The sequence below is a fragment of the Canis lupus genome, chromosome 34, assembly GCF_048164855.1.
Source record: "Canis lupus baileyi chromosome 34, mCanLup2.hap1, whole genome shotgun sequence".
NCBI lineage: Eukaryota > Metazoa > Chordata > Mammalia > Carnivora > Canidae > Canis > Canis lupus.
The window spans coordinates 10,986,994-11,275,351 of NC_132871.1; the positions used below are offsets into that span (position 1 = coordinate 10,986,994).

The 288,358-nt window shown below is 39.3% G+C and overlaps 1 protein-coding gene, 2 long non-coding RNA genes and 1 pseudogene across 15 annotated transcripts; 2 read left to right on the forward strand and 2 right to left on the reverse strand.

Annotated features, from left to right (window-relative positions):
• Window positions 1-4,444: 4,444 nt before the first annotated feature.
• On the reverse strand, window positions 4,445-51,427 carry LOC140624325 (uncharacterized). 8 transcript variants are annotated; one of them, XR_012023813.1, is made up of 6 exons: window positions 50,714-51,427; window positions 50,122-50,317; window positions 29,744-30,393; window positions 26,198-26,409; window positions 13,678-13,765; window positions 11,120-11,356 (listed from the first exon to the last, which is right to left on the reverse strand). It is a non-coding gene; the product is annotated as an uncharacterized lncRNA (long non-coding RNA). The 8 variants fall into 8 exon arrangements; XR_012023816.1 differs by lacking the exon at window positions 29,744-30,393 and having other exon boundaries at window positions 11,131-11,356; window positions 50,714-50,834; window positions 50,943-51,427; XR_012023814.1 differs by lacking the exons at window positions 11,120-11,356; window positions 29,744-30,393 and adding an exon at window positions 4,445-6,323.
• On the forward strand, window positions 51,406-129,350 carry LNPK (lunapark, ER junction formation factor). Of its 6 annotated transcripts, none has more exons than XM_072811066.1 (14): window positions 51,406-51,521; window positions 51,555-51,596; window positions 57,921-58,009; window positions 59,638-59,679; window positions 60,694-60,881; window positions 78,979-79,037; window positions 86,553-86,593; window positions 93,224-93,307; window positions 93,386-93,437; window positions 108,535-108,747; window positions 117,769-117,874; window positions 119,111-119,181; window positions 119,991-120,161; window positions 128,307-129,350. In XM_072811066.1, the coding sequence occupies exons 3-14, from the start codon at window positions 57,983-57,985 to the stop codon at window positions 128,540-128,542; spliced, it is 1,290 nt and encodes a 429-aa protein (XP_072667167.1). In that variant the 5' UTR covers window positions 51,406-51,521; window positions 51,555-51,596; window positions 57,921-57,982; the 3' UTR covers window positions 128,543-129,350. The 6 variants fall into 6 exon arrangements, with proteins under 6 accessions (XP_072667167.1, XP_072667169.1, XP_072667166.1 ...); XM_072811068.1 differs by lacking the exons at window positions 51,406-51,521; window positions 51,555-51,596 and adding exons at window positions 51,784-51,945; window positions 121,702-121,784; XM_072811065.1 differs by lacking the exons at window positions 51,406-51,521; window positions 51,555-51,596 and adding an exon at window positions 51,784-51,945.
• On the forward strand, window positions 66,211-70,562 carry LOC140624443 (coiled-coil domain-containing protein 138-like; annotated as a pseudogene).
• A 111,421-nt stretch (window positions 129,351-240,771) lies between the features above and the next one.
• LOC140624293 (uncharacterized) lies at window positions 240,772-241,716 on the reverse strand. Its single transcript, XR_012023777.1, has 2 exons — window positions 241,390-241,716; window positions 240,772-240,882 (listed from the first exon to the last, which is right to left on the reverse strand). It is a non-coding gene; the product is annotated as an uncharacterized lncRNA (long non-coding RNA).
• Between the last annotated feature and the right edge of the window lie 46,642 nt (window positions 241,717-288,358).

A 288,358-nucleotide genomic window follows, 5' to 3' on the forward strand; every position in this document is an offset into this window, starting at 1 on the left:
CATAGGCAGAGGGAGAAGCAGACTCCTTGCGGGAGCCCGATGTGGGACTCGATCCAGGGACCCCGGGATCATGCCCTAGGCTGAAGGCAGACACTCAATCTCTGAGCCACCCAAGTGCTCCTTATTATGGTTTTGATACGTACTTTTCTAATGACTGGTGATATTGAGCATCTTTTGATACTTATTGGACATTTGTATGTTTTACGTGGAGAAATGTTTATTCAAGTCCTTTGCTATTTTTATTTTTATTTTTTTTTTTTTTTTATTTTTTTTTTTTTTTTCCTTTGCTATTTTTAAATTAGGGTTATTTTGTTGTTGTTCAGTTGTATATTTAGACTTCTTACCTAACAGCTCATGGTGTTCAGAGAAAGAATTCCAAGAGATCCAGGCAGAAGCTGAAAGGCTCCTTCTACTTAGCTTCATAAGTCCCATGACCTCACTTCTGTTGCATTTTATAGGTCATGCAGGTTACTGAGGTTAGCCCAGACTCTGGAAGGGGTAGCAAAAAATTTGTGGCCATCTTTAATCTACCAGAGTATGATATTAAAATTAACTAAAACATGGGGCTCCTCGATGGCTCAGTTGGTTGGGCATCTGACTTGATTTCTGCTCAGGTCCTGATTTCAGGTTTGTGAGATGGAGCCCAGTAGGGCTCTGTGCTCAGCAGGGAGTCAGCTAGAGACTGTCTCTCTCCTTTCCCTCTGCCCACCAACCCCTGCTTGCATGAGTGCTCACCCCCAAAATAAATAAATAAATCTTAAAAAAAATAAGAAAAATGAAATTAACTAAAACAACCCAATTGTTTAAATAACAGTAATAATAATAATGGCTGATGTTGGATTCAACAGCTTTTCTCCTGAGGTCTTTTTTTTTTTTTTTTAAAGATTTTATTTATTTATTCAAGAGAGACACACAGAGAGAGGCAGAGACACAGACATAGGGAGAAGCAGGCTCCCTGTAGGGAGCCAGATGTGGGACTCGATCTTGGGACCTTGGGATTACGACCTGAGCCAAAGGCAAATTCTCAATCACTGAGCCACCCAGATACCCCTTCTCCTGAGGTCTTGAAGGTCTTTCCCCCATAAAAGCCTTCACCATGCCAGAGCACCTGGATGGCCCAGTCAGATTAGTGTCCCACTCTTGGTCTCAGCTCAGGTCTGGATCTCAGGGTCATGAGTTTAAGCCCATGAGTACCCAATGTTGGGCTCCACGCTGGGCATGGAGTTTACTTAAAGTTAAAAAAAAAAAGAAAAAAGAAAAAAAGCTTTTACTATGTTATCATCCTATATTTTAGAGATCTTTATGACATAGAGATGAGCACAGTTACTTTTCTTTTAAAATCTATTTAGCTTATCTGCTTTATAATGACAGGGTGAGGCAGGAAGTCTGGGTTTCACGGTCAGCTCTGCCACTAACTGGCTGACTGTCCTCTCTTGGAGGATGAGCTATGGTCCTCTAACTTCTCTTCTAGCTTGAACACAGTATTGTTTTAGGAAGGAAGATGAATTGACCATGAATTGGGATGTAGAAAATGTCTAAGTACAGAACAATTTGTTGCCTAGAAATATTCCCATGTGTCATTTATTCACTGGGACAGAGAAATGACTTCAGCTTAATGGCAATTATTATAATAAGATTAAAAATAGCATCAGTAAACACACTCACAGTCACGATGGGAACGGAGGCAAGGCTGAAGCAATGTCTGGGAACATTGTGGTAGAGGGTGAGAAGATAAGAAATGGAGCAGTTTCCAGATCAGCCAGGTGCAAGGGAACAAGGAATGCATTTTTTTGGGGGGGGGGGGGTTCAGTATCTTAGTCTAAGAGTGGTATATAGGAACAAGATCTGCAAACGGTGGATAATTCATACAACAAAACATGCACCAAAAGGGTGGTGGTAGGATAAGGAGAGAGGGCACTGAACATTTGTAGTGTGAGTCTTTCATATGCCAAGCAAAGGACTAGCTGTTTTCATACTGAGCTTATTTGACTTTCATGGGCAACCATAAGAGTAAGCATTATTTTCCCTTGTCTCTTGTTTTGGAAATGAGGAAAGTGATATGCAACATTCTGCACGTGGTCCCACAGCTAGAGGCCTGGGAGATACCAAAGCTCGTTTTTCCTACAACAAAAAAACTACCTTTCCTTTGGAAAGGACTCTTATTAGACATTATTCCTCTCAACCTTAAAACATAATCACTGTCGGTTTTAGTGATCTGAGAAGGTCCTCTTTGCAAATGAAGAGAATATATCCTTTCAAGCCTGGTTTGGAGGATCACCCACCAGCTGTTTCTACTTGCAAAATTTTCCATCTCGATCTGATTATTTTCAGATAGAGAAAAATGACCCTTAATGGAAGAGATAATGTTAGTGATTTAAGTAAATTAATTCTTTAAAAAGTATGTGAGTTACAAATGTATCTTAAGGACGTCTGCACTGAGTCTTGAGCAGATGAAAGTTTCCTGTTTCTTCCCTATCTGGCCAGGACCCCTGCTTTGTTTTATTTTTATTTTTATTTTTATTTTTATTTTTATTTTTATTTTTTTTATTTCCCCCCCCTACTTTGTATTACAGCAGAATTGCAGGCCCAAGAGCTAAGAAGCTAAGAGCTTCTCTTAGCTCTCCCCTTGGGCAGCTTTTGTTTCTACCCTTTCCACAGCAGAAGCAATGGGTCTTTGCCTGGATCCCAAATGGGAGGCTTTGGTACACTTCTCCTGCCCCTGAGCTGCTCAAAGCTTTTGCTTTCGTTGAGAGATGGTTTTGGGGAAATGGGCTGTGTTTCATACCTCTCCCCCAGTAGCAACTAATCGTTACCTGCGTGCCCGAGCCCCCAAAGGGGACTCACTCTCATCCTTTGCTCTTCCTCTAATGTTTCTTGTGATCATCTGGTGGAGAACAATTCAGGAATAAGTGCAATGTTCCTTGTAGAAGTCTCTGATTACCATTTTTTCCTAAACCGATACAATAGCCTACATTCAGCCTTTAAGAATTTGTTAAACATTTAGCTGTTTTGGGGGTGTCTGGGTGGCTCAAGTCAATTAAGCGTCTGCCTTCAGCTCAGTTCATGATCCCAGGGTCCTGAGATCAAGGCCCATATTGGACTCTACTTGGCGGGAGCCTGCTTCTTCCTCTCCCTCTGCCTGCTGCTCTCCCTGCTTTTGTGCTCTCTGTCAAAAAAAAAAAAAAAAAAAAAAGTTTAGCTGTTTTCTTCTTACCTATGTTAATGGTAAGAAGAAATGCTTGCATGCTGTGACAAAAGTAACAATTCATGTGTTCCCTTTATTCTTGGAGGGGCTTGTCACTCTTTGGAATTTTTATCATTTAGTTGCCTTGTGTACTCACATCTCTAATGGATTCAAGAAAAATTATGATTTTGTAGATTATCTGGCTTGTTCTTAGGATGGGAACAATGTTCTCTTAAAGCTTTCTAGATCCTAAGCAGGAGTGGTTATAGGCATACCTCAGAGATATTGTGGATTCAGTTCCAGACCACTGCCATAGAGGGAACAGTGCAATAGAGTCAAATGAATTTTTTGGTTTCCCAGTGTATATAAAAGTTATCTTTACACTATAATGTAGTCTATTAAGTATGTAATAGCATATGTCTAAAAAATAATATACATACCTTAATACAAATTTTAATTTATTTATTTAATTATGATAGTCACACACAGAGAGAGAGAGAGAGAGAGAGGCAGAAACATAGGCAGAGGGAGAAGCAGGCTCCATGCACCGGGAGCCCGACGTGGGATTCGATCCCAAGGTCTCCAGGATCGCGCCGCGGGCCAAAGGCAGGCGCTAAACCGCTGCGCCACCCAGGGATCCCTAATACAAATTTTTAAAAAGATTTTATTTATTTATTTATTTGAGAGAGAGAGAGAGAGAGCACCTCACTCATGAGAAGGGGGGGTGTGGAGGCACAGAGGGGGAAGGAGGGTGAGGGAGAAGAAGACTCCCCGCTGAGTGTGGGGCCTTACTTAGGGCTCCATCTCACGGCCCTGAGATCATGACCTGAGCTGAAGTGAAGAGTCAGATCCTTTTTTTTTTTTTTTTAATTTTTATTTATTTAAGAGTCACACAGAGAGAGAGAGAGAGGCAGAGACACAGGCAGAGGGAGAGGCAGGCTCCATGCACCGGGAGCCCCACGTGGGATTCGATCCCCGGTCTCCAGGATCACGCCCCGGGGCAAAGGAGGCGCTAAACCGCTGCGCCACCCAGGGATCCCAAGAGTCAGATCCTTAATGGACTGAGCTACCCAGGTGCTCTGACAGTATTTTTAGCAATGAGATATTTTTGATTGGGACACCACGCCATCTCCCCCACCCCTACCTGCCACGCGTGTGCGCTCTCTCCCCCTCTCTCTCTCTCTAAAAAAAAAGCACCCCCCCCCAAAAAAAAAAAACCTTAAAAAATACTGTCATCTGAACTCTCAGTGACTTGTAATCTTTTTGCAGGTGGGGAAGTCTTGTCTCAATGTTGATGGCTGCTGACTGATCAGGGTGGTGGCTGCTGAAGGTTGGGGTGGCCGTGACAATATCTTCAAATAAGACAATGACGTTTACTCCATCGATCGACACTACCTTTCACGAATGATATCTCTGTAGCATGTGATGCTGTTTGATTGCATTTTGCCTCCAGTAGAATTTCTTTCAAAATTTGAGTCAATCCTCTCAAACTCTGCTGCTGCTTTATCAACTAGGTTTTTGTAATATTCTAAATTCTTTTTTGTCATTTCAAATCTTCAGAGCATCTTTACCAGTAGGTTCCATCTCAAGAAACCACTTTCTTTGCTCATCTATAAGAAACAGTTCCTCATCTATTCAAGTTTTATCAGGAGATTGTAGCAATTCAATCATATCTTCAGGCTTCACTTTTTCTTTTTGAGATTTTAAGTGATCTCTACACCCAATGTGGGATTCGAACTTACAACCCTGAGATCAAGAGTCACATGCTCTGCTGACTAAGCCAGTCAGGTGCTCCCAGACTCCACTTCTGATTCGAGTTTTCTTGTTATTTCTACCACATGTGCAGTTACTTCCTCCACAGAAGTCTTGAACCCTTCAAAGTCATTCATGAGGATGGAATTACATCTTCCAAACTCCTGTTAATATTGATATTTTGACCTCTTCCCATGAATCACGAATGTTCTTAATGGCGTCTAGAATGATGAATCCTTTCCAGAAGGTTTTCAATTTACTTTGCCCAGATTCATCAGAGGAATCACTATCTACGGCAGCTGTAACCTATGAAATGTATTTCTTAAATAATAAGACTTGAAAGTCAAAATTACCCTTTGATCCATGGGCGGCAGAATGGATGCTGTGTTAGCAGGCATGAAAACATTAATCTCGTTGTGAATCTCCATCGGAGCTCTTGGCTGATCAGGTGCATTGCCGATGTGCAGTCATATTTTGAAAGGAATCTTTTTTCTGAGTAGTAAGTCTCAACAGTGGGCTTAAAATAATCAGTAAACCATATTGTAAACAGATATGCTGTCATCCACAGGCTTTGTTGGTGTATTAGAATACTCTCATAGAGTAGATTGATTCTTAATTCTTAAAGGCCCTAGGATTTTTTGATTAGTCAATGACAATTGGCTTCAACTTAAAATTACCAGCTGCTTTAGCCCTTAACAAGAGAATCAGCCTGTCCTTTGAAGCTTTGAAGCCAAGTGTTGACTTCTCATAGGCTATGAAAGTCATAGATGGCGTCTTCTTCCAACCTAAAGCTGTTTCATCTGTAGTGAACATCTGTTATTTAGTGTAGCCATCTTCATTAATGATCTTAACTAGATCTTCTGGAGAACTTGCTGGAACTTCTACATCAGCACTTGCTGCTTCACCTTGCATTTTTATGCTGTGGGGATGACTTCTTTTCTTAAACTTCATGAACCAACCTCTGCTTGCTTCCAACTTTTCTTCTGCAGCCTCCTCACCTCTGTCAGCCTTCAGAGAATTGAATAAATTTAGCACCTTGCTCTGGATTAGGTTTTGACTTGTGGCTGATTTGATTGTCTATCCAGACCACTATAACTTTCTTCATATCAGCAATAAGGCTGTTTCACTTTATCATTCATGTGTTCACTGGAGCACTTTTATTTTCCTTCAAAAACTTTTCCTTTGCATTCAAAGCTTGGATAACTGGCCCAAGAGGCTCTCTGCCTATCTCAGTTTTTGGACATGTCTTCCTCTGTAGGCTTAATCATTTCTAGCTTTTGATTCAAAGTGAGAGATGTGTGACTCTTCTTTTCACTCACTTAGAGGCCACTGTCGGGTTATTAATTGGCCTAATTTCAATATTGCTGTGTCCAGGAAATAGGAAGACCTGAGGAGAGGGAGAGAGAGTTGGGAATGGTCGGTTGGTGGAGCAGTAACACAAAAAACATTTATTGATTCGGTTTGTTTTCTATGGGTGCAGTTCGTGGCAACCCAAAGCAATTGCAGTAGTAACATCAAGGATTCCCGATCACAGGTCACCATAATAAATATATAATAATAATGAAAAAGTTTAAAATATTGTGAGAGCTATCAAAATGTAACACAGAGAATTGAAGTGAGCAAATGCTGTTGGGAAAATGACCCTGATAGACTTGGGCAACCCAGGGTGGCCACTAACCTTCAATTTATAAAAAATACATTATCTGTAAGTGCAATAAAGCAAAGCATAATAAGATGAGGTATACCTCTTTTTAAAAAGCTCTTTATCTTATGGAAATTTTCAGACATTCAAAAGTAATTTGTCTTCTAGTATGAGTTTTTAAATTTGATATGGGGTCCCAGAAGATTCAATGGGTCAAAGGTTATGCATATTTTACATTTTGATAAATAGTGTCAAATTGTCATTCAAAAAATCTGTATCAATTATATCCCCACCAAATACTGTATGAATGGTACCAAAAATCTTAGCCAAACTTGAAAATTTGAGACACTTACTTAAAAGAAAATGAAAAGACTATTAAGTTTCCAGTTTGATCCGCTAAAAGACATTCTTACTGCGAAACTCTATTTGCCAGTTCTAAAGAGAATTTCATTGAAGGAAGTAAACATTGGTCTTTAGTTCTTTCAGTCAAGTATTTACAGCTGAGGCTGTTTGCTATTTCAATGCAATTCACCAAAATTTAGTGCTTAACCACATGAACAACACTTCTGGTTTCTATTAGCTCCCTATCCTTGTACGTCAGTGACTTTAGTAGTGGCTCTGATGATTTATGTTATAAGCAAAGAATGTACTTAACTCTGGGCATTAAAGGAAATGTGGCTAAATCACATTCTATAGCTTCTAGTTAAGCAAAACTAAAAAATAAAAGAAAATAAAGAAATCAAACAAATTTGCTTAAATTCTCATACTTCTGATTATTTCAAACTTTATCAAATTATCATTTTATCATTTTTTCATTCAATAAATATTTATATTTAGTTTCTGCATGGTATTCTATGTACTAAGAGGATTAAAAAATTAGATATGGTTCCTTTTTCTAAGAATTTGCATACATATAAAAATAGGAATCTCTCCTTCTCTTTATGCATGCATCCATCCATTCGGCCACTTATTCTTTCAACAAAAATTTATCTTTAGTGTCTACTGTGTTGTAGCAATGCATTTGGAACTCAAAGTTAGTAAAAGATGGTCCTTATCTTCAAGTAAGGACAACCTAGTGGGGGAAATAGATAATCCTATGAGGGGATGAGAGAAAGCTTTCCAAGAAAAGTGGCATTACAAATGTCTGAAGGATATGTAAGGTTTCAAGAGATGGTGTAAGAGGAAGTTCATTCCAGGTCAAGGAAGTATGAAATATGCTGGGCAAAGGCATGCAGATGCAAAAGTGCATTGGAGAACAGGTTGGAGGGGGAGGTTGAGTGATACAGCAGATATTGAAGTTGAAACTGGAAAAAAATTGGCTAGGATCAGTAAGGAGAAAGGGTATCATTATGGGTAGAAATGGTTAGAGACTTAGTGGAGAAGGAGAATGTACTTAAACACAGTTTTGAAGAATGGGTAGGATTTGATAGGCAGATCATAGGTGTGAAAAGCGTTAGAGACCAAGAACAGTATAAGCGTAGATTCGTGCCCTAGAGGACAAAGGAATGGCTCTGTGTTGGCAATAAGAAGTATCTAATATTGTATCGCATTCTTTCTGGCATTAGGGTTTTCATGTAGGCTATTTTCTCTGCTGAGAATCCTCTTTGCCTGTTACAGAATGCTTTTGATAGCCATTAACAAAAAACCCAAATTGGATAGACCTGGGGTTGGTTTAGCCCTTAATTTATAATCCTGCCAGGGCTTCATTTCACTGTGATTATCCTGGTTCTTCCCTCTCTTGTATATTGGTTTTATTTTCAAGCTGGCTTTTGTCCTGGTAGAGAGATGACTGCTGCTAGCAGAACAGCTTTCCATAATCTCCCAAACTAGAGTCTTCTTCTTCTAGCTCAGGGTACCCTGCAATTTTCCTTCATAACACTTATCATCTTTAAATTATACACTTATTTGTGTGATTATTTGCTAAAGGCCTGGCTCTTCTACTGAAGTTTATGAAGCTATGTGAGAGCAGGGACCATGAATTTTTCTCTGCGCAGATCCCTAGCTAGCACCTAATAGACACTCTGTAAAAATGTGTGGAATGAATGAATAGATTAATCTCAACTCCTATTCAGTAAGGAGAAATCTTACATTTAACAGTTTTCAAAATTGCCATTGTGCCAGGGGAGAGGGAACATAAAAGTGACTACTAACTAAGCTCAGAGCTGTGTTACGGTATGATCCAAAACTGATAAGCACCCTGTACCACAGATAGGGTACTCCAGGAATTACATGGATTAAAAGACTAACTGTTTCTGTAAACAACTCTATCAAATGCTAGTTTTAGCATTTGTAAAAATATTCATTCTCACTTTTTTATATTATCAAGGTATATCTCACAGCAAATTTTAAATACATTTACACAGACCAGGACTATCTTGCTTTTCTGAATAATTTTCTGCATCAGAAATACACATCATGGGACCAAAGCTATAAATAATATTTTTTTATGGGTTAAAGAATTGATTATAAGTTAGTACAACTGCTGTCATTCAAAATACACATTCTAAAAACAAAAACAAAAACAAAAAACAAAATACACATTCTGATTCCTGGCTGTTTTGAAATTTATTTTCATATTAATTTTGGTATAGTTTTTATTTCTTTTTTAAAAAGATTTTTATTTATTTATTCATAAGAGACATAGAGAGAGAGGCAGAGACACAGGCAGAGGGAGAAGCAGGCTCCATGCAGGGAGCCCGACATGGGACTCTATTCCCGAGGCTCCAGGATCACACCCTGGGCTGAAGGCGGCGCTAAACCACCCCGGCTGCCTGGTATAGTTTTTAATTAGAAGGATTTAAGAAAAAACAAGTTTAATACTTTGAAATATTCATGTTATGAAATGTGGGTTTACTCTATCTCATCAAACCTTGTAATTCTGGTTGAAGATGCTTAGAAAATTCACCTATAGAGCATTAACTAAGTTTGGTCAAAATATTTGGGCAGTCTTTTTTTTTTTTTTTTTTAAACACTTTATTTATTCATGAGAGACACACAGAGAGAGGCAGAGACATAGGCAGAGGGAGAAGCAGGCTCCCTGTGGGGAATCTGATGTGGGACTTGATCCCAGGACCCTGGGATCACGACGTGAGCCAAAGGCAGACACTCAATCACTGAGCCATCCAGGTGGCCCTGCGTAGTCTTAATATATTTCTTTCTATGCTTTCAGTGGGAAAAAAGTCTCATTGTTGGATTGATCCTGCAGTGTTTTAGTGACCACACTACCTGTTTATTGATTTTATCACCTGTTTAAAGAAAGATTTATTTACTTACTTGAGAGAGACAGAGAGAGAGAGAGAGAAGAGGAGCAGGAAAGGAGCAGAGGGGGAGGGAGAGTCAGGAGGGGAAAGAATCTCAAGCAGACTCCTCCTTGAGCATGGAGCCCAAAGTGGGGCTCAATCGCATGACCCTGAGATCATGACCTGAGCAGAAACTGAGAGATGCCCAACTGAACCACTCAGGTGCCTTTATCACTTAAAAAAAAAAAAAAGATTTTATTATTTTATTTTATTAGATTTTATTTATTCATGAGAGACCCAGAGAGAGAGAGAGAGGCAGAGACACAGGCAGAGGGAGAAGCAGGCTCTATGCAGGGAGCCCAATTTGGGACTTGATCCCAGGACTCCAGGATCACACTCCAGGCCGAAGGCAGGTGCTAAGCCACTGAGCCACCTAGGTGTCCCTAAAAAAATGATTTTATTTTTAAGTACTCTCTGCACCCAATGTGGGACTTGAACTTTCAACCCCAAGATCAAAAGTTGCATGCTCTACTGACTGAGCCAGCCAGGTGCCCCTGATTTTATTACTTTTTAACATAAACATTTTTGCATTCCTACTAGAACATGTGAATAACTTTATATTTAATTTGATTTCATCTTATAGTCTTTTATCCAGTCTTAAGTTATTTGGAATTTATAAAGCCTGAAATTTTCAATTCAGTAGTAGTGATATGGAAATTAAATATTTAAGTCCTATTTTTTCCATAGGGAATCTAAAATCAGCATTTAGTCAGGTGGGTGTGGGCTAGTCTATTTAGAATCATAACTTCATTTTATTAGGCAATCTCTGGGGGTAAACATTCATTTGGGAAAATAAATCATCAATTGAAAAGGACACCTTCCTTTTCTGCATCTCATCCATTGTTTGTCCTTATTGATAATTTTCTATGTTATTAATAGTATCGATTAAAATTTATAAGAATCTCATTATATGAAGAAATAAAGACAATACATACAGTTAAAGAAATAAAAATAATGGGTCCTTACTTTACAAGACATATTTTCTAGAATGTGCAAGACACAGGTAAAGCAGTGAGATGGATTTTTTTTTTTAAGATTATATTTATTTATGAGAGACACAGAGAGAGGCAGAGACATAGGCAGAGGGAGAAGCAGGCTCCATGCAGGGAGCCTGATGTGGGACTTGATCCCTGGTCTCCAGGATCAGGCCCTGGGCTGAAGGCAGCGCTAAACAGCTGAGCCAGTGGGCTGCCCCTGAGATGGATTTTTGTATGGTTTAAGAATCTGTTGGCATTTTTTTTTTTTTTTAGATTTTATTTATTCATTCATGAGAGACACAGAGAGAGGTAGAGACACAGAGGGAGAAGCAGGCTCCATGTAGGGTGCCTGATGTGGAACTCGATTCCAGGACTCCAGGATCACGCCCTGAGCCACCCAGGTGTTCTCTGTTGACATTTTTTTAATGGGTCACCTTCATATCTTAGTCTTCTTTTGTTCTGCTCATGATAACTCTATAGACATGTTTGAAATCATTCCATCCTACACAAAACCAAAACAAGAAATTAGCTTTTCATTAAAATGTTTCATCTTTAGAGAAGCTCCTGGATGTTTCCCAAATCTAGGTTGGGTTTTTAATATCCCATTAAGAGAGCCAGCTTAGCCTCGTGAGATAAAAATTGACATTAGGACATCTGCGTCCCACTGTTATTTCGACAATAACTTTGGATAACTGCCCAAGATTTTTGTGCCCCAGTTCTCCATCCATAAAATGCTTGTCAGTAGGTGTTCAGTGTTTGTTCAATGAATGAATGAAAGGATAATAACCAACATTTACTCTGTGCTCACCACGCACTAGGTACTTTACATGCATTATGACACTGAAGCTCTATCAAGTAGATGTGGTCATTAACTCTATTTTATAGAGGAGAAAGTTAAGCTTAATTAACTTGCTCAAAATCATACAGCTAGCAATGTGTGAAATTTGAACCCAGACTACCCAAACCCAGGGCCTGCATTCTTAAACATGCTATGACTGAGTCTTCCTCCTGGTTCCAGGAGGAGAAAGTCAGCTACCGGCGACTGACAACACTCCAGCCATCCTCTGCCTGGTGAACTTGTGTCTGTACTTGTCCTGTTACACCATGTGATGAAGGAATTCAGCAGGGCTGGAATCTCTCCCTGTGTGGTGTCAGTGATTTTTGGGTGCAGGAAAATTCTTTTACCTTTTGTGTCTCGAAGATTGCATAACTAAGGTCCCTCTAAACCAAAGAGGCAGAGTAATTGACCTCAAAATATGTACTGGCCTTTGATCCCTTTGGGGGGTAAGTTAGGGGCATAGGACTAAGTATTCCTCCCCCCTCTTCCAGAAATCTAAATATAACACCCTGGGGACCCCTGGGTGGTGCAGCGGTTTGGGGCCTGCCTTTGGCCCAGGGCGCGATCCTGGAGACCCGGGATCGAATCCCACGTCGGGCTCCCGGTGCATGGAGCCTGCTTCTCCCTCTGCCTATGTCTCTGCCTCTCTCTCTCTCAATCTGTGACTATCATAAATAAATAAAAATTAAAAAAATAAATATAACGCTCTCAAAAAAGAAATTTGATATCTGGTAGGACAAATGGCCAATAGATGCTTGAGACCCAGATGATAGTGGTTGGAGATTTGGAGGAGTCTCCACCCCAGTTTATCGAAGCCACGGACTATCCTAATTAATATTTAGAAAGTGTATACATGGACAGTGAGGTTGAGTTTATACGACTCTAAAAACCTTCATTTTGTTTTGAAAACAGTGCCACATAGAGACCTATGTGAAGTTTGAGATGAGAGTCTACGTTCTTCCTTATGGTTTAGAAAAACATTCCATATTTTGGAAACATATTGAAATCTTATTTATATAGTGAGCACATTCTAGGGCATAAACTGAATATTTTACAAAGCTGAAGTTAAGTGAGGATGACTCTAGTTACATCGTGGGTATCAAGGGTGTGCGGAGACTGCTAACTCTGGGAAACGAACTAGGGGTGGTAGAAGGGGAGGAGGGCGGGGGGTGGGAGTGAATGGGTGACGGGCACTGGGGGTTATTCTGTATGTTAGTAAATTGAACACCAATAAAAAATAAAAAAAAATTAAAAAAAAGGGTGTGTGGAGGCAGAGCTAACCCTGGGTGTCTTAAACAAAACTGGGGACGAGGCTGCACTTGTGAAAGATCAAGGAGAACTCAGAGCCTGTTAGATCAGGCATGAGCAACCAATATCATAACCAAACAGGTTTAGAGCTTCCCTGATATATTTTAAAAACATCTTTTGGGATGCCTGGGTGGCTCAGTGGTTGAGCGTCTGCCTTCGGTTTAGGTCGTGATCCCAGGGTCCTGGGATCAAGTCCTGCATCAGGCTCCCCACATGGAGCCTGCTTCTCCCTCAGCCTGTGTCTCTGCCTCTCTCTCTGGGTCTCTCATGAATAAATAAATAAAATCTCTAAAAAGCCAAACAAACAACAAAACATCTTTTAAAAAATGCAGTTTGGCCGAGAGGAAGAGAAGCTATCCCAATCAACACAGAGGAGAGAGCTGTGAAGAAAACAAAAGAAATGTGTTTTCTTAACCAGAATCACAGATCTAAAAGAGATTAATGCTTCATAAACTCTCAAAAGTACTTATCAAAACACAGAAGGCATTTTAAGTGCCCCTCCCGCGAAAAACAAACCAGCCCAAAAACCCCCCAAACAAACAACTAACCCTCTACCCTGCAACTAGTAAGAATGCAGTACAAGCCTTTAGGCAGCAAAATACTCTGTTAATTTTGAAAGGCTACCATATGTCACTGTAACACAACGGAATGCTGTTTTCATGGCTCTCTTAACATACCGTGTGGTGTCCGAGGGTCGGATGATAACGGTGTCCTTCTTGTGCAGTATCTAATTGTGCATTTCCTCGCTTCCTTTGGTTTCACTGTCTGTCAAAACAAATAGCTTTAATGTTGACACATATAAATATTTAAAAATTTAATAGTTAATAATGGAACCATATACTATGCTAGAAACAGTTTAAAAACTCAAAGCAAAGCCTACAGAAAGCACTTTTTATTATTTTATTTATTTTATTTTTTTATTTTTTTCAGAAAGCACTTTTTAAATTTTCAGTGGGAACCTCTAAAAACAGTGTCCTGTGTTAATAATTTACTTTCCAAACTAGATTCAGAGAGACGCATTTTAAGGTGATTATTCAAACCACGTACAATGCATAATTATTAAAATGGGTGTAAAAAATGGAGGTAACTAGCTCTGAAGACAGTATGTAAAAAAAAAAAAAACACCCAATAAATGGTATTCAATTGTTAACTTATAAAACTGAGTACCATAAATGTTCAATGTTTATGATATCTCAGCACAATTACTTGCATTTACTTAAAGTATTTTTTCCTTGTAGAAAATATCTTAATAGCTGCACTTTAATCATTCGAAATACATTTATATGCATTTAAGATACTGTGGTTTTGGAATCAAAATCTATCTGAATGTCTGATAGTATGCAATGATATTTATTAGGAACAACAACAACAAAAGGATAAAATGGCTCAGTATACTCTAAGGCAATATTAATAATAATGCAGTCAAGAATGAGGACAAATGAAAGTCTTATAACTCTGTATAGGTAAAAATCATCTCGCCACACGTCCTTTTATTTCTGTGTTAAATTTAAAGGAAACTCCCTCCTTTTAAAGAATTTAAGGATAGTGAAATATTATGACTAATATAATATTCTGGGTAGCAGAACAACTACCATGCATATAAAACGTTTCCTTCTGGGTCACACATTTCAAGGAAATAGAATATAATAAGGTGACTTTAATACCAAGACTAATGCAAACGGTTGTATCGCTTTGTGCTTCAGAAGGCACTTTCATCTTGCAGAGTCATAGGGCCATCTACAGAAACGTAAGTAATCACTGTCTATGACTACAAAGAATTCTGGTTATTTGGGTCCGGCCAGATAGGAGCTTTCGGTATTTTCTTCAATTCTCCTTTGACTTTTTGTAAATAGCACCTTTAGTGAAATGGTTTTCATAACTTTTCCTAATGGTCTTTTTATAGTACAATATAGACTTTTATGTTAGTTTCTTCAAAACTCAAAGTCACAAAATACTTGTAGTAACTTCTATTTCTTGGTTTACATCTGATTTAATATACTACATTATTAACTAATATTATAATATAAGATGCAATATGTAACATAATATACGCTACATTATTAAGTCAGAAGTAAATTCTACTTATGTATCTGTCATCTATCGTCTGTATATCAGGGAAAATCACTGTAAAATTCCATTTATAATCTGTATGATTGCATAGTGCCTCCAACTTTCTGAGGTCAGCGAGGGGAGCATATCCTTTTGAGCTTTAAAATTGTTGAAACTCTGTACATATCTTACTATTCCAAAAAAAACCAAAAACAAAATAATTAACATTTTATAAGGCTAAGATGAGGGCAGGAACATTCTATTGTTCTACTACAGGTAAAATGTCTTATTTTTAAAAGTGTCTTGCATAGTCAGAATTACAGTTTTACTCAGTTCTCTCTCATTGTCTTTTTATGGTAATGCTGTTTGACTTCCAGCTACTATGGTGCAGTTATGTCTACAAAAGATTAAAGTCATAAAAATCATCCACCTTATAAGAACATTATGAGTAAGACTATGGAATCCTGAAAAAGTCCTTCAATGTTTTGGAAAAACATGTATCATGTAATAGCATTATTGTGATGAGTTTCGGAAAATGTACTTAGGGTCTAGCTTCAGTGTTTCGTTTAAGGGGGTTGACATTTCCCATATTAGAACATGCAGAAAACAGGTGCATGGCTGCAGAGGAGTTGATTTTCCCAACTGACCTAATAAAACCACATAGGTCCACTTATGTTTTATTCACGGGAAGACATAGGACACGTATATTATTGTTTGTTGATTTTTAACTCAGGAGAGTTTAGGACAAAAGGTAGAACCCAATTATCTGGTGTGTCTGTGGAATTATGAAGGCAAATTGGTATTAAATATTTGATTTTTGTGCCAGAAGTTGAGATTTGGAAACTGAGGACATGTCATCAATGATTTGAATTGACCATAAGGCGGCTTAAGTAATGGCAGTCATATCATTCTCATTGATTAGCTATCCAAATTTATTAGTGGTTTTCAATAAAAATATTTTATATACTCCACTGGGATAACTTTTAAGGTAACTCCTCATTCTCCTAGAGCCTTTCTTGCTGCCAAATGTTTACTTGAGTATATATCATAGCAATAGTTCATTTTTATTGAGTGCTTACCACATGCAAAACCTTTTATATGTTATCCCAATTAAACCTCACAAAAATCTTTCTAATGTAGGCATTATTATTAATTGTACTTTACCAATAATGAAACCGAGGCTCAGAGAGGTTAAGAAACTTGCCCAAGCATCTGTTCATAAATGTCAGAAATGGGATTAATTCAGGTCTAACTCTAAAATCTGAACTCTTTCTCCTACACCAGTGTCAGCCTCCAGATCTTAAATCGTAACCAGTTAGGCAATATTTTGTTAAAAATACATAAATTTATTGAATATTAAGCATTTCTAAATGTTTTGACAAATTGTCCTTAATTCATCACATTAACTAAAGGGCCACTTATTTCTTTTGAGGGCTTGTTTTGTTCCTGTACATGACGAATTCAGTTTTATTATCTATCATTCTTTTCCTATTTTTACAGATTGAATTCTAATTTGTACTGTGATGTTCCAGATCTTTAAAAGTGACTTACATAGGAAAGTATTTCACATTTCTAGTTTCTGCTGATATTTGTGGAAGTCATTGTCTTTACATCACCACAGAAAATCTCCAATTTTATTTTTATACCTCTCGGTGGGCAAAAAACTGAATGCCAGGAAATGCTTATGTCTAGAAGATACCACTCATTTATTTTTTTATTACTTTTTTAGATTTTTGTATTTATTTATCTATTTATTTATTTATTTTTGAGTAATCTCTACGCCCAAATGGGGCTTGAAATTACAGCCCTGGGATCAAGAGTTGCATGCTCTACCAAATGAGCCAACCAGGCGCCCTGATACCACTTTTTAAAAAAGAATAGAAATCTGAGTTTGTTTTCACAATAAATGATCAGCAATGCAGAGAAACAGTTTCTGATGAAGAAAGTAAATAAAGACAATAAAATACCAGCTAAGTTTCATGGCCATAATAATTTGCTTTATTTTACATGCTGTGGGCACTTCCCCTTATACTTTCTACTGCATTGTTTTGTACTTATTTATTGGCTATTTTGTTACTCTTCTATAGTTTCGTGTATTCCTCTTTCATCATTCAACTACTTTATACTTTCACCAGAACAGGATCCCATCTTCTCGTTTTTTGCTTTTGTTTTGTTTTGGATATGATCTTGAAGATCTCAATATTTTTTAAAAGATTTTATTTATTTATTCATGAGAGACACAGAGAGAGAGAGGCAGAGATGCAGGCAGTGGGAGAAGGAGGCTCCGTGCAAGGAGCCTGATGTGGGACTTGATCCCAGGTCTCCAGGATCACGCCCTGGGCCAAAGGCAGGCGCTCAACCGCTGAGCCACCCAGGGATCCCAAAGATCCCAAAGTATTATGAATGAATCAGCACTCAATAAATACCTATGGAAAGAAAGCTGAAATAATCATTCTGCGTGAAGGGAGGAATTAACAGCATTAACTAATAAATAGGCTTTATTTTTTTTAAGGATTTTATTTAATTTTTTAAAGATTTCTTTATTTGCCCCACAGAGAGAGAGGGAGAGCCAGCACAAATAGGCAGAAAGACAGGCAAAGGGAGAGGAAGAAGCAGACTCCCCGCTGAGCAGGGAGCCTGAGGCAGGGCTCGATCCCAGCATCCTGGGATCATGATCTGAGCCTAAAGCAGATGCTTAATTGACTGAGCCACCCAGGAACCCCAAGATTTTATTTATAAAGTCATCTCTACCCCCAGTGTGGAGCTTGATCCCATAACCCGGAGATCAAGAGTTGCATGCTCTACTGACAGAGCCAGCCCGGCGCCCCAAGTTTTATTTATTTTTGAGTTCAGAGTAACAAGATGGAATTAAATGCTTTCTTTATAATTCTAAAATCACAGTGTACTTTAAAATATGTGCCTCTTCATGAGCGAACACCAAAGGATTAAGCTCTCAACAAACTTAGTTTTTCATGGAAAAATCACGAGGAAGAAAAACGTTTATTAAATTTTATAAAGGCAAAGTCTTAGGCTGTGGGTGGTGAGTATCTCATGGCTCTTAGTTGTAGGTTTTTAAAATGGAAATGGAAAGAGCATAGAAACCTTATTGTCTTTTGGCACAAAAGCATCATCACACTTTTCCTGAGAAGCTGCTAGAGTTTTGGTTTGTGGGCATGTTACCCAGGCTCCTAGTCCATCGTTAGCAACCCAGGAACATTGGCTTTACTATGTAGTTTGTCTTTCCGTATTAAATGTATTTGTAATTATTTGCCCGCTGTTATAGCCTCCTATTGTTTGGATCTGGACAATCTGGATAAGCCTTTTCCCTGAGAGGAATCTAAGGCATAGACAGAGGGATGCGCCCAGAGCCTTTTTTCTAGTTGCATCTGAGCTTTTCCCTTCTGGAGCCTGGTTTCGGGGTACAAGATGAACACCAGGTGCAGCTAGCAGTAAAATGTACTTCTGAAGACTCCAGAAAAGATTCATGGGTTCTCTTGGTATGTGTTTGATTTATAATTTAGACATAATTTTTTGTTTGTTTTGGACAATGATTGAACTAAGGTCTTGTGGAAAGGGCACAGGATATTCCTGACTCCCTCTAGCTGTCTCTCTCCCACTCACCAAAGAGCTTGCTGAATTTCTCAAAGCCGGGACAGCAATTAGACCCATAAAAATGAAGTTCATTAATGAAAACTAATTGAAAATTAATTCACCACGACTCCGGGGAAGAGCTCGTATTTGAAATGTTGTGTTGTTAGCAAGTGAGTCTCTAATCATCAGAGCATGGCAAAAATACTTCAGGATGACACATAGGTTAATGAGGTGGTGAAGCATCAGAAGAACAAAGTCTTGTAATGTTAAAATAGCCATCACACTTAAAAAGGCAGCCTTGCCCCTCCCTTCCGACTCCCCTTTCTGCCTCATTTCTGCCTTCTTGTTTCATTGTCACTAGACAGAGCATATGCCACGTTGTTATTTCTCTCCCCAACACATTTTTCCTAGAGAAGAAATTCCACAATAATCTCCAAGTTTTGAATACTAAATGTGAATTTGGCAAATGACGATTTATCTAAACTCTAAAACTTGTGGAGTCCACTTTGTCACTTTTTAAATGTTTATTATGGAAAATATCAAACATCCACCAAAGAGAGAATGCTATAATGGAATCCTCTCACCCAACTTCAACAAGTATCTACCAGAAACCTATTTTAAACCATATTTTAGTAAACTCGAAAAAGCGAGTATTTAGACAGATTATTTTCTTTCTCACGGAATAGATGTTGTGTCATAACAGGCTTGCTTTTCTTCTTTCTTTCTCATTCACCTAAAAAATGTTTATTAAAGGTATTGTATGTGCCAGATGGAACTAAGAAAGGACAGTTATTCATTAAGAATTCCACCTATATCTTTTCTGAGGGGTCATCTAGGATCCTCTTGGAGCATCTTTACATGCAGACAGATTCTGATTTTATGTTTATATTTATGGATTTTTCTTTCTCTGTTAGGTCAACTATCATTGACATTTTTCTGTGTCTTTTAGTCACTTCAAGTGGGATTGTTCTTCACAAAACATGTATCTTCATTTTGCTTCTTAACATAATTCAGTTATGCTGGTATTAAAAATAGTGGTAAAGTGGTATATATGAGGGGCGTCTGGCTGGCTCAGTCAGTAGAGCGTGCAACTCTTAGTCTCGGGATTGTAAGTTCGAGCCCCAGTGTTTAATAGAGATTGCTTAAAAAATAAAATCTTAAAAAAAGTGGCATATGAAAGAATCTTATGAATCACTGCGTCTCCTTTCTACAGTATTATTATTTTTGACAGTGAGAAATTAAGGGAAGAATTTTGAAGCTAATTTCTTTTTCTTCATTTGGTTGTTACCAGGATCAATTTGTATTTCCTTTATCGTCAGTCCTTTTAGCAAATCTCCAAAATTTGTATTTAAGTATTATAGCTCCAATCTCAATCCAAGGAAGATAATAAATACAATCTCTTTGTTATATTTTATAGAGTGTTTTTAGGAAAGCTATTCAAAACTATCAAACTCTTCTGGAACTCTTTTGTACATTCTTTCAAGGCATGGAATTTAGACAGACCTTCACAGTAAAGCAATGCCCTCTTAAAATCTCTTCTTTTTTCACATACTGCTGTATATGTGAGTTTAATTTCCCATTTCTCACAACATACCATTTCAAAACAATTTTGCTGTAGTATCTTCTTTAAAAAGTTTTTAAAAAAGTATTACCTTCCATATCACATTATTCTGATTTTTCAACTAGATTATTTAGGAGAATATATATTTGTGTTATTGCTGTACTGTTATGTTTTATTTTAAAATAGGAAATTTTAAAACAGAAAAAAGGAAACCTGACAGGGTAAAAAGTTAAACAGCCTATGAAAATGCCAAGCGCTGCCCCAAGTGGTGTAAGAGATCGGTGTTGGGCTCTAACTGTGATTTTGTTATTGTATTGCTAAGAAATGTGCTTGTGTAATTCAGTTTTTAAAAGAAAACTTGATATAATGCCACTACCCACAACCTTATTAGTAGTAAAGCCAATTTCAGCAGGGAAAAGGAGACAGACAAAAGACACATGAATTATCCTAATTTTGAATATGTCTATTACATTTATCAGATATTTTCCTCCTCTGGCTGAATTTCTTCTGCATTTACAGTTATTGATTTGAAGAAATATCACATAGTCTATTTGGGGTTCCTTCCTTGCCCTGCTCTCAGACATACCAGTAAACTATGCTTTGTAAGAAACAATGTGATGATAACATGGTAACATGATGATAGCATGGAAACAGGACTTGGGGAATAGGAAAGAAAATAGACTTTAGCTGAAAAGATCAAGGAGGAGAGAGGAGCCCAACACCGGCTGCAAAAAGCAGCGCATAAAGTTGTCTTCTCCTTCACAAAAATACGAGCTTCTGTGCAGCACAAGTACCGAATGAAACATACGTAGCACATTACCTGGATTTCTGTGCTGGTCTTTATTTCGAAAAGTCATACTCATTTTCCATGTGTCAAGTTTCTTGGCAGGGACCAATGAGGGGACTTTGAGGACATGAGCAAAGTATTTAAATGGCAGTATCAAAGAAAATATGGCTGTTTTCCTTTATTAACAACCAGTCAATTAAGTGTCTCTAATTTTCCTTAGATAACTAACAATGGAACTCATAGCTGAGACTTGATCTTGTAAAAATTTTTTAACTGTAAAAACACACACAGACACACAACAACAACGAAAAAAAGAATCTTTGCCTTAAATTGAGCTTGAGCATTTCAAAGCTGGTATTTGCAAACTCGGAAAAAAGAGCCTTTCATTAATCCATGATTTTGGAAACAGTTACTCTAACCCACAACCACATACAAATACAAAAATCCTAATGGGACTATTTTCTTACTAAGCCTGTAACAGTTTACATTCACCTAATGGCCTGGGGTTATGAGCAAACTACTCAATTAGAGAATTTAGGCTGGTTGCCCACATATTTTAGAGCAAATTATCCTTTCACAAATGCAGAACCCCCTATATAAAACGCCTAACCAGTATTTCCTGTAAAAAAATACTATTCCCTAAATTCCCACCTTGAACCTACTAAGAATTTCTCTTTTTGCTAGGGCAAAGATTTTATGGAAATATTTGTTTTTATATCACATACCTTACTGTTGGTCTTCCTGTGGGCTTGTGTTCTGACCTTAAAGCAGCTAAGAAATTATAATCAAGACACTTCTAAATAAGATATTTCTTTTCTGAGTACTTTTGCTAAGTACCTAAGCTAAGAACCTTAAGTTGGAAGGCATAGAGTCCAGCCAATTCTTTGATAACAGATCTTCTGCTTGGGGGGTTAAATGAATTTCATGGTTATCCTTAACACTTACTATTTCTTCTTAGGCCTCTTTCATTTAAAAGGGGGTCGGTGCTTCCAATCTATAAACACCCATTAAAAGTTCTCCACCCTTTTATACTTGGCTGCTGGTCTTAATTGTCTGCAGATGGGTGGGTCACTGCATTTTTATTTCAAAGGTAGAGATTTGCAAAATGTAAACGAGCCTATTAAAAGTTCTAAATCAAAACTCTCAACATCCATTAAAGGGATCTATGTGCAAATGGAGATCGAACTCAATCTGAAAGTGTCTTTTTGTAACAAACATTTTCACCCAGGGCTAGGTAAAATTGTCTAACACCACCAACGCATCACACAAGTATTCAACATAAACACTGCGTTGTTAGAAGGTATTTAAACATTTGGTGCAAAACTTGGAACTAAGGAAAATATGTGTCTGCAAAACATTTTTTTTCTTTCATTATAGTTGATAGATAGGAGATGCCATGTAACTTACCCTACATGATACATTTTCCCTGGGTGGAAAAGAAACAAAAGCTTTTTTAAAAAAATTTTTTAATGCAAATTCAGTACAATATAGACCTGGGGTACTAACAAACATATTTTATTGCATTGAATAAAAAAATCTTAAAATGTGACAATTTTTTGGTTCACCTACTAAATTATTATTTTCTATCCTGGTAAAATTCCTTTTTAAAAAGTAAGCCTCAATTCACAGTTGCTCGGGACTGAGAACTGAAACCTGAGCTAGTTGTTCTTGGCACTGCGGGGCTCTGGCTTATCTTGCCTAAGGGACTGACAGTTTATCTCAGAATCTATGGTTTCTTCCATTCTTCTTTCACTAGCATTTCCCCTAGTCTTGCTTTTCATTAGCCCACCCTGATGGCTGACCATTTCTAATCTATAAATTAAGTAGAAGGAAAACACGAAAGTGTGCTGCTTTTATCTCTGGAAATCAAGCCCCCCACAAATGCAATTTAGTTTGGTTTCTCTGGGTCTAAAATAAAATACTCCAAGTAGCACAGGTATTTGCTAGAAGATCTGCACTAAGAACCAGCCTTAGATATTCTTCATCTTGCAATGGAGGATGCAACGGGATTGCTTTGGCTGGTTTTAGTCACTTTGGCTTTGATCCCCATAATCTGTACCCAGTAGTCAAATTAAGGTTTGACATCTGACAACTATATTTCCTCCATCCTTTCTCTAAATGCAGTGCCCAATTTATTTAATTTTAAGAGAATGGTATTTTCCCTAAACTCCAGTTTTAATATGCTGATTATAGTGACAATATTAAAAAGACGGTCCAGTCTTTGAGATTGCATTTTCTTTTTTTACTTCATTCTTGTGTGTGACAGAAGGGAAGCAGAGGTTGGGTATCTAAATAGAAACAAACAAAAAACCCCAATTTAAGCTACTCTCCTTTAGCTTGCAAAACTACATTTACAAGCTCTCAACAAAATTTTACTTTTAAAAGCCATTTTAATATTTGTTATCTTTTTCTGAGTAAAATAAGCTGATGCTTTTACATGTGGATCTTATTATGTGAAAAGCTGTCTAAGCCTGCTATTGAACATAATCATATGAATTACGAACTGTGACTTTATTTCTTTTATAATCTTTGTAGTTCTTGCCATTACTTTTACATGTCTATGTCTGGCATTATGTAGCTTTGAAACTATGCCAAAAATATTTATTGTCGTATATCTGGCATTCTCATACTACGTGGCTGAGTTTGGTTTCCAAGCTGGGCAAAACTTATTAGCAGATACAGTTCTTGGCATTTGTTTGAAAAAAATCATATGTAATTTTAGTACCCCCCTGAAATACAACCTTTTGCACTCTTTGAAACGTATGGAGTTGAAATTCCAATGCTTGAACTATCTCCTTTTCCAATGTTGAGTAATTTTTCTGCTATGAAGCACATAAAATAGAGCAAAATAACAACAACAAAAGAGACAGAAAAGAATGAATTTAACTGAAAACCAGACCGTTTTTGAAAAATTCACATGGATGGTCTGTGTAAAATATTTCCCTAGTACGCAAATCCCAGGAAACTGGGGTTGGGTTCCAAGGATACAACGTAGTGCTAGTACTTTGTGGTTACACAAATCGATAATAATGACAAAAAGCAAAATGCATATGAATACTTCTTTTACTAATTTCTTTGCAACCTGACTAGTAAGTGTTGTGAAGATAACACTGTTATAAGTACTGTTTTTGTACTTCTTTAATTTTTTTTATTTTTAAAAATATTTTGTTTATTTATTCATGAGAGACACGCAGAGAGAGAGCCAGAGACACTGGCAGAAGGAGAAGCAGGGTCCCCACAGGCAAGCCCCATCAATCCCAGGACCCCGGGATGATGCCCTGAGCCAAAGTCAGATGCTTGACCACTGAGCCACCCAGGTGCCCCTATAATGAGGACTTAAAGAACTACATACATGTGTGGGCAATATAGAAAGCTAAAATATTTTTACATATAGAGGCAAAACTGATCCATATAAAGAGCAATAATCAATTGCATTCTACTGGATATAATTTGTTTGCCTTTCTTTGGAGAAAAATCATCTGAATTAGCTATATTTGGTAATTCACGGAGTAATAAATAATACTATCATGTGCTTTAGGTGGTAAAGGTTACATTATTTTAAATTTAATATAAATTATTGTGTTATATTAATTATATTATTATAAATTATTCTGTGTATATTCATTATTTTTTTCAGTCAAAAATTTTTTTATAAATTTATTTTTTATTGGTGTTCAATTTACCAACATATAGAATAACACGCAGTGCTCGTCCCATCAAGTGCCCACCTCAGTGCCCGTCACCCAGTCACCCCCACCCCCCGCCCACCTCCCCAGTCAAAATTTTCTTGAGTACCTATTACATATCACTGCATTTGATGCTGAGGATACAATGGTAATTCAAAACAACCCTCTGAGATCTATAGTTCAGTGAGAGAGACAGACAATGATCAAAAACGCACAAAAATAAACGTACAATTGTAACTGATCAGAGCCACAGTGGTGTCTTGAGAGAAGGCTGCAGGGCTCTTTGAGGGTAAAATGTATAGAATGGTAATCTCAATGTAGGTTAATTTTACTTTAAGTGGCATCTACATTTCCTGATTTTTGTATTTATCAAAGGTAATACTACAAATTAGAAACCTATTTAAAAAAATTCTTACTGAGTCAATTACCCATATAAAACCTAATAATTCTCCATTATACAAATAAGTCTAATATTTACATACTTAATACTATTGTAAAAATACTGTGTAACATAAATTTCTCTGTTAATTTATTAATTAGGATCATAAAAAAGAATCATAGATGGTTACAATTAGTAGAGTCAAAACTAAATCAGCTAACCTTATGCCAATTGCTCCTTCTAAAGTCCTCTCTCTCAAAAAAAAAAAAAAAAAAAAAAAATAAAGTCCTCTCTCCCATTCCCCCAGCACCCTTGTCCAAAACATTATTTGTGCTATATCTGGCCCATAGAAAGATGTTACTTTTCAGTATTTTAGGTAATTTAGAATCTTTGGCATCCTGTACTCTGAAATGTTCTAAGAGTCTCTTGGGTTACCCATGGCTGACTATTACTGAGCACATTTGTTGCCCATTCCCTCTATTCACTCAAATGCATTCCCTTTATGTTCCAAGATCCAATTAGAAGATTGCTTTTATGAAGCTTACTTATAGAATAAGATACAAATGCATTTGCTTTTTTTGTTTGTTTGTTTTTTGTTTTTTTGTTTTTTATTTAGTTTTTGTCTTTTAAGTAGGTGCCATACCCAGCGTGGAACCCAATGTGGGGCTTGAACTCATTACCCTGAGATCAAGACCTGAGCTGTTATCAAGAGTTGGATGCTTAACAGACTGAGTCACCCGGGTGCCCCCAAATGCATTCGCTTTTTGAGCACGTTGTAGGTATCCACGTCACAAAAGCTGAATTTATATATACGAATGTTACCCTAGCAAAACAACACAAATATACATTTTGTTTTTTCCATAATAGTAGTGATAGCTATGAGCTAAGTCATTCATATTTGTTCAAATATTCCTTTTGATCTTACGTGTGAGGCCATTAAAAATGATCCAGCACCTTTAACCCTTTACCTTGTGTCTTAGATCAGGTTTCCTAGAAGCAGGCCATCAGGTGAGGATTCATATACAAGTGATTTATTAAGAGAGTACTCCTGGGGGAAAGCAATAAGGGGATGTGGAAAGCAGGACAGGAAAAAGGAAGAGAGTTTAGCAAGAATGAATTGCAGGCCAATTCCCATAGAACATACCTTTGCCATGTGCCTGAATAGAAACTCTGGAACAAAGTCACGTCTCAGAATTGTTCTGACCAGGGGATAAGGACATATTTCATATTCCTGCATCCATCAGTCCCCCTTGGGTGAAGTGGAGTGGGGGGAAGTAAAATACAAGCACTCTCCAGTGTTGGCACAGAAAGATCCAGTTTCCCCAGGGGATCTTCCAAAACACAGCCCGTTGTCTGCTGTTGGAAGCAGAAATACACAAAGAGGTAAAAAGAGATCTAAAGGTATTGGGGAGAAACATTGATAGTGTTTGCAAAACCTTCTCTGGTCCTCTAACAGTTATTCTCATCTTCCTGGGTATGTGGTTAGGCTACACTTCCCAGCCTCCTTTGTCAAGTGTGGCCCTGCAACTGTGTTCTCTTCACTGAACAGAGTGGAAGTGATGTGTCCACTTCTGTGCCTCGGGTAGCTCCATTATCCTGTCATTCTCTCTGTTGCTGGAACTCAGAGTGACTCAGCTTATACTATAAAGATAATGACAATGACCTGAGGTGTGATGGTGCGACATGATAGAAGGACTGGGGTCTCTGAATGACTTCCCGGAGCAGAACTTCTTGATGACTCAAAGCAGTCACACTGGAGTATTATAGGTAAGAAGTAAACCCCTTCTTCAAACCACTTAGTTATTGTTGGGTCTCTAGCACAGTAGTCTGGTCCTTTTCTAATTACTACAAGGCACTTTATTCTTAGTATAACATTATATTATAGACCCATTGGTAATTATTCTTGATTTCTTCTATTAGAATACTTATTGTAAGAGAGTAGATTTGCCTATCTTTTTCTTACTGGCAAAAAATACTCAGCAAAAGCTTAGTCGGTGAATAAATGAAAGTGTAGTTACCTTGTCCTACACTAAATAAAATTTATAAAAGCACAGTACAATTAAAGCACCTACTAAAATGCTAAGTTTGAAGTGATACAGAACAAATGGAAAGGGTTTAATGAAAAGTAATCCAAATGATTAATGAGATAAAATATTGATATATTAAAGATGGTTAGAAGAGAAATGATATAACTTTGAAAAAATAAGGTTGAAGGCCACCTTGGAAAGTGTCTTTTTGCACTGGAAAGGTGATTAGAAAGTGGTTGCCGACCAACTGTTTTCCATCTCTGCAGAGGAAAAACTAGCAGAAAAGAGCTTAAATTGACTTGACAGAAATAGTGATTAAACATTAGAAAAGGCTCCAGAGTGATATTGTGGAATCTCTGTCCCTGGTGAATTTTAAGGACAAACCATCTGTCTTAGACATTTCAGGCAGAGCCTTGCAAGAAGAGAGAGGTCTGGATTAAATGACTCCTTGATCTGGCTCCCTTTCAATTGCAGGAGTCTGTGCCACTATGCAGTGTATCCGGGGATCTGGCAGTGACATCTTTCACTCCAGTGACCAGCCAGACTGATGAATAGACATCCCCTTATCTATAACTTTCGAGAGAATTCTTTTTTCTGCATGAAGCTGATGGGGTGGGGTGGGTAGCAGGGTGTAGAAAGACTAATTTTCCAAAATAATGATATTAATGATATCTTGTATCTAGAACTCTAAAGTACTAAGTGATTTCCATATGATCAATACAAACTGGAAAAGTACTATGATTTTTGACACATTTCAGGTGCTAGGTTCTATTTCATAAAATTCACTCTTATAGCGATGATGGAAAGATAATGATTTAATGTTGACTTTGAAATGACACAGAACAGAGAGAAACACTACTGTTTACAATACTTATTTACAGTGGTATTATAACACTAGCAACAACTCTACCTACAAATTTTGCATTAAAACTTATGCTATATTTATATTACTCATCAACATTCATGTTAGAAAGTCCCTAAAGACAACCTTTCATTAGGAAAGATTTTCTTAGTCTTAAAAGTTTGCTTTTTTGGGATTCCTGGGTGGCGCAGCGGTTTGGCACCTGCCTTTGGCCCAGGGCGCGATCCTGGAGACCCGGGATCGAATCCCACGTCGGGCTCCCGGTGCATGGAGCCTGCTTCTCCCTCTGCCTGTGTCTCTGCCTCTCTCTCTCTCTCTCTCTCTGTGACTATCATAAATAAATAAAAAAAATTTAAAAAAGTTTGCTTTTTCATTACTGAATAATGTGGAAGCTATTGTTTTAAAGGAAAACACTTGTTTCCATTGGGATATATATCTTTTGCATTTTGGCACTGAAAGATAAAAGACAATTAAAATGAAGGATTTATATATTGTGGGGATTTCCAATTTTACAAATAGATAATTTTAGTGAAACTTTCCATGTTTGTTATAAATCCAAACATAAACTTTTGAATTCTTTCAGAAAAGGTGGAAAAACCCTGCTTTTATATTTTAAGATGTTGTAGTGATTGATTTCATTCATTTATTTAGTTAAATGGTAGACATTAATAAGTTATAACCCAACGGGAGGTTTTTTTTTTTTCACTGAGGGGGGAAAATCTAATCAAATTTAGAAGGAAATATTGACTCCTTTTTATGTAATGAATCTTGAAAGTAAATGTTGCTCTTAAACACATGAAGTGATGTTCAACCTCCCTCATAATTAGAAAAATGCAAAACTACAAGGAGATACCATTTTTTTAAAACCTGTCAGACTGTTGAAAATAAAAATGTGATCATACATTGCGTTGTCTAGAGTGAGGAAAGAAGCACACTTGTGGTGGGAATGTTATTTAGTACAATCTCCATGGAGGGTAATGGGAAACATCTATTGAAATGATAAATACACATATCCTTTATATATTGACATACACAAAAATGGCACATGCACAAAGTTTTAGATTGCTGTGTTGGCTTGTGATGGTACAAGATGAGAAACAACCTAAATGTCCATTAACAGAAGACTAGATGAAAAATGCTACATCCTTTCAATTGAATGCAGCCACCAAAACTGCTGAGACAATTCTTAAGATATATGCAGAGTAGTGGATAGAATAAACTACTCTTTGTGCAAGAATGAAAAAAGAGAAAGAAATATATCCATATATTCATAACATAAATCCAAAAAGCTAAGAACTACCAACAGTGGTTGCCTCCAGGAAAGGGAACTATGCATCCTGAGGCCAGGGTGAGAGAGTCTTACTTTATCCCTATGTCCTTTTGCAATTTTTGAATTTTGTATCATAGACATGTAATATCCATTCAAAAATAAATAAAATAGGGTCACGGGCTGGCTCAGTTGGAGGAGTGTGCAAGTCTTGATCTTGGAATTGTGACTTCGAGCTTCATATTGGGTGTTGAGATTAATTAAATGAATAAAATCTTAAAAAATAAACAAAATAATAAGAGAAATATTGTGAATAGTATAACAACTCATTTATTCTTAGTTTGAAGATTTATTTATTTTTTTTTTTTGAAGATTTATTTACATTCAATACAAAATTATCTTCAACTTCAAAATGTAGAATTAAGGCAATTCTAACTTTTTAAAAACTGCTCACACTTTCTGTATGGGTTATAATTATGCATTATAATTAATATTTAAAATATTAAATAAAATCTTAAAAAAAAAAAGGGACACCTGGGTGGCTTGGTGGTTGTGCATCCGCCTTCAGCTCAGGGTGTGATCCCGGAGTTCTGGGATCGAGTCCCACATCGGGCTCCCTGCATGGAGCCTCCTTCTCCCTCTGCCTTCTCCCTCTTCTGTCTCTGCCTCTCTCTTTCTCTCTCTCTCTCTCTGTCTCTCATAAGTAAATAAATAAAATTTTAAAATATGAAAACACCACAAAACAATTTAAAAATATGCTCTATGTAAAGAGCACAAGAAATCATTCTTTTCTCCTTTATCCTTGAAGTATGAGATCCTTGAAGCCAGGAACCCTGTACCTGTTCACCTAGAAGGATAGAATGGGAAAAAAATGACTTCTTTAAAAAAGTATTTTAATTATAAAAGTAATATGTATTATACACATTTCAAATTTGGTAATTATTTTCAAATTGACCTTAAGCAACTGCCAGTTTATACTTCCACTAACAGTGTAATGAGCATGCACGTTACAGATCATACCTCAGGTAGACAATTCCAAGTGTTTTACTTCACCATCTCAGAGAAATAGTCATAAATAAATTTGGCTAAATAATTTAGATGGAAAATAAGAAACAACTTGCATATATATGGGAAGAATTCCTAAAGGAAGCATAAGGTCTCTGAAGTCCTCTGAAAGAGCCATTCTGCAAGAGATTGAGAGTGAAATTTAAACAGCGTCAGTATACAAAAAAATGGAGTAGCTCATTCTCCAGTGATATCATCTCAATGGAAATTATTGTAAGATTTCCAAAACAGGAAGTTACTTTTCAATTATACAAACACTATTTCTAAGATATGACAAAGGTAATTTGCTCATATTCATCTGTTGTGGAGGGTCAAGCTTTAATGCTAGAAACATTAATATTGGAGGCATTGAAAGATGGCATCTATGAAGACAACTGAATGTAACAATAATTTAAATTTTCTATGACTAATTATAAGGGGAAATAATATTCCAAAGTCTTCCATAAAATTTTTCTTTCTTTTCTTCCATCAGGTTTTGATCACCAGTACCAATGTGAGCCATACTGTAGCCTAAGGCAAAAGGAAAAATCAATAATACTGATCCTGTCCTTATTTAAAATTTTGATATTTTATTCATCGTGAATTCTTTTGGATTGATTTTTTTAAAATATTGAATTAAATTGTTATTTATATTGATTACTGGGTTCTTTAACACTTCTTTGTATTTTGGACCTGAGGCGAACATCTCACTTATTTCACTCTGGTCCTGATGATCACCCAAATCATAAAATGATGTCAGAAGAGAAATAAGTAATTTAAAACTTCTCTTAAGCACATTTTCTTCATGATCCCAATGTTCTATGGAAAATATTAAAATAAAAAATAGAATTAATAAAATGCTAATTAAAAAAATTATTTACTAAGTCAGGAAGGTATCCATATTTTATAGATGAAGAAATGGAGGCTCAAAAGAATTAGTAATTTGCTTGTGACACCCAAACAGTATGTGAACTCGCTACAACTGAAACCTAGATTTGTCTTTTACCAAAGCCCCGTTTCTTTCCAATGCACAAGGTTCTTTCTCAGGGAGAATTATTGACATTTGAATTAAGCCCTGGAAGAAGGATAGGGATTTGCCAGGAGCAGAAAAAGGGATAAGATAGTATAGGCAGTGGGAGAAAGTGTGGATAATGCCTGGAAGTAATTAGTGTCCATGGGCAGATTTACCATGAAGCTAAGGAGGCTGATGTGTCATGACTCTTTGGGAGAAACTGTTACAAAGAGAGGGACTGTGATGATGCGTTCGCAAGATCATATGTTTTCTGCGAGATTTGCCCAAGCAAGACATTTAATGTCATCAATGAAGATTGCTGTCTTTCCCTTCTGGTTTTCCCTCCAACACATTTCCCCTTGTATTAGGTGGCTTTGCAATAAATTGCTCAGGGATTTTTGGGGATCCAGCTTATGGATAGTTGGAGACATGCTTTTGGGGGTTAGTGGGATGAATTTACATTTTCTCTCTGTTTTGCTTCTTAAATTCCACAAATGACTGAAATCATATGGTATTTGTCTTTTTCTGACTTATTTTGCTTAGCATAATACTCTTTAGCTCCATTCATGTCATTGCAAATGGCAAGATTTCTTTTTATTTTATTTATTTTTAATTTTTTAAAAGATTTTATTTATTTATTCATGACAGAGAGAGAGAGATAGAGGCAGAGACAGGCAGAGGGAGAAGCAGGCTCCATGCAGGGAGCCCGACATGGGACTCGATCCTGGGTCTCCAGGATCAGGCCACGGGCTGAAGGCAGCGCTAAACCGCTGAGTCACCCGGGCTGCCCGATTTCTTTCTTTTTAAATGTTTTTTTTGTTGTTTGTTTTAGAGAGAGCAAGCATATTCAAGAGTGTAGGGGGAGGTGGAACAAAGGGAGAAGGAGAGATAGAATCTTAAGCAGGTCCCATTCCAATTGTGGAGCCCACCCTGGGGCTCAATCCCATGACCCTGAGTTCATCATCTGAGCCAACATCAAGAGTTAGATGCTTAGCCAACTGAACCACCCAGGCGCCCCAAGATTTCATTTGTTTTTATGGCTGACTAATCTCATCGTATGTATATACCACCTCTTCATCAGTCAATAGACACTCGGGCAGTTTCCACAGTTTGGCTGTTAAAGATGATGATGCTATAAACAGTAAGGTTCATGTATCACTTTGAATTTGTATTTTTGTATTATTTGGATAAACATGTAGTATTGTAATTGCCAGATCATAAGGTAGTTCTGTTTTTAACTTTTTGAGGAACCTCCATACTGTTTTCCAGTGAAGAGACATTTTTCCAAAGAAGTCATACAGATGGCCAATAGATACATGAAAAGATGCTCAACATCACCCATCATCAAGGAAATACAAATCAAAACTACAATGAAATATCACCTCACACCTATCAGAATGGCTAAACTCAACAACACAAGAAATGACAGGTTTTGGAGAAAATTTGGAGAAAGGGGAACACTCTTGCACTGCTGGTGGGAATGCAAACTGGTGCAGCCACTGTGGAAGACAGAATAGAGGTTCCTCAAAAAGTTAAGAATAGAACTACCCTATGATTCATTGATTAAAAAAAAAAAAACTATTTATTCATGAGAGACAGAGAGAGAGAGAGGCAGAGACACAGGCAGATGGAGAACCAGGCTTCCTGCGGGGAGCCCAAAGTGGGACTTGATTCCAGGATCCCGGAATCACACCCTGAGCCAAAGGCAAACATTCAACCACTGAGCCACCCAGGTGCCCAGATTCATTGACTTTAATAAGGACTCTGGTCTTTTGTTATGGCCTGTTACAAAAGGAATGTCATTCAATACTTTAATTAAAGACTTTTTTTTCCCTTCAAAATTGTGATTCTAATAATATTTACATAGAATCAAACAGAATATAAAATGGGCAAAGAGATGTTTCTCAAAAGGATATTTTAAAAATATTTTAAATAGTCATACTCTTATGAGTTTATTCTAAGGCAAAAAAAGGTCATAAATATTGTTTTGCCTATAGATTATTTTCAAAAAGACAGACCTCACACTGGATGGATTTTCAGACTTAATGAATATGTTGAAAGCCCTCAAAAGCTGTGATTCTTCTATGTACCATAAGACAACTAGAGATAATAGGAAAATATATGCATAATGAAAGTGTTAATAGATAAATAAACCAGACAGCAAATACTGCTCCATTACCATGGAGTCTACGCTGGATGTGTCCAACGCTGACTAGCTGGCCATTGTTCTCTACCGCTGTGATTGAAAACTCTATGTATAGTTTTAAACTTTTTTACCAAGTGAAAACCAGGCTGTGGTTTTATTCAACAATGGGAAATAAATAACTTTTGGACAACAGTGACCTGTGGTCTAAAACACCCATGCCGCGCTGTCCCACAATATGGCTGCTATGAAAGGTGAGGAAAAGAGCTCCTAGCAGTCTTTAAAGGTATTAATAAGTGTGCAGGATGTACACCATGTGCAGCTCATTCCTTTAATCTGGGGAGAGAAAAACCTGCCTCCACAGTTGTTAACCACATTGGCATTTACAACAGTTATTTTCCTTTCAGGTTCCTCTCATAAATGGAGTATTTTACATACATATATCAACTTGGATTAAAAAAAAAGTCTAAGTATAATATAAGGAGTTATCCATTATACAGCTGTTTAAGCCTTGCAACACAGGACAAAGACATTTTATGCACTCTAAGACATTTTTTCTCAAAGATCGGGAAGAAAAACCTCAACACACACAAAAAAGCTAAATACTTATTCAAAAAGTTGATAAAAATAAAATATATAGTTTTAATTGTAAATCAGAAGGAAACTCTGAAATGTTTCCATGAGATATTCAAGAAATTGCAATCCCCTGGTGTGCCCGGGTGGCTCAGTATTGAGCATTTGACTCTTGATTTTAGCTCAGGTCATGATCTTAGGATGGTGAGATGGAGCCTCATGATGGGCTCCAGGCGCAGCGCAGAGTCTGCTTGTCCCTCTTCCTCTGCTCCTCCCCTTGCTCATGCTCTGTCCGTAAATAAATAAATAAATAAAATCTTAAAAAAGAAGAACTTGCCATCTTTTAAAAAAGATTTATTTGACAGAGAGAGAGAGAGAGAGCGCGGGCATGGGGGAGAGGACCAGGGAGAGAGAGTAGAGTCTTATGCAGACTCTCATGCTGAGCATGGAACCAGACATGGGACTCAATCCCATGACCCTTAGATCATGACCTGAGCCAAAACCAAGAGTCAATGGCTTAACCAACTATACCACCCAAGTGCCCCTGAAGGACACTATCTTTTGTCACCTTTAAATCTATTCATAAAAGAACAAAGAAAAATTTCAGATAAAAAATTACTGGAATATAAAACAGAAGTAAAAAACGGTATGCAATTAATCAATAGAAATTATTCTGACAAAAAATAAAAAAGATTTCAAATGCAGGAATTCACTAGAAGGAAGAGATACATTTCAAATAGATATATCTAGATACCAATATATACAAGAAGAGATACATTCAAATAGCATTGAATATGTTCTAGGATTGTCTGATAATCCAGTTAATGAGAGGAGGGAACTATATAAACACATTGAAAAAGGTTTTAAAGTTCTTCTTGATTTGACATGAAATGATTACTCTAAAAACATGATATAAAACTCATAATATGCCATTACAACAAGGACATCAAGGATGGGTAATAAGTGTCATTGATTAAAACAATATTTCAGATTAATTAGTGCACAAGGAAACTTTAAAGTCTAACAACCTGATAGTACTTTCTCCACGTTTGACAGCCATTCTAAAAATTTATGATGTTAACACAAAGCTGAAATATTTGCCTAAACTGTCAATAATACAAAGAAGTTTTTTAATCAACCAGAAGACTGAATTATCTTTCTACTTTTTATAGAAAATATTGAAAATCATTGTCACATGGAGAGGCAATTAAAAGTATACAGCCTGAACTGATGTGGCCAAAATGGAGAGACCCTACCAAATCTTTTTTTTTTTTTTTTTTGAGCCTACCAAATCTTATCCCTCTGATGATTACAACTAAAATCTCTCTCTAGACAAAATTAAAAAAGCAACTATCTAGGGACTTTGAAAAGTAAAAAGCAGACAGATTGGGGAAGAGAGTCAAAACCTGGAGAAGTAAGCTGTATGGGGGTTAGCTTCCCAGTTTTTCCTCTTTTTGCTCATAGTCCTAAGCCAAGGGTGGGCCCCCGGCAGACCTGGGGCATCCATACAGCTAAAACTTGGGAGAAATATTTCCTGTCTAGAAGATCAAGAAAGAGGATCTCTGTGGGCCGGAGAATGTGGGAGTAATATTTTTTGTTTCACATTTCCCCTTTTTTATTGTTTGTGACTTAAAGAGGGTTGGCCTATGGTGGAGCTAAAGCAGTAGGTTTCCTATCCTTCTATCCTTCTGTTCAGAGGAGTTGAGAAAAGGGGCCTGAGGGCCAGAGAAGGTAGAAAGAACTCCTGATTTGGTAATCTTTTTTTTTTTCTCCTCCCTGCCTTGCCCCATGGGCGGCCCCAATTGTGAGAACTGTGCAGCAGCATGGGCATCTACAAATCCAAGAGGAATCCCATCTTTCAGGATGGAATATCAGTAGGAAGGACCTCTGTGGTCTGGAGAATGTGGGGGAAGTTTTGGAAGTGAGACTCGGAGAAGACGATCTCCAAATTCTGTGATAAACCAGCATAATGCCAGGCTCACTGCTGAGCTGCACATGTTGGTGAGCTGCTTTTACGCACAATATTTCTGGCAGCTAATATGTGGGTTTTTCCTCACACCAACCAACTATTCATCTCTCTGGACATCGGTTAGGTGTTCTACAATTCAATTCAATTCTGACACTACCTACCTGAACTTAGTGTCAGACTCCATAGATGTCAGGACTCAATCCCATAAGACTGCCATCACTTCAGATGCCATCCACAAGTATTGGGTCCCCGGGTTACCCACTCTTCTGTCTGACTTAGCTACAAATCTGGAGTTCCCACAACCTGCTTCTCTCAAGTTCAGTAATTTGTTCTGACAGCTTGTGGGGGGGTGCCTGGTGGCTCAGTTGGTTAAGCATCTGACTCTTGATTTCAGCTCAGGTTATGATCTTGGGGTTGTAAAATTGAGCCCTAGGTCGGGCTCCATGCTCAGTGTGGAGTCCACTTATCCCTTTGCCTTCACTCCTCTCTCTCAAATAAGTAAGTAAGGAAGTAAAATAAATAAAATCTTAAGAACTGCTTGTAGAACTTAGGAAAGTGGTTTACTTTCTATGACTAGTTTATTATAAATGATACAACTCAAGATCAGCCAAAAGGGAGAGATGCATAGGGCAAAGTATGGGGCAGAGGAGATAGCACAGAGATGCCATGCCACCCTCCCAGCACCTCCATCTGTTCATCCATCTGGAAGCTCTCTGAACCCTGCAGTTTAGGGGTTTTTATGGAGGTTTCATTATGTAGGCACGATTGATTAAATCACTGGCCATTGGTGATTAACTCAATCTCCAGTTCCTCCTCTCTCCTTAGAGGATGGGGAATAGGGCTGTAAGTTCTAAACCTCTATTCAATGTTTGGTTTTTCTGGTGACCAGCTCCCATCCTGAAGCTAGCTAGGAGCCTCACAGCCAAGAGTCACTCCATTAGCATGCCAAAATCACTCTTATAGAAGTTTTCTGTTTTTTTTTTTTTTTTTCTTATAGAAGTTTTCAAGGGTTTTAGTAGTTCTTTGCCAGGAACTAAGAACAAAAACAATATATATATATATATTTTTTTTTAATTTTACCACACTGGAACAGACCTAAAGTTACATAGCCAAAGCTTTGAGAATGGAACTACAAATCTCAAATCTCAGACTAATCTTTATGTGGTACATGAGACAAATATAAAAGAGCCCAGCAAATAAATTTAAAACCAAGCAATTGGGGGCACCCGGGTGCCTCACCCAGGTAAGTGTCAGACTCTTGATTTTGGCTCAGGTCATGATCTCAGGGTCATGAGATTGTGCCTGAGTCAGGCTCCATGCTGGGGGGAGTCTGCTTAAGGTTGTCTCTTCCTGGGCAGCCCTGGTGGCTCAGTGGTTTGGCACCACCTTCAGCCCAGGGCCTGATCCTGGAGATCTAGGATCGAGTCCCACATCGGGCTCCCTGTGTGGAGTCTGCTTCTCCCTCTGCCTGTGTCTCTGCTTCTTTCTCTGTCTCTCTCATGAATAAATAAAATCTTAAAAAAAAAGATTGTCTCTTCCTTTCCCTCAGCTCCTCCCCCATCTCTCTCTCTCTTAAAAAAAATCAATCAAAACAAAAAAACCTTGAGCTAACCTTGGAACCATCGCCTACAGGAGAGATGAAACTTGTATTCCAAACCTACACAGATTGGTTGAATGTTACCTAGAATTAGCCAGACTCTGAAGTTTGAGGGTATAGTTCTCCAGACTGCTAAGTCCACCAAAGACATCTGACACCAGTTGACAGTTCAAAGGGGTTCTCAGAATCACACTCAGATTTGATAATTCACTAGAACGACTCATAGAACTCACTGAGAGTTGTTATACTCACGGTTACAGTTTATTACAGGATTCAAGACTTGAAAATCAAGATTACTTATATCAACTCACTAAAGAAGAAAACTACATGATCATCTCAATAGACTCAGAGAAAGCATTTGCTGGCATTCAACATTTATTCATGACAAATACTTAAATTTAGAACTAAGAAGGTACTTAAAAATAGCTTTATTGAGATATAACTCACATAACATATAATTTATCTGTTGAAAGTGTATACAATTCCATGGTTGCAAGTATATTCACAGGATTGTGCAAACATCATCACAGTTAATTCTGGGACATTTTCATTATCCTCAAAAGAAACTCTGTACCCTTTAGTACTCACTCTAGTCCCAGGATCCCCTGGAAAGCACTAATTTGCTTTTGGTCTCTATGGATTTATCTACTCTGATCCACTCTGGGTATTTTATAGAAATAGAATAATACAATATGTGTCTTTTGTGACAGGCTCTTTTCACTTAGCATAATGTTTTCAGGCTTCCTCCATGTTGTTGAATGCATCAGCACCTCATTTCTTTTTCTAAAATTCTGGTAAAATTGGTACACCTGGGTGGCTCAGCAGTTGGGTGCCTGCCTTCAGCTCAGGTCATGATTCCGAGATCTGGGATGGAGTCCCGCATTAGGCTAGGATCAAGTTTCACATCGGGCTCCCTGTGAGGATCCTGCTTCTCCCTCTGCCTATGTCTCTGCCTCTCTCTTGAGTCTGTGTCTCTCATGAATAAATAAATCTAAAAAAAATAAAATTCTGGTAAAATATGCATAATATAATATTTACTACTTTCACCATTTTTTAAAAAGATTTTATTCATGAAAGACACACACACAGAGAGGCAGAGACACAGGCAGAGGGAGAAGCAGGCTCCACGCCAGGAGCCCGATGTGGGACTCGATCCCAGGTCCCTAGGATCACGCCTGGGGCCAAAGGCAGGCACCAAATCGCTGAGTCACCCAGGGATCCCCCCACTTTCATCATTTTTAAGTGTACATTTCAGTGGTAGTAAATATTTTCATGATGTTATGCAACTTTCACCATTATCCATTCTCTAAACTTAAAATAATTCTTTTTTTAAAGATTTTATTTATTTATTAAAGACACAGAGAATGAGAGAGACAGAGACAGAGGCAGAGGGAGAAGCAGGCTCCATGCAGGGATCCCGACGCAGGACTCGATCCCAGGTCTCCAGGATTACACCCTGGGCCAAAGGCAGCGCTAAACCGCTAAGCCACTGGGGCTGCCAAAACTTAAAATAATTCTAAACAGAAACTCTATAGCATTACTCAATTCTTCTTCCTAGCCCATGCTGACCATTGTTCTACATTCTGTCTCCATGAATTCACCTATTCTAGGTACATGATATAAATGGAATCATTCAGTACTTTTTAAAAAGTTTTATTTATGAAACACATACATACACACACACACACACACAGAGAAAGAGAGAGAGAGAGAGAGACAGAGACACAGGCAGAGGGAGAAGCAGGCTCCACGCAGGGAGCCTGATGTGGGACTCGATCCTGTGTCTCCAAGATCAGGCCCTGGGCTGAAGCCTGCGCTAAACCGCTGAGCCACTCAGGCTGCCCCAGTATTTTTTTTTATCTGCCTTATTGCACTTAGCATTTCTTCAAGGCTGATCTGTTATAGCATTTATCAGAACTCAATTCCTTTTTAAGGCTGAATAATATTCCATTCCATGTATGTGCCACATTTTTCTTATGTATTCAACTGGTGATGAGCGCTTGGGTGGTTTTCCACTTTTTGGCTATGGAGAATAGTGGTGCTTTGAACATGGGCATACAAGTATCCATCTGAGCTCATGCTTTCCTTCTTATGGGTATATATATATACCTAGGAATAGTGATGATGTGTGTGTAATCTGGAGTGATAATAGCCATCTAGTAGGTGCAAGGTGGTATCCCATTGTGTTTTAATTTGTATTTTCCTAATGACTAGTGATGTTGAGCATCTTTTCATGCCTTATTTTTTTAATTTTTATTTATTTATGATAGTCACAGAGAGAGAAAGAGAGAGAGGCAGAGACATAGGCAGAGGGAGAAGCAGGCTCCATGCACCGGGAGCCTGATGTGGGATTTGATCCCGGGTCTCCAGGATCGCGCCCCGGGCCAAAGGCAGGCACCAAACCGCTGCGCCACCCAGGGATCCCTCATGCTTTTTTTTGAAAAAATTTTTTAAAGTAATCTCTATACCCAGCATGGGGCTCAAAGTCACAACTTGGAGATCAGAAGTCACATATCTCCTGGTTGAGCCAGTCAGGCACCCCTGGACATTTGTATATGTTTTTTGGAAACATAACTATTTAAGACCTTAGACCCTTTTTTGAATTATGGTGCTCATCTTTTTTGTTCTTGAGTTTAGAGTTTATATTTTCCATACATTAAACCCTTAAAAGATACATAATGTACACTTTCTCCATTCTATGGGTTGTTTTTTCACTCCTTCGATATTGTACTTTGACATACAAAAGTTTTATATTTGGACCATAGGTTTTCTTCTAAGAGTTGCATAATTTTAACCCTTAAGTTCTTTGATCCATTCTGAGTTTTTGAATGTTGTACAAAGTGAGGGTCCAAAGGCAGCACTTCTTTAACCTGATATTTACAAAATACTTACACCTAATATACTAAAACTGAAAAAAAAATGCTTTTCCCTAAGATTGGGAACAAGATGAGGGTGTCTGCTTTTACTATCCCTATTTGATAATGTGCTACAGGTATTAGATAGTGCAAGAAGACAAGAAACATAAAAGAAAAAAATACAGACTATAAAGGAAGAAATAAAACTCTGTTTCAACTATGTGATTTTCTGCATAGAAAATCCCAAGGAATTTATCAAAAGTTCCTATACCTCCTAAATCATTTTAGAAAATTCACATGATAGATCAACAAAAGTAATAGAAATTTTATTTCCACTTATCACCAACAAATATTTGGAAATTAAAATGTAAAGCATAGTATCATTTATAATAGTACCAAAACAATGAAATAAATCTAACAAAAATATGCAGAACCTGTATTTTAAAAATTATAAAATACTGAAAGAAATCAAAGACATAAATAAATGGAAAGAAATACTACATCCATGGATTGGAAGATTCAATATTGTTAATACATCAATTTCCCACAAACTGATCTATACATTTAATGCAATCCTTTTTAAAAAATAGTTGTAGAGGTTGTTTTTGAATAAGCATTCCAGGGGATCAGGTGGGGCAGAGATTCAGCTTTGCTCCATTAGGCAAATCACTATTTAATGCAATCTTTTTTTTTTATTTTTTTTATTTATGATAGTCACACAGAGAGAGAGAGAGAGAGGCAGAGACACAGGCAGAGGGAGAAGCAGGCTCCATGCACCAGGAACCTGACGTGGGATTCGATCCCGGGTCTCCAGGATCGTGTTTTGGGCCAAAGGCAGGCGCCAAGCCGCTGCGCCACCAAGGGATCCCTATTTAATGCAATCCTAATAAAAATCCCAGTAAGATTTTTCTAGAAATTGCAGATTTAAAATTTCATATAGAACTAGGATAGCTGAAACAATTGGGAAAAAAAAAAACAAACAAAATTGGAGGACTCACACCATCTGACTTACTATAAAGGGATAGTAGTCAAGATGGGTGTGGCAATTAGAAATATAGAAGGTGGATCAATGGTAAAGAGTAGTCAACCCAGAAACAGACTGACAAATATATAGTGAATTGATTCTTGATGAGATTCCAAAGATAATTTACTAGAAAAAAGGATAATCTTTTCAATCTTTGGTGCCAAAACAGTTTGACATATATATGCAAAGAAAATTAAGAAAATGAATTTTACCTCATACTTTACACTGTATACAAAATTATTCATGATGGATCATAGACCTAAAAGCAAAACCTTAAGGCATAAAACGCATAGATGAAAACATTGGAGAAAATCTTTGTGATCTTGGGTTAAAGATTTCTTCGGTATGATACCAAAGGTGTAACCCATAAGAAAAAAAATTCCTTTCATCAAAATTAAGAACTTTTGTTGGTCTTTGACAGACAGTTGGGAAAATGAATAGACAAGTCATAGACTGGAGAAATATTCGAAAATCACATTTGTGGGGTGGCTGGGTTGCTCAGTCAGTTAAGTGTCTGCCTTCTACTGAGGTCATGATCCCGGCGTTCTGGGATTGAGCCCTGCTTCAGGCTCCCTGCTCAGCGAGGGGTCTGCTTCTCCCTTTCCCGTGCTTGTGCTTTCTCTCTCAGATAAATAAAATCTTAAAAAAAAATCACATATTTGAAAATGAACAATATCTAGAATTTATAAAGAATATTCAAGACTCAATAAAAAGAGAATACCATTAAAAATGGGTAATTCCTTGACTATGACCTATTTGGGGAATATAGAAAAGTCTGTACAGCTGCCATGTCCACAAGGTAGTTCCTGGAAATGGTTTGAGCCCTGAATACACTATATAGGAAGTTGGTCTTGCAGGAAAATATTGGGTCTGAGTTCCGTATTGCTATAGCATCAGGACTCTTCTAGAATATATGCATATAAAGAAAAAACAAGTGCTTTTGAATATATCTTCTGAAGTGAAGTGAAGTTCCTGCTACAGTAGAACCCCAAAATATCCTTAAACTTTTTTTTTTTTTTAAGATTTTGACAGAGAGCACCAGCCAACAGGAGAGGAACGGGGAGAGGCATATTCCCCGTTGAGCATGGAGCTCAACTCAGGGCTTTATCCGGGAGCCCTGAGATCATGACCCTAGCTGAAGGCAGACACTTAACTGACTGAACCACCCAGGCGCCCCTCCTTAAATTAAATTAAATTCTTTATGTTGTTCACAATTCAGCTGCATTTAGATTTACACGGGGTTTTATTTATATATTCCATCTGTTATAGATGGAATAATACGGCTTGGATGAGAGGTTTGGTTCAGTATCTACTGTTTGGGAAAATTAGCTCAAGTTTTATAAGAAATGAAATGAGTTGTATTTGCCAATCGTCTAATTTCAGAGGTTTGTCAAGGAAATCTATCCTACATTCTTTCTCATGCAGTGCTTCATGTCTCACAGCTGCAAGTCTTTCCCTCCATCTTCATCTTCATTTTCCCTCCTTCATTTCTTAGAACTTTTTCATTTCTCTCATCTTTCTATTCTTCCTTCAAACTTTTGCAATCTTCTTTCTCCCCACAAATTCCTGACATTTTCCAATTCTCTTGTTTTTTTCTATACCCAGTTTTCCTTTGGTAGTCACTTTATAAATCACGACTTAATATTTTTCCTGTTAGCTACTGCTTACACGTTTTATTAAGCTCCTGAGAGCAGAAAATTTGTCTTCCAATATTTTTTTGCTTTGTAAAACACCTTGTACTCTTATGACTCCTATTAACAATAAATCTCAGTATAAGTTAGCTAATGTTACATCTTCTTTATGTGTAAGCTTTAAGTGCATAAGAGCGAAGACTCAAGTTTCACCAGCTATGATTTGTCATGTGTATCATTAACTTTTAGGTAGCATTAGAATGCCACCTTTTGGAATTACCGGGCACCAAGACAAGAATTTATTTTAAACCACTTAGTTTATATATATTTTGTTCCAGAACAAGCAAAATAATTTTTTTCCATTCTAAGAAAATGCTCCTCTCTTTTTCAGTAATTAGATTGAACTCACATGGAATTGTCTACGTGCCAGGATACCTGTTCTAGTCTTAAATCATGTTTTTCAGAACAAATGGTCTCTGGAATGATGTATTATTGATAATTGGAATCTTTATTATTAGACTTGGTAAGTGTATCAAAAGATATTGATATTTCCCAAGTTATTTCACACCAGCCTAGACTTTATTCCCTTCTTTTATTGGAACATGGGAACCACACTTAGCACACATTTACTTTAGAAAAGTGTGATGAACAAGTCTCACTCTGAAGTGAGCAGTTGAGGTGCACCTGCTATTCATTCTGCTGTACCCCGAGCTCTTGGCTTTTGGTGCTGTGCTTTCCCTGATTTGTTGTTGTCCCATTCCTCCCAAGTACTATTTATTTTGTCTACCAAACCCACCTTCAGGAGGTAGCTGAGAGTCCTTCCAGGGCCACCTCTCTCTTGGACACATTTAGTCTGGATTCTAGAAGGTGAAACAATCTCGGCCACAGGATTCGAAGCTGTGACCTTCCTCGTATCATTATCAAGGCTTACTTGAAGATCCACCAAAAATATTTTGCTTAATGAGAAAGGTGTGTATTAGCTTTCTTTTGATGCCATAAAACGTTACAACTTTAGCATCTCAACTTTCATTTATTCTCTCACTGTTCTGTAAGTCAGAAATCCAGGCACACTGTGACTCAGCTGGTCCTCTGCTCTGGGTTTTACAAGGTTGAAATCAAGGGATCAGCAGGTGTGTACCTTTCTGGAGACTCAACAGAGAATTTGTTTCTAGGTTCACTCAGGGTGTTGACAGAATTCACTTCCGTGTAGGTGCAGGACTGGGTTCTCAGGTGGCTTGCCAGCTGCCCTCCAGGAGGCATTCTCAGAATCTGGAGCCGGCCTACATTCCTTGGCTCATGCATCTTTTCCTCCATTTGCAAAGTCAGCCACAACAGGTCAAATCTTTCTTCTGCTCAGAATCTCTGACCTCCCCTTCTGCCTCATCTTTTGCCTCAGCTTCCCTTTTCTGCCAAATCTGATTCCACCTAGAGAAATTTCCCTTTGCAAGGGCTCAAGTTGTTAGATCGGACCCACCTAGGTTATTCAGGATAATTTTTCTTAATCTCTACACTCAGTGTGGGGCTTGAACTCATGACTCTGAGATCAATCTGAGATCAAGAGTCAGATGCTCTACCAACTGCGCCAGCCAGGTGCCCCTATTTAGAATAATTTATAACTTTAATTATGTCTGTAAATGTCTTTCACAGCAGTACCTGGGTTAGTGTTTTAATAACCAGGGGATGGGAATTTTGGAGGGCCGTTTAGAATTCTGCCCGCTGTAAGGTACAAGACCTGTATGATGAAAGGACTATTTTTGGAGAATGTGTAAAGACACTTGCACAAATATGGAGTTATACTATAGTCCAGGAAGGAAAGGCTCATGTGGAAGGAATTAATATACACAACTAAAGAAATTTTTATAAAAATCTCAATGGTATTTTGGGGGTGGGTGTTTCTTGATAATCTGATTTCAAAGAAAGGAAGAATGAATAAAAATGACATAGGGGTAGGAAAAAAAGTATATCCCCCAATTCATTTTATGAGGCTAATTAATATAACTTTTATGCCAACCCAAAGAAGGATATCACCAGAAAGAAAAACCACAGATCGATTTTATTCTTTCTCATCTATTGGTTGGTGTCTCACAGTAGCAATTCTTTTCCTGTCTTTCAGTGTTTTCCTCTTTCCTCAGTCCTTAAATATGAGATCTTCTCAGATCTTAAACAGCAGGGATATACAAAAAAATAAAATAGACCGTGGAACAGAATATCAAAGTCAGAAACAAACCAACACATAAGTGACTACTTACTTGGTTTATGACCAAGGTAGCACTGCAGGGTAGGGTAGAGAGGACCACCTGTCATTAAGTGGTGACAGTTTATTTTTCCACACTGAGGGTGGGGGTAAGGGAATGGGGACAATAGGTGCCTCTCTTTCTCCATTAATAAAAAAGTTGATTTTAGGTCTGCTTAGGAGTAGGATGTATCTCTTAAATGGGATACAGACACCACTACTTATAGAGGAAAAGTGATAAATTTGACTCCATTAAGAATTTTTCATCAAGAGACATTAAGAGAGTGAAAAAGGAAGTCAGAATTGAAAAAAAAAATTTGTAGCACAGGTAATCAACTATAGGCGTGTTTCCACATTATGTAATCAATTAATAGAAATCAGTAAGAAAAAGACAAAGAACCCAAAATAAAAATGGGAAAGCACCTGAGCTTATAAGCCAGTGCTTATATGAAAAGAGGCTATTCTTCACTAAAGTAAGGAAATGCATAACAGTAGCACAGTAAGTATTACATATCCATTGGATTGGCAAAAATTAAAATGTTGGACGACTCAAGTGTTGATGAGGATGGGAAGCAAAAGAAATGTTATATGTTATTGTTGGTTATATAAACTGGTAGAGTTTATTTAGCATGGCCTTGAAAAGCTAAAAATAAACATGTTCTATGAATCAGGACTTCCATGCCAAGGTAAAGACGCTATAGAAATCTGTGTTTATACACTCCAGGATAAACATACACACACAACATGCACACAGACACACGCAGACAGCAGCATTGTTTATAATAGCTCAAAGCTAGAAATAGCCTAAATCCATGGAGTAGATAAATTATATTTCCATGTAATATAGTAGCCTACAGCAATGAAAATGAATAGACACGTCTACATGGGTGAATCTTAAAACATAACCTTGATCAAAACAATTCAAGACATGAAAAAAACTTACCCTATGATTCTATTTACGTAGGAGTTCAAAAATAGGCATAAGGTGTATTTTTAAAGAATGAGTAGTTAGGCAGAAAGAACATGAAGAAAAGCAAGAAAGTGAATATGCTAATAAACACCATAGTGGTTATCTGCAGGCATTTGGGGGTTATAAGGGAACAGGTTCATTGGGGCCTTTTAGGGTATTGGTATTTTGACCCAGTGGGATCACATGAGTGTTTGGGTTATAGTCTTTAAGTAGTACCCTTCTTTTTTATGAGCTTTTCTGTTTGCTCTATTTCCCATCACAAAAAATAACTCCAATCTTCTTTCTTCCCCATACTTCCTGATTCTTCCTCTGGTGAGAAGCATCTATAGTGCCTCATAGAGACTTAGAGTTGTTACAGCAAGACAACAAAGAGAACCATGTAGTCTTCAAAAACGAAAATACTTCCAAAGTAGGTTCTCAAGAATAAAAAAAGCTCTGACAAGAGTAAAACATAGCATTTGACCCTATATCCTTTCTAGTCCTGCCTGGCCAGATTAGCTAAAAAACCCCCACAAAAAACAAAAAATGAACCCCTGAATTGGGAGGAGTATATGCAGCATAATTCTGAAGAAGGCTGGGCAGGGGTGGGCAGGGAAGGATGGGTTTGATGGCAGTGGTGGAAAAAGAGCAGTGTGGTGCCTGGGCAGCTCAGTTGGTTGAGCGTCTCACTCTTGATTTTGGCTCAGGTCATGATCTCAGGGTTGTGGAATGGAGCCCTGCATCAGGCTCCACCAGGTTTGAGATTCTCTCTCTCCTTCTGCCCCTCCCCCTACTTGCTCTAAGTAATAGTAATTACAAATTATCATTAATAGATTTTGTTTGAGAGAGGATGTATGAGCGGGAGTGAGGGGGTGAGAGGCAGACAGAGAGGAACAAGCAGACTCCCTACTGAACAGAGAGCCTGACATGGGGCTTGATCCCAAGACCCTGGGATCATGGTCTGAGCTGAAGGAAGATGCTTTTTTTTTAATTTATTTAAAAAAAATTTTTTTAAAATATTTTATTTATTCATAGAGATGCAGAGACAGAGAGAGAGGCAGAGACACAGGCAGAGGGAGAAGCAGGCACTATGCAGAGAGCCTGACATGGGACTCAATCCAGGATCTCCAGGATCACGCCCTGGGCTGCAGGCAGCACTAAACTGCTGCGCCACCGGGGCTGCCCTGAAGGAAGATGCTTAACTGAACCACCCAGCTGCCTCTAAAATCTTAAAAAAAAAAAAAAAAAAAAAGAGCATCAGAGTTGGTGGAGTGCCATTTTGGTAGACACTGCAGGAAGCCTGGCCTAGGAGCAGGAAAGCTGTTATTCCGTGAATCACTTGGGACAGAAGCCTGCAAGGGCTGTCTGCTTCTACATATGTGTCATCTAGCAAAGAACACTAGCTGTCCTTGGAACTGCCTGGTGGAGAGCCTAGGACACCTGTCAGAGATGGAGGGTGAAATCTTAGAGCACCTGGTACTGTAGTATCTCCCTCCTTCCATTCCTTTCATCCCCTTTACCTCTAGGGACTTACTTTTTAAAAATATTTTAAGACAGAGAGCAAGAGAGACCATGAGCTAGGGGAGAGGCAGATGGAGGAGAGCCAGACTCCCACTGATGCAGGGCTCGATCCCAGGACTCAGGGATCATGATCCAAACCAAAGGCAGATGCTTAACCGACTGAGCCACCCAGGTCCCCCAACCCATAGGGTTTTTAGTATGCAAGGCCCTAGACCTTGTATTTTAATAAGCGCCTTGGTAACTCTTATGCAGGTGGCCTTTGGCACTGAGTAGCATTGCTCAGAGAAACTCCCTGGCAAGAATCACCAGAGGCACTTGTTAAAAATCCAAATTTCTGGGCTCCATACCAGACATGTGGAATCAGAATCTCCAGGGAAGGGGCCTGAGAATTTGTTTTTTTAACCAAGTCCCAAGTGATTCACAGGGAATTCTGGGGAAGAATTTTAAAGACTTCCACTTTTAATTTTGTTTTTTTCCATAGTGTATTTAAAAGCAAAATGTTTATAATAGTTTTTTTTTTGCATTTTGATAAAAAGTAGGTACCTTGTTGTAAAGATTACAAACTGTAAAATATTTTTTTCCCTCTATACATATCCTCTCCTTGAAGTCACCAAAACATCTTAAACTCAACATGTTCAAGTTGAAATCCCCATCTTCCTTCAAAACCAACTCTATTCCAGTGTTCCCCATATCTCATTGATAGCATTACTATCCACCCACCATGCCTGATCCCATCATCTCAGACTCCTTTTTCTTCAATTCCCAGTTCATCCCACTGATGTGGCAAACAAAAGCAGAAGAAAAATTAAGTTTCCTTACTACTTACAGCCCGTTGAAACAGGCAGGGTGACCTTCCTCTGGGAGCTCAGCTGCCTCAGTGTTGGCACTTTGCTAAAGGCAATCTTAGCCCCCGCCCCAAGATCCTGTGTGTATACTTTATACAGAAATTCCTTTGGAAGCTTCCTTTATCTCTACCCCTCAACATATATGTTAGCAATCATACTCCAAGCATATGGCCCAATGATACACACCTGAAGGATCTCATGACTGAGTTTTTACTAAACAGTAATAACCTTTTCCTAACAATAGCTAGCCCCCTCAGAGTCCTGGAAACCTTGTTTCCAAAATACCTTGGAGGCTTGTGCTGTCTGTCCTTAATGCCCTCCCAACTTGAAAGTATATAATCAGCTATGACTCACAACCCCCCTGCGGCTCTTTCTGCCCATGGGTCCTGTCCCCATCCTTTAATAAAACCACCTTTTTGGTGGTCTGAAGATGTGTCAAGTTCTTTCTTGACCATTTGCTCCTAACCCCAACATTTCCAGATCACCCACCATATCTGAATCCATCCATCACCTAAATCTCCCATGTTACTTCCCAAATTGTTCCATTTCTCCCACTTGTCTCCATCTCCTTATTCCCAGCCCGATCCATTTGAAATACCACTAAATACCACCTGGGGACCCTAATTGGCTCTATTCATATTCTCACACTACAGTTGGAATGAACTTTTCAAAACACAGATATGATAGTTAAATCTCCTCTCTGCTTCTCAAGAAGATACAGGTTCTCAGTATGGCCAACAATGTCTGGTCTCCAGCGTACTGTGAACTCTGTATGGTCTACGTTCTAGCCACATTGGTCCTCTGTTCCTCAGGCTTGCAGTGTTCCCCTCTGACAAAAGGTCTTTACGCATGATGTTCCCGGTTTCCATTTCTCCTTTTTTCAGTATCTCATTTTTCAGGTTTCCATTCCAGTAGGACCTCCTTTAGGGAGATTTCTCTCACCTTTCTGACCAGGTCAGTGAATGACCCTATTGTAAGCTCTCATAGCAACTATTTCTTGCAGCTTTCATTTATTCCTTTGAATAAATGTGGTTTTACTTATTTGTTGAATTAGACCTTTTAGCATTCCTTTGACTAGTTTATTTCCTTTGTCATCTTCTCTGGTGCTTTTCTGATTTCACTTCCTTAGAATCTATCACAGGAGAAATTTAGGATTAGTAGGCAATAATTCTTCAATATTTGGACTCGGCTAAAGCACCACCTTCACTGGCTTTCCCATACCCCTTCTGGCTGCTGTTGCCTTATCCTTCTCCAATCTCTTGAACACTTGCCTTTATCATGGTTATTTACCCTATTATTTTTGTGTGTTTTCTTGAAGGTTTCTCTCACTAGTGTCAGTTACTTTAGGACAGCTGTTTTATTTATCTATATGTGTACATAGGGTCTTGTCCTCGAGAAATATTTGGTCTTCTCTTACTGTGCCTGACAAACTCTTACCAGGTAGTGGTATAGTGTTACCTTCAGCAATATATGTAATATTTCTAATCAATTTCCTCATTTCTAAAATGATACTTACCTTAAGAAGTTGTTTGGTTAAAAGAGTTAGTGATTCCATACATCTCACCCTCCAAGTGTCTCCTCCTCCAGAGTAATTATCTATGGAATTTTGTCTCAGGATCAGGTTTTTGGGATGCCTGGCACCTGGCTAGTTCTTGTCTTCTCCCTCCTGTTTTTTTTCCCCTTTACAACAGACCTTGATGGCCCAGTTAAAACTAGAGAACAAAATCAGTAGCAACTGGTAAACATTTCTTTCCTGTTCTCTTAGGAAAATATATTCCTGAGGTGAGGAGATATGTTTTGCATTAACTTCACAGGCCTTTTAAAAATATATACTTCGAAAGAGCAAAGGATGAAAAATGAAATGGTTAAATTTCTGTAATCAAAATAGATGAAATGTTTCTATTCATATTTTCTTCGATAGATTTTTTTTTTTTTAAACAAGGCCAAGGGGATTCACAGGGAATTCTGGGATACAGAATTTCAATCTATAAAACTCTTCTATTTTCTACTAGACCCAGAGTGCACAAGTAAACTCTGGTTCCCTTGCCTTCGTCCTTTCAAGCTTACACAGCTGTAACGAAAGATTCTAACAGTGAGGACAATCTCACCTCACAGCGAATCACCTGGTAGCTTCCGGTACCCTATGCTCGGCTTCGTCAAAGTTTCCATGTAGCGCCTTAAAGCAATGACAGACACTCACGGATGCATTATTTTAAAACTCGGATGTAACTAAACAGAATAGAAAAATATCCCGTGAAAAATGTTTGCACAAGCAAGTCACGGAGGTAAGCCACTACCAAAGCTTTTGCTTGCTTTTCACCCCTTCTGCACGGTTACCTCACACGGGTTCACGTTATCTCTGGCTATTTAGACTGGTCACGTGCAGTGGACTAGGAAACGCTTTCAAATCTGAGGTGAACGCAGCCCGTGTGTGTGTGTGTGGGGTCATCCGTGGGCCCGGAGATCAGGACCTGGGAAGGGCGTATTCGCGAGGTGAGAGTTTTAAGAGAGAAAACTCGGCCTCTGTGACCTCCACGGGTTTGAGAACAACATCCTCCGGCGTGTGAAGCTCACCCCCCACGGGTGAGGTCAGCGTCCTGTCATCAAAATGACCCTTTTTGACGTTCAGCAGTGACGAAGGCCTCCGGCACTCAGTCTGCTGGATTTTCTCCACGGGCTCGTGTGGGGAGCGGGCCTTGGCTGCGCTGTGAGGTAGGGTTAAGTTCCTCCGCTGCCGGCCGCGGGAGGCTGACCCTGGGGCTCTTCAGGGCCGAGTCCTTTCCAGACGCAGCCATCTGCACCCTCAACCCCACCCGTCCCTCTCGCGGCGACCTAGCACCCCCCCTCCCCCCCCCCACTCCCAAGGGTCAATTTCGGGGTTTTCTTTCTCCAGTGACAGTTGGCAGAACAGGCTTCAAAAGAACGAGAGGAAAAAAAAAAAAAAAAAAAAAAAGAACGAGAGGAGGCCGAGGAAAAGAAGTAGCCGTGCCGGTAAGCCTCCCAATCAATGGCAGTCCCCCCCCGCCCCGCCCCGCCCCGAGATGCGACGACGAGCCCCCTACCGAGCCGCGGAAGCCCCAGGGCCGGCGTCCTCCGCCAACCGCCCGAGCGGCCCGCCCCAACTGCCCGCCCCCGGCGCAGTCACGTGACCGGGGAGCGGCGCGCGCCGGCCGTGGCGCTGATTGGCCGGCGGCGGGAGCGCGGGGTTTGATGGGAAGGAGTTGGCCGGGCCCACCGCTCTGTCAGTGGCGGCTGCCGCCTGCTGCGGAGACGGGCTGCGCGGTGGCGCCGAAGCTGGCAGACGTGGACGCAAGCGCCGGGCTTTGCCCGCTTCCTGCAGGTAAACCGTCGGAGTGAGGGCGGCAGGGAGGGCTCGGCGGAGGGGAAGCGCGCTGAGCCTTCCGCTGGGGCACGGGCTCCCGGGTTCCCCGCCCGCCTCTGCCCGGCGCGCCCGCCCCGGTGCCTGGTGGCCTAGGAGCTCCGCGGAGGTGGCGGGTCCCGGGCTCGCGCCGCGCCGCGCGCCGAGCAGCCTCGCCTCCTGCTGCCTCTGATTTCCCAGGGCCAGGGGCGACCCTGGAGTAACCGGGAGCCCGTTCGGCCACCTCCCCCCTCCACCCCCGCGTGTCCTCGGGGAGTCCGGGGTGGGGAGGTGGCCGGGTGGAGCAGAGCATCGGCTCTTCGGCCGGCCCGTGTCAAGGCGGGGGGTCAGGAGGGTCGACGCTGAGCTGTCGCTGAGTGTTGTGTGTCCATCTCTTTTTTTGCCCCCCCTCCGAGTTGTGCGGAGGCGCCACGAATTGGACAGATCGGGAGGACCGAAAACTGTCAGTGTCATGCTGGTCGGCCCAGGCATGTGGGCGTGGATTACGTGCTGCTTGCAGGAGCCTCTCCACCGACGTTGTCCTTGTTTGAGGGAAGGTGGGCGGTGTAAGGGGTGGAGGGAGCGAGGTTGCCGGGGTGACCGAGGCTCGGCCCGGGGGGGAAGAGCAGATCTGAACTGTTATCAATAGTTTTAATTCTTCGGCGTGCCTGGCTTGGCTCTCGGTTTGGAGGAGCCGTGCGACTCTTGGCCTGGGGGTTGTGAGTTCTGGCTGCATTGGATATGGAGATGACTTAAAAGGAAAATAAAAATCTTAAAAAAAATTAGTTTGATTCTTTAATATTGTGTATGGAGATTGAGAAAGTTGGGATCACTGAACTCAGTTTTGCTGATGGTGCCCTCATGGTAATAAAACTGGTGACTCACTGAGTTTTTTCCATGTTCCGCCTTTTCCCAGTTGGCTTCTGGTTTATGTCAATTGTTTTCTATCTCTTTGGCCTGCGTGTCACCATCATCCTAAGTGACCCTGTTCAGCAGCAGCGTGTGGCAGGCGAGCAAGCTTGGCTTCAGGCATAGGTTCGGACTGGCAGGGAGTGCTCATCCCTTGTTCTCAGCAGCCCCCGTGGTTCCATTTTTGGAGGAAGTTGATCTTAAACACGTTTTTAAAAACAAAAGTGGTGCATTTAAAATCAGAATTTTTTAAAAAAAGATTTTATTTATTTATTCATAGACACACACACACACACACAGATAAAATTAGAATTTTGTTTCTGTCACCTAAGATCCGCCCAACACTCGTTATAAGCTTAGTGTTTATATATTATTAACTTGACAAATAATATAAGCAGTTATAGAGCTATCCGCAAGGTATGATTTAATATAGAGATCTTTCTACCGAAATAGTGTTTAGTTCAGATTGAACATCAGCTTACCATGAAGATCAGCTTTAGCATATAATAAAAGTGCTTTTAGAGGTGTACTTCTTTTCAGTAATTTTATTTTTGAGCAATAAATGTGGTGGTTTGGGATATTTCAAAATTGCCTTTTTGGCTAGAATATTTGAAAGAATTCTGGAGCAAAATCACTTTTAATTTTAAATTGAAGAGTACATTATAGAGCCTCTAAAAGGCCTGCAAGAACATTTTAATGGAAGAGTCTGAAGAATATTTTGTTTTTATTTTTTAATACTAGAGCAAATGAGGGCAATACAATTTCAGTTAAAATACAAATTGTAATTTATTTTTCCAAATTTAAAATTATGAAAATGGGTACTTTCTGAGAAGTTAGGTGTATGAGTAGTATTGCCTGCACTACATGTGCTTTCTGATAATAGTAATAATAATAATGGCTATAATTTATTATGTGCTCACTACTTGTTGGACACTGTGCCAAGTAATATATAATTTCATTTAGTTCATACAGCAGTTCTGTGAAGTGTTAAGTTTTTTCACCACTACATAAATGTGGAAACTGAGGTTAGAGAGTTTAATTTACCCAAGATCGCATTGCTGGTATGCAGCAGAGGCATATTTTGATCCAGACCTTTTTGACTCCATTATTCTATTTTTTTAAAAAGTTTTTATTTTAGAGAGAGAGAGTGGGGTGGAGGAGTGGGTTAGGAGCAGAGGAAGACAGAATCTTAAGCAGACTCCATACTGAGTGGCCCCACAGGGGCTTGATCTCATAACACTGAGATCATGACCTAGCTAAACCAAGAGTCAGATACTCAACTGACTGCACCACTCAGTGCCCCTCTATTATTTTAGTATGACTTGAAATGAGCTGAAAATTTAAGAACGACATGACCCAAGATTTTAAATTCTGACCCCCAAACCTGAGTGTGAATATCAGTCAATAGGAAACATTGAAATAATGTGGTGGGCATTATTATTTGTTGAAAACACGGTAGATGCATCCAGCTCTTAAGGTCATGTCAGGTCCCGTTGTAATATCAGAGTGGAAAGACTGTACACATTCATGGAAGAGCTCTTGGGGACAAGCCACTTGAGATTGAGCAATCTGTCCACTCAAGGGCATACACTGATTTATGCTTCAGAGAGAAATGCTAGTTATTTGCTTCCCATATATTTTGCGTGTGTTAGAAGAGATGGACTAGGAAATGGCATTGACCACAGCAGTAAAAACAGTTTGTATTGAGAAATTAGTTATGTGTGGGGCACTGCTGAATTATCTCATTTAAGGCTTTCAACATTTAGAAGGTCCTTAACTATCCCTCTTTTGAAGATAATGAATAACTGAGAGGTTAAGTAACTTATTTGCCCAAGGTTTCATAGTAAGTAATGGGCCACAGGAATTGGAGTTGAGATGTTTGTGTCAAGGAGGGTAAAAGTGTTTGAACATAGAAGAGGTATGAAATTAAAGCTATGTAGAAAAGTTGATTAATTTTGTTATGCTTTCATATCTCTTGGAAAGTACTACCATTACATGAGTATTAATAGCAAATCAGTTTCTTTGAACAAATACTGGAATTTGGAATTTTAGGAAAATTACTGGAACAATGAGGGTTAGCTCGTTCTTTGATTAGAGCCTGAAAGCATGGATAGGCATTTAATGACTGTTTACCCTAATGTTGTTTTAGAGGACAAATTTTAAAGCATAATACCCTGCTTCAGGGATCTTAAAGGTTAAGCATAGTTTGTTTCATTAACATCAAAACAAGTCTCCAAGCAAATAATTGATGTCAACATTGATATTAATTGCAATATTATGCATATATTTCATATTACATTTAAAAAGTGATGTGCAATGGACAAGTAAAGGCAGTGCTTGCAGACTTCCAGTCTGCCACTAGCTGAAGCTAGCTGCCAAAATGATTTGGCAAATCATTTAGCTTCTCTTCCATGCAGATTTAAGCATTCAGATTTAATCAAAGGAAGGAACTGGGCCACATGATACACTGTACCAACACTGTCTCTTGTGTTTATAACTTACTTTCCACTTCGGTAGCTCTGTTTACCAGCTATTTGAGAATGTCAGAGGTGTTTTCATGTATTTATATGTAAATATTCCAATCTTATTTATATAAAGCAGACTTTATTTCTGATTTTGTGTTATTGGGAATAACTACTTCATAAAAAAAATCAAAACTAAAATACTGTGTCTGGCTATGCTACTTAATATTTCTGGGACCAAATTACTTCATTTCCCTAGCCTCAGTTTCTGACATTTATAAAATAGGATGATAGTAGTATCTAAATGAAATTCATGTAAAGCATTTGTTTTAGGGCCTACCAGAGATAAAGTATTTATCAAATATTTAACTGGTATCTTTATTGCTGTCATTACTTTTTTTAAATGTTATTTAAAAAATTATTTATTTATGCATTTTTAAAAAAGATTTATTATTTATTTATTCATAAAAGACAGAGAGAGAGGCAGAGACACAGGCAGAGGGAGAAGCAGGCTCCATGCAGGGAGCCCGATGTGGGAGTCGATCCCGGGACTCCAGGATCGCGCCCTGGGCCAAAGGCAGGCGCCAAACCGCTGAGCCACCCAGGGTTCCCCTATGCATTTATTTTTAAGTAATCTCTACCCCCAACATGTGGCTTGAGCTCACGACCCCAAGATCAAGAGTCCCATGCTCTATCAACTGAGCCAGCCAGGTACCCCCGTTGTTATCTTTAAATTATAAGAATTCTGAATTGTGATGGCTACAAACTTAACTCAGAGGCATATAAATGTTACAAACCAAAATGTGTAGGTCAGTTGTGTTCAAAACACTGTGCTAGACACTATACAATTAGGGAACTACTATATACTTTGAAAGTACCAAGTTAATGATTTGTATAAATCCTCCCTACCCAGTCACCTTTCTTGGTGAGTATTTTTAGCATCTTAAAACCTTAAGATAGGTTTAGAGACCTATTTGATGTTTTAACTAAGAAATTATACTTCTATTCATTAAAGTTCCTGGATTTCCTACAATTGCATCTTAGAAATTTGAATACTGACTTAATATTGAAGGATTAATAGTACTTAGGTTGCAACTTAATTGTGGCTTGTAACATTCATTTATAAACACCAGAATTTTTTAGGATAGCTTATAGGTATTTCTGGTCCTAGAAATCACTTTGTATGTGGAAATATTTTATAATATGGATCTTTGTTACTTCTCTAATCGAGAAAGTCCAAGATGGTATGCCTAATGCTAATTCCAATCTGTGACTAGTGTTGCAGAGTAGATGTATTTACTTGGTACTGGTGTCATTTTTGATTGCATTAATGGTTTAAAAAAATGTGAGAATTATCGCCTTTTTTGTGTGTGGGAGGAAGTAGTTTTATACACGGACAGTATGTAACTATTCCTGGTAAAAATATGTAAATTTGAAAGTATACTTTCACTATTTCAGGTTAAAAGAATAAGAACTTATATAATTATTGACTAATAAATTGATTTAGAATCTAAGATGGCTGATAACATTTTCATCCATATAGTAATATAATACATTTGAGAGTCATAGAGAAACAACTAAAAGAAGGACACAGCTAGCTGACATACACAGCTAGCTGACATGAAGGTCAGTTGACTTGAGGGACTTAGACACAATTTCAGAGAGAAATGTTTATTTGGGTATTGGAACAGTAGTGAACAGATTAGAAGTCTGAAGATAGCTTCGTGTTTTTTTGTTTGCTTTTTTTTTTTCTAATTAGAGAGGCAGAGGAAGAGGAAGAGAGAGAATCCCAAGCAGGCTCCACACCCAGCATAGAGTCCAACTCAGGGCTCTGTCTCACAACCCTGAGATCATGATCCAAGCTGAAATAGATGTTCAGCCCACTGAGCCACCCAGGTGTCCTTTAAGATAGTGTAGCTTTGACTCATGCACCCTGAAGATAGAGTAGCTTTGAGTCATGTTTTTTCCGAGCTATTGGGCAAATCACTGAACGTCTTTTCTCTTAATTTTCTTATCTGTAAAATGGTAACAATGAAGGCTATCCTGTGAAAAGTGCTGATATATTAAGTTTAATTTACAGAAAAGAAAATTAAAGCTCAGAAGCATTAAATGACTTGCACAAGGTCTATTGGTTTTCTGTTACTTTTAAAATATTATTCTAAACATTGTAAAACACCCCTAATTCCAAATAACTAGTTTAGTTGAGAGACAGCTGAATGATAGATATGTTGTATCTAAGCATGTAGAATGAAAGTAGTACAGTAAAACTTTTCTTAGGACATTAGGGGACCTACTTGAAAGAACAGTAAGTTGCAAAGCAATAAGAATATATACTGTTAAAATGCCTTGTCATTTAAAAGCCTTTCTAGCTTTATTTTCACTTTTAAATATGTACTGGTGTGGAAGAAGGGATTTGTTGAGGGGTAGACTCTGTCTCAAGAATATCTGAACTAAAATTCCATGTAAGTGGAGTTCAAATAAATTAATATTTTATAGTATTTTTAGGCAGTATTGCAACATCTACGTTTTATACTGGGTATAGTATGTATTTAACCTAAAAATTTTAAATACTTGCTTTATTTCTAGCTGTGAATTCCTTTGGACGATTGATGATATTTATCATTGTGCCCAGTTTCTACACATAAAAGATGGGTGGATTATTTTCTCGATGGAGGGTAAGTTAGTTTTCTTTACAGCCAGTTCTTAGTCAAATATAAAGTGTCACATAAACCTACTTGTAAAAGTCTCCTTTGTGGTGTAGACTTGAGTATAGCTTGATATTATCCCTAATTCTATTTAATTTTCTTCCTCCTCATATGAATTAGTTGTATATTTGGACTTTAATATTCACTTGCTGTATAGGTATGCAATGTCTCTTTTTAATATCATTATTTCACTTTGACTTCTGAGTATTTTTATTTATTTATGCATTCATGTGTAAATGGTTATCTTTTCTTGTTTTCTTCTGCTTATTGCCTCTATTTCAATCTTATTTGAAGAATAGTTAAAATTATTGTTATTGAACTAATTGAAATTATAGTTGTATGCTATATAATACTTATGTTTTTATGGGCTATATCTTTTTGCTTATCATATGTATTTGTTGAAGTCATACTAAATATACTTTTAGGAATTAAACAAAATTTGGAATGCATTTTAATTTTATTGGGTAGAGCTTTAGAGGAAGTATCTCCAATTTAGTGCTATAAATTTAAAATATAGTGATAAATGTTCTATTCTAATATGAGAGGAGATAATGTAGTCTCAGACAAAGCTTATTTTTAACCTCTTTTGCCATATAATGGAGTCTAGCAATATTTGGTAGACTCATTTTTTGACTATTGCTGGAACTGCTTTGTTTTGGACTTTGTCCTCCCTTTAAAACTTTTTGATAGTTCTGCTTGAGGATCAAATTTATCTTTGTCTTTGTTAGGTTGAACCATATGAGGATTAATTTTGCTTTGTCTTTGTTAGATTGAACCATATGAAATTGCTTTTTATGTAAGTCAAAACAGTTGAATATTGGCAATTTCATATGGTTCAACCTAATGTTAACAACTTGTGGGAACTACAATGAATTGATTGATGTCCACTACTTTCTTACATTATTGAGTATATAATTGGTAAGTACCTTCTCAAGTGTTGTAGGAGACATTTTGGCTGGTTTTTATTCTGGATATATAAAAAATATTTTTAACAAACAACTCTGCTATAATGAAGTATTCTTAGTTGCCTTTTAAAAATCTAATCTTCAGAAAAATACGTTAGGAATTCAAAATGAAGATAGCCTATGGATTTTGACTTTCAGAGTCCTAAGTGAACTTTTAGCAATAGTAAAGCAGACCATCTTTAGTCTTGATGTTCAACCACTGAGCCACCCAGGTATCCCTAGTCTTGAAATTTCTAATATATGATATGTTTTGGATAATCATATCTAAGAAAAGTTTTCTTGGAGGGAAAATTTCTCTATAAAATTTGATTAAGAATGATAGAAATAAAAAAACGTGGTAGAAATTGAGTGGTCAGAGTTGAAAGTACTTCTAAGACTAAAAAATCAAATAGGAAAATGCTTATTTCTTTAATCATGTAGTTCTGTTTGTAATTGTAATTTTATTTAAATCTAAATCTCATTAATAAATAGGAATACATATTGCTTGACATTTGAAAAAAATTTGAATTAAAATGTCCCTTTTTACTTTATTTTCATTTTTTGAGTTAAAATGTTCATTTATGGTTTTATAAATCAAGTGTTTCTAAGTTTTCAGGAACAAGTTTTAATGTCTCATATCTGTTTTGATAACAGACAAAACCTTCAACTGTAGAAGTTTTGGAAAATATAGATAAGGTATGTCTTTGGGCTCTGGGGTGTTTTAATTCATTTTAAGTATTGCATAAATATTATTATTTTAATTTTAGTATATGTATATTATTTTGGAGACTGGATCTGGTTTGGGAATTTAGAGACCAGATAGAGTAAGCCTGAGAAGTTTATTGTTGTATTATCTCAGAAAAATATCTGAAGTCTCTCAGTCACTTAAGTCTGTGTCAATAGAACCTGTTAGAATGAAATTTGATGTATAGCATGGTGTAAAGGATAAAGTAGATTATAAGATAGTCTGCAACAGTTTTTATCAGTCTGAAAACTTCACAAACTTCATTATCAAAAATGGTTATTTCTTAGGAATACTGAGTGATGAATAGATTGAAAGAATCTAGTATGGTTATTGTTGCAATTTTTATTAATTCTTTTTATAGTCAGATTTAAAAAACGAATTAACTTATTTTTAGCCAGACTTTTTTTAGACCTTATACAGAGAGAATTATTTAGATTATTAAATACTATATATTGATGTCAATTTCATGCTTGATCTTTGCTAATTTGATAGTCGAAAAGGGTATCTTAAGTTTGCATTTATTTATTTATTTTTAAAGACTTTATTTTTATTTATTTGAGATAGAGAGAGAAAGAAGGAGAGACATCAGAAGCAGGGGGGAAAGTGCAGGGGGAGAAGCAGACTCCTCACTGAGCAGGGAGCTTGATGTGGGGCTCCATCCCAGGATCCTTGGGATCATGACCTGAGCCGAAGGCAGATGCTTAATGGACTGAGCCACTCAGGTGCCCTTTAATTTTGCATTTAAAAGACTGACTTGTCAGCATAGGCATTTTCATATGTTCTAACTTCATTTCTAATTTTTTTTCAAATTATGTTCTTTTTAAAATATTAAAGTATTATATTTAATTGACTTTTAAGAGTTCTTCCTATATAATCTATCATGTTAAAATTTTTTGTTGACATTTTGATTTCTTTATGAAATTTGAGATTCAATTAAATAATATAGAATAATTTTCTCTTAACAGGAAATTCAAGCATTGGAAGAATTTAGGGAAAAAAATCAGAGATTACAAAAATTATGGGTTGGAAGATTAATTCTCTACTCTTCAATTCTTTATCTGTTTACATGTTTAATTGTATACTTGTGGTATCTTCCTGATGAATTTACAGCAAGACTGGCCATGACACTTCCATTTTTTGCTTTCCCATTGATGTAAGTAAATTGTTCATTTAGTTGACCTTTCCTCTTTTTGGCCGGTTAAAATATAGTCAGTCTCTCTATATTGTGAAATAGTAATGTCTCAGATTGAGTAAATTTGCTTTTGCAAAGTTACTTCTTTAAAAAAGTAAACTAACTGTATTGAACCTTAATTTACAATTCAGCAGAGCTGAGGAATATCACTCAGTGACATTAGTAATAATGGCTCTATGTGGGAATCTTTTGTGATCCTCTAATAGATGATCACATTCCCCTAGGGATATAGGGCAAGGAGTAGGCATTTCAGATTGTGGGTAGTCGTAACTGAGGGAGGATTTGTAAAACAAACAAATAAAAAACCCAGCTGCCCCAATGATTCTGAATATGTTCCACTCATCCCATCTCTTTTCCCCCTCATTTTAATCACTGCTATAAAGCAATTGACCCTTATTATAGAGATATTTTATAATATAGCACTTTACTGAAGGTGTGTCATGATTGACAATTTTGAGAGACAATTTAATAAAAAAATTGGTTCATTCACTCTACAAACTTTTGTGGGTACATTCTGTAGATGTTGGATTTTGTAGATGTTGGAATATAATGGTGTATGGTATACAAAAATATAAAGTCTCTGTAGATTTTAGACTGTATATATTAAAATAAGTAATAAGTATGATGAATATTATCAAAGAGAAGTGTCAAATGCTATGGGAACATTTAACAGAGGCTCTGACACTATCTGTGGTGGAGGTGGGAGTCAGGGAAGAGTTTGTATTCATTTTCTGTTATTGTCACAAATTTAGCAGCTTAGAGCAAAACTCATGTTGTATCACAGTGTAGGTCAGAAGTCCAGGTGACTTGACTGGACTCTCTGCTTAAAGTCTAGCAGGCCTCAATCAAGGTAGCCATTCATCTGGACTGGGATCTTATCTGGTTTCTAGGGGGAGAATCTTTCAGGTTTAGTCAGGTCATTTGCTGATTGTGCTACATCTCTCTGACTTCTGATTCTGCCCTCAGCCCAGAGAAAGCTCTGCCTTTCAGGGTTTAACTGATTATATTAGACCCACCAAGATAATCCAGGATAATCTCCCTTGAATAAAGTCAGCCGAGTAATACTTAATTATATTTGCAGAGTCCCTTCATAGCAGTTCATAGATTACTGTTTGATTGTATTACCAGAGGATGGAAATCTTGGGGAAGAAGAGAGACAGCTTTAGAATTCTGCCTACCACAGCCTCCCTGAGGAAGTGACTTTGAATTTGAGACCCAAGGATGATTATGTGTTTTAAGAGTGGTGTGACGTGGTGGATAATCTTTTAGGCAGAAGGAACAGCATATATGAAGGCCCTGGGGGGAATAGAGCATGGTAGGTTTAAAAAATTGAAAGAAGGCCGAAGACTGATTTATAGGGAAAGTCTAGATAGTTAGGCATGGGGTATTCTTGTGGGCCTTATAATCCATGATAAGGATTTTAGGATTTAATCTAAGAGTAATGGGAAGCCACTGAAGATTTTTAAGAAGGAATATAATGTGATCATATTGTTATTTTGAGAATATTGAGGCTAGACCATGGAGAATAAATTAGAGGGGAGTAAGAGTGGATCTGAAGCAGCAAGTTAGAAGGTTGTTACAGTTGTCTAGGGGAAAAATGATTGGCGGTGATTTGCAATTTGGGTGGAGGTAGCAGAGTAGAAGAGAAGCAGATGGGCTGAATGAGGTGGATGTATTGAGATTTAGGAGACAGAACTGAGGTAATATGGAGATGCTCTTGGTGATTGGGTGGGTGTGAGGTGAGGGGGAATAGTTGTAACAAGGATAAAATTTAAGAGTATGGCTTGGGAAATTTGGTTGATGGTAGTCTCATTCATCTAAATAGGGAATCCCATGAGGAAGAGCAGGTTTGCTCACTAAGACTAAAATACCTGTGTTCTATCTAGAGAGAGCTGCCAAGTGGGATGGTTAAGTATGAGTATGAAGCTCAGGAGAGAAATTTGAATGGGAGATTTAAATTTAGGATTTGGCATTTTATAAATGTTAATCAGAACCAGCATCTGTTCATTCAGTAAATTTTGGGCATCTGCAATGTGTTAGGTACTGGGCTAGACCCTAGTGATTGAATGAGAAAGTAGTGACAAGATCTCTGCCTTCATGGAGCTTACATTCTGTTGGGACTAGACAGATAAAAGATGAGAGACCAATAAGCAAACAAGTGTAATGAAGAAAATAAACAGGGTGATGTGATAGAGAGGAACTGTCCTCTTTTGAGAAGGCAGTATTTGAGTTGAGAACTAATGTATGAGAAAGAACCAGCTTGGAAAGAGTTGGAATTTATGGAAGATTATTTTTATATATACAGTGTACAATAGCATATGTGTCTATAGAGAGATGTAGGAAAGGATTAACCTCAAAATATTAATGGAAATTCTCTTTGGTGGAATTTTTGTAGTTGTTTCTTTCCATTTTTTTTTTTTTTGTATTGTTTGAATTTTTTACCTTAGTGTGTTCTTCAAATCCTGAAAACAAAAACAAAAATCCAAGTGTTGAGAGGGAAGATCTCAGACAGGAAGAGAGAACAGAAAATAAAAGGACTGTGAGGTAGGAGAGATCATGACTTATTTAAGGTCAAAAAGATCATTATATATGGAATGTGTGATGTAGAGAGTGATAGGTGTGCTTGCACAATCAGATGGTATCTGGATCATGGGAAGTCATGGCTAAGGAGTTTGTGTTTCATTTTGGGTGAATTGGGAAGCTTGTAAAGGTTTTAGTGGAAGAATGTCATGATGAGATTTGTTTTATTTTTTTAAAGATTTACTTATTTATTACTGAGAGACACACACAGAAAGAGAGAGAGAGAGAGAGAGAGAGAGAGGGCACAGGCAGAGGGAGAAGCAGGCTCCATGCAGGGAGCCCAACGCAGGACTCGATCCCGGGTCTCCAGGATCAAGCCCTGGGCTGACAGGCGGCGCTAAACCGCTGAGCCACCGGGGCTGCCCTCACAATGAGATTTAAGTTAAGAGGATCACGTGTGTTGCCTGTGGAGATTGAGTAGAGGAGGACAAGAGTAGAAAACAGGGAGGTCAGCTAGGATGCTGTTATAGGAGTTTAAAGGTAAAGATGGATTGGGCATCCCAGTGGCAGTGGAGATGTATAGATAGATGACTTGGTAGTATTTCAGAAGTACAACTGAGGCAACTTGATGGGAGAAATTGGGAAGGTAAGGGAAAAGAATGAATTGGGTGCTATTTAGGTTTTTTGGTTTGACATTTGGCAGGTGTAGGATCTCTTTTTTTGGGACTGCTAGAGTAAAATAATTGTGTTTAGTCTTTAGTACAGGACATATTTTCCAATTGGAACTCCTGGAGATCATAAAATTTTAGCTTTGTATGTAGGTAAAAAGCAAAAAATCGAGTCCATGCGTATTACCAAATAAAATCTCTGTCATTTTCTTTCTCTTTTTGGAATGTTTTGGAATGTTCTTATCCGAGGTGTAGCAGATTTTATAATGCTGAGCTCCTTTCCCTTGTTCATTTCTGGTTTTTTATAAAAAGAGAGGAAATTTAGAAAGGGAATAAGTGTGATGTTTATTTGATTGAACATCTTTAAAAAACTTAAAGCTCACTTGACATCCATTTCTATATCAAAATTGATCTTTTGATTTTGAAAGATTTCTATCTAGTTACAAAAGAATGTCTGACCGGAAACTACTGTGCTAATTCTAATGGCTATTCAAAACTTGTGATCTATTGGATCTGCTATTATGCTGCAGACAACTTTGTTTTGGGGGGCAAATAAATCATATACTGATTGTTCTTAAAAGGAAAAACTTTAACTTCTTTAAAAATTTTGTTATTTTTTTCAGTTTGATCTTTCTCTTATTTTGAGTATGAGACTGTAGTATCCTCACTGTCCTGCCTCTTCTGCATCACCTGCATCCAGTATTTCTTGGTTTGTTAAGCTTCAGAGCCATTTCTCACTTTGTCTCACTCACATTTGTGACCTGGTTCTTGACTGCCGCTGCTTCTATTTCACTGAGCTCTCCACTTTTGGAAGCATAGACCAGTTATCAAACAAAGAATAGAATTGTCCTTCTGATTGATGACAATCAAAAAAGCATGAAATAAAATACAACAACGTGAAAGTGGATGTTGTGGTATGTAGAAGGAAGACTTACCGCAGGACATTTTCTTTTGTGTAAACTATTGCCTTAGTTTATTCCTGGACTTTTTTCCTTTGGAAACAAAAATTTTAAGGTCTGGACCAGGGTTTACTTAAAGAAATGGAAGCAGAAAGAACAATAAAATGTATTGTTTTTACTTATCACTGTCTACACTGATTATAAAGCTTAGAAATCTACCTGATAACTGCAAAAAGTGACTGTTATCTCTGCATTCCAAGTTTCCCAAATGCTTTTACTGGACAGAGAGGTCATGGAATCGGGACTGAGCATATACTACATAATCATAACTATCTTAAAATGATCTTTAATGATAGAATATCAATACCCTGTATAAGATGCTTTGATATTTTATTATATCTTTTCATGATGTAATATGGAGAAAGTTGGTATGATTCCAACCTATTATTTTTCTGCCTTTCAAATTCAATAATAAATTTATATCGCTGATTTTTCAACTATTACTGAAACAAATTATCTAAATGCTGAACTTATTTCATAGGAGTCATTAAGCCTATGTTCCATGGTGAAGGAAGGTTTGGATTATAGTTTAAAATTTGTATGTCTTGATTATGCTGTCAAGTATGCATTACCTTGGGAATAGGTTCATTTTCTGAGAGTGAACAACCATTAAGCTTTGTCTCTACCCTTAACTAACTCTGCAAGCAATCTTAGACTTCTATTCCTGGGTACTTTATTCTTACAGATGATAACTTTCTAGAAATTTCATTCTCTAGAAGATCATTTCAAAGGCTTATTAGTGTAAGACATTGACCTTCCCAGAGTACTTAATTAACCATATTTTCCTTCTGGGTTTCTTTTCTTTTTTTTTTTTAATTCCTGTTAAAATGGGGTTAGGGAGGGGGAAAAGTTAAGCAAAGAAACTGAGGAAGTTTGTCACCCAATTTTTTAATGTTTGTTTGTTTTCCTACTTAAATTGAAAGCCATTTGAGGATAGGGCTTTGATCTTACACAGTTTTAAAAGCCTTCTTCCCACTCCCCCACCTCCCAACTAACTGGTAAAAGATATTTCTTAGTCCACCTAGAAGAGTTGAAAAGCATACTTTGTAACCTTTTGAGGAAAGTTAAACATTTCTTTCATGGCACTCTGAATAAGAATACAAAGTATCTCTCATCAACTATAGTTGGCTCTTAAAGGAGAAGATGTCTGAATATCTCTTGGTATTTACTCAAGGAGAATATTTACTAAGAGGTTTTGGTAGGTAAGAAATCATTTTGCAGGCATCCTTTTTGCAATGTTTATAGGTATTTGAATAATCATAGTTATTCGATTTATAGAATTCTGTACTTAAAGAATGATGTACTGAGACATAATTAAGAGATAGATCCTATTCTTGGTTGGGAAAATTTGGTATTGTTATGAGCTCAGTTCTCCCCAAATTAACATAAAAATGTGTGGTCACAATAAGAATACCAACAGTACTTTAAAGATTTTGGCACAGTTATCCTGTACTTAAAAAAAGGGGGGTGGAGGATCCCTGGGCGGTGCAGCGGTTTAGCGCCTGCCTTTGGCCCAGGGCGCGATCCTGGAGACCCGGGATCGAATCCCACATCGGGCTCCCGGTGCATGGAGCCTGCTTCTCCCTCTGCCTGTGTCTCTGCCTCCCTCTCTCTCTCTGTGTGACTATCATAAATAAATAAAAAATTTTAAAAAAAGGGGGTGGATTTATTTATTTATTTGAGAGAAAAGCGGGGAAGGGACAGAGGGAGAAGGGAGAGAGAAAGAGAATCTCAAGCAGACTCCCTGTTGAGCATGGAGTCCGACTTGGGGCTTGATCTCAGGACCCTGAGATCCTGACTTGAGTTGAAATCAAGAGTCGGACACTCAACTGACTGAGCCACCCAGGTGCCCCTCCATACGTTTTAATGGAAAAGTAAACACATAAGAATAGTCCTGAAAATTCTAAAAAAGGAGAGGGATGAGAAGCAGAGGTCTGTCAGGCATCTGACATCTGGCTTTCAGACTAATAACAGTGATTTATTATAAGTAAATGCATTATAAAACTCCATTAATTAAAAGTTTGGCACAGTGTGTAACTAGTATATGAATTTAAGTTTGACACAAACCAAGAAGGACACAAGAATCCAGAAATAAATCCTAAAAGGAATTTTTATATATGATATGGTATGATATGTATGGTTTTTATTTATGATGACATTTCAAATCATTGGGGGAAAGTGGTGTTGAGTTATATATATAAAAAAATTAAAAGTCCATTCAATTAAAAAAAAAAGTTTGATTCCTGCTTTATTCCTTATACCAAAGTAAATCACTGTTATTAGTTTGTCTGAATGTGAAGGTAATTCTCACTAAAGCCTTTGATAGTTAAATAAACTGACAAAGTAATCAACGTAGTTATTTGGTACATCTTTTCATTTTTAGCTTTATATATTGCTAAATCTCATCGAAAAACAATAAATTGGGTAGGGTTATGAGGTTGTTGGAAAGACAGCACTTAAGTTTGGCAGAAAATGTTTCATACATGAAGGTTGGTGAAAAACCTTCAGGTTTGGTTGGAAGTTTATGGAGTGTTAATCCTTTAGTTAAAAGTGATGAAGGTTTGATTATATTGATTGAGTTTTAGATATTCTGCTATATTTTAACTTTTAGCATTTTTTAATTTTAGTACAGTAAAACACCAAATATTAGGGTTTTAAAATATTTACCATAATTAAAATGTGATTCTGTTATATTGAGGTTCCAAGTATTTCCTCTTTGTATACCTTTAGAATTTTATGGTGCAAGTCACTAAATTATATTTAACAGAAATTCATAGTGTACTACTGTTTCGAATAGTATCAGTTTCATTCAGAAAAGAACAGCTGGGATGATTTGATGAATTAGGTTAAGAGAGGGTTTTTAGTATGTTTTAGAACTGATTGCATATTTGAATTTATTGATTTTCCATACAATTTTGTATTCAACTGCAAGAATTATCTTGTTTTTAATAAATTTTTCGGTTGATTTTTTTGAGTTTACAAGTATTGGGGCACCTGGGTGGCTCAGTGGTTAAGTGTCTGCCTTTGGCTGAGGTCATGATCTCAAGGTCTTGGGATCAAGCCCAGGCTCCCTGCTCAAAAGAGTTTCTCCCACTCCCACTGCTCTTCCCTCTCTCTCTCTTGCTCATTTTGCTCTCTCAAATAAAAGTCTTTAAAAAAAATTTAAAGTATTTTTAAAGTATTCAGACATCATTTGTGAACAGCAATAATTTTACCACCTCCTTACATACTTTTTGTCTGATTTTTTTTTTCTTTTGGCTAATTATATAGGCTAATACTTTCAGGACAATGTTAAGTTATTAGAGAAAATAGTGGACATTCTGGACTTGTTCCTTGGGAATACTTCTAATATTTCCCTATTGAACATTTTTTGACTTTTGGATCAGAACATTTTATCATGTTAAGGAATTTTCCATTCACGTTTAGTTTTCTTTTAAGCCAAGAAAGATTGTTGAATTTTGTTAAATACTGTTTCATTATCTATGGAAATAGCCATTTGAGTTTTTCATCTTATATCCCTTAATATGGATTATATTAAGTTTTGTTTTTTTTTTTAATTTTTATTTATGATAGTCATACAGAGAGAGAGAGAGAGAGAGAGGCAGAGACACAGGCAGAGGGAGAAGCAGGCTCCATGCACCGGGAGCCCAATGTGGGATTCGATCCCGGGTCTCCAGGATTGTGCCCTGGGCCAAAGGCAGGTGCTAAACCGCTGCGCCACCCAGGGATCCCTATATTAAGTTTTGAATTCAAAGATTGAAATCCTGAATTCCAGGAAAAATTCTAATTTCATAGTTGTAATCATTTTATAAAAACATCTAAAAGCTTGTCTTTATTTTCTAATGCTCTAGAATACATTAAATAGAACTGTCATCTGTCCTTAATAAGTTTGGTAGTATTCTGTTGGATATCTTCTGAACATGGTGCTATTTTTGGAGGGAGCTCTTAACTTTTTAAATTCAATAGTAGTTAATCTTTTTGGTTTTCTGTCTGTTCCAAGGGTAGTTTTGTTAAAAACTATATATATATATATAAAATATTATATATATAAAATATATTGTTTATCTTTAAGACATATTTATATTTATGTAAATTATATATAAAACTATAAAATTTTATATATATAATTCTGCAATTTAAAAGATCTATTTATTTTGTGTGTGTGTGTGTGTGTGTGAGAGAGAGAGAGAGAGAGAGAGAGAGAGGGAGCATGAGCAGGAGGGGGAGAGGGAGAATCTCAAACAGACTCCACACTGTGCCTGAAGCCTGATGTGGGGCTCATCCCACAACCCTGAGTTCATGAGCTTGAGATCATGACTGGAGCAGAAACCAAGAGTTGGACTGTCAATGGATTGCACCACTGAGAGGCCCACTCATTCTACAGTTTTAAAAATGAAGTAAGTGAAGAAAAGAAGAAGATGGAGATTCAGACTAAGAGAATTCAAGCTCCTTTAGATAATTTACAGAGGAAGTATGAGTTTTACAGAGATTGAAAGGAAGTTCACATGTTGCCAATGAAGTAAAAAGTTTAAAATAAGAAAAAAGTACCAGTCTCAGAAACTCACAAGGCACTATTTAATGCACAAGTTTATGAACTTTTAATTGTTTTCATTGACTGGATTTCAGATTACCTTAGTAAAATAAAAAGTAAAGAATCTGGAATGGACAATGGAAAGCTGCTACTCAACTTTGCGTGAAATGGAAATGATATTCAGAAGTGTATAAAGCTTTTGCCTGTGATAACAGAGCAGCTACAGTGCATGCTATTTGTGAATACCAAACTTCGTGAGCCTTTTGTAAAATTTATATATTGGTCTCTAAGCTAGATGCAGGAACATAGCATTCGACCATGACATAACATTGAGGAGACTGGTAAACACATATTCAGAGGAGTAGTGACTAAGGGAATTCAGGATTCTTTACAACATTCAGTGGAAAACAGCTGCTTTCTTTAAGAGCTTCAATTTACCACTGAGGTTTTTATAAACTATATTTGTTCTCAAAATGGTTACTCAGGCTGACTACGTGCTCAGGCATTTGATTGTCTTTGGACTTGAAGACAGATGAAGGAAAAGTCTTGTTTTTGGACTGTCAAGCTGTCCCAGTAATACTAAATCATCTAAGAATATCCAGTAAAGGACTCCTCTCTACTGTCATTGATAGTTTGCTTCAGATGACAGTGGAATCTAAATCCTTGCAAGCCGTTCCTGGAAGCCTATAGCAACACTTTATTTTTTTGTACTTGCTCTGTGCTGCTTCAAACCCCTAAGCTTGATTTTAAGATACTAAAAAAGCTCAGTATCATTCTGCAAGAAGCTTTCCAAAATCAAGAGTAATAAGAAGCTCTTTGAACTTTTTACTATTCATCTGATGCTTCAAAAATTATAAAGGACAATACATCTAAAACTTGCTTTTCTCTGTATTAACCTAAATTCAACTCTGTTCAATTTGGGTTTGACAAAATGCAACTCCTTGGCCTCCAATGCAAGCGATTAAGCTACCTTGTTATTTTATTTTATTTTATTTTATTTTATTTTATTTTATTTTATTTTATTTTATTTTATTTTATTATTTTTATTTATTTTTAAATTTTTATTTATGATAGTCACACACAGAGAGAGAGAGAGAGGCAGAGACATAGGCAGAGGGAGAAGCAGACCCCATGCACCGGGAGACCGACGTGGGATTCGATCCCGGGTCTCCAGGATCGTGCCCTGGGCCAAAGGCAGGCGCCAAACCGCTGCGCCACCCAGGAATCCCTAGCTTGTTATTTTAGATATATTATGTATGTGTTGCTTATTTGTAAGAGTGTAAAAATTAGCAAACTAAAAGTCCACCAAGTAATCAGTAGCATCATTTATCATGAAAAGTAGAATTCTTTAAAACTTTTGAAATGAAGTCTATAAGAAGCTATGGAATTTTTGGATTGTTTCAGTTCAACTAAGTACATTAGAACTACTAATGTACAAAATGGAATTTCCAGAATTAATGACCCTGGGTTACTTTTTATATGAGTGTTTTAGGAAGATTTTAAAAATTATGTGATTATTTGGAATAAAGTTGGTGTTTGTGTGGGGAAAAAATGTATTTCTGTAGAGTGTTTAATAGTTGTAGTCATCACTACATCAGTCTTACTGATTTAAAAAAGATTTTTTTCGTGGGGCACCTGGGTGGCTCAGTTAGGCTTCTGACTCTTGATCTCATCTCCGGTCTTGTTCTCAGGGCCATGAGTACAGGCCTTACATTGGGCTCCATGCTGGGTGTGGAGACTACTTAAAAAAAAAACAAAACTTTTTTTGTATCTATGATTATTGTTTTGTATATTCCTTATTCTTATTTTATATATTGTACATCTCTTTTGTGATTGTTTTTATTAGTTGTTTATATATCTTTTCTCTCAAAGAACCAGCTTTTAAAAAACTACTTTTTTTTTTTTCATCTTAGGCTTATTTTTATTTTATTCCTGAAACTTAAATTGGATACTTAATATATTTTTCATTCTTTTTTATTAACACAGTACACTGTATGTGTATTTGAGGTCATGCTATATTCTGATCACTGCTTAATTTTATTCCACAGGTCTTGATATGTAGTGACTTACTTTGGTTATTTTCTAGATATCATGTCTTTTTTTTTTTTTTTTAATTTAGTGTTTGTAATTTAAGCATTATTTCCAGGTGACAAATGTGTGTTTGCATGTTTGGTTTCTGGTTTAGTTACTGTTTCTAGTTTTGTTGTATTGCTTTTATAGCATATTGCTTAAAAGTATTTCTATTACTTTGAATTTATTGAGTTTTTTTTTTTTTTGGTGCTGTGCTATTTGGTTAGTTGTTGCCTTTCACAAACACTTGAAGTTGTTTGTTTTTTTTTTTTTGGTACATAGAATTTAATATCAATGAAAACTACTTTATTATGTTATATAGTTCTTCTGTATCCTAGTAATATATTTCAACTTCTCTGCTTTATGAATGTTTCTTTAAAAGAAACCCTTTTATTTTGAGATATAGATTCATGTGAAGTTGCAGAAAAAACACAAAAAATGTTCAAGCAGATCTCATGCATTCTTTACCTAGCTTTCCCCAGTGGTAACATCTTGCATAAAGTACAGTAAAATATCACAATTAGGAAACTGACATGCATTGGGCTCCATGCTGGGTGTGGAGACTCAATTCACAGAGTCTGTCAGATTTTACCAGTTTTACCTGCACTTTTGTGTGTGTGCTTTATATTTCCATGTAATTTTATCATATGTGTAGCTTCATGTCACTATCCCATAATTCAGATTCAGGACTGTTCTAAAACCACAAGACTTGGAGTTCCTTGGCTGGCTTGGTTGGTGGAGCATGTGGCTCTTGATCTCAGGGTCATGAGTTCAAGCCCCACATTGGGTGTAGAGATTACTTAAGTTAAATAAATAAAATAAACCACCAGGCTCCTTCTTGCCATCCCTTTGTAGTCATACCAACTCTCTTCCACCTACTCCATTCTTAACCCTTCCACCCACTAATCTGTTTTATATCTCTATAATTTTATTATTTCAAGAATTATAAAATGAGATCACATAGCATATAACCTTTTGAAACTGGGTTTTTTCATTTACCATAATCTTGAGATCCTTTCAAGATGTTAAGTGTATTAATAGTTTCTTTGTGTTGTTGGGTAGTATTCCATGGTAATGACATACTTCAGTTTGTTTAACCGTACACTTGTTGAAGGACATTTGGATAGTTTCCAGTTTTTGGCTATTACAAATAAGACTTCAATAAGTCAATCGGAGAAGGACAAACATTATATGGTCTCATTCATTTGGGGAATATAAAAAATAGTGAAAGGGAATAAAGTGGAAAGGAGAAAAAATGAGTGGGAAATATCAGAAAGGGAAACAGAACATGAGAGACTCCTAACTCTGGGAAACGAACAAGGGGTGGTAGAAAGGGAGGTGGGCGGGGGGAGGGGGTGACTGGGTGACGGGCACTGTGGGGGGCACTTGATGGGATGAGCACTGGGTGTTATTCTATATGTTGGCAAATTGAACACCAATAAAAAATAAATTAAAAACAAAACAAAAAACAAGTAAGACTTCAATGAACATTTATATATAGGCATTTGTCTGAACATAAGTTTTTATTTCTTTGGGAGTATATCCCTAAGAATGTAATTTCTAAGGCATATGGTAAGTACATGTTTAGTTTTTAAAGAAACTGCTAAACATTTTTTCAGGGTAGATGTACCATTTTGCATTTCTACTGGTTGCATATAAATGTGCCCTTGCCAGCATTTGGTATTTTGCTATTTCCTGTTTTGATTATTCTGATAGATATGTAGTGATATTTCATTGTGGTTTTAATTTACATTTCCCTAAGGGCTAATGATATTGAACTTTTTTTCATGTGTTTATTTGCCATTTATATCTCCTCTTCTGTGAAATGTCTGTTCATGTCTCCTAATTTTCTAATTGGATTTTTTACTCTTTTTGCTGTTGAGCTCTGAGAGTTCTTTTTATATTGTAGATACAAGTTATTTACTGGGCATGTGGTTTGCAAATATTTTTTCCCAGTCTGTAGTTTGTCTTTTATTCTCTTAATAGGGCTTTTGCAGAACAAAATTTATTTTTCCTTTTATGGATTGTGCTTTTATTGTCAAGGTTCTCTAACTATAGGTTCTAAAGATTATCTTCTTTCGCTTTTTTCTATGCTTTTTTTTTCTTCCAACATTTTTAAATTCATGAGCCATTTTGAGTTAATTTGTATATAAGGTGTGAGGTTCATGTTGAGATTCATTTATTTTTTTCTTTCCTTCATTTTGTCCATGGATGCTCAGTAGCTCTAACACCATTTGTTGGAAAGGAACTGCATCATTTTTAACACTATGAAATGACTTTCTTTTTCTAGTTTAAAACTTTCTTGGTGGTGGTGGGGGGTGTCTTGATTTCAACCTTGTGGGCTATTAAGATAACCTTGTTTTGTGAGTATTTACCTAGTATACTTTTGCCCATGGTTTTATTTTCTTCAACTTTGAAACACTCTTATTTTATTTTATTTTATTTTATTTTATTTTATTTTGAAAAACTCTTATTTTATTTTTTATTTTATTTTTTTGAAAAACTCTTATTTTAGATGTTAGTTTATATTATAGAGTTGGGTTTTGTTTTTATGATCCAGTCTGAAAGTTTTTTGCTCTGGTTAGTTTAGTCACTTACATTTATTGAGAGGAAAGACATTGGTCTAGTTTTTGGAACATAATTTTGTATTTTGCTTTTTTTGTTTTAACTTAAAAATATAGATTTCTCTAGCTATGTGGTATTTTACTTTACTTTTGCCTGTTTTTTTGTAGGAGATTTGTGTGAGTATCAGGGCATATATTCCCACATTCCAGGCTATCTAGAATTTTCCTTATGATCCAGGATTGAATGTGCTAATTTGTTAGCTTTTATCTTTCCCCAGCCAATAGGGTTAGGCAACTGTGTGTTTTTTCCTAATACAAAACCTCTTTTCTCTCCTGCTGCCATAAAAACAATGTTCTTTGTAAACGGTATTTCCGAATGGTTTCTCTTTAAGCTCTGCCTTTTCTGTTTCATCGTTGGAACCAAATTGAGGAGTTTCTGCCTATAGCATGTGTGTCTTATTCTTGTTACAAACAGGGGCTTTAGGCTTTACACTTTGAGAAGTTTGTCTTGCTACCCCTTTGTGAGATAAATAGATTTCCTTCTGTGTTTGCACTTTTGATCTTCATGATCTCCATTACTTTTGGGAGTCTGCCCACACGTTTTGAGAGTTGGGTTTTAGCTATATCTTATTTTATACCAGGACAGGAATTTTTATTTTTCTTCTCCTTGTTGTTTGGAATATTTCTAAGAAGAGAAGAGGAAATGGAAATTAGGCAGCTATTGTCAAAATAGGAGTCAGTAATAGTATCTTTAATATCTTCACAAAACATGTTGCTCTATTTTCATAAATTATATTTATTAGGAGAGCAAAAACCTTCATTGGAATAACTAGAACTAGATTTATTTTCTCCCTAAATTTTGTTTTAAAAATACGAAAGAATTTCAGTTAATTTGGTCCTAAAGATTAACTATATATGTTCTGTCTCTTCAAGTCTTGAAGGAAATGTGTATTTTATGATAGCTCATTTTCTCCAGCAGTAGTTCTGATAAAAACCAAAAGAAGAACTTCTTGTCCACAAAGGGGGATTTCTGTGCTTTATTTTGGAGTAAGGGAGTATATTTCAATATTCTGCTTTTGTTTTCCTTCCCTTTGGAGGCGTGTTCTAGTGAGTTGCTATGACAGGTCAAAGAGCTTGCTGCCTGTGTTCTTTTCTTGGATTTTGATGAATTCTTGTCTCACATTTATGTCTTTCATTCATTTTGAGTTTATCTTTGTGTATGGTGTAAGAAAGTGGTCCAGTTTCATTCTTCCACATGTGTTTGTCCAATTTTTCCAACACCATTTGTTGAAGAGACTGTCTTTTTTTCCATTGGATATTCTTCCCTGCTTTGTCAAAGATTAGTTTACCATAGAGTCCATTTCTGGATTGTCTATTCTGTTCCGTTGATCCATGTGTCTGTTTTTGTGCCAGTACCATATTGTCTTGTTGATTACAGCTTTATAATACAGCTTGAAGTCCAGAATTGTGATGCCTCCCACTTTGGTTTTTTTCAACATTCCTTTGGGATCTTTCCTGGTTCCATACAAATTTAAGGATAGTTTGTTCCAACTCTGTGAGAAATGCTGCTGCTATTTTGATAGGGATTGCATTGAATGTGTAGATTGCTTTGGGTAGTATAGACATTTCAATAATATTTGTTCTCCCAATCCATGAGCATGGAGTGTTTTCCCATTTCTTGGTGTTTTCCTCAGTTTCTTTCATAAGTGTTCTCTAGTTTTCAGAGTATAGATCCTCTACCTCTCTGGTTAGGTTCGTTCCTAAGTATCTTAGGGGTTTTGGTGCAATTATAAATGGGATCGATTCCTTAATTTCTCTTTCTTCTGCTTCATTGTTAGTGTATAGAAATGCACCTGACCTCTGTAAATTGATTTAATATTCTGCAGCTTTGCTGAATTCCTGTATCAGTTTTAGCAATTTTTGAGTAGAGTCTTTTGGGCTTTCTTTCTTTCTTTCTTTCTTTCTTTCTTTCTTTCTTTCTTTCTTTCATTCATTCATTCATTAATTTATTTGAGATGGAGAGAAAGAGCAAGTGTGTGTGTTGAGGCAGGAGGAGGGTTAGAGGGAGAGGGAGAAGCAGACTCTGCTGAGCAGGGAGCCCAATGCAGGGCTCGATCCAAGGACCCTGAGATCATGACCTGAGCCAAATGCAGATGCATAACCAACTGAGCCACCCAGTCTGTTGGGTTTTCCAGAGTATCATGTCGTCTGTGAAGAGTAAGTTTGACTTGATTTCTTCTTCTTCTTCTTTATTTTTTCTTAAGATTTTAGTTATTTATTTGACAGAGAGAGAGTACAAGCAGGAGGAGCAGCAGAGGGAGAGGGAGAAGTAGGACCCTGGGATCATGACCTGATCCGAAGGCAGCTGCTTAACTAACTGAACTACGCAATCTCCCCATAAAGTTGACTTCTTCTTTGCTGATTTGGATGCCTTTTATTGATTTTTGTTGTATGATTGCTGAGGCTAGGACTTCAAGTGCTATGTTAAACAACGGTGGTAAGAGTGGACATCCCTGCCATTTTCCTAACCTTAGAAGAAAAGCTCTCAGTTTTTCCCTGTTGAGGATGATGCTTGCTGTGGGTCTTTCATATATGGCTTTTATGATACTGAGGTATGTGCCCTCCATTGCTACACATGGAGAGGTTGTTTTTGTTGTTGTTTTTGTTTTTTGTTTTTGTTTTATCAAGAAAAGATGCTGTATTTTGTCAGCGTCTGTTAGAGGAACATCTAGTGGTCCTTTCTTTTATTAATGTGTATCACATTGATTTGAGTATGTTGAACCACCCCTGTAGCCCAGGAATAAATCCCACTTGGTTGTGGTGAATAATTTTTTTAATGTACTGTTGGATCCTGTTAGCTAGTATCTTGGTGATAATTTTTGTATTCATGTTCATCAGGGATATTGATCTGTAATTCTCTTTTTTAGTGGGGTCTGTGTCTGGTTTTGAGATTAAGGTAATACTGGCTTCATAGAATGAGTTTGGAAGTTTTCCTTCCATTTCTATTTTTTTGGAACGGTTTCAGAAGAATAGACATTAATTCTTCTTTAAATGTTTGGTAGAATTCCCCTGGGAAGACATCTGACCCTGAACTCCTATTTGTTTTTTTTTTTTTTTTTTTTAAACTAATTCAGTTTCTGTGCTGGTTATGGATCTGTTCAAGTTTTCTATTTCTTCCTGTTTCAGTTTTGGTAGTTCATATGTTTCTAGGAATTTATCCATTTCTTCCAGATTGCCTAATTTGTTGGCATATAATTGCTCATAATACTCTCTTATAATTGTGTTTCTTGAGTGTTGGTTGTAATCTCTCCTCTTTCATTCATGATTTTATTTATTTGGGTCCTTTCTCTTTTCTATTTGGTAAGTCTGGCCAGGGCTTTATTGATCTTATTAATTCTTTCAAAGAACCAGCTCAGTTTCAGTCAGAACCAGGCCAGTTCATTGATCTCTTCTACTGTTTTTTTGATTTCTGTATCATCGATTTTTACTCTAATCTTTATTATTTCTCTTTTCCTGCTGGATTTAGGCTTTATTTGCTGTTCTTTTTCTAGTTCCTTTAAGTGTAAGGTTAGGTTGTGAATTTGAGACTTTTCTTGCTTCTTGAGGAAAGCCTGTATTGCTATGTACTTTCCTCTTAGGACCACTTTTGCTGTATCCCAAAGGTTTTGAACTGTTGTATTTTCATTTTCATTTGCTGCCATGTATTTTTTTTAATTCTTCTTTAATTTCCTGGTGTACTTGTTCATTCTTCAGTAGGATATTCTTTAACTTCCATATATTTGTGGTCCTTCCAGTTTTTTTCTTGTGGTTCATGTATTATAGCAGTGTGGTCTGAAAATATGCATGATATGATCTCAATCTTTTTGTACTAGTTGAGACCTGGTTTGTGAACCAGTATGTTACCTGTTTGGAGAATATTCCATGTGCACTTGAGATGCAGCACAAGAAAATATTTGGAAGGACCACAAAGGTACCCTTGCAATGTATTTCTTTTATAAAATTATGAATAATGTTTGTATATGTATTCTGCTATGTTCTTTGAAGAAAACTATTGTGCTGTATTTACATTGAATTTGAGAGATGACCTTGACAAGTTTGTGATTAGGATCATTCTTTGATTTACTTTTAATATCATTTCATGTCTTACTAATGTAAGGCCCAAAGAATTCTCATAAAATCTTTGAACGGAAGTGTTTAGCTAAGTTTACTTGTAAAGTACTTCCTTGAAGGTAAGTTTTTTTCTCTTCTAGATAGCTTATTCTGTTTAGTAGAGAGGATCCTTCCAGTGTTAAATAATAGGGAAGTAATAGCAGCTTATATTTGCACAATGTGCTGGATTTGTGAAATGTGCTTTTCTCTCAATGCATGGGAATAGACAAATTTTTGGAGTTGATGCTTACTTAGTAAGAAGGGATTCTATAATTTTTGGGCGGGCTGGTTTATAGACCCCTTTCAGAGTGATAAACACAGTGCTCTTTCCAGAGAAATGCACTTATACACAGAAAGGTAATTTCATAATTCTGGGGAACCCTCAGAAGGTCCATGTGTTTTATCTTGAGAACTCTTGAAAGCAGAGGTAGACCTCTGATAGTCTCAAATACAGAAATACTTTCTGATTTTCAAAATATAAAGGGAAGCAATGTACTGAACTCTAACTGGAAATGTATATTTGTTTTCATTTTATATGGCTTTTAATTCACTTACCCTAATGTTGGTTTTTGTTTCTGAATTTTGCTTCCTCTGTAGCATCTGGAGCATAAGAACAGTGCTTATTTTCTTCTTTTCCAAGAGAACAGAAAGAAATAGTAAGTTTAATTTCTAAGTTTTTATAAATACATTTTAAAAAACACCTTCTTATAGTACATTGGTTTGTAACTGAATGGCAGGTTGTGAAATGGTGTATTGAAATGACAATCTTGTAAATACTAAAGGGATTCTATTTACATTTGTGTTATGTTCATCTTGTTTATTCAGAATTTTTTTATACAAAATAGTTCCTTTCATTAATTGATCTTTTAAATTGAGAGAAATTATTTATTAATCTTCACACAAAACTTATGTTATTATAGAGTAGACATCTTTTAATTTGTTAATTAATTGCACCATTCTCTTTAACCTCACAGTTCCTAGGCTTTTGTTTTTATGAAAATATGCAAATTATGATGTTTCCTTCTGTATCTTGTGTACAGATTTTAAAGATTTTCAGGTATAAAAGTATGAGTTATAATTAAGCAAATATATGTGAATTTCATCATAAACGAACTTTGAATGTGACTTCTTTTTTTTGTTTTAACTTTTCATTGTCAAAAACTTCACATACAAAATTATATACACAAAAGGAAAGTGAATAGTATAAGTGCTCATATACTTATCACACAATGTAAATAACTATCAGCTCATGGTCAGCCTTGTTTAATTTTTATCCCCACCCTCTTATCTACATACTATATTTTTTTAAGTATATCCCAGTTATATCTATCCATGAAAGGCCTTTAAGAAAATACATTATACAATGATTATCATTAACGTAAAGTAATATATTATCATATCATATCATACCTAATATCATAAAATATTAAATATATTTTGTTTGTTTGATTCAAATCCAAGTAAGGTTCATATATGACTTTCAAATTGCCCCCCTTACTTATGACTTCTCTTTAACCCAGTGTATGTTCATGGGTTAGCCCAGCGACCATTCCTTGCAGATACTCTTGACACCTTTGCCCCATTTTCCCATTCTATTTGGCAGAAACTGTACCTTATTTAAATACAATTATATTCTTAATCTATGACTGCAAAACTCTTCTGGTTAAAAACTTTTATAAGCTTGGTCTATCCCTGCATCAGAAAAGCTAAATTTCTTTCAAAAGAAATCATAGAAAGCATACTGACTAGACTTATTTTATTTTTAAAAAAGATTATTTATTTATTTATATAAGAGAGAGAGCAAGGAGGAGGGGAGAAGCAGAGGAAGGGGGAGAAGCATGGAGGCTGGATCCCAGGACCCCGGGTTCATCACCTGAGCCAAAGGCAGATGCTTAACTGGCCGAGCCACCCAGGTGTCCCTGACCAGACTTATTTTAAATCTATGATAGTAAATATTAAATGTATACTCTGTACTACTACATGGTCCTATTTCATAGTTCCCTAGAAAATTCACTTTTTTCTCTTTGAGAGTATTTCTTGATATTGTATTTCTCTTCAGATCACTAATACCTGCCTTCCTGCAAATAAACAAAAACCAAACCAAAATAAAACCAACCAATGAGTCAACTAAATAAAAATTCAAAATTCACAAACAAACAAAACCCACAAAAATCTACCTGGCAACTCATGGAGAAAATAGATGTAAATAGATGAGAGCTACCGCCACCACCAAATATATCCAGTTAGCTCCATCTGATACTCAGTATGTTAGCATCCTTCAGTGGTAGTCTGGAAGACTGAACTTGATGCCATCTATGGCTAAGCTCTCCATTTATGCTTTGGATTCTGGATACTCTGGCCATCTCAAGGACTTTGTTCTTGCAGTTATCTCTTCCTGCAATTACCTTCTTTTGTGTTATCTCTTTCTCTTGGGTTGTCTCTATTGGTGTATAATCTCACTTCCACATAGTTGTGGGGGGAAGGGTGGGCAGGACTCGATTTTTACTTCATATTCCCTTTAATCTACTATGCATTTCTCTCTCCCCTTCAAAGTCCTATCATCTCTACCTCCACAATTATCTTGCATCTGACCACTTCTAATATGCTTTACTACTACTACTTTGTAATTCAGGTCATTGTCCATCTCCTACCTGTAATAGGAATGACTTCCAAACCAGTCTATTTTTAAGGTATAAAATAGTTGTTGTATCTTTCCTGCTTCAAATTTTTATTTTTATTATTTTTTTTAAGATTTTATTTATTTACTCATGAGAGACACAGAGAGAGAGAGGCAGAGACAGGGAGAGGGAGAAGCAGGCTCCATGCAGGGAGCCCAATGTGGGACTTGATCCCAGGTTTCCTGGATCACACCCTGGGCTTAAGGCAGCGCTAAACCACTGAGCCACCTGGGCTGCCCATTGCTTCAAATTTTGTAATGGTTTCCCGTGACAGCCAGAGTAAATCTGAATTCTTTACTCCTACTTTCTGGCGTATGCCTATTCTCTAACTTCATCTCTTTCTACTCTTCGTCTTTCACTTATGCTCCACCACACTGGCTATCTTTTTGTCCTACAGACAAATTTTAATTCTCTGAACCTCAGTTTCCTAATTTGCAAAGTGGAAACATGTATTATCATCATCATCATACACATGAAATATTTGTTTTAGAAGGATTATTATGAGTACTAAGTGAAACTATGCCAACGTATATAAAAATTGCGAAGTGTTAACACACGAGGGCTGATGGTACTGATTTTTCTTTTCTATTCCTTATTCTTTTTTATTTTTCTTATCTTTTTAATTTGTCTTGTTTTAATGGATTAGGACTCAGTATAATAGTGAGTTGAAGTGGAAATAGCAGATTCTTTGTCTAGTTTCTAATTCTCAGTGGAAAAGCTTTTATTTTTTTACCATAAAGTATGATATTTGCTGTGCTTTTAAAAAATATTGGTACTTACTATCATATTAAGGAAATTAAGCTTATGATGTTGTTTCCAGTGATATTTGGTAATACAGCAGAAGGACAGGAAGAAGTTTAAAACAAAATGTTCTCTGACCTCATGGAACTAACAAAATAGTGGAAAATACAAAAAAATCTCTTCTTAAAAGAGTGCTTGGAAACACTTCTCTAAGCAAATTAAATGTATGAATATTTTAACTTATAAATAGACACATCAGGACATAGTTATTATATAAAAGGGTTGCTTTAAAAATTATTTCAGGGATCCTTTTATTTAAAAAAATTTAATTCATTTGAGTATGTATTACATGTACATTTAAAATAGAACTCATAAAAGATTATCTTACAGTCCTACATTTATTTTTTTAGCATAAAAACTCATAGCATAAAGTCAATTGTAGTATATATATATTTAAGCCTGAAGCTATTGATTGTGTTCTTGCTTTCTTTTTTTTTTTTTTTAAAAGATTTTACTTATTTATTCATGAGAGACAGAGACAGAGAGAGAGAGAGAGAGAGAGAGAGAGGGAGAGAGGGGCAAAGACACAGGCAGAGGGAGAAGCAGGCTGCATGCAGGGAGCCTGATGTGGGACTCAATCCCAGGTCTCCAGGATCAGGCCCTGGGTTGAAGGTGGCGCTAAACCGCTGGGCCACCAGGGCTGCCCTGTGTTCTTGCTTTTTGTTCTCTTTTAGTTTTATTTCCTTTTTTTTTATACCTTGGACCTAGTATAGAATAAGAGTTGGTAAACCATAGCCTGTGGGCCAAGTCCTGCCCACCACTTTTACATGTCATGATTTAAGAATGATTTTCAAATTTTTAGATCATTGAAAAATTCAAAAGAATATTTTGGGATATTACATTTATATTAAATTCAAATTTCTGTTTTTATTGGAGCAAAATGCTGCCCATTCACTTAAATGTTGTCTGTAACTCCTTTCATCCTACAATGGCAGAGTTAAGTAGTTGTGATAGACTATGTGGTGCTCTCAACACTTCAGACTGTTGCAGGATGTACTACAAATCACAGTGACACAATTATAACTTGACATTTCATGTGCCATATATAGTGACAATTTTATATTTTCAAAATTACCACTGTATACTCATCATGAAAAAAACAAAAGAAGAGAAGATTTAACTTTGAATGTTGCATTTTTAGGGCATAGTAGACCGTGGGTTGTTTTGTTATCAAAACATAAAGCATTGTGTTTATTATTCAATGACATTATAGTTGTGCTCGAAGAATAAAAATATACATTGATAGTACCAAACCAAGTACTCATAATATTCCCAACTCACAGAATAGCAATGGTCATAAGAATTAGAATTTTAAAAATGGAATATCTCATCATAGCTGAATTCTTCATAAAAATAAAAAGTGAGAGGTGCCTGGGTGGCTTCATACATTAAGTGACTGTCTTCTGCTCAGGTCATGATCCCAGGACTGTGAGCCCCATATCAGGCTCCTGGCTCAGTGGGGAGCCTGCTTCTCCCTTACCTCTGCTACTCCCTCTGCTTGTACTCTCTCTCTCCTTCTCACAAACAAACAAACAAACAAACAAACAATCTTACCAAAAAAAAAAAAAAATGAAAATGGAGCTTCAACCAAATAAGTTTCTGATTGGCCTATTAGTGAAGCAGAGAAACTCATTTATTTACCAATAGTGAATTAATTATTGTTTGATTACAGCAGCTGAAAAAAATATATTCAGAGAAAGTATATTTGCTTAGTTAGTAAGTAGCCTTTTGGCAAGAATAATTGCTTGAAGAACAGAATATTGGAAGCAAGATAGTTTAAAAATATGGCAAATGATTTTGAGTGATCTTTCTTGGATCTGATACTGCTCAATTGTAGTAGACACAGGAAAAAGACACAGGAAAAGATACTCAGCATCACCAATCATCAGGGAAATGCAAATCAGAACTACAGTGAGATATCACCTCATATCTCTTAGAAAGGCTAAAATTAAAAAAGATAATTTGGTTAGGATGTGGAGAAAAAGGAACTTTTGTGTACTGTTAGCTGGAATGTAAATTAGTACAGCCACTGTTGAGAATAGTATGGAGATTTCTTGAAAAATTAAAAATAGAAATACCTATTTTTAGGTATTTCTAAATATGATCCAACAATTCAACTATTGGGTATTTACCCAGAAAAAATGAAAACACCAACTTAAAAACATATATGCACCTTGTGTTTATTGCAGCACTATTTACAATAACTGCAGAAGTAATCTAAGTGTCCATCAGTAGACAAATAGATGACACACACAATGGGATATGAAGGATGAGATTGTGCTGAGACATTATGGATAGACTTAGAGGGTATTATGCTAAGTGAAATAAGTCAGACTGATAAAGACAAATAACATAATTCCATTCATAGGTGGAATCTAAGAAACATGAGTAAACAAAAAGCAGAATCAGATTTGTAAATACAGAGAATAAACTGATGATTGCCAGAGGAGAAAGGAGTCGGGGATTGGGCAAAATGGATGAAGAGGGGTGAGGGACATAGACCTCCAGTTATGGAATGAGTAGGTCATAGGACTAAAAGGCACAGAATAAAGAATACAGTCAATGAAATTGTATTAGTGATGTAATGGGACAGATGGTAGCTACACTTGTGAACATAGCATAATGTATAAACTTGTCAAATTAGTTTCAGTATACCTGAAACTAATGTAGCATTGTGTGTCAACTATAATAAAAAAAAAATGCATGAAGCAGAAAAAGGCCTATTTGGATTAATTTGCAAACTTGTGAAACTGTAAGGTGTTTTCATTTTGTGGTTATTCATTGTGTTATGTGGCAGCAGGTACTTTTCCGAGCGTATTTGAACTACCATAAGTTAGTAGTGTCAATGGAGAATTTTATTTACTCTCAAGAACTTAACCATTGTCAGTTATGTGGAATTTAATCATAAATAGAAGCTGAATATCTTAACCTGCCGGTACAGTTTTATTGTGATGTTTTGAGCTCAGGGCATAGATTGTAGTATTTGTGTATGAGAAGAACCACCTTCAACCACTATGATTGAATGTTGACTGACTTTGGAAAATTAGCTTTTGTTGCAGAGTTGACAATGGTTCTTAAGGAGTTCAGCCTAAGATTGCAAGACAAACAATCCTTATATGCAAAACCTATAGTGCTATAAAGTCATTTAGAAAATAAATGTCATTGTATTGACACAAAATAATTTTTTTAAAAAGACTTGGGGGCAGCCCGGGTGGCTCAGCATTCAGCGCCGCCTTCAGTCTAGGGCGTGATCCTGGAGACCCAGGATCCAGTCCCATGTCGGGCTCCCTGCATGGAGCCTGCTTTTCCCTCTGCCTGTGTCTCTGCCCCCCCCACCCCCCCACCCCCGTGTCTCCCATGAATAAATAAATAAAAACATCTTAAAAAAGTAAAAAAGACTTGGAAAAGCAAGAAGCAAGATCCTCATTCCCCCTGAAATTTGTAGTAAATACATGATCTGAGCTGAAATTATAGTTCCAGCAGTGTTTTTCACACTTGATCTTAGCCAAAAGAGAAACGACCCAACAGTGTTTTTCAGACTTCAAGAAGTACAAAGGAAATTTCTGTATTTCAAAATTTGTTTAACTATACAATTGAGGAGAAAGTGATTAATTTGCAATATAATGACAAGAAAAGGCGAATATCAATAGACGAGTTAAGTAGTCTATAAATGCCTTCCAAACAATGAATTTACTCAATTAAAATCATGGTCTTGTGGACTGATTTCAGTATTTAGCAGTACCTATATGTCTGAAAAACCATTTTCAAAGAATCAAATGTATAAAATCTCATGACAGATCAACATCAACGTGCTAATATTTGCAATCATTTTTGATGATAGAGAACACTAACTTTGAACCTCATTTAAATGTTATCTCCCCACCCAAAAGAAAATAATTCGATTCTTTTAAGTGATAGATCTGTGTTACAAAAAAAAATTTAACTCAATTATTATCGTATTGAATTTTGTCAATAAAGATTTGTGGAAATCTGTTTACTTTTTTGTTTTATTTTTATTTTTATTTTTTTTACCTTTTTGTTTTAAAAAGTACTGACTTATTTTTGCCTTTTGGCCCATAATGCCTAAAATATTTAACTGTCTGGCCCTTTTAGAAAAAGTTTGCTGACTTCTGGATTAAGGGATAAATATTTGGCTTGGCCTTATGTAACTATAGATGTCTATTCTCTTTAAAGATGTTAGCAGGCTTTCCCCCCCCATTAGTAATAAGTCTGCTAGCACATTAAAAACTAAAATATTAAAATATAGTACAGTCTTTGTATAAGTTTGTATTTGTATTTTGCATAAATAATATACTTTGATTTGATTTGAGTATTCAGATATTTGCTACCCCAGAACTTAAATGAAGAAATAATAATTTTATCTATAAATTTAATTAAATTAAGAATAATTATTTAAATTCTATTTGATAAAATGTATAGGTCTTTTTAAAACTTGAAAGGTGTTTTATTCTATATAAAGTCAATTTTTTCTCTACTTGTAACATATAGGCAACAATATGAAATATATATGTATAAAGTTTGAGATAATTTTTATCTGTACATGTCAGTAAAAAATTCTAAAAGTTTTCTTGTGGATGCTTAATGTATATCATTTGGCATACTATTTTTAAGATATCTAATCTTAATACCTGATTTAGCTTTGATTTATTAATTTAATCTTTTTTTTTCTAGATGAAGCACTGGATGATTTAAAATCCCAGAAGAAAAAAATAGTAAGTTAACTTATTTAAAATTAATTTACATAGGACAAATATATTGAGAACTGAATAAGTAATGTTTATCTGTTTAAGTAATGACGATCCAAGTAACAAGTATGCTTTTAGATAGTGTTTTAATGATGAAGCTAAATTCTGAATATTTCTGCTAGTTAATAATGATGGGAAAAGTAGTTATATGGACTTTTTTGAATTTGAGAATCTATGCAATTGGAAGTCAGAAGCAAGTAAATAATGTTGGAGGACTCAATGAGGCACATGGGTAAAAAATGGGTATCCAGATTATTAGGATTGAAAAAGTATCAAACATCTACTTATGTCCCTTCTCAGGTTTTCTGGACAGAATAAGGCTAAGTAAGGCTAGGAGAGAGAGAGAATAAAAAAGATTGGTTGTAAAAGTCAAATTTTACATGAAAAGAGTGAAGAAAGGGTGAAAGAATTTTTTTCTTTCATTTTCTATAAGCAGCTCTGATCACATGGGTATCTCTTATAGGGCCAGTTATATGTGTTCTTAAGATGTTTGGAAAGGGGGCCAAGCATAAGAGAAGAAGGGCCTTAGATATTTAGAGGATGATATATCATACTCACTAATAAGCGAATTGAACTTGGTGTTTGACTTAAATTTACATTTTTTTAATATAATTATTTTTGAAGTATGAAAATGGTAATTGATAGCAAGGGCATGTTATGTAGAAACTTATTTAACAAAATTTAATCAGATGCATATGACCAATGTATTTTAGTGTAACATGTAATAAGTAACAATTATATATGAAACTAATAAAAATTATGAAATTTAAGATTAATGTTAAAAGTTGTTCTGTGAGGGTGCCTGGCTGGCTTGGTCAGTAGAACTGACTCTTGATCTTGGGGTTGTGAGTTCAACCTCCACATTGGACCTAGAGCTTACTTAAAAAAAAAATGTTTTGTGAAATGGTAATAAAGACACTGGTCTTGAGGACTTAAGTACTTGAAAAGTATAGAACTTTAATCCCGAAATGATTTCTTACTTGTTTGAGCTTCTTCAGTGTTCAGTGAGTTATTTATAAACATTGCACTGACATTTTTCCTGGCTCTGAAACATGGAAATATTATATCTTACTATATTTCTTGCATTCTGTACATCATATAACAGCCAGAAATTCAAAGTGAGGAAATACCAATGGTTCTCAGTAATATAGAAGTTGTGATGTGATTGGTTTGGTTTGCTAATGTGATAAAAGGAAGAGCTGATAGAGGTGGTTGGAGCCAAGCTCCACTTTGTACCAAAATGGAGAATTTTTTATTAAAGTAGAAAATACAGGGAGGAAGACAAAGAAAAAAGAAGAAAATTAAAAAAAATTTAAGTGAGGAGAAGCTGACCAAATGTCAGTTCAATTATATCACTAGAAAGCGAATCTTGGAGAGCAGGTGATTGGGCAAAAACTTAATAGAGTAACAGAGCAGACTTGGAAAACTCTGTGAAAAGACAAGCCGAACAATCTGCTTCTTTAATAGCCTTTGAAGGAATCACGACATAAAGATGCTTCATCTAGGCCTAACAGTCGGAAAATTCAGTTCAGGTGTCAACACCTGTCTATATTTAAATGGTTCAAGAGGTGTCAATATTACAGAATAGTTTAGTATGTCATATTTCTTGCAGTATAATTAAAGAAAAAATAAATTGGTTGCTCCAACTCATTTTATTAATTAGGGAACACAATTTGCTTTGACTTGATTGTTGTTAGTTATAATACTGTTGCTACTGGGAACTAGTCCCTGGCCTTTCTTACTCAATCTCTTAACAGAGCTGCTTTGTTTGAGTTGCTTTATACTTTGTTTATACTTTGTTTACACTTTGTTTAGAACAATAGGTGTTAAGGGTGAGTTAGTAAGGAGCACAATGCTTGTTTATGATTGTGCTGGTAATGAGAGGAAAAAGAAGGGGCACTCTGATCTTATTCATTGATATTTCATTTTAAACTCCACATTTTTTAGCTTTAAAAATACTTTTATTATTGAAATGCGTCTAAGAAAATAACTGTCAGTCTAAAATTGTCCAATTCCTATCCCTCCTCTTTCTTTCTTTTTAAAAATTTTTATTTATTTATTAGAGAGAGAGAGAGATCACCGAGAGAGGGGTAGAGGGAGAAACAGACTCCCCACTGAGCAGAGAACCCGATCAGGGGCTCAGTCCCAGGACCCTGAGATCATGAGCTGAGCTGAAGGCAGATGCTTAACTGACCAAGCCAACCAGGCACTCCTATCCCTCTCTTTCAATAATAAAATGAATACAAATTATATTTATTACATGACATTTTATGAAAGGTCGTTTCCTTAGGGATCTATCTTTATTTTGAAAAGGTTTGCAATATGATTTGTGTAAGTGTAATGTGTAAGAATGAACATGAGTTATCAATTGATTAAAAAGTTAAATTATTTTAGGAAAATTGGTATCTTGACAATATTTTAAATTTAAGAACTTAATGTAAGTATTATTAAAATAAAGCTAGGAATTAATCTTTAATTAATCTTAAAAACTCCCAAGTCTAGATGTGTATATTTTGCTACTAAAACAAACATTCAGTTTTTTAAAATTACTGTTTAATAGATAATCCTTTTGCATCCATGAGCATTTCATGAAAACAGTTCAAAATCGGATCCATCAGAACACGAGTTTAAATTTAAGTGGCTTCATGAAAATGCTGTACTTTGTCAAGCATAGTATTTCTTATTTTTTAAAGATTTTATTAATTTTTTTTTAGAAAGAGAGAAACTGCGCTCATGCATGCATGAGTGAGGGTGGGATGGGGAGTGGCAGACTAGCAGAGTGGGAGGGAGGAAAAGGAAGGGGAGAGAATCTCCAGCAGGCTCCAGAGGCGGGCTGGATCTCACAACCCTGAGATCATGACATGAGCAGAAACCAAGAGTCAGTCCCTCAACTGACTATGGCACCCAGGTGTACCTTAAGGAGAGTATTTTGCGTGGTAATTCCTTTCTGGCATTTCTCAGGAAATTCATGTTTTTCTAAATTCTGAAGGGCACCTTGGTGGCTCACTGGTTGAGCATCTGCCTTTAGCTCAGGCCGTGATCCTGGGGTCCTGAGATCCAATCTCCACATTGGGCTCCCTGCAGGGAGCCTGATTCTCCCTCTACCTATGTCTCTGCCTTTCTCTGTGTGTCTCGTGAATAAGTAAATCAAATCCATCAGTCAATCAATCAATCCTGAGAAAAATCAGTTGAGATATTAGAACATGGGAGGAAGTGTTATAATTCTGAGTATTATAGCTTAACAATTAACTACAAAATGTTACTGGTTCAAAGGAATCTACTAACGCTGGTTGAAGGAAAGAGCAAGAAATGCTGACATTCTGAGCTCTAGGTTAATATGGACATTTGTGGGAGCAGGACAGGAGCATGTAGTAGAGAAATCTTACAATCTAATTAATCTGTCTTGCTTTTGTGGCCATATTATGTTTTATGGGCCCTGTCTCTTGTTAATGGTGAAATTTTTTTGCAAATAAGTAATAATAACCTTATACTCATGGTATGTTTTATGTATAATCCTGTTAATGACATTACATGAAATAAATTTTGGAAGCAAAAAAGTCCTTAAATTAGCAAGTTCAGCATGTAATTCTGTGTAGTGCTGTTCACCTCACGAGAAGTTTCAAATGTTATATTTTTATATTGCCCAATAATGTTTGCTGCCATTTTCTAGTATTTGAATATTCACTCTAGGCTCCAGATCTTTGTAAATACTTTAACAGAAGAAATGCAGAGAGAAAAGATGGGACTATTATTGTGGAATACTGCTGTATGAAATCAGAAAATGATATAAAATCTGAACTAGTAAAAACAGTATTGATTTCAGCAGTAGAACCAAAATCAGGGTAAGCAGACAGTATTTTCATAATTGTAAAAAGATGAGTTTAAATAATGCAACATGTACCCTAATGCTCTGAGTTGAATATGCTTTGGGGCACACTCCTAATAATTTGACCAAAGTTAATATATAACAAAATAAATTTTTCTAAATCTAGAGTTTTTGCCATGCAGCAAAGATGAAGAATATTGGATAGAACAATTGATGCTTTGTGTGTTTTAAAATTTTAAGAATGATAATTTAAATATTAAATATTTGTATGATTACCTTTTAAAATTAAAATTTTTTTTCTGACATTTGTGTTAATGTTCCCTTCTTTTAGTGTTGTCCATGATGGAATGTCTTAATCAAGTAGAAATAATTTTTACATGTTATTGAAATATATAATCTTGGCAAAATATTGATTCATAATGAAATGTGATTATTTTGTTTTTTAAATAAAATGCTCAGAAACTTTTAGTATAATGTATCACAGAAGAACAGTTCATTCGTTGTTATATCATTCATTACTATTTAACATATAAAAAATATTATGAAAAACAGAGTAATGTGTTTTAGGGGATTCTGAGTATCAAATTTTCATTCCTAAATCCTGGGATTAATATGTTGGGTATTTGGAAACACTGCTGTTTTCAGACCCATTCTGAATAATCTGAGTATATTAAACAAAGATTATGTGTTATTGTATTAGGTACTATTGTAGATTCTTTCTCTTACATTATTATATATTTAAGTGCCTAACAGTGCTATGAAGAAAATATTAATGTATTTGCTTTACAAAAAGAGAAACTGAGGCCACTTAAATTGCTCAAAATCTTTTTAAGTAATTAAGAATGGGGATGTGCTTTGAACCTAGATTTTTTTTTTCTGACTTCAGAGTTTCAAGACTTTTTTTTTTTTTTTTTTTATTCTATCAGAATGTCTCTATTTGAAACAAGTTATTCACTTAAAATGTATGGATGGATACATGTGTGTTAAGCTATTATGTGAAAAATTTTTGTTAGAAAAGGAGAATAGTTTACATCTTTTAGTGCTTTAGTTTATTGAAGATACTTTACATGAACATAGATATAAATATTTGCTGAATGATGTACCAGGTATTACATTCATTTGATGAAGTGGCATTTTGATTTTGAGTTTTGTGTGTTGTTTCAAAGATCACAGTTGTATCTAATCTTTTTAAGCCTAGTAGTCCTCTTCATCTAGAACTGTGCTGTCCACATCAGTAGCCAAAAGCCCCATGTATCTTTTGAATTACATTGTTTAAAATGGAATAAAACTACAATTCCATTCCTCAGTTGCATAAGCAACATTTGTTATATATGGCATAGTGGTTACTGTATTAAGAACATATAAACCATTTCCATCATTATGTAAAGTTCTATTTCTAAACATTGGCCTAAAACATCAAAAATTAATTTGTAGAGATCAGGGTTGTAGTTCATTGATATTCCATGTAGATTATGTTGATTTAGGGATATATGGTATCATGTCCTCTTTCTATCTTGATTCCCAGTTTTTTCTCAACTCTAAAGTGAACTGCAAACATTTCCTTTACATCAGAACATTAAACCTGTTTGTTTAGAGAATTTATCATGATTTTGAAATAATTAGGAAAATGTTTTAGTTTCACTAAACCAAGGTTAATAAATCATTCATCTAAGTACTTAGCTTCTTAAATGTTGAATTGAGTTTTTAATGAGGAATCCATTAACTATGATTGGGTAACATATTTTTAACTGTATTCTTAACTTGGTAAATGTGCTCTGTGTTGTATTCTAAAATAAATGACCTTTGGAATAAATATGACATTTAATGAATCTAAATGGCTATCAGTGGTCACTGAGAAGGAAAAGATCTCATTCCAATTTTTGCAAAGCATTTTCTTCTATACATTAGCTATTTGTCATAATATGACTGCCTTGTACTAAAATTAAATTTTTTCTGATATTGGGCCATAACTGCTAAAATGATACTTTACTAGTTATTGCTTTTTAAATTAAACCCTGTATTTAGCCATAGAGTGACTTGTGTGTATTGTAAATAAAATGCTGTAACAATGAACTGTTTTAATTACAGTCCCTAGTGTGAGTATAGAACTCAGTAAAATTTTTACTTAAATTCTTACTGTGTTTTTTTTCCCTCTAAAGTTGTTTGAATCTAAGTAAAAAAGGGGGAGCTTCAGCTTTTAAAGTCATTTGTTCAAATTCCATGGCTGTTCTCCCAGCTAGTGAGTTTTCACTGCATTTGCAGCAAGCTAATTGCTTCTGCTAATAAATAATCTAAAATCGATGCTGACAGCAGTTAATTGGCACAGAGATTTTATTTTGTAAAGCTCTTGGCTAACGACCTTCTTTAAATTAATAGCATTAAGTGCTATGAGGAAATAAATCTGAGGAATTGCCTGTCATTTGCTTGTCATGTCTAATAACTTCCAATAATGATGGCTGATAGATTTTTGCACATTCCATTATTGAAGTTGGTGCATGTAATTATTCTCCTCATTATATGTAAACAATTAGCTGTATTTGGTATTTCCTTGCAGTAAAGCTGTTAAATACAAGTAACATATTAGGGGTTAGAAGCCATTTTAAAATCTGGATTTTAATTATTTGAATGTAGGAAGTATTTGATGCTGTCTGGATATATTATATGCTGTTTATTTTAACCATTGTACTTGAATACTTTCGGAATAGGACTTATAAAAATAAGTAGTGTGTATGTTTTGAAGTGTGACAATTTATGGAAATTTTTGTTCATAGCTTGAAGAAGTCATGGAAAAAGAAACTTATAAAACGGCTAAATTAATTCTTGAAAGGTTTGATCCAGACTCAAAGAAAGCAAAGGTAAGACTGTTATATCAGTGCTATTTATAAATAGTGCATTGTAGTAGGTCACTGTAATAACATTATTGTAATTGACAGGAGTTTGAGCCGCCATCTGCTGGAGCAGCTGTAACTGCAAGACCTGGACAAGGTAAATAACTTTGTAGAAACTGCTGCTGCTGTTGGAAAGATCCATATTTATCCAAGTGAGTTCAAAAGTGTGATAGAGGTGTGTAAAAACTTATGTAGAATGCTTTTATGTTAATTTATATATGGTAATATGAGTTATGACTTGGAGTGGATGGCAATAAGTTCATTTCATTTTGATTTTTCAGGAATATGTTGATAAGTAAAAGATGTTATCCATTGAGATTAAATATATAATTGGTTTTAAGCTTTTGAAATTAAAATAATTTCAACAGTATTTTATAAGTTTTTTTCCCCTGTTCAAATAAGGATCTTTTAGAATACCTTATGAAAATTCTTACAGGGCACCTCAGTGGCTCAGTCAGTTAAGTAGGATTTGGTTTATAAAAATATAAGCCTGATGTTTTGATGAGTGTAAAAGTTTATGTATGATTAAAATAAATTAGGCATAGATACTTGCACTGAACTCCTGCCTTCATAACCGATTTAAGTTTTTTACAATTTATACTTCTTTTTAGTAATTTTTAAAAGAGTTTGGTCTATAGGCCAGGTTTCTATCATTTTTACAGTATTTTGTATAACTGGCACTAACTTTTCAAAAATACTTTTTAAATAACTTTAGGAAATAATATTTTTTAAATGTGATATTTTGTGGAAAGCAGTTGCTGTTACTTAAAAAAAATCTGTTCTTTCAGTAAAAAAAAGAAAAGTATGACCTCTTTACTGACATTCTTAAGTACTTATTAATATTTAGGCAACATCATTTCCTTGAAGAATTTAAATTCATTTTTCCTTAGAAGCTTTTGAAATCCAAATACATTTTTTCCTTCTGATGTCGTATTGTAGTTATAGAAAAACCATTGCTGGTCTCTCTGCTCTTGATCCCTGTGGCATTGCTTTTGGATATCCTTTTAGGGAGAATTAACTCTTAGCTATACCATAAATGAGCTATTCGTTTAAAAGAACGTGTTAAATAATTCTTAAGTGTAAACGCCATGGGGAATACAGAGATGAATATAATATGGTTTTTGACCTTAAGCTTATAAGCTTTTTTTATCTTTAAAAAATATTTCTTCTGACATGAGAGACTCCTAAGTCTGGGAAACGAACAAGGGGTAGTGGAAGGGGAGGTGAGTGGGAGGAGGGGGTGACTGGATTATGGGCATTGAGGGGGGCACTTGATGGGATGAGCACTGGGTGTTATACTATATATTGGCAAATCAAACTCCAATAAAAAAATATACAAAAAAAATTTCTTCTGGAGTGTCCTATTCTAGTATTACTAGTTCTTCTAGGTCTGTAGTAATTAATTGCTGTTTGGAATTTTTTCCTTATTTTAAAAAATTCTAAACTATATCTCAACTTCATTCTCCTTTTTGAGAGTTATAATTGAGTTTTGTTGTTTAATCTTTTCAGATCTCTTTTAGGTTCCTTTCATTTTGTAGGTGACTTAGTCATACATTCTACTAATGTTTAAGTTCTGCATTCCTGTGAGTTTAGTCAAATATTTATGTCTTTGCTTGAACCATTGTTCATTTTTTCCTTCCTTCCCCTCTTTCTCTTCTCTCCCTCTCTTTTCCTTTTTTTCTTGTCTTGTTTTTGAACTGAAATAGAAAGGGGAAAAAAAGGTACTAAATATATATATGTGTATGTATATGTATATATATATGTATCTCATGCAAGAAAGCTAGTAAAAATTATATATGTTCTTATTTTAATAACTCTCTTGCTTGATTGCTGAACCAGAACTGTGAATCATGTATAGACGATATCTTTTATTTTTTATTATGTAGTGTTAATGATATATTACATTGATACTGATTATAAAATTTGAAAATAGTATTCATCGATTTGCTTAAGTTTATTACTAAAAGGAGTATAATATGTACTGGAAATAATACTAACCTGACCATCTCTTCTTTTTTAATAAGGTTAATATTTTAGAATATTTTTAGATTTACAGAAAAATTGCAAAGCTAGTACAAAGAATTCCCATATAACCTTGTACCAAGTATCCTCTGTTACCATCTTACATTAACATTTGCTAAAATTAATGAACCGATATTGATTCACTGTTATTAACTTAAAGTCCAGTTTATTCAGATTTCCTTAGGTTTTTTTTTTTTCCTTTTAAGATTGATTGATTGATTGATTCATTCATTCATTCATGAGAGACACACAGATAGAGACAGAGACATAAGCAGAGGAAGAAGCAGGCTCCCTGCCGGGAGCTGGATGTGGGACTCAATCATAGGACCCCAGGATCATGACCGGAGCCAAAGGCAGATGCTCAACCACTGAGCCACCCAGGCACCCATTTCCGTAGTTTTTTTTTTTTCTTTAATTTTATGTCCTTTTTCTGCTTCAGTATCTCATCCAGGACACCATCTTACATTTAGTTGACATGTCTTCTTAGACTTTTTTGGCTGTGCCAGTTTCCCAGACTCCTTGTTTTTCATTGATCTACAGTGTAGTCCTGACTCCTTTTTTTTTTTTTTTTCCTGACTCCTTTTTAAATAATTTTTTCTTCTTAAATTCTTTTTAAAGAGTTTTTATCGGTGGGTGCTTAGTCTTAGAAAATCCGTGTTATCATTTAGTATGAAGGAATAAAAACATAAAAGTAGATATATGTGTATATATATATATTTACATTTAATAGAATGATATGGTGCTTAGGTGCATAGCATTTATTCTAGTTCTGGAGGAATCATAGACTGAGAGATGGGAAAGCTTTGTCCTTAGTAAATTAAAGAAATTTGGGGCATCTGTGTGGCTTAGTTGGTTAAGCATCTGACTCTTGGTCTCAGCTTGGGTCTTGATTTCAGGGTTCTGAGTTCAAGCTCTGTGTTGGGCTCCATGCCAAGCTTTTAAAAAAAAGTAATGAAGTTTGGATTTAATGAAAAAAGGTATTTGCCAGTGGAATTTTCTGAATAGATTCTATAGAATAAAGAAATTGAGATATTTGGGGTTGGTAAGAAATTACATTTCTATTCAAAGTTTTAATTGGCATGCAGGAATAAATCTGACTTCAGTGTACTAATCTCGGATTTGTTTTTTTCTGTTTTTTCAATAAATGTTTACTTAAGTGTGTGCTCTCTGCCAGGCATTGTTTAGGCCCTAGGAACATAGTAGGGAACAAAACAGACAAAAAACTTTGTATGTGTGCATGCATATGTGTGTGTGTGAGAGAGAGAGAAATACATATATATATATATATATATATATATATATATATATATATTAGAGGAAGTAAATAACGGTGAATAGGGAGTGCCTTGAGTAAGGGTGGGTTGAAGTTTTAAATAAGGTTTATCAGGGAAGGCCACATTGGTAACTTGACATTTGATTAAAGATATGAAAGAAGTGAGGGAATGAGCCATGCAAATATCTGAAGGGGAGAACATTGTAGACAGAAGGCCACATTGGTAACTTGACATTTGATTAAAGATATGAAAGAAGTGAGGGAATGAGCCATGCAAATATCTGAAGGGGAGAACATTGTAGACAGAAGAATCGGCAAGTGCAAAGACTGAGTAGAGAGCATACCCAGATTGCTCTGGAAATAACAAGACCAGTATGGCTGCACTGGATTGAACAAAGGGAGGACTAGTAGGAGGGGCAGTAAGAGAGGAAAGAAAGGATCATACCTTGTACGGCCTTATGGAATGTAGACCATTTTAAGAATTTCAGTTTTCACTTTTTAAAAATTTTTGTTTTTTGTTTTGAGCAGAAGATTGACATGATCTGTATTATGTTTTAATTGGAAGGTTAGGGATGCCTGGGTGGCTCAGTGGTTGAGTATCTGCCTTCGGCTCAGGGCGTGATCCTGGAGTCCTGGGATTAAGTGCCACATTGAGCTCCCTGCATGGAGCCTGCTTCTCCCTTTGACTGTGTCTCCGCCTCTCTGTGTGTCTCTCATGAATAAATAAGTAAAATCTCAAATAAAATAATCGGAAGGTTACTTTGTTGAGGCTGTAAAGGGAGCAACGGTAGAAGCAGGGAGACTACTTGGGAACCTACTCTAGTAGTCTAGGAAAGCATTGATGTTGGCTTGGACCTTGGTTCAGTAACAGTGGAAGTGGTTTAAGAAGCAGTCATATTCTGCATATATTTTGAAGTTAGAACCCAAAAGATTTCCTGATGGGTTGGATATGGGGTAGGAGAAGGAAGGATCAGAGAACGTAGGATTTTGGCCTGAGTAATTGGGAAGATGGAGTTGCCATTTACTAAGATGTTAGAAATTGCAAGAGGAGCACTTTTTGGGGAAAAGGGAAAGTTTGAGGTGATATGAAGAACTGGGTTTGATTTTGGACATGTACATTTGAGATGCCAGACATTCAAGTAGAGATTTTAAGGAAGCAATAGAATATACGTCTGGCAAACAGGAAATATCTAGGTTGAAGATATAAATCTGGGTATCCTCAATATGTGGATGGTATCAAAACTGTGAGACTATTTGAGATTACCAAAGATGTAAATTTGGAGAAAAAAGAGAAAAGGACCAAGCCTGCCCTGGGGCACTCTAACCTTAAGATGTCAGGAGTAATGAGAAACCATAAAGAGACACTGAGAAGTGGTCAGTTAGAGGAAACCCAGGAGAATGTGGAGTCCTGAATGCTAACTAAAGAAAGTGTTTCAAGGTGTGATCACTGTGAGAAATACTGCTACGTAAGTTGAGAGTTGAGAATTGAACATTGATTTTTAACAATGTTGAGGCCCATAGTGACCTTGAAAATAATAGTTTTGGTGGAGGAATGAGGCAAGAGCCTGATTAGAGTGGGCTTAAGAAAATAGGGGAGTAGAGAAGTTGGAGACAGAAGAGACTCTTGAATAAGAGGGAGTAGAAAAATGGGTAGCTAGACAGGGAAGCTTTATGTGTATGTGGGTGAACATGCTGTATGACAGAAATAACATGTTTGTATGCTACTGGAAGTGGCCTAGAGGACACAGAATAATTGATGATGGAGAGAGTGAACGTAATTGATGGAAAACTGTCCATGAGGAGGCAAGAAGGGATAGGATTTGGTATACAAGTGTGGAAGTTAGCTTTTGATGGGACTGTGCATAGTTTGTCAATAGTAAGGAGCGAAGACAGAGAACATGGACAGATACTGGTAATTGGTGGGAATTGTCTTTTGATTGTATTTATATTCTTAGAGTGAGAAGAATGGGGAAGATCTTGTTGGGGGCCTGAAGAGAATGCATAAAATAAATCTCTAGGGATGTGAGAGAGCAAATGGATTAGGAAAATGTAGGAATGCCAGGGGATGCTAATGCCCACTTAAAGTTAACAGTCATAAATTTGGAATGCCCAGAAGGTTCAATTAGTTAAGCATCCAACTTTTGGTTTCAGCTCAGATCTTAATCTCGAGGTCATGAGTTCAAGCCCCACATTGGGCTCCACGCTGGGCATGGAGCCTACTTAAAAGTAAGCAAATAAATTAAAATTGACAGTCATCAATTTAAAATATGATTGTGCATGTTTTCTAGTTGTGTTTAGCTGTATGGGTACAGCTATGAAGTAGGAAGAGAGTTGGTTTTAACCAGGGTTGGGGTTTTACCTAATGGATTAAATAAAATGGTTAAGGTGCACGGGAAGTGAAAGTGTTTGCAAGGTAGTGATTATAACAATGTATATAGAATCTAAGATGATCATGAGGGAAATAAGGACATGAGTGGAGGATGATGGACAAAGATGTTGATAGTATTAATATAGAAGTCTGCAAACTACAAGATCCGTTTTATATAGCTCTTGACCTTAGAATTGGTTTTACATTTTTAAAGTGTTGCAAGAAAATTAGAAGAATAAAAATATGCAAGAGAAACTGTATCCGGTCTGCAAAGCCTAAAATATTTACTGTGTAACTCTTTATAAAAGAAAGTTTGCTGACTCCTTTAATAACTAATGGATTATAGATCCTCTTGGAGTTGAAAGAATAATAGAGGAATTAATCTGGAAAGATAACTTTTCAGAGTGGGATGCTTGAACTTGGAAAGGCTGCAGTTATCCTTAATGGCAAGGTCCTAGAATTGGGTTATGACTATAAATCCTTAACAGACTTCCCTATATTTGTTTCAAAAGGAAGCTACATATGCATTCTTTTTTACCTTTGTACATAACCCTGCATCTCTACTAATGAAATTAACAAAAGAAAAGTCAATTGTATCCTGCCACAGCTAAATTTGAAATCAATACGTACTGCAGAAAATTTTAATGGCTCTAGAAAATGGATTATAGCTTCTTAAGTAGGTTTTTAGAGTTTACTCACTTGTGTTCCATGGTATATTTGGAAGATTAAAGTAGAAATCACTAATCTTTTTGATCTTGACAGCAAAGGGAATGATACTCCATATTTTGCTGTTTTTTGGGATGTAGGTTTGATTAAGAAAATATGGAAAACACTTGTAAAACAGTAAGCTCATTTTTGGGTGTTCTTAAGTGTCATATCTGTACTGTTAAAATAATCTGTTATATAACAAACCACCCCAAAACTTAGTGGCTTAGAACAATATTAATTTGTTTTGCTCATGAATTTGCAGTGTTGGCAAGGTTTGGCAGAGACTGCTTATCTCTGCCTCACATCTGTTGGAGCTGGAAGATCTACTACCAAGATAGCTTACACACATGGCTAACAAGTTGGTGCTAGCACTTAGTTACTCTCCACATAGACTTCTCTCATGGGGTCACTTGGACTTGCTCCACCATGGTGTCTGAGTTCTAAGAGGAAGAAGCCCAAGTGACAGTAGTTGGAAAACTGAGGCCCCTACATTTTCTTGGTCAAACAGTAACAGAGCACAGATTCAAGGGAGAAGACATAGACATCCTCCCAACCCCATTTGATGGGAGGCAAATCAAAGAATTTTAGACCTGTATTATAAAACTGCTACATGTACCTTAATACAGAAACAAAGGCGTTTAGATCCCCATCCATTTTTCAATATTCATCTTAAATACCACCATTACTATGAACCCTTCCTTCATTCCATCGCTGACTTTAATCGCTCTATGCTTGGACCCTCCATGGTACTTTGTTGGCTTCCTTTTTTTATGGCACTTACCTGGTGTTTCATGATTTTGTTTTATCTTTGCTTGCCACCTCTATATGTAACTCTGCATTCCATTCATTAGTGCTTTGCTCATAGTGGTTACTTAATAAATGTGTTGAGTTGAAGAAAATAAAACTTTTTTTAGAATGAATGAATTTAGTTAAATGTTGTAAAGTAGTAATTTACCAAATGGGACCTTGGTGAACTGCAAGGTGTAGGTTGTTTAAAACTGAAAGAGATAGGAGGCAGTTAAAGTAGAAATAAATCATGAAGGTGATGAAAAAATGTAAATGTTGAGATAAAGAACTATAAAGCAAAACATATTCTTTTTTTTAATTGAAGTATAATTGACATACAACATTAAATTAGTTTTAGGCAAGCAACATAGTGATTTGACAATTGTGTGCATTATAAAAGACTCTCCAAGCTAAGTGTAGTTACCATCTGTCACCATACAAAGTTATTGCAATATTGTTGACTATATTCCCTATGGTATACTTTTCATCCCAGTGACTTATTTGTTTTATAATTGTAAATTTGTGTCTCTTAATCCCCTTCACCTATTTTACCCATCCCTCTATTCTGGCCCCCTTTATGGCAACCACCACTTTGTTCTCTGTATTTATGAGTCTTTTTTATTTTTTATTTTTATTATTTTTTTATTTTTTTATTTTTTTAGATTCCACATATAAGTGAAATCATATGGTAACTTGTCTTTTTCCATCTAACTTATTTCACTTAGTATAATACCCTCTAGGTCCATCCATGTTGTTGCAAAGGGCAAGATCTCATCCCTTTTGATGGCTGAGTAATATTCCATTGTATGTATATGTGTGTGTGTGGGTGTATATCTATCTATCTATATCACATATTGATTCATTCATCTGTTGATGGACACTTAGGTTTCTTTTATATCTTGTCTACTGTAAATAATGATACATTGAACATAAGGATGCATATAACTTTTCAGAAAATTGGTGTGTTTGTTTTTTTCCTAGTAAATACTCAGAAGTGGACGTTGTGTGGTATTTCTACTTTTATTTTTTTGAGGAACTTCCATACTGTTTTCCATAGTGACTGAACCAATTTACATTCCTACCAACAGTTTTCTAGGGTTCCCTTTCTTCCACCTCCTTGCCAACACTTGTTATTTCTTGTCTTTGATACTAGCCATTTTGACTAGTGTGAGGTGATCTCTCATTGTGGTGTTGATATTCATTTCCCTGATAATTAGTGACAGTGAGTTTCTTTTCATGTGTCTCTTGGCCATCTGTATGTCTTCTTTGGAAAAACATCTACTCAGGTCCTCTGCCCATTTTTAATTTGGATTATTTGTTTATAAATAATATAAGCAAAATGTATTATTAATTTAAAATATAGGACAACAAAAGAGTAAACTAAAGGCTGGCAAGTGGTATATATGACTAGCATATTTTCTGCTCGAAGGTGGCGTATTTGTATGGTCTGAAGTTAGGCTGAAATGTAGTAGGCAACACAAATTAAGCTGATTAACAATCTTAATTCTAGCTGCAGCCTTAATTTCCTTTACATGTAGCATAACATTTATAGGCTCTGAGTATGAGGGTATGGACATGTTTGGGAGCCCACTACACCATCTAAGTAGGTAGTTGGAAATTTGATATTGAAATGCAAGAGGAAAGAATTTATTTCATGGATGTTTATTAAGTTCATATTCTGTGCTGGTTACTTGCCAAATCTTGGGGCTACAAAGATGCAGTTTTTCTTTAGGAGATCTTGGTTCAAAAGAGTACACACATGTAAATAATCTTAACACACTAAGGACCACAATGAAGGTAGGCACAAATCATAATGCATTATAAATTCTAGTAGCAATTTGCTTTGAGAACACATTGGGAAAGGACTCTTCAGGTCTACTTCACATGCAAAGATAAGAAGAGAGAAACCAGGTGGTACTCTGAGGGACTGCATATAGTGCTATCTGCCTGAACAAGGGAGTGTTTATGTGAGGGAGGGTAATTTTGCATGCAACATTATGGAGTTTGGGACTTTATCTTATATGCAACATGATAAGCCACTAGAGACTTTGCATTTTAGAAATAACACTTTTTTTTTTTTTTTTGGTAATATGGAGAATGGATTGGAGAGAGCAAGGCTGAGGACAGCAGATTGATTAGGGTATTATCTAATCCAAAAAAAGAAATAAAGGCTGGCACTACATAAAATTGTGGCAAAGGAGTCGAAAAAGGAGTGATTTAACAGATAATTAAGATTTAAGAGTAGAATGACAAGATTTGATGACAATTAGATTTGGATAGTGGAGAGTGGGAGGAGGGGTCTAGATATCATGTAGGTTTTTGGCAACTGGTTAGATGTTAGTGTTTTCAGCAAGATAAGAAACATAAGAATTGGAGTGGTAAGTTTATATAGAAGATAATAGATTTGCTTGTGGATTTGTTGAGTCAAGTGACATCCAGGTGGTATGGTTTATAGGTAATTGATTATTTTATACGGAGATCAGGAAAAAGGTTAAGGTTATAGGTACAGATTAGGAATCATTGGGATGTATAGATGATAGTTCTTTTTTTTTTTTTAAAGATTTTATTTATTCATGATAGACATAGAGAGAGAGAGAGAGAGAGAGAGAGAGCAGAGACACAGGCAGAGAGAGAAGCAGGCTCCATGCCGGGAGCCCGACGCGGGACTCGATCCTGGGACTCCAGGATTGCGCCCTGGGCCAAAGGCAGGCGCTACACCTCTGAGCCACCCAGGGATCCCCTAGATGATAGTTCTTTAAACCATGGAATTGAGTGAAATTGCCCAGGAAAAGAAAATAGAGTAAGGTTTATGGCCAAACGCCAGGGAACATTGAGATTTAAGGATAGGAGAAAGGAGGAACCCAGGAAAAAGACAGAAGAAATGCTTAGACTTGAAAGCAGAACTAAACTAGCATCTAGAAAGTTGAAGTGTAGTAGGGATGGCATCTGCTGTCATAGTCTACAAAGGGTCAAGTAGAAGACAAATGAGGTCATCAAATCTGAGGTTGAACAGAGTTGAGGACATTGTTATAATAACTGGAATTTGTGTCCTATGTCCATCTCTTAATTACTGTGAGACTTTTGGCAAGTTATTTAGCTTCTGAGCTTTGGTTTCTTTTGAAAACTGATGGTAGAAGTTACCTCAGAGTTGGTCTAAATATTAGATGACATTAGTAAACTCACATTAAGCATCTGTTATAGTTCCTAGCAGATAATAAGGATTTCATAAAGAGTAGCTATAACATTAGTGGTAACCAAAACAATGGTGCCTTCAGCAGTAAGTGATACTATGGTAGCTAAGAAGGAGGACGAAAAACAAATTGTGTTAAGTTGAGGAGTGAAATGTTGGGGAAGTTTTTTCTTTCTTTCTTTTTCTCTCTCTCTCTTTCTTTCTTTCTTTCTTTCTTTCTTTCCTCCCCAAGGCTTTGCCTCTATGAGAGGGAAGAGGTTATGGAGTCATTTTGATACTAAAAAGCCATCCACCTATTGAGAAAATTTACTTAGGGAAGTAGGGCAGAGGCTGAATTTAAAGTAGCTTATTATGAGTAGGATACGTAGAAGATTATACAGTGAATAAAGACCTTCAAAAAAATTTTAAAAGTAAAAAGAAGAGATGCAAGATGCAATAGTCTTTATTATTTTGATTATTTAAAGGAATCATATAAATTTAGACAATTGAGACCAGAATTTATATGAATTTAAAAATAGAAACTCTCCTGAAGATATCTCATGCCTCTTTTACCTACATTTAATAATCACTTATAAAGAGCCAAATACACCCTAAATTTAAGAATCTCCACATTTGTATATGTGAATCATTCAAAGACTTTTGCTTGATGCTTTTTCTTATGAGGCTTAGAGCTAGACATAATGTTGAGAAAAACTTTGACCAATACTAGGGAAAATATGAGGATTGTCTTTGTAGTTTTGCCAACACTCTTTAAAGAAATTTGAAACCCAGAGTGGATAAAAGACTTTAGTTTGCATAAGGAACTGGTGTTATCCCTAGGATGAAAATCCAAGGCTTCTAACTATAGTGTACTATTCTTCCCACTACAGCTTAATACCAAAAATGAAGACAAAACCCTCTTCAAGTAAACAGTCGGTATTTAAAAATCCAGTATATCAAGAGAATTATTTGTATTATAGAACATTTGTCTCAAGAATTATTTTAGACCAAGCTAGAGTTAATGGATTTAAGTTTTTGCATAAATTGTGAATTTACACTAGGAAGCTCACAAATATGTTTAGGAAAACATTTAATTGTACATTAATATCTACATTTTATTTTAATTTTTGCTTTAGAAATTCTAGATTGCTTAGCTTTTGATTTATTGTAATCTCTGGCCTTTAGTTGAATACTATTTCTAGTAGGTTTTATTTATTAAGTACTTGGTAAGTACCTGTGCTTTGGTTAAACCCTTTTTGTTGCTGATCTTATTTAATCTTTATAACAACTGTAAGAAGTAAGTATTCCTATTATAAGGAAGCTGAACTGAGACTTGTTATCAATTCAGAAAAGGTTGCATGCACCTCTAATAAACAGTGGAGGCGAAATTTAAATCAATAGAGCTTCATCCCAGAGTCTGCTTTTTTTCTTTGTAGTTTCAAGTTTTTATTTAAATACCCGTTAACATGTAGTGTAATATTAGTTTCATGTGTAGAGTTTAGTGATTCATCACTTACAACATCCTGTGCTCATCACAAGTGCCTTCCTTAATCCCCATCACCCATCCCCCCCATCTCCCTCCATCAACCCTTAGTTTGTTCTCTATAGTTAAGAGTCTGTTTTATGGATTGCCTCTTTTTTTCTCCATGTTCATCTGTTTTGTTTCTTAAATTCCACATGTGAGTGAAATCATATGGTATTTGTCTTTCTCTGACTGACTGACTTCAGGCAGAGTCTATGCTTTTTAACAACTATCTTGTTTTATCATTATTTTAACTGAGCCACCCAGGCGCCATTTTATTATTATTTTAAACTTTGTTTATTGTAATATAGAAGTTTTTTTAAATCTCATTTAGATTCTATTTCCTTCATTTTGAATTTAAAAATATAGATATGTACTCATACGTGGTGTGATTTTTTTATTGAATCGGTGACTGATCACTGATAAGGATTTTGAAAAATCCTCTAGTTCAAGAATTGAACTTATGGAAAACTTCTTATGATTCTTTACCAGATTGATGTTAAATGCTTGGTAAATCTTTTTTTGTGGGATGGTATTTTACATTTAAATGCAGGAAATGTTAAATATAACCAATATAATACTTTGTTGAATACCAGAAACTTTTTAGAGTAATACAAAGCATTCGTGAATGACAAGTAACTAAAAGTAGAGAAATCTTAGATGTTTTATTTTATTTATTTATTGGTTTTTTAAATCTTAGATATTTTAAGTTGAGACTACCAGAATATTTCATAACACCTTACCAAATATAGATTTGATGTTGTTGCTAGCTATTTTCATCTGTTGATATTGTAATTTTGTTACCTGCTTTTCCTTTGAAAATGATGAAACTTTCCTTCCTTTCCTCACCCTTATATAATTTTCTCCTTTTTTCTGCCTAAATTCATTTATTTATATATTTTAAAAGTTTTTATTTATTTATTCATGAGAGAGACAGAGACATATGCAGAGGGATGCTCCATGCAGGGAGCCTGATGTGGGACTTGATCCCCGGACTCTAGGATCACTTCCTGAGCCGAAGGCAGATGTGCTCAACCGCTGAGCCACCTGGGCGTCCCATTTTCTGTCTAAATACAGATTTAGAAATTATTAAACCAAATCTCTTTTATAGAATGCTAGATGTGGTGTCCTTTGTTAACCTAGCTAGTTATAGACCTCAGCTTTTAGTAGTTCATGAGTGATGTATGTTAAAATGGTACTTGAGTTAATTGTTGCAAAGTAGATGCACATTCAGAGGAAGCAGTTTCAAGTCTGTTTTTAAGAAGTGAAAGAGTAATAACTACTTTTAATACAGTCTGATACATGTTAAACTTTTATTTATCTGGAAGAAAAATGTCATTTTTTAAAGTTATGTTTTACCTGAAAATTGGCTAAAAAATGATTTATAGTATTTGATATCTTGTTTTGTAAAAATTAATTTAAATGACCAATCTTAATATAATTACATTGATCTTAATACCTTTTGCAGCATTTTAAAAATTTAAATTCAATTAACCAGCATATAGTACATCATTAGTTTCAGATACAGTGTTCAATAATTCATCATTTGCATATAATACCCAGTGCTCATCACATCACGTGCTCCACACCCAATGTGGGGCTTCAACTCCCAATTCTGAGATTGAGTTGCATGCTTTACCAACTGAGCCAGCCAGGCACCCCTCAATACCTTTTGCAGCATTTCATGCCTTTCCCTGTGTGTAACCAACCACCTTTTGAGATGTTCCTTGTGAGTAAAAGATAAGTAACCAGCTAATTTGCAGGAGATATTAGGTTACAATTAGTCCAGGTAAAATCTGAAAATTTCTAAATAAACTGCATGGAAAATAGCAAGATACAAAGACAGTTCCAGTTATATAATGATGATCTGCTTTTAATTTATTATTTCAGTGGCCAGATTAGAGACAATTAAAAACCAGAGGAAAATTACTTGGTTTCAGTAATTACAGTTCACTAATGGGTCATTTGAAAATACTTTGTGTGAAAACAGTGTCATCTGAAATATTATGCATTTGATAAATGTGGGCTATCAATACAGATATCATTTAATCCTTATAACAATTCTGTGAATTAATATTATTATCCTAAATTTGCAGATAAAGAAAAGAGGTTTAGTGAAGTTAACCCATCTTAGGTCAAATAATGCTATAAGTTACAGCCAGGATTCTAAAGAAGTTTCTGCTAGATTGTAATGAACTGAAACCTGATGCTAGAGGTGTACTTTTAGTTCCAATGAACTCGTCATGAAAATCTTTTAGCTGTCATCCAAATTTAAAATATTTTGCTTCTGGAAGTATGCATTTTTACCAGTCATGCCAATTAAAATTTAATTTCTTGAGTTTCCGCCTACTGTTTGAGGATTTGTGATAATTTAAGGTGATACGTAGAATTAAAAAGCTATAAGCACTTCTTTTCTTGAGATCTTACCATCAACATTCAAGTAAGATATTGGTGGGAATGGGAAATGATAGCATTACATTTGTGTTATGGAGTTAGGAGATCATGAAACTTTCTGTAAAGGGCAAGATAGTAAATATAGTAAATGGCTCTGACAGCCATATGATCTCTTGCAAATGCTCAGCTTTTCTAAAGGAGCTATAGACAATATGTAAACAAAAGAGCATTGTGTTTTAAATAAAACTACAAAAAGGGGCAGGAGCCTGATTTGGCACATTTACCAGCCCCTGTTAGAGAAAATCTTGTAATTTCTGCAACTAAAAGATATGATTTATTTATGATGATAACTGTTTATACAGAGAGGAAGTTTTCCTTTATTGAATGTATTGGGGAAAAAAAAATTACCAAAGAGACAGTAATAGTATAAAGGAGATTAGGAGTAGTTCCTAATAGTAAAGAGTACTTTTTCAGCATTTCTATGACTACTTAGATTAAGTACTTCATAAATCATTTGATAATTCCAGAATATACTTATTCACTCATTATCTTGAAAAAACAAGTCTGCCATTTTCATCAGTTTTCACTAATTCTGATAAACTTACTTTCCTTTATCATAAATTAGGAAGAATTAATGTAAAAAGACAGGACACATAATTGGGTGATGATTTTATTTTATTTGTATTTATTTTGAAAAGTGATATCTGTAGATAGACTTAAATCAAGGATTTTGTGTAAATATATGCAGTTGGAAATATAGGGTCAGAAATGGAGTAAGTACCCTGTTATAGTCAGTTCTTAGTGTTACATTTTATGAATTTCTTATTACAACAAGTTTTGACCCTACAGATGCTTTCTGGTGCCACAAAACTTTATTAAATGTGAATCATTTTGTGGTATTGGCTAATATGGATATTAAATAAAAAATGCTCTTTTTAATTGTTATTCTCAGAGATTCGTCAGCGAACTGCAGTTCAGAGAAACCTTTCTCCAACACCAGCAAGCTCTAGCCAGGGCCCTCCTCCGCAAGTTCCAGTATCTCCTGGACCACCAAAGGACAGTTCAGCCCCTGGTGGACCCCCTGAAAGAACTGTTACTCCAGCCCTATCATCAAATGTGTTACCAAGACGTCTTGGATCCCCTGCTACTTCAGTGCCTGGAATGGGTAAACAGAGCACTTAATGTTATTTACAGTTTATATTGTTTTCTCTGGTTACCAATAAAACGGGCCATTTTCAGGCAGTATGGAAATGGCATTTCATTTGGAAATAGCAGAGCAGTTATCTGATTAAGCAGGAGTTCCATATTCAATTAGCCATAACTCTTTACAGCTGGCACCTTGTGATACTGAAACCTATTTCTTGAGCTCATTTAACTGTTATGGCTTCTTTGTTTAAATGGCAATAAAACTTTGTAGTAGTCCATAGTCAACAGTATAGCATATCTTTTTATATTCAGCTTTAGAATGGCTCCAGATTTATATAAAATGGGATAGAAGAGAACACTTTTGGAATATATTCATGCTTTTTGCTAAACTCTTCACATATATTTTTATTTATTTTATTTTTATTTTTTCCACATATATTTTTAAACATGACAACATATTCCAGGAAGACTATTTCTGCATTGTGGTGTATAATACTATTATTGTTAATATGGGCTGGTAGATTTTTTCTTTTATTAAGCCATTGAACCTTAGTATTTTCTGACAGGTACTTTAGCATCAAGTTCTATTAAATTAACATATTGCCTTTTCTATTTCATTTCTTTGGATTCTCTTTTTCAATGTGGTAGATCTCTAGGGGAAGACCCCGTTTGTGGAATATAATAGATTATATTACCCTGCAGCTTTCTTTTGGACTGTGGTGGAACACCTACAGTGAAGTCTACTGCTTCAGCAGATTACATTATTTTGTGTAAATTTCCATGTCAGATTCTTGAATATGATAATAAATTATTTATCTTATCTTAGGATATTTAATTCTAATTTAAATCACTTTGGTAATTCATGACTAATTACTAACATATAATTTATAATGATTTTGAGGCTAGTCAGTGGTCGATATCAGGTATTCAGGGCACTTATACAATAAAGGCAATCTAAATGTTATTATGACACTAGTTTTTTTCCCTCCTTTTCTTTCAAAAAAAAAAAAAGGGGAACATTAGATTTTAGGAAACTAGAAAACTGATAATTTATAAACAAATGAAAGCTGGCTACAAATGAAATGTATATAAATCATAACTTTAAAGGTAGTTATTGAAAAAATACTTCTAAAATTGACATAAAACGATATCATTTAAGGAAGCCATATAGTTTGTGAAGTTGAGAAAAATTAAATTGAGAATTATTTGTTTTATTTGATTGATTTGAGATACTTGTGATTTATAAGGTTCTTAGTTGTTTAATGAAAGAACTTTTTTGTGAGAATGCATGAATTATATACATTTGGGTATCTAAATTTTAAGAAAATAAAAGTTTAGCAACTTGTATAAAGTAATAAAAATTGTATTGCACCTATAAGAAATAGGGTTATAGAGGGAACAATAGCCTAAATTTCATGATTATGTAAATAAAACATATTTTGCTTAAGTTTTTAATTCACTTTCCATGTAGAAGACTATTTAAGTTGTGCATTGCCAAAAATATGAATGAGTTAAATGATTTCTTATAGAGAAGATTAATAATTCATTTTTTCATTATGCCATATTTGTGGAAGAGAATCAATTTAATGTGTATTACCACAGGGCTCCCATATGTTTGAAAATTAATAACCAGCAGGTACTTGATAATTTGCCAAGCTGTGTAAAAATGACCAGTATTCCTACAATGATTGCTCTTGATGTTTGTATTAATTGCTGTTACCTATAACAGCATAAATATGAAGATGTTTTATTTTAAAAGTTATTAGTATGTACAGCATTTAAGATATTTTTATGAAATCTGTTGTTTTATGTATCCAGATTCCTTTATGGACATACTCATTTTAAACATATAGAAGTAAAATATTCCAGCAAAAGTTAATTTGACCTAAATGCTTTCAAGATACTATTTGGCATACTTATTCAAGTTGAAAATTTGATACTGAGAGATGACATTTAATGTCTGTAATCAAATTTATGTTTTGATCATAAATGATCAAATATTGTTAATACAAGTAAGCCAATAACTTGTCTGATGAAATCTGATGAATGTTCTTGATTTGTTACACTAAGAACTTATTCTAGAACCTAATTTCATTTGTTAATTGCTACAATTTTGACATCATTTGCCCTTTTTCAGATAGTAACAACCTTTAGGTTTGTGACCATTTACAAAGCAAATCTCTTTATTAGCCTTTAAAATATTAATACAGTATTGCTACTCTAAAGCTATTCTTTAATACTTTATAGTTTTTGTCACAATCATTTTGAAAACCTTGTATCCTTATACTGCAAGGCTTATTTCAGCAAGGCCTCATTTTGTTGCAGTCTTCTATGAGGTCTCCATGTGAACCTTCATTGCTGTCTATCTTATGCTTATGTTCATCCTGCCTTGCTTTACAAAGGCAAACATCACTTATTTTATTCTCTCACTTTCTTTTCTTTTTTTTTTCTCACTTTCTTTTCAATGCTGCCTTCTGTGTTGTCTCTTCATTCAGAGTATATCCTACAAACAGTTCTCACAATTCATAACTTTTTATTTTTGTTATTAATGTTTTTATATAATGTAAGTCATTAATTAAAACTAGATTATTCTTCCACTCTCCATTTGTTTCTTCTGATACTGCTGTGTTTATATAATAAACACAGTTTTTTATATAATATTATATAAAACAGTGTTTTATATAATAAAACACAGTATATCTGTTTAGATCTTCAGTTTTTCTCAGCAACATTTTGTAGTGTGCAGCATACAGGTTTTGCACTTTTTTTTGGATAAACGTATATGTATTATTTCCAATTTTTGAGTCTAAACGGCTCAAAATGGCTTTGTTTTACTACCTACAGTTCATTGCTAATATACATAGAAATGCAGTTGATTTTTGTATATTGGCCTTCTATGATCTTGCTACACTTATTAGTTTTATTAGTTTTTTTTTTTTTAAAGATTTTATTTATTTATTCGGGAGAGACACAGAGGGAGAGGCAGAGGGAGAAGCAGGGTCCCCTCAGGGAGCCCAATGTGGGACTTGATCCTATGACCCCAGGATCACTACCTGAGCCAAAGGCAGATGTTTACCCACTGAGCCACCCAGGTGCCCCCTAGTTTTATGAGTTTTTTTTAATAGATTCGATAGTATTTTCCATAGGGTATCAACATTGTGAATAAAGATAATTCTCCTTTTCTAATCTGGGTTCCTTTTATTTCTTATTCTTGCTTATTATACAAGCTAGAACCTTTGGTACAATGTTGAATAGAAGTGGCAAAAGCAGGGGAGCCTGGCTAGCTCAGTTGGTGGAGCATGCAACTCTTGATTTTGGGGTTGTAAATTCAAGCCACACATTGGGTGTAGAGATTATTTAAAAATAAAATCCTTGGGATGCCTGGGTGGCTCAGCAGTTGAGTGTCTCAGGGCGTGATCCCGGATCCAGGATCGAGTCCCACGTAGGGCTCCTTGCATGGAGCCTGCTTCCTACTCAGCCTGTGTCTCTCATGAATAAATAAATAAAATCCTTAAAAAAAAATCCTTAAAAGAAAAGAAGTGGCAAAAGCAGACATTCTTCCTTATTGCTGATCTTAGGAGGAAAACAGTTATCTTTTCACCATTCAGCGTGGTATTAGCTGTACAGTCTTTTTGTTGTTGGTGTTTTATTTTATATAGATAGCTTTTATCACATTGAGGGAGTACCCTTCAATTTCTAGTTAGCTGAAGATTTTTATCGATAATGGATGATGGGTTTTATTAGATGCTTTTTCTGCATCTATTGAGATGCTCATATGAGGTTTTAGTTTATTTTTTGTTTTAACATCTGTTAATGTAGTGAAATACATTGACAGATTTTTAAAATGTTAGACTACCTTGCTTTCCTGGGATAAATCTGACTTAGTTGTGATGTTTTATTTTTTATATATACAGTTGGGTTTGATTTGCTAAAAGTTTGTTAAAAATGTTTACATCAAAAAATATTGTTTGCATCAATGTTCCTTAGAGATGTTGGTCTATAATATTATTTTTTTCTTATAAAATCTTTGTCTGGTTTTGGTATCAAAGATATAGGAAGATATTCTCTCATCTTCAGTTTTATAGACAATTTTGTATAGAATTTATATTTCTTCCTTAAATATTTGGTAGAATTTACAGGGTGAAGCATTGAGGTCTGGTGTTTTCATTGTGGAAGGTGTTTGTTTTTTTTAACTAAAAATTTAGTTGAAGAAAATCTACACTTATCTCTCAGAAACATAGATATAAAAATTCTTAATACAATTTTAGCATATTGAATACTTATTTCTAGTTGAGTGATCTATGCTAATTTGGTAGTCTTTCAAAGTATTTGTCTATTTCATGTAACTTTTGAATTTATTGGCATAAAATTATTCATAATATGCTTTTATTATCCTTTTGTTATCTACAATTTAGATTTATGCCATTTCTCTCGTTCCTGATATTAGTATTTTGTATCTTCTCTTTTTTTCCTAATTAGTCTGCCTAGAGGTTTATCAGTTTTGATGTTCTCAAAAGAACCAGATTTTCTCTATTAGTTTTGTATTTTCTAGTTTATTAATTTATACTCTTTATTTACTTATTTTTAAGTTCTATCTTGGGTTTCACTTGCTCTTCCTTTTTAGTTTCTTAAGGTGGAAGCTGAATTCAGAAATTTAGATTTGCCCTCTTTTATAGATGTTTTAGTGTTACAAATTTTCCTCTACCCACTGCTTTGGCTGCATATCACAATTTTGATGTTTCTTTTTTCATTTTCATTCAATAAAAAATACTGTCTAACTTACATTTTGATTTTTTTGAACCTTCCTTTATTTAAATGTGTGTTAGTCTCCAAATATTTGGAGATTTTCTTGATGTCTTTCTGTTACTGATTTCTAATTTAATTTTGTTATGGTCAGAAAACATACTTTGTATTGTTTGAATCTTCATAAATATACTGAGGCTTTTATGTCTTACTATATCATCTGTCTTGGTAAATATTTTATATTCCACTTGAATATATATTCTGTTCCTGTTGGATAGAGTGACTATACATGTCAATTAGGACAAGTTGGTAGCACATAATGTTGTTTGAGTCTTCTATATATCATTACTGATTTCTGTGTTTATTCTATTAATTTTTGAGAGGAAGCTGTTGAAATCTCCAACTATTGTGTGTGCATGTATATAAATATGTATTTACCATTGTATTTATGTATATAAGTATAGTATACATATATATATACACACGCACACTATGTATTTGTCTATTTCTTTTTGTAGTTCTGTTAGTTTTTTTTGCTTTATGTGTTTTGAAGCTCTGTTATGATGCATATAATATGTCTAGGATTATTATGTTCTCTTGATTTATTGGTTCCTTTGTCATTATAAAATTATCCCTGATAATATTCTTTGCTCTGACGTCTACTCTGTTTGATATTAATACTGTTATTCCAGATTTCTTTTGATTAGTGTTAGCATATTTATGTATATATTGTTCCTATTATTTATTTATTTGTTTATTTATTTATTTATTATTTTTAAAGGATTTATTTATTTTAGAGAGACAGAGAGCAGGGAAAGGGGCAGAGGGAGAGGGAGAGAGAGAATCCCGGACAGACTCCACACTGAGAGTGGAGTGTGATGGAACTCAATCCACAACCCCGAGGTCATGATCTGAGCTGAAACCAAGAGTTAGGATGCCTAACTGACTGAGCCACCCAGGTGCCCCCCATCATTTATTTTTAACCTATTTGTGTCTTTGTTTTTAATTTTTTTTCTTTATAAGCAATATTATCTGGTCTTATTTTTTTATTCTGACATTCTGTGGCTCATAGTGAGTGAGGATGTTCAGGCTACATAAACAGGATTGGGATGTTTGGGTTTGAGTTTATTTTTTTTTATTTTTTATTTTTTTAATTTTTATTTATTTACTTATGATAGTCACAGAGAGAGAGAGAGGCAGAGACACAGGCAGAGGGAGAAGCAGGCTCCATGCATCGGGAGCCTGATATGGGATTCGATCCCGGGTCTCCAGGATCGCGCCCTGGGCCAAAGGCAGGCGCCAAACCGCTGCGCCACCCAGGGATCCCTGGGTTTGAGTTTAAATCTTCTATTGTGCCATTTTTTTTCTATTTGTCCCTCTCTTCTATTACTTTTCTCCCTGTTTTCTGTCTTCTTTCAAATTGAGTGTCTTTATCATTTTCTTTTTTCATTGCCTTACTAGCTATATTGCTTTTTCATGTTATTTTAATGGGTCTCTTGGGGTTTACAGTATGTATATTTAACTTAACATAGTTCAGCTTCAAGTGATATAATACCAGTTCACAAATAGTTTGAGAATCTAACAACAATATACTTAAATTTCTCCTGTTTTGGCCTTTGTGCTATTGTTGCCATGCAGTATAGTTCAATATATGTTATAAACTCTACAACAAGTGATAGATTTCCCTTTAAGCTGTCAGTTGTCTTTCAAGAAAGTTAAATGGTAATAATTTTGTTTACCCACATGGTAACCATTTCAGTTATTTCCTTTGTACTACCTCTTTCTGTCTGGTGTCATTTTTCTTCTGTCTTTTAACATTTTTATAGTGCAATTCTGCTAATAATGAATTCTTTCAGTTTTGTATGTCTGAAAAAGTCTTCATTTTGCTTTTATTTAAAAAAATAATAGTTTTTCTTTGAAAATATTGCTTCACTGTCTTTTGGTTTATTTTCTGATGAGAAATCTATCATTCTTATCTTTCTCTGTATATACTGTATCTTTTTTTTTAAGATTTTATTTATTTATTCATGAGGGAGAGGAAGCGCACGCGTGCGAGAGAGAGAGAGAGAGAGAGAGAGAGAGAGAGGGACAGAGACACAGCCAGAGGGAGAAGCAGGCTCCATGCAGGGAGCCTGATGTGGAACTTGATCCCGGCACTCCAGGATCACTCCCTGAGTGAAAGGCAGACACTCAACTGCTGAGCCACCCAGGCATCCCTAGTGTATCTTTTTCTGACTGGTTTGCCATTTTTTCTTTATCACTGGTTTTAAGCAATTTGATTGTCTGTGCCTGGTTGAAAATTATGTTTCTTGTGCTTAGGGTTTGTTGATATTTTTAGGTTTGAATGTTTATAGATTTCATCAAATTCAGAAAATTTTTGTGCATTATTTCTTCAAGTATTGTTTTCTTTTCTCCCTTCCTTCTTATGGACTCCAGTTATATGTATATTAGGCTGCTTGTAGTTGTTCCACAGCTTGCTGATAATTTGTTTATTTACAAAATTTTTAGATTCTTCTTTGTATTTCATTTTGTATGGTTTCTATTGCTTTATCTTCAAATTTACAACTCCCTCCCTCTGTAACGTCCAAACTACTATTCATCCCATCTGCAGATTTTTCATACTAAACATTGTAGTTTTCATTTGTAGAAGTTGAATCTGGTCTTTTAATTTTTTTCCATTTCTTGACTAAACACATTGAATTTTCCCTCTAGATTCTTAAGCATAGGGAATATAGTCATAATAAGTATTTTAATATATTTGTCTGCAAATTCTATAAACTCATTTTTAGGTCATTTTTGGTTCATTTTTCTCATTATGGGTTGTATTTTTCTCTTGTTTCCATGTCTAATAATTTTTTAATCTGATATCAGACATTAGAATTTTATCTTACTAAATGCTGGATGTTTTTATGTGCTTATACAAAAGTCCTCTGAATACTTAATCCAATAGCCTGTGACTTAGGAAGTTTTCCACTCTGGCTGGTGAGAGCATGCAATACTTTGGCTCCATGTGAACATTGTTACCTTTAATATTTGGGGGCAGTTTTTTTTCTCTATACTCAGATGGTTTCATGATATACATGGACAGTCAGTATTGTATTGAACAGTCTTGGAGATCCTTTGTAGAACTTTGGTGTTCTTGCTCTGTGCATTCTCTTCCTGTGAACCCAACTGCCTTGGTCTCCCAGAGTTCCAGCTTTTTCCTCCTCAAACTCAAGAATACTGATACATTTCAGCTGAATTTACCCTCCCTCAGCTGCTGGAAATTTTCTCCAGGCAACAAGCTTGGGCAATTGTAGGTCTCATCTTACTTGGTTTTGGTCTCTCAAGGATCTTTATCCTACATTGCCTGATACTTAATGTCTTTAAAACTATTTCATTATATATTTTGCATAGTATTTTAGTTGTTTTAGGTGGGAAGGTAAATCTGACTCCTGTTCTTTTTTTTAAAGATTTTATTTATTTATTCATGAGAGACACAGAGAGAGAGGCAGAGACATAGACATAGAGGGAGAAACAGGCTCTTTGCAGGGAGCCCAATGCAGGACTCAATCCCGGACCCGGGATCATGTCCTTAGCTAAAGGCAAATGCTCAACTGCTGAGCCATCCCAATGTCCCAGTCTGACCCCTGTTCTTATACAAAGGTCCTCTGAATACTTAATCCAATCCAAATGGAGGTCTCCTAATTTGTTATTACATAAATTTTAATATGTATTTTATTATTAAATTATTAAACATTAAGTTATTATATATTATATTTTTCCTTTAAAATATTTTATTTTATATTTTATTTATATTTTATTACCTTTGTAATCCTACAAAAATCTATTTAGTTATATCTATTCATACACACATATATGTTTTTAAATTTTTAATTTATCTTTAAATTATTTTTTAAATTTAAGTTTTAGTTAATATACAGTGCAATATTGGTTTTAGGAGTAGAATTCAGTGATTCATCACTTACATTCAGCACCCAGTGCTCTTCACAAGTGCCCTCTTTAATAAGAGTCTGGGCACTTAAAAAATTAGCTTGTGCAGAGACCAATATAGCTTGATTTCTAAATAGATTATATTGATGGTTTTGATATAGAACATAATTTAACATTTTTTTGGTGTAGTATTTTTACTGAAAACTTGAGTGCTCTGAAGAGATGTATAAGAATCACTATTATTTTTATTCTCTTAAAATCTCTTAAAAGTTCTGACAAACATGGGTAGTACTTGGTAACTAAATTAAAATGTTAGTATATTTTATACATATAGGTTTTTTTTATGCATTTATTTGTTTACTAGGTCTTCATCCTCCAGGTCCACCTTTAGCAAGACCCATTCTCCCCCGAGAACGAGGTGCTCTGGATAGAATTGTTGAATATTTAGTTGGTGATGGTCCACAGAACAGGTAATATTTATTAAGGTGGTAGGTAAATGAAAATGAGGAAAAAGTTTATTGATCAGGGTGTGTGTGTGTGTGTGTGTATGCACGGGATGTTCTACAATCTTGTTGCTCCTGTTTCCTGATTTTAGAACATAATAGAATATTTTATAGCCTTGCAGAGTAAATATTCAGTTGTTTTTCAGTAAGGGTTTGGATAAAATCTGGATAAAATACAGAAAAACATATAGAGAAAATAACATTGTCTAAGATTATTTTTAGGGACATTGCATCATTTCATTGAAACTTTTGAAGAGCAAACAAATAGTGAAAAAATGGTAGGTTGTAAGAAATGGAGTTTTATAGATGTCAGTGCTGGAATTGATTTTAACAACAATGAGGACAACTTTTTTTTTTAACAATGAGGACAATTTACATATGACACTTTTAGTTTTCAAAATACTTATTCAGTTATTATATCATTTGATTTTTATGATAATCCTAGGAAGATAAACATGATGTGAGCAAAGTAACTGCCGTAGTGTAAACTTTAAAAAAATACTTAGGAAAAAAAAAATACTTGGGATAGTAGAGTAGATATTTGACAAGATTATGATTAATATTATCATTTTAATAAAAAGACTGAATTTGATGTTAATATAATAAATTGTATATTATTCAAAACAGACAAGTTATTATTTGATAGGGCCAAGTGTTTGTTAAGTACATACACAGAGAACAGAGAGAGTATATATTTATATATATATATAAATAGGAAATGAGGAAGATGTAGAACTAGGATAGATTTAGGAATCATCATGTATGAAATTAATCTTTGGATTTGACTAAACAAATTCATTTCTTTGTTACAGATTTCTCAGAGGTTTTAATAACATTCATTGTGAATCTCTAAGAGTTTCTAATTTTTCCTATCTTATCTGGCCACAGATTTGGGGTCTGTCATCTTCAGACATACATGTTAGGAAATACTGAAATTTAAGTGTTCTGTTATTGAATATATTTCTGTTAATTTGCTAAGGATATATTCATTTGACTGTTGCTTTGTTTTTTATTTGGTGTATAAATTATATTTTAAAAGGGTTGAAATTTTGGCTGTTGTTTAAAGAGTATTGTTTATTAAGTAACATTTAATTTGTTTTGACGTATTTCGTTATGTTAAATATAAGTTAGCTGTGATGGCTAAAGTAGCCTTTCCAGGGTTTGCATTTGTAACTGATATATTCATTTTTTCTTTTGGTATAGATATGCCCTTATATGTCAGCAGTGTTTTTCTCATAATGGCATGGCTTTGAAAGAAGAATTTGAATACATTGGTAAGAATTATTGAGCAGTTAGATTTAAATATTTTACTCTTAAATATTTCATTCTATGCCAACTTCTAGGTAAATGTCACTTTGTTTTAGGTACTATCCCTGTATGTATTTTTCAGACATGTTCTTATTTTACAACACAGAGCAAGCAGGAAAAACAATACAGATGTTTTCCTTATACAGTGTACAACTTCTAGGTCAGTTTTCTTAAACTTCCCTGTGTATCTGAATCACCTGAAAAGCTTTTTAAAAATTATGCCCAGGATCCACCTATGAAGAGTCTGTTTTAATTGATCTGGGGTGGGGAGGCAGGTTTTTTTTTGTTTTTGTTTTTGTTTTTTTTAGAGCACCTCAGGTGATTCTCATGTGCAGCTACTATTTAAAAAATATTGTACTAAATTAATTATGCTTCGCAGATATGACATACTACATTTTCTTGGGCAAGTGAGCAAGGTTCTGGACTTGAAAACACTTAAGGATTCTAGTGACTAGAAATGTAATTTCTGTAAAACATTTTAGGTTATTATAGATTGTTTTGCTATTAGATAATCTGCCATGTAACTTATGATCTTTACTGTTTTAAAATTAATATTTCAATTCTAATAATAATTAGAAAGTGTGCTTGAAAATTAGCTTTTGTTAGAGCACCTGCAATATTATTAAAACCAGAAGTACTTTCACAAGGGATAAATAATTTCTGAAGGGTTCTTTAACTACTTTGCAAAAGTAGTCAATTACTATCTGATTAGTCCATGAAAGTTTTTTTTTGGTCTGTGGTTTTATTTTATTATTATTTTTTTAATTCTCTGCAGCTTTTCGATGTGCCTACTGTTTTTTCTTGAATCCTGCAAGAAAAACTAGACCTCAGGCTCCAAGGCTTCCAGAGTTTAGTTTTGAGAAGAGACAGGCAGTGGAAAGCTCAAGTTCACTTGGTCCCTTGCCCTCAGGAAGTGTGATTTCATCAGAGAACCAGATCACTGAAGGTATGAATATGTTAATTAAAAATTTTTATCTCTTAATGATATTTGCTATTTAACAATAAAAGCATAATGCTTTTAGATAAGAATGGATTAATTTATGAGATTTTGCAGCATGCATGTATCAGCTATTGCTCTGATACTCTAGCCTCCTGTGTGATGGGTCTGGTGTGTTTCAGTTTTAAAATACAGGTTATACTGTGTTAAGCAGCATCTAGCAACAGCTAGTTAAGCATTTGTTTATGGGTTGACATCTACGTGTAACTGTGGGAGATTTGACTCGTAATTTTTTCGTGGAATCATTTTTGCAATTTATTTAAGTGAAGCAGATTATAAGAATTATTCAACTACTTTAAAAGGGTTAAGTTCTGATAAGATTTGTAACTAACATTGATAAAATAGCTTTATGCCTACCACTGGAATTGGTAAGGTTACCAAGCAGGAAACTTTGGAATTGGAAAGTCATCCTTGCATTCTTTGGGTACTATGTTGATAGGACTGATATTCCCTTGCAACAATTTTTGGGGTCTTCAAGATTAATATTGCTAATGGATACCTTTGATGTAAGACAGCCTTATTTTAGGGAAACAAAATTTATCAGAATTTATTGGTTTTTAGAACTCATCTTGTAATTGTTTTAGGACTTCTTGAGGAAGTTTCATGAAAAAATGGAAAAGATGAGATGCAAGATCTGACTATTGCCAACTATTTCTTGTTAATATTAGGTGGGGAGCTGTTTGTTAAGCAGCTCTGAATCATGAAGATGCTAAAAGTATGGCACAGGCCATGATATTTTGGTGCTATGTCTGATATAGAAAAAAAAATCCATATTAGAAGTTTAGTTCACATAGTTTATTTAGCAGTCAGTATTCATTCTTTTAATTTCTAGGAATTCTCATTTACATATATTTGATTTCTTCTTTATATAACCACTGAGTAGTGAAAAAAACGGCTTTAACTAATAATAATATGAGACAGTGAATTTTCAGATGTGAGAAGTTTAGTATGAAAATTTGAGTACCTTTTTTGTTTTTTTAAACTTAGAATGAATGTAAAATATATGTATTGATTTGGGCTTGGCTTTTGGCTTACTAACATGTATTAAAATGAATTTGAACACAGATAGTCATGACAAGAAGCCTGTATACTATCAACATGGAATCAGTACCTTCACCTACTCCACTCCACGTCTGCAGCATCAACTCCAAACATAATCAGTTTTTTCTTTTGCTTAATTCATGCTCTGAGCTGCATGCTGTCACATGCAAATCAGCTGCCTTGCTATTGTAGCCTCTTGGAACTGAAAACTAAAGAATTTCATACTGAAGATGCCTAAGAAAAATTGAAGTCCTTTCCATGAGTAACCTTGCTTATGAAAGCTAAAGTGAATATTTGAAAGCTAATAGTTGAGACAAAAAGGAAACAAAACAGCCAGCAAAATAAAAATCTTGATAATGAGTTCCATGCTTTAATATCTTCTGCTAAGGTTGAGATGGATAGTTAGCAAACAACACCCAGCTATACCTTTCCTTCTCATCAAATCTAGGAGGAGCAATACCTCAGATGTCTCATTTTCTATCTGAAATCTCCAGAACGAAGTCTAACTGGCTCAAACTCAGCCCTAATAAGGTAATGTTAATAGGTGAAGACAAAACCTGAGGCAAGGTCTAACACCTCTGTAGGGCTAGAAACTGAAACAACAATTCCATTTGGTTAAGATAGTCTTGGGTTTAGTAACCTTTTCATACTTCTCCTTGGATTCACCAAAATGGCTATGAGAACCTTATTTCTTTGGCTTTCCAGAAGATTGAAACTTTTCTCCAAGACTACTATCTCACCACTATGATATACAGTTACCATTTCCAATTGACTAGGAAGTGTTCAGGTGAAAGATGAAGCTGCATTTGTTTTAAACCCTGGTGGCATACCTTTAATGATTATATTGAACTATTCAGTAACACCATATTGTCACAATCATCTCTCTGTGCTGACAGCCATTGTATGTGAGGGCTTAGATTTCTGATTTCTATGTTCTTAATGTAAAAACTTGAGGTCTTAAAAAAAAATCTTTCCTGCTTTAATTTTCATATTATTTAAAGTAGTGAAATAGCTCCTTGATAGTAGCAGAAATTGCAGAGATTAGGTATTGAATTCACAGAGGGAACCAAAAGGTAATTTTCTTCCATCTGAATTTTCCTTTCAAGAAATATTCTGTAACTATTTATATGAATAATCTTGAGTCATTAGAAGCAACTATTTTTTTTTTTTTCAATCTGTGATGCAAGACTTCGAAATTGAGTTTTGTCTTGGTTCTGCTACTGGAAGATTTTGCTTTTAGGATGAGACACAAGGCTTTTGAAAACTTTTTGGATCAATCTTTAGAACAACATATGAAACCTTGGAAAGTTTTCATCAAAGAAGGAGACCTAGAAGGACTTTCTCTCATTAATTACTCATTTGGATTCCTAGACTTTTCTTCTAAAACTGTGTATCCAGGTGCTTTGGCAATGCTGTATTAAAGAAACATAAGAAATTAGGACTATGGATTATCTTTCTATCTAAGAGCATATTAGACATGGTGTGCCAAAGTAATCAACTACTTTTAGGTTGCTCAGTTTCTTTTATGGCTAAATGAGTAGTGAATCTCTTCTAGGCCACATTAAAGTAGTTTATCAGTTTTGCTTTTTTAAAATGTGCTTTTCAAAATACTTGATGTGTAGCTTTTTTGTTGTTGTTGTTAACTATGATCAATATATAGAATAGGCGGTTTGTAGATTGTTAGTGTACCAGCAGAGTGATTTTAGGCTAGCATGTTTGAAAAATGTTGATATTGTTTTATTTATGTATGTATGTATTTATTTATGTTAATATTGTTTTAATTTGTCTAGATCTTATGTAATTATTTTAATAAAATATAGTTTTTGTTCAACTGGCAATAACTTGCTAATAATAAAACATGGCTTTTAATCAATACCAAAAAAAGCATAAGTAACATTTAAATAAGGTGAAATTTATTGGTAATCTGATTTCTTTTTTTTCTTTCTTTTAAGCAATATACTGTTACTGTAAGGTCATGTTGAACTAGAGAAAATTCTGTTTTTACTGTTGTTTGTTATGCTCTAGGAAATTGAACTATATGATAATGTAAATTTTGTTGAATCATGTATTTACCACATCCAAAAAGCTTGTACCTTTATTGATATTTAATTCCATACAGCTTCCTCAGGATGTAAACTTACCGATAGTATCTTTTTGCATGTTTGTTGTAGACCTAGAGATCTTTTGGCCTTTTGATTCTCTTTTCTTTTCTTTTTTTTTTTTTTTTAAAGATTTATTTATTTATGATAGACCTAGAGAGAGAGAGGGGCAGAGACACAGGAGGAGGGAGAAGCAGGCTCCATGCAGGAAGCCTGATGTGGGGCTCGATCCCGGAACTCCAGGATCGCGCCCTAGGCCAAAGGCAGGCGCTAAACCGCTGAGCCACCCAGGGATCCCCTTGATTCTCTTTTCTAAAACAATTTCTCCTAATGTTTTACATTTTGCCTAATAATGACATTTCTTACTCATCTAATGGATTTGTTCACCAGTGGTAGATAACAGTATTAGTATTACACAGTATTCTGTGTGTTCAGTATGAGTGATTTTTCTCATAGGTGGTTTTTATTTAATTGAATTTTAGTCATTGAGTCACTGGGTTAAGTTTTGAGATGAAATTCCTGTCTTTGTTCCTTAATATAAGTTGGCCATTTTCCTTAAGGCAAAAAGTCTTGTAAAAACTGCTTTAAGATCTGTGAATTCAAAGACAAACTGTCCATTTTAATAAAATAAATTCTCGGGATCCCTGGGTGGCGCAGCAGTTTGGCGCCTGCCTTTGGCCCAGGGCACGGTCCTGGAGACCCGGGATCGAATCCCACGTCGGGCTCCCGGTGCATGGAGCCTGCTTCTCCCTCTGCCTTTGTCTCTGCCTCTCTCTGTCTCTCTCACTGTGTGCCTATCATAAATAAAATTAAAAAAAAAATAAAATAAATTCTCCTTTGGGTAAGTTTTTAAGTCTACACATACAGTGGCTACTGATGTGTTAACAAGGCAAAAGTTTGGTGCATTAGCAGGACAAATTTTTGTAATTGTTATTATAAAAAGAAATAAAAAACAAGAATCTAAATGAATTCGCCAAAATATGAAGGATTTTCAAAGGTATAAACTAGATAGAATTATGTTTTGTTTTCTTTTTTCCTGTGGAAATTATAGATTTCTAGAGGAAATATATGAATTTGTTTTGCAAGACTATTATTTAATTTTCTTAGAAAATTATTCTTTCAAGAGCTAGAATAAAACCCAAAAGGTAATGTGACGTTTTAACATGTTTTTGCATGTGTGTGGTTTATAGATAAGACAGTGGTATTTGTTACACAGTTATACTCAGTTTTATGAGTTTGGGTTGTCTGGCTGAGTTAAGGCTTTGCCCAAACAACTGGAAACCAATTATTACAATTGGGTAGAAAAAGCTTTTTCTCTCAAGAACATTAGGGAGAGGGGGCAGGGGGCAGGAGTGGGGAAAGGAAAATTCTGTAGGTCATTTTTGTTTTATCACATTATGATATATTGTTTTCTTAGCATTGTGGATGCCAATGTTGATTTTGAAAATTATCTTACGGATGGTATTGATCATTCAGGTAACTTTATTTTAACTTTAGTCTTAAACTGGTGTTGCACAGGGGAGAAAAGGCCTGTTTAATGAGTGTGAACACAAGGGTTGGTTTCTTTTTTAGTATTTATGCCCAAATATTGACATCTTCTATAATGTATTTTTATATTATCAAGCTATTTTTATATTTTTTGTATATTTTTTAATTGGAGTTCAATTTGCCAACATATAGCATAACACCCAGTGCTCATCCTGCCAAGTGCCCCCCTCAATGCCTGTCACCCAGTCACCCCATACCCCCACCCACCTCCCTTTCCACTACCCCTTGTTCGTTTCCCAGAGTTAGGAGTCTCTCATGTCCTGTTACCCTCACTGATATTTCCCACTTATTTTCTCTCCTTTCCCCTTTATTCCCTTTCACTATTTTTTATATTCCTCAAATGAATGAGACCATATAATGTTTGTCCTTCTCTGATTGACACTTCACTCAGCATAATACCCTCCAGTTCCATCCACATCGAAGCAACTGGTGGTATTTGTCATCTCTAATGGTTGAGTAATATTCCATTGTATACATAGACCACATCTTTATCCATTCATCTGTCGATGGACACCGAGGCTCCTTCCACAGTTTGGCTATTGTGGACATTGCTGCTATAAACATTCCACCAAGCTATTCTAAACTGCAACTTCACAGAAAAAAATAGCTATTTTTATTAAAATAGGCAAATGATATTCTCCCATAGAAGTAAAGTAAATACTTCTGGAATATATTTAATAATCTTATTATAAAGTTTTGTGGTTTACTTCTTAAACATGTAATTCTGTTATTTTTGCATACCTAATCCACTTAAATCTTGTTTGGATGACTTTTCACAAAATGGCATTTGGCATCCAAAAATCAATTCTCTGTGTCGTTTAGACTGATGTCTGCATTATAGGCATTATGACACCTAGCAGTTTTTCTGTAGTATTACTGCTCTTAAAATTACTTTTCCACAAATTAACCTGGGGGAAGAAAAGTAGTCATCAATAGGCTTTTTGATTATTTTCAAGCCCTACCCATCATTTCACCAGTTTTTAAGGCTTTGAAATACAGTAAAGTATTGACAAGCAAGCTTTGTGTATGATGTCATTTTCTAATTGTGATAACCCATGGTGCTTCTTAGAGTTCATCTTTATGCATTTAAGAGTTAAAGTATTGTAGTACTTCTTTTTGTGTTATCTGCTTCAAGACCCCAGAGTTTAATTAAATTGGATTTGACCAATGATGTGTCTCTTTCTGAAAATAGTTACATCACAAAGCTTAAATGTGATAAACTATGAACTTGAGTACTTCTCCCATTTAAGTTCAGTACTAAAGTGATTGGTCATACAGAATATGACAAATTATCTGAGCCTATATTCACTTAAATATGTTTATTGGTGAGTTGAGTCCTAAACCCTGAGCTCTTTGTCTTTTCATTTCGTGTGGCTTTATTGATTTGTTCAGAAGGCTTTCTAAAATAAAACAAATTATAAAGTTCTTGGCAAGTAGGTGTTGCTCAATGGCCAGAGAGTTGTGGAAAACCGTGACTCTGGGAGGGTAGAATTACAAATGGTTGGCAACTCCTGAAACTTTCCACTGAAGCACTTGTTTGCCCTTGTGGCAGAAATGATCTGTACATGTCCAGAGAGTTTCATTTGCACTTTCTGCTCTTCATTTGTGTACTGGATCGTTCAGATAACAAAACTCACCTACTGTCTTTCTAGCTTGATTTTTGTAGATTCCAAGTGGTACTACAATGCCATTTTCAGTTCCTTTTAAGATAAAAATAGCATTTTTGTGGCACAAATGGGATTTGTGAACAATTCCTCACTATGTTTTGTGATTGTATGAATTTTCATATATTAAGACCTCATTAAATTGGATGTCCCTAACTGGAATTTTAGACTTGCATTCTATGTGTGAAAGAAGGAAAGAGGTTTTAATTGATTCTGTAAACTAGAGTCCAGGATATCTATTTAAAGAAATAATTACTTTTAAATATTTTAAAGTCTTGGTATGAGTGTGTGAGATATAGATAATTTGTATTTATTAAAACTGATTATGGTAAAACCATGAATTTGTAAGACCTCCATTTCCATTGTGCATATAGCACATAATTTCTTTGCAAAACTATTAATTCATTTTATTTATTTAGCAAGACTCTGACATGTACTGTAAAGGAGCTAAACTTGAACTTTTTACTAATGTAGATTGGCTTTTCCTTCAGATTTTTTGAGTTAATAACACTTGTAGTATATCATAAGGGATCTTTTACGAGATTAGTAAAATTTGCTTATTTGTTGGGCCAATGTGGTTTAGCCATATTTCTCCTAACAAGAATATTTGTTACTATTTATTACAAAAACAAAAGCTAGATTTTTATTTTTGACTTGAAAATTAGGAGGCCCGGGATCCCTGGGTGGCGCAGCGGTTTGGCGCCTGCCTTTGGCCCGGGGCGCGATCCTGGAGACTCGGGATCGAATCCCATATCGGGCTCCCGGTGCATGGAGCCGGCTTCTCCCTCTGCCTGTGTCTCTGCCTCTCTCTCTCTCTCTCTGACTATCATAAATAAATAAATATAAAAAAAAAAAAAAGAAAATTAGGAGGCCCAAAGCTTTCTGCTTCTGACAATCTCTCTCTCATTTCATTGTTTAAACTTTAAAAAATTAAAGAGACTTTACTGAACAAAATTATTATTATTATTATTATTAAGGGATTTTAATTTAATGAAACTCAAGAGAACTTAAAGGGAATACATTTTTAGATAGGAACCAAGACCCTCACTTAGCTTCCTCTATGGAGAGAGGGGCAAAAGACTCTTAACTTTCGCTTCCTTGTGTTCTAGGTATATAGGATATTCTGACCCAGTAGTTTAAATCCTGAGAACTTGTTTTGTAGAGGGATGGGGGGAGACTTGTCATGCCTTTGGAAAAGGTGGATCCAGACCATCTTAGTGTTTCAATAATAGAAAGGTAAATCAATGTGGGAAATAGCACTACACATACACACACACATGCACACACACACACATTTATTGCTTACAGAGTTGCCTGTGTGCAAGGGAGACAATTCCTTCAGGAAATGTAATCTGGGGGGTCAGTACATTGGCTTTATTTGCTGGGCTGTTGTCTTACAGCACATCAATCTGTTGGGACTTCATCTGATATATTTGGCATTTAACTTTCAAATGCATCTTTAGGAAGGCTCTTAAATACTGTGAAAATTCCCTAATTTCAGGAAAACTTTGGATAAAAGTATGTTTATGGGTTGGTTTTCCCCAAATTATTTTTTCCCCTTCATTCATACCAATTCCTATATGTAATAGGGCATTACGTATATATTTTAAAAGATTTTAAGGATAATGTTGGCCAGTTCTCTTGTTTCTTTGTCCGTGTATGTGTGTACTTACCTTTTGTTTATCTATCTAGCAGTTTTAATGTTTGAATATACCTAAAGTCTTGACCCTTTATCTTTTCAGAATCTGTAGAAGAACAAGATGTTCTTGATAACAGTACAGAGCAGACAGACGAGAAAATATCAGACACAGAGCAGACAAACCAAGGGACTGAAAAAGTATCTGGCACAGAGGAACCAGAGGAGAAGCAAGAGGCTGAGAATGAGGACACCTCAATGAATGAAGCCAAATCAGTAGTCCCCAGAGCCGATCCTATTCCTAATCCTGAACTCAGTGGAGAGTCTCTGATGGCCATGTAGTAAATGCTTTCACGTGCCTTCAACTGGATATTTGTAGTCTTGATGATGTCAGTCATTGCTTTCTAGGTGGTGCTTTCTTTCTTTCTTTCTTTTTTTTTTTTCCTTTCTCTCTCCCTCTAAGGATGTGTTTGATATCATTTGAATTCAAATTGCTTGACTATTTCAATATATCAGAGTTGTAGCTCCTGGGTGTTAAATTAAAGGCGAGTGATATCAGTAAAGTAAGATCCTTTGGAAATTATAAAGACCCACACTATTTAGCCCGCTTTTAGATGTTTTCTTCCATTCTAAAAGTAAACAAAGTAGCATTCTCATTTTCTCTATGTGTGACCTGTAAATAATACCATTTTGACATAGGAAGAACTTTGGTTATGAATAAGTTCTAATGGTGTTCATTTTAAGGAATGAAACAATTAAGATTTTTAATAATTATTCGTTAAAAATGGGTAGAATTTTAATTCTTGAGATATTTGTGTGTGTGGGATGTCTATTTAGGCATTTCCATTAAGTGGTAGGAAAGTTCTAACTGTAACTATATAGGCATTGGTACAAATTCTCAGTAAGAATGCAACTGAACAGTCAAGTGCAGTGTTTCTTTTTTGATGTTTCTTATTTTGCAGCTGGGCCAAAGGCACTTGATGTATATAACTAGCTTATGTTTACATATTAACATATAGGAAATATCTCTGCACTTGACTGTACTTGAATTCTGAGCATTATTTATACTTGTAAAATAATGGTGATATATAAGTGAATTTTGTGCTCTTGTGTGTATTTTGTTAAGGAAAATAAAGATGATCTGGCAGCAGTTTCTTTTTGTTAAAAATCTAGACTTCTTCAGACAGTGTCTTGGTGGATGATGTGGCTACCTGAAAAATCTTAGGAAGAGCGCACGAAACAATTAATCTATAGACTCCTGAGAGCAAATTATGATGCTTCTGTTCAGACATTGCTTTTCAAATTCAGAGAAATAGTGACATTTAGAGGTTCTAATCAGAGATTAGAGTTTCCTGATCCAGGAAAACCTGAAACCATTTGTAATTTTTAATTTTGGGAGACAAATAGGTATTGTGAGAATAGATAGTTACTAGTAGTTCATTGGATTTAATAGATGTTTTAAGGATTGGGAAAAATTTTCATCCAGAATGATAATTCTTGGACCTTAAATACAGCGTGGTTATCCTTTTCATCTTCCTTTTATCATTCTTCTCCATTATTAAAAAAATTGAAATCAAAGGGAGACATATATAGGAATGGTGTATATGGCAAATATTTCTAAGTTGTACATAGTTTATTAAAAATTTGATAAAATAACATTTGTTATTTAAAAATTCATCTTTATGATCTAATATCTTATATCTGATAGGTATTTTAATGAATCTAATCTGTTAATAGTCTGAGGCATTATGGTATAGGGACCAGAGTTTTTGAGATCACAAAACTGGGTTTAAATTCTAGCTCTGCAGTCTTGGGCAAGTCACCCAACCTCTCTGAGACTGTTTTTTTTAACTGTAAAATGGGAAATATAATACCTACTCTTTGGGGTATAGGGATGATTAAAAATTATTTACATAATTTTTATGCCTAGCTCACTGCCTGATAATAATTAAGTAAATAGCAACATTTTATATTATAGATATCCTTGTGAAATATGGAAGGGCTGTAATTCTTCCTCTTGCAAATAAGGAAATTAAAAAATAATATGAACATACAATTCAGCTGCTCAGAATCAAGCCAGAGTTTTCTGCATCAACTTTTCTCTATCAAATGCATGTATATAAATAAATACATAGATTAAAGAAATAGGAACCTGAAACTATGGAATATAATCTTTTATGGGGAGGGTGAATCTCAGGTTTTATACATTATTGACCCATAAACATTTTAGTAGCATCATGCTGAAGTCTTCTTGTTTTTTGTTTTTGTTTGTTTGTTTATTTATTTATTTATGGTATGAGTGGAAGGGCAGAGGAAGAGAGAGGAAATCTCAAGCAGATTCCCTGTTGAGCATGGAGCCTGACACGGTCTCATTCTCACCCTCCTGAGATGATTCCCTGTTGAGCATGGAGCCTGACACGGGACTCATTCTCACCCTCCTGAGATGACCTGAGTCAAAATCAGTAGTCAGGCGCTTAACCAACTGAGCCACTCAGGTGCCCCGAGTCTTCTTGTTTTGAAACATTCAAATTCTGATGTACATTGCTTGAAAATGAAGAGTACTTCAGAGAAATATAATTGCATGATAGAATCAAATATTATGAGAAATATCTTTGAAAGAAATATGGAAGAAGATTAAAAGGGGATTAGTAAAATGAATGCAACAAGTGACGTGCTGTAATTGTATAGTACCCTTTAAAATAGAAAAGGTTATTCTGATACTGTAGTAAATAGTTAATGGTTTTAAGGAGTGGTGAAATGTTCTATTTCTGATTATTAAGACTAGTGTAAATGAGGAAAAACAAACTACTAAGTGCTATTGGCTAAAGTGACCTTTACTTTCCTACTTAGAAATGCTCAACAGATATTTTCTAAACTCTTCTGTGACCTCAGCATGATCTATAAACATGGTCTGGCTTCGACCTCTTCATCCCTCCTCCACCATAATGCTGTAGCCTCCAGGCCTCTTCCAGTTCTGTGACTACACTAAACCCATTCCTACATTAAGTCCCATCTGAAATATTCTCTTCTCAGAGAGATAGGCTCCTAAGTTCCCTATCTAAAGCTGGCCTCTATTACTCTCTCTCTGTCACGTCACTTTACTAATGGTCCTTACCGCAGTTTAAGTATTTTATTTGTTTACAAGCTGTCTATCTTTACGACATAAAATCTGTGTGTGCAAGGCTCTTTTTTGTCTTTTTTTTTAAAGATTTTATTTATTTATTTATTTATTCATGAGAGACACAGAGAGAGGCAGAGACACAGGCAGAGGGAGAAGCAGGCTCCATGCAGAGAGCCTGACGTGGGGCTCGATCCCGGGTCTCCAGGATCACGCCCTGGGCTGAAGGCCGCACTAAACCGCTGAGCCACCTGGGCTGCCCTCTTTTTTGTCTTATTTACCTGTATCTGCGGGTCTAGCACGCTGCTTGACCCGTTTATTATGTAAATGAATAATATAGTTGCTAAATCCAGTGAAAACTCTCAGTACTTATTTCACTGCTTTTCAGTATTGACATTGTTGAACACTCCTTTGGTTTGAAACACTTTTCTTTTTTCTTTTGACTTTTGAGCTTTCACACTCTAGTGCCTTTCTTTCAGTGTCCTTTTCAGGCTTCTCTTCCCCTGCCCACCCATTAAATACTGGTGTTCCATAGCTTCTGCCTCGTGCCAGCATTTCTTTACTCTGCAAATTCTCTCTCTGAAGGATCTCATCAACCCAATGGATTTCATTAACATTCGTTTCTCTGATTCTCCCATCTCCAGCCTTGATCTGTTTGCTTCACTTCAGACTGAATAATCACCTGCCTTCTAAATGTCTTTCACAATCAGAATATTAAAAAATGAACACTATTTTCTCCTTGAAACCTACAAAACTTAAAAATATTGTGTTTTTGAACTACTGTGTCCCCTCATTCTCTTCCCCCTTTTTCCCATATCTTCACTATCCATTTCTGTCTCCAAAACCATCTTCTCGTTTTTTCATTTCTCCATCCCATTAACATTAGTAATGATAATACACATTTGCCTTCTTACTCTGTGCCAGGTAACATGCTAACTGTTGTTATGTGTCTTATTTTATTCTTAGGTGTAACCTTGTGAGGATTTTAATTTCTGGATTATAGATGAGAAAACTGAGCTATAGAGAGAGTAAGTTTGGTCATTGGAAAATCTGGGATTTGAATGCAGACAATAAAGTCTTGCTCTTAATTACTGTCTAACTGCCTTCTCATCATTCAGGCCTCTATTGATAATAATCTCAGAACTCTCTTCATTGGTTTCTGCCTCCAATCTTGCCTACTTGGCTATTTATTTTGTGCACTATAGCCTGAATGAGTTTTCAGAATTGGAAAAGGAATCCTGGTACACCATTGTTTAAACCCTTCAATGATTCCTCATTGTTCTTGGGATGAGGTCCAAACTTACTACTGATAGGGCCTATATAATTTTGCTTCTAGTTACTTCTGGCATTTCTGACCACAACTATTGCCACCATTCCCACCCCACTTTTAATGTAGCTATCATAATGTTTTCTGTAGTTCATAATGCAAAAGTTTTTCTAATCCCCCAGGTTCCTCTTCCTCTTCCTGGGATATCCTCCTACTCACAAAGACACAGGGACACACAGTAAATAGTTGCTGAATTGCACTGAAATAGTAGTATGAACCCAAATTTGGAAATGTTGTTGGTAGTTGTTACTATGCCTTTTATTCTTAAATCTTTCTCAGCCTATTCATTAGATACAAACAGTATTGTTATGGAGAACACGATTGAGTCATGAGAGTTATAGCTTTGTATGTGGGTGAGAGAGAAAGGTAAAAGGGAGAGGTATTCTAATTATATAATGATTTCCATTAAGTATTGTATGCTGAGTGTCAGAAAAGCTGAATGACTTACACAGGTCATAGGGATAGCTGGCATCTGAACCAAGCAAAAACTCAGATCTCAACTCTTAATGCAGGATGCTTTATACTGAACCACCAATTTTACACTGCCAATCAAAATTAATGTTAAGAGTTTAAGATTACTTTAAAAATGTGCAAGTTTTCTATTTTTTTCTAATATTACTTTGAAAAATTACAGTATTCTCTGTTGGATTATGTGCAAATCAAAGGGTCAAAGAATGGGAATAATTTATGGAATTATGAATAGCTATTTTGAAACAACCGTAAAGAACAGAGCTGCTTTAGAAAATCAAAAGAAAATAATATAAGTTATTATGTAGCATAGCCTTAATTCATTGTTAAAAAGTGTAGAAGACATTTAGATATAGTTTAATGGACTCCCAAAGAGCTATTATAAATAATTCAAGTACTTATGTAAAGTTGAAGCAAGATAAAGATGATTGTAAACTGATGATCTGCTAAATCTTTGTAATTTGACTTGTTTCAAAGTTATTGAAGATCTAAATATATTAACTCCACCCAGCTAATAAGTAAATGTATCAGGCTCTGAATTTAGACAATTTATAAATAAAGCAAAGTACATTTATTAGAATTCAAACATAAGAATAAAAATTTAAAAATACAGAATAAAAGCCTCATTAAATTCTATCAGTCCATAAACTATTAATTTGTCTCAACCTAATTTCTTTCCTTCTCAGAAACAAATCTATATTTTTTACTTCAATACTATTTAAAATTGTCTTTTTAAAAACTGTTGAATTTATTCAATAGTAGTTATTCTCCCAAGTGCCCTTTGGTTTGCCTTTGTGTGAAACTTAGATTCCACTTACTTTTCCATTCTGTCTCCTCCAGAGGTCCTGTTATGTGGCTTAATTTATACTACTTGTGGACTTTAGAAGAAAACACTATCCACTTATATAGCTCTATATTATTTGATGTTTTTTACAACCTAGATTTTCTGCTTTATGCATTTTTCTCTAGGTTCCCCCCCCCCCCCAATATTTATACCTTCCTGTTTTTCTTTGGCAGCAAAAATGGTAGAAGTTGGAAGCACTCTGAGAAGATTAAAAAGTGTTCTCAAAAAATCTCCTTCATAAATTAGTTTTTTAAAGTTCTTATTCCAGGATTATATGAGAACAGGCCAGATTTTTAGCTGCCAAAGACTTTTACCAGATCCTTGGCATTTGTTTTAGGAAAATGGGGAAAATCATTTATTTTTGTGAAAATAAATATTTTTATCTTAGTCTGATATTGAAGGGTGAAGAAAGGGGGGAATTAAATGAACATTTTTTGAATACCTGCTCCTGGTCAGGCACTGTGCTCTAGATAATTTCACATTTCTCTTACAACCATGTGAGGAAGTGGAATCCTATTAAGCAGGAATTAATTCCCCAAGACCACTTAGTTTATGGAGGTTGTAAATGGAATCAGAACCTAGGATCTTTAGGTCCTTGTCCTGTTTGCTATCTGTGAGCCTTCTCTTTTGATAGCTAAAAGAATAGACTAGTGCTTTTTTGGATTTCTCCTATTTTTGTGATAATTCCAAGTGTTGCTTCAGGGCAGTTTTCTCAGCTGAACACTTGTCAGACTCTCTACACACTCTCCCCATGAAATGCTCTCATAATTTATCTCCAACATCAGACTATGAACTCCTTGAAGGCAGAGCCATATCTATTTTTACTTCTCACTATATTTCTAATGTCTGGCATGTAGAAGGCACCCTGAGTGAGCTGTTGAATAGGTAGTTAATATGCACTCAGGTGCAGGCACATATGTGCACACACACTCAATGAAAAATACTGCTGTGCAGATTTTGTAGTGTGAGCAATTTTGTAAACCTCAAATTTGAATTATTGTGTAGGGAAATTATTTGATCCTCACAACCTTGGGGAGCTCTGATTGACTCCTTTGTCATCTTTTCTTTTTTGGATCTATCATCCATATTGCTGTAGGAGCTTTCTGAAACACAAGCTGGAGGGGAAATGGTGGAGGGATGAGGTCACTGGATGACTGGCATTAAGGATAGGGTGCTTGATGGAATGAGCACTGAGTATTGTATGCAACTGATGAAGCACTGAACTCTACCTCTGAAACTAATAAGACTCTCTTATGTTAATTGAATAAAAATAAAAATAAAAGAAGTTTAAAAATATTCTAAGGTTCATTTGTATGTGGCTGACTCCCTAGGTGGCTTTTAAGGATCCCTTTCTCTAGCTCTCTCTTAAACTACTCTCTTATGTGCTGACCACAGGCTTATGTGGTGCTATTCTTGTTGAAATCTCATTTCCTTAAGACCCAGCTTTATCTACAATCTTCTGAGTGACACCTTTCTCAGCTTTCTTTCCTAAGCAGTTACTTGCTTTTTATTCTCATTGTGCTTAATACATTATATATAATGTTGTCTCCTGACCTCTTGTTACTCTCTGCCTCTCTCGTTTGGTTGTGAACACTGAAGACAGGCTGTGTTTCTCAGTTTTATTTTCTCTCTCTTGCTCTCCTTAAACCAAAAGTAAGACATGGGATGATGTCTGCTACATGTATGTTTAGAGAGTGGACTCGTAAATAAGTGATGGACCTGACGTGGTCAGCTCTGGTGGCTTGTGCGCCACTTCCATCTGAAACGCCTATAATTAAAGTAATTGTGGCCAGAAAGTGAGAAAGACTAGCTCATGATTTGAAGCTATGCAAACTGACAGCACACTAAGGGAGGAGGATTTGTTTGTTTTTGTATTCTTAGTGCCCAACATAGATGCTCAATAACTGGATGAACTGAACTGCACATGACCTAAGGGCCAATGTGCTCGGGTGGGATTAGAGCACAGAGGGTCTTCTCTCATTCACGTGAATCCATTATTTGGCCAAGGTTTCTAAATTGTATATAAAATGATTTGGTTTAATAAACTCCCATTCTTAAAAAATATTCTTAGTTTCATTTGTATGTGAACCATACAGATACAGAATTTGTATCTATATTCCTCAACCTCTGATCTCATACTCTACTCACACATAGAATGGGGTATTTTAAAATATTTTTTTGTTTTTTTGTTTATTTTTTAAATTTCATTTCTGACCCATTTAATGTTATAATTCATGTTAACTTAGGAGTTTTCTGGGTTAAGTAGTGCTCTTTTGACACTATCTGGTGGAGTCTCAATACACACAATACATATTTCCTCTTTCAGTAAATGCACCATTGGAAATTAGACCTTAAAATTGTGTATTTGCCTCAAAAATATATCAAAAGGTACTGTATATTGCACATGACAGGTATAATTAAAACTTGCACTAATATGATATGTTTTATGAATTATAGTCAGCTAAGTTATTTTTTTCTAAAAATGAAATAGGCATTTTGTGCTTTATTGTTGATAGCAAGAATGCTAAAGGCTTTGCCTACCTGTCAAGAGTTGATACATTTTATTGAATTATAGTGGTTTGCTTTTTAAAAAAATATTTTTCCCTAGAAACCAAAAGGAATCAAATTTTGGAATGATCTTGTGTTCTTCATTATGAGTGTTCATACCAAATAATATATGAATTTTTAGAATAGGATGCAATGAATTTTATAAGCTGAGTACAGGCTGAAATAAAATTGGTATGCTTGAAACATGTTTTGGGTGGATGTTGTAGATTCTTTTCAGCACATTTTTTTTTTCCTTCTGGTTTTTGAAGACCTGGATTCTTTTTGTGTGTTTGTATGATCTTGCTTTTTTTCCAATAGTCCATCTCCTGTAATTGGGCTTGATGAAATTAGATAGTATTTTATTTATTTAAAGATAATGCAATCATTACTGAAGAGTGGGCGATTTTATTCTCTCTTTCCTGCTGTCTTCTACCTCTCCCTACCCTTCCACACAACACCCCCAACCACCATAGGAGAGAGCAGCAGGTTTTAGTAGATTTGGTTATGAGCAATTTATCCACCCAGCAAATAACTGTAAGCAGCAGTTTGAAGCAAGTGTGAATGTCCAGCACTCCTTTTACCGTAGGATGATCCAAAACTACTAAATTGTGTTTTGGGACAGTAGTGCTATGTATTTGGAGTGGGAAGAGGAGAAGTGGGGAGCATATGACTTGCCTTAATAAAGAAGCTGAATTCAGGGCCTGCTGTATTCCAGATAAGTAACAAGAGCATGGCAGTTGACACTTAGGTTTTTAACAGTGCTTCCAATACACATGTAAACAATTCAATTTGTGCATTATAGGCTTTATTGTCTCTAAAGAGTGATTTATATCCGTATTTCTGCATTATCGTCCACAAGGTACTGCCCTCTGTCAGAGGGCCTGTGCTATCTAATTTTTTAGACCTTTGTCTTCATTAGTACAGCAATTTTAGCTTGTGATCATTGTACTAGACCTCATTGATAAGCTAAGACAGTATGAGATTCATAGGGCTGACATCTAACCTTGCCACTGGCTTCTTTGACCCCTCTGCTTCCGAAACATGGGTTCATTTTTTTTTAAAAAAGCCCAAGGTAGAACTTCATCTATTTTTCACACGCATTGTGGGCAGTTTAAAGGTTGGTCAGAATCAAATACTGTGCTTTCAAATTTGATAATGTATGAGTACAGAAGGATGACCTTTGATACATAGTCATACATCAACATGACATGAGCAGTAAATGCTGCAATTACCTTTACTACGTTGAAATGGCGCTTTAGTTTTCATCCTCAGAGCAATTATTGCAAAAGCAAAAAAATGCATTTGAGTTCTTTTTATGAATTTTGTAAAATTAAGTATCTTTAGAAAGAGTCCTAATTTATACACCTATTTGCCAGTGTGAATTTGATTTTTATACTATGCGGTTGTTCGCTACTGGAAGATTCTAATTGCTGACCTGATCATTTTAGGCAGATTGTGGTAAAGCAGTTTTGTGTTTTGTGAGTAGGTTATTTTTCAGAAGGATTAAATGCTGTTTCTTTACAAAAGAATTTTACCACGTGTATTTTCAAATATATTCAAGTCTGCTCCTAGTCATTTAAACGAATATTTAGTGATGTCAGGGACGTCTGTGTCGTGGCAACACACAGCCTGCATATTATGGCCCCTGCCATCCTTCATGGGATTGTTGCCCTGGGTGTTGATCCACACATTCATTTCTCCTTTAATGAGTGCCTTCTGTGTGCCAGGCACAGGAGATGGAAAAAGAATGAGGCATGGGCCCTATTCTCAGGGGGTTCCCAGGCTAGCGGCTAACACTTTAGTTCTCTCCTGAGAAGTCCTAAGATGGGAAAGCAGTAAGTTGACTCAGTAAGTGTTAAGTGAAATGTATGCTGGACTTGGAAAGGCGGAGACCAGGTTTACATTTGGACTTCTGCCTCTTTCCAGCAGTGTGACCTTGGGGAAGTTACATAACCTCTCTGAACCTTAGTTTCCTGGGCTATACAAAAATAATATGTCGTGCACAGAGCTGCTGCGAAAAGTAGAGAAGAGGGAAGTCTAGGCCAAGTGTGGCCCAGGACAGAAACTACTTCCTTTTCTACTTCCCATCCTCCTTTTCTCTCCCCTTACACTTCTCAATTAGCCAGTTTACTATTTCTCTATGAATTTTTTTTTCCTGGTATACAGGTGGGTAATAGGGTCCAAGAGCCTCCAGAAATTTCCTACACAATTTTGTATGTGTGAATGCACATTTTTCCAGGGAGAGAATACATAGCCCTTATCTCATTTTCAAAGTTGGACTGTGAGTCAATAGAGCAGGAGTGCTACAGCTCTCTTCCAGGAGAACAGCTCACTAATCAAAGAGATTACTTAACATTACTGTAATATTTGGATTAATGATGTAAAAAAATCAATTGAATCTCAAGTACCTTTTCTCTGGGCCTTAAAGAATCCCTCAAATTATCTCTGTGGACAGAAGCCATATGCCAGGTACAAAGCAGCAATGCCATGCTAGTGGCAAAATTAATGTAAAAATGGAACTCCAGTTTAGTGTGTGGGTCTTGCATGGTTTTAGACTGCTGGTAGGTTTATCAATGATCATATGTAGACACGAGAGATGCTTAAAACTTGTCAGTGAAGTTGAATTTTTAAAATAAGGTGGGAGTACTGTAAGGGATCACACGGTGTCTTACTGGATTTTGATATTATAAATATTTAGTTCCACCTCTCCGATTGCTCTTTAATTATTCCTGCCCCCCAAACCTCCTGCTTATGCAATGATGTCATGAAGTTAAGGATTTTTTCCACCAACACCTGCTTATTCTTTTCTCTTTTGTTTTTAAAAACATATATTTTTTAAAGATTTATTTATTTTAGAGAGAGAGAGAATGTGGGGGTATAAGGTGGAGAGGCAGAGGGAGAGGGTCCTAAGCAGGCTCCATGCTGAGCACAGAGCCCGAGGCTGGCTGGATCCCACAACCCTGAGATTATGACCTGAGCCAAAACCAAGAGTTGGCTGCTTAACTGACCACACCAACCAGGCGCCCCTCTTGGTTTGTAATATAAGAAATCGAAAACACAGTGGTAAATTTAAAAAGCTGTTCACTACATTAATGCATTGTAATGCATTAACTGTTTTTTCTTCCTTAGGTTTCCTTTTAGTCTCTAGTCCTTTTAGCCTATATGCTTTATAAATTGATATGTGCACAGTTGTATTCTCAAACCCAGCTGAGTGAGGTGCTCCGTGTAGTGTCCCACTTGCCACTTGTAACTTCCTTCACATGGGCTGTTGTCAGGCTGTGAGTCAATTACTGTCCATTCTGAAGCACCTGAAGGCACAGAGCTGCTGTCAGGTGATGAGTTTCCCCCTTGTACTCAGGCAAACACGGATGGGGGCTTGGGGGTCTGGTTCTACTCCTTCCCCTAATGTCTCCTCTTCCGTGTCTCCTTCAGGATAGAGTTCAAGTTTGTGCATTTGCTTTGGAGGTCTAAACATACTGCATTGTAAAATGAAGTTCATCACAATTATTTTTGATAGTGACAAAAAATAGGTGAGCAAAATGTTCAGGATGGGAGACTGTTTAATGCACTTAAATATTTTTGAAGTGTTTTTAATAATGTGAGAAAATGTTCATGATTTAATATTGAGAGAAAAGTGGTTATAAGTTTGCACAGTATTGTATTATAGCCTGATATTGTGTGCAAAATAATATATATGTAAAGGGACTGGAAAGAAATAAAACAAATTTTAATTAATTATATTTGGGCTGTAGTATATGGCTTACTTTTTTCCTTCACCTTCTTTTCCTGTATTTTCCAAATTGAATATTAAGAATGTGTATTACTTTCAGCATTTCTGATTTTTTAAATAAAATTTAAAAAATTTGGAATAATGATCTATAGCAACGCATTGTGTTACAGAAAGATGTTTAAATTTAAGTTGATAATTCAGTTATTCCCAAATTCAGAACATTTTCACATGTGCAAAGTCATGGGAAAGTGTTGATTTTATTTATTTTATTTGTAGATTTATTTAAAAGATTTTATTTATTTGTGTGAGAGAGAGAGGGAGAGAGGAAGCACCAGCAAGGGGAGAGGAGGGACAGAGGGCAAAGCAGACTCTCCACTGAGTGGGGAGCCTGACATGGGGCTCAATCCCAGGACCCTGAGATGATGACCCAAGCTAAAGGCAGATGCTTAATTGACTGAGCCACCCAGGCACCCTGAAAGAATTGACTTTAGTTTGACTTCAAAAAAGAAAAAAATGAGTTTTTTTGAGCAGTAAAAATATAAAGACCTTGGTTACCTTGGAATAAAGGAGAGAAATGAATGCTTTATGAATGATATGGACTTAAAAATGAGGAAGGTATCTGAGACACTTAAATAATTTTCTTTTTCTTGTAACAGCTTAAAGCACACTCAGCTTTTGAGTGGTATGAAAGCCTCTCCCACATTTACATATTTTCTCCACCTACCTTTATGTGCACATATATATAGACATACACAGCTCATTAATTCCCTTAATAGGAATGAACCAAAGGTTTTGTCTTATAATAAGTAGTTGGTCTGTTATAAGCAACATGGCACCATAATTTTTGATCTTCCCTTAAAATATTTCTTTGGAAATCTCACAACTATTGAGACTGCTTTATGGATATTCATATAATTTCCTAAATCTGGGTTCTCATAAACATTTAGAAATAATCACAATGTGGTATATAGTAATGCAGCCTAGTACAGTTTGGTCTAGTTGCCTTGTGATAGCAATTATAGCCGAATCTGATTATAGCATCCCAAATTGAGAGTGTGTGGTAATTTGTGATAGGGATAAGAATGAATTTCCTGAGTTAGAAGACAAAATAAGTAAATTTATAGTATATGTAAGATTTTGTATTTTAAATATCTGATTATGTATAGCAGCGTATCTGGAGGACACTCTGATGTGCTGGTTCCCTACTTGGAAAATCGTTATTGACGGAATGCTTAATATGTGCTCAGGCTGCTATGAGACATCTTATATACACAGTGTTATTTGATCCTTAGAAGGATTCTTTGAAATAAATAATTTTCATCTCCATCCTATAGATAAGCAAACTGAAGTTCAAAGCAATTGAGTAATTCACCTAAGGTCAAACAGTTAGCAAGTCTTGAAGGCAGGGTGTGAAGCTAGGTTTATCCATACGTGTTCCACTGATCACACCCCCTCCCATCTTATCCATTTGTTAAAAATGGCTTTTTACTAGCCACATTTTCCTTACCTTTTGTACTTTAAAGTGATTAAAATATCATGTAAAAATGTTCTATACTTTTACTATTCCGAAGAAGATTTTCTTCGGAAAATCTTTAGGTTGCCCTGATTTTCCAAAACACTATTAGAGATGTTACAATTATTTTAGAAGCTGGAAAGAAGTATTATAGTGCTTGTTGGCTTCTCCTCCCATTTATAAGGAACAGTGTAAATTCTTTCTGCTTTTATCATTGGCTCTGTTTCTTCTGTGATGTCACCCAGAGTTGATTTGCAACAGTGGAAAAGATGATTATAAGTTGCTCTGTATATAAATTTCTTTTCTTGGTCTAAAGCCCACATCTAAATTCTTTGATTCTGTGTCTCTTAAAAAAAAATGGTCTTTCCAATGAGATTTTTACTGAACGCACTCTAATATTTTTTGTCTACCAAAAGGTTTTCCTGAGCACACGTCAAAGGCTGGTTTGGTTTATACAAAGGATGCAGACTTCTTCCTGGACTTCACAGTCACTGAGAGATTATGTGTTCTCTTACGTACCTTCAAGTCTCCACATAGATCAGTGCTTGGCAAACAGTATGTTCTCCATGCATGTGTGTTAAATTGTTTCTTAGCAGGACACTGTGCCCCATTACAGATGCTTACCCCTGAAGTTTGGAACTCTTGACTGGATTGAAGAAGCCTTAATTTTGGATTTCCTTGCACCTCCATGTCTTCCCCTGAAGCCAGGGAGGGAAAGGTATGGACTGCTACTCTCCATAGCTCCCATCCCCTTGGGCTTTACCTGGAGGCTCAGGCATTGATGACTGGCCACCTTTTTTTCACCTAACCTTTGATTAGAGGTGCTGGCCCCAGAAAGGGCCACACACTAGTCAGCTGCCTTGTCTGGACCTTCCTCTCCCTTTGCTCTGTGGTCACCCTGTGCTCGCCCACCACCAGCACCACCATACTTCAATACTTCAAATGCCCCACTCTTCAAGTTGAGGTTATCAACCTTTACCTTCATCCCTGATGGCTTTCCCATGCAGTCTTCATGACTCCTGTTTATTACGTGTAACTCATGTGTTGTGGTGGGGCTATTCACAAAGAGCATGCTTTCCACAAACTTCTACTAACACGTTTTGCTGTCAAACATTTTCGCCGGTCGTTTGGTAAGGCAGGGAAGGAACCTGCTGAGGGCTGTGAGCCTCTGGCCCTCCAAGGAGAGTGAGGGGAAGTGGGCTGCCCTATGCTTCCGAGCACTTGGACAGCCTCCACCTCTCCTAACACCTCCCGAGAGCAGCCTGGGGCCACCTTCATCAGTCTTCACAGCGCCTGGTGTCTTTCCCAGCAGCCCACGGGGCTCTAGTTTTCATGCCATGTTCCACGGAACCCTGAGATTCCACGAGGGTCCTCCTGTCGTGCCTCAAACATTTGACACCATTTTTAGTATGAATGTGTATAAACTTTAAAGGATGCACACATCAGTCTGTGTTATAACAAATTTTAACTCCAGAAGCAACTAATTTGTGTTCCTTCTGATGGATTGACTTCATAATACACAAATGCTATGAATTAGAATTTGTGAATAAAATCCTCTGTAACCTAGATGTTGGCCATCCCTGTAGGCAGCCCCCATTCTCACTCCATGCTCCATGCATTCCAGAAAAGGACCCTGCTCTCAGGCCCCAGCCCCTCTCAGCTCTCCTCTGGGTTATTGTAGCAGGCGCTCTTCTGTGGTCCTTACAACCCATTCCCACCAGCAGCCAGAGTGAGCCTGCTCCCCGGGTCTGACCACTCCTACTGAAAACCCTTCCCATAGCTCCCCATCCTTTTTTGTTCTCACTGTTGTTTCATTTGTGCCCCCCTACCCCACCCCAGGTTTATTGAGATATAACTGACATATAGCACTGTGTAAGTTTAGAGTATACAATGTGTTGATTTGACACATTTATAAACTGCAGCATGTTACCACCATGTAGTAGCAGCTACTACCTCCATCCCGCCAGATAGTTACCCCCCCACCCTTTTTTCTTGTGGTGAGAATGCTAAGATCTGTTCTCTTGGCAACATTCAGGTATATGATGTAGTATTATTGGCTATAATCACCATGCTGTACATTAGATCCCAAACTTGTTAATCTTATAACTGGTTTGTACCCTTTGACCAATATTTCCCCTTTCCCCCCACTTCCCACCCTACTTTCTTTTGCCCTGAGTTTGTCTTTTTAAGATTCCATATATAAATGATATCACATGGTATTTGTCTTTCTCTGAAATTTCACTTAGCATAATGCCTTCAAGGTTCATTCAGGTTGTTGCAAATGGACCATTGCTGAATAATAGTCCGCTGTGTATGGATAGATAGATAGATATCTCACATCTTCGTTATCTATTCATCTGTTGACAGCCACTTAGGTTTATAGTTGAGATCCATAGTTCCCCACCTTATATAGGGTAAAAGCCCAAGCCATTGCAATGGTCTACAATGTCCTGTACTAATCACCTTCACTCCTTGCTTGATGCTTCTGCTCTTATTATCCCATCTCTCTTTGGCCTCCCTGGATTCCTTTGCATTCCTCCAACATGTCAGCTATATTCCTGCCTCAGAGTCTTTTCTCTTAATGGTCCCTCTGCCTAAACATATTTGCTTAGCTGGACCCCCCCACCCCATCCTGAGGGAAATATTGGCTTGTCTTTTTCCCTGACCTAAAAATACCCTCCTTAAAATATCCCTCTATTTTCCTTGCCTGCTTTTTTCCTCCACTAAAATTCTGTAAAAGTTCTCTATTATCACTAATATTCAATAGCAGTGTTACCACCATCTAACACTGTGTATTTTGTTTCTTTGTTTACTATACTCCTACCTCCGGTAGAAAGTAACCCACGTTGCCAGACATTTCTGAATGTTTTGTCCCCTGCTGTATTCTCAGTATGTAGCAGCTGGTAGATTGTCAGCAAATATTTGAATTCTCTCGAAATAAACCATGAGCCCCAGAACGTTATTAAATAGGCTAGACTTTCCTGGGACTTTTGCGGGAGAGATGGACAGGATGGTTTATATCCAAGAGAAGATCCTTCTTTCAACTATTTTCTCCTGTCAATTATTCCTTTCCTGGAATAGAGACTGAATTGTTTTGACTTAAGAGAGCTGCTCTCGGGATCCCTGGGTGGTGCAGCGGTTTAGCGCCTGCCTTTGGCCCAGGGCGCGATCCTGGAGACCCGGGATCGAGTCCCACGTCGGGCTCCCGGTGCATGGAGCCTGCTTCTCCCTCTGCCTGTGTCTCTGCCTCTCTCTCTCTCTGTGACTATCATAAATAAATAAAAATTAAAAAAAAAAAAAAAGAGAGCTGCTCTCCTAGAGCCTTGGATACCTCTAATACACAGAATCTTTTTAGGTTAGTACAACATGTAATCAGGCAAACAAGGCAATAATGTTCATGAGAATCTCAGAGTGAGATGTGCCATAATACAAAAGGATTTTGATGGAGAAAAGATTTATGAAAATTCTTTTTAATATTACCTTTAAATGCAATGACCTATATAAGCCTAAATAAGTGACTTAATTTATCCTCCCTATTTTTCCTAACCTTCAACCATGAACCACCTTCTCCTTCACCTCTACCACCACCCTACTGATGAGGTAAAGCTAAATGTATTGTCCAAATAAGATTATTCAAGCCATTTGCTTTTTCTTGTTCCTATTTTATTTTTTGGCCATTTCGCTGTCATTATTTTTCCCATCTGGATGACAGTATAAGAAGATATGATGAAGGTAGTCAATGTTATCACTTATGATAAAAAGTTGGGTGGGGGAGAAAAGAACAATTATTGGCCAAAAGGAAATTTAAAGGGTCTATAAGGATTGGACCTCCATGTATTTCATTAGTACACATAATTGACAGCAATACGAATGCATGAGAAATGATGTTCTTTGCTTCCCTGTTTCACTCTTAGCACACATGTATTTCATTAACACACATACGCAAGAGCAATACACATGTGGTAACAAATGAGTTTTCTTAACCAGCCATTTTGCAAAGTTAGTGAGTGCCTTTGTGTGTGTGTGTGTGTGTCTATTTTTAAGGCTGATCCACTGGTATATGTAAATGTAAACACCTCTGTACGCTATGGTGACATCTTTAAGTAATTGAAAGCTCAGCATGAAAGTTGTGTCCAGCCTTAAGACCACTCTCAGTTAAAAGGTTAATCCTTCTAACAGTTGAGTAGGCTGCCCTCTCAGACATATCTCAGAGTAGAGAATTTATTATATAAGGTACAACCTCATTGGGTATGCGAGGTAAATAACCTCATTAAGAATGGAATGTGAAGGAGATACAGTGCTATTCAAATAGGGTGAAAGGGGGCCAACAAGGTAAAACAGAAGGCAGTTATGGAAGTCAACCACTGCTTTTATTTTGTGTTTCATATTTTGTGCTGAATAAAGCAGGTTAAAAGGGCAAGCTGCTTAGCATTGAGAAGGGTCTCAAGGAAAGAGGGCTGGGCAATTCTTTGGGTGAAAAGCAATAGAGTAAAAAAAAAAAAAAAAAGAAAAGAAAAGCAATAGAGTAGAACATAGCTTGTTGGTCATTGATTAATTGAAGAATCCCAGAGGTTGGAAAATGTTGACTACTGTGAGGACTGTAATAAAGAGATGCTTCTGGATCTAAAAACCCTGATAGACCTTGGGCACTTGTTTCCCAGAGGCATGGATAGCTTCAGATTGATGGCTTGATTAAAGCTCCTCTTGTTTGACTGAGCTCTTTTGTAATGCTGCTCTAAAAAATTCCTCTCCTACTTGAGGTGCTGAGCAATGGTCTCCTGCCAGTTAGTGTCTACACTTACTGTCATCTACATCTATATCATTCACAGTTACAGCATTTACCTATTATCAAAAAAGTTAAATTGCTCTTGAGCCTCCAGAATTAAGTATTCCTAAAATGAAAGGGTTGATGGGTGTTGGAGGTTCTTTGGTTCAGGCTTCTGTCTATAGATTGTTAAAGGAGTAATGGATATAGAACACCTTGATGTCTTCTATTTTCTCAAAAATACCATGTCAACACTCGGGCAACAACTTTTCCAGGAGGGTCTGCAGTATGTTTCTACAACATGAATTAGCTCTTATGCAAAAAGCTCTTAGGAGAATGAGGTCAGTAAAACTCAGAAGTCCTGTCGGTCAGACATGATTTTTCTCAGATCATTAAGGCTTTGCATCACCAAACAGCAGCTGAATACAGCAAGCCGTGGAAGAACAGAAAATATAGAACCTCCAGCCAAACTAACTTAGGAAAAAGACCATGCTGTGAACAGTTGGCTCTGTGTGTTGTCTTGGAAGTGCTTAGCGTGTGGTTCTCGCTGATCTTTTGGTATTTTGTTCTTGTCTCCACTAATCAGCAGCCTCGATCCTTTATTGTATCCCTTCTGTCAAGCTGTCTTCTCTCTCTCTCTCTCTCTTTTTTATTGTGATAAAATGTACATTTTTTTAAAAAGTAAAAATTCCTGTGTTACCAGTTCTTTCAAGTCAGGAAGTTAACTTGACACAGTTTTTTTTTTTTTTTAACTGTTAGAATGTTTTTATTAGTTTTATTATTCTTTTTGTTGGTGTTTTTGTTACAACATTGCCTAAGTTTTGAGTGATCTGCTTCTAACTCTATCTTTCCTTTAAATAAATAAAATAAAATAAAATTTTAATAAAATTTAATAAAAAGTCCTGTGATTTTGTGGAATGCAGGTATTTTTTGAAACAGATATGTCTCTTAGAGCAGAAGAGCCTGCATTGCATTTCCTTAATGCATGTCATATGGCTGTTATAGCTGATCATCTTTGAGGCTTGTCTTAGGAAGCTAGACTCAGGTTGGAGCAGGATTATCTATAAAGAGCCAATAAGAGGTTCTAAGATCAGCCAGGAGACTTGTTGAAATTTTTGTAAGCTCTTTAGTGTCAACGTTCAGAAGTCTCACAACTCATCAGTCTTAACTGCAATGTTTTTATTCCATATGCTGCTTCTACTTTCAGTGAGTGAGAATGTATGAAATGTTGCCCTAACTTATTGTAATGGGGACTTCTCTGAACTTTCTTGTGACCACTAGAAACAATTTTTGGTGTCAAGAATATTAGTTTACTCAGCACACAATGAAGTTCCTTCCTTTTTTTTTTTTTTTTAAAGATTTTTATTTATTTATTCATGAAAGATACAGAGACGGAGAGAGGCAGGGACACAGGCAGACGGCGAAGCAGGCTCCATGCAGGGAACCTGATGTGGGACTCGATCCCGGAACTCCAGGTCACGCCCTGGGACGAAGGCAGGCGCTAAACCACTGAGCCACCCAGGGATCCCCATAAAGTCCCTTTCTAAACCCTTTTTAGTTACATAAGAATTATGAATTTTCAGGGACGCCTGGGCAGCTCAGTGGGTGAGCATCTGCCTTTGGCTCAGGTTGTGATCCGGGGTCCTGCGATCGAGTCCCACGTTGGCTCCCCGCAGGGAGCCTGCTTCTCCCTCTGACTCTGTCTCTGCCTCTGTCTGTCTGTCCTGAATAAATAAATAAATCTTTAAAAAAAGAATTCTGAATTTTCAGATGGGATATTTATTTTCTACTCTCTTCTCTGCCCCTCACCCAGCACTTAGGACTCTTGTTCTGTCCTCTTCTGCTTCTGCTCATAATTAATTGGACAAATCACATGGACGTGAACTTAAGGATGCTATTTCAACTCAATAAGCATGTACTGAACACCTACTATATGTAGAAAACTTTGCTATATACACCAGATCAGAAATTGGTGTCTTACCAGAGAACTTCTAGGGATAATGTCTTAACCCAAGACAGTGACTAGAATGGAACAGGGACTCAAGTATTCTTTAAGTGTGTCTTAAATCTCCTAAGGAACCGATCCTGATATTTTGCTGGATGGCGTATTTGCTATGCTGTCCGCCAACAAGGTGGGAGCCAAGAGAAGGGAATTTGGAGGCTGATGGGCATTTATGCCTCAGAAGCTACCTTATTTTGTGACAGGTTTGCATCCATGGCATTAGGTTAATGACGTGTGTATGGGTGTGTACGTGTGTGTGTTCAAATTACTCCACAAAAGACCTTGAAACCTGAAGTGTCTCAACAACTAAATTTCTCTGTCATGAGACCGTAAAACTTGCCTGGAATAGTGAAATTCCCATGAAATTGAATTGATCCTCAAATTATTGCTTAAATGATAGGACAGTAGAAACTTAAAAGCTTATTAATGCTAATGGGAATTGCTCAGCTAATGCTGTGCAAGACCAGTTGAGAACTGCACTAGATATGCTACGAAAAAGCCATTATGCTCATCTTTTCATAGATGCATGATTTGTTTTATTCTTAAAACATTTGAGGTTTAAAGTTTTTATACCGTGCTTTATGAATAGAAGTGTAATGAGGTTGAAAACCAAAATAGTGCTCACTACTGTGCATAGAAATAGAAAAAAAAAAGAAGTGTTGGCTGAATGCTGCCCATTTGAATCCCTATTTCTAAAAATCCAATTTAATTTTTTATTACTTGTCTCATTAACCCCAAGATTTAGAAAATTGAGTGCCACCTGAGTAAAATAAGAGTGACAATGCAAAATAGTTTGAAAAGACTTAGTTTTTCTATTGATCTTTCCTTAGACATCTTAAAATTAAAATGTTCTTACATTATAAAACTATTTTGCAATATGTTTGTGATTTATCTGCAAGTTTGAACCTACCTGTCTTAAATGTATACTGAGCCTTTATTTATGCTTTGAAAATATAGTAGATAAAAAGCATAAGTGTTTCTGATATTATGTTTTGTCATCCCCAGCTAAGAAGATTGAAATCTTGAGAAACAATTTTCTGAAGAAATGAAATCGTATGCCCTCCTGAACCCTTGGGGGAAAATAGCCTCTCTGTTTGCTCAGAATATGAAACAGTAAAACAGTACAAGTAAAGCAGACAGCCATGCCATGCATGTCACATTTCTCTTTGTATCGTTTGAAATGATGTTTTAAGATTTTCCTGGGGTTTTATTTATTTATTTAAGAAATAACTGGAACAAATAATATTTGCACAATCTCACTGATGTAAGAGTTTCCAAAGACAGATGTATTTATTTTCTGGGAAATGTGAAAGATTGCTTTATAACGCTTGTATTCTAGAACTTCACAGACAATATGTAAAAGAGAAGATTTGGGAAGTGCTCCATAGTGGTAACATTTCTTTATTTTTATTTTTATTTTTATTTATTTATTTATTTATTTATTTATTTATTTATTTATTTATTTTAGTGGTAACATTTCTGAAAAATGTGAAGAGTCCTTTGAGGTCTTTGTCTGCTGGATCCTAAGAGAGTACTCTAGTAGACCCATTGGCTTCATAGGTAAGTGGAAGAATGACTTACAGAGGAAGAAAATTTTCTAAAAGGCAAAAATGAAAAAACATGGTGTATATTTTAATGGCTGTGTTTTTCAAAGGAAAATGATCACATTTAAAGTAGGCATTTCTGGATATTGTCACCTCTCATCCCTCAAAGCAATAAATATCCCCCTTGTGTTAGATGATGGTCCAGACAATTCAGTATTGTTGAAGTTGGAATGTTAGATTCTGTAAAATCCAAAGTAATCTTTTGTTTCTACAAGTTGACATAATACATTCAAATACTTTTGGTGGCACATCTCTTGCTCTTCTTGTAAGACTTTGGGCTTCAGGAGAAGAGATCTTCCTTCTCCTCATTTATGAATCTGATTAGGTAAATCATACAAATAAGATTTTTAAATTTTACTTTGTAGGTAAACTGTATTATAAAATTATAACAGTACATAACTGGGCAAAATCACCTGTCAGAGGCAGTTTGTAAATAAGGAAATAGAAATCCATCTTCATATTTATATTCAAATGTTATTTCTGATGCCAAGTGATTTTCTAAGCTTGATTACTCACTTTAATCAACAACCTTGGCTCCACACAGTTTGGCTCACTCCAAAAGTCTAGACTTGTCTCCAGTGATAAATATTGGTACCACTAGGAATATTCAGAGGCATAGGTAGCAAGCTGTGAAGGCATCCCCGGAATGGAGTTCCAATGCTGCTTTGAGAAATGACAGCGTCGTGGTCCTAGGCTAATGGCTTTTTAGGAAAAGCACATATCTGGCATATTCATGTAAAAATCAGCAGCTTTACTATGGAGTCGTATCTTGTTTACCATTTTGACTCAGAAATACATCTCTCCCAGATTCCTTAAGAACTCAGGAAACTGTTGGTAGCTGCCATGTTTTAAATAAAGCACATGGGATAAAAGTTTGAGCATCAGAGAAGAGGGCTGGTCTCAAGAACTGTGGATGAAGTTGAGCCACTTGGTGACTTTAACTCAACTGTTGGTTGCTGATCACTACCTTCAAGAAAGGGTTCCTTGACTTCGATGTATATTTATGTGCTATTAGAAAAAATATATATTTGTTTATTTAGAAAACACAAGGTATAAAATAATTAGAATATGTATTTTAAAATATTTATTTGAGTGTTATTTAGGTTCAGGTACGGAACAACAGTGATTCACCATCCCTGTATGTTATACGGTGCTCACCACGGGGGTAGTTACCATCTGTCACCGTACAACGCGATCACAGTATCATTGACCCTATTCCCTATGCTGTGCCTTCTATCCCCATGACTTAGACATTCCATAACCGGAAGACTGTACCACCCACTCCCCTTCACCCTTTTGCCCATCCCTCCATCCCCACCTTTCCTCTGGCCACCATCAATGTGTTCTCTATATGTATAGGTCTGGTTCTTCTTTTTTGTTTATTCATTTGTTTTGTTTTTGCGATTCCACGTGTGAGTGAAATCATATAGTATTTGTCTTTCCCTGCCTGACCTACTTCATTTAGCATAATACATGCTAGGTCTGTCCATGTTGTCACAAATGGCAAGATCTCATCTTTTTTTATGGCTGAGTAATTATTTCTGAGCTATCTAGAATAGTGATACAGCAGCCCTGTTCTCAGATTGTTTTATAAGACTTTTTTGGGGAGGTCTTTTTAGTGCATTAATTCTTAAAACTCATGTTAGAACCTTTTTGACTGCAAGTGGCACAACTCCAACTGGTTTAAGAAAGAGGGGAATATTTTAGAAGTTTACAGGTTTATCTTACGTGATCTAAATTTAGGCAGAGGAACATGTGGCTAGACCTCAGGGACAACAGGATCAACACATTCAAGTGCCCTCAGAATTCTTGCTCTATTGAATTCTCAACTGTATTTCACTCTGCTTGTTTGTCTGCCCTCAACCACCATGGAGCAACGTTCTCTATGCGGCAGAGAACCCACGGTTGATGGTGCCCAGCCCTGCATCCCACAGCTACTGCCACTAGATTTGCCATCTGTCATTTCCCAGTTCCAGCTCAGTCAAGCCAGACACCATGGTGTCTTTAGGTCCAACAACCATGGCCAAGAAGGTCATGCAGTCCCCACTGGGATCACATGGTTGTAGAGAAAGGGGCTGGGGAGAGAAGTTCTCAAGAGAAGGGAGGTTTGAGGCAGCAAGCATACCAGCAGTCCACCACAATTTCCAACCACAAGTGTTAAGTACTCCAGGAACAGAGGTGATGAAGTGTCGAGCAGGATGGCCTGAATGCCCCCTACATGTTTAAGATGGCCTGCCTTCCAGATAACCTTCAGGGCTTGAAAAATAGAGAGTTCTCCAGACCCCAGAATCAGTGAGAGCAAATGTCCCACGTTTCCTTGACCTCACCGCATAGGTTACCTGTGGTAGGACGGCAGTTAAGGATGGGGGCTCCGGAGCCAGACTCCCCAAGATGAAATCCACCCTGCTGGCTGCATGACCTTCCGCAGGTTCCCTAACCCCCTGTGTCCCAGCTTGCTCATCTGCGAAATGGAGATAGTACCCACTTCAGAGGGGGGGTCTGAGGATTCAGTGAGGTTTCAATACCTGTACCCGACAAATAGTCAAGAGCCTAATACCTATTAGCCATCGTGACTGTTCTGCTGCTGCTTTTCATAGTTACATGATAAGAAGAAGAAACCCTACAGGAAAATCTCTCTATGTCTTCGCCTCTGCTGCTCCTGGCACCGGGGTGGCCGCCTCCTGTCCTCGCAGCACCCCAAACCTGCACAGTGGCCACGGCCCAGCTGCGTCCTCCGGCTGCACAAAGCATCCTCCAGGCAGAAGGCGTGGACGCTGCTGTTGGGCCGTCCTGGGGGATCCTGGACAGTATGGGCCGTGTCCGGTTTGTGTCTGTGTTGTCAGAGGTTGACAGATGGGAGGGAAGCGATTTGGGGCGGCAGGGCGAGCAAGCACACCCTTTCAATTTTCTCTCATTTTTTTAAGTTTTTTTTGTTTTTAAAGATTTTATTTATTTATTCATGAAATATACACACACACAGAGAGAGGTAGAGACACAGGCAGAGGGAGAAGCAGGCTCCATGCAGGGAGCCCGATGAGGGACTCGATCCCGGGTCTCCAGGATCAGGCCCTGGGCGGAAGGCAGGTGCTAAACCACTGAGCCACCCAGGGATCCCCATTGTCGTTGCCTCCACTGTTCCACCTGGTATTTTCCTCCTTCGGTCCTTGACTTCTTGAAATCCTTCCAAGCTCAGTTCAAATGCTGTGTTCTTGGCCAGGCCCTCTCCCACCGGCCAGCCGAGGCTCTGCACCCGCTGGCCACTTGCCTTCCCGGGTGCAGGCGGCCTCACCTAAAACAAAATGGGATGCAGAGGGCTTGTTTTCAGGGCTGCATGAAGAAACTGTGTAGTCAAATAAATACACTTCTTTGCTCAGAGGTAGGGTATATGCAACCAACCCTGGCTTTAAAAATACCAGCTTGGGGCAGCCCAGGGGGGCTCAGCGGTTTAGCGCCACCTTCAGCCCAGGGCCTGATCCTGGAGAGCAGGGATCAAGTCCCCATCGGGCTCCCCGCATGGAGCCTGCTTCTCCCTCTGCCTGTGTCTCTGCCTCTCTCTCTCTCTCTCTCTCTCTCTCTCATACTCTGTCTCTCATGAATAAATAAATAAAATCTTAAAAAAATATATCAGCTTAATGTATGTATGAATGTAGTTCTGTTTGCCCTACAGCCAGCAAAAGGCCCACTCATTTCCTAAATTATTCTACTGAAATTTAAAACTGGTTCTCATATTCTTGGTAAAAAAAAAAAAAAAAAAGATGGTACCTACTAAAGGATTCTTTCTATTCCAAGGTAAATTAGGACCCCCTACTTCTTGACTCTATTAGATTTTAATTTAATTCAAATGGTTAAGCACAGGGAAGCCAAATAATCTGAAGAAGCCAAAAGAAAATTTGCAAAAAGGGAAGAAGAAACAGGTGGGATTTATGCTATTTCCTGGTGGGTTTCAGGGATCAGATTAAAGGGTAGTGAGCAGTCTGTGGAAAAAGACCAGCTGCCAATTTAAAAAATGTGAATTACCACTGAGGGTAACTAATGTCCTAGGCTCCCTTAATTGTGAAAAATTAGTGTATTCCCAACCTCAAATTGTATAAAAGCACTTTTTATAGTTCAGGTGGTCATTTTTTTTTGTTTTTTCCCCAAAAGGAGATGAAGTAGATGAAGATGTACTATAGATGTCCTCTATATAGACAGAGGACACAATGCCTGTGTCAAGGTCAATCCAAAGCCATGTGCTCTGAGAGCACGTGTCCATGAGCCACAACGTCTTTCCTGTTTTAATATGGGCAAGTCTTTATTTTCCCGTTCCACAAATAGCAAGTGTTCATTCATGAGATATTTTATCTAAGTATTCATTAGTATTAAAAAAACATGCTTTTAATACTTCGGTGGCTACATAAAACTGTTAAATTAAAAACAAAAAAGGCGGTGGTGGTGGGTACGAGGAGAGTTTTCATAAGCATGGCCAAAATTTTCTGGGTGACTTATTTAAAAAAACAAAAAGTATTTTAAACCATGATTTTTAATTACTGGCTCCTACATAGGAGTCCATGAGTCTGTCCTCAAAAGCCCAACAGAACAGGCTGAAATATTTTAAGAATGTAGGCGTGCCATGTCAAATAATTTGCTTAGACTGGTCTTTTTCCCCAGTGATTTGGTGGATTTCCAAACCTGATTCTTTCTTCTATGTCTCCCAGCTCTCATCTCAAGACCGTGTATCATCTGTTTTTCTCTTTCTAATTCCCTTCCCAATCTTTCTTCCCCCAAATCTCCTCTTCACTGGCCACTTTCCTATCAGCCCAGATACTCAAGTTTTTGGCATCCCTAAGGAGTCTTCTGTATCATGTATCTTGCCTCTCTGACCCTTAACTTGTTCCCTCCTTTTTCCAACCAAGTATCTGAAAAAAGAAAAGTCTATTCCTGCTGCTTCCACTTTAACTCCAAGGTCTAGCTTCCACCTCCGGTGTTTACGTCGCAAAAGTCACCAGTGTCCAGCTAATGACTCACTCGGTGGCTTTGCTTGGTTGGGCACTGTTGACAACCCCTTCATCTGATGCATCTGCAGCCTCGCTTTCCTTGTTCAAGATCACTGCTAGTTCCGGCTTTTCTTAGTCTCCTTCAGTGTCTTCTTGCCTTCCTCTGCTTCCCTTGCCTTTAGTGGTTGACATTATTTTTGGGTCTCTTCTTGCCACTTTATATTTTTTTACTGGTGAACTCATTCATTCCCATGGCTCTCACTATAGCATGTGTGCCCACATGCTGATATCTCCAAATTTAGCATTTCCAGAGCCGAGATGGTCATAAATGACATCTGATCCCATAACTTTGTACTTCCAACTGTTCATTCCTTGTATCACTATCAGTTATCTTTAAAAATATATATAGAATTCTGGGGGCACCTGCTAAACTGTAGGGGCCCGGAGGGTCGGGACCACATCTTGTTCATCTGTCCACCTCATATCCTTAGTTCTATCACATCTGGCGTGTGTAAATGCTCCATACAAGTTGGTTGGCTGATGGGTGACTGAATTGGTTAAACCAATGGGTGGTTTTGGTGAAGTGTAGTCTGCCTATAATTATACCACATATCATGGAACCCAAATAAGAAGATAACTTCCAAAAAATTATAACCACCCTGATATTTTTACAGTATATAATCCGTGTCCTTGGGATTGTTATCAGCAATGATGTATCTATAAGTATTGTTCATTTTGATGGTAACAGGTTTTTTTTTTTTTTAATTTTAGAGCTTTCTCTAACTTTCATCTAGAATTCCTAATATCACCCCCTGTCTTTTTCTCTACTAAGGTTAGCTTTTGTTACTTCTGGCCATGCAGCTTTGCCCTGTATCAGTTGACAGTGTTGCCTGTGAGGACAGGTCCCACAACTAATACCATCATCTGGGAAATAACTAGAAACTGCTGAGCCCCTAGGAATAGAACAGGAAGGCTGGCACTTGACCTGAAGAGCATTGGGCCATTAGCCTGGGTCTAGTCTTTCAGGCTAAAGACATTGCAGTTATGAAGACTGTCTTGTTTCTAGAACGTTCCAGGAAGGAAATGTCATTTCCTCTACCCATACTGTTCACTTCTTTATTGCCCCCCTTCCTTTTCTCTCTCCTCTTTTCTGCTGCCTAGTTCCACAGAGGATTTAAGGATCCTTATTTGGTCCATAAATATATCAAGACAACATATGTTAGGAGTAACTTTTTAAAAGTCAACGAGAAAGAAATGATAAATAAAATGGAACCAGGGATGAAGCTGGTTCCAAAGTGCTTGTTACAAATGTCTGAATGCTTGCTAGAGGCAGAATTTAGTATTTCCAGTTTGACTCTGAGCTTTTCTGCAGCTAGTAAGAAGAGGAAAAACCTGATAAGCTATGTAATTCACGACATCTGTAAGTAAAAGCACAATCGGTTTCCCACACACAAACCATTCCTTGTGCTAAGACCTGAAAAACAACTCATAAAGTGGATCTTAGGTAGTTGCTGGCTGATATTCTCAACTACATCTTTATCATAGATGAATATTTGTCTTTCTTTTTGAAATGACATCTGTAGGATGGACTATGGTATGATTATTCAGCTGAGCATCGTTTCAGGCAATGGTACTATTGTGAACTCGTCAGAATTTGATTTGGAGTCCCTGTAATTTGCACCTTTCCTCCTTGACCTCTAGTGAGTTTTCCTGAAGGAGGTTCTATTTGAGGCAGTTTCAGGACGTTGTATGAAGACGTTCAGGGCAGGGTTTGCTACCTTGAGAATTTGTTCACAATGGGTAGCATAACTTTGTACAGTAAGTAACGCACACATTCAGTGAGTCTGGTTGCCTAGTTTAGATGAAATGGCTCGTGCTTCTGCCTCAGAATAGTGGATGGCAAAGCCCGAAGTGATGGAGTGCAGGGAGCGGGTGCGGATGGATGTACGCACACTCTCATTTTCCCTAAATAACAAAGTGGGTTTCTATGTGCCTACTGTACCTGTCCTCAGCTCAGAGGGGGCACTAAACCTTCTGTTGGCCAACATCAGGAGGGCTCTTCCGCTCTCCATGCCACTGCTCACTCTTACCTTCTGTCATTCACAGGCCAGATGACAAAGATCAGCCCTGGGTGACTGCTTGGTCCCTCTTGTGTTTCTTGCTCTCACTTCCTCCACCCAGGTCCTGGTCTTATCCCAACAGCTGTCTCTGGTTTTCCCCAGGAGTGAGTGGGGGCATTCACTGGCATTGACCTCTACTTGACCAATCTCCCTCCTTTGCGTGGGGTCTGGCTCACTTGGCTGGCTGACCTGACTTGGCCCAGTTCTTACCCTGTGACCCCCTCCCTACCCTGTTCATTGATATCAGGAGCTGAACCAAATGTTCACATATTAGACAAATGACATGTTTGGTAGAAAAACAGTCTCACAAGGAGAAGTATATAGATTTAAAACCACATGTCAAGTACATTGATATCTGTTCTTAATCTAGAGGAGTGATTGAGGATCAAAGCAGCAGAATATTATCTCCTAAAAAACATAGGTTCTGAATTTTGACTGGTTCAGGTTTAATCCTTTGAATATAAATTGTGTGTCATCTTTTAGATTCTCTTAGAGCATCAAAAAGTCAGACTAGGTGGGCAAGAGACGGTGAGCCTTGGGGTACACAGGCACCTGTGCTAAGATCCAGGCCCTGCTTCACACTTTAGTGGAAACCTTTCCCTCTATATGTTGTAAGAATTGCCAACAGTCTTCTAGAAATGACTTTTTTTCTTTTTTCTTTTTTTTTTTTTTTTTTCTCAGGAACTGTGGTTTAGAACTTCCTCATGTTTGTGGTTTTCTCTGGAGTCCTGTACATCTACCTCTTTGGGGGAACTTAGAGTCTTATGCACAGGCAACTCATTTTTCTCTTGAATGTGACCATTATCAATTACTACTCATTAGAGCCGTGGTAGATATTTCTAACCCTGCTGTTCTTCCCTGGGACCTGCCGGCTTGCTGACTGGACTCCAACACGTAACCGAATCTCTTCCACCAGTTGTGGAAACTTAATCTGGAGACAGAGGATCCTTGCGGGGCTGCGCCTCCCTCCTTTCTAAATAGAATTTCCCTGTCATGCCAAATGTCCTGTGAGACTTTGATAAAATGAAAAACGAAAAAGCATCCACGATGAGAAGCCCTCGATTCACGACGGCCAAGGAGCCTCACCGTGGCTGTGACAAAGCTCCTAAACAACGATTGTCCTTGAGTTCATTTCCCTGTAATGTTGTTTATGGCCTCTTCGGATAATTGCCACCGGTGACCCCAGCCCCAAGGTCAGCCAGCGTCTTCCACCTAACAGGACTCTAACCTCCCCAGCCTTTTATGGCACAGAGACAGAGGTCTGCTTTGGCTTTCCGGGGAGGATTCTGGGGTGCTTACCTCGACCAGATTTGGGGACCATGTGGTTTCATTCCCCGAAACTGGGTACTGACCTCTTCACATTTTCCTCGGCTCTTGAGGCTTGGATGGCTTCGGTCCCAAACTCTCCTCTGGGTGTTGGCCAGAAATGTGATCACCGTAAGGTGAAACCTCCTTATTTGCTCCTTAAGCAAATAATCCTTGTGGTTTTGGTAAGTAAACAACAAATAGGCCGCCCGTGGCACTCCTTTGACTTTCAGGAAAGGTGAGATGTTATGGGTTCATTAATATGTAAACTGTAGTATGTAGATCTCAATGAAAGTGACAAACAAGTGCCACACTGGGTATTGCTGAACACAGGAAATGGTTGGTTTGAGCTAATATATACTTTTGGCACCACTTCATCTTAAAATCATACATAGCATCCAGCACCAGCAGGTTGGTTTTATAGCTTCATCTATTACCATCCTGTCACTGTTAATTGTCTTCTTTTACCTCTGCAGTATTCTACAAATTGGGCCTATCCAAAGTGACAGGAGGAAGAACATTAAGCATCTGACAAGATGATATCTAAGTTCAATTTCCTACTCTTTACCTGATTTATACCTGCAGAAGATAATTTTCCTTTCTGTCATAAACAGCCCTATAAATCAGCAGTGCTTATGGAGCAGCCGCATCGAGAGCCCCCAGCTTCGCAGCCTCTGTGTTTCCTATTAGGAAGCCATTACTGCAGAATTTTCCTCCTTCAAACAAAAATGATGAAATTTAATACCACTGAGATTACAAAGATTAAGAGCTGAAGTACTGCTGGGGCTTTTCAATTGAAGCAGCTATCTGAGCAATCTTTGCAAAACTCAATAAAAACAGGGTTTCTGCCTTTGACATCATTATCCATCTGTTTGGATGAAATTGCTGTATCATGGTATAAATCTGTGATACAAGTGACATAACCTCTGAAATAAAAGGGAACATTAACTGCTCTATCTTCTGGAGGCCCTGGGACCGGCTGGCTATAAGCTCACTCAAGTGTGATGGCAGTTATTCTGTGTTTTACTAGACTGGAGACAATTATCCTTTGCTCTCCTCCCCTCTTATGACAAACTGCCAGAGCTTCTGCTGAAATGATCTCAAATAGATTTTCTAAAATGCTTAGTACTAGATTGCCTCCATACATTATTTCTTTTCAATGGGCTGAAAATAAAAACCTAATCCACAAATCAATTGCTACATCTATCAGATGCACATTGGTGCACATTTTATTTTGTTCTATCAAGATTTTATACTGCTTATATCCTCTTTGCAACGTTTTACATAGATGGGTGTGCTGCAGGAAGGCGGTTTACCCAGGGTTCAATAGGAGTCAAGAGACATTTAGCCTTATGAGAGGGGAATCTTGTGAGTGGAGCACTGATGATAATGTGAAGTGTGAAAAGGGCCCTTCCAGATCCTGCTCCTCTGGCTGTGGCACCTCCCCAAGCCCCCCTGAAATGCCGGCCCAACCGAAGGGGGAATGCTGTAGGGGAAGAAGAGGAGGAGTGTTCTTTAGGACGGTTAGGACTTAGGACGCTATCCTGGATGAACTCACTTCCCGCCCTATTCTTTTTCCTCTAGAGCTGTTTGGCACAAGTGAGGCTCTCTCTACCCAAAGGACATGGCACCATCTTGTCCACCAAGCTTGACCCTTGAGGAAAGACTTGAGATGAATATGCTTTAAGAAGCCCAACCTGTAGCCAAGATGTCTACTCATGCAGAAGGGTGGTGGTGGCACCTTTGTGGGTACAACACTTTCATGCGTTGTGATTCATTCTTTCATTTAATTATGCTTCATGGGTCTTTGTGTGGTGCTAACTCCTCTGAGGAGCTGATTGCTTGTTTACTTAGCTCGGTAGACAAATCAATAAGAGCAATGAGTTCCAACATCTGCAATATAAGGTACAAGCGCTCAGGGTGCTCTCATCTGCTAGACGAAATAGTCTCTGGTAGGCACTTGCTTCTCTTGTATTTGCAGTTTTGATCTGAAGTGTTAATGGTAAAATTCCATTTTCCCAATACAATAGCTGGTACAAGATCAGAACTGCTGGTTGCCTTTCCGGAGGGCAATCTAATCCCCTGTGCCCCTAGTCCCACTCTCTTTCTACACTGGCATGCACATGCATATTCTCCCGGGACTTCATTTTGTTTGTTTGCAAATGAGGGAAAGAAATGGAAAGGAGGAAGAATGTCTTTATAGACTCTTCTGTTTTGGTCAGACAGCCAGGAAAAACAAGTCAATTAATAAGCAATCAAATTTCCTTAATATTATAAATTGCTCAGGGAATCCTCGTAATCATCGATGTTAGTTGCTTAGAAGGTTGAACCAGGAGAGGGTGAAGCAGTAGTGTTGTCCTGGGACGAGGGATCTGTGACACCAAGCCTCATCAAAACCCACATTTTGTGGGAAAAGTTTGAATCAGTTTAAACATCTGGGCAATTATATCCATACGAGTTTTATAAAATGTCAGAGACTAAATCCCTCATACATTTTCTCATTCATTGAAGGCACCGTGAGCTGGAAAATCATAATTTGGAGAAAACCAATCTTTATGAGATTAAAAAAAAAGGAGTTGAGTATGCACAGACTAGTTGATGATCCTCTCAAGACATATACTGCCTCAGAATTTCGAGGGAGGGGGATGCAGAGCTAGAGAGTTTGTACTTTGGGAAGTTTCCCCAGGTGATTCTGCTGTGCAGCCATGGTTAGCCCAGAACCACGGATACACAGCCTACCAGCGGCTCTTCATCTCCATAGCAACAGAGGCAGAAGAAGCAAGCATTAACTGTGGCATAAAGTATTTAAGCTAATGTAAGTTTGCTTTTAATTACTAGATTTGCATTTGTCATTATAACCCTTTAGTGGAGATCTTCTCCTTGGCCCCATGCCTAAGATTTGGGTCGCTTCCACCAGGTGAACACTCATGCTTTTGGTTGTAGATTTTTTACCGAGGCTTTTACCAGTTGCATATAAAAGAAAAACATATTAGAACCCAAGTCAGTTAAACTTTTCCCACTAGAGACGCAGGCCATTGGAAATAATGGTATACAAAACTAACCCATTTCATTTTAAGAATACACATGGAATAAAATATAGAACTAGATATAAAGAAATATAAATGCCCAGGTACACATTTAAGAACATTATTTACTAAGGCTCAACTGTTACAAACCGTTTTTAATTTAATTCTATTTTCCTTACTGAGACTAAATAGGAAAACTAGTGTGTCTGATTTTATTTAGAAATCCAGAATTCTTTATAGCTATTCTTGTTCCCAAACTCCTTCTTTCTTTAGAAAGAAGTATATTTTTCCTGCAACCTAAGGCATCGCAAGCTGTTTTGCAATATTGTAGTCTTTCATGGAGAAATAATGATAATAATAATGATAATAATAATATATGCAGTTGCTTCTATCCATTTCCTGCTCTAATTGCCTTCTCTCCTGCTCTCTTTTTAATGGAAACATCGATTCCTTCACAGAATTTTCTTTTTTTAAAATTTAATTTTATTTTTTTTATCCTTCTCAGAATTTTCTTAGTGTCTTCTAGTTTTTTTTTTTTTTTTTTTTTTTAACCCCTGCCAAGAAAAGCCTCTTGCCTGAGTTGACCTTTGTTTCCAAACTTTACATGTTGGAGGCTTTGTAAAATCCTGTGACGCTCTCTTATGTTATTTATTATCACCAATGATGATGACAACAATAAATATCTCAATGCATTCCTCAAATACTGTTTAATTTTATTTGTTCAAATCAGGAAGGGTTCCCTTGACAACCAAGCTATGTCCTTCTCCCTGTGTGGCATGATTCTGGTGTGAGAGTTACATGACACAAACTAGCCACAGATTATTTTTAATTTAAACCATCATTTCCAAATAATTTACAACCTACTCCAGGCCTCAATATTTCTGTAAGAAAGTGGCCAAGCATTTTTGCTATGCAAGCATTTAAAAACAAAAATGAAAACAAAATGAAAAATTATGGTTGTGATGGGAAGAAAGAAATTGTGAACACACAGCATCTTCACTTTGGATGAGGGTGAGGAAGTGTCCATTTATGTGACTTACAATTTTGTTATTGCATCTCTGAGAGTTTGCTTTCTCATTTCAGGGGAGGGGGGGTCAAATAGACTGAGTGTTAAAAGAGACTGTGTGTGTGTGTGTGTACACCCAGGTGTATCTTGTAGAAAGAGAACTCCGTTGTTTGGTAGCTGTAATGGATTGAATGTGTGTGTCCTCTACCAATTTCGTATGTTTGAAACCCTTTGTCCGATGTGATGGTATTAGGAGGTGGGGACTTTGGGAGATCATTACAATTAGATAAAGTCATGAGGGTGGAGCCCTTATGAATGGAATTAGTGCCCTTATAAGTGTCAGGAGTGAGCTTGCTTCCTCTCTTTGCTCCCCATGTGACAACATGCTGAGAAGTCAGCAGTCTACGACCTGACCAGAACCTGCCCCTATTGGCTTCCTGACCTGGGACTTCCAGTTTCCAGACTGTCAGAAATACATGTCTGTTAAAAAAGAGAGAAAGAAAGGAAGGAAGGAAGGAAGGAAGGAAGGAAGAAGGAAAGAAGGAATGAAATACATGTTTGTTGTTTAGAAGCCTCCCAGCTTATGGTATCCTGTTATAGCAGCCTGAACTGACAAAAATACCAACCTTAAATTCTCTCAAATCATACAGGTGGTACTGAAGAAATGCTTCCATATTTTTATAAATAACTTCAGTTTCCCTTGCTTGAATCCAATGACACAATTCACAAAGAATTTTCTGGAAAAGAAATGAAAGTCTAGAATTCAACCTTCTTTCTCAACTGCAGGCTTGAATAAAGCATGAGGATGAATAAAAAATGCTCACAATCTATAGTGGCTTGTTCTAGAAATGTAAAAGAGAAGAGCAGACACTCTTTGAAAAAAAACTTTTATGCTGTTTTATGGAACATTGTAAAAGTGGTATTACACATATTAAAGAAAACTTGGCAAATTGCAATAAAATGAAAAGTAGGAAAAAATTCAAGTTCCATTTCCTAAAGACAAGCACAGTTAACATTTCGAAATATTTCCTTTTTCTTTTTCTAGGAACAGGGTTCTTTTAAAAAAATCAATTTTATAACTCAAAAAGGCCTTATAAGAGTTAAGAGCTATAAGAAAGTAATTTCCTTGCTAATATATTACTATTTAGTTATGTATATTTAAGGGTAAAACATAACAAAAGATTGTTGTTACGTTGCCCTTTAATTACCTGGACACAGAATTTACCCTTAACCAGCAATACCAGTGCTAAAAAGCATCTTCAAGGGGTAATCTGAAATGCAGAAAGAGACTCAAAGATGTTTATCACAGAGTTACTTATTAGGAAATTGTTAGCTAATGATGTCATATCCATAGGATTGAATGCTACACGACACTAAAATGATATTTATAAGGATTTTTAAAAACAACGTGAAACGTTTATGAACTAAAGTTAAGCAAAAGAACAAAAAACAAAAAAACAAACCAGTTTTAAAGTTTTATGTAAAATACGATCTCGGTTATGTTTTTACAAAGTAAAAGAAATATGGTACCAAAATCAATCATAAAATACTGGAAGAGTTGTTATATCTGAATGCTGGGATCATGAGTAAATTTGATTTCTCTCTCTATAATTTTCTGCGTATTCAAACATTTTCCACAACGAATATTATTTCTTTTATAAATGTACAATAGTAAAAATAAAACCAAGAACACACACTATTACCTTGCCCCATTTTCTGGGAACCGTCCTCGGAGCACAAAGGAAGAAATTAATAGCACCAAGCGTCCCTTCCTCAAAACATTTCCTGTGTTTCTAATCACATGGCAGCTGTTGGCTCTATAATAGTCTGCTCTGAGTTTTATAGAAGCCACATTTTTTAATTGAGTGCTTTGAAGAGACTTAGGAACGATGTAGAAAGCAAAGTAGGGGCCCTCTCTCTGGCGGGGCTAGCTTGTAACACAGTTTGAAATGTTTTTCAGGGATGGTTACAGCCCTCCCTGTGAGCCCCCCCCTTTCTCAGGAACCAGTGGCCCAGACACAGGGCTCCTGCACAACCTCCCGGGTGGGGGGGCCTCCTGGGACCAGCACAGGCTCCCCAGCACAGCTGGGGCTCTTCCCAAGCTTCCAGCAACAGATCGGCTCCAGAGGGTGGCTCAGGGGTTTCTTTGCTTTCTGCCAGGGGAGGTGGAGCCTGAAAACAACATCCAGTTTTGATTGTGCAAAAGGTGTGATGTGGTCAAGCCTCGTCTCTGGGCTAGGTCTGGCCGGCCCTTTTACTGCTCCCCTCAGTGCCTCACATCAAGGCCCTTCCCTCAATTACCAAACCCGAAAGGAGGAACCTTGGGGTTTCCCCTACTCTGGTGGGGAGCCAGGAGGTCAGACTGAGGGAGGGACTTCCATCACAAAGCACTAGCGGGATTAGTGGCATAACAAAGAATATACGTTTTCTCATTTTCTCACTGGGCTGGCAGAGGAAGAAGGGATGAGCGGAATTATGCAGGAAAGGAGCACGGGGCTTTTCAGAACCCATTCAAGGACCTGGGTAGGGGGAGGGCGGGGGGGGGGGGGCGGGCACCTTGGGTCAGGTGGAAGGCCTTTGATCAATCTGGCAACGTTTCTCCAAAAGAGGGAAAATCCTATTGTCTCTGATTAGGAGAGAGGCTGGGTGCTGTCTGACTTTGGTGGTGGTGGCGGAAGGCAGAGCTCAAGGGCCCGTCGTCACTGATGGACCCTCCCCGGTTATGGCCCGAAAGGTACGAATCCTAAACCAACGAATCTAGGAGAAAGGTGCTTCCGTGTGCACGTGAGGCTGCGGCTTGGGGCTCCAGCAGCATGGCTGTGAGGGGCCCCAGCTGCCCGGGTTAGTGACCCCCACTGCCTGGGTTAGTGGTCCCCACTGCCTGGGTTAGTGACCCCCACTGCCTGGGTTAGTGGCCCCCAGTTGCCTGGGTTAGTGACCCCCACTGCCTGGGTTAGTGGTCCCCACTGCCTGGGTTAGTGACCCCCACTGCCTGGGTTAGTGGCCCCCAGCTGCCTGGGTTGGTTACCCCCTCAGCTGCCCGGGGTTAGTGACACGCTGGAGCCTGGAGCCCTGTCCTCTCCAGCCGCCCCGCCCACCTCTGCCTTTCTGGCATCTACTTTCCTCCCACCCTGCCCACTGCACCTTCCATTCCCAGCAAGTCTTCCAGCCCCAGGAGCTCACTTTTCCGCCTGGGACAGACCGTTGTGACACCCTGATCCCCACCTTTACCCTGGACCCCCCCGTTGGCTCCTCCGGTCTGTCCTCAACCGCCCCCCACCCCTCAGTCCCTCCTCTGCTCCCAGAAAGGACTTTCTGGATGACTCGGCATCCCTCTTGCTTAACTTCCTCTTCATTAACGCACAGATGTGCTTTAATGCCTGTTTTCTTTCCGACAATGTGTCTTAGCTTTCTTTTTGTCTTGGTAAATACAGAACCACCTCATTCAATTTTGTGGGTAGTGTTTACATTGTATGTTGTGCTGTAACTTACTCAGAAACACTCTGGGCAGATATTTCATTTGCTTTCAATTTATTTTATTAGTAATACTCAATTTTTTATTGGTAGTAGCAATAGAATAAAATATGAGGAACAATACTTGTAGACTTTTAAAAATATCTCTTACCTAAATTTTTAGAAATAGAGTCGCTGGGTCTAAACTAAGCCCGTTTAATAGTTTGATTATATGGTTAAACTGCCTTTGATTAAATTACCTTTTTTTTTTTTTTAAATAAACTCCAATAATGAGAAAAGTTTTTGGTGCCACAACAGCTATCCTCTTGTGCCGTGTTTCCGAGTGGACGAAGTTCCTTTATTATTTTCCTCTGAAAGACAAAGATGCTACTTTGCACATAGCGTTTGTAAAGAAATTTGGTACAAGCTCACAGATGAGTTGATTCACCTTTTTGGAGCTCTGTTTCTCATCTAGATAACTCAGTCTTGAGTTCCCTCATATAGAAAGTTAAGATCCCTTACATATCTAAGATTTTGTGGTTTTCTGACCCAGGGAGCAAAAAGCAGCCAAATATGTCACTGTAGCCTATCTTACTTAAAACAAAACAAAACAAAACTTTCTTATATATTTTCTGACTTTCGCTTTTTTTTTTTTTTACTACAGAGATGTGATTGACATATAACATTACGCTAGTTGTAATGCTTTACTTTTAATATTTTTATTTGTGTTCTACTTTTTTTCAGGTCAAGGCTGCAATTGGAGCTTTAACGTTACGTATTAATTTTGTGAATGATTAGCAACTATACAGTGTTAAGCTTCCTTAACCTTTCATGATGTCGTGTTTGGATGTTATTTCTTCCTGAAAAAGGCGCATAGGAAATGGACTATATCTTTCCCTTGTGCCTACTACATACAGTACTCCCTCTGCCCCTAACCCAGGGCTCTTTGCCCCCAAAGCACCTGCTTATCTCTATACTTGGATATATATGTCTGTATAATACGTAAGTCTATATGTTTGTGTATGTGCGTGTGTGCGCTTGTGTGCGTGCACTTTTGCCCGTTGCATCTTGCCAGCAGCCTGCATAATGAGGATGCTGAGGCATTTTGTGAGACCTTGGTTCAATGGCTGGGTTCAAAGCAATTCCACTGGTTATTCCAGTTTCACTCAAGCAGCCTCTCCCCTGAACTTGTAGTCCATCCTACTCAGTTTCTCAGTTCCCCTACCTTGAGGCCACCTCAAGTTCATCACGTCTAAAACAGAACTACTATCTCCCACACCCTGCTCTTCCCTCGGTCCCCCCCATTTCTGTAAATGGCAGCTCCATTCTCCCAGCAAACACCTGTCCGTTCAGCCTGCAGGTGTGTCCCGTGTCTGACCACGTCTCACTGCCTCCCCCGCTGCCGGCCTGGCCCACGGCCCCGTTGACTTTCACCCGCGTAATTACACGCGCCTTGGAAGTGGGTGCCCTCATTTCACCCCTGGGCCCCTCTGATTTATTTTTCGTAAAACAGCCAGAACAATTCCTTTAAAAAATACATCTATTGAGGTATGATTTACATACCAGGAAATGTACCTGTTTTAAGTCTAAAATGTAACGATTTTAGTGCATTTACTAATACGCCCTAAACTGTCACTGAAGTCCAGTTTTAGAACACTTCCTTTGCTTCCCAAAGATCCCTCCTGTGTATTTGCAGTCAATCCCCACTCTTAACCACAGGCCCAGGCAAACCGCTAATCTGCAAATACATAGGGAACTCAGAAGCGTGGGGGGGGGGGGGTCCCCTGCAGGCAACCAGCAATAGGGCTAATGGGGCAACGCTGCGTGGGAACTTAGCCATAGGGAGACAAGAGGGACCAGAGCAGGGTTTTCAAAAGCCACACAGCACGTGTACATCCACATTGCAACCTGTCCACAATCGCCCTTGTTCCCTAGTCAGCGAGCATGAGGGTGCAACAGGCTGTTGGCTCAAGGGCCTGCAGGATCCAGGGAAGCAGCTGGGTTAGCTGCGCAGGCCAGTGTGTGTGAGACATCCGGAGGAAACTGAGAGCCTAGGGCCCGTTCCACCGCAGCTCTGGGTGGGTGTGGGCTCAGAGTTTTGCCCGACCTTCTGACCTCGAGATAAGTCTGAGATGCAAACATTGTGCAAAATCTTGCTTGAAAAACATTGACAGCAAATTAAAACAGTTTTAAAGACCTTGAACCAGACAGACACCCTGTGCAGATGAACAGCACGGGCCTGAGGCTGGGTATGGCACCCTCTGGCAGGGTGGACTCTCCCAGAAAAAAGTTGCTCACCTGTGCGGTATCATAACACAGCCCACCCTCCAGGCTGCGGGTTGTACGGTGTCCTTTCCCTCCAAGACTTGGCTCTGCAGACAACTCTCTTTGCTGTTGGGTTCCTACGCGCGGGGGCTCGGGCGGCAGGCAGTAACTTAGAATTTCTACTCAACTGCTCTTTTGAAACAACCTTTTGATTAAAAAGTTAGATCCCCAAGATTCCCTGAATACCCAGTTAGCCTGCAGTTCCATTACAAGCCTAGAGAACAATGTCCATGCTGCTGGTTGGTTTGCTTTCTTATTTAGCGGTAAGGCCGGACAGGGACACAAGTGACCCACACTGGCTGAAATGAAGAGTGGTGGGTGGGGGTGTTTCCGGTGAGATTTGTTGGAGCCTGAAGACTGCAGGGCCCTCGGGCTGCAGATGGGCCCGGGGCCGGGCCGGCCAGTAACCCAGATGTGTCAGGTGTGGACAGAGAAGGGGTGGGTGGTCCCAGCGGTCATCAGAGCGGTGAGGGGACATCCGAAGGGATACGTTGTCCTTCCTGTGGACTAAAGGAGGCGACTGGATGGACACACAGCCAGAGCAGAAGTCTTCCCTTTCTCAGAAGAGATGGAAAATAAGGATTAAACTTTGCTTCTAATAGACACTTTATCCCTTTTAGGACTCTATTCTGGGGTGGGGTGGGGGCATTATTAACATCCTAAAGAGAATGTAAAGACCATACCTGCTTTGTCCCCACGTTTCATTTCCTTTAACCACCATAATGGACACCTTTCACGGTGACAGTTACTGGCAGGGTGGTTAAGGGGCTGGCTCAGGACGTGGTCAGCCTTTCCTGCGCACGTCGCTCCACCACTTACTAGCCCTGTGGTCTCGGGCAGGTTTCTCCACCTCTTTTCAGCGTCTGCACCTGCAACATGGGCGTGACGATGTCTTGCTCCCGGGGCTGATGTGAACGCCCAAGCTCCATCATCCCAGCTCTGTGCCCCGCGGAGTGAACGTTCATTAGGCGTTAGCTGCTATATGGGTGCTGTTATTATTCTGTTACTGGAGTCGAAGCGGGCACAGGGGTCAGCAGGTCTGACGTCAGCACGTCCCAGGTGAAGAGTCGGACTCCCAGGGGCGAGAGCTCCTCACCGCTGGCACGAGCAGCCCGTGCGGCCTCTGGAGCTCTTCACTCAAACTTGTCACCTGGAGAGCTCGAGGTGCCAATCATCCTTGTCTCTCCTCAGGAGAGACTAGTTAGCGAGCCCCCAGCCCCCCGAGCCGGGGCCGCGTCTGCCTTGGTTTCCTCCACAGCCAGCGAGCTTGCTACCTACATGCCCAGCATTTGGTAATACATTTAATAAACACGTGCGCATTGCTCGGCGAGGAGAGGACTCCAGACACATCACAGAGGGGACTTGGCGCCCTGGTGGTGCCTGCCTTCTGCCCTGGGCGTTGCTTCTGGCCTTGAGGGGCCTGACGCCTGTCCCCCCTCCCCACCGCCCGCCACCTCTGCCTCCCCTGCCTCCCCTGTCCCACTCTCTCCTTTTCTTCCCTACTTTCTTTTTCTCCCTCCTTTCTCCTCTGCTTCCTCCTCCGCGTCCATCTCCTATTTAAGCGGGTCAGGGGACGGGCTGGTGAGAAAACCCTCCAACTGTCAGTGGCTCACGATAGCACGTTCGTCTCTCACTTGAGCAGAGTCATCTGGCGCTCTGGGTGCCACTGCGGGACAAATGTCTTCCGTGCGGTGGCCCAGCATCCCAGGCTTCCCGGTCTTGGTGCTCCCCATAGCAGCGATTGCTGCCCCCCCGGGATGGGGGTGAGCGTGGCAGCCCCAAGGGACTCTGCTGGCCTTGACTGCTCCATCCGTGTCACTCTGGCCACTCGGGCCTGGCCTGGGCACCTGGACCCATCCGAGGGCTGGCAAGTGTCCCCGCTCCATGGGTCTGGAAGGTCCCAGAAGGCAAGGAGAATGGGAACTGAGTGGGGGGGAGGGGGTTCCAACGCAAGTCTCTGGCAGAACTCAGCCTTTACCCTCATCTGTTCTGTGTCACTTGTGTTGTCTCCTTTCCTCCCTCCCCTCTGTCCCCACTTCATTCCCCTCCATGCCTGCCTGGCCTTCCCCCGCCTGGCCTCCCCCCGCCTGGCCTCCCCTGGCCTGGCCTCCCCCCGCCTGGCCTCCTCCTGCCTGGCCTCCATCCTGCCTCACTCCAACTGCTGCATGGGATCCTCACCCCCCACACCCAGCAGATGCTGACCAAGGATGGTGCTGACTGTCTGGTCCCCTTGACCTTGAGCTTCTTGTCTGGCCGCAGACAGAGGCAACAGGTTTCCCATCCCCGTCTGGGTCTGCTGGGGATTCATGACACACTCCTCGTGTTGTCCCGCGCTCCTGCCAGGGGCCTAAAGGACTAGCACAAGGTCAAGGCAGGCATCTTGCGCTGACCCCAGGCGGCCCCCCAACAGCCCCTTCTCGTGTCAGAAGTCAGTGCTTTCTTTTTTTCTTTTTTTAAGATTTATTTATTTATTTTTATTTATGATAGACACAGAGAGAGAGAGAGAGAGGCAGAGACACAGGCAGAGGGAGAAGCAGGCTCCATGCAGGGAGCCGGACGTGGGATTTGATCCCGGGACTCCAGGATCGCGCCCTGGGCCGAAGGCAGGCGCCAAACTGCTGAGCCACCCAGGGATCCCCAGAAATCAGTGCTTTTGAGGCCTGACCCATCCCAAGGCCGAGCTCAGCAGAGTAGGGGGCACCCTTGGAAGGAGGTGTGTTGGATCATCACCCCAGGCCCCGGCCCCGGCCTTGCTCCTAAGGACACACCACCTTAACTTCTTGACAGTATCCAGCAGGGCCAGGTGAGCTTTCCAGGTGACCGCAGGGACCTCCCAGTGCTGTGAGCCAGACGGAGCCTGAGTTTTCACATTTGCAAGAGAGGGAGAGAGCTTGTGTGGCCCACGGCGGCAGCACGTGGCCCGGAGCCTGGATCTGCCAAGGACTGCTGGTGTCCCTGGGGCGGGTCCCTCTCCCCCTGGGTCTCCGTTCCTGCCCTGCAAAGAGCAGTTGCACCGGGCGAACTTGGCAGCAGCCCGGGCTCCCGTTCTCCGGGTCTGGCCTCCCTGGCCTGCCACGGATGATGATGCCTGTGGCCAGGGGGTAGGGTGCACTATTCGAGGCCCTACATAGCACCTCACGGTCCCCAGAAGAGAAGCAATTAGAAAGGCGGTGGGGAGTGAGTTGGGGTGTACGGAAAAATGAGGTGTGAACGGGCAGCGACCTGGGGCGGGACCTGAAGACTTTATACATATTAATTGCTTCTTTTCCCCAAAGAGCAGATCAGATCATACAGTCAACTGTATTCTTTGTAGTCTCGCCTCTTCCCCGCCACCTTGTAAAAATGTTAGTGTCAGAAAATGCTGAGGATGGAAATATCAGGAGACTTCGAACCAGCTTGTTGAGATATTCGGTAGAGACACATCAGCTTTTGGTGATTTCCCCCAAAGTTGAAAGTTATAATTTTTCTACTCTTCCTAAGAAATAATGGTCTCTTGGAATGTGCAAGTAAATTAGTCATCCTGTGTCCTCAGAATTGGTCTCTGTAATACATCCTGGTCTCTGAAAAAGAGCTGCAGTTGTATAATGGATTTTAGAAGTCTCCAAAGCTGGTTCAACTAACATATTTGTTAGTCTAATAAATGATATTGCTTTTGTCAAGATTTTTCCATATAGCACAATTTAATAGAGGAATCAATAGTTTCTCAGACATGACAAAAGGACCTGGGTGTGCTTTGATGGGAGACACAAAGTCTCTTCTTGTTCTAATAAAGCCAAAATGGAAAAAAAAAAGTTTTTTTCCTCTCTTTCAAGTGTATTTTTATGAAGCTAAAATATACATACCGCTTTCTCTAGGAAAATATTTGTTTATCAATATTTTTTCCTACGGCATCGTCTTACTCTGTTATTACACATGAATATGCATTTTGTTTTCATCTTACTCCTTCGCCTTGTTTGATGGGCTGTCACTAGTATATGCTTCTTCAGGGAAAAACTCAAGTCTGAAGATGTTTTGATCCATTGGGCCTATGGAATATTTCTTTAGAAATCATTTTAGAACTGTTTTGGGCAAATATCGGCATCTACCTACGTTTCTACTCATCATAACTTTTTAAAAGCCCCTAAAGTGGTTTCGTACAGTGAGAAGCCATCTCCTCTAGTAGCTCCTGCCTTAACTGGTTTTTATAATACGGTTTAAGGTTGTGCGTGCTGCCCTCTGACCCCCGCCGCCATATTGATGCCTTTGCTGACTTCAGTTAATGGGTTAAACAAATCTCTTTTGGAGTTGTTGAAGCCGCTTGGAAGGAAACTGCTTTGGTGTTGAGAATGTTAGAACATCTGTGTGTCTCTTCCTCAGCCAAAACATTTAGTTTTTGCCATGGAATGTGTTATTTGGAGGATGTCTGACTTTCCCGGCTATGGGTTCTACCTACTGGCAGAAACAATTTGCTGACATAGGCCCTTAGCAGTTATCCCCAAATAACACCATCTTCAAATATGAACCAAAGCATGGGTCAGAAAATGACTTTTGGGGACAATTTCTACCAAACTGATGAGAGGCTGCTTTTTGAAAAGCTGAGATTATTGGCCATGGCTGTCTTTCGAGACAGAAATAGTCTCAGAACGTTTCCAGAGAGAAGATAAATGAGCACATCGATGTGTTAGGGGAACTAAAATTGACTGTAGAGACTGGCTGTGTTGAGAGCAGTGGTTTTCAACTTGACTACGTGTTAGAATTACCTGGTAGGCTTTTAAAGAGTACGGGGGTCTTGGTCTTTTTCCTAGAGATTTCTGATTCAGCTGGTCTGGGGTGGGGCCTAGGCTATAGTCTCTTTCTCGCTTTTTCTCCTTTTCAGGTGATTCTAATGGGGAGTCAGGGTTAAGAGCCGTGAGTCTAGAGGAGCCGGACTCGAATTGTGAGTTCTTAATCTTAGCCAGCAGCAGCAGAAGCACATTGGAATTTGTCAGAAATGCAGTTGGGAGTGGAGCTCAGGAATCTGTATGTTTGCAGCTCTCCAGAAGATTCTTACCCATGATTCTCAAATGTTAGCACACATCAGAATCATCTGGAGGGCTTGTTAAACTACAGATTGCTGGACTCCACCCCAGGGTTTCTGATTGAATAGGCCTGGAATGGGACCTGAGAACTTGCATTTTTAAAAGATTTTATTTATCTATGAAAGACACACAGAGAGAGGCAGAGACAGAGGCAGAGGGAGAAGCAGCCTCCCCTTGGAGGAGCCCGATGCAGGACTTGATCCCAGGACCCCGGGATCAGGCCCTGAGCCAAAAGCAGATGCTCAACTGCTGAGCCACCCAGGTGCCCTGAGAACTTGCATCTTGAACCAGCTTTTAGGTGACGCTGATGTTTCTCGACTGATGCTATTCTAAGTGGTCCACACTTGGAGGCCTGGGGACTTGGATTGTTTCTGAGTTTGTTGCAAAGGTGGCTGTTTAAGACATTAGGATCTCAGTGCTCACATAGATGGACTCATAGAACCAATTGCCCTGTCTAGGAAACGCCCCTCCACCCCTTTTTAAAAAGAGTTTTCCTGGCAAGGCTGCCAAGCATGGGATAAAACTCCAAAGTCAAACTTTATCACAGACGACGGCGACTGCTTTGACTATTTTGACAAAGACATTTTGTCAGTTTTATTAGGGTACAATGAATTAACTTGAGTTTTCTTTCCCTTTTCTGTATCCGTTGGTTGTTTGCATGTGTTAGGCAAATTGATTGTCAGACACACTTTATAATAGAACCTGTTTTTGCCTCAATGATAGGAGTAGAACATAAATGAGTATCTTTAGGTGAATAGAGGTAACAGTTTTTTTCTATTTCACTGAGGGGCTGGGTGATATTTAAGGCAGTGACTCTCCACATGTATTTGGGATGGAGTGGAGGGAGAGTAGAGTCTTCTCTGGGTGAGTCTGATTAGCCTCTCAGGTGAGAACTATTGCTTTGGGAGGAGGGTCACAAACTCCAATGTTTTCAGGACTGGGAGGGCCAGGGCCGGGCAGTGGGGGCCTAGTATCCTTTGCCTGTCTGCAGGAAGCTGCCTTTCTCCCCCTCTGGCTGATTTTGGGGCATGTGGGAATACTGCACAGTGTGGCCAGAGCTCCTGACTTTAAAAGGTAAGACAGGAACCCTACATTTCTCTTGAGAAATGTCCTGATCTTTAAATGTGGGCAACACATTTTTAAAAATGTGAAATCCTTGTGCTGACCAGACAAAACACACTTGTGGGCAACCAGTTGGTGACCTCAGGGGTGCCTTCCCTAAGTCAAAGATTCCATTAGGAGTCATTCAAAATGAGACCTATTCAAAGTGTCCTAAGAAATACACTGAATTTCCTAGGTTTGGCTTTCTATCATTGTGATTCCGCGGGCTATAAGGGCAACAGGGAGACCGTTATTACATACCTTCAAAAAAGGATAATTTAAATATCTATGGCTCTAACTTATGTGCTTCCAGATTTTAATATAATAATCATTCTTGGTACAACATATTTCTTTGGAAATGGACTTTGGATGCGTTTCAGTTTTTAATGCATGGAATTAGCGAGATAGAGATTGGAAAAGTTTCAAACTCCATAGAAGAGCGGCTGCAAAAGAACACTGAGACCAGTAACTGAAAATCTCAGTGGTATAGGCTTCAATTATTGGGTCTTGGGTATTCAGGGCTGACTACATCTTCCTGCATATTGAATTATTGTAGCATTAAGTTCCTGTAACATTTAGGAAATAGATGGCTGGGAAGTGACGGAGAAGAGAAATTTAAAAAGCAGGCATCACATTCCTTTTTATTATGTTTATCTGTCCTCTCAAGGACAGAGGAGGCGCTTTCCATCTGTTTAAATCTTGGCCTGGCATTTCCAGCCCTGAGGTGCCGGAGGGTTTCTGGGTCTCACTTGTACACCTGACTTTGCATTTCAGCCCTCAGACTTCCATTGCCGTTATGCGTGCTCATCCCTGTCCTGCGGGGAAAGTGTTCTCTGCTCGCTGCTTCTACCAAAGCTCTGCTGGTAGCTTTGCGCACTCCTTGGAGCTGCCAACAGGGTGGAGAGGCCTGGACAGAGCATAATGGCAGCTCTGGGCTAACCCCATTTTTTTTTTTTTGTTCCCTTTATATGTTGAATCTCAGATTTTGTAGCCTCTGAAGATACGATTTGGTATGTGTTGGCAGGTCAACAGAGGGAAAATTTCCAGGGATGAAATCCAAGGTTGTCACTATTACTTCTGGAATATAAATAAGGGATAACGGTCGGTGGGATTTCCCTCTGGTCCACACCAGTGTATGGGAAATAGGATTCATCTAAGATATTCACATCTGGCTAATACGAAAGTGGTATTTTGTTTCACTCTTGCTATTTCTCCTTGTGTGTTTTCTGCCTTGGGGTCCCTGTGGAGAAGATGGAATTTGTATGTTTTTGGATCTCTAGCCAAATACCAATCTAATCTCTCCTTAAGCATGAATAAAGTCTTTACAAGCACAGATCTACTTGAGAAAACCGCAATTGGGTAGGGATGCAAGCAGGTTGCAGTTTGGAGAACATGCACAGAATTTTTTTGCCTGATGTAGCTTTTGTGCTTTGGAAAGTCACTGGGAAAGGGGTAGGAACAACAGGCAGATCTCTAATTAAACGAGCAATTTTAGAAAGGAGAAAAACATTATGGAAATTGAAAAGAAATATTTTGGATTCTGACTCAAGTCCTGGTATGAGTTTGGAATGTTCTAATCTGTTCAGCATGAGCCAGAAATAGTTTCCTAAGGAGGCAGACATAGGCTCCTCGGAGCAGACCTTGGCCTCCTGTGTTTGGTGCCATAAGTAGACCTAGTCCTGTTGGCCCTCCTACAGGGTGGCTGCTTAGCGACACTGATGAAAGTTCTAAATCTGGTCTATGTGGTGGTGAAGGGCGTCCCAGAGTTAATGTCCCGTCGGTCCCAGCTGTGAAGCTGTCCACGTTTTCCCAGCCCAGTGAAATCCGTGGGTTCCTCATGTCTCTGGCCATCGGGTCTTGGTAAAAATAAGGGTGATAATAGTTGCTCTGCTGCCCTGTGAGAACTATGATGAACAATTGAGTTTAAAAAAATTACAAATTGCTGAGTGATCCTGAGGTGTAAGGAATTACTAGTCAGTCTACTACCGGGGTGACAAAAGGAACTTGGCAACTTTCTAGCCCAAATAAAAAGGTTGGAAGTGGGATCAAACGTCTGAGGCTTTAGGAGCCCCATGCCATTGCAGTCAGCCTCGGTGGTCAGATCGGAATTCAAGTCTCTGCTTTACTAACTGTGCAACGTGATGGTTTTTTTTGAGCTTCACTTTCTTTGTATATAAAAACTGCTACAAAACCTACCTCACAGATTGTGTGCTTTCAATGAGGTTTTACAGAGGAAGTACTTCTGTAGTTAGGTTCCTATTAGGTGCTCAGTAAGCGTTGATTTGATTCACTGAGTCCTACACCGCTGCAGATATTCTGAAATGGAATGTTGTTGGACCAGCCCAGTTCCTTTTAATAAATCTGAGGGACACAGAATTCAAGGTCGGCTGTACCAGGAGGAGACTGGCTAAATGGCCCCTCCTTAATACCTATTGCACCTGCGGCAGGATTATTCCTTCTGGATAAGGCATTGCTTCTCCAAATGTCCTCTTTGACGATGTTAAGTAGCTCTGTAGTGGGAGCACGTGAAGATGATTAGCTATGAGCTCCTCAGCATCAGTTGGTTGAGCTTGAGTTCGAGGAGCATCCTAGGGGCAGGGTTAAGTCCTAAGATCAATGAGTAAGGGGAAAATTCAGTTGCTCAAAACAACCACCAAGTTGCCTATAATCCCGCTCCATATGATTTTGTGCATATGTAATTAGTCAACACCGTTTTACCTCAGCGCTGGAATGGGTGGTTGTTTTTAGGTGAGGACCAGATGAAATATTCGGCTTGTGTTTAGGACTCCGGTTATGTGAAAACTGTTTATTTTTGTTCTTATAGTTGAATTTACTCAATTTAAATGTGTTCTGATGTTACTCACCGTGCTTTACTAAGTGCAGCTAGCTGAATACAGTGTCCCGGTAGCACGGGACACCAAACCGGCTTGTTTGAGATGGAAACTCGAGATAGGGATAGGTCTGTATCCTGGGTTATTATCCAGAGGGGGTGGTCAGGGTGCATCATCAGGGATGAGGTGTGCTGGGAGGCCAGAGAGCAGCAAGAGAAAATTGGAGAAAAGGAGGGTGAACAAAAGGCAAGCTATTTAAAAGCGTGGGCCCAGTGAATATACAGGTGCTCAGCCATTAACTGTTAAGTAAATGAATTAGTTATGATTGTTTGCAGGAAGTTTGTCCAATTTGTGTCTTCATCAGTGAATATAAGCATTCCTGTCTCACAGCATCCTTACAAGCATGAGCTGTTTTACACATTTCCGTGCCAGTATGACAGAAAACATTGTTTCATTTTTCTATTTTAATGTGCATTTAAAAACACTAGTGCCAGCCTCTTTCTTTCACAGAGTAGAAGGGCAGGAACTACTAGCTGATTGCTTGATCCTTGGTCTGACTTCAGCCCTCAATCCATGCTGCTTTGATGTCCATGACTTTGTACGACAGTCACTTGACCTAAGTGGGCTTGTTTGGTCTGCGGTGTCCCTTCGAAGGACTGTTCAGGTGGAGCTGGCCTGGTCTGGTGCTGAGCCAGCTTCCGTTCCTGCCCTGGCCTGTCCTGGGAGGTTGCTGACCTCTCCTTTACGTCAGACCTCTGCTGAGGCCGTGTGGTGTCCACACACCACTGGGTACTTCAGGACCCTCCTGACTCTCCTTTTACTCAAGGCCCCTCCCTTCTGGGAAGATTTCCTTCCCCACTGAATACATCACACAATTGACCGAACCACTCATTAGTAAGACTAAGCATCAAGTAAATGGCACAGACAGCAATTGGCATCTTTATAATACCGAGGTTTGCACGTGGTCGGTGAGTAATAAGAAGGATGCCCGTGGAGTCAGTGGGAGCTCACAGCGGCATCACATCCACGATGGAAAAAAATCCCGTCCTAGGGGTTCAATTCAGGAAGCAGCACCTGTGTGGTGTAATAACTCTGATTTCCCGATTTCCCAGTCGGGGACTCGCGATCCAGCCGGTGGCAAACAGTTTAATCTCCATGTGTTGGTTTTCTCATCTGTAAGGCCGAGATGCTCCGTGGTCACCTTGCAGAGCAGGGTTGCCCAGATCGCGCAGCCTGAGGTCCAGCCAAGTGGCTAAATGAAAGGACTGATTTAAAGGAAGTTAAAAAAGAAGATAAAAGTGACACCAACCCAGAGATCCCATTACTCAACTCACGATGCTGAGTTCTGAGGAATTAGAGGCCATGATCTAGGATTTGAGCATAACTCAGGGAACAATTTAGGTCTAACAGCTCCAAATATATTTACAATAGTCTACCCCCCATTTCAACCCTGTTTTTTACTCTATAAACTTCCTTCTCCGTGTCTAAAGAAATTCTGCCTAAATTCCTTGAGGGTCTGACCCTTCCTGAGCCATAGTTTATGTTCTTTTGTTCTTGTACTTGACAGTACCTCAAATAGGCTTGTAAAATCTTGCTTCTGTTCCCTTCAGAATTTTACATTCCTCAATGAGGCACTTCCCCCGCCCCTTTCCATCAGAGAAATAGCTGTATTGCTTTTGTAACTTGTTTCTTTTATTTTTATTTTTTTAAAGATTTTATTTATTTATTCATGAGAGTGAGAGAGCGAGCGAGAGAGAGAGAGAGGCAGAGACACAGGCAGAGGGAGAAGCAGGCTCCATGCAGGGAGCCTGACGTGGGACTTGATCCAGGACTCCAGGGATCAGGCCTTGGGCTGAAGGTGGCGGTAAACCACTGAGCCACCCGGGCTGCCCTGTTTCTTTTATTAATGTAGATAAAAAATTCAAGATCCTTGAATAATACAGATTGTCTTTTCTGGTTACTATTACCATGTAGAGAAGAACCTAGAAAAAGTTATCTAAGCAAAGTTAACATTTGGCAAATCTGTATTCGACGTGGGCGTAGCTGTTGAGATGCCTTCGAGAGGACTGCCAAGAAGGAAGCTGCTAATCTGGCCTTGGGGAGACAGTTGCCGGGGCTGGCCAGTGGGCTGGTCAGCCCAGTACCACTGTTCTTTGCTCCAGCCCAGGGGTGAAGGCATCGGGATTCAAAAGCTTTTTCATTGGTTCGTTCATTCAGTGGGTGGCCAGCACCTCAGGTGGAAGTGGCTATCTATCATTTGTTTTCAGGAGAAGGTGAACCGCTCAAAACTTTTGAAATAGCAGTTATTCATTTCAAAACTATTTTTTAAAGGGTCTGTGCTGTGCTGAGACCAGGGGTTAGAAAAAAAAAATACCGGGGGGCACCTGGGTGGCTCAGTGGTGAGTGTCTGCCTTTGACTCAGGGCGTGACCCTGGGGTCCTGGGATCGAGTCCTCCCTGCGGGGAGGCCGCTTCTCCTTCTGCCTGTGTCTCTGCCTCTCTCTGTATGTCTTTCATGAATGAATAAATAAAATCTTAAAAAAATACCCAGACCCAGTTCTTGTCCTACAGAAGTTCATTGTTTGGTTGGGGAAGATGGACAAACCAACAGTTAATTATGATCCAATGTGACAAATGCTCTGATAGAGGTCAGAACTGAGCAGCCCTGTGCCTCTTTTGGGGGTAAGAGGGAGAGTCAGAAAGGAAGACTTCTTGGCTAAAACTACTGCTTCAAGCAGGGCAGGCTGCAGCATGCATGTGGAGGAGACCTGGGACATGAGGTGGGAAAGAAGATAACACGTGAGCGTATTAGTATCCTAATGCTGCTGTCACAAATTGTCACAGATTAGGTGGCTCAAGACAACACAAACTCTAGAGGTCTGATGTCTGCAGTGGGTCTCCTTGGGCTAAAATCAAGGTGTTGGCAAGGCCGTGTTCCTTCTGAGAACTCTAGGGAAGAATTCATTTCCAATTCCTAGAAGCTCCCTGCGTTCCTTGGCTCGTGGCCCCTTCCCCCATTTTCAACGCCAGCAATTGCTGCCTCCAGCAGCCCCCAAGCCCCAACCTTGTACCTTTGCATCCATCATTCCCTTTCTGACACCGACTTTCCTGCCTCCCTCTCTCACTGACGAGGAGGACCCTTGTGTTTGCATCGGGCCCTCCTGGACAATCCAGGATAATCTCTCCATCTCCAAACACTCAATTTAATCACAATTGCAAAGTCCCTTTTGCCTTGCAAAGGTCATATCTGCAGGTTCTAAGGAATAAGACCTAGACCTCTGGGGCGGGGGGCGGGGGCATGGTATTGTCTACGGCAATAAGTAAAGAGCACTTTGGGTGGAAGGAAAAGGAGCTCCAATCTGAAGCTATCTGAATATGCTTTGAGAAGTTCAGTGCTTGCTTTGAAAGATAGCAGGAGAACAAGTCAAGTATAAACCATTTACCTTCTTATATGTAATCTGGGTCTCATGTTACGCCTGTGAGACTTCATTAATGGCCCTGTTCAAGTGAAGAAATGAGCCACCATCTGACAGCTCTCCTTAGTAAGGAAAAATACAAATTAGGACAGTGTTCTTTCTCACAATGAGGCTATATGAAATTACACCTTAAGAAATCATGTGGATTCCGAGATAGCTCATTAGCTGTGAATGATCTTGACAGGAAAGACCATTGCTGGACTCAGTTTACCTTGCTGAAGAACTGGCCTACGGTTGTGGGACCCCAACCCTATCCGTTCCTTTCTCGTCCTGCTATTCTCTTCATTACTCAGAGTAATGACCTGCAGCTGTGCCTCTTTCTCACCTTCCCTGTCCCTGAGCCCAAACTGGGGAGCCTCGTGCCACCCCTGAGTCAGCACCGGCCTCCCCAGCTGGTGTCTGCAGAGCCTGGCCCAGCTGCTCCGCTGGCTTTGGTCACGGCAACGAATGGGGGAAGTTAAGTTCCAGGTCCCGATGACCTCTCTGCAGCAGTGGAGGCCAGAGGGTAGACAGGATGGCGGATGCTCACTCCCGTGGGGAAAGGACACCCCGGGTCTGCTGTGCTGTCTGGGCCCAGTGGCCGGAGAGGAAGAGGGTTCAGCTGCTGTAGAGGGTGCAAGGGGGCGACTTTCTTGGATCTAGTATGAAACTTAAGGAGTTGATGATGAGTCTTTGGTAGGAAAATGAGAAACTGACCTCAAATCTTCCTAATACATTTGTTTTAGAAATGTTTTTTTTAACATTTATTACAAGATATTTAAATATTTAAACACATTTGTAAACCAATTAAAAGCGGAACCCCCAAACAAAGGAAGTTTCAGGCATCTTGAAAGTCTTTCAAGATGGGTTCAGCAGTGCTCCTCCAGGCAGGTGTGTTGTCCCGTACCCCGCATTTGATTTCCCATCAACCTTGCCCACATTGAGCCCATTTCCCTGGGAGGCTGGGGGGCGGGGGGAGGGGGTTGTAGCATTCTGCTGAAGTGTGGGAGCGGTGCTTCCTTTGGCAAATTTCTACTTCACCAGTGTTCTTTCTCCAGAGTTCTCTCTTTCTTGTTAGCACCCCAGATTTGTTCCTAAACTGGCTTGTCTCTGGGTCCTGAGCCTTTTCTCTGTCTTCTCTTTAGGGGCCATGGAGTTGCTGTGTTGGGGCAGGAAAGGCATGGGCTCTGACATCATTGGCCAGGGGCTGATGTCACTCTACTGCTTGCCTCTACCACTTGCTCATTGTGCAAAAACATGAGCAAGTCACGTGGTTGCCATTTCCTGAGCGCCATCTGTGTGCGTGACACTTCAGGCAGTCATCACCCCCATGCTGTTTTATTGTAGGTAGACAGAAGGTAGAGAGACATTACATCCGCATGGCTCATGGCAACGGAGCTAGGATTCAAAGCCTGGTGTGTCTGGTGCTCAATCCAGGGGTTTCTGATGGTTTTCTACAGAGTAAGAGGTTCTTCAGGGGAAGCTGGGTCAGGGCTGGATGGTGCACAGTTGAGTGGTTGTGGGACCGCAATCCCTCCCTTCGGAAAAGTTTCACTGTCATCTGTTTGATGATTAAGAATTTATTAGGAAAAAAGTTTGAAGCTATAAAGGCATAAAAAAAATTACATTTTTCCTCCATTATGCCTTTCTAAGTGATGTAATCTCTTGGAGACTCTTCACTGTAAACTCGGGGTAATCTTTATAGATTTGTAGAAAAGATTAAATGAAACAAAATGAGTGAGCCATCTGATATGGGATAGGACCTCCCATGCCAGTTAGTTCTCTTCTTCCTTATCATACAAAGGCTTTGCATTTAAAGTATGATTGGACTGCGCCCAGGGCACAACTGAACCATTTATTTGGACATTTTCACATTATTTAAATAATGGTTAATTAATTCGACAAATATTTGTTTAGAACCAACTGTGTGCCTAGACATGTGTTGGGTCTGTGGCCAGGGACAGCCCGGTGGGTAGGCGGGGTGAGCAGCCGTCTAACATGGCAGCCGTGAGAGGTGTCTCCTCCTGCCCCATCCCACCCTGAAGGGAGCTTGATGTCTGAAAGCCTCCACTGGGGATTCTTATCTTTGGCTCTCTTTTCAAAATTCCTCACTCAAATTCAAAGCCACCAAGAGAGGCAACTTCTCAGTTTTTGTGAATTTGCTCCCTAGGAGAGGTGAGTTGGATGGTAGATTTGGGTAGATGAAGGAGGGGGATCTGTGGAAGGTAGGAGCAGCTCCAAGGTCAAAGGTCTTTCCTCCTGCTCAGCCAGAGTGGGCCTGTGCCATTGTCAAGGGACTCCGATGATGCTCATGTTCTGTTCTTTGGGTCTTAGGCCTACAGCACTGGCCTGGAGATGCCTTTTGGAGACTGTCCACGGATCACTGATGCAGGGGGCTTTTGTCTAGGAAAGAGAGCAACTCAGGCCAGTGAACTCGAGACCAGCTGGTAAAACACCCAGACCCAGCCTGGGGGAACTGGGATGGAGCACACTGAGAAGCTGTGAGTCAGGGACCCAGAGGGGACACCTTGTAACTCTCAGACATTAAGCTTGGGGGTGGGTAGGGGCAAACACCAACTTCAGGCAGCAACCCCCAAATTCAGAGAATGATGGATTTAGTTGAAAAAGACCTTGAGGGGATTCCTGGGTGGCTCGGCGGTTTAGCACCTGCTTTTGGCCCAGGGTGTGATCCTGGAGACCCAGAATCGAGTCTCGCATCAGGCTCCCTGCATGGAGCCTGCTTCTCCCTCTGCCTGTGTCTCTGCCTCTCTGTCTATCATGAATAAATAAAAACTCTTTTAAAAAAGAAAAAAAGAAAAAGACCTTGAGAGTCTTTCTAAATTTGGTAATAGTAAGGAGTTACACTAGCTCTGGGACTGGCAAAGATACGTTGTTACCAAGCAATAAAAGCCAGATAAGAAAATGAAGGGAGGAGACCATGCAGGACAAGACAACTCTTGAATGATGTCCTGGAAGAAGAGAGGTCCAGCCTATACCAAGAGACTGGTCTGGTCAAGAAAAGATACTAAGAAACCTTCTCAAGAGACTGACAATGAAATGATCAGAGGCAAACACAGATGCTAAGGTGGGCCAGGCCCTCATCTAAACCCTTTGCGTGAATGAGCTCACTCAATCCTAGTAACATTCTTATGATGTAGGTACTATTATTATCCCCATTTTACAGACAAGGAGACTGAGGCACAGACAGGCTAAGGTGCTTGCCCAAGTCAGTGGTGAGGCCCCAGTTCCAACTGACAGCCTGACCCCTAGAGCCCATGCTCTCAAGGACTTGCTTGCTCTCCACCAAGTGTACAAGGTGCTTAGGAAAAGTCCTATGAGAAGCTAAGGCTGGAGCAATGGTTTTTAGTGTTTTTAGTGTTTTAACCAGATACCCTGCATTACTGTATGTTTCTCCCCCCACTGATAAGTGGGGAAAATGCGATATTGGTCCCTTCTCCAGAAATCAAAGACCTTGGACAGGTAAGAATCCAAAAGCTGAGCTTCTGTTAAGCCACAGGGCTGATGCCCATCTGTGTCCTCAGGGTGGACTGCCTGGTACCTCAAGCTGGGTCCCCCCAGAAGCGTGTTTCTAGGGACTCACTGTCTGTCCTCATGGGAAATTTGGCTGGGAGGGATCATCCCCTGGTAAGCATTTCATTTGCCAGGCTTGGCTCAGTGTATATTTACTAGAAGATGAAGCCTGTTAAAACAGAAAAATGGTCCCTGCCCTGGAACATTTTTCTTTAAGTGCCATTATCCATGACTTCTACTGAGGGAAAAGAGAGGCAAAATCCTTATGTTCCGGGCAAACGCTTTTATGATTTTTCTGGTGACATTGATTATAGCTTATCTAACTTCGTAACAGATCTGTCTTTTCCATAAGATGCAATGTAGCCTGAAAATCAGAAGAGATGCTGGGGGTTGGGGTGGGGGGCATCACTCTCATCCTCAGATAAGATTTTGTATTACGGTAAGTCACTTTCCCCAGACAACTTAGACGCAGCAGAGTTTCTTTCTGTTGAAGATCAATATTGTCGCTCGTCCCGAGCAGCAAAGAAATGTTTTTTTCCTACCATCTATACCTAACAATGAAGAACAACGAAATAGGAACAACTGATGGCCTAGTCACCCGATTGGCACCTGAAAACTACCATTTTGCCTTCATAGACATCAGCATAACTTGCGACACTCCTAACATTAGCTTTCAGGGCTAACTGAAATGTGAAAATACTTTTCCCACCAAAAAGATAACGTTTTACAATCAAAGTCTGATACCAGTATTGTAGCTCTTCCTGTCCCTTGATTCTTTCAATTTCCATTCTCTTATCTGGAGGAGACAGTGGAAAGTGCTCTGGAGCAGAGTAAGATAATCTGGTCTTAGATCCCACCTCTGCCCCAAGCCATAACCTCCATGAGCCTTAGTTTCACATCTTTTGTGTCCTTACTGATATTTGCTGCTTGATTTATAGATATTGGTATCTAGATCTGACTCTGTCGGAGCCCTTATGTTTGAGAGGCTCTCTTGCAATCAGTAAATAGCTGTTTCTCAAAAGAATTCAGTCTTCTCAAAGTCTGAAGTTAATCAACGTCTTTACTCTTGCCCCAAACACGAGTACCTCCGAATGTTCTCTCATCATCTTTCTTGATTTATATGCTATTTGGTCATGTATTTCATTTCTACCATTTTGGTTTGGAGTGTTTTAGCGGGTGCTGGGTGCACTGAGGACTGAGACGGTCCTCCTGCCAGATGCTGGCGGTGTTGGTGGCTGGTGGCTTTCAACTGAGTCCCTCGTTGGGAATTGTTATTAGTGGAAGAGAAGAACCTTGCCCGAAGCCATGCCCCCCCTCCCCCCCCCACCCCGATGGCAGCTCATATCTAAGCCTGGTTGGTGTGTGTACGTGGGGGGACAAAGGCCCCTTTCCCTAAATGTGGGACAACGCTGATGGCCATCCCAGCTCCAGAGCTCTCTGTGGGATCACATGATGATTTGTTGTGACCTCATCCCACTTCAGCTTCTTTCTCTGCCTGTTCTACTTCCTCAGGGAACTGGTGTCCCCTCATCCCCCCCACCCCTGCCCCGGAGAACTCTCTAAAAAATGTCCTGCAGCAAATCCCACATCCACAGTCATTTCCCAGGGAATCCTGCTTACGTTAAGGGGCCACGCCAATGTTTGTTTAGATTTACTCAGGTATTTTCCACTTTACTTGTATCTGGGATCAATTTCCTTCTGCCTCAATTATATCCTTTTTTTTTTAAAATTTTATTTATTTATTCATGAGAGACACAGGCAGAGGGAGAAGCAGGCTCCATGCAGGGAACCCAGTGTGGGACTCAATCCCAGGATTTCAGGATCACACCCTGGGCCAAAAGCAGGCGCTAAACCACTGAGCAACCTAGGAGTCCCCTCAATTATATCCTTTTATATCCTTTAAAATCCTCTGAGCAGACTCTGTTGAATGAATGTCTTCATTTTGCTTTGTTCTAAAAGATAATGTTAAGGAGTATGGAATTGTTACTTTTTTTCTTGAAGCTCATTGAAGATATTTTACTCTTTTCCGATTTCCTTTGCTGCTATGGCAAATGCTGCTGTCAAGCGAACTGTCACTTCCTTGAAGGTAATCTGTCTTTTCTCTTGGTCTACTTTCAGATCTTCTTTTTGTCTTTGATCTATAGTTTTGCCATAGTCTGTCTAAGGGGGGGGGATTTATTTTTACGTACTTGGGTTCACTGGGCTTCCATGTCTAGACTGCTGGAGATGCAAGTCTCTTGAGGCTCAGTCTTCACTGCTATAAAATGGCAATGCTGGTAATTTGTGTGTCAGTGGCTTTGCTGAAAGGATTACATGAGACAATGTGTGCACATTTCCTCTAAGGCAGGATCTCTCCAGTTGTGTTTCACTGAATTAGCTGTCTCCTCTGCTCAGGCTTCCTCAGAAGGTTCTGTGGCCAAACAGATTTGGGAAGTGCTGGTTACTGGAGACTCTCTTGGAGAGTTGCAGGCTCGTCAGCATCCTGAAAGCCCTGAGAAGTCCTGCAGTGTTCTCCATATTCACATATCCTCAGAACAGCCTTTGCCATAAACATCTGTTCACAGGTCCTATATCATGGGACACAGTTGGGAGGAATACTGTATAAAATATCGTATGAAATATTGAGTGCACAAAATAGTGAATGGAATGTTCTATTTCATGAGAAAGGACTATTTCCATTCCACAGTCCAGGGGTTTATATGAAGTCAAAAACCAGAAAGGGATAGATTGCAAGAAGGCAGTGGCCCATAAATACCTTGATCCAGACTCCCAGAATTGGAACCTGCTGTTAGGATGGCATTCCCCCCTCCCTGCTGTGAAGGCACAAGGAGAGAGGTGCACATGGAGCACGTGGACTCCAGGTCACCTGTCCTCCTGGGTGAAGGGCCCAGTGCTGCTTTCTTCCTCAGAGGAGCATTGTTTGGACTCAAGGGCCAGTTTTCAAGAAGTTTGTAGCGTGAGAAGGTTAGCAGTCGTTGATTCTGAAGGAATAGTCTTGATGTGAATGTGTGTTTGAATCTGAAGGCTTTCAATCAGCAGAGAGCATTTCTCCTGAGAGAGGCTGGGTGGAGAGCATCGATGACACATTCAGATTGAGGTTGAGGCCCTTTGAAATGGTTTTTTTATATATATATATAAATTTTTTTTTAAGATTTTATTTCTTTATTCATGAGAGACACAGAGAGAGAGACAGAGACACAGGCAGAGGGAGAAGCAGGCTCCATGCAGGGAGCCCCATGTGGGACTCAATCCTGGGATCCAGGATCATGCCCTGGGCTGAAGGCAGACACTCAACCCCTGAGCACCCCAGGCGCCCCTCCCGTGTGTTTATTATGACATTAGAGCCTGAACCTTGCATGTGATCACTAGAAACGGCTGTGTCTCAGGTGTCTTCGCTTGATTTTTCACGTAAACCCCCCCCCCCCCACACCACCATTCCTCCTCACGTAAGCTTTGGCGGCCTCTCCGTGTCCACCCACTCTGAAGTTCTCAAAGTTAGGGTCTGCTGACTATGCTCCCTTCTACGACCTTCGGAACCTGCCCGGCCAGTTCATTTGAGGTAACTGGGTTGCTATGGGCTAGAAGCAGGGGGGTATAATCAGCAGGCATCTTACATTTCTAGAGAGTTCTATCTGTAGTTTTCAAAGTGCTTTCAAAACTAAAGCCACAAATGCATTATTCAATGGATGCTCCCTGTAAGATAAGCAGAATAAGTACCAATACTCCCCTTTTACAGAAGTGGAAACTGAGGCTCAGCTAGATTGAATGATTTGTGTAGGCTCGTGAGCGCGGACGGTGCTGGAGTCAGCTGCAGAGAGTGAGTTTTCCTGCCTGCCCCCCTCCACTCTTTGTCGTCCCCCCCCCCCTCACTGGGCACTCCCTACCTCCCCTAGCTCTCTTAAGGGCTTCCCCACTGTTTCCACAGCTCCGTTCCAACCAAGTGGCCTCTGGGTGTGGTTCTGTCCTGGTCACTGTGGACCCCGCTCCCTTTGCAATCCTAAAACACTGTAGCTGTCTTCCCCTTTGCCAGCCCGGGTGCTGGCCTGCCGCCCGCCCCCCCCCCCCCCCCCCGCCCTGGGCACTGGCCTGCCTCCCACCCTGTGCTGCAGTTGGCATCTGTATCTCTACGGAAGAAGATGGTGGTGGCAACTCCCAGGCAGGTTTTTGCCTAATCAGGCAGTTTTTTTGTGATCATTTCCTTCACTTTACCAACATTTCTGACTCTTGATCTTATCAAGCTAAAAATAACGTGCGCCAAGAATCGTGCCATCTGGAGGCAGGTGCACCTGTTGTCCTCTTCTCCTTCCGGCCTCCTGCCCAGGACGCATGTACCTACCGACAAAAAGGGGAGCTGGGGTCTCTGCATTTTGGCAGAACAGTAAGGGAACGGGGTCGCGTGATTTGAACCCGCAAACGTTTTTAAAGGAAATCGCGAGCCAGTTGCCCTTGTGATTACCCAGCACCCGGAGAACGGTTTTCCAATTCTGCGATGAATTGGAGCCACGCAGACGGCTTAGTCTCCGGCATCCACCTAGCGCGGAGTCTGAAATGATTGGCTAAACTACAGAACTCTCCGAGTGACAACTGAACGAGCTCTTTACCTTCTGGAACTGTAGGCACAGGGAGGAGGAGAAATAAGAATTTTTCCCTTCTATCCATCTTCTCATTTTTAAAAGTCTGTGCGAGGCCTTATCATTCACCCATATTCACCGGGCACCTACCGGGCTTTGGGTGTGGAGATTGGATAGATTCACAGGATGCAGAGGTAGGAGATTTGTTCTGCTTTCGAAGAGTTTCATAGCATTACTCTGCTAAAGTGTGTTTATTCTTCAAAGCCACTGTTTTCCCCTTCCCCAGCAGTGGGCCAGAAGGCATTTCTTACTTTCTCCTCTTTAAGTCTCTGATCAGAAAGTCCTCACGATGAGTGATGATGTATCCCTGTCCGCCTGTGGGTAAGTGTGAGCAGTCCTGGCCTGCCAGCTGCCTGCTGGAGCCATTCAGCTGCTGGGTGCCTGCACCCAGAGCTCGGGGCGTGCACTAGGCCAAGGCTGGGCCTAAAAGAGAGGCCCGCAGCCACGTTCCACCTGCCAGGCCGGCCACATCCCCCTGTGGCTCTTCAGCAGGAGCACGGCGGGCGTGTGGGGCCTTGTCCTGTCCCTGCAGGCCTCGAAAAGGAAATGATCACGACTTCTCTTTGTCACACCCAGGCTCATGTACAAGTCACGGTGTGGAGAAAACCCATGTTGGGATACAGGGTTGGTTGGGTGGAGGTTTGATCAGAGACAAGGCTGTGTGGGCCAGGCCTTATGCAGGAGGGGCAGGGAGCCAGCCTGTTCTTTGGTTATCCTAATAGATGTGTTCCCTGAAAGCTTCCGAGGCTAATTGTGGTGAAAACGTGCCAGGTAGACCCTTTCATGCCAACCGTAATTAATAGTGTTGCCGTCTTCAAGGCCATAATGCTCATCAGTTATTAATTAGCAATTCATTTTGTTGAATAAATAATATTTATGATTGATGATGGAACTTGTAATTGGGCACTAGAAGTGGCCCTCCTGGGACTGGCTCACCAGCAAATATTAACCAGGACCCAGTAATGAAAAACACAGAGGGCCATCCTGGAAAATCCACGTAGAACAATCTTGACACAGCCACGGTGGTCCCCTCAACGGGAGAGGGGCCCATCTCGAGGGCTGGATGTGTATCCTGGGCCTGAGGGTGTTAATTGGTTCTGGCCACGCGGCGTTGGGGTTTTCCATTTCCTCTTAAGCTTGTAATCAGCCACCTTATTTATTTATTTTTTTTTCCAAAAAAGCAAATTGTTCTCTGCCAGACAATTCTATTGACTTTGAATTACTCTTGTGAGAGGGCCTTTCGAGGTATTGTCATGACACGTGCACACAGACTTGAGGCAAAAAAGTGCTTTTCCGAAAAGGTAATGATTGAAATTTTTATTTTAAATGATTCCTTAGATTGAATTCACTTTAGATTAACAGATTTTCCTGCCCAATTGATTTTCTGGCATCCATTCAGTGATCCAGCAGAGATAAAATGGGGGTTCATTTAGTCCACGGCTCCGAGGAAACCGAGAGCCTGGCGAATAGAAGCAGCAAAGCTTCTTTCTCGCCCGCTCGGTTGGAGCAGGACAACCGGAGCCGGTCAGCTGCTGACCAGATGCTGCCTTCAATTAATATTCCAACCCTCAAAGACATTTATCGCTCACTCTCAAAAGCAGAGCAGCTGAATAATAAAGGGAAACACTAAAGCCATTTTTTTTTTCCGAGAGCATTTATAACGGCTAAATTGCTCGAAATAAATTAGCACGATAAATAAACATAGTTTGTACAGTATCTGTAAAACAAATTCCTGGTCTTGGGAAAATAGACAAAGTGAGAGCTTGCATTTAACAAGCGCACGCAATATGCTTCATTAAGACAGGACTTTTTTTTTTTTTTTTTTCAATTTAGAAAGGGTTAATAAACTCCAAGATATCATTGCCAGTTAAACAGGTCCTGCACCATTTTAAGGGAAGTAAGAGGCTACAAAGGAGACAGTTAAAAAGAAACCGAGGGCTGTGTTGTAATGCTAACAGGCAATTAACAAACTCATGGGTGTTAATTATCTTCATACTGTATCATGTTCAATTAGCTTAGTCTCTGCAACAAAGGCAACGATGAACAATTGCTTTGATAGGCGTACAGTACTTCATTTGTAGTTAATCGGTTTAAGCCCTACGGTTGCTAGGTTACCTTGGTCTCCAGAGGTAAAAAGCTGTACAGATGCACTATGTTTAAATGACTACAGAGAACTGTTTAAACTCAAACCATGTATAACTCTTTATTGATTTTTCACAGAAGATCTCAGCTCTGATGATAAGGTTTTGATATATTTTCCTGCTACAGCCAGTTCCTTGGAGTATTGCAGAAAAAAATCTGTCAATATGCTTCTATTATGATCTCTTGATCTGTGCCTATAAAAACCTTTAGCCACAGCCCTTATTATAAATAATGGAAGAAGCAATATCTGATTTTTTTTTTTCCACACTGTACTACACGAAGATTTTTTTTTTTTCTTCATTGCCTTTGGATCCAAATTACAGGACTTCTTTCTGTACCTGTGCTCTAAAATAATAAAGAAGAATTTCTAGCTCTAATTAATTTGATTGACTCTCAGCAGGACGGGATCAGCTGTAGCATCATGAACTTTAACAATAACTACCAACTGATGGGCAGTTCACATCAATAAGACCATCACTAGCCTCTCTCTCACCTGTCACCAGGCGGGGAGTGAGCAATAACCAGCCCCCCACAGATGCTCCCTGCTTAGCGCTTTCTGCCCTATTAGCAATTTATAATGGTGATCAAGAAACAGTCAGCGGCAAATCAAGACAACTGTCTGGCTGCCTGTTTAATTGGCCTTGTTTGCTTTTTGATAAATGGCTCGTGACTACTGTAGGCCTCTGTATTTTGACTTTTAATAGGCCACAGTGATTAGACTACCAACAGATACTAGGTCAAAACTGAGGAAAGGTGCGAAAAATGTTAATTAATATCAATAATAGGCAATTATTAGTTAGACAGAAGGACCTACTAGCTGCGTGCTCTAATGGCTCAGAGCTAACTGGAAGAGAAGCGCTGCCAAATTAGCATAACTGTATGCAGACTGCACGGTGGATCCTAGCAAACATCTGTTATGTTAGTAATTCAAATAGAATTCCTGCCTTTGGAGTGATATTCGCAGAGTCAGCAATCCCTCTTGGCCATTTCAAGGCACTAACAATACCCTAGTGACCGGTGTCCTTCCAAATGGGCTGTGTTTCAGGCTAAGAATTAAATTGAACCTTTTCTTTGGAGTTGTGCTATTGAGAGCTTAAGGGGGTCACTGTCCTCTGGCCAGCAGAAGGTGGAGGAGAAGAGCTTTGCACAGAAGCCATACTGACCTTAGAGGGAAGTGGAATGTGGGCCCAGCAGACCCAGAGAGGGGATACCAGCTTTCTGTGTTTGTGGTTTCATAATTAGTACCAAAAATATGGCTCTGTCCAACACATCGCATGAAATGCTATATATAATTCTCCCAGCATGATTCTTTGTTATTCATTCCTTGAAGTGTGTGTGTTTGGGAGCACAATGATAAAAGGCTGACAGCATGTTTGGAAGCGTACAAAGCAGTAAGATGGAGTAGCAGTTAAGACAATGAACTAATAGGAAGTATAAATACTCTCCCCTATACTCCTCATTGACATTAAGGTCACCTTGAGCAAGATCCGAATGGTGGTCAAAGAATGTTAGAACTGGAAATGATTTAGAGAGTCTCAAGCCCAAATGGAGAAATTGAGATCCAGAGAGGTCAAGAGACTTGGAGAGGGCCACCCAACTGGTTCAGGGCATGACTGGGAGGAGACACAGGCTTTCCAGATTTCTCACCCAGCGCCCTTCACCTGACCTGGCTGCTTCCCTGAGAAGCTAGGGGTTTCTATCTGTCATCAGTGTCAGGTAGGTATTTTCAAAAGGCATGCTTGAAATGTAAACATGGAATACGTGCAAAAAGTACTTCCGGCATATAACTGTATGACACTTAGGAAATAGCATGTTATCGAACATACTTTATTTCTAGGATTTTAAAAAACTTGGTTATAAAATCCTAAGTCTTCAACTACCTCTTGAGTTGGTTCACATTTTAATGTCAGGTGCAATTTTTTAAAATTATTTTTTATTTTTGAGAAGGGTAGTTTATAATTATGTTATCCCTTGTTTTGTTTTGAGCTTGTTTTCTTATACATCTTGCCTGAACCACACAGGGCAAGGATCTGTGTGTGGTGCCCTTTTCCTGCCTCACCAGAGGACTGACATTTAAGACCCATTTGACTAAACAGTTTCAAGATCTTTAAAAAAAAAAAAAAAAAAAAAGGGTGTGTGTATGTTTAAGGGGACAGACTCTGCTTCTTCAAAGATTGCAATGGAATTGTGGATTACAACTAACTGCAATTTTCTCCCTCTTCTCTCTATCCTCTGACCACCCCCCTCACACTCCCTACCCACCCCCTCATCTCCTGCCCCGATACTAAGAAAAATCTCTGCAGGCTGCATCTTTTCCCCGATACTACTGAACCATTAATCCTTTTTAGTACTGTGGTGTCAAAGAAAATGGGGTTACTTTTTCATCTCTATTCCTGCAAAAATACTTTGGGAATCATCTGGTTTTGCGTCTATGAGGAAACTATTATGTAAGCTTAAAAACAACATTTTCAAATAATTCATTTCTGGGAATAAAATCTTTTAAAATGATGGAAATATGACACTTCAGGTTTTCATTTCTTACCCTTTTACTAAACAAAAGTGTTTGTTGAGTCCTGGGCCAGGATGTAAAAGAATCATAAAGGTAATGATCAGAGTAGAACGTTTAAGCATTTTTTTAGCTTCTGTGCAGATCTCTTTATTAAACAGTTTAGAGGTGCCAGCCACTTAGTTCTCCCCACAACCCAATGAGGTAGCTGCTAAATTCCCATTTTATGAATGAAGAAACTGAGGCTTACCGAGTTTCTATTTAACTTAAGCTTAAATGATTAACACTTTGTACTATATATTTTTTTGAGGATCTTAAGGATTTCCTTAATCCCCCTGTAATAAAAATATACTAGAATTTTTTTTTTTTAAGTTTGAGAAGCAATAAGATGGTTCACTTGCTAGCTTTCTTCCCTAGATGTTATCTTTTTTGGATAAGGTATATTTTATGCATAAATGTTACTGTGACATTTTAAACTTTGATATTCTAGAGTTAGAGAAGTTATATTTCTTTAATGATTAGGGTTTCAGTTATTTATTCCTGTAAACTCACTGCATTGTGGTAGATTTGCTGCTTAACTTCCTTAATTATTCCATCAAGTCTAAGATGTTACTGATAACAGGATAGACCATTATCTGATTCATCACAAAGAAAAAACGCTGTCGGATGCCTGGATGGCCAGGTTGGTTGAGTGGTTGACTCTTGGTTTTGGCTCAGGTCATGATCTCAAGGTTGTGAGCTGAAGCCTCTCGAGGACTCCACACTCAGCGGGGCATCTGCTTGAGGATTCTCTCTCTCCTTCTGCCCCTCACTCATGCTCGCTCGCTCTCAATAAATAAACAAATCTCTAAAAACAGAAAAAAAAATGCTGTCCATTAAACCATGACAATGCTTCCCAATATATTTTTTTCTGGGCCATTAAGGGCATTGGTGATACAGGATTTCTTTAAAAGTGCTCCACTGTCACCTCTGGGATTGTCTTCCATGTCCATAATATCCATCCTGCAAGTTTTGGGTTTTTTACTTAAGATTTTATCTATTCATCAGAGAGAGAATGCGGGGGGAAGGGCAGAGGGAGGGGGAGAAGCCGACTCCCCCACTGAGCAGGGCGCCCCACGTGGGGCCCCATTCCAGGACCTGCGCTGAGGGCAGGTGCCTAACCGACTGAGCCACCCAGGGGCCCTACCCTGCCAGTTTTTATTTGGTGCTTTTAGTGTTCTCACACGAGGAGAGCGTGATAATGCTGTCAAGACTGTAGCCTTGCTGATGGCACTCGGGGAACACATCTGGATTTCAGAAGTGTTAGGATGTGCCAAATAAAGTACATTTCAGAATCCATGCAACGTGCTAGTACGCCCGTCAGAGAAGTCAGAATCCAAAGGCCTATAGAGTTACATAATTTTCAGAGAAGTAAATCCAGTAATTAATCCCAGCCTATTAAAGTGACATGTGTTCACAAATGGTTTGCTCATAGCCGTGTTTACAGACAAGCTGTTGGCGGTTCTAAGCAAATTGAAATCCTGAAAATTCTCTCCACTGTACATGACTGCTTATGAGACCAGAAAATAGTCTTTGGGTTTCTTTTTGGTATTTGTTACTGAGATTGACCTACAGGATTGTTAAGAGCCACATTCCACGGGTGGCCACTGATATCTTCAGTGCTTTAGTTGTATCAGGAGCATCACCGTGGTCTGGGAATGGAAGATGCTCTCTGTCTAGCCTGTTGGAGGCAGGACCACCTGGAAAAATGTCCTAAGAAGTCTGGAAAGCTGGTCTTGGACTTCAGTGGGTGTTGGAGTGTCTGTCTACAAGGGAGAAGGCCCTAATTCTGAATGATGGCACCTATGGGCCTGCTGTGGGCATCAGTCTCTGCTTTTGGTGACATGCTGCAATGTGTAGGACCTACTATTCCAGAAGAATTTTCTACTTTGCCTAGGGCTAGTCCTATACCACGTTATCCTGTTTTTTTCTTCTTGGCAAATGTTAGTACTTGGATAGACGTTGACATTTACTGAGCCCATTTCTGTTCATGCCTAACACAGCCGTGACTGCTGGTAAGGGGCTAGGAGTCTTCCTCATAAGAAGTAACGTCTGAGTCAAGAGCCAGGGTTTTGTAGTCATGTAGGCCTGGGTTAGAAATCCCAGCACAGCCACTTACTAGCTATGTGATCTCGGGCTCCAGTTGTCTCATCAGTAAGATGAGGGGGTCATCATCCCGGCTCCGTATCTGTTGGTAGGTAACTGAGAAAACATATGTGACATATGTTGTCTGATTCTTGGGTGTAGTCTCATTGTCGTGTTTATTACCACTATTAATAGTTTCTGTCATGGGGGCACCTGGACCACCAAATGTGATTGCTTCTCCCAAGCTTCTCTATGAGTGGACAATGTCTGGGAACCATTTCTCACCAGAGCCTGCTACTTTCACAATCCCCCTCCCTTGTTTGGGGTCTGGTTCTCTAAGTAGGCATGTGTCTTCTAAATTGCATCCATTCCTGTTGTCCTCAGTAGTTGTGCATTGATCTATTGTTCATCCTCTGTCCTGGATATATCCTTTTTTTAAAAAAAAAAAAAAAAAGATTTTATTTATGAGAGACAGAGGCAGAGACACAGGCAGAGGGAGAGGCAGGCTCCCCAAGGGGAGCCCGATGCGGGACTTGATCCCAGGACCCCGGGATCACAACCTGAGCCAAAGGCAGATGTTCAACCACTGAGCCACCCAGGCATCTCTGGATTTATCATTTTAAACACCACATGGTCAGGTGAACATTAGACTGGAAGTTGGGCAGCTTAGGTCCTAGTGGCGGCCCTTTCACTAACTAGTCATTTGACTTCCCTCGGTAAAATTCTTTCTCTGTGGTGCTACCTCATGAGGCTACTTCCTCATTCTAGCCACCATTTAGTGAGCGTCTGTCCAGTGCCATTCCATGTGCTAGTGAGGTTCCCGTAGAAATCTTGCAAAGCAGTTATTATTCTCCCCCTTTTAGAAATGGATAAAGTCAAGCTTAAGAACCTTCGCTGGGTTCTTACTGCTTGTGTGATTTGGGGCAACGTAATGGACCTTTTGAGTCTCGGGCTCCTCATCTGGATACGTGAGGAACTCCCAGTGGCTGCCTCATGGGCTTGCGAAGACAGGAGGGGACGCATGTAGGGCTCTTGGTGCAGCCTCAATGCAGTAGGTACTCCAGGAATGTTTGGCGATGGGACTTGTCAAAAGTCACGTAGCTGGAAGGAATGAGCCAGAGTCCAGTCCAGGTCTGTCTAGCTCTTTGACCGTATGTGAGGAAGTGCCCTGTGAAGGCCCTTCTGCTTGCATGATCCTGAAGAAGGAGCAGCTGCCTCCCCACCCCTTCACTCTTCGGGGTCCCCTTTCTCCTCTTCTCCCTTCTAGACTGTTACCTGCTCCGCCATGCCCCACTGGCTGCATGGGAAGACCATAGGCCCTGGAGGGAATTTTTCTTCTCTTAAAGGCTACAGGCATATCCTTAAAAAATTGTGGTAAAATCCACCTAACATAAAGTTTACCATTAGCGACAGTACATTCATAATGTTGTACACCACTATTTCCAGAACATTTTCATCATCCCCCAAACTCCTTACAATGGGCAGTTACTTTCCATCCCCCTCCCCCATCCCTTGGCAACTTACCAACGTGCTTTCTGTGGATTTGCTTATTCTGAATATTTCTTTTAAATGGAATCACACAACCTGTGGCCTTCTGTGCCCAGAGGCTCCCATTAGTGTCAGAAGACTTGCCTGTATCTCCTCCCTTCTCCACACCAGCTTCAGACTGACAGCGAGGAAGGATTTCCCAGGGTTTATTTTCAGCAGGTGCTCTTGCCCCCTGACTCTCACTCACCACCACAGGAACGAATCAGCTTCATCGTGACAAAGCTGGTTCTTGGGGTGGGGGGGGGTTGGGGACCTTCCAGCCATGTGCTGGATAGTAAGCCTATCAAATGGGGCAGACACTGCTCTTCCACCCTGCTGGTTTGTAGTCTTCGCTTCTGTAGATCGTCCTCTCCCAGTGGCAAGTTGCCATCCTCAGATTGTTGGGATTCAAGACGTCTCCTGCAGGACAGAGCCTTAGCCCAGCCTCCCTGTGGCTTCTGTAGGAGCCTGGCCTAGCCCACATACCACTTCATAATTTGATCTGGAAAAGAACCTAGATGCTATCACCTGAGGGGGGAGGGCTAGGAGCAGAAGTAGGGAATTCGCAAGGCTTTCCATGTCTAAAGTACTACTTAAGAGAATAGCTATTTTTCTAATAAGGCACAATGGATACTGAGCTGCAGCATGCTACAACGTACGTGAATTTAACAGCCAAGGGAGCCTTCCACAGAGAGAATGGGTTGGCAATTGGAATCGAAGTCTCTGGTTCCTTTGATAATTGTATTTCTCACTGCAAATGATTATACCGGTGGTTTGGTTTTATTAAAACAACAGCAGGAACAATCCAGTACACCAAAGAGCAAGGGGAATTTATGTTGTGGGTAACAGCAGAAGGCAGGACTGGATGATCTCCTGAGGTCACCTCCAGTCTCAGGATTCTGTGTGTCTGAGTCATCCTTTAACTTCTTGGGGTGTTGAGGGAGAAGGAAGAGGAGAGCCCATATGACAGGAGTCAGGGCCGCCTGTCATCTCTTTACCCATCTTGGCTTATGCATATTTTGCATAGTGATTTCTGTTCGGAAATTGATTTACGGCAATTACAGGGGGCAGAGAGGCTTGTCTCAAGGCAGGATTTGAAGTGGAAAAGAAAGGACCTTGTCCAAAGCTTTCTCCAAACAGGTCATGCTGATGGAAGGTCCCTTTTGGGGCGAGAAAGGAATTCCCCATGGCCTGTCTTCTCACTCTGGCTGGCACCTACACTGCAGCTTTGGTGCCTCCCTAGCTGTCACGTGAGGGGAACCTGACTTCCAGGCCTCTCTGGGTTATTGAGGGGGATTGCAGACATGTGTCAGGCCCATGGCGGCAGATGTGACATAGAAACTATCACAGAGCAAAGACGAAAGAAGCAGAGCACCTGTCCCCCCAAAGTGGTCACCAAGTCATGCCTGATACCGGTGTTCCACTGGAGGGAGTACTGGGGTCATATGAGGTGTGGTATGTCTGTGTGTAGAAGGGAGGGTGGGAGAGAAGGTCTTAATATGATTTTTAGCTTATTTCACACACACAAAGTTCTGGACAAACACCTCCATTCACATGCTTGATGTCACTGCTGAGTAACTATTAGAAGTGTTTGACGTCTGGAACCCCGAAGTCACTTTCTGCTGCCTATAAAACCACTGCAGTTGGTGAGCTATTCATTAGCGAGCAAGAAAAATTGCCCAAATAACACCACAGGATTGTTGCTTATCTGTATTTTATAAACAGATATATGTGTTTCTACATGTAGGCGTATACAAGTTTTCATCTCACTTATTGCATAAATATGAAACTAAATTTCAAATTTATCTGGAATACGCGCTTGACACGTTTAAATAGTCACCAACTGGCGCCCATAGCTCTGTGATGATTCTCATTTCAGTTTCCCAAACTGAAGAACTCTCCTCAGTCCTTTCGAATTTCTTAGTGAGTACCTGTAAATTTGAAAGATTCAGAATTTTCTCTTTGTGTTGTGATCTTCAGCTGCAACTTATTGTAACATTGAATCTGTTCGAGTGTAAATATTTGTTAATGAGTTTTGAAAGCCAAAAAATTACATGATGCTTCGGAATCTTTTATAACAGGCCTAGAAGAGATTTTTAAAGAGATTGGAAGTAGATTGTCAATATATGTGAACCTGTGCATAGTTCTTGTGGGAAAGTTCATTCATTTGTTCAATAAATAATTAAGTATGCAAAGTAGAAGATGTTTAAAGATGATTACTTCATCTATTCTTGGCTATTCTTCGAATTTAACTAAAAGGATGGGTGTTTTCAACCTCATGACTGGCGTGTAGCTTTGGACCGCATAGAACTTGCTGACCTAATGTGCAACAAGGGGCTGGTGGGATCCCTCAGGGTTCTGAGAAGTATATGAGCTTCCTTCTGAGTGGCTTCTGGGAAGTTTTAGATTTATGCATTTTGAGGAAATAGTGTTAAAAAAATGTGGGTTTCATTTTAAGACCTGTTCTAGGACTGATAGTGGCTCAAGGCCTGGGGACACAGCGTTTATTGTGAAAAGATGCATAAAGGGTTGTGATTCTTTAAAAACCTTGAATATAGCTGAGCTAAATACCTTATTAATACAATGTGCCATTTTAATTTCTAATGTTCCAAAAAATGCTTATTGGAGAATTTCTGATTAACCTTTGCTAAAAGAAAACGTGTACTCAGGTTATATTAGGAATATGTCATCCAGTTACACTGATTAAAATTTAAGTTTATTCCTGAAAGCTCCCAACTATCAATTGTTAGTTTGGGTATGACTCTTAACAAATTAGATATATTAATCCGGTAAGTGGGAGGATTCTTTCTGTTTGTTCCATGGTGCGTTTGACTTTGAGATCCCTGGTACCAAGCATCTCTGAGGTCTCAGAGTTTGATCGGGGAAGCAGACTCACTATGAATAATATGGAGGAAAAGAATTTACTGTAGAGATTAGACCTGACAAAACTATGAGAACTGGTGAAGATGTCTATTTTATCTGACAAAGATAAATTCCTAGATGTCACTATGTAAGCTGACTTGGTTTTATGTTTGCCTTATTTTTCTATACTGCTTTTCAAGAAAAATGTATTTGACTTCTTGGCGCTTTTTGATTATTTAAAGAAATAAAGGTCGAATTTTCCCGGTTAATTTGGGTAATCTTTCTATTATCATTCCCTGTTTATTTTTTACCTGTTTGCAAGAAATTTGTGAAATAGTTCATGTGTACCTATTACAGATGAAATACTCTATAATGGTTAATATCTACGATATACTTATTCTGGTTTTTATTTTTATTCTTTTTGTTCGTTTGCTTATATATCTATTCTTTTTTATTTTCTATTTTATTTTTAATATTTTATTTATTAATTAGGGAGCACAAGCAGAGAGGCAGGAAGAGGGGCAGAAAGAGAGGGAGAAGCAGACCCCCCACTGAGCAGGGAGTCTGACATGGGGCTTGATCCCAGTACTCTGAGATCATGACCTGAGCAGAAGGCAGATGCCCAACTGACTGAGCCACCCCGATGCCCAGCTTGTACTTCTTATTGCTTGTGATTTACCGAAGGGTTTATTTATTGATCAGGGTATGTTGCGTGCAGAACATTTTTACGTTCAAAATTGAAAACTGATGGTCTAAATACACCTGTGATATAAATGCAATTATTTACTTTGTCAAAAGCAGAGCCTCTTTCTTGAACAATGAAACAATATTAATAAATCCAAAAAATGTTTTATGCCATTGCTATTCCCCTACTGTGAATCTACTGTGAATCTCATTTTAGATTTGGTTTTCAGCTAGGTAACTGGGACTGGCTGATATAATTCACTACAATACAGTAAGCGTTTATAACCTACAAGCCACGGTGTTGGGCACTGGGTCATGGTGGTGAATCATAATGGTTATGATATATCTTTATATTTTGTAAGCTATCTTTGCTTTTTCTTCCATTATTAGGTTGGACTTATTTGTTCAGATGAAGTGAAATAAAAACTTATTCATTGTGTATGTTCTGGTAGTTGACCTGCCCCAACTGTGCCAGTGAGTGTGGTAGTGGTTCTATACGGTGTTGCTTAGCCAAAGCAGAACTACATTTCCCAGAATCCCCTGCCCTTATGGTTTGGGGGCAGAATTTGCCACAGGAGAAATTTACCTGAGATTTGGAAGGCAGAAGTGAAGCAGCAGCTATTATTCTCTGAAAGTCAATGCGAGGCCCCCTTACTCCTCATGGATATCATAACCCATCTATACATTGGCTCACCTGATTGGTATTAAGACTGAGCTCCTGCTAGATCTCTTCCTTCAGCTCGTCTGAGTCCTGGGCCAGGCACATGTGAAGGACATCAGGTTCTTTTTCAGTTCTCTGGCTTTATGGAGATTGGAGGTAAAGAGAGACATGGAGGTTCCAGGTTTTTGTTTTGTTTTGTTGTTTTGTTTTTGTTTTTTTCCTTTCCTGCTGCTTCATGTGCAGCTTTTCTTCCCAATTCCTGGCCCTGCAGACTATAGCAGTTGGTTTCAGGACCACTGCCAGATTTCTGTAAACTTCTTTCCCAGTTCCCTCAACTGCATAATAAATCCCCTGTCCCACGTCACTCACAGTGGTCCTGCTTCCTTGATCAAACTCTCACTGAAACAGATACTCTGTATTGGGGGTCTAAAAATCAAATGTCCCAGTGGCCACGTAAGTAACCTAAATGAGTGCAGCAGGCTTGTTGTAAGAAAATTCATGCAGCCTTCTCAATCTGTTTTTCTTTTTCCACTTGTGTTAGAAATGTAGGATCAAAGAAATTTACCACAGAGTATGGAAAACAACAGCATGAACATACTGGTAAGTGGCAACCAACCCTTGGCTGATGATCAAGGAGATGATAGGGAGACATGGGGATTACCAAAATGGAAAGAGTGTATTTCAATTCAAAGGGGAAGACACAACCCAGCTCCAGCTTATTGTCACCACATTTCAACAGAAATCCAAAACTGAATTTTTATGTGACTTCTGATTTTCAATGTATTGATTAATTACACACACACACATACACACACACACCATAATCCATAAGCCAACTACACACACATAGGTTGTATTTGGCAAGGCCTTCTTCTCTGAATGGACAGACTGTTGGCCAAGATGTGGATGGAGGGGTTAAAAAAAGCAAAAGAATTGTTGGAAGAGTATGATCAAGGGACTTAGAGAGGAAGGATCCTCAGTGGAGTCTACAGATGGATAGACAAATCCATGGGAAAAATTATGAATTTTTTTGTTCCGAGTGTGTGCTTATGCACATGTGTGAGATCATCAAACAAGACCTGTCACTTTTACAGTATTTGCATTATACATAGGGATTTCACAAATGCTATTTCATTTCTTCCCATTTTTATCTTCCCTACTACCCTGGATGTGAGATTAAGGAACTCTTGATCCTGCTCTTAAGAGTTGCAATCTATGGGGGAGACTATGTATCCAACCATAAAACAAGAATGCATGTGACTAAGTGTCATGGTGGGGGGAATATTTTGGACAATGGAAATGGGAAGGTTATGGGTGGCACAGAAGTTTGAGTGGAGATACCATGGAAAATTTGGAGAAGTTGACGTAAGAGCTATGATGAGGAAATCAGCAGCAAAGGTTTTACTGACACAGTTAATGTTCACTCGTGAATTCCTAAAACTGGGAGGGATCTTTAAGCAGCCTTAATCAATGATCAAAATGTGATCAGTCAATGGCCTGCATTCAAGCAGCCTTAGGTTGAGGGGGAGGGAAGTCAAACGACACCCTCATCTCTGGTAAGCAAAGGAGCACTACACTCAGTCTGGAATTCAAGACCCAGGAATAAACAGCTAGATTTGTCTAGAGGGAAAACCAAATGCTCTTAGGTTTCCTGATGTCCTACAAAAGACCTCACAATAGACAGGAGAGGGCTTACCCCCAGGGTTGTCGACTGCCAGGAAGGACAACAAACGTATTTTACAGAGTTTGAAATAAATAGTTAAGTGTACTTTATATAATCTGGAAAATTTGAATCGAACCTGTGTCTCCTTTCTGCTTATAACTCTTTATGGTGTCTTAAAGCTCAGTCTCCTCTGTGGCGTGTTACCAAGGCCCATTAGGACCTGGCTTCCTCCTCCAGCCTAGTTTCAATCCCCTGTCCCCAACCTCGATCTCCCCAGCTACAGGATACTTAATTTTTTAGCCATGAGGCATGACTTTCAGTTGTCTCGGTATTTCACACCTCTGTGACTTGGCACATTCTGTTGCTTTTTTGTTGGGATGTCCATCCTTCTCTTGAGTACCCTTCAAAACCATCTCTAAGTGTTTGGAGGCTCTCCACCTCCTCAAGAAATCTTTCTTGGCTGATTCTGTACTGTAAATAGTTGAATCTTTGTCCTCCTTGTACTATGATGTGATTATGTAACGTGTCGGTTATTCACGTGCCGTGTTATATGCACTGACGCATTCACTCATCAGCTCTTTATCGAGCGGCTACTCCGTGGAAGGCACCGTAGCATGTGCTGGGGATACAGTAGTAAATAGGACAGATCATGTGCTTGGACTTATGGGACTTCCATTACAAAATGTGTGTTGAACTGAAATGAATTCGCAGGACAATTTGAACTTTGCATTCAGATGTTACGCATCAACAAGACCCTCACTTTGCTGCATCATAATTTTAATCCGTTTTAAATGTACTGGTTTGGAATCATGCGCTTCCCCTGTGTTATTCCTGACTGGTGCACTCATAGAGCATATTCCTGCCGCATTCTTGCTGCAAGGGTGGTTGGACTTTGAGGAGCCGTGTGATTTTTGTAGATATTGGTGATTTGGACTGTCTTTCTATAGAGGCTTGGATGAAAAGGGGATCTGTTTTTCAGCCTTGGGTACAGGGGTCCTACTTTTCTAACTGTGCTGTTTAACCCTTTTCTCCTAGGGTGCATCTATTTTAGGTTATATTTTACCCAGCATGAGTTGTAGAGCTCTATCCCACCCCCACCCCCAAATATCCTGAACCTATTCCATCTGGTTCTGGTGCTACTTTCAGCCATTGGCCATTAACTGTCTGATTCATTTTGGAAAAAAGAGGAAGCTTTCTGCCTCCCCGAAAAAGTGTTGATTCTGTCGGAGTCTAGCAATTCAGAGTAGGTAGGGTGCTTCTCGCATTTAATGTTAATGTTGATATTCACACAATGTCTGTCTGTCTGTCTGTCTCCTTTCTTCCTTTCTAACATTACTTGCTTGGCTACATCCTGGAATGGTATTTTTCAAACTGCACATCATAAAAATGACCGTAACATGCATTTAATGTCATAACCAGCATTAGAGAATATGAATTGAATAAAACAGAAGACAGAATGTATCATGTGTAGTAAGAGTAGGTGTTTAACTTGTCATACATAGGGAGGCATGTGTGCGCTGGGTTGTGATGTATCTTTGCATGGAAAATGGTAAAAAAAAAAAAAGTTTGGAACACATGGCTCTCGAACAACCCATTTATATATTTTTTTTCTTCTTGCTGTTTTAACTCTGGTTCTATAACATATCTTTTTGATATGATATGCATTTAAGTTATTTTATCTGACTGCCTACATTGATTAAACTGAATAAGTGAGTAGGTCACCATTTTTCTTTCTGTTGTGTATTCACCTCTGAACTGGAATCTTTTTAAAGACTGTACTTAGCAGAATATGTTTATTTTGATAAGAACTTTATACTCTTTGTAGCATGTTGGCTGTTCCCTCCCATTCTTCAGAGAGCTCTAGTTCCTTAAGCTTTTCTCTGGACCAGGAATCTTTTTCACTTAAAACTTTAGAGGAGGATCCAGACAAACGTCAGTTAAAAATAAAAACAGGAACCAAAGATAATCCTTTATTCAACTTAATTGCTTCAGTCCGTAATCAAATTATGTTAGACCACATCCAAAAGTAGGCAGCAGAAAGATTCTGTTATTTAGCTGCTAATGACTTAAACAACATTTATTCAGAAATGGACTTTCACTCTAGACTAACGTGAATAATCTGCTTTGATGCTCTTTAGAATAAACAATAACTCTAAAAGGACAGACGCTACTAAGGCAAACACTGTACTGGGGGAAGCTCGGTTCCTTATCGCACTTTGTTACTGTGAAAAATAAACTTGCCTCTCTAAAAGGTGGTTCAAAAAAGGGGACTAACAAAACAGAAGGTCCCAGAAGAGCTGAACGTGGTGCAAATTTCTGAATGAATCTCTTAGGATTTGTTTTTAATCTGAATATTTAATAGCGTTGCATTGCGAAGTTTGAATTATGCTACTCAATTTTAATGGTTAATCTGCTTTGGAAAATACACAAGCTTAATTGTGACATACGAAAGTCCTTATTTAGGGTAGATTTCTAATTTGAGTGCTGTCGGCCCTGCTGTGTAAAGAGTCTCCTGGGTGCAGATTTTGAAGAGCGTGCGTGCGCCTTTCCATCGCGCCTGCAACCGCTGCTCGGTGCGGGTCCGCGCCGGCTTCCGCATGAGCCCGAGCAGACAATAGATCCATCCTAATGGAGCTGCGTACTTGCCATCTGTAGGAGCAGCTGCTGGCCTGCATCTGCACAATATGCTGGGACGGGGAGCTCCGCTAATCTGCATAATAAGGAGGAGGCTCATTCCACTCCAGCTAATAATCACGAGCAATCGATGCACTTCATTCCCTCACTGCTGAGCCCGGCGGAGCGGGTTTCCTCCTCCGGGCGGACCGAGGTCACGCCAGCCGGGAGGGCCTGGGCCTGCGGAGGCCTCCGCTTGCAACCTAGTGTGGCCACCGGCTGCCCGGGACCTACTTGGGTCTTTCTCTCGGGTCATGCTGACACATGATGCAAAATCCTGGGAATTGGGACCGAAAAGGCGCTAGCACGTTATCAAGATTGCTAATCAGAGATGCTTTTGGAGCAATTAGAGTATTGACCAATCTGCATTTTCAAATGCTCCTTTTGTGGGAAAGGGGGCAGAGCAAATTTTTTGGCTTAATTGTGAGCTACTTGGAGTCATTTGGCTTTCACTGATTTTGTTTTTTAATAGCTGCGCAATGCTGAGATCTGAATTTTAAGCTGTTCGTATACACACACTCCGATTGTGAAAAAGGCGGACTGTATGAATTAATCAAATTTATGTTTATTTTCACTTATGATGTCAGGTTGAAACGACTATCTTGGAGGCTGTAGAACTGGTAGTAGAAAGGAAGATGACTATTGAAATGATGTATTTCTAGAATGACTTAAAATCCCTTTCTCATTAAAGGAAACGCTAAAATGGCTTCATTTTTCTAAAAAAAAAATCATGTACTTAACAAATATAATTTGATTTCCTATAGTTGACTAAAGGTTAAAACATTTGAACTTAGGTGACCTAGACTGAGGACAATCTTTTCAATCAAATTGTAAACTTGCCATTATTTATAACGTCTTGTTATAAGAAGTGGTGAGACTACTTTGTCTAATATCTTGCAGGAAAAATATTTGCATAATTCACCACCCGTCAATGAAGCATAGGGAAAAGAGCATTAATTTACGGAGATGGAACACTGGGGCTGAAGAAATAATTGCTTTCAATAGTAAACAAAGCAGCTCACTTAGCATTCATTTCAACCTTTTAATCAACACCATTTGGTTAAATAAGATAGCATCTTCTCATGTGGTTTGGAAGAAAACTTTATTAAAAGTAATTCCCTTTAGATAGAATCAATATTGGTGTATAGTGATAATAAGAAAGAACACTGACCTCTCAGGGAAATATTGGTCAAATACTGTTTGAAATCTGGGTGCTAGAAGGCTAAAATGGTGCCCTGGTCCTGCCCATCCAGCACCCTTCCCAGTGCTGAGATTAAGCCAAGAGCAATGTACCAGGTGAGCTGAAAGCATTCTTCCTTGGTTTCCTCATTTTAAAGTCTATGTGCTCCCATCTGTCAAGAGATTGCCTGTATTTTCTTGTTGAAATGGAAATGGCAGACTGCTCCAGAATGCCTCTAGAAGTTTTGAGAGCCATCGAATGGCACCCACAAGGAGGAAAAGTGATAGTCTGAGTTGGCTGCAAATGTGGGGTCCCTTTGTTAAAAATTTTAGTAACTTTCCCAGAAATTAGAAAACAAAGGCAACGTGAGGGGGTTGGCTGGGAAGCACTAATTATAGGTACGGACTTCGGGATTGGTCAGGGAAGAAAACATGTTGCTTAATTAAATCTCCAGTTAGATTTCATTACCCTGTTAGTGTCCACACAGTGTGTATCACTCTCTGTAAATATTTGGTTCATTTATGTATTTGCTTGGTGATTGTTTAGTCACCCATACTTGAAGCCCTATGAGAGTAGGAACATTTCTTGCTGTATTCCCTACATCTAATAAGAAAATAAATCCCTTGTTCGTTTCTCAGAGTTAGGTGTCTCTCACGTCCTGTCACCCTCACTGATATTTTCACTCATTTTCTCTCCTTTCCCCTTTATTCCCTTTCACTATTTTTTATATTCTCCAAATGAATGAGACCATATAATGTTTGTCCTTCTCTGATTGACTTATTTCACTCAGCATCATACTCTCCAGTTCCATCCACGTCAAAGCAAATGGTGGCTATTTGTCGTTTCTAATGGCTGAGTAATATGAACAAGGGGTAGTGGAAAGGGAGGTGGGCAGGGGGTTGGGGTGACTGGGTGGCGGGCACTTAGAGGGGCACTTGATAGGATAAGCACTGGGTGATATGATATATGCTGGCAGATTGAACTCCAATTAAAAAATAATAAAATAAAATAAAATAAATCCTCCATAAATATTTTGCTGAAAAACTGGTGAAAATTGTTGAAATACCCTCCTCCCTGCTCCTCCAAGTGAAAATGTTTCAGGATCTTTTAGGAATAGATCAAGAGCATGATTCCTACATTTATATAAGATATCCCTAGTTGAACTTGGACAACTGCAACCTCAAAGTCATGCCAGTGAAAATCCATGAATCCACTAATAAAGTAGAGGAACTTTCTCTTTCAGCTTCAAAAGATAAGGTCTCAATATAATACATGTATATCTCTGTGCAACAAGGGAAAAAAAAAAAAACCCTGTATTTCCATTCATCTCTTGTCAGGAGGGACTGGATTGATTCTAGATGTGCTCCTGTGTTATGGACAGGATGGAATTAGTCAATTCTGATAAAATTTCTCTGGGCCCAGATATCCACAAACATTTGCTTTTGACCCAGGCCAGTTATAGGAGAGATGGGCATAGTTTGGGCATAAATCATTCATTCATTCATTCATTCATTCATTCATTCCATCCAGCTATCCAATATTGTTTCAGTACTTAACTCCTGTGTCCAGGAACTTTTCTGGATGTTGGAGCCGCTAATGAATGGGTTCTTCTTTTGTATCTCTCTCTGAATCCTAGGAATGTATTCTGGAGAACCTTTGTGCAGGGAATGGAGATGAGGGAGTTATGGGACGTCATGATTTTATAAGGACTCAGGATCCAGACCAGAACCAGCTTTGTAAGGCATAGATGAGGTTTCATCACTCTAGTAAATGGCAATGATCACTTAAAACCAAACAAAATGGTTCTCAGTAAAGATTTTTAATTTTTATCGTAGGGGGCTTTAAGATTTTTTTCTGGGAATTAAAATTCTTTGGTTGTTTTTACGAATAGCATTTTCTTTTTATTTATATTTCATAACTAATTGTTGGTAATATATGTGGCAGTTGTTGAAATATGATTGTTTTCAAACAATCTCCCTCATTGAACCCTATTATTCTAACACTTCTAAGTTTTGTTTTCTAGTTTCTAAGCACACAGTCACATCAATAGTTAAGACATTTTATTTTTGTTTTTCTCTCATAATATTTTAGATAATTGTTAGGTAATAGTGGTATGATAGGCATCCCTCTCTTGAATCTTATGAATTAGGAATGTTGATGATGAATGATGATGTTGATAATGATAGTGGTAGCAACCTTATCCTGAGTATGGATTATATGCTGAAATTGTGGATTTATTGATTTCTTTTTCCATTCCAATCCTTTTTGCTTCATGTATTTTGAAGTTCTGTTGGTAAGTGATACACATTTGGGATTGTTATGTGAGCTTGGTGTATTGACCCTTTCATGTTATGAAATGTCCCTCTTTCTCTTCCTTTTTCTGAAGTCTACTTTGTTTATATTAATATAGTCACTTTAATTAATATTAGCTTGATATGTATTTTTTACTCATACTATTTGTGTCTTTATATTAAAAATTGTTTTTTTAGATAGCATAAATCTATCTGCAAATAATATGACACTACTTCACGTATAGTGTAAACAGTAGAGTCTTCCATTTCCTCTTTCCTGTTTTTTTGTGTGCTATTATTGTCATATACTTAAATTCTGTTTTAAACCTCAGAATAAATTGTTATTTTTGCTCTGAACAGTTTATTATCTTTTAAAGACACTAAAATTTAGAAAAATGTCTTTTATATTTATTCACATATTTACTATTTTAACAATCTCCTCCTTTGTGGATCCAAATTTCTATTTGTATCATTTTCTTTCAGCCTGAAGAACATTTCTCATTACAAGAATTTCATTGGACATTACAAAGCTGGCAATAAATTCTATCAGCTTTATTGACCTGAAGAAGTCTATGTTTCACCTTCATTTCTGAAGGATATTTTTGCTGGTTATAGAATTCCAGATTGACAGAGCTTATTTTTCTTCATCACTTTAAAGATGTTCTGTTGTATTGTCCTACGTAGTTTCTAACAAGAAGTATACTATAATTCTTATTTCTGTTCCTCTGTTTGAACTGTTTTTATTTTTAAATGTTAGCTACTTTTAAGATTTTCTCTTCTCAATGATTTTTAGGTAATTTGAGGTGGTATAACACTGTACCATATAAATGTCAGGAATTATTATCATACTCTAAATTAATCTCTTCTGAGTTAACTATGAGTAGATAGGAAAAAAATAGGTACCGTGGGGAAAAATGGTACAAAGAAGGAAAATTCACTGCTCTAAGCTTTACTATTTACTATTATTTACTTTACTACTTATTAATCCTCACCATGAGATGAAAACTATTATTCTCATTATCCACTTGAAGCTTAGAATGGTAAATGACTTTTCCTGGGTCACACAACTAGTAAGTGGTGGAGCCAAGGATGTAAACCAGGTGGCTTTGACCATTGCCTCATTATCTATCATGGGGGTTTTGGTCATATCCACCTCTCAGATCCTCTATATCTTGGATCACAGGACATAGACAGAGGGAGAAGTAGGCTCATTGTGAAGAACTGATGTGGGACTTGATCCCAGGACCCCAGGACCACGCCCCGAGCCAAAGGTAGACACTCAACCACTGAGCCACCCAAGTGCCCCATTGGAGCACAGTTTCCAAAGACCAGTCAGCTAGTGTAGTTCAGCCCTCCTAAAATAAGGTGGTCTGCTCATCTCTGCTTGACTCTCTGATATCTGAACAGAAAGGGTACAAGGAACACCCTACCTTGTACTAGTACCCCATTACCCCAACACCATACCCCAGGTTGAATTTCTAGGTTTTTCCTGCTTCTGCCTTTGTGTACATAGCTTGCTCTGTCCTGATAGCATGCACCCATCTCAGTACTCATTGCTAGGTAATTATTTTTTGAGAGATGCAGAGTCTGACGGGCAATAAGGAGATGGGAACAGCACTCTGGTGGTGGAGTAGTTCACAAAAGAGAAAAGAAATAGGTGCCTAGTTTTCCTGTTTGCAAAAACACGACCAGGAGATAATGTGATTGGGAAGAAAGATCTTTCCACTAATTTTCTTAGCACAGAAGAGACCTTAATTTCAGGGACCAATCCATTTCCCTTGATCATGTGGAAAATCCTTTCAGATTCTGACTTGGATGCTGATAGTTCTTGTCCTCTGTAATCTGGTGAGTTTTATCATTTTTCTGTTTTCAGATGTATTTTAGAGTAAGCCTGGGAGAGGTTGTATCAGGAGTTGCTAGTCTCATGCTCTCTCAAACCAGAAACCTCTCATCATCCAGGAAGCTGTCATGAGGCAGCTCAGGCCATGAAGTTTATTTGTGTAAAACCAGATAAATCCTTCTTCATTATTTGATTTTTTTCATTTAAAAATTATCATACAGTAAAATGGGGTTTCTCCCCATTTTGGTATATAGTTCTATACCAATTTTAATATGTGAATAGATTTGTGTAATCACCACCACAATTAATTACACAACAGTTTCATCATACCAACAACACCCTCGGGTCTCACCCCTGCCACCTCACAACCACTGAGCTGTTCATCGCTACGGCTTTGTCTTTTCATGAATCTTATAAATGGACTCATATAAGACATAACTTTGATACTAGATTCTTTCACACAGCATAACGCATTTGAGATTCCTCCAAGTTGTTGCACATATCTTTAGCTTTTGTTTTGTTTTTTAAATTGGTAAAGAATATTTCATTGGCTGGATGTACTACAGTTTGGTTAACTCTTCCTCTGTTGAAGGATATTTGAGTTGTTTCCAGTTTGGGGCAATTAACAGAGCTGCTATAAACATTTGTGTACAGGTTTTTATGTGAACATGAATCTTCATTTTTCTAGGGTAAATAGGTGTGCAATGATTGGGTCATAGGGTAAGTGTATATTTAGCATTATGAGAAGCTGCCTACCTGTTTTCTAGAGTGGCTATACCACTGCATTCCTACCAGCAATGTATGTTTAAATTGTTCTGTATCCTGACCAGCACTTGGTACTGTCAGTATTTTTTATTTTAGCCATTCTATAAGTGTGTAGTGGTATATAATCATGGTTTTAATTTGTATTTTCCTAATGGCTTATGATGTTGAACATTGTTTCCTGTCCTTCTACCTTTGGTGAAGAGTCTACTCAAATCTGTTGCCCACTTTTTAATTGGTTTGCTTGTTTTCATATTGTTGAATTTGAAGGTTCTTTACTTATTCTGAATATAAGACCTTTGTCAGATGTATGATTTGTGAATATTTCCTCCCAGTCTGTCACTTGTCTTCTCTTAACGTGACTTTCAGCAAACAAAAGTTTTTAATTTCAACGAAGTCCCATGTATCTATTTTCTTCTTTTACAGATCATGCTTTTGTTGTCATGTCTAAGAATTCTTGCACTAACCCCAGGTCATGAAGATTTTCTCTTATGTTTTCTTTGAATTGTTTTCTAGTTTTGTGTTTTATCTTTGTGTCTATAACACAACTTGAGTTAATGTTTGTGTAAAGTGTAAGATTTGGTTTAAGGTTCATTTCTTTGAATATGGATAACCAATTGTTCCAACAGCACATGTTGAAACCTGTCTTTATTGATCAGCTAGTGAATATGTCTATATTTTGGAAAAATGATAGTATTTAAGACTAAAACCTTTGACTTTTCAGACAATGTCACTCAGTAGTCAGTCAATAAGTCAGTTTGGCAATCAATCATGTAGTTACTCCACAAACACATGGAGTGCCTGCCTTGTGTCTGGTATTATCAAAAATGTCTGGGCCATGGTTTGTTTTCCTCTAGTGTTTCATGGTCTGTGCGGGGAAACAAAGCAGGGGAAACTTCTCAATCTGTTTACAAAAGAAGACTCCCTTTGATTGATATAATGACTTTAGAGATTCTTTTTTTATTTTTTTAAAGATTTATTTAATTATTTATTCATGAGAGACACACAGAGGCAGAGGGAGAAGCAGGCTCCCCAAATGGAACCCGATATGGAACTTAATCCCGGGACCCTGGGATCAGGCCCTGAGCCGAAGGCAGACGCTCAACCGCTGAGCCACCCAGACGTCCCTTAGAGATTCTTTAATATCAAATCCTTGCTTAGGTGAGCTCCTAACTCTTCAACTTTGGCTTCTTCCCTCAAGTCATTCATCTGATCTCTAAACACATAAATGGTTAGAGGAGTGCTCTTTTTGAAGGAAACTGAAGGTGAATCCTTTTGCTAAGGGAAATAAATATGTGTTTATTTTATATGCAAACACTCAATCTCTCAGATTTAAAGTTTGGATTTTTGTATGGTAGATTTTCTTAAAATAAGGCACACTGGCATCAAACTTACCATTCTTTCCCCACGAAGAGGCTGGGGCAACAAAGCAGATCTCCTAAATGCACTGTAGATAAAGGCAGTGCTGGGGCCCATAGGCCATGTAATTCTGGTTCTTTCCAATAAACTTATGATCAGAATGATGTTGGAATATTGGAGGAAGTTGATGGTGTTCACTATGGGTTTGACTTAGTAAATAAGATGGCTTTTGAGAGAATGGATAGGGAATCAGATTTAAGTTATGAGGCATTGGCAATCTCTTCTATCTTAACCAGAAAGATTCTTTTTTTTTTTTCCATTTTAATTGACATTACAGTGTTATTAGGTTAAAAATGGGGTGGAGGCAGTGGGATTCCAGTCTGGGTGGGTTATGCTAGTCAGCTTGGTCTGCCATCCCTTGCTACTTTCTCTATTCTGTTTATTTTGATGTGTGCAGAAAACCAATAGGAACCTAAAGGAGCATGACTTATAGCAAATAATAATAAAATTGTAAAATAAAAAAATATAAAAACAATGACGAGAGCTAATATTTGGCACTTACTACGTGTCAGGCACTTTTTGAAGCTCTTTATGTGAATAAACACGTTTACTTCTTTCAACAATCTGATAGAGTAGGGATCATTATCATTCTCATTTTACAGATAAGAAAACTGAAGCACAGAGATGTGATGGAGATTCTAAGACAGTCCTCAGTGATCTCTGCCTCCTGATATATATGCCCTGTGTGCCCTCCCCTCTCCTTGAGTGGGGGAGGCCTAGTGACATGCTTCTAATCAACAGAATATGGCAAAGTTGATAGGGATGTTACTTCTGTGATTAGGCTACAAAAGATAGCCTAATTTCCTGTCAGCAGATTCTCTCCTTTGCTGACTTTGGTGAAGCAAGTTGCTCTGTTGGGGATGTCCATGTATCAAGGAGTACTATTTTTCCACACAGAAGGACATTTTAGAGACTTTTAGACCATTGCAATCTCAACAGTATCCCTGCAAGCACAAAGTCTATAGGTTTTTTTTTTTTTTTTTTAATATTTATTTTAGAGAGCATGGGGGTTAGGGGCAGAGGGAAAAAGAGAATACCAAGCAGACTCTGTGTCAAGCATGGGGCCTGACACGGAGCTTTTTCCCACGACCCCAAGACCATGATCTGAACTGCAACCAAGAGTCAGATACTCAACTAACTGAGCCACCCAGATGCCCCAGAAAGTCTATAGGTTTTAACTTGCCAACAGCTGCTGAGATACTGAGATCCTCAGTCTAACAGGCCTTGAAAAACCAAAACTGTTGCCGACAACATGAGCTTGGAAGCAAGCACTTTGACAAAAGAACCTTAGATGAAACCCTAACCCTTGCTGATGACTTGATTGCAGCCTTGTGAGAGATCCCGAGCAGAGGTTCCAGCTAAGCTGGTGCAGCTTCCTGATCAACTAAAACTGTAAGAAAATAAATGTCTTGTTTTAAGCTGCTAGGTTGTGAGAATTTGTCATGCAGCCATAGATAACTGTTCAAGAGACATAACGTAATTTGTCCAAAGTCTTATATCAATCCGGCTACAGGCTACACATTCCCTCTCAATGATCATCTCATATGGAAATAACCCCAAGGAATTTGCCACATGGTACTGGATTTCCCATTTAGAGCATTAGACATTTTCCCTGACATTCTTAAATAGTTTTTTTGAAAGAGAAATTGTATTTTTAAAACTTTAGATTTCCGAAGGAAAAAGAACCTCAGGAATTGTGTTTGTAGGATGGAGTAAAACATCAGTCTTGACTTTTCCTTACGATTTTTATTTTGCTGTTCAGGTGGCCAATGACTCTTTGGACTTAGCATTAGTCTGTTTTCATTATATAATGATTCTAAAGGGAAATAAGGCCAGACAGAGAGGAGTTTGTGCTAGACGATCAGCTGGGAACCATTTTTAACATCCAAATACCAGCCAGTTTAAAAGAAAGGTGAATATAGTGGATGAATGTGGTGAGTGAGTTCTTTCTCAGAGGTACTTACAATTAGAAGTGGTTTGGCTTTTTTTTTTTTTTTTTTTGCATTTAAAGATTTTAATGAGCTATAACTTCATGTCTTTTTAAATTTCTCAGGGAAAACAATCAAATAAACAGGCAAATCAACAATTCATTAGCATTCCTGATAATACCTATGTTTTTTCCCTCTCTGTGGCTGGCATTGTTTTAATGGCACATTATGTGCTTGGAAGACTGTCCTGACCCCCAAGAGGCCCTCTTCCTTCCATAATCACCACCCAAGTTAAAGAAAAAAAAATCTAACCCTCTCAGGAGGCCTTCAACTGTGGAGAGCCCCTTTTGTGAAGGAAATCCACAGACTGGTTTTTCCACACTGAAGGCCATGTTAAGGATGTTTTTAACTTCAGTCATTCATAGAGAGAGCCTCAATGGATTTCTGCAGCTATGAAGCCCACGGATTTTTTGTTGTTGTTTTTTAAAAATTTAACCTATTTATTCATGAGAATACACAGAGAGAGGGGGAGAGACACAGGTGGAGAGAGAAGCAGGCTCCCTGCAGGGAGCCCGATTCAGGACTCAATCCCAGGATTCCAGGATCATGCCCTGAACCAAAGGCAGAGGCTCAACCACTGAGCCACCCAGGTGCCCCAAGCCCACAGGTTTTTTTTTTTTTTTTTTTTTTAAGATTTTATTTATTTATTCATGAGAATACACAGAGAGGAGAGAGGCAGAGACACAGGCAGAGGAAGAAGCAGGCTCCATGCAGGGAGCCCGACATGGGACTTGATCCCGGGTCTCCAGGATCACGCCCTGGGCTGAAGGCAGCACTAAACTGCTGAGCCACCCGGGCAGCCCCAAGCCCACAGGTTTTTAAGTTGCTTCAGCCTTATGGCATCATGATGGCTTCCTCAGGCACCTGTTTCATCTGTTATCCTGGATGGGATTATATCCTGAGTAGAAAGTGTCAGACAACCTAGTGTCCCTGAACACAGCAAATAAAGCAATGAACACACACTTGTGTTCCTGTGGGGACTGAGGGTGTTTGAAGCTAACAGTCACGAGGAAGTGTAGATTTGTCTTCACATGCTCTTCACTTTCTAGTCCTAACCTCCCATGGCAGTTATACCCCTCTTCCTTGTCTTTCTCAATATATGAGGCATGCATATATTTTCAGTCTATATTTTGGATTTGAAGATGAAAATCCTGACACAAATATCAATTGGTCATTACTCTTGTCCGCTGTGAAGTATTCATGATATTTTCTTAGGGGAAAAAAAGCTCTAACCTGAGCTATAAATTGTAGTTTTCAGACAAGTCCTTTCTGATTTTGAACTACAATAAAGGCTTACTCACTGCTGAAATTTCTGAGAGCTCTTACACTTGCAGTTTTGGAAGTTTCCCTTATAGAGCCGAGAATGTCTTTTTGGCCATATTTCTGGCCTCCTTAAACATTTTGGTTTCTAAGTTTAAAATTTTAAGATGATCTAGTTCCATTTGTTCTTGGCATAACTTGAAGAAAGGCGAAGGTAAAAGGCTCTTGGAAAGCTTTTACAAGTCATTTTGTATGACAGTCTCATCAGACCAAGACTGGGATGAATTAAATGTAAAATGAATCAGAAACATGTGGACGACATTTCCCTTAGCAAGCAACTGTGCTTTTAATGTGGGACCAAGTGCAGTAAGTTAGAGGTAATTTCATTTTGGTGAAGCTCCCATGGCAAGCTCAAACTCCCAAGCCCAACTTGCTACTGTCCTTTTGCATTCTGGTATGGCATGTCATGGTGTACTCAATGCCTTTCTATAAATGTTCAAATCCTATATTCTGTCTCCTTTTGCTGATGATGTGGAGGTTAAATGTGCGAACTCTGGAGTTCAAACTCTTCCTTCTCCATGTACTAACCTTGGGTAATCGTGATGTAACTTCTCAATCCTTAGTTTTTAAATTCTGTAAGATGGGGACAATGATAAAATAGGAGCCATTCCCTGGAGTTGCTCCAAGAATCAATTGAGGTTGAATGTAGAAAAGCTTGTAGCACAATTTCTGGTTAAAAAAAAAAAAAAAGGCAAGGGCTCAGTAATGTTAGGTATTATTATTGCTGATTTAAACATCACTATAATTTATACATGAATAACAGACATTGTAATGATTCCTACAATGGACCTAGATGGATTATGCTGTCATCATCAGAACATGTTAACACCTGATTTGGAAATAGTCTGAGAGGCCTTGCCAATAGGATTATCATCCAGTGTGGTACCACTGGCACACAAGCCCTGGCTGGATGGCCTATAGACCAACTTCAAAGCCTGGCACCACCCGTCTGCCTCTGCCTGGCTTTAGAACATTGTGGAATAACCCCAGACCTGGAAATTCCAGTTAGAGTTGATGACACCAGGCTTTAGCTCCACTTGCCGTGAAAGCCCCATGACAGGGCAACAGCATACATCAGTGAGCCTCTTTTTGCAAATGTGCACAGATGGGTGGTTCTGTTGTTAACCAGTTTTGATTCAATTGCTCCGTTTAGATGCATTTTGTTGTGAGGCAGCCACCAGGGCGGTAAACTCAGTGCCATTCTCACGCTGTGCACTTCAAGGATCTCTTATGCTTCACAACATAAACGTGTTCTCACTGCTGGTTTTACAAAGCCAGAGAATGCTAGAGAAAGGAAAGTTTGGTGATTCAGGAGGGCTTCAAACTAGTAAGGTAGCGTTCATGGCTCCTTGCCACCCCCTCTCACCCCCCATCCTCGCCACTGCCCTGCTTACCTGCCAGTTCTCTCTTGTTCTCTGGAACTGGCCTCCTGCCTGCCTTCCAATAGCTCTTGGGTACCGACAGTCCTGGTGTCCACACCACCCCTTCTGATATGTAAATTTGTGTAGCAGATGGGGCAAAATGTTCAGAAGATGCTTTTAGAGTGTGTGTGTGTGTGTGTGTGTGGTGCATCTGAAAGCATCATCTTGATGATGGCAGCAGGAGGGCACTTGGTGGTCATTCAGAGCCATTGTCTGTGAATACATTAATTTTTGAGAAAAATCAATTCTGCAGTTCTTGCTCTCTTCAGCACCAATCAAGCATGTTTGCTCACTGCCTTTAAGAATACAAAATGCTGCTTTTTTGCACTCTGGCTGTTTAGGAATTATTTGTCCATATTCTACTAATTTTAGCTGATATTCCAAGCTGACTTCTCCTTTAGACATTAGACTCTGAGTAAAGACAAGTTCTCCTGTCCCCATCCTCCAGCCTCGTGGAGTCTGACCAAGGGACTCGCGTTAGTCCATCATACCTCTTCTTGCTGCCTCCAGACTCCTCCATACCGGGCATTCATTCCCAAGTTAATTTTCTCACTCAACAGTTACTTACTAATTTTGTGGCAACCACAGTGCAAGACATTGGGGACCAAAGGAGGAGACACAGAGACTTTTGTGAGTAAAGTATGTTGTAAATAAGCCAGGAACATAAACAAATTGGACTATGCTATTTGTTCAGGGCTAATAGACATAAGCAACAGTTCTGAGGGGAAAAACAGACCTAGTTCCATCCTCTGGGGGAGATTTGACAGGGAAGATGATGTTTGAGCTGGAGTTCTTGAGGCTCCATGGAAATTCGAGGAGGTGCAAATATGATTATTAGGAGTTTTAAATTTTATCCTGGCCCTTAGAGAGATGAGTTTTGTGGGGATTCGGAAACTCAGAGGAGCAATAGGAGATGCTCTGGTCTGTATAAGGAAGGGGAGAGGGACTGAAAGGGACTGTGCACGCTGGCTTTCTAGGAGTTAGAGATTCAATGAAGCAGGAATAAGTATCTCAGACAAATGGTGACTCCTAGAATGTTAACTGGGTTGGTGATCTGTGCTGACCTGTGTTATCTCATTCTGTTATTCCAGAATCTTCAGTGAAAGTCTGGCCTGTGTGACTGGTGCTCTGGGGGAATGAAATGGTGAACAGCGTGTGTACCTGGGCTGGGAAATGAGGGTGTTGTCAGGCTTTTCTGGGCCAACATGGAGGCGTCAGGGAAGATGCAATTTCTGGGCATCGAGGCAGTGACCAGCAGAAAGTGAGCAGAGGTCCCAAGTAGACACAAGAGCCATGTTAGGTGTCAGGCAATAGATGACAAATGGGCAGCAGGTTGGACTGACTCAAGAGTAGCTGTGGAAATCACCATCTTCCCTTAAATACACCAGAGGAAAGGTACCTCTGAGGGATGGGAGAAGCTAGGTCCTGCTGTTACATGGCTAAGTGCTTCGGAAGCCAGCCAGTTGGGATTTAACAGATACGTAGGAAGTAGAGTCATCCAAATGTGGTGACAGATTGAACAGAAGAGGCAGGGATCAAAGATAGCAAAGTGATGCCAGCACTGCTATTAACTAAGCTTCTTCTTGAAAGGGGAGTTGTGGAATGGGAATGGAATATGAAGTGTTACAAGATAACCAAGTGGAGAGGTCCAGGGGGTGTCCAGGACTGTAAATGTGGGAGCAGGATGGAGGTCCATGGTGAAGCTCTAGATTGTACAGAGGAGGCCACAAGCCTGGAGAAAACAACAGAGAGGCTCCAAAGGAGAAGGGTAGAGGTGATGGCAGAGACCTAGGTGGGCCAGCATTCAAGAGACCCTTCTCGTTGAGACACTTCTGGGCTGCCTTTCTTTAAAACTTTGCTCTGCTAACTTGGACATCACCTCTTTCCTCCTTACTCTGGCAGTGCTCCCAGGTGAAGGAACTGCAGATAGGAATGACTCCTTTACCCAAGAGACTTGAACTGCTTTTTATAGCACCTATTCATCTTCTACGAATCAGGAACTTTTAATTAAGGAAAATGTGCTTCAGACGCTGAGAATTTAGCAATGTGCTTCAAATATAAGCTCTCTCTTAAAATGCTCACTGTTTGTAAGTGTATTTCTTGCGCTGATGTTCCTTGATGAACCCTGAATAGGTCACTGCGGATGCAAATACCGGAGTCCCTTCCTATGCTGTCTTGTCCTATCCGTCTTCATTCCATTCCACACCATTCTATTCTACGTCTATACCAAGCGGCCTAACTGAGCAGGCTGTGTTCCAGAAGTAAATTTGGAAGTCAATTATTTAAAATTTGAATATTTTTCTTGCAGAGTTAATGTTATAACAACATGGTTCAACGCTGATGCTTTTGGCTTAGACTCTGGGGCAGGGCTTCCTATATAGGACTAGAAGAGAAACCGTGGATGAGGGCCAATGGTTTTATTCAAGGCTCTGGGATAAGCCACCACCCTTTCTACTCTTTCCCCAAGCTCCCAAACACCCGCTGCCTTTTTAAGCCAGCCATTTGGAAAAACTGATTAAATAAATTAGTTGGCTGGAACTCAAGGAGTGAATCAATGAATTAATCTCTTGGTTTACTCCAAGCTACAATGTCTGCTCTTCATTCTTTATACCTCTCTCCGGAAAAAGGCATGAACAGGAAAAATATTCCAACTTGGAGGCATCTATGAGGTAAACTGATTAACAGGTTTAATATTAAGTAGGGCTGGAAGTGGCAGGGAAGACAGTAGATCACGGAAGTATAGGGGCACCAACAATCAGTCTAAATTGAAGGAGTTGGCAAAACTATAGCAGGTAAGGTGGTGGGTATGTGTGGAAGCCACAAAGTCTGTTTAGATCAGAGGTGAAAGGCTTTGTCGAAGGCACCACTATGTTTTAAATTAATGGGAAAGACTAATTAATTAATCAACTCTTTGTTGAAAACTGTTCGAGTGTCAGGGAAACAATAGTGAACAGACCCCAGCCTCTGGAGAGATCACAGTCTAAACAAGAAGTGGGTAGATTCTTGGTTGGGGAAAAACAGGGTGCTTTGGGAACCCCAGAAGGGAGCACCTCTCGTAAGCAGGAGGCAAAAGTGTGTAGGGAAGGCTTCCTGCAAGAATATGAATTAGCCAGCCGAAGAGAGGCAGAAGAAAGTTCCAAGCTTGGGACCAGAGGAAATGGAACTTCCTTTCGCTGGGAGCTAGAATGCAGAAAGGTTGGAGAAATAAGCATTTGGCATTTTGCAGTTTCTAGAATTTCGTTTCCTCAAGTGAACTAAAATGTAAAACTTTCGTATAGAATAATTTACTAAATTCCTGTGATAATGAAGACTGCTTAACCAAACATCGAGTATTTCATAGCTGGTATTAAAACTAGTTCTCAGAAAAGAAGCCTATTTACTTTCACCAATTGGAATTTCTCTAATGCGAACCTTGCATTAGAGCTGGGAAGTTCTTTTGTTGTCGAAATTATGTAATTATAAACCTTTAATAAGCAGGCTAAGAGAATTACCTTTTGATGTCAGAGAGATCCTAACACCAGAGACAAAAAGATGTTAAGAAGCCAAAGAGGATATTTTCGTGCTTTCTTCATTATTTGTTTAAAAGTAGCAAAATGGTATTTTTTTTTTTTTCCCCTCCTAAAATGACCAGGCAAACGTTTTTCTCTAGGGAAATCCTGGAGCCAAACAGGGTTATTTCACTTTCCTTTTACCTCTCTCTTAAACATCCAATCCTCTCTGCCCTCACCTGCTTTGGCAGGGTTCTTAAGACTGGAGTCCCAGTGGGTAGCAGACACAGAAATGAACCAAGGCCTCAGGAGACAATTTCACTACCGTGTGGCTCTTAAGGACACCAGGTGGGAAGCCAGGTTGTCCGCATTCACATTTAGATGAGGATCAGAATGCAACTCCTGTTAGCATTTCAGAGGATCCTTTGTTGTTAATCTCTTAGAATTCGGAGTTGACTGTAAGGCTCTGGATCAGAAATGGCTATATTTACCTGTAACTTGTAAGAGCCATTTTCTCTGATTAGGAAGAGGCTGGCATGTTCCAGAAGGAGACACTGGTCTCAAGGAGGAGTTCCCTGATGGAGTTAATACCATGGTCTAACGTTTAGGTATTACACCAGAATTTGTTTTTCATTCGAATTGTGTGTATAGGCCTGGAGCCAATTTAATAGTCATTTCTAAAAGATTTTTTAAAAACAGGAATTGGAATTTTTGAATGACAGAATTTTAAAGGAAAAGTGTGGAGTTTTAAGATCTGGTCCATTTATTAATATGATTCATAATGAGTCATGTACTATTTTGTCTCTCCACTTTCTTTTGTAGCTACATAGCCATGATGCCCTTGTTCTTTTTGCCAGAGCTTCAACGGGCTATGAAGTACCCTCAGCCCCTTAGTAATTGCTGCTGACCTTCACTGAGGATGTAACATGTGCCCGGCACTGTTAACGTAGTATCTTGCCGAGACTGTCCAATAATTCTGGAAGGCAGGGGCATAGCAATATGTCCATTTTACAGAGGGGGAAAGGAAGCTTGGAGAGTTTGCATGAATAGCTTACAGTCATATCATTCGTAAAAAGGAGAGCTTAGATTTGACCAGAATGAGCTGGTTAAAAAAAAAAATCAGAATTACTGAGTCTGTGCTCCTAACGACTGCATCCTGTCTTAACAATCCCCACCATGCAGCATTTCATCCACTGGTCTGGGAACGCGGGTTTTGTGATTTAAAAACAGAGTTTCCCTAAAGTGAACTTGATCAAGTAGGTAAAGAATCCACCCTGATTAAATATCGATGAGGCAGTTTATTGACTTCTTCGCAGCGATTTCCCAGAGAAGTGGATTCCTGAACGGAATCACTCATGTAGACAGATGCACTTGTCAGTTATGAAGAGCGCAGTGACACTGCTTTAATTATTACCCCACTTCACTCATTTTCCTATGAGATGGAAGCCTCCCTTTACAACTACCCTTTAGAGAAGGCTTCGTGAAACATTGGGGTCATAGTCATGATAATTATTCAACATTAGATTGCCAAAGAAGCTTTGCTGTGAAGCTGACGAGTGGGAAATGAAACCATGAAGAACACAAGACAAATTTCTATAATAAATGGGAGTTCTCAGCCTTTATTTATTTATTTATTTAGGCTTTATTTTTCAGTTAAAAAAATTGTCTCTGGATCCAAGGTGAATTGAAAATGAGAAGGCCTTCTTAAAATGTAGCTAAAAATCACTTTTAAAGAAATAAAGTATATTGAGGCATAATTTACATACAATAAAATGCACCCTAAGTTTATGAGTTTTCACAAACGTGTGCTATCATGTAACCACCACCATAATTAAGACATAAAAAATTACCATCATCTACGTCCCCGTCAACCCCCAGCCCTGGCCCTAGGCAATCACTGATTTGCTTTTTGTCACTACAGATTAATTTTCTCTTTCTGGAATTTTGTATAAATAGACTCATACAATTGGTACTAAATTGTGTTTGGGGCTAATCTTTCACTCGTCGTGTTTTCAAAATTCCTCCATCTTGTTGCACATTTGAGTGGTTTGTCCCTTTTTATTGCTGAGTAGTACTCCATTGTATTGATGTACGTACCACAATTTATATATCCATCCGTCAATGAATATTTAGATTATTTTTGGTTTAGCTTTCATGAATAAAGCTGGTGTGAACATTCATGTACATGCCTTTCTGTTTTCTTTTCTCTCAGTTAAATGTTGAGGAGTGGGATTGTTGGGTCATTTATGTGCAACTTTATATTATGTTTAACTTTATATGTGTTCCTGAGTGGTTATACCATTCTGCATTCCTTCCTGCAATGTATATGAGTTCCAGTTGCTCTATATCCCTGCTAACACTTGATATTGTCAAATCACTGTCTTTTAAAAATCTTAAAAGCAGGTTTAAAAAAAAAAAAAAGCCTCTTCAGAAAGCTAACTTTAAAAGCCAAATTTTGCTGATATTGGAAAGGTCAACAAATTCACTCTGTGGCAGTCAGTAGGGGGAGGAAAATGCTTTGCATCTGACTCTCTGGAACTGAGCTATTGGCAGCATTAACTGGAGCCCCCTGGCTTAAAACCTCTGTAAAAAATCTCTCTCATGGTAAAGCGGAGGTGATTTCTTGTCCTCCCAGAGGCATTACAGAGCCATACTAATGACTTGAAAGGTGGTCGTTTCCTCACACCCAGCACTTTATGTCGTGTCCAGATGTTTCACATGTGTCAGAGAGTGACTGTGGGTTAGCCCTCTCAAACTCAAAACTTGTCTGGGGACACCGTCTGTTTTTCCTTCTGGGTGTAGATGATGCGAGGCACAGAGTAGATGTCCAACAACTCCTTGTTGTTTACGTGCTTTTCATGAGAGTCTTAGATGATCAAACACAGTGGCAGTGGCAGGCCTCCCAGTTAACATAATAAACATGACATGACAGCAGGCCTGCCATGCCTCATCTTTCGGGTACTGTGAACCACACTTTGAGTTCTTTGCTATTCAGAAAAACAGTGCCAACTTTTGGAAGGGAAAGGCTAAAACGTAGAGGTGTTTATGTTTGACCTGCTTCATCTGACAGAAAGCTCGATAGTTAAGCTCCCTGAGGCTGCTTATGATAGACCTAGAATACCTTATGGTTTTTTATGAGATTGGTCTCTCAGAATCTACCTGTCTGCCACTGGGGCAGGCAGTGGGGACACAAGGAGGAAAGTGCACCCTCCACTCCTCTCTTGTCCTCTCAGTGGAGATGATAAGTAGACCAACTGTCCAGTTGAGTGTGCATGTGCTGTAATACAGCTGAGTACCGGGTTTCCTGAGATTAAAAGAGGTTCACCTAGCACAAGTTCAAATCCAGTCCACAAATATTTGCCTAGCTGGTGTCGACCAGGCTCTGAACTTGTTGGAGCCACTGACCTTCATGGAACTTCTAGGCTTGTGAGAAGATGACCAGGAAGCCAGGAAGACAAGTGCAGCAACTGGAGACTGTCACAGAGAAGGGGTGTGTGTGGGGGAGCATGTGGCAAAGGGATTCATTCTGGTTTGGAGGGGTAGGAAGGACTTGCCAAATTGGGGGGGGGGTGGTGGTGCTCAGGAAGGCCTTCGATAGGAGGGGAGGGAGGGGAGGTGCGTCCCAGGTGAGAGCAGAAACAATGCATCCAGAATCCAACTGGAATGTCAGTGCCCCAGGAATGGGAAGAAGACCCATGGGACCAGAGCTCAGGTGATTGTCATCACACCTGAGCAGTTCTCTGCTGTGGAGGAAGAGGGGCCGAGCCTGAGACGGGGAGGCATGGATGCAAGCTTGTGGTGTGGGCTTTCAACTCAGGCTCTTAAGGAGGGAGAGAGGCACTTGGGTGGCTCAGTGGTTGAGTGGCTGCCTTTGGCTCGGGTCATGATCCCGGGGTCCTGGGATGGAGCCCCACATCGGGCCCCCTGCTCAGGGGGGAGCCTGCCTCTCCCTCTCCTGCTGCCTCTCTGCCCCTCCGCCCCCCACCCTGGCCCAGTGCTTGTGTTCTCTCTCTCTCTCTCTCTCTCTCTCTCTCTCAAATAAAGTCTTTTTAAAAAAAAATAAAAGAGGAGGAGCTGTGTGTATACTGAATATGAATCGAATATGAATCAGCTTAAGATGCTTCAGCCTTAAATACATCTGAAATGCATCTAAATATGTTAAATACACCTGAAACACATCTAAATATGGTACTACTCACACAGGCTAGCCAGCAAACTTACCATTTTAGTTGGAGTCTTTAAGTAAAGCCTCCCTTCTCCCATGTAAGTTGACATTTCCCCAACACTATTTTCCATGAATAGAACTAGCCAGCGCTGCCCGTGATCCTCAAACCCCAGCTTGACGGTGTCCTGGAGAGATTAGGAGGGTACATCCTTTACAGAAAAGGCCACAGAGAACTTGACAGGGCCGACTTTGAACCCAGAGCTCTGGCTCCTCTCCTAGTCTCTCCCATCCGCAAATTTTCTCCAGTGAAAGTCCTATTCACATAGCTCAGAATCTGGATTTCTTTTTTCTTTTCTTTCTTTCTTTCTTTCTTTCTTTCTTTCTTTCTTTCTTTCTTTCTTTCTTTCTTTCTTTCTTTCTTTCTTTCTTTCTTTCTTCTTTTTCTTTCGTTTTTTTTTTTTTTACTTATTTTGAATTAAGTTGTGTTTTTCACAACTGGACAACTTTTCAGAACTCTTCCTGTCTCAAAACCGTCATGTATTTTGTTTGTTTTCTTGCCCAGGACACAGAAAGGTGCCTGGAACACAATGGACATGTGATGATTATACCTTGAGTGAAAGAATGAGAACATTGACAGTGAACAGATATTTCAAAATTCAACCTGATTTTGCTCTTGCTGACACACACCATCACCTTTACTCCTATTCACCCTTCCTCCCAATTTGAACTCTATCTAGACTGATGTAAAACAACTCTCTGATTCTGTTGTTGATTCTGAAATCTGTTAGTCCCTGCCCCAACCCCATACCTGCCCCTCTGTGCTGCTTTTTAGGAAGAATTGACTATTTCGAGGGAAATGCTTCCTGCTTTTTAAAACTTGTATTTGATTGCTTCAGGACAGAATAAAAATTCCTCCTGTGTCTTTTCTCCTAATTTTTAACCTATATGATGAAAAAGTGTTGGCTTTATTTATAATATGCTACTAATCTTGTATCACTTTACTGCCATCAATTCTTATCACCTCCTGGTGGAGGATACAGTGTCGATTTATATAATCCACTGGCAGACAGGCGATACTTTCACATTTGCCTGAGCTATGAGATTTGCTCTGTGGAAAAGTGTTTGTTAATGAAAAGAAGGCAAATTACATTTTATATATCAAAAATGTCATTGTCCTTATTCAAAGATGTTGCTGCAGCCACCTGCTAGAGAGTGGAGTTGGGAACAGCTGTGTCCAGAATGGTTGGAAGGCAAAGAACACATGCTTTGAATATTCCTTTAGCCTGTTTGGAAATCAAATCGGAGAGGACCCGTCGGTATTTGTACATTTTCCTTCACACCTCGGGTGAAAGTCTCAAGTGGGCCTTGAGAAGGTGGTGGTAAGCTAGCTGGTTCTCCAGGCTTCTGACTAATATGGTTATAAATAAGGGATGGTGACTAACAGCCACTCCGAGTCTGGCAGTGTGGGGAAAAGAGCTGTGGACTGGGACCAGGTGTGGGTGGTTTGGGTTCCACGTTTAAGCAGTTCTGCAACCTTGGGAAAACCACTTGATATTTTTGCTTCTAGTTTCTTCTTTGGCAAAATGGACGGGTCAGGCCTGCATCTTCCTGGCCCGTGTCAGAGAGCTGTCATGAAGATCTGAAGGACTGTGTGATGGTGCTTTGACAAGATAAGGCACTACGTAAATGCAAAGCAGCATTCTGGGATGTGTGGGAATTTTGGTGGGCAAGGCAAATTAAGGTGATAGTTCTGAGAACAGAGCTGGCTGGGACCCTGGTACTCTACAGGTGTCTGGGTTGGTCCCAAACTAGTGACTAGGGAGAAAGAGCAAGTCTCTAATGTGGAAATAGGATAGCCTTCACCCTTTCCGGTCCAAAATCACCAGGTGAAAAGGACTCATCTAGATGCATTCTCTACCTCTTTTACGGTGACCACACACATAGTTTATACCTGCCATATCCCTTTTATTCTTAATGATATCCCAATTCAGATGATAAATTATATGACCACTCTACTTATCAGGCACTTGACCAGGCAGTCATATGGTAAATGCTGGAGAACCTTGAATGTCACAAGATTTCCCAAACCCTGAGGCCTAACAGACTCCCCTCTTCTAGACTGGGAGCCAGTTTTTAGCACTTGTCTTTTCTCTGCTCTTTGGTGACTCCTCGTTATCAATCAATAGTTCTCCATTCTTCTGTTTCATAGTCTTCTTGCTCAGGGAAGCAGGAAGGAGAACCTGTTTTCTGAGAGGTTTTGTTCAAAGGCAAACATTTTAGCCATGTAGGAAGTCTCTAGAAGCTGGAAAAGGCAAGAGAATGGGTCATCCCCTAGAAGCTCCAGAAAGGAACGCAACCTGCTGACGCATTGATTTTTAGCCCAGTGAGACCCGTGTCGGACTTCTAACCTACTAACTGTAATATACTCAATCTGTGTTATTCTTAAGCCACTGGCTTTGTGACTTCATAGACATACTAGAAGGCTAATGATAATGATGGCAAAATAATAATAGCAAATGAATATAGCGTTCATCAATCAACAAGCATCCGTTGGATATTTGTCGTGGGTCCAGTACGAATGCCACCAGTGCAGAAGTCCCAGGGAAATAGAACACACAAAGCCTGCCCTCAAGGAGCACACTAAGACTAATGCATGTGGAGCACTTGGAGAGCAGTTAATAAGGGTGCTAATTAAGTGCTGAGTATACTGAGCAGAAGAATTTGAAAAACAATTGTAGGAGAGTCCACATGAGCAAGGAGGTAATGGGTGAGAATGATGAATGAATGAAAAACTTTGAGCATTTTAACTGATAATGATCTGACTCCCAAAGAACTTATTAATCAATGTGCTTAATTGCTGTGTATGGAATTATACATGGCACACAATAAATATTGAAATTCTTCTAGGTGTAGACCCTTTTCCTTTATATTGTCTTCTTGGGTGATTTCATCCATATGACACATGCATGCTGTAATGGGCTGAATAGTGGCTCCCAAATACATATGTCTGCATCCTCACCCCTGGAACCTATGGATGTGACCTCATATGGAAGAATGGTCTTTTTTTTTTTTTTTTAAGATTTTATTTATTCATGAGAGACACACAGAGAGGCAGAGACACAGGCAGAGAGAGAAGCAGGCTCCCTGCAGGGAGTGCGAGCCAGACCTCGATCCCAGGACCCCGGGATCACACCCTGAGCCAAAGGCAGATGCTCAACTGCTGAGCCACCGAGGCAGCCCAAAAGAATGGTCTTCGTGGTTATAGTTATGTCAAGGATCTTGTGATGAGAGCATCTGGACTATCTAGATGGGCCCTAAATATAATGACAGGTGTTCTATTAGGAACAGGGAGACAGAAGAGAAGACACACAGAAGAGGTGATATGAAGACAGGCAGAGATCAGAGTAATGTGGCCACAGGCCAAGGAACACCGATGATGGCTGGCAGCCACCAGAAGCAGGGAGAGGCAAGGAAGGATTCTTTCTAGAGCCTTCCAAGGGAACATAGCCTTGCTGACACCTTGATTGCAGACTTTTGGCTTCCAAAACTTTCTAGAGAGAATAAATTTGTTTTAGTATCACATTTGTGGTAATTTGTTATGGCAGTGGTGGTAGGAAACGAATACAGCTGGCTTCGGTGGCCAACCCCACGTAGATGTCTCAGAGATGGTATTTCTAGCCCTGAGAGCTCGAGGCTGTTTGTTCAGTTGCCTGACATCTCTAGATGTTTTAGGGCCACTTTAAATCCATTATGCCCCAACTCTTCCCGGTACCCAAGCCTGCTCCTTTTCTAGTTTCCCAGGACACTAAATGATACCACCATCTGTTCAGTTGGTCACCTCAGAAGTCTGGGAGTCCTTCTCAATACCACTGTTTCCTATATCTTAAACACCAAATCACACGGAATTTTCCTCGCAAATATTTCTCAAATCTGTCTTCCCTCTGAATTTCCATCATCGCCACCTTTGCTCTTTCTCTCACCGTCTTCTTGCACCGAATTACTGCACCTGGCCCTGAACTCGACTCCCCACAGAGATGGGTCTCGGCCATCCCAATCTCTTTCCTACCCTGCAGCCATTGTGATATTTTCAAAATGCAGCTTTGATTGTGTTACCCCTGCTTAGAATCGTTTAGTGATTCCCGCTGCTGGTATAATAAAATTAATATGGGCTGAGGATGGCTGCAAGGTCCCCATCCTGCATGAGGCTCCTCTGGGGGGCCTGCCCGCCTCGTCAGCCTACCCTGCCCTCTGTACCGTCTGCCACAGTCCATTTGTACATGCTGCTCTGCCTGTTAGGAGCATCCTTTCCTTCTTTGTCTGGATAACTCTGACTTAGGCTTCTGATTCCAACATTATTTTCTCAGAGGAGTTGCCTCTGACTTCCTAAACCAGGTAGAAGCCTGATGCTTTTCAGATTTTCATGGTATCCTGTATCTCTCCCTCAAAGATCTTGCCTGTGTTGCAATTTTACACATTTATTGTTTTATTAACGGATGTGCTCCCTTGGTAGACTATAGGCTCCACTGAGAATTAGCGAAGTTGTTTCCCAGAGCCTAGCACCTTGCCTAATAGGTGCTTAATAATATTTCTTGCATTAATTAATATATGAAATAAGTAGCGTATTAATATTATCCATATTCTGGGAAGGCTCTGGCCATTTGAGGGTTGTAGTGAAGGGGGCTAAATATGTGGTCACCGGGCATGCATGGGAAGAGGGAAGGTGCCTCCCTCGCTCACCTTTTTTTTTGGAGGGGGGTGTTTCAACCATTCAAGGTCTCTCCAGCATCATCTGTCTTCCATGTTGCTTGAATATTACAAACTGTCTCTCAGACTGGGTTTTGGAAGAATAAGCGTATAAAGTCTATTTTCAGGAAGCATATGAGTCAGTTAAGTTTTTATTTCCCAAGTGCTGTGCCAGCTTGTTGTGATTTCAGCAGGATGCAACAGGTGCACATATTTTTAGCTTTTATGACAAGTATTGTATACTTATCCTCAGGAGTCCTCCGCTTGAATGATGCCAAGTGGGGAAGAGCTTGCCCACAGCAGCGTGCTTGTTTGGAGAACAGTAAAATTAGCAGCAGAACCACCCCCCCCCCAAAAAAAAACAAAGAACAAACAACTCTTTCCCCTTAAAAGCAGCAAAGGCAGCAAGATTAAGCTTTGGCTTTCTGAAAAGAGGGTTTGGTTTTAGGGAAAATAGGCTGCTTCTCAAAACCCAGACCATGGTGACTATGAGATTAGTATGGAACCAGTTGATCATTGCCTGAAAACAAGACACCAGCCCCTAAAACATGCTTTGCTGCTCCTCGGACTCTCCAGGGGGCTTTTCCCTCGACAGGTGAAGGTTTTGAAGAGTACTTTAATTAACTTGTATCAAAGAGACTGTATATAAGAAAGAACTGTGTAAAGATTTCTTTAATTAATGAGTTTTATCAGGTCTTTTCCAATGTCTATCAGTAAAGTAGTTGGTGGGCTGCCCGGGGTCCTTGGTGGTATATTCAGTCAATAAGCTATTCATGACTCTGGCAAGTAGCTGGGTTTTTAAACCAATGGGAATTTGGTGGACAATTTCCCTTTGCTACCTTTAGCCACATTGCTGGAATCTATAAACTGTTCCCTTTCTGAGAAACAAAGCGCTGAGGTGAGCAAGCAGCCAGCAGGGTCTGTAGCAGGCCCCTTAATTGAAGAAGCATGGTGCACATTTACTCTCAAAAGTAACTAAAGAGGGGGTTAGTGTTATATTTGGCAGGGTGGGGGGTGTGTGTGTGGAGGGGAGAGTGGGATACCATTGTGGGTGATATGCACAGTTGTTAATTAAAAAAACTTTTTTTTTTTTTTTGGTGTAATTTTGAAGAGTCCCATGCATCTCATTGTCTTTTCAGAATGGCAATAAGCCCAGAGGAAGAACTTTCTCCCTCTGTAAATCAAAAGTGAGCAGACAAAGGTCAAAATGCCCAAAGCCACAAGAACATTAACACTTTAGATGTAAAGATTCCCTCAGAAACAAATGCTCAGGCTCACTCTGGAGAGAGCAGACGCCTTATCTTTGTGAGTTTACACAATGGAGCCAAACTGTACCCGTAGCCACTTTAACTACACCAGGGCCTGGATCTTTTAGCAGCCCACAGTCATTAAAGCTCTCAGAAAGCCTCCCAGGAGCCAATGCGCTTGCTCAAGTATATGCTATAAAAGGTCCCAGAGATTTACAAGGGGCCGCTCCACGCTAAACCAGGCACCGTCTGATAAACAAGCAATTTTAGCTGCAGGCTAAATGATGCTCTTTGAGGCTTTGATTTACAAGGCCGAAGATGATATATTTGCAGTTTGGGGATAGGTTCTGCTAGGGGCTTGCTGTGATTACTCACCCATGAGCAGAATTCAGGGCTCAAGATCCAACTTGGAGGTCAGAAAATTGCCAGTGGAATGAAAGAGGGTTGATGAGGTTTATTGAGATGCTAAATAGATATATATTATTAAAAAACAAAAAAAAAAACCAAAAAAACAAAACAAAAAAAACAAAACACAACCTCAGTAAGCCAGTAGTTTTGAACACTTCTTAAGCTTTCTGGGGACCACAGTTTTTTTTTTGTTGTTGTTGTTAGTTTGGCTTAAGTCCCAAAGATAGGAAAATAATCTGCAAAATTGATCCGGTGGTCTAATTTGACTTTCATTACGTTTAAGAAGCAAACACAGGCCTCGTTTATTATTGCTGACGTTTAAAAATAAGAGAAAAAAAATGTCCAATTTAGCATTTATGTAATTGCTAAGGAATCTGAAGGCAACTTTGAAGCAAATCGAATCACCTTTAGAGGAATCACCTCTATTCGGAGGAATAGACGGAGGGTACGGGAACCTGAATTAAGAACTGAGACAATGCTTTTAAAACTCGGGGTTCTGGGAAATGATTTGGCACATTTTTTTTTTTTTTTGCTCAGAAGTTTTATGTTCGGTAAATCTGTGAGTGTCCATGGATGTTGGCACTGTCCTAGTATAAGGATAAAATACTGTCTCGGCAGAGAAGACCATGGATGATCTCAGCCAAATGTGAGAAGCATGAGGAAGGAGGGCTGTGGGGTGCCGAGGGGGCGCAGAGGAGAGGACGTGGCCTGTGGGACACAAAGGGGAGTTCAGGGACAGACAGACAGACAGGCCCATCCCCGGATGCTCTTCCTCCCTCCCCATGAGTGGCCTGGCAGACACAGAGAAGAGGATGGCAGGGGCATTTCTGGCACCAGGGGGTTCTGGCCTGCAGCACCCTGGGCTGTGCAGCTCCGGCGAGGGCTCTGGACTTGGGAAGGCCTCAGAACCCCGGGGTTCAGGTTCAGGCAGCACCAGGCAGGTTCAGAAGCTGCCAACCCGACAGCTTTGTCCACCAAATTCCTATCCTTCTAGCAAGGGCATGAGTGGCACATTGCACACAAGGCGGGAGGGGGCAGCGTGAGGTCACGGCTGGCGGTAGGCTGGGACGCTGTCTGTCGTTTCTTGGGTGCGGGGGTGGGGTGGGGGTGGTGGTGAGGGGAGGAAGCACAGCCCGGCCTCCTCTCTCAGGAGATGGAGTTGGGTGGGGGTGCTGTGCATGCCAGACCCTGGGAATGGCATATATTTTTCTCCCCAGGCCACTTGTATTTTTAGAAAGCCCAGAGGCCTACCCCGCAGCCATGGGACTCCGATGATGCAGCCGAGTAAGGTGGCCTTTGGGGAGACTGGAAGGAGGGAGGGGGTTGGTCTCCCTGCCAATCAGCTGTCACCGAGCACTGTTTCCTTATGGGATAACACACCCTGGCGGGGCTTAAAGGCTAGTAATAATGACCAACCTTTATTGAGTGCTTACTATGTGCCAGGCACTATTCAAAGGGTTTGATATATATTAAGTCGTTTAATCTTCAAAACAGCCCCTTGAGGTAGGTACTTTGTAAACTAGATTTTACATACGAGGAAATTGTTAAACTTGCTCATGGTCATATGGTTGATGAGGTCATACTCAGCTGCTCCCGGGACAGTGAATGCAACAGCAAATTTTGCAGGCAAGCACCTCCAGATTGGAAATCGAGGGCATCACTGCCCCTGACCCCCCAGCGATCGACCCCTTGGGCTTGGTGCTTCATGGCAGCACCCCGAAAGCCTTCCTCGGCGGCCAGCCCTCACCCTGACGACCACGTCCCTTCTCGAAACCTCAGTTGCAGGGGCTGGAAAAAAAAGGCCCTTCCCCTTCACCCTCTAAAATAATTGGAACATCGGCTACATAATGCCTGTGAAACACTTAAGACTATGCAAATGAGGGATATCACAGAGACGGAAGGTGATGGTATTTTATAGCAGCGCATTAAGACGTATCATTGTAGGGCTAGTGGGCTGCATGGAGTCGCATCCTTCTATGCGCTCCTTTCCTGAATTTTAGTGTGGAATTGCACGTGCTTTTAAAAATCCACCCAAGCTAATTGTCTTTATGAACACAGACCTCTGCACAAGCTTGACTGGATCTAATAAATTCCCCTGGCCAAAATATTTTTCAAGTATTATAGTGTAATTTGCTTTATCATGTCCAGTCTCTGCCTAATAATGCACAACTCCCAGGAGCCAAGTATATTTCATGAAGCTTACAATTACTTTTATAAAAGTTGCAGTAAAGTATAATGATTTTTAATGGCATCAATGATACCATTGTATATATCGGTTTCAGTTTTGAAGTAGACTTAAGTTCAAAGACCCAAGGGGACCATTCTCCTCTCGATGCACTTGTGTTACTCCCATTAATGCTAATGGGACAGACAAATGCTGCTCTGGAGGAGAATATATCTACCCTTAGGAAGGTAACAGGTTTTAATTAGTAATGCTTTGAATCGCACAAAAGCAGCTCGCCCTCTGTAAACAGCAAGTGCTCTGAGGGAGGCAAGCAGGGATCACAGCCTGGGTTTCTCATATGGAATCTTCACGGTCAAACTTTGTAAGGGGTGAACACACCTGAGGGTGAGAGAAAAAGCCTTGACTGGTGGGGGGTTGGGTGGTTGGGGGGGTAGGGGGGTGAGGAACTTAGCTTTGGGGAAGTCACAGAGCGAAAGCACTATTAAATGTCTGAGTGCCTGGGCATCAAGCAGATCTCTGGAGTGGGGTTGTAGCCGTGACTGGATCTTTGCAAAGGACGCTGGGTTAACCCGACACTCTGGAAATGAAGGCCTGATGGAGTTGGGTCCGCCTTTATTTGATCACAAGATTTCAACATAAAAAGTGCAAGTCTAGAGAGGATCACCCAGTCGGAGTGCCCGGGGGTGGTTTAGTGCTGGGGTTGGGGCAGCGAAGCACTTTCTCAGGAAGTGGTTCTCAGGCCAAAAGAATGGACACTGGGTGAAGGAAGGGAAATAGAAGCTGCCATTTTGGCAAGATGGCTGTTCCACGCCACCGTCTACACTGTGTCTCAAGCATGGGCGTTGGAGGAGGCCAGAAGGTCAGTTTTTCCCTCCTATGTACACAGCTCTAGCTTGCTTTCAAGAAGCCTGTAGAGTTTAAAACCATTTAAAATTAAAGGGTGCCTGGGTGGCTCAGGCAGTTAAGGATCTGACTCTTCAGCTCAGTTCAGGCCTTGATCACAGGGTGGTAAGTTCAAGCCCTGCGTTGGGCTCCCCACTGGGCATGGCGCTTACTTGAAAAACAACATTTTTCTTTAATTAAAATATATTTGACATATAGCGTTGTGTAAACTTAAGGTGTACAATATGTTGGTTTGATATTTAAATATTATGATATGATGGCCGTTGTAGCAGTAATTAGTACCTCTATCACATCACATAATTATCATTTCTTTTTAGTGGTTGGAATAATGAAGATAGAAAAACGAATAAATAAAAAAAACACATGTAATTTAAAAAAAAAAACCCGTGTGTGAAAAGACAGTTTTTAGGTGTACCTATTCACCCTGGATATTATACCCCAGGCTTCAGTTAGAGTGTTTAAAATATAGTATGTTCAACCCAGAATTTTTGGTCATAAATCTGTTAGGAATTGAGATAAATTTATATTCGTCACCCGTCTTTGGTTTTCTAAGGCTAGGCCCAAATGATCATGGATTTTGTGTTAGCATGGATTAATCTGGTTTTATCTCTCAACAAGCAGACTGAATTAGGATAACAATAATATAGAAATCGGCGTGTGTTTTTCCTTTTTCTTAAAATTTTTAGATATAGTGAGGTTAACAAAAACCAGTATTCATTGTGCTTGACTCTGATGACTAGAACAAGAAACAGTGTTGGAAAGACTTAGTATTTGGAGGAAACTGATTGGAATAACACTCCACTGGTTATAAGCACAATTTTTTTTCCATATAAATATTCGGGGAATACTTTGCTTTAAAAAGCCTGAAGAAATTCGATAATGGAAGAGGACACTCTCTGCCGTTTCACAAAGGAAAATATAAATATGTAGGGTAAGCAGAGTGTCTCTATTCACTCTTGCTGCTCTGTTTCCCCTCCTGTGACTCTGGAAAAAATCCCATTTACAGAAGTATTAAGCTTATTGTGGAAGAAATGTCACAGGCACATTCTCCAGCTCATGAATTCATTATCACATGTGTTCAGGCTGGAGCTGTGAGGTGCAATGTCCTTTTCTCTGAGGTAGCCCCACAAGATGCACTCTGCTGTCAGGATGATTTCATTTAGACCCAATTTCCCCAGATCTTTGAATGTTGCAGATGACTACCTCTGTTCTCTCCACATTTCCCCTCCTGCCTTACTAGAGACTGTAAATGTTATTAACTTTGAAGTGTCTATTTATGTTGCTCTACAAACCGTCATCCTCCCTCCTCCGCCCAATCCAACAAAAGTTGAGGTTTGAAGTTTGCACACTGGAAACAGCCTGTTAAAGTCTTTTTAGGCTTGCACCAGTCCCGCAGCACAACACATCGGGAAGGCCCGAACGCCAACATCAGTCTTATTTCTGCCCAAACAGTAGCAAACCTCTTAATGCAAACTTCTTGGCTGCATTGCAGTCTGGTCATATAATTTACTCTGCTTTTGATTTTGTCTCTCTCCCCTCCATCCTGTTTTGCCACTTGAAGTGTGAGATTTTTCCACCCTAAATGTTCTTCAGTAGCAGCATAACAAATTCTCAGAGCAACTTGGGGACATAGCCCATGAAAATGCTCTGGATTATAGAATGACTGAATTCATTTGAGAAGTCCAGGGAGAGGCTTGATTTTGGATATTTAAACAAATTCAAGGGCCTTATACTTTTCTCATGTAAACACTAGAACCTTCAAGATTGTAGCACCCACGTTGTTCTTCCATTACCATGGATCCCTGTCTATAGCCATGTATGACACTCCAACAGCTCTCTGGGATCCAGAGATGGAATCAGGTGTAGAGAGCGATAAAACTGTCCTATCAGATGCCTCTGGACAGTTGTTACATTAGAAATAAACTTCCAGGTTAGACAACTTGCTCTTGTTTGGGGAATTCTGAGACAGCACCTTAGCCTGCACACTGACTATAATAATTCGTGAGAAAACAGGGCAGGAAAAACCATCTTATGGATTGCCCATGGTGCTTGATCAAAGGCAGGAGCTGGATGGGCATGTGGGGGGCTGGGGTTGGGGAAGGGGGTTCAGAACAGCAGAGCCAACCAGGGAGGGTGTGTCTTCTCACACATTGCCGACTCGGGGTTTGGAAAGGTTGAGCTGTGGCAAGGTAGCTCTGCCCAACACGTAGCTGGGCAGTCAGGGACTGACACCAATGGCAACTTGTACCATCTTGTGATGCCATATAACTTCATGCTTGGTCCCATCTTCTCAACTAAATTGGGAGTTTCCTGAGGATAGGTTCTGTATCTGCCACTTTGGTGCCCCTCAGAGCGCCAAGCATGTGACTTCTCAATAAGTAGAAGTTCCATAAGTAATGGTTTGTCAAATCACTTAAAAAGGATGATACACATGTAAGAAACCAGAGTTAAAGAACTAGAAAAACCCAAGTACAACCAATGTCTTTCTCACCTGCAGATTTGAAAAGAAACAACTCACAAGATCCTCTACTTCAGCCTTGATGTTACAGATGAGGAATCTGAGGTCTAAGGAGGCGAGGTGACTTGCCCAAGGTCAGATAGTTTGGGGGCAAACCAGCACAGTTACCCAAGCTTTTGGTCTGATAAGAATCACTGTTTGCTCTAGACTGTGCATTTTTAAAAAAAGATTTTATGTATTTATTCATGAGACACACAGAGAGAGGCAGAGACACAGGCAGAGGGAGAAGCAGGCTCCCTGCGGGGTGCATGATGCGGAACTTGATCCCAGGATCACGCCCTGAGCCGAAGGCAGGTGATCCACCACTGGGCCACTCAGGAGTCCCTCTGACTGTGCTTTTATTCCAAAGCTGTCCATGGGTTAGCTAGCAGGTACAGGACTGGCCTACTCTGCCCTTTATATTTAAAGGGTCACACATAAAATAAAACATATTTAAGGGAGCGTCCTTCTTAAGTTTTAAGGGGGAGAAAGTGATTTTTCCAGAGTAGCTGTCATTTGACAAAATTAGAAGGATTCTTTGGAAAAGACTTTTTTAAATTCCTTTGGAAGAGGTATTGGCAAAATGGGCTCTTGCTTTATTGCTACTTAGCTGACGCTTAGGAAGAGAATCTAGGGCTCTAAGAGGCATCCTTAAGGCAAAGGGTTTTTCTGCAGCCCTTAGCATTACAGTGCCCAAGTGGGAGGGAGATTCAGCTGCACTCAAAGCAGTCAAGATAACATTTTGTAATAGACTAGGGCCAGAGGGCCAGATTGTATCACACCAAACTCCTTGGGAGTTCTAGATAGCATCATGTCCAATCATACTGAAAGGCTTCCACTTCATGTGAAGCCATAACGTAGATCTCTGTATTTCACTGCGTATCCTGCTTTCTCTTTAGTGGGCTTTGTCTTCTGGAAAGTATCACAGTGCACCGAGGAAACAATGAACTGTTACTTGGATACATTACCTCTGAAGGGCTCTTCAAAAATCCCCACGGGGACTTTATTTCTCAGACACTAACTTTGCTCATATGTATACTTAAATGGATCCCAAAGCTTGATAGTGAAGGATGTGGTTTACAATAAAATATCAAAAAAAAATTAAACACAAATGCTTCCTGGCAAAGGGGGAGATGGGGTGGTGGTAGTGGGGCAGTGCGGAGGAAAGCTAGCCTGTGGGCGCTCAAAAGCTTAAACTTCAACCATTTGGTCAGGAAAAGTATATTCTGTCAGTCAAATTTCAGGAAAATGAGATGTCTCTGACCATGGTTTTTACACAAAAAACCATGTCTAAATGAAATCTAATTAGGTAAATGGTAAAGCTTTTTCTAATTTGCTTTCTCATTCCTTCGGTAAACCTTGAGTTATTTTTTATTGCTTTTGGCCAAAGGCCATTACAAGACTTATTGAGCATTGAGCAGGTTCGGTGTGATCTTTAGGATATATTAATTTACAACTAAAAAAATATGGTTGTACAAACATTTCAAGGACTAAACTAGCTGATGGGTTAAACAGGGTACCGGTTTTGATTTAACTAGTAGGCTTATCCCTTAGATTGGCCCGACACTCTAGCAAACATGGGTTAACAAAGACTCAGGAGCTCCCAGTGGCAGAGGGATCGCTTACAGCAGGGAGGGAATTTGCTTTTCTTTCTCTTCCTGTGGACTGATCCTGTCCTGGCTGCCAGTGTATGTCAGCAAGTTCACAGGCTTTAATTCATTGTAAGCTCCAAGTTATTGCACACCAGCACACTTCCAAGAAAAGAGATGTCATAGAAATCCAAGTTACATAATGGGACACCAGTACTAATCAAATTTTGTTGTAGCAGTACTGCCCCATAGTAATTAGAACGATGCTACCGAGACTCTTGGCATTTCTACGTGACATTTCCTGAATTATTTGACATACTCTGTAGGAGGACATCCTTCTTCACAAAGGTTTATTTTAGGCTCTCTGTGAGATATAGATATCTGGTAAAAAGAACCAAGCCTGGTCTGTCACTGGAGCTTTCTAAACACTTGCCTCCCCCACCCCCACCCCCAGATAAAATCAGCATAATGGTGTTAACCTCTGAGTATCATTACAGTTGAGCAGTACTGCCTCTTAGTGCTATGCCTTGATACTCCAAGCCCAGGAGCGTCTCACGGGACCCATACCTCTGGGCACAAGCCAGTGACTATTTGGGGTTGTATTACCTTAAGAAGAAGGTCATGTTGGAGACATCTTATTTGCTTCTTCATGATGGATCCCAGTTGTCAGATTCTCAGTGGTTGGGAGGACAGTGACTTTTTACGCCTGGTCATCAAATCCTCTCTTTCATTCTTAGGGAGAGAGGTGTAACTGAACTCCTCAAAACTCAGTGGCATAATATTTTATTATGTCCATGGATTGGATGGGTCAGGAATTGAGAAAGGCCAAAGGGTTCTTCTCTGTTTCACATAGTCTGAAGTGTTTCAAAGAACTAGGAGCGTCTTAAATGGTTGCAGCTGGAGTGGCTGGGGCTGGGGTGTCTACTTCCAAGGTAGCTTCCTTACTCACATGTCTGGCACCTGGCTGAGATGGTTGAAGGATCTCTCAGCTGGGACTACTGACCTAAGTCTATATGTTGCCTTTCCAATATGGTGGCCGCAGGGTGGTTGGACTTCTAACATGGTGGCTCAGGGCTCCGTCATGAATATTCCAGCAAACAATGTGGAAGCTGTATGGCCTTTTATGACCCAGTCTCCGAGGTCACTGGCATCACTTCTGTCATTCTTTATGAATCAAAGCAAACATAAGCCTGCCCTGATTCAGGGAGAGGATACATAGACCCTACCTTTTGATGGAAGAAATATCATAGAAGATGCACCCATGTTTTTTTAAATTTCTCCATGAACATTTAAGTTGTTCTGGAAAAGCTCCCAGCACCTATGGTGACTATGGACTAAAGCAACCCATTCATGGTCTAATCCATTTCATTTCTAATCCTATCCTAAGGTAGGACTGCCCCCTTGTACTCCTTAGGGTAAAGCCTCAACTATTGAAACAGAGACATCCGAGAATATAGTGACTCAGATAAGATGGAAGTTTACTCTTCTCTAATATACCCAGGTGTACACAGTGAGATCCAGTGTAGTCAGGCAGCTCTGCTACACAAGGTCCTTCAGAGAGCCAGCCTTTTTTTTTTTTTTTCATTTTGCTGTTTTATTGTTCTTCAGGGTGTTACTCTCTTCCATGTTGTCAAAGGTGTCTTATCGTCACCAGATTTTCATTCTAGCACAAGAGGAAGAGAAAATGGAGGGTGAGCAACTTTCTTTCAAGAGAGTGACAAAGAAATTGCACACATCAAAAAAAAAAAAACAAAAACAAAAAAAAAACAAAAAAAAAAAAAAGAAATTGCACACATCAATTCCATTCACAATAGTTTCGTAACATGGGTGTGGCTAGCTGCAAAGGAGGCTGGGAAATGTAGTCTCTAGTTGGGTGTCCACGAGCCCTGATAAAAGTCATGTGTCCCCAGGGTTCTATCACTAAAAAGAAGAAAAGGAGAATGGATACTGGGGGGACAATTAGTAGTTTCTGCCATCAGCTTTTGAGACATCCCTGGAATATTTGCCAGGCACATGCAAGAGTGGAAGTCGGCAAACTTGTTCTGTGGAGGGACAAACAGTAAATGTTTTAGGGCCTGGGCGCCAAACGTCTCTGTCTGCATTAGTTTTCTATTGCTGCTATAACGAAGGACCACAGATGGGGTGGCTTAGAACACCAAATTTATCTTACAGTTCAGTAGGTTGGAAGTCTGACACAGGTTTCACTGGGCTAAGATCAAGGCTGCATTCCTTTCTGGAGGCTGTAGGGAAGGATCTGTTTCCTAGCTCATGGGAGCTGCTGGCAGATTTTCTTGTACACAGCCTCCTACATTTCAGAATGAGGATTCGGGGGGCAGTCCATCCTTCTCATGCTGCTATCTCCCCCATTGGTTGTAGCCAGGGAAAAGTCTTTCCATTTTTAAGGACTCATGCGATTAGTTTGAGTCGTGTGGAGTAAGATAGTCACAAGTTGTGGGTAATGGGACACAGACACTTTGGGGGCAGTCATTCAACTTAGCTATCATAGGTCAAAGGTAGCCCGGGACAGCATGTAAGCAAATGGGCATAGCTGTGATCTAATAAAACTTTATTCACAAAGACATGTAGTAGGTTGGATTTGGCCTGTGGACTACAGCTTGCCAACCCTCCTTTATGAATAATGAAAATGAACTGTTGACAGAGGGCTCGTGGACAAATAGAAATCTGCCATTTCCACCACCCTGATATTAGGTATGCCCATTCTCCAAATGGAACTTGGCATGAAATGTGTTATCAGGGCACCAACCAACTGCTTCTGTTAAAGCCACCTTTACACTGAATTATAATTACTTTTTTCAGTGTTTGGTTTTTGTCCCCAGATATGAACACAGGAGCCCTGTCTAATTCATCTTTGTACCTTCTCTAATGCTTAACAACATCCAGCACTTAGTAGGTGCTCAGTAAATGTACATTAAATAAAGAAAACCTTGTGTGATAGTTGAATGAAGGAGGCACGAGTTGAAAAACACACATACGCACACAAGTATCATTTATGTGTTGGGTGAATATGTTTTTTTCTGGGCAGAACTGCAGTGTCGATAAGGTTTGACTGTTTTTGGTCAAGGTTTGTTTTATCCTCCAGGCTAAGCCTGACACCTGTGATTTTCCATGAGGCTTCCTGAAGATAGATCTTAAAAAATTTTAAAACCAATTTTTGTTGCCCTAATGAAAATTAAAGGGCAGAGGCGGAATTATACATTAGCTGGTGAAGCCAGTAGTATGCATTTGACAGACATTTAATTTCTGCCCACTTTTGCCAAAATAACAATGTGAGCATAAGGAAATTTGCAAATGGAAATAATATTTTCCGGAGTGTTTTCCCAGACGTTGGACTTTGGTGTGGGTTGAAAAGTGCACAGAAAGGTTTTTGACCTGCCAAGCCATGAGTTCAGCTGTTGTAGGATAAACACAGAACTCTGATGACATTAACAACATCTGAGCCTGAAGTGGGCCAGGAATCCATCTCTCTACCTTATTTATGTGAAGTGTTCTCACACTCAAAGCCTCTAGCCAAAAGAATAACTTTATAGGTGTGTAAGTATTTGGGGTCTTTAACTGAAGCCGTTTTATATGTGAAGTATTATAGGAACACCTCCTTTCATCCCAGATGTTCGATGAAACTAAGATATACAGAGGGCACTTTATCCAACAGGCAAGGACCAGTCTTGGGTTGGGACCCAGTAAGGATGCTTATTAAGTTATATAACTATGTAAGACATGGCCATAAGGCCACTCCACCCAGTTGAAATTGGCTCAAGTCTCTTAGGTAGATTGAAGAAAAAAAGCCTCAATTCTTAGTACAAATGTCATGCATTTAAAGAGCTCACTTACGCTTATATTTCCAGTCCAAGGCGGTAGGTCTAGTATTCCCTAAGCTCTCTCCCAATCTAAGAGAACCTTTTGAATACTCTACCTCCATACTTTCTGCTGCCCTAAATTCTAGCAAACAAATTTCTTTCCTTCAAATTATTGTCAGTGGCACAGTGTGTTCACTGAATCAATGTACTTGCTAATAAAAAATGTTAAGATGTCAGACCAAAGTCTAGCTTTCTGGGAATGCCCTTATGCTGACATCAAAGTACTAGAATTATGTTTCAGAGCACAGCCCTACAACCAACAATAGGGTCCTTCCCATTTAGAAAGCTTTTTTTTTTTTTTTTTAAGATTTTATTTGTTTACTAGAGAGAGAGAGAGAGAGAGAGAGAGAGAGAACACAGAGGGAGAAAGAGAAGCAGACTCCCTGCCAGGAGCCTGATATGGGGCTGGATACCAGGATCTTGGGATCATGACCTGAGCTGAAGGCAGATGCTTAACCTACTGAGCCACACAGGAACCCCCCATGTCATAAAAGTTTTTATGCTAAAATTGTCGGCCTCACTCAAGTCCATATTTACTGTTTCTGTTCCTCTCTCAGCTTGTCTCCCTAACTTGTTAGGAATGCCAGTGCTCTTAAAAAAAAAAAAAAAAAGCCTAAGCGCCACCTGATATGATTTACCCTTCCAAACCCTTTATTAGCTACCAGCCAGCCCCTTACTCCTTCTGGGAATTTGGCATGAAATCGATATTTTCTCTGGCATAGCTCAGCCCTGTGATTTGCAGGGCAGGCTAAGCATGCCGTACCAACCTCTCTCCCCTGGTTTCCTATCACCCCAAAATTCTCAAAGTATTACTTATTAGACCTGGACATTATAGTAGGTAATTCTTTGAAGCCCTATGCTGGGTGTGGGCAGGCCATGTTGATTCAAAAGCACCTGGCTTTGCAGAAACATCTTCCAACCATTTCCTTACCAATTTTACTTTGCTGCTTTGCCTTCCTGTGACAGGCTTTATTTACATTTTTATTATTTATGAACTTGGGTGCTTTTTTTAATAAAATAAATGCAAGTTAAAGAAAAGACTTATTAAGTTTTTATTTTTGTAAGGTCCTTTACTGTTGTGGGCTGAGTTGTGTCCTGCAAAACTCACATATTGAAATCCTAACCCCTAGTACTTCAGAATGTGATTGCATTGGGAGAAAGGGCCCTTTGAGAAGTAATTAAGGCAAAATGAAGTCATCAGGGTGGGCTCTAATCCAATATGTCTTGTGTCCATAAAAGAGATTAGGGTACAGATGTACCCACAGAGAGAAGACCATGTAAAGACCCGAGCAGAAAATGATCACCTATAAACCTAGGAGAGGCCTCAGAAAAACACTAGCCCTGACAGTACCTTGATGTTGGACTTCTAGCCTTCAGAACTTTGAAGAAATAGGGGTGCCTGAGTGGCTCAGTCAGTTAATGGTCCAACTCTTGATTTCAGCTCAGGTGGTGATCTCAGGGTTATGAGATCAAGCCCCTCGTCAGGCTTCCTGCTCAGTGTGGAGTCTGCTTGGGATTCTTTCCCCTCCTCCCTCTCTTCCCCCAAAATAATGAATAAATAAATGAATAAAATCTTAGAAAAAGAAGAACTTTGAAGAAATACATTTCTCTTGTTTAAGCCACCTAGTCTGTGATATTTGTTATGGCAGCCCTAGCAAATTAATATGTTTACCACTAATTTTGTTTTTTCCCAATGAATATTGATTATGCTTTGAATGGTCATAGATTGCACTGTCAGAGAGCAGTGTGTTGTGGGTCACAAGGAAGGGAGATGTTCTCATGACTTGATTTTTAAAAAGAATATCCAGGAGCATGACCAGAAACTTCTATCATTAACAATGATCTTAAACCACAACCTAAAATATAATTTAGGATAGGCATGACTTTTCTGGGCCATAAGTTTTATAGAATGGGTTAAAAAGTACTATCCTGGGGATCCCTGGGTGGCTCAGCGGTTTGGTGCCTGCCTTTGGCCCAGGGCACAATCTTGAAGTCCCAGGATCGAGTCCCATGTCGGGCTCCCGGCATGGAGCCTGCTTCTGCCTCCTCTTGTGTCTCTGCACGCCTCTCTCTCTCTCTCTCTCTCTCTCTCTCTCTCTCTCTCTCTCTCTATATATATATATATATATATATATATATATATATATATATAATGAATAAATAAATAAATCTTAAAAAAAAAAAAAAAAAGTACTATCCTGGGGACACTATTCTGAATCCGGAAGCTAGAACCATGTCGTAATAGACGTGTCTGGCCCACAAAGTGTTTTAAAACAAATCCTGCCAGGCAAAACCCCCCAAATTTCCTGCTCTTAAAAGTTTGGAAAGTTTTCGTGGATAGAAGTGTGGGGTAGCTGTCCCCTTAGTCGGATGCTGCTCTTTGGAGAGCTCTACCTCTCTCCCTATTGTCATTTAACCTCATCTGCTTTGCTTCTTACTGAAGCCGCCTGGTCCAGATAATGGAAATACACAAACTATCAGCTCTGAGATGATCAATCTGGAAAATGCTCATGAAGAAAAGGTGAAAGGTCATTTCAGGGGTGAAAAGTATTTGGGAAACTCAACTGCCTTTACATACACTTCCTTGGAGATTTTCCATGTGCACTAACACACTGAGAGACCCTGGAAGTTTTGTAACAGAGAAATCTATTTCACTTTGTGCCCCAGCATTTCCCATTCCCATTTGACTAGAAAATCTCATTTCTTTGAGCAACATATATTTGACATCCTGAGGAATTAGTGTTCTGTGGAACACGCTTTGGGAAACACTGAAATGGATTCTTCCAGTCTGGGCCCAATTGAGGAAAGAAGAATGAATCAGAGAATTAGGACTCTGTAAACTACTAAATAATATGCATATTCATTAAGAGTACTTGAAGAGTAAATTTTAAAAAAAGTAAAAAAAAGTAAATGTACAGTTATTTTATTAAGGAACAATATTATTTTTGTGATGTTATTTGATGCATCAAGGAAATCTACATAAACGACCGCAAACCAGCAAATGCATGACCAATGTCATCTACTATGGGAAACAGTCTTTATAAAAGTGAAATGTTTTGCTCCTTGTAAAAGAAAAATAGATTTTAGCTTCATGAGAACTGTATTCCAATTACTTTCGCTGTGCTCCAGTGTCTTTGTTATTGCACCACAATGAATGCATCACTCTCTTCATATTTCAGGTTAATGATCTGATTGGACTGTAAACATTTTGTTAGACAAAACTTACACCCATTATACTTGCAGTCATTTAAAACAGGGAATATGTGCAAACGAACCCAGATATCCTTTTGTATTAGCTACTTTATTAGAGTAATAATGTGCGAATCCTGATTTGCATGTTCAACTAAATGATTGCAAACAGTTTTTGACACATAAATTCATGGCTGTTCTACATGCTTCCACTGAGTTTGGCAAGAGTGAATTGGTCTATTTGAGTTATCCTCCTTTGATTTCTCCAAGAAAATCAATATAATAAAGTAATTCTTTCCTGCCATCCTCTTCTTTGCTAAGCTCTTCTGAGAACAGTCAGAAGATGTTTTTCCTTCAATTATTTCAGGCTGTTTGCATTAAATTCTCTCCAACAGGCGCCAGTAAATGTGTTCCCTTAATAAGGATGTCTCCCTTTGAAATAAGCTAAATAAAATTTTACATTTAAGGTGAGTAAGAACCAGTTATGGAGAAAATTGCTCAATATCTGTTCTATTCTAATTTCTTTTTCCATGCAAAGCATGTTGCAGGTCTATATTGAGGAAAAAGTGTGATGATGTGGCATGCATAATTCATGCTTCTGGCCTTCCACGCACATTTATTTTTTCCATCAGAATTCCACATGTTTAGATAAGGTCAAGAATTCTTCTTTCCTGCTATCAGCAGAACTTATTTTTAAGGAATAGGACATAAATATTTGGGCGTTCTGTTTTTTCAGAAGAATGTTTGGGGATAATCCCACAACACGAGATTTTTTTTTTTTCTGTGGATACTTAAGATTTTGTTTGTTCTGTGAGTGGTTTTGTTTTGCTAGATGTCAGGATCTCATTTATTTAAGTGGATGGAATCCTTGTTTGTAAAGATGCCTAGAATGAAAGCTCGCTTATTTGTTGGGAATTAAGGCAAAATCGTGCCACTCAAAGAGTGTTCTGAAGGAATTCACCCTTCTGTGGAACTTCCTTTATTGTTCTTGTCAAATGGTATTGTTACTCTAAGTACTTCAAGCCTTCCTGTACGTAAAGTCCATTTCCCAGTCATCTTTCCCAGCTCTGTTCTCTTCCTCTTATTATCCTGTTTTTATACCCCCTAGGGATAGACGGTCTTCTCCACCTGGAGAGCCACAGGCATTTCCCACTCAGTGGGTTTATAGCTAAATCCATTGCTTCCTCTACAAGCCTGTTTCCCCCCAGGTAGTGAGTTGCTCAAGCCAGGAGCCTGGGTGCCATCTTTGCTTCCTCACTCTTGATACATCCAGACAACAGCCAAGACCTGTTCATTCTACCTTCTCAGTATCCCTCGAATCTGTCCTCTCCTGTATGTTTACTCCTCACTGCCATTTCCTGGTCCAAGAAACCATCATTTCTTCCCCAGATTACTTTGTCACTCCACACTCACACATGGTGAGCTCCTGCCTACAAACACATAACACAAATCTAAACCGGATTGTCAAAGTGGCTCGAGGGGCTGTGGGGAACTCCCTGTCTGGCATGTTCCCCTGTCCAGCCTTTTTCATCCATCACATTTATTGAGTGTCCACAATGTAAAAGGGCCATTCTATTAGGAGCTATTAAGAATCTAAGACAAGGTTGTGATGTCTGTCCATAGTCAGTCTAGACAATCCAGTAGATTTTTGTGGAGGATGCTTGGGAGTTGGAATGCAGTGAAAATCACTGATGATATCTTAACCACTGTGGCACTATTTCTGCATTAATGCTCTGGAAAAAAAAATCGGAAGGAGCTCATGGCCTTTAAAATGTTCCTAATTAGCCACTTCCTACATAGTAATACATATCCTCAAGCATAAATTTTAATTTTTGAGATTAGGACTTCGACAGTGAGGGTTGCATATAATTTCAAGGAACGCCCAGAGGTCAAGACAAGCTAACATTGTTTCCTCTCCCTACTGGTGATCTGGCGGGTATAACTTCCTACTCATTCCTCTTCCTCTTCAAGGTCCCTTGAAGTCCCTAAGTATAGCCACATCAGGGGAGGAGAATTGGGGGGTCGCTGTGAAATTCACTCTTCCCTACGATATTTACCCAATAACAATGGATGCTCCTAACAATCTTGGACACATAACACATGCCATCATATTTTACATAACATTTCTTCCAGAGGTTTCTGAGTTGCCAGGGGAAGTTTTGTACCTACAGAGTTGTCAGTTTACCCATCTCCTCCCCTTCACCCTGACACTCCTTGGCTCCCCTCCCTGTCCATTCTGTCCTCAGGGTTCCAGGAGGGGAGCAGCAGCATTCCCATTAAACAAGAGAGCATAACTCAGATCAAATCTCCGTGGTAAATCGGCTTCTCAGCATCTGGTGCCGTCCCTTTAATGAAGCCTTTTTCTCTCCATGATATGAATCCATTAGACACCGAGAAGCTGGAGTATGTAAAATATTTTGTTTATCTGGCCCTTCTCAAAGGTACTGTCTATCATCATAGATGTCTGCAGTAAATATAGCAGCAGCATCAGTGGATGTGTGAGGCGATTAGATTTATGAGGCACATAAACTGCAAAGCTTCTAATAACCATAATTCCTAACTTCAATCATAATACCAGTATTAGTGTCATGTTTTCCGGAGGATTTTATGTTTCTAAAAATATCTTAATTGTGGTTACCATGTTTCCCCTATAATTCCTTTAATTTGAAAGTGGACGGGCTCTGCCAGAGATGAAGCTGGAGCCCACAGCCCACCCTTCTGCATTGTTTATATGGGCAGCGGGGCAAGATGGATTGCCCGTCTCGCGTGTTTTGCAATTAAATTAGATAAATTTCCTTGGAAAAAAAAGAGAGCCCACACTAATAAAGAACAACTGATGACAAAATCAAAAGTGGGGGTGGGGACTGGAGGGTAGGATCTTTGTCCTCACTCCCACCCTCCCACCCCCACCTTCTCTCCCCAGGGAGGTTGTGTCTGAGTGCCTTTAACAGGATCTCTTTCTAATTATTTGGCATCATTTGAAAAGCCCTTGAAAGGATGCCAACCATCAGTCGGTTTTCCTTTTGACCCGGGCCTGAGATGTTAGTTCAGGTGCATGATACAAGATTCCTGGCTTGTGAAGTCTATCTTTGACTTTTAAGGATAAATGAAAGACCCTCCTAGGGCCACTTCGAATACACATGCGTGCACACACACACAGGCATGCTGTTTTTAACAATTCCTGAACGAAGTGGGGAAAAAAAAGTATTGGCATTATCCCACGTGATACTTGGTCATTTGGTCTTGCTATTTGCAGCGCAACTCTTTCAACTCCACTAGAAGGATCATTTATTTGAATGGTTATTTTTGCATCTTTGTGGAATTTGGCAGATTTGAAGGACAATCCAGATTTAGCCATTGAAAGATGATTCCACACATATATCACTGGATTTAAGATCCTGACAGGTGCCATGGTAGACTCTGGCCAGAGGCAGGGGCACTGGTCCAGTGGATATTTAAAAGTTTTTTTTTTTTTCTGAATAGAGATGGAATATAAGCTTGTCATGTAACGTTTGAATAATAGAGATTGATAAAGTAAATACATAATTTCACCCTCTAAAGATAACCACTCTTAACAGCTTGAAGTATATCATTTCAGGCTTTTTGCTAGTAATACTCAAATACATTATTATTTCACATAAGTGGAATAATACTATACATGCTGTTTTATGGCTATCTTTTTAATTTAATAATATATCATGGATACTTTTCTGTGGAAGTGAGTACTCCTTTGTTTCAATCTTTTTAACTCTTCTAGGGCATTCCATGGCATAGTTGACCATACTTTACTTGCTGTTCCCCTACCAGTGAGCAGTAAAATGGCCTTGAGTTTCTTCTTCTTATAAATAATGTTTCCAAGAACATCTTGGTCCATCCATGTATCTTTAGATGCTAATGAGAGTATTCCTGCAGGATAAATTCCTAAAAGTGGGATTGAAATGTTTACAATTATCAGTTTGAAAAATTGATATGTGGTAGAAAATTGCCTTAAACTTGTGTCCTTTCCAGTTTTACCAATAATCCCAGAGAGTGCTGTTTCTCTGCATCCCAACATGGGGACTCATCATTTCAGTTGTTTCAGCTCATCCTTTCCTCTTTCATGGGCGCTCCCATAAAAATGACAAGCTGGTTTCATTTGCTATTCTTGGATTAGTCATAATGTGGGGAATCTTTTCATCTGATATATGTGTTTTTTCTTTTCACTAGTCTTTCTTCATATCCATGTCCTATTTTCTATCAGAGTTTTCATCTTTATTAATTCAAAACTAATTTTTATTTATTATGTTCATGATAGAAGCTGGGAATAAATTCCTAAGTGTTTTATTTATTTTCAACCCCATGGTATGTATGCTCTATCCTACACAGATTTTATATTTGGAACATAAAGTCTATCAATCTTGTCTTTTATGATTTTCTACCTTTGTGCCCTGATAAGAAAGATGTCTCCCACCTAAGACGATAAGCATATCTCCTATATTTACTTCCAGTTATTATCTGTTTTTTTAAATGTTGAAACCTTTAATAAATCAGTACCTTACATGAATGAAATGTATAAGAGTCTTATTTTTCCAAATGATTATTAATGGCCTCCACATTACTTAATGTCAATCCTCTTTTCCTTACTAAATTTAAAGGCTATAGTTAAGTCAGTAAACACCCATGCATTCATGGATCTGTTTCTGTGTTCTCTGTTCCATTAATATATCCCTACCAACACCATGTTGTTTTAGCCACAGTTCCTTTAAAATATATTTGATTCTGATAGTCTGGATCCTCCTCTCATTATATTTCATTTTCAAAAATGTATCGGTGGGATGCCTGGGTGGCTCAGCAATTGAGTGTCTGCTTTTGGCTCAGGGCGTGATCCCAGTCCAGGGATCGAGTCCCACATCAGGCTCCTTATGAGGAACCTGCTTTTCCCTCTGTCTATGTCTCTGCTTCTCTCTGTGTCTCTCGGGAATAAATAAATAAAATCTTTTTAAAAATGTATTGGGTATCTTATGCACTTATCTTTCAAATTAATTTTATTACCAATTTGTAAAGGTTGACTAAAATTGGAATCTTTGAAATTTTTATTAACATAGTTTATTTTGAAAATTATTTTCTTCTAAGGGCATTTCTCTGTCTTCCCTTGTTGAGTATGTTGTGAACACTAATTGCTCTCCCCAAATGTATTTGTAGAAAGATGTTAATGCGGGCTAGAGAGTCAAGGCAATAGTGATATGAGAAAATGGCAAAGGGGAGAGATGGAGGTAGGTAGAGAATGAAGTGAGTACAGAGAGAGGAAAGTGAAAAAGAAGACCCCGAGGAGAAGGACTGATTGAAGAACAAGATGAAAATAATGACCTCAGGCTGGCGGGGCAGGAAGAGGCTGATGGGGCTGGCGTCTCATAGTCCCACTCCTGTTGGCTGGGGCTGCAGAGAATGCACCGAGCAATGGCCCAGCGGCTCTGGTGATACAAAGCCAGTGGTGGAAGGTAGGCCTGGGAAGGCAGAGATGAATATGAAGTCCTTTTGTGGGTGGTCTGAGTGCTTGGTCAGAGAGAATGTGGAGTTCAGCTAGTACTGGGAGAAATAGACTAATGGGGCATGGAGGGGCAGGTGATATGGACACGCAAGAGGCTCCAGCCCAGCAACTGAAGTAGGGATTTGGATGGGGCTTTGCTCAGGGATACCGGCCTGATATAGGAACAGCCTGAGCACGAAGGTCAGGGGTTTTGTCAGGAATGTTTCCCACCTGGGATCCCTGGGTGGCGCAGCGGTTTGGCGCCTGCCTTTGGCCCAGGGCGTGATCCTGGAGACCCGGGATCGAATCCCACGTCGGGCTCCCAGTGCATGGAGCCTGCTTCTCCCTCTGCCTGTGTCTCTGCCTCTCTCTCTGTGTTTGTGTGACTATCATAAATAATAAATAAAAATTTAAAAACAATGTTAAAAAAAAAGGAATGTTTCCCACCCACCGTGAGGATCTTGTCAGTTCCCCTCCCCCACTTCCACCTCTTCCTGGTTCCTGTTTTTTGGGGCCTGCTACAGGGTTATATGTGTGCAACATGACTTGCTCAGTCAAGCTGTACCGGAGTTGTGCAGTGGTGGACACGTGACCAAAGCTGGGCCACGTTCTCACTTCCCAGAGAGAGAATTGGTGTTAGGACAGAAGGAAAAGTGGACTTTCTTGAAGCAACTGCATTTCAAAACCTAAATCCCTGGAGGTCTTGGGGATCATGCCTTAGCATAAGGACTGAGAGGCAGTGAAAGACCATGGACTTTAGGGAAGAATAAAACATGTACACAGAAAGGGCAGAGACCAGTTCTTCCTTCCAGCTTTTTTCTGAGATCCAGCTACATTCTATACTTTGAGCTCAGTGAGATACTTCAGAACGGCCCCTTTCGTAAAAGAGCTAGCTCAAACTGGGTTTTTGTTACACAGAGTCCTAGAGGTCTTAATATAGAGACTAAGGAAGAGAACAGTGGCAAAGTCATGAATTTCCTTATTAATAAAAAGCCCAAATCCAAATTAAGGGATGAAAACATCAGCCGTGGAATTCCAGAAAGCAGGGATTTAACAGGCTTGATCTAAAAATAGAAGTCAGGGTTCTGCGTTCAACTAGACCCAACTTGGCAGCTGGGGGTTATGGAAAGAGAACTCGACAGGCCCAAGGCCATGGAACTCTATTTGAATGAGGATTGCCGGAGCTGGAGCTCTCTGGATAGAAGGTGGATAAAGTTGTGCCTACTTTATGGTCCCTGCCACTCGGGGATTTTTTGAGATGTGTGCAGCAGCCAGGTGCACCTGGTAGGCTATAAAATGCCATCTCCACGGAAGTCAGTGTTACAGCTGCCTTGTAGGACTCGAATCATGATGCTGTGCTCTCTGGGGCAAAGTGCTTGTGAGCTCAGCAGCTGACTGGTGTGTGATTGTGTAATGGTAAGAGGTGGGATGAGAGGTGTAGGGTAAGGCTGGGGTCCCCTGGCGGGGGACCCATTCCCACCCTCTGAAACACGACAGAGAACACCATGTGAGTGAGGCCCCCGGGGTGGTGTGATGTGGCCGTCCTGGTCCCAGGATCACAACTAAAGAGCAAGCCCTCTCACACTTGGAATGCTAGCGGTGGCCGGGGCCAGTGGTTAAATATAAAAACAACCCTCAAGCAGAGGAATTCCCCTGGCAGCTTCATCACAGCTGTGTTGTCCAAACCTCTGGGAAAAGGCTAAAAACATTAGGAAAAGCATGGATCTGGCTGGTACTCGAAGGCATGCACCCCGTAAACTGTGTCAGCACCCCATAAACATGCCACTTTTAATGACGAGTCCACGTCCCTATTCACCACCATCATTTATTCTATCACAAAAACTCCCGGAACTCTGTTTCCAGAATTCCTTTTATCTCCATCATTAAGGCAGCCGTGGGGAGATATTGAGGTCAGTAGCCCTGGCCCTGAGTCGTGTCTCCCCTGACCTCACCTGAGCAGCAATCCCAACGGCGGACCGCTGGCCACGGCGTGCAAGGCTCCCTGGCCGCCCGGCCCAGAGCTGGCCCGTCAGTCGTCCCGTAACAGTTTCTGCATGTTCCCCCCCGCCGCCCCCCCGAGATCAGGATACCTTAAAACATGTGCTTTGGTGATAGTTGTGTGTAGGAGGCTGGAGGTTAGAGGGAACATTAGACAGATATGCACACCCCGTGGAAAGAGGGTTGCACGGCCCACGCTGCAATGCCCGGGGCGGCAGCGGAGCTGGGGCTGCAGAAGCAGCACAAGGCAAAGGACGCCCCAGGGAAGTCAGAGACACCCCACCCCCCAACCTTGTAAGGTGAAAGAAGCGAGAAGGCACGCTGGAAAGGAGGTCTTGGTCCATGGGGAGCAAAATGAAAGGGGCACCTGCTGAGTGGGGCACCTGTCGCAGGGCAGCCGGGCCTGTCCTAGGACCTCCGGAGTGGCCCTGGGAGAGTGTGCTGCACACAGCAAGGCCCCGAAATGACAGGGGGGGATGGGAGGGTGCTATCCTGGTGTGTAGGTGTGTAGTATCCTGGACCAATACTACACACCACCCATCCCTCGGGAGAGGGCCGTGGAGCGCCCTAGGAAATGTCTGCAGGAGCTCCAGGAACGCTCGTCCTCAATCTGCCAACCTTCAGTGTTGGAATCCTTGACAAAAAAGGCATCCATGACCTGGACAACATTTCCTTCCCCAAACAGGGCTCCCCACCATATGCTGTCCCTCCCACTTGCCAGGGAACTTTTTTTTGATTGGCTCCTTCATCTTTTTCTACCCTTTTGACGTGTATCCTTGATAGATGATTAATTCAGAATAAAGCTGAACCTGGATTAAAAAACAAAAACAAAACAAAAAAAAACCTGCCCTGAGAGGTGTGGCTCCTGGAGACTTTTTCTTTTTCTTTTCTTTTTTTTTTCTTTTTCTTTTTCTTATTTATTTATTTATTTGCCACAGATAAAAGCAGACACAACATTTCCAAAGGGTGTGTCTCTAGAAGTGTGGAATTTCTGATGATGTAGGAAAATACCAGCCAAGCCATGAAATACAGAGAATCATATTCTTGCTTGGGGGCTATGGATGCCAACTGTTGGGCGCTTCTGGTGGTTATTTCTTGCCTGCGCACATGGGTGTATGTGTCTGTGTGTGTGTATGTGAGTTTATTTGGGGGGAAGGAATAAAAAATAGGATAAGAATGGGGGGTCCCGGGAGGCCAGCAGGCTGGCTCAGGGAGTCAGCACAGACCCAGGTGTTCGGGCCCCGCTGGTGGCACCAGAGCACCAATGGGCGATAATTCGCCAAGGCGGTGGGGGTGATACACCTGCTCTGGCGTTCTTGAGAAATCGTGCAGGATGGCAGAGGTGGCAAAGATTGGAGGACAGGGCCGTCCTGATTTCAAAAAAGGGAATTCTGACAAATACAGAACTGCTGATGGCCTCTCTAATTTTGGAACACAGTCTGAAATGCTGTGTGAGCCTTTAGAAGTAGGAAAAGGCTTGTTTATTAGGCAACTATATGGATTCATGAGAATAATTCAGTGCAACCAACCTTCTCACCTCCCTCCCTCTGGCCATTCTTCTTTCTTTCCTCCTTCTTTCTCTTCTCTTTTTTTAAAGTTAGAAATTGGACAGAGGGGACACCTGGGTGGCTCAGCGGTTGAGCGTCTGCCTTCAGCCCAGGGTGTGATCCTGGGGCCTGGGATCAATTCCCGCATCAGGCTCCCTGGAGGGCACCTGCTTCTCCCTCTGCCTGTGTCTCTGCCTCTCTCCCTGTGTCTCTCATCAATAAATAAATAAAATCGTAAATAAAAAAATGAAGAAAAGAAATTGGACAGAGAAGGGAATTACACAGATAAAATATGCCTACTTTCCTAAAGGGCATTTAATTTCCTTCATATTTTTTATGAAAAAGATAGACAAATATGGGAAATAGGTTTATATATAATAATTATATCATTAAATTAAAACATTATTAGTCGGCATTTTACATATTATATAATATATGATTATTGCCATGGACTGAATATCCTTTCCTACCGCGCCCCCCAAATTCATATGTTGAAACCTAACCCCTAGTATGATGGTAATTGGAACTGAGGCCTTTGGGAGGTGATTAGGTCATGAGGGCAGGGCCCTCACGAATGGGATTGGTGTCCCAGAGAGCTCCCTGTGTCTTCTGTGTGAGGACAACGAGAAGACAGCTGTTTATGAACCAGGAAGCAGGTCCTCTCCAGGCACTCAATCTGCCCACACCTTGATCTTGGACTTCCAGCCTCTAGAACTGCAAGAAATAAACGTTTGTTGTTTAAGCTACCCAACTTACGATATTTCGTTATAGCAGTCTGAACAGACTGAGAGAAATATCATATAATAAATATAATGTTACATTAGAATATATTATTGGTAATGATATATAACATTAACATAAAATGACTTAATATTGCATTTTTAATGTAAAAGGAATGAAAATATCTGAATAAGATGGAAAAATATAAAGTTAAGTAGCTAACGAGTTGCTTAATGGATTACTGTCAACCAGCGGAAGTAGAAGGGTAGAGTGTGGGATTTTCCAGAACCATCTGGGGAGCTAATTAGAGGTGCAAATTCCATCCACCCTGGACCTAGGGAATCACTGATGGGAGGAGCTTGGGAATCACCATTTTAAACAGATCTCCAGGTGATTCCCAAGTCCCCCACATGTCTGTATCTTTAGACCTGTCTTCTGATTCTGGACTTGTATACCCAACACTTTTCTGGACATCTCCACTTGATGTCTAACAAGAATCTCAAACATAATTTGCCAAAAACAGAATATTTTATCCCCTCCAAATCTCCTCTTCCTTCAGTAAATAAGACCCTTATCTATCTAGATGCTCACCAAAATTTAAGAGTCATTCCTCTAGCCCTCAAATCCTACATTGGTTCTGTCTCTGAAGGAAACTATGATTCTACTCCTTCTCACCACTGCTACCCCACCCATCCTAGTCTAAATCAACGCCACTGTCCTCTGGGCTACTGCATTCATGACCCCTGGTCTCCCCGCCTCCACTCCTACCCTACTCCTTCTTAGATCAGCCAATCTCATCTTAGGGTCACGGGGACAATTGATCCCAAATTTCTTATGTTGGCCTGCAAGCCCTCAATCTGGCTCCTGCTACCTTGGTTCATGGCTCCTTCTCTGACTCTCCATGAGCAAGCTGCCCCAGCTTTCTCTTCTAGCCTTTGACCACAGCAGGCTTGTTTCTGTCTCAGGGCCTTTGTGCTTGCTGAACTCCTTTGACATGACAGCCTGTGTTTCATCATTCAGGCATCTCCTTAAGGATCATCTTCTCAGAGAAGCCTTTCTGCCAATTCCAGTTCACTCACTACCTTGTTCCTGTTTCATTTTACAACCTGAAATTCTTAATTATGTATTTTTATGAATATTATCTGATTTCTTGACAGCACAGAAACTCCACATGAACAGGAAATTTATGCATTGCTTAGCAGAGATACTCAATAAAGAGTTGTTAATGAGTTGAACCACTGGCATAGCAGAAAAAGGCTGGACTTTGCCATCAGACTGGGTTTAAATCTCTACCCCATTTTGGTGCATACTTCCGGCCCTCAGCTTGAGCCCCGTTAAAAACCTGGCTTCTTTGAGGCCCCTGAGGTCCTTTTCCCTCCCCGATTTCTATCATCTCGTCACCTCCCCTCCCCACCCATGCAGCACATTTCCTGAAGACTACGTGCCTCATAATCTTCTTCCTCTCCACAAGGACTAGCATGACCCGGGGACCCTTCATGTCCACATGGCTGAAACAGCCAGCATTGGACCATCATCGTTCTCAATGGTGGCTACATATCGAAATCATCAAGGAAGCTTTAAAACAAAACCAGTGCTGAGGGGCCTAGAATGGGGTCCATTCTAGGCCATCCTAGGAAAGTCCATTCATAGACAGAAAGTGGAATGGTGGTTGCCAGGGGCAGGGGGGAAGGGGAATGGCAAGTGAGCATTTCATGGCACAGAGTTTCAGTTGAGGGGAATGAGAAAGTTCTGGAGCTGATGGTGGTGATGGTCACACAACACTGTGGCTGCACTTAATGCCACTGAACTGTACATTTAAAAATGGCCAAAATGGAATTTTTATGCTACATATATATTACAGTTAAAAAAAAAAACCAGAAACATGAAACACCAGAGCCCAGATTTCTGGCAATAGGGTTTGGGTGTCAGGATTGTTCTTTTTAACTCCCCAGGTGATGCAGTCAAGCCTCACAGCCACTGGCTGCCCGACTTGTTCCTTACCTTCCTGACTCCAGCTGCTGACACCTGTCTTGCTTCTCAGCTGCTCCCTCCCCACCCCGGTCATGGGGGCGAGGGGCATTGAAAGTCAGTTCTGTCCTATGGCCACCTGTTTCGTTTCTATCTTTCAGTTGGCTCCTCTCAGACCCTCACAGCTGCTGTCCTTCTGTCCATCCGTTCTCCCAGGAAGCATTTCCTGAGTGCCCAGCCCTGGCAGATGCAATGCAGACAATGTGAGCACAAAGGAAAAATTCATGTGGCTCTTCAGTCCCACCTCCTTCATAGCTCTGGGTAGTTTTTCTAAATCCAACTCCAGGGGTGCCTGGGTGACTCAATGATTGAGCGTCCGCCTTCGGTTCAGGTTGTGATCCCGGGGTCCTGGGATCAAGTCTCGCATTGGGCTCCTTGTGGGGAGTCTGCTTCTCCCTCTGCCTATGTCTCTGCCTCTCTCTGTGTGTCTCTCATGAATAAATAAATAAAATAATTTTAAAAAATAAATCCAACTCCATTTTCATTGCTGTGGCCTTGGTATAGCTCTCCCTCCCAATTACTATTCTTAGCAACCAGTAGATAAGGGATTCGCCTGTTCTGTAGTGAAGCGGTGGGAAGACAACAGTAGAAACTCACTACAGTTTCATTTACACAATACCTGTGGCTGGTGCTACATGAATTTGTGGTTGTTTACCCCAGGAATGGTCTCACAGCACACTGGCTAGACTGATGGATCAAGTCCCCTATGAGTGCTCAGTTCTTCTCCATCTTTCTTTTGTAGTCTTCTAAAACTTCTGATCAAAAACCACGTTGGCTGCTGTTAAGAAGTACGGGAGCTGAGTGGCACCAGTGGGCACTGGTGGTGTTTCTAATGAGCAGAGAAGACCAGAGCTGACTTTTTCCAGAGAGACTATGTGTCCCCGCCGCCCCGCACCACCCCCATCCTTCAGAGGCAGCTGCTCTTCCCAGCATGCAACAGAGCCAAGATACATTTGTGGGATGAATAAAACCCTAGGGACTTTGGGCCACTTGTGGTCTAGCAGCCGGGTTAGAGGAGAATAGAATCGTGGTGACCTCTTTGTGTTGGTCATATTGCACATGGGCTATTAGTTCTTTTCTGGAAAAAACCGTCTCAGTGGGTATTTACAACATGAAACATTCTCAAAGGGGGCAAATTTACCCCAGAAGGGTAAGGAGTCTGGAAGTCTTATTATAGAACAGTTGAAGGGACAAGTGGTATTTGGCTTGGAGAGGAAAACGGTGTGATGAGGAGGCAAGGAATGAGCTGTAAGGAATGCCTTCAGGGGACCATGACGTGCAAGCAAATATATTCATGATGTGTTATTCCAGAAGGCAATATTGGAACAAATGACTGCACATTACAGAAAAATATTCTGACTCTGTTTAATGAAGATCCTTGCAGAGCCAAGAACAAGAGGAGAGAGAGCTGTCTTTGGAGGTTTCTGTCCCTAGAACTACTGAAGGTGAGCCTGACTGCCTTGAGGGCAGGAAAGGGAGAGACAGTCCCAAGACCACAAGAACCTTCGACAATCCTCCCCAACCCAGACTGAAGGGGAAGTGGTTAAACGGTGGCATCCTTAACTCCGGGAGCTGAGGAAGCAGGTGTGTGCAGCGGGGTGGCACCCTGTCTACATGCTGAAAGGAACCCATTCATATCTTTTATTGCAAACAAGATGTGACCCGTCTCACAAAAGGAACCCAAGACCTATGGTTTATCATCATAGCAGACAGAGAACATTGAGGCTAGAGCCAGAGATCGCTGTCCGTAGGGAAGAACCAGCTAGGAGACCCCAGCCCTGTAGCAATCGGGCTGGAAGGCCTGGTTGCTGCCTCCACTAGAACCTTCCCTGGGAATGATCTGAGAAGACCCCAATACCAAAAGGTTTGTATTTCACAGGGGTGCACAGATGTACAGGAAGACTTAGCAACAAGGCCCACATTGCCGAGGGGGTGGGGAGGAGCATGTGGGAGGCAGAGAAGGACCACGTGAGACAGTCCTGGGAACACTTAGAGCCTCTGTCTGTGGAGGATCCAGACACTGGGGACATCTCCTCCTGTTTATGGCAGGAACATTAATGCCAAAGCTTGCATTAAATAAAAGAACATAGGCCTGTTGGTTTGTTTGTTTTTAAGGTCTTTGCAGGGTGTGGAAAGTACTGGGGCGGGGGTGGATCTCAAACACAGGTGTTAATTTCCCCCTGTAACCCAGAAAGGGACCTCAGGTTAGTAACCCTCCTTTTTACTCTTCACCAATTCTGGGGTTTATTAGGCTCAGTTCAGGCTGGGGAATGGCCCACGCAGTCTACCTTTCTTCTGTCCTTTCTCACCAGGGTTGGTCCTAAAACTTTGGAGCGCCTTGTCGGGAGATGATCGCCTTGTCGGGAGATGAATCCGCCTTGGAAGCGGGGCTGTATGAATGACCCTTGGGTCCGCCTAGGTGAGCTGCGGCCCTTCCCTCCTATTTTTCTCCCCCCTCTTCCTTGGTGCCAAAAATCACTAACGAAACAGTAAAAGGAAATATGACATGCCAATGACTCCTTTTTCAATGGTGTGTGGAAAGAGAAAACAGGCGACCAAACAAAAAAGCAACCAAACAAAACCTTTTGTTGTCCTGAGCTCTTATGGATATCTTGTCGCTGCTGATGGTGAATTACTGTCAGATAACACTTTGGGTGATTAATTGACCTTCCTCAACCCAAACAATAAAGGCCATTTAACGAATACAGCAGAAAGCGAAGAGCGGTTTTGCGGCGCCCCCCCGTTTCCATCACTGGGTGGTTCCCCACCTCATCCCCCTTCCCCTTTTCCACCTGCCTCCTGGGAAAACCATTGCACATGCTGCCTCCACTTGATCGTGGGACCTGCCCTGAAGGCTCCAACCCAATTGCAAATTCTGTTTTTGGAGTCCTTAGGACAGATGCTTGTACCGCGAAGCCTCAGGTATTGGGGAGGGAAAGCAGTCAGGGGACAGTGCGCACGCAGGAGACTGCATTCTCGCCCTCATTCCTGGAGATCTTTCTGGACACAGTTCTGCGGCACTTTAAGGTGGGGGTGGACTTCAGGTCGGAGCCCGAGCCGGTTTTCCGGGTGCAGGCCATATGTTATAGAGAGTAATTTCTATATGCAAAATGCTGCAGGTGATGCAACACTGAACCGTGTTGATCTGACCCTTCAGGAGCTCACTGTGTAGCCCTGAAGACAGGTGTGGACCCAGCGCTCACGGGGCTGCGGGCTCCTGGCTCGGGCAGCTTGCACTCTGACACTGCACCTGCCACATCCTTCTCCCTTCCGGCTCCGTGGCCCTGCTGGACACCTTTCTCACATAGAGTCACTCTAAGTCTAGTCTCCTCTCTGTATTTTCTGAGCCCCCATGTAGAGGGGGCCTCTCATTTGCTCCTGCTCCACCCCAGACTCGCCTTGGGCACAGCACCCTAACATCGCATGAATCGTACTCGCTTAAAGGTCCGACTTGCTCACTGTCCCTAAAGTCTGCGGTGACAGGGGTCTGGTGCAGCTTTATCCCCTGCACCCAGCTCATGACCTGCCTGCCCCTAGTGTGTGCAGTTCACTACCACAAAGAAAATGAACGGCTTAATAACATCTTATGGGTGCCAGCCTCGGGGACATTCTTAAATCATAATTCTAAAAAAATTTTTAAAGACTTTATTTGAGAGAGAGGGAGAATGAGAGAGACAGAGGAAGAGAGGGAGGGAGAGTGAGAGGAAGAAGCAGACTCCCCGCTGAGCAGAGAGCCAGATGTGGGACTCGATCCCAGGATCCTGAGATCACAACCTGAGCTGAAGGCAGATACTTAACCAACAAAGACACCCAGACACCTCTTAAATCACAATTTTTTTTTTTTTGTTTTTCTTTTTTGCCTGGTCTTCCAAGCCTAGGTATTTAATGCTTTTTTTTTTTTGCTGTTGCATATTATGTCTCCATTCCCTGATCCATCTGCTGTGATAATAGCTGGAAAACAAATTAAAAAAAAAAAAAAACACCCTTCAACTTTATAAAAATAGGTATTAAATAATTGAACTGTTTTATTTTAAAAGATACTGTGGATATGGTCTCATAATTCAAAGGTGTTATGGACTGAATGTTGGAGATCCTCCCCTCAAATTCATATCTTGAAGTTCTAATTCACAGTATGATGGTATTTGAAACCTTTGGAAGAAAACTAGGGTTCGATGAGGTCATGAGAGTGGGGCCCTTATCATGGGATTAGTGCCCTTATAAGAGACCCCAGAGAGCTCCCCGCCACCCACCGCAGACATACCCTGAGCATGTGAGTACTCAGTGAGATTCCTGCCACCTGCTAGTCACAAGAAGAAGCCTCAGAATGAAGTCTACGTTGCCGGCACCCTGATGTTAGACTTCCCAGTCTCCAGAAGTGTGAGAAATACGTTTCTGTTGTTTAAGCCACCCATCTGTGGTATCTTATTATGCGGCCTGAGCCGACTAAGGCCAAAGGGAATATTTTAATGGTTGAACTTCGTGTATTAGGGTAGATAGATGAGGAAACATATTTGCAATAGTTCACCCCCTGTTCCCTTCCCCAATCAACTCATTGAAGGAGTTACCTTGAATTACTACAAAAATCTAACATCATCTGATATAATATCTACTAGATTATTAAATATGGCCCAATCCAAGAAAAAACTTAGGTTCATTCTTATAATTCTGAGCACATTCCTGGGATGAAATTTTTCATGCCAGTATAAGACCTGATCAGCGAACCATTTTCTTTTGTACAGGTTCTAGATCCATAAAGATGTATCCAAATGCCAGAAATATCCATGAAGCCATCTGATTTTGTAACTGCTTTTCCTAAGCTTGTGACTCTTGATTTTATTGCATCGGATAGACATGTTTTCTCTGGTTGCACCAAGAGATGATGAGGACTGCATGGGAAATCGGTGGGGGGGTGGGAGGGGGAAAAGAGAGAGAGAAAGTTTGCAAATCACAGGAAATAACCCTTCAATGCAGGTGATCACAAGGGAGGACTGAGACGTTCTTTAGGAAATGCTGCTCAGCTTTTCCTACTTCTTATTCAGCCACAGTGATGACAGTAACTTTATTTGCCCTTTACACTGACCACCCCACCTTTCTCCTGCCAACAAAATGGCTTGGTAACAGGTGTTGGGAAGGGAAGACAAGCAGGGGCAAGATCTGAGATGTCCTCTTAGGTTTTACGGTGAGCCAAGATGGCATTCCAGAGCCAGCCAGAGGCCACAGGGGATGAGTGCAGCTTCCAAAGAGCCATGATGAAGAAACATTCAGTGCCAAATAAACAATCACATTCTCAACTTCTAGCTCGAAAGGGCAGATGTTTCTGTTATTTTAATGGCAGAGTCCAAATGGCATCAATTGCTATTATCATCTTATTAGGTCTTCCTTAGAGTTGGAAAAGAATTCACCTCTCTGTAGTGTATTTGTTGGGCTGGAGGGTGTTTCATATTTTTAGTTTTGCTAGGTAATGAGTAGACCAGTAATGACAATACATTTCATACCAACACGTATACCCACTTATTACAACTTATTTAAAGCAAATCTCTAAGCTAAAAATTATTAGTAATTATATAATATAGCACTCTTGAGTATCACTTCAAGTGATTCATTTTCACTTCTAGTTCTTGTTCTTTAGATCAGTGTTTATCAATTTGTGGTGAAGGACCATTAAAAAAATTCCAATATTTTGTAGATCCATGCTTTTGTAAAACACAGTAAAAATGAATCACTAGAAAAAGAAAAGATACACAAAATGCAAATGGTGATTTGTTATTATATTCAGCAGTCTCTGTCAAACTGCTATAAAAATTTTTCAATATTTGCTCTCTATGTTCTTACCTGTCTTTGACCTATAACACAGGGTAAATGAACACACTCAGTTATTGAGCAAAGAAACAAACACAAAGGACTTCTCAGTAGAGGGACCATTGCGTTAAAATTGCCCATAAGGTTCTTGTCTATCAGAACCTGGGGGTTTTCCTCTGAGTTCACAATCTCTAGGATCCCTTTTGCCATAGGAGGGTAGCACTTTGAGACATTGCTCTGGTTGAATTGATTTTCAAGTCTCCTTCATGCTAGAACTCGTTTAACTGGAAAAGCAACCTTGTAATGTCTGTAAGCAGCACCAGAGGGAAATGTGGCATAGGTGGTGTGATGTCAACTGCCTTTAGTTCCAAATGATCTCTTTTCTATATTGAAGGCTTTTCAGAGTGAAAATCAAAATACACAGAAACAGTAAAAATAGCAAGTTAATAGGTAAAGGCTCTGGGGATTGAATGAAAGTGAGGTCTGATGGGAACAGGACAAAGATCACAAGTAGCAAGAGATCAGGATACCAGGAGCAAACAGCAGAGATGAAGGGTCCCTTGATTTCGACTCAGATCATGATCTCATGGTCATGAGATGGAGGTCTGCATCAGGCTCCATGTTGAATGTGAAGCTTACTCAAGATTCACTCCCTCTGCCCCTACCCCCTATTTCTCTCTCAAACAAAACAAAAGAGGAGGAGGAGGAGAAAAAGAAAAAGAAGAAGAAAGAAAGGTCCCTAAGGAACACTTTCATCTAGGGTTAGTTTTATTAATACGGATTTTAACACTTTAATGGCTTACTACCTCAGGCGTATGAGGAAAACAGAGAGTGCAAGAACCAGGTTCTCACCCACTGCCCCAGGGCTTAAGACAACAGAAGTCATTCTCCTGATTTTGGAAAATAAGAGCAAGATCTATACTGGTGTGACCCCTTTAAAACAAAAACAAAATGGTATTTGTAAGATTCATGGTATTCTTTACCATCATCATTTTGTTTAAAAAGTACTCTTTAATACCCTTGCCTTCAATTTACTTAGCACATTTTCTTAAGAATTCCAAATATTTTCACTAACATCCCATTTTATCCACACATCGTTGTTGAGTTACTATTATTCATTTAACATATTCAGTCAACAATTCTTTCCGGAGGCTTCCTGTTTAGTGGCTAGCGATCTACAAAGTGGGTAAGAGCCTTAACAATTTCTTCTACAATTGTGAGAATAGACTTCAAGTCAAAATACCCTTGATGTTTTATATATATTTAAGATTTAGAAAACCATTATGGGCTTTTGTCAAAAAAGGGTCAAAAGTGAAACCAGTGAGACAATCTGTGCTCCTTCCTTATGTTAAAAAGTGCTTGCTACCTTCATCATAAGGATGCCTATGAAGAGTATTTTTGGAGCAATTTGTTAAGTATGTGTTCATGATTGCTTAGTATTTATTATTAATGCAGATTCTAGCAATGTGGGACCTGTCAGAATTAAGGAGACTTTGGCTGAAAGTTGTTTTCCTATTTGAGAATTCACCTATTCCCTGTGTATGAACTCACCCCGATTCAGTGCTTTTCTTCTGAGTTCTGTGAGGTCCTCAGTCTCCATGAAATGCTGTATGTGGTGGGTTCTTGCCTGAGGTTGGGATGTCAAGAGCATTTATATTTAACACAGAACCTCCCACTGAAGAGTTTAGATGAAATTGAAATAAATGACCTTGATTTTCTATTCTATACACACTAAATTGTTTCTTGTGCACAACTGGCATCCAGTGGTAGTGGTGCAAGGAGCAGGAGCAGTGGTGAAATCATTTTAGGGCAAGTGCTGGTGATGCTGGGGAAGGCGGGGCCGGACGTCCAGTGTTCAACAGCTAGGGCAGAGGTGTCTTTGCTGGACTGGTTCAGCGTGTCATTTTGGTTCTTACTGGACACACATCTTTCCTACCTGTTTTCTGAGTGTGGCTTTCTAGTCTTTCAGATGATTTTGTGAGCTACTCAATAAATTCAAGACAGATTAAAAATGAATTAAATATCTCACTGCAGTTTTGATTTGTATTTCCCTGATGGCAAATGATGTGGAGCATTTTTTTCATGTGCTCGTTGGCCACGTGTATGTCTTCTTTGGAGAAATTTCTGTTTGTGTCTTCTGCCCATTTCATGACTGGATTGTTTGTTTCTTGGGTGGAATATAAGAAATAGTGAAAGGGATTATAAGGGAAAGGAGGGGTATCAAGTGGGAAAAATTAGAGGGAGATAAACCATGAGAGACTTCTAACTCTGGGAAATAAGCAAAGAGTTGCAGAATGGGAGGTGGGTGGAGGGATGGGGTAACTGGGTGACGGGCACTGAGGAGGGCACTTGATAGGATGAGCACTGGGTGTTATACTATATGTTGGCAAATTGAATTTAAAGAAAAATAAATGAATAATTAAAAACGAATTAAATACAGGTCTTTTGGTGGGATTATACCCTGATAAATCCACTGTAAATTGAAAACATTTTAAGTTGAAAGTATGTTTGATACATGTAAGCTACCAAATGTCACAGTTGAGCTTAGCCTACTTTAAGCCTCCTCAGAACACTTAAACTAGTCTATAATTGGGTAGCGTAATCTAACACTAAGCCTATTTTATAATAAGGTGTTAAGTATCTCATGTAATCTATTGAATACTGTACTGAAAGTGGAAAATCAAATGGTCATATGGGTACAGAATAGTTGCAAATGTGTTGGTTGTTTCCCCCTTGTGATGGTGTGGCTGCCTGGGAGTTGTGGCTGCCGCTGTACAGCATCAGGAGAGAGCGTCACTCCACGTATTGCTAGCCCCAGAAATGATAAAAAAAAAAATTCAAAACTCAAAGTATAGATGCTGCTACTGTGTATTGCTTTTGCACCATCATTAAGTCAAAAAGTGAGGTCAAAAGTCCTAAGTCCGGGACCATCTGTATTGAAATTATGGGGACTTGATCCTTGGTATGACGTATATTGTCCTTATCCCAAGTCAGCTGAAGGAACACTCGCCTGTAGAATATTTCATGAAAATTTTATGCCAATTCCTGAGACTTAGCTCTGGCCTTTGTAAGGTAGAGTTAGGTGAGTCCTGTGTAATGTTGGGCAGAGCAATCTATTTTTTTTATATTAATACCCTTTATTATTTTTTCCTTTTAATAAAATAATTTTTATTGGTGTTCAATTTGCCAACATACAGAATAACATCCAGTGCTCATCCCGTCAAGTGTCCCCTCAGTGCCCGTCACCCATTCACCCCCACCCCCCGCCCTCCTCCCCTTCCACCACCCCCAGTTCGTTTCCCAGAGTTAGGAGTCTTTATGTTCTGTCTCCCTTTCTGATATTTCCCACACATTTCTTCTCCCTTCCCCTATATTCCCTTTCACTATTATTTATATTCCCCAAATGAATGAGAGCATACACTGTTTGTCCTTCCCCGATTGACTTACTTCTCTCAGCATAATACCCTCCAGTTCCATCCACGTCGAAGCAAATGGTGGGTATTTGTCGTTTCTAATGGCCGAGTAATATTCCATTGTGTACATAGACCACATCTTCTTTATCCACTCATCTTTCGATGGACACCAAGGCTCCTTCCACAGTGTGGCTATTGTGGACATTGCTGCTAGAAACATCGGGGAGCAGGTGTCCCAGCGTTTCATTGCATCTGAATCTTTGGGGTAAATCCCCAACAGTGCAATTGCTGGGTCGTAGGGCAGGTCTATTTTTAACTCTTTGAGGAACCTCCACACAGTTTTCCAGAGTGGCTGCACCAGTTCACATTCCCACCAACAGTGCAGAGGGTTCCCTTTTCTCCGCATCCTCTCCAACATTTGTGGTTTCCTGCCTTGTTAATTTTCCCCATTCTCACTGGTGTGAGGTGGTATCTCATTGTGGTTTTGATTTGTTTTTCCCTGATGGCAAGTGATGCAGAGCATTTTCTCATGTGCATGTTGGCCATGTCTATGTCTTCCTCTGTGAGATTTCTCTTCATGTCTTTTGCCCATTTCATGATTGGATTGTTTGTTTCTTTGGTGTTGAGTTTAATAAGTTCTTTATAGATCTTGGAAACTAGCCCTTTATCTGATACGTCATTTGCAAATATCTTCTTCCATTCTGTAGGTTGTCTTTGAGTTTTGTTGACTGTATCCTTTGCTGTGCAAAAGCTTCTTATCTTGATGAAGTCCCAATAGATCATTTTTGCTTTTGTTTCTTTTGCCTTCGTGGATGTATCTTGCAAGAAGTTACTGTGGCTGAGTTAAAAAAGGGTGTTGCCTTTTTGATGGAGGATTTTGATGGAGTCTAGGATTTTGATGGAGTCTTGTCTCACATTTAGATCTTTCATCCATTTTGAGTTTATCTTTGTGTATGGTGAAAGAGAGCGGTCTAGTTTCATTCTTCTGCATGTGGATGTCCAATTTTCCCAGCACCATTTATTGAAGAGACTGTCTTTCTTCCAGTGGATAGTCTTTCCTCCTTTATCGAATATTAGTTGACCATAAAGTTCAGGGTCCACTTCTGGGTTCTCTATTCTGTTCCATTGATCTATGTGTCTGTTTTTGTGCCAGTACCACACTGTCTTGATGACCACAGCTTTGTAGTACAACCTGAAATCTGGCATTGTGATGCCCCCAGATATGGTTTTCTTCTTTAAAATTCCCCTGGCTATTCGGGTCTTTTCTGATTCCACACAAATCTTAAAATAATTTGTTATAACTCTCTGAAGAAAGTCCATGGTATTTTGATAGGGACTGCATTAAACGTGTAAATTGCTCTGGGTAACATTGACATTTTCACAATATTAATTCTGCCAGGATAGCGGGTGCCTGGTCTTGTCCGTACTCCTTGCCTCTCACTCATGTTCTCTCCCTGGAATGAACCCTCTCCTGTCCTCCCAAATTCCCTTTCAATATCCATCTTTATCAAGTAACTCTCCATTACCACCCTGTTTTACTATAAACATTTCCTCTTCTGAACATGAATATAATTATTTTTGGTGCAAGTTATTTGAAAATAGTGACCGATGAACTCTTTCATCCTGAACTATTATTGTAATGTTTTGTCTTTGCCTTTTTTTTTTAAACATCTCTCATGTTCCTTTCATCTCTCCCACTGGGTTATAAAATAGGAGACCATGTTTTCTAGTGCCTTAGTATCCTTTGTGAATGCTTTCAAAATAAGCATGGAGTGTTTGCTGCTTACACTCAGTCTTAGCTGGTAATAATGTAAAGAAGGGACACCTTACCCCTTGTCACAGTGGCAGGTATAGAGATCTGGCATTGAGACACCTCTCCAAACCAGCAGGGACTGCTTGGGAAGCATCTTTTCCTAAAGAGAAAGACAACCTTCTCAGGTGGTCATAAAGTGATTCCTAATTTAAATTTTCTGCAAGAGAGAGGAATAAATGAAAGGGGGCATCTAGCAGAGCATGTTCTCAGCAAAGCCTAACTGAAATTCACTCTGAATCCTTTTTAGAAGCACAAGTTCTTAATTGCAAGAAGTGTATAAAGGGGCTTTTGAGAAAAAGTATTGAGCAGAATGAAGGAAAGAAAGCACATTCTCCTCCTCCTTTTTCACGTACAAGCCAACCACCAAGTTATCTGACACCTTTATAATTTCACCTAGAGATCACCAATGATAACTCATTTCCTAATGCTGGACACTTAAGTAGAAGCAGATTACTGTGCAAGAGTAGAGTAAATAGCATTAGTAATAAAGCCCAGCATCAATTTTTCATTTCCGGTCCTATCACTAAACTTTTAACTGAAACTGCATGTGATACATTGTAGGTGTCCTTATATATCAATAAAATTGATTTGAACAAGTTGAATCAAGCCCACAATTAGAGTGAAATTGGCAACACTAATATGTGTTAATGATAGGTGGGCCACCTAATTTTGAGAAATAGTAACGATTAGAATGCAGCCTTGAGGCTTCTATTGGACTTATTAGTAAGCTTAACCTTACTGCTGGTCTTGGCTAAATAACACGTTTGGTAAAAGGAGCTCTTTCTTTGGGCTATAAACTGAATATCCTGTTACTGCTGCAAACCAAACCACTCACTAGATCATCTCCCCACTAAGACAAGGAAGAAGAGCCAGCTTTAATTTGGTTAGCTAAATTTTCTCTTCTGCCTGCATTTCATTGGCCAGAGCAAGTCATGTGACTGCTTAGGCACCCGGAGGTGAAGGAGGAGCATCAGAAGTTCAGGGCCAAGCCTAACATTTGTGGACCCAGGGATGTAGAATCCTTTCACAGAGAGGGCAAGAACACATTTGTAATATTTTGAAATCTACCATAAAACATGATTCCATCTTTCCCATCCACCCTCCAAAAGCTCTTCACAAGAAGACTTCTTTCAAGGCTAAAAATCCTCCATTCCTTTTAGTTCTCTAAGACATAATTTTAAGTTCTGTTCCATTCTCTAAGTGTACTTCACCCTGCCTGCATTTGCTGGACCATTAAGCTTCATGGCCTCAGGATTGTGTCCGTTTTGTTCCCCACCACATCCCCGAGGCCTACCACAGTATCTAGTACCTAGAAGGGATCCAATAAATATATATTGAATGAATAAAATGTCTTTTAAGGCTCTAACCTGGTCAATGCACATTGCGATGAAGATATCACCACCCTTATTGGAGATCTTGCACATTTATTAATATAATCATAGGTATATAACCACGTGACCCTATACACTTGTTCTGACTCCATTGTTGACTAAAACATGTTCTGTAGTGGTTATTTTTAAACTTTGCCTCTCTTGTATATTATTGTGCAATTGGTTTTTAAAAAAATATTTAGGGATCCCTGGGTGGCGCAGCGGTTTGGCGCTTGCCTTTGGCCCAGGGCACGATCCTGGAGACCCGGGATCGAATCCCACATCAGGCTCCCGGTGCATGGAGCCTGCTTCTCCCTCTGCCTGTGTCTCTGCCTCTCTCTCTCTCTGTGACTATCATGAATAAATAATAAATAAAATCTTTAAAAAAAAAATTTAATTTCAACTTTTAAATTTTAATTAAAGTATAGCTGACATGTATCAGTTTCAGGTGTACAACATAGTGATTCAGCAATTTTATACATTATTAAATGCTCACCAGCATAAATGTAGTTACCATCTGTCACTACACAAAGTTATTCCAATAGTATTGACTATATTCTCTATGCTGTATTTTTCAGTCACGTGACTTACTTTATAACTGGAAGTTTGTGTCTTTTAATCCTCTTCACCTATTTTCCCCATCCCCTCACTGCTCCCTTGAGCAAATGCCAGTTTGTTCTCTCTATTCATGAGTATATTTTTATTGTAGGTTGTTTGTCCATTTGTTTTGGTTTTTTTAGATTCCACATATAAGTGAAATTATATGGTATTTATCTTTCTCGGTCTGGCTTATCTCATTTAGCATAATACCTTCTAGGTCTGTCTATGTTGCCACAAATGACAAGATCTCATTCTTTTTTTTAAATGTCTGAATAATATTCCATTATGTATATCTATATATATATTATGTCATATATATGTAATCACCTTTTTAGTTGTTTATATGTAACTGGTTTTTTGAACCTCTATATAGCCATTATATTTCCCTCCACAAAGTCACATCTTATTTCATTCAAGTCATTACTCCAGTCTGTGAGTATTTTCTGTAATCTTGATTTAGTCATCTAGTAATTTAGTACCTTTCTCAAAGATATCATATACAAGCATATGGAAATTAGGCGAATTTACCTTTGATCAAGAAATTGAAAAAAATGGAGCAGGAAACATCTTCCAAGAAATCTTTGGTAGCACACTGTCTGAAATATCCTTGCAATCTGCCATTAATCTGTTACTGGAAACCTAGTGTTCATGGGGTCACCCAACTAGGCCAATCTGCATGACTCCATGGTGCCACTGGAGCGTGACTTGAGGGTCCATCACTAACGGGCTGTTCAATATGTGCGAGCCCTAGTTTTCTCTCTGTGTAATGGAGGAATCCAGGATCGGAGAGGGCAAGTTGGATTTATTACAACCATGTATATGAAATGCTTCGCTCCATGTCTGGTTCCTGGTAGGTGCTAGAAACGTATTTCCTTCCTTTTCTGCTGCCTCAAGTGTCCTATTTGTAGCTCTTCTTGGATCTCTTTTTGTTGGGTTCAGATTAGAGGGCAAATTTGCTGAGCCCTTTGATTCAGGTAGATGTTGGAACTTCAATATAACCCCCATTCTCTGAAGTGTCCATTTTCAGGTAGCCAGAAATCTTGGGAGAGATTTCAAATCCACCATGATACAAAAGCACAGAATATATATATATAGATATATCTATATATCTATATATATATATATATCTGTAATGCTAGGACCCTCTTCAGAAACAGCCTTGGATATTTAGCTAGGAAAGTGAGACTTTTAGAGATAAATATGCAAACTAACTTTAATGATACCCTTGGGCTATAGCTTTTTCTTTCTTTCTCTTTCTCCCCCCCCCCCCCGCCCTTTTTTTTTTTTTTAGCAGATTCATCTGTGTAATTGTATTTTGCTCAGGCACATCCAAATTAGTTTGAGCTGGGTAACAGAGGGGAAACACAAGGGGAATTTGTCTCTGAAAATCCACAATCTGGAAAATCCACTTGTAGCTAATGAAGAGGAGCTTAGATGAGAAAAGAGAGGGCTCTAGGGATTTCCGGATGTTTCCCTTCTCTTGGTCTCAAATGTCAAGTTCATTTTAACCTGAACTTCTGACACATTTTTACTAACGAAATACCTACATATGTGCTCAGGACTGAATTGCAGCAGTAAATTTATGGTCTAACCATTACTCTCACTTTAGCCGAATGTGGAAGCATGCCCAAGTTTTAGTGCATCAAGGACATTGTACTTCACTTTAAGTACCATTTTTATTTGTGCTGGGTTATACAGCCATTAGCCTAGTTAAGGTCCTTCTTCTGCTTGGGTGCAAACCCCACAGCTGGGTCCAAGGACTCAGACCCACCCTGGGTTCCAGTGATAAAGGTGCTTTAAAACACTTTGGCAGAAGGCCCAATGTACAGCCTGAGACAAAGGTCGAAGCACTTCTGGCTGAAGGGAAAGTGCAGGAAATAAAATGGCCAGGCCCAGGATTACCCAGCATGAGAGCAGTCAGCTCCCAGGGAGTCATGTGGACAGGAAGGAAAGCAGACTGTGACTGGCTCCTGGCATCTGAGATGAGGGCTGGTCGGATTGAGGGCAGTGGGCCGCCCGGCCAGGCCAAACCAGCTGACCCGGGGGTGTGTAGCCCAACTGCTTGCACAACGCCAGGCCTCAAATCAGTGCTGTTCAGCAAGCATTTCCTATCATTTGCTCTGTGCCTCATTTTAGTGGACTCAGAATTTTTCTTTTCTACATCTTGCAGTGAAGCCACCTGAGGTAATGGTGGGATCTTCTGCGGATATAGGAAGCAGTAGGAATAGCTACAGATCACATTAAGAAGTCTAAGTCATGTTATGATTGCTCAAAAACATCACTTTATTACATCATAGTTGGACTTTATGAATTTGGACTTTGAGATTTCCAAATTTATGAAGATGGAGGTAGAGATCTTCCTGGTTTATCTTACATTTAAAGAACAAGAAAGGATATGTGAAACATAAATAATGGAAGCACGCTTACATAACAAACTCATTAAGAAGGCATGCTGTTCCCAGTATTTTTGAAGCAAAAATTTATGCAACAAGTTATTAGTTATGCTAATTAAAAGACATTATTGTCTATTCATCAGAATAAGTCTATAAGCATTCCTACTTCCAATAACTTGTAAGCCTCTGTCCTTTAGTGGCTGCAGTAGTTTTTATTTTACAGGATATTTCTTTTTAAATATTCCATAATTCAGACTAGGCTATCCCTCATTACTCCAAATCATTAAATATTTTATCTTACACTAAAATGTCTGTTGAGGGGTTTATAAACAGATGAATTTTAAAGATATCGGGGATGAGGCCTTTCCTATTTAAGAGAATGAATTTCCTTGCATGGAAATGGACTATGTTTGGTACAAAAATTATCCCAGAGAATTTAAGAGATTATATTAAAGAACAGGCAGCAAAAGTAAGAAAAATAAAACAGGAAGGGAAGTAACCCATGTCGAGTGGTGAAATAAACCTGCTAGAAAGTTGGTAAGAAACCATATATTATACAGCATTTTGTAATTTAAGAATGTACTCGTGACAAGGAAATAAACTACCAGACGAGAATGAGAAGAACAGCGTCCTAAGAGGACTGTCAGTTGAAGTGAGTTTTAGGGGAAAGTATTTAGTCACATACCCCGTCACTCCCTGAGATATCACGTTGCAGATTCCATTTTCATCCCGAGTAATGGAGTGCAGAGGAATGTTTTGGATGGTGGTGAGGGATGGAGAGGATTATATAAAGTGGGGCTATTGAAAATCTCAGTGCAGAGGAGACGTACTCCAGTGGTCCAGCTCCCATTCTGGAGATCAGAAAAAAGCAAGGATGACTTCATACCCAAATGTTCAAATCCGTGCAAAGTGTTGGATAGGCTGACAGACGTCAAAGCCCTCTCTTCCTCCCTGGGTGATAGTGAACCACATGTGATAAAATCAGGACCAGATGGCTCTAAAACAAATGCCTCCATTCCTCTGGAATATGGATGTGTGTGTGTACATACATTCATATATTGTGCATATACATTCGTATCTATACACACACGTGGCGGTGGCATGGACCAGAGGGAAGAACCATTATTTTAATTTTGTATCATGAAAAATTTTAGACATACACATTGTAAATAGAATAGTAAAAGGAACGCTCGTGTGCCAATTACTCAGCTTCGACCACTCTTATTATTCTGCCCTCCTTGCTTCATACCTGCCATCTCATCTGCTCTCGTCTACTCAAAAACTTTTAAGTTTTTTGAGATGAAATTTTTGCATACATCAAAATGTCCTAGCTGTATCATTTTGGCAGATGGATGTACTTGTGTAACCCACACTATCATTTCATTCTGAGCCTCTGGGTTTTCTACAGGGGTCGAAAGTAACACTGAACTACTTGAGTCCTATTTTAATGTCAGAATGGCCAACCCAATGCCAATGGCATAGGTTACATGATCACTTTAGTACTGGATATGTTGACGGGATGGCAGGGTAAAGAGGGAATCTATCTATCTAGGCACCTCTTTTGTATATTTTTTTTTTATTGGAGTTCGATTTGCCAACATACAGTATAACACCAGTGTCTAGGCATCTTTTTTTTTTTTTTTTAAAGATTTACTTATTTGAGAGAGCGTGTGCATGCACATGTATGAGGGGATGGAGGAGTAGAGGGAGAGGGAGAGAGAGAGAGAGAATCTTAAGCAGATTCCCTGCTGAGCAGGGAGCCACTTCAGGCTCTATCCCATGACCCAGAAGATCATGACCTGAGCTGAAACCAGAAGTCGGACACTTAACCAACCGAGCCTCCCAGGCACCCCTCTATCTAGATATCTTAAAGTGATCTGAGGAACAGAAAAGAAGGCAAGCACACCCTCAAGTAAAGATGTTGGACTTGGAATGGTCTATGGAAGAAGACAGGCGAGTCACAAGAGACAGACTCGTCACTTCACAGACTCCATGAGAAAAAGAGAGATTCCCTACCTCTCAGCTTTTAAATGACGTTAAAAGAATCCCAAAACAGGGCCTAAGAAACCACCTGGACCAGCAGTGTTTTTTTGTTTTTGTTTTTTTTTTTTTTTTTAATTGAAGTTCTATTTCCCAACATTGAGTATGACATCCAGCGCTCATCCTGTCAAGCACCCCCCTCAGAGCTTGTCACCCAATCTCCCCATTTCCCCGCCTACCTCCCCTTCCACTACCCCTTTTAGTGTTTTAAAGTTCCTCCACAGACTTTTGAGAAGGCTGAGAATGAAGGTTGGCTCATGATGACACAGAGCCCTCGGTGCTTGCCTCCCCCTCCATCCTATACTCCCAGCTCCTTCATCATGGGAACTCGGCTTATTCCCAGTGTGGCTTCATGACCTGGTCATGTTGTTGATTGTTACCGATATCTTTATTACCTCTCGAACCTCAGTTTGGGGGGAGGTAGCCACTCACAAAGACACAATCCAGCAGGCCACATGCCCACTCCCAGGGTTCCTTCCCCTGTGCCGCTTATCAGGGTTTCTTCCCACCCCAATGCCATTTGAGGGCAGTCATCTAACCCACAAGACCCACTGCTCTTGACTGCACCACTCAGCCCAGAGCAAACTCCCAGAGGGAACTCCTCAATATTCCACATCATTTCCTGGTGAATTCACCACCTCAGTTTCTTTCTCCGGATCCCACCTACATTTGCCAGGTGGTTTCTTCGTCTTTGCTCCAAGTCTGTTCTGGTGATTGGACCTCAATGCTGAGGCTTGGAACTTTACCCAGAAATCTATTCCAGATGGCCCCTCATCTGCTAAAGTCTAGCTCTACCCACTCCCATTTGGTTCTGGATTGGTGGTATGGACCAAAACCCAGGTTCGGTGATAGCTTCTTACCTGATGGTGGGCCGAGGCAAGAAGGTGTGAGCCAATGACTGAGTTAGGATAGCAGGTTTCAGGGCAGGAGACAAGATCATTTTTATGTTGGTAGAAAAATTTTAGAGCTTTTTTTTTAAAAAAGGCATCTGGTTCACATGTCTGTTGGTCTCCGAAAAAAGAACATGGTGTGGGAAAGCTTTAATATATTTCCCTGTATTTTCTTTTTTTTTTCTCCACTAAATGTGAATTATGTCAAGTTCAAAGACTCTATGTTCTATTTTCCTCAAGGTGGTGCCTTGCTTTGTAGCTAAGGGAAAGTGGACTTTAATATATTTTTGCAGGGTGAAGAACCAATATTGATCAATGAGGTGTTATTTATTCTTTCATTCTTTTTTATAAGCTCACACGTTTAGTTAAGAACATTGGTTTTGCCCCATAGATCTAATCATAGCACCTAAGCAGCATTTTGGAGGCTAGCCACAACCAGTAGGAGTGTATGTAGAACAACTTTGTTTTCCTTCAATAAACTCTCATTTTAACAACTTAAAATTTAAAAATTTGCTCAGAGACTGTGTGTATACACACACTACATGCAATACACAAGTGCACAATTATTCTTAGAAAAACGAATTTCTTTATTTTTGTATTCTTTCATAAAGTTCCAAAAGTTGCTAGGATTTGGTTAGGTCAGTGTTTACCCATGCATTTTTTTGCATCCTGGTCTTTGGTTCATTTCTTCTCCTGATCCCCATCGCAGTCCTTGCTTTTCTAGATGAGAAAACCCAACATTTTTTGGACCGTAGCCACATGGAAACTCCTCTAGTCCCTTGTCCATTTTAAAGAAAAATCTGGCATGTCTTTGTTCCTCTCACTGAGCCATCCTCAGCTTTTGGTTTTCCTTGGTCTCCCTTTCCTCCTCCTGCTACTTGAAAAGAATAATCAGATTTTTGCTGAACTTAAAATGTCTTTTTTTTTTAACTGCTCAAGTGATAGTTATCATCTTTCTATTTTTAAACTGCTTACCTGTTCCTCTTTTTCTCCCTCATAAGGATTGATTTTCATGGTTCTTAAACTTTTTTAGTCTTTATATCTCTCTGTCTCCTCCTTTAAAAAAGTCTGGTGCCCTCTGACTGTGGGTGGTTTGATTTCTGATGGTTTTACCTTCAGTACTGTGTACTGAAGTACTTTTGACTCGTGTATGAAATCCATGTCCAGTTTTTTTTTAAATAATGAATTTATCACCATATGCTGTTAAGGGCCTGCTTTTCTTATTCCTTCTTGCAGCTGAGGACCATTGCTGGTTTAGTCTGGGATCCCCGGGAGTGAATGAGACTCAGAGTGTAAAATTGTCCGCCATTTGGAACTGAGCTGCTTTTATACACTTCAGGTGCAAAAATGCAAAATGATGAAAGCCTGACATTGGTGTAATTGCCAGAGGTAGGATTGCTGAGCTAGCTGAAGGCTGACTCCAAATACCCCGTGACTAAACTAATCCCCTCATTTATTGCTACCTAGATGTCTTTTTTCCTCCTGGTCATAAAGCCATTTTCATAATGTGCAGTGACATTTGTAACCTGTATGTTCATATGCTAAAGCTGAATCTATCCAGGTCATTGTTAGCAGCAGACTAAAGTAAACATATAGGTAGGTAGTGTTAAAATAAGTTTCAGGATTCAAATCTTTGCCCAACTTCAACAGTAGCCAAAAGTGTAATTGTTGTGTTTCTAGTTTAGCAATATCTATGCAGGTGTGTGCACAGTCATGATCAAAGTCTTGAATCCCTCCTTCGGAGGAATTTTCTTGAATACCCTCTGTAGATCTGTTTAGCAAGGAGCATCTCAAAATCCGGTCACGTTATATTCAGACAAAGCTGCTTTCCTCCTTCAAGACTCCTTGCTGTTTCTGGAAGAAAATGTTTAAGGGGATCTTGGGAGGACGTTGATGTCGTTGCACCAAGAATAGGTCTTCCTGTGCTCCAGAGCGCCTTGCTGTGCAGGATGCTCTTTGAGGCTGGGATGATACAAGGAAATGTCCAGTTTCTCTCCCACCTGGATCGTGAAGACAGCCCTTGTGAGAGACATGCAGTTACTGAAGAGTTGACCACTGCTGCATCTAATGCTCAAAAATCCATCCCTTTAAAGGAAATGAGGTACGCTTTACTTAACACCACGCCCGTCGTTGTTTTTCTTCTGAATAAAGAAGCTGGAGGACATCGTGGAAAGAGTGCCTCTCTGTTTTCCTCTTCTTTCAATATTGTACCATATGGAAATCGTTCAAGAACAATTTACCCTTGACCCCTCACCCTCAGATGCTGCCACCTTGGAGGTCAGGTTGGGCTGAATTCATCAGCTCAGAAAGGTGATGCAGGGGGTCGCCGGCAGCAGCCTCACCCACTGTGCTCTCTCGGCCTCTGGATTTGGCAGGTGCTGGCAGCTGGCACCTCCCTTCATTCAGCCCCATTTCCCACTAGAAGGATGGGCCCCGCATGGAACCGCTTTACGGTGCATGGGGCGTTTGTTTACTTTCATTCATGTTTCATTAACCTCTCTGAGTGGTGTCCAGCCTCTTTTCCTGTGTTTTGTGTTGTTTGTTACTACTGCCAGAGGTATAAACTTGATACGGGCTTTGGATGTTTATGGGCCCGAGCCGCCCAGGACTACAGTATTCCAAACTCCCTGGCCTGCTTCCAGGCGTCTGCTTTATAACCCTCACAACGATAGGCAATGAGCTCCTCGAACACCGAGCCCTTCGTGTCACACAACGGGACCAGGTCTCTTGCTGGCTTTTGCTTTGCCTTTACAGTGGAAGCCAGTGGATGGTGGGCTTCTCAGGTGGGGCGGGGGGCTGAAAATCCCATGTGATGGACCGAGGCCCACGTGGGGTCACTCAGGTCAGACCTGACATACGATCAGGTGAAAATTCAACTCCAGAAACTTGGAGAAGACCTCAACTCCGGAAACCATTTTTAAAGAAAATTAAACTTTCTAAATGGTTTAAACACATGTTTTTAATACTTGTTAAATGTCTTTTTCTTTCTGGAAAAGACATGCTTCAAGAAAATGAAGAAAAAGATAAATATTTGGCAAAACAATCTTTTCTACAAATACCCCCGGGTAAAAGCAAATGAAAATTGGACTTACTACCAGCTTGGGCTCTGCTCTACACCTGCATTTTGTTTTTCTTTCTTCTCTCTTTATTGTGTACATAACGGTTTGCTTCATAGGACTTCTTAATTAAATATTTAACAGCACATAACAGTGGGGGTTGGGTGATGTTATGCTATGTTTTATTGCAGTAGCTTAATGTGTATATTTGTACTTTGTGGTGGTGTTTTAACCCACATGCGGGGCTCCCTTCCATACAGAGCCCCAAGTGCATCTCATGAAGACAAATTCAAATCTCTTAGTTCAGAGAGCTGAGCTATGGCAGTGCTGACGCGTAGACCCTAATGTGAGCCAATCAAGTGTTACCCTTAGGCAGAGCTCCCTTTGGCTTACTGGGTAAAGGTTGCCCGTTGCCTTGTCATTCCTTTTAGAAAGTTTGATTTGTCTGTATATAGAGTGCAAGAGGGGGATGGAGTTGGAGGAAGAGTCTACAGCAGGCTGAGCAAAAAAAAAAACAAAAACAAAAACAGCCGATTATTGGCAACCAGGAAATTCTCACTGACTTAGCAAGAGTCACAGAGTGGCCAGCTGGGCTTGAGAAGGACTTTGCAGCTTTCTGTGTGTGTGGTGATACATGTCGGGGTTGTGAGGGTGTCAGAGGGGTGAAACGTCAAGGCCCTCTAACTGGCCTAGGGAATCGAAAGGCGGGTCACTAGGGAGATGGTGCATTCAAAGGTGCGTTGGCCTTTGGACAGGGATTCTTCATTCTGCAAGCTGAGTGACTGCAGTGGTAGAGCCAGAGATGTGTGTGGAGAAGTGGGGAGCCTCACCCTAGTGCAGGTGGAAGAGCCAGATATGTAGTGACGGTACCAAGCAGGATTCTCTGCAACCTTTTACCAAAGTCTAGAGCTGTCGTTCCTTAATCTATTTAGGTTGTGGACTCATTGGGATTCTTTTGAATGCTTCCTCTGGACCCTCACTCCAGAACAGGGTTTCTCAACCTTGAACTAGTGACATTTTGGACCAGATAATTCTTTGTTATGGAGGTGTTCCTGTGTACTGTAGGATGTTTAGTAGCATGGCTGGCTTATGCCCACTAGAAGCCAGTAACCACTCCTTTGTCCCCTGACCAGTTGTGGCACCACTACCTCCAGACATTGCCAAGCATCCCCTGGGGAGGGGGGGGAGCAAAATCAACTCTGGTCTGAGAACCGCAAAACTTCCAAAGGGTGGGGGGAGTTTGTGCTGATTCTTCACGCCTATTCATGGTCCTCCCTAGGGTTAATAAAATATTAAAATATCTCTATTCTGTTCTGACTTCTCAGAGAAGCTCTACCACATATTATTTATATGATCTCGATCTCATTATTGTCATAGAATCATGGATCTAAGAGCCACAATAGGCCCGCTTACTCTACCAACTTTGTGGAAGGTATGGAGAATGTTTATCCATTAAAAAAAAGGGGGGCAGTTAAGGTTCATAAAATATAAATTACTTATGTCTGATCACACTGAAATTATTTGCCTATGGTGTCATGAGGTACAAGAACCCAGATTCCCTATACTCTGGGACAGAGACATTTTTGTCCAGTGGTCCTAGGCTACCAGCCTGTGCAGTCTGAGTGAAGTCATTGTGGCTCATCCATACATTACTCTGAACTGCCCCTTTCTTCCATCTTTCTCTTACCTTGGACAATCCTGAGAAGCGTTCGTCTTGTCCCCATTTGGGAAGCTTATTTAGTCTTCAGGCATATCAGGCATATTTCATAGTGCCTTCTTGCCATTCCACTCTCTCAGAGAATTGGCCCTTGCCCATGGACTCTGCCGAGTGATCAGTGGGCCAGACTTCCCTGCTTTTCACTCTCTCCACAGTGTGAACACGGACCTGAGAAGAAAGGGCCTTTCTCAATGGAAATAGATGGCCACAACTTGCAGCCTGAATCAAAAGGATAGCCAGACCGAACACTTCTCCCTGGGAATTTGAACCTAGTGATACAGAGGAGAGTGACCTGTTGATAGCAACTAAGATAGAGGAGTTGAGGACCGCCTGCCATGGAGGTCTCCAGGGCTTTCTGGAATCCAAAACCAGCCTCAGGGAGGATCAGTATGGTTAGAGCTCCTATACTTGGTGTAGCTAGAGAGACCCCTTATTAAGTCCTGTAATAAACACCCATTACACTCAATCTAGTGGGCCATCCGATGTGGCTGCCTTTCTACCAGATACTCTACACATACAGGTAATAGGATTCTGAATGAATTATAAGGACTGTCCTGTCTGAAGTATTTTAAGGCAGCATTTCTCACAGGAAAGCAGGCATTATTGCCAGTACGTCATCTGTAGGACTTATATGTGAACAAGGATGTCCAGGTCTGTTAATGAGGAGTAGGGTGGATGCCAGCTATGAGTTTATGACATGCTGCCAAGACAGCCTTGCTATAGGAAGTCAGATGTGGCCAAAGAACAGATGTGTGTATGTCTCTTCAGATGTGGATGTTCTAGGGTCAGTTAGCGTCTTTCGGGCAGAGTCTACATAACTTGTTGCCCTGGGGGAAACCGAATTGGCCACTAGACTGAATGCATATGCTCATGTTTTGTGCTATGGGGGTATTTCCTGAAAATAGTGTTTTATTCACCTGGACTATTGCTGTCTCCCCTTCAAAAATATGGATACTATACTATAAAGCAGTGAACTTTAACAGTGGCCGTACTGCTTCTAAGTGGGGAGGCATTTTGAAGATTGGGGGGGGCAATTTTGATTGAAATGTGATTGAAGAATAGTACTGGCATTTATGATCAGGGGCCAGGGATGCTAGATATTGAAGATTTGTGCCATGATCCACATGAATTTTGAATGTCTCGTGAACTCTATTTATAATGATCTGAACTTCAAACCCGATTCAATTTAACATAAAAGCACAAAGTAGTTTGGCTCAGTTTTAATGGTTACTGAAACTTCTAGGAATACAACTACCATTTAATTAAGAGAAGATTGTCCCTTTTGTTTGGAAATTTACCAAGGATTTTTCATTTCAGCAAATCATGTTAACTGATGTTACTGGTTAAGCAACTGCCAATTTGAGTTGCCATGATGCAGTTTGTGTTAGTCTGCTCTGAAGTAATGACATTCATGATAATTCTGCATATATGTATATGTATATCTGTGGCTATAGTGAAGGACCATGGTGTAGTGTAGGTCTCCAACTCTCATAACTATCTTGAATTATGAAGAAGCACTAAGGTTTTCATCAAAGAGTAGTATTTTGTAGTGGGATATTATCACCTTTACCTATGTGGTCCACTGTGCATTTACATTTCTCCTTAGGGAACGTGAACATATGTACACTTCTTTATGTGGATCCAGACCTTCATTTCAACCAAATCAGAGAGGAAAACAGGACGCTCTGCTATTGAAGGAGGAGAACAAGAGTCTCTCCAACTCAGTAAGAGAAAGCTTCTTTTCTCTTGGCTCTCTCTCCTTCAATCCATGCTGGGCATGTTCACACATTTCCCTATTTTCCAATAGCTCTATTTTCCATCTCCAAAGAGATCATCTCTGCCCACGAAGTATCAAGATTATGAGGATCAGGTCTCCACAGGTGTCCCCAAGGTTATTTCCCATTTAAAGTTGCTTAAATTTATGATTATAATACCCATTAGTCCCAGAGGAGTAAAGTTCCTAGACTCCAGAGGATGAAGACCTCTGCATTTTCCATTGATGCCATTAACCCTTTCTTTATATGATATTTCTTCTGACTTCTTTCTTGGCAACATTAATGTTGGATCTAGTATTAGCTGCAGTTATCAAGAAGAAGTGTCCAAATAAGATTATCGTAAAATGACCTTTTATATCTTAGTTATTTCTCCAGCAAGAACACAAACAGCCCCACTTTATTGAGTACTTAACTGTGGGCCAGGTACAATTCTAAGTTCTTTATGTATATTGTTTCATGTAACTGTGTGACGTAGATGCTATTATCATCCCCATTTCATAGATAAGAAATCTTGAAAAGGTTAAATAACTTGCCCAAGATTTCACAATTAATAAGTTTCCTTCTCTGCCCATCAAATACAAGTCATTTAATACCCTAAATAGAAAAGCATACCAGAGCAAAATAAATTGAGAAAATATGAAAGTATAAGACTAAATCCATCACCAAGACATTCCATCAGAGTTGTGGTCGTGGTAGGCCTAGCTTTTCCCTAAATATTGGCTCACAATCACTTTCTCATTACTCATATCTAAACTATATATAGCAACAATATGTCTTGGAGAGAAGAATGACTCTAACAGTTGATGCTAACAGATTTCAGTGTATGTCTCCTTTTCCTTTGGCTGCTGTCCTACTTAATTGGCAAATTATTCCTAATCAGAGAACTGAAAAAAATAAAATTTAAAAGCAAGCTACTTGGTCTCTCTGAGCCTGGATATCTGTTTCAAAACACATGACCCTTATTTTCCTCATATATATGGCCTGGAGCATAGACGTGTGGATAACTATGGTTTGTATGAACAAGGCCAGTGCCATGGATTTAAATTCTTTCATGTAAGTTGTTTTTTCTCTATGCTTTTACCACATATGATGCCCTGAATCTTGGTCTTGAACTGTTGATTTTTGGAAGAACCAGGGAAGATGATGAATCCATCCTTTCTACTGAAAAACATCTAAATGATAGATGTTGGGTAGATAAGCCACATGTTGTCATTTGGTACTCAGCTCTTCATGAACTTTCTATGACCTCATATTTTTGGGATTAGAAATCTATTTCCTGGATTTCTTCCTTTGCCAGCTGGGGTCCGTTGGGTTCTACCAATGAGAAGCACTCAGGTGAGGTTAGAAGGTAGGAGGGTTCTGTGTTAGGCAGCGATGTCGGTGGAAAAATGGGCACATGGTTTCTGCCCAGCATTTGTGGCATGTGTGATTCATGGCTCTGAGCAATTTAACTTTTCCCTTTCCCTTCTTTGGCCCTGGCATTTTCCTAGTTATTTATCTTTACAAAACTCTCTGCCTTTTCTTATTTGTACCTCTAGTCCTTCCAATATGTTTGTAATCAATTTTCTATATTAAATCGCCACTTCCCCTCCCATTTGAAATGAAGTGGTTTCTATTTTCTGGTATAGACACCAACTTAAAAATAGGTAGGGGGAAATTTATAAGAGCCAATAGCATCAGTGTCACAGATAAAAGATAAATTTGATCTCTCGGATTATTTTATTTACTGTAACATGAAAAGAAATTAAAGAGAGTTTGTATAGAGTAAATGGTATGTAGGGAAACATAAAGAATCTATTTAGCTCTAGTGGATTACGTCCTAAGAACAAAAAGGATTGCAGGACGCCTGGTGGCTCAATGGTTGAGTGTCTGCCTTTGGCTCAGGGTATAATCCCGGGGTCTTGGGATCGAGTCCCACATCAGGCTCTCTGCATGGAGCTTGCTTCTCCCTCTGCTTGTGTCTCTGCCTCTTTCTGTGTCTCTTATAAAAAAATAAATAAAATCCTAAAAAAAAGAACAAAAGGATTTCAATAAAGGAAGCAAACAAAACAAAAAGGAAAAAAAGCATCTTAAACTGTTTTTACTTATGTAGGTAAAAGTGTTGTTGTTATTTTCTCAGATTCTTCTAGAGCAGTATGTGATAAATAATTATGTTGTTGTCACTGCATATGAAGTTTTTCAGAGTGGAAAAAAAAGAGATACAGATGTAAGATTCATGAGGTTACATTGAAAGCTCTGTGGTCTTTAAAAAAAAAAAACTATCGCCTTGAATTGCAATTGGAATTAGCATTTTAAACTCATGAAATATCTTATCTTTAATAATATATTTCCTATCCACCCAAAAGGACTAAAAATGACCAATCCATTAGCAATGAGCACCTTCCATGCCCAGATTGCCATTCCTAAATATCATTTCCCAATTTAAAGAATCAGGGCTTTTTGGAGAAATGGGTGATTCTAGGCTTGGGGCAGGAATTGTACAAGATGATTCTAGAACATCTTGCCATGTCAGAAAGCAAGAAAGCTATCAGACCTGGGGCGTTGTGTCAAAAAAGCTCAGGTGCCAAGTTGGAGAAGTTCCCATTGGCTAAATATGGGTCAATTTGAACATCAGTAAGAGTAGTAACTGTAATGGATTAAAGCATATAAAATATGCTTAAATACATGAGGAAATATCATTGGCCAGCTCATACAGTGGATAAATGATTCTTTTTTTCTGCCTTTTTTTTTATTTTTATTTTTTAGATTTTATTTATTTATTCAAGAGAGACACAGAATGAGAGGCAGAGACACAGAGGGAGAAGCAGGCTCCTCACAGGGAGCCTGATGTGGGACTTGATCCCTGGATCCAGGATCACGCTCTGAGCCAAAGGCAGACACTCAACTACTGAGCCACCCAGGTGCCCCGGGAAGGGGAAATTATAAAGATACATACAAATCAAAATTGGCCATGAGTTGGTAATTGCTGAAGTTTGATGCTAGGTATATGGAAGCTTATGATATTACTCTCTCCAGTTTTTTTATAATTTTAGAAATTTTCTATAATGAAAAAGTGGGAAAAACCTGAAGAGATGTAAGTGGATCTTCATTTTCTGATTTCTGGAAATTCAATGCATTCAGCTGTCAGTGATTGCTGCCTACCATGAGTTCCTTGGCTATTTCCAGGTACAGAGACTACATCAGAACTTAAATACATTTTGGAACCAACTCTGTGCCCTTCAACTTGAAAGGTATGGACAGCTAGTAGCCACAAAAAGAACATGTTTCCAATTGCTGCTGTAACAAATTACAACAAACTAGGTGGCTTAAAGCAACACAAATTTATTTTATCTTATAGTTCTTGAGGTCAGAAGTCCAAAATGAGCTTCAGTAAGCTCAAATCAGGTGTCGCCAAGGTTATGTTCCTTCTGGAGGCTCTGGTAGGGGGGTGGGATTTGTTTTTCACTTTTTCCATCTCCTAGAGGCTGCCACCATTTCTTAGGCTCATGTCTGCATCCACTCCGATCTCTGCTTCTGTTCTCACATTTTTTCTCTGGCTCTGCTGCTTTTCTCTTTCACTTACAAGAATCCTTGTGATGACATTGGTCTCAAGTGGATAAATCATCTCAATATCTTTAACTTAATCATATCCACAAAGTCTTTTTTTGTCATGTAAAGTAACATATTCAAAAGTTCTGGTGATTAGGGTGTGGATATCTTTGGAAGCCATTATTCTGCCTACCACAAAGAGATAAGTTAGAAAACAAGATTAGTTAGGGAAGGTATATAAGTCAGGATTCATCCAGGATGTAGGAACCCTTCTAATATTTTAGACAGAGGACATTTAATACAGAGAATTTGTTACACAAGAGATGGAAGATCTGACAAGTCAAAGGATGGTGAAGTGCCCCAGAGTTTAGCAGTAGCAGAAGCCACTATCATTTATAAGATGGGAGACAGTACAGGAAGGAGGTGGCATTTACCAGGATCCAGGTGCTGGGGTGATTTTGTAAGAATCATGGTGGAGACTCCCCAGTATAAGTTGAGAGCAAGGAGGCATGGGCTATCTGGTGGGAAGCTGGACTCCCAGGGGAAACACGGTCATCACTAGGAAATACAGTAGATTCTTGTTATCTGTGGTAGTTGTGTTCTATAACATCACCACAAATTAGCCAGATCACCACTGAATTAGCAAATACTGAACCATTGCTCCTAGAGAAAATATAGGGTTAGGTTCCTATGAGTCTCTGGTCACAGCATTTTCCTCATTCCTTCAATTTTCAACCTTGTTTCATGTATTTCTATTTAAACCACCTTACTTAAACTATATTATTGCTTTGTCCACACTGAACTTATCACCAACAGCACTGTAAGTCGTGACTAAATGAAGCTTACCTAACGCCTGTATTTTTTCCCTAAGATACATCACAGTCACCTTGTGCTCAGGGACACTAGATGGCACTTCCAGACTATGTGTGGGGCCCATTTTAAACAGTGAAATTACTAACAAAGAGCACACAAATGAGAAAAATAGGACATTCTACTGTCAGAAGGACCCTAATTTATGGCCTAAGAACTGAAATAAGGCAGTGTTGCCTTGTCTGACCTCAGTTGGACACAAGGGTCAGTTCCAATTTTTCACTGTTCTGTGCATGTCTGCAAATGACCATGGAAGCGTCACAAATATTGATTTGGGGATTACAAATACATTTTAGTAAGTAGGTAAATTTGCAAATATTGAATTCATGAATAATGAGGCTTGACTGCACTTGCCAGGACAAAGAGATGGAATGATACCTTGGATTCTTCCTATTTCCTGTCTTCTAGCCTTCTCCCAGGGTTCTCTTTGCCTAAATCAGTTGCAAGAGAGTCTGGGAAACAGAGTTAGCAGGAGGATGGACAGGAGATATGATTACAAAGAGGTGATGCACATCATAAAAGGTTTAAAGAACTAAGATTTGGTGGTGAAAGAATGAATGGGAAACATTTGGGAACTTAGTGATTGTCCTTAGATTTATAGGCCTTACATGGAAGATGATGACAGGCTGTTTTTAATTTTCAAAGAACTAGTATAAGTTGATTTAAATGAAAATAGAAGCTTTGGATGGAAGACTCTTTTTTTTTTTTTTTTTTTTTTTTTAGCATTTTTAAGTTTTTAAATTTTATTTCCAGTATAATTAACATACAGTGTTATATTCATTTCCGATGTACAATATAGTGATTTAACAATTCTATATATTACTCGGTGCTCATTACAAGTGTACTCTTTAATCCCCATCATCTATTTCACCCATCCCCCCACCCACCTCCCATCTGGTAACCCAACAGTTTGTTCTCTATAGTTAAGAGTCTGTTTCTTGTTCTCTCTCTCTCACTCCCCCCTTTGCCCATTTGTGTTGTTTCTCAAATTCCACATTTGAATGAAATCATA

Bases quoted from the DNA above. Each gene is read 5' to 3' on its own strand.
- LNPK (XM_072811066.1), top strand. From the start codon at position 57,983: ATGGGTGGATTATTTTCTCGATGGAGG. The intron at 86,594-93,223 runs GTAAGTTAACTT...TTTTGTTCATAG, and splicing joins AATCCCAGAAGAAAAAAATA to CTTGAAGAAGTCATGGAAAA. The intron at 108,748-117,768 runs GTAAACAGAGCA...TTTGTTTACTAG, and splicing joins TACTTCAGTGCCTGGAATGG to GTCTTCATCCTCCAGGTCCA.